A 276,731-nucleotide genomic window follows, 5' to 3' on the forward strand; every position below is an offset into this window, starting at 1 on the left:
TCTCTGTGTGCTGGACGGAGGCTCACATCCGTGCAGGGCCGCTTTCCCGCCGCCACCCGCCGCGGCTCTGGCCTCACACAGAGCCGGGGGAGCCTTTTCTGGAGACACGGGGACGCGGGGCGGCAGAGCACAGGGACAGAACTGGCCACCTCCGTGCTCTGGAGGAGGAGGACAAAGGGCCGTTCGCTATGCTCGCGCCATGTGCGCTTCGGAGCCAGGGGACCTGAACGGATTCGCTGTGTTGGGTGAGCAGCCGGCCCGAGCTGCCCTGAGCCCAAGAAGGCCTCCCTAACCCTGTGGAGGGATGGGGTGCCCCCCAGGGAGCCCACTCTGCCCAGCGGCCCACACTAAGCCCCACCCAGCTGCCAGGGCAGGCCTGGCTGGCCCACCCTCCCCCAGGGCTCTGGGGACCTGCCCGTAGGTGTCGTGGGCCTCTGGATGCCGGTTGGGCCCTCCCCTTGACTGAAACCACCTGGGAGCCCAGGGGCATCATGTAAAGGAATGAAATGCTTGGGCTAAAGCCAGAGCACCCAGGAGCACCCAGCCTCCGTTGAACCACAGGGTGTGGGGAGCGGCAAATAGTTCTCACTCCGTTCCCAGCCAAGGCCCCCTGCGGGGACGTCACCCATGGAGGGGGATGTTGGTGTCTGCCCTGGGATGCTGTCCCATCCCTGAGGGATACCGTTTTCAAGAGGTCACTTTCCGGGGCGCCTGGGTGGCTCCGTGGGTTAAGCCGCTGCCTTCGGCTCAGGTCATGATCTCAGGGTCCTGGGATCGAGTCCCGCATCGGGCTCCCTGCTCAGCGGGGAGCCTGCTTCCTCCTCTCTCTCTGCCTGCCTCTCTGCCTCCTTGTGATCTCTGTCTGTCAAATAAATAAATAAAATCCTTAAAAAAAAAAAAATAGAGGTCACTAATGCAATGCTGTCCTTGGGGAAGAGGACTCATGAGGGAGCAAAGTCCACAGTGAAATTGTGGCCCCTGAGGGGCGCTCTAGTGGGCCGTCCTCCCGGGAGCACCTCTGGGACACTCCCCACTAAAGGTCCTAGTCTCCGGGAGTGGCCTATAAGGGCCTGTGATCTCTAGTGCAGCACCAGGGCCCACACTGGTTCATCACTCCCTGGGAAGTGTCTATAAAATCGGAATAAATGGTTCTCAAATAAAAGTTTTCCATGCAAGGGTTAGAAGATAAGAATTCGTAGAATTTGTAAAATCTCCTAGAAGGCAAAACGGACTGTGAGTTGAGAAATTGAGGAAAAATAAAATACATTGAGGGCCTTCCCAGGATGCCTGTCATCTGCCTCAGAGAATTTTCAGGAAAAAAGATCTAACACGAGTGGGGGAGGGGTATTTAAAGGAAGTGACACGAAAAACACCCAGTGGTCAAGGAAAGACGTTTTCAGACGTGCGTTTATTCCCCGTCCTCGCTTCGGAGGCCGCTAGGGGAGAAACTCAGGTGAACCACGGTCGTAAACCAACAGCAAGACCCCGCACGAGGGGGCCGTGGAGGGGGACGCAGGGTGGGGTCCCCGCGGCAGGCCCGCGAGCCCGCCCCGAGCCCCGACGCGCCGGGAGCCGCGCTGCCCTCTCCACGGGAACTTCAGGATTAGCTCATCGGGTGTTTGTAAATCTTCCTCCGTGACCTTCAGCCGCAGAGTCCTAGGTTGACCTTGGGGAAGAACTGAGGCCTTTACAGCACCGGCTCTCCCGGAGCCGCCCGGCGATGCGTCCATTCGCGTGGGCGTCCTCTCCGCTTGTCGGGCAGAGCCCTGAGCTCCCTGTGAGGGCTCGCAGCCTCTCGAGCCCTGGGTCGTGTGTTCCATGCTCAGGGTGAGGTTGCGTGTGGGCCGGAGCAGCGGGGGCCGATGGACCCGGCGCGCCTGGAGCTGGGGCGAGCGCAGGCATCAGGGACGGCCCCGCCCGCACCCCCGGAGGGCGTGTGACCACGGCCTCCTGGCCCTTCGTGGCCAAGGGTGAAACCGGCTCCGGTCAATACGTCGTGTTGCTTCCCCGCTGGGGCGCATTTAAGTGCCCGTGGGGACGTGCACCCAGCAAACCGCCAGCGACCGCTGCCCTGCCCGCCCAGCTCGGGAGGAGAGCACTGCGGGGGGAGCGGTGTGGGGCTCGCCCTGTAGCCAGGAAGTGAGCCCTGAGATTGGGCTGCCCAGCTGTCCCCTTCCCGGTCCCACCAGTTTTCTGGGCTTTTCCTCACTTCCCGGGGGGGGGGCATGTTTGCACCGTCCACCTGTCCGTCCCTCACGGTGCTCGCTTGTGCCGCCACAGGGCTGACCACGGGGCTGGCCGTGGGCCGTGACCCTGCCCTTGCTCCCGCCCGTGCTGGGGTGCACCCAGGGCCCCACAGCTCCGGACACTCGCAGCATGGGGACTCTGGTACCCAGGTACTAGGTCTTCCATGATTTTCGCTTCCTTCGAAACTGTCAGACCAGACGCGGGTGTTGGGTGTGTGGCGTTTCAGTATCCGTCGTGCATCTTTGTCCCCGTGGGCGCGTTGGTGGCGCAGACTCCCCAGGAAGGCAAGGTCCCGGCTGGCCCTCTGCGGATTCTTCCGTCCACATGTTTGCGTCATTACCTGCTGCGGCCACAGTGACCTTCGGGGGCACTTGGCCACCGCGGTCACCGCCTTGATTCACATGCCCTCAACTGAGAAGTGATTTTAGCGCTTGTGCACTTGCCGCTTCTGGTAAACAGGGTCACTCCACGACTCCGAACCCCGGGGGGAACAGGGACTCCGTTCTCCCGCGTACACGGGGCTACTGACCCCGGGCCCGACTCTGCTAATCTTCCGGAGGGTTTTACGGGTTTGCCTGCAGAATTGGCAGGCAGCGCCTCTGGGCTGGCCTCCCCCAGACTGGCCTCCACACGCGGGGACGCCAGCCTCACGGGGGGCCCGTGGCCTCCCTCCTCCGCCGGGGGCCCAGGACGCCTGCAAGCCCGAGCACAGGGTGAGCGCAGGCCTGGCCACGGGCTCGGGGTTCCGCGGGCGGTCAGCCTTGTGGCCACATCACTCCCTCACTCTAGCGTTGATTCGGGCAATTTAGATGTTTCCGGAAAATCCGACCACGTGGACTCAGGAGGCACGCTGCAGGGCGCTGCCTGGGCTGTAGGGCACTGCAGGTGTGACACCGCAGGCACCCGGGACGCCCGCGGGCGGGTCTGCCGTCGGTCGGTCCCTCGGGGTGGTCCACGCCATTCCGTGTCTCTGGGGTTTCCGTTTCCCCCCGCCCGTCCCGGACCGAGCGTCCCTCCGGCTCTGGCTCCGGGCTGCCCCGCCCCCTCCCCCGTGGAGGAGTCCCCCAGGGCCCGGCGGGGATCCCGCAGGAGGTTCGCTGGAGCACTGCGTCCCTCTTGGACTGGGGACGCTCGTCGTCCCCAGCGACAACACCGTGTGCAGCCCGCCCGCCTCCCTCCGCCACGGCATGGTCGGAGCCGTAAAGCTCCGTCGGTCCACGGGGCTGCCTGAGCTGACGGCACCCTGGGAGGGGCCGCGCGCAGGGACAGCTGCGTCCGGACGGTTCTAACTGGGGCTGTCAACAGCTGGTCTCTCAGGGGCTTATTCTGAGGGGACAGAGCACGGGGACCAGGTTCCTGCCAGCAGCCAGGCCCCCGCCGCGCGTCCCGCGCTCTCGGACAGGAAGGCACGCCGAGCGCCAGCTCCCTGCGAAGCACACCTTCCCCAACGGGGCCCCCTGCTCTCCCCCGGACAACAGTCCATTCCCTCTTGGCCTCACATCCTGGAGAATCCTCTTAGGGTCAGGACCCACTCGGCCTCAGCGGGAGCTGATTAGCACGGGAACAGGAACATGCAGCTGTGACCTCCGATGGGAATGTCGTGTGCAGCAGGCGGTGGCTCTACCCTTCCCGCAGTGTGACAGTCACAGGGCACAGTGTGACAGAGACGGACGCCGGCTGGGTCCCGCGCTAGGGACCACGGCCCTTGGCCTCTCTGGGCCCAGGAAGCGCTCTGTGTTGTGAAGAACTTGATGGGGACGTGGCATCCGTTTGGGGAAGTGAAGAACATTTGGACGGTAGTGACAGCCGCACACAGTGTGTCATTTAATGCCCCAAGCCGCACCCACAAAGTGGCTCAGGGACGCTACGTTCTACTGTATCGCAGTGATTCGATCGCTTGCTGTGACCACAGAATATAGTACAGTTTAGCAGGAAAAAAGTCCAGGGAAAGGACAGCTCGCTTCCCCCCGGAAGGCGCGCACCCGCATGGCTGGGGTCCTGGGGGCCCCGGCACTTGGGGTTGCCTCAGCGCACACTGCTCATCCGCGGGGAGGGGAGGCCCTGCCTCCTGTGACAGCAGGCCTGGTGTGGGATGTGTTCCAGACACAGAAATGTGGACGGCATCGACCCAAGGCGCTTCCGAGCAGACACGCCCAAGGCCGGCTTTGGGCAGCCCCCCCATCCCCATTGAGACTGTGGTGCTGTCCCCGTGGGACCCCCCCATCAGCCGGGGCCTCAGTGACACGGTGCAGCAGAGCCACACTCAGCATGTGACCACGAGAGGGGCTCTCAGCCCGTCAGCGCAAGCGCCTGCCTCAGGCTGACGGCCGAGGCTCCTGCTCGCGGCCCCCCCCCCCCGTCCTCCTGGCACGCCCCTCACTCATGCTCACACTCACGCTCACACTCACACGCTCACGCTCACGCCCACGCTCACACCCACACTCACACTCACACTCACGTCTCATCCAGCACCACCTCCTCCCGGGACGTGGATCCTGGCGGGTCCCCTCCTCCGAGGGGTGCTCAGTCTGTAACCAGATACAGCAACCAGGCTGGTGGAGAGGTCAGCGTGGGGGGCGGGGCCGGGGGAGGCGGCCTCGAGCTGGCCCTCAAGGGGCGGATGAGAACCACACGCTGGGCTCCCCCGGGAGCAGCCCCTCTGCTTGCCCGTGGGCCCGGGTCCAGCGGCTCCTCAGGCCTGTCCCAGGGTTTCCAGAACCGCCGACGGCGGATGGTGGCTCAACCCACACGTTGAAGCCCCACCCCCAGGACCGCGGAAGCTGCTCCGTGTGGACGTGGGGTCTTCACGGAAGTGCTGTAGGGGAAACTGAGGTCGCTACGGTGGGTCTAACGCGGTCAGCCGGTGTCTTTCTGAGAAGGGGAAGCGCGTGGGGGCGACCCGCCAGGACCGCGGGAAGGCAGCATCTGCACACCAAGGGGAGAGGCCCCAGGTCGTGAGGAGGGGTTTAGGGCGCCCCCATCGAGGCTGGGCGGCCCCAGCGCGTCCTGCTATGCAGTGTTCCTGGTGACTGCTCTGTTAGGGCCCTCCAGAGAGACCGGACCACGTGCACCTGCTCACATGGCCTCCGTTCACACAGCCTCACCCGCATGCTCAACACAGGTCACCCACATGTGTGGCCTTCGCCCATGTGGCCTTGGGTCATGGGACCCCCAGCTCAGGGGGTGGCGTTGGTCCATGTGGTGCCCACGCACGTGGCCTCGGTCCATGTGGCACTGGCTCACGTGGCCTCCGTTGACACAGCCACCCTCATGTGTGCAGGACACATCAATTCTGAGTTCTGTGCGTGGGGGACGCATTTGTCCTTCTCTGGGTTCAGCCATGGGGACCACATCTTTGGCCCTGGACTGCCAGGCCTAGGGACCGAGTACCTCTCCCTGGCGTCCAGGTGTGGGGGCTGAGCTCCTCCTCCCCGGGGTCCAGGCACGGGGATGGGCCGGGCCTGGTGCCTCACCGTCCCCATCGCCATGTTCTGCCATCGTCCTGGGACCTGGGGCCTCACCGCTCTGACGAGGCTCGTCTGTCTGTCCGTGCTGATGGAACGGGCCGCTTCTCTTGTCAGCACCCCGAGTCCCTGCAGCTGGGGAGGGTGGTGGGGCCTGAGGACAGGGCCGGGCACCAGGGCCAGCATCGCTAACACAAGGGACCACTGTCCCAGGTTCTTGCCAACTCTGGGGGGCCTCCTGGGCTCTGTCGTAGGGATCGGGGGCCCAGAAGGTAATAGATCCACCTGTGGGAGCTTTGAAGTTCTCTTCTGGGTGTGCTTGTGCTGGGGGGAGTCCCTAAGGCCTGAGACTGAGGTTGAGGAAAGGCCCTGTCTCCATAGACTACAGTGCCCCCTGCAGCCCGAGATGGGCTCCCAGGGTGTGGACTGCACAAGGGCAGATGCAGGTCAGAGGAGCCCAGGATCTGGAGTAGGGCAGGGTTGGCCAACAAGGCTGGGCAACAGGAGGGCATTTCAGGGGTACTCAGCGTCCACCTTAACCCGCACATCAGGTCTGTCCTGCCCAAGGCAGCAGGACTGGGATCGCCCTGCCAGGTCAGGGCACACACCGGTGTGGGGAGCATTGAGCACGGAAGCCTGGCAGCCCCGGGGGCCCCCTGCGGGAATGCTGCATGCCCCGGGCAGGTGAAGGTTCCTCCTCAGAAAGACTGTGGGCGGGGGGCTCCCTCCTCCCTGGGCCCCGGGTAGGCGGGTGTGGCCCGCCCCAGACAGCCCCACGGGGAGGAAGCTGACCTGCAGAGGCAGGTGACCTGGGGCCCCACCAGGCCCGGCAGGAGGTGGGAACCCCAACAGGGAGTGCGCAGGGAGAGTCCGGGACCTTGAGCAGGGGAGCCTTGGCCGGGGAAGCTCCAGAACCATCAGGCCCCCAGGCTGCCGCCGAGCAAGTGCACGCGGCCACACTTGAAGGAATTTCAGGAAGGACACCTCATCCCCGGGGGTGCCCCTGTGCGGGAGCGGGAGCCCCAGGCCAGAGAGAACTGTCCGGAAGAGGCGAGTACAGATGGGGGGAGCACCCACAGACAGCCCAGGCCCTGAGGGGGCAGGGGGGCGGGAAAGCGGGGTCTGAGGGCCCAGCTGACCCCACACCGACCTCCCAGAGTCCCGGTTATTCCAGACCCCAGCGCCCGCCAGCATCCGGAGGGAGAAGGCACTGCCCGGCCCCAGCTTCCAGAGGCTGCCCCCGAATGTGGGGGCCTGAGTCCTCCACAGCCCCGGGGTTCACTCTGGGGAGCCCTGACGAGCGGAGCCCTGGCCGCTGAGCAGGCAGCGGATCACAGTGGACTCCGTGTCGCCTCGGAAACCTTCTGCGGGGGAGGAGCTCCGAGGAGGCGCTGCGGCTGCGTCTGGACCGGCCGAGGCCCACGCGCGGACACGCCCGCTTCCCCGCGCAGGTGGGCGCGTGCCTAGCGCGCATGCGTGACCGCGCAGGTGCGGGGAGCCCGGGACTCCGCAGAGGGCGAGCGCGCGGGGCTGGGGGAGGCGAGCGGCCGCGGGTCCGGGCCTCCGCCTGATTCCCGGCCCGGGCGACAGTCCTGCGCCTGCTTGTCCCCGGAGGTAAGGCTGGAGGAGCGGGGTCTGCCCTGGTCCCCGGGGCGGGGGCGGGGGTCGGGGCGGCCGGCGGGGTGTGTCCCAGCGGCGACACCTGGGAGCCTGGACGCCGGGTCGCCCCGGAGCCCTCCGGGCAGGCAGCCGGTTGCGGGCGCGCGGACTGCGCCGGCGCGAGCTGCCCCCCGACAAGGGCTGGGGGTGCCCGTTTTATCGCGGAGGCCGCTGGGGTGAGCCCGGCGACCCCGAATCCCCACGGGCTCCCGGGCCCTCGGCGGGCTGGCGCGGGGCTCCCTGGGCGAGCTCGGGCCGCCGGGGCCTGGAGCCCAGGATCTGGTGCGGGGGGGGGGCCGGGGGGGGGGGTGCGCCTCGCGGGAGTGGCCTGGGGGGTCGGTGGCATCGGCCTGTTCCCGCACACAAACGCGTGTGTCCCCTGCAGGCAGAGTGGACGGGTCTGGAGGCCTCGCGAGGACGGACTCCGGTGGCGACCTCGGGGGCGGCAGGAGAGGCCCCTGGAGCCTTGTTTGCGGCGGAAGCCCGGGCCTTGCGCACAGTGAGTGCACCTGGGCCGGACTGGCCCGTGGCCCGGGCTGCCTCCAGGGGAATTTCAGGGCTGGGCTCCCTCCACGGTGGACACAAGGCAGAGGGGCTGGAGACGGGCCAGGGATCCCAGGACGGTAACGGGGTGAGTGCTGGGCAGCCGTGAGCCCCCCAGGTCAGGGGAGCCCGGGGCCTGGAACAGGGGCGGTAGCAGACCCCTGTGCCCCCACCCCACCCCCCACGTCTGCCCAAGCCCAAACCCGCACAGACGCCTGCGTGTCCCCCTGAGGCCTCTGGGGTTTCGGGGCCACGAGTGCTCACAGATGGTCTGTGTCCTCCTGGCTCTCATGTTAATGATACACTGAGCAGGTATCTCCCACGAACAGTGGTTTTTAGTTTATCATTCAATAACACACCCAGTCTCGTGCTCGATTCCTGTCCGGGTGTGGGGAGCAGGAAGGAGAAAGCTCAGATATCGCAGAGGGGGATTTTACTGGAATCAGAGCGCGGCCTCCGCTAGCCGAGGTCTGACCTGCAGTGGCCAGAGTGAGATTTCGGTGACGTGGAGCTGGTGTCCCGGGAAGCTGGTGTCCAGGGGAGCCCAGGGCCTGGAACGGGGGCCGTCGGGCGAGGTCGGGACAAGGAGCAGACCCGTGTGCCCCCGCGTCTGCCCAAGTCCAAGCCCAAACCCGCACAGATGCACGCGTGTCCCCCCAAGGCCTGTGGGGTTTCGGGGCTGGGAATGCTCTGACTATGGTCTGTGTCCTCCTGGCTCTTGTGGCTGCCACCCAGTGCCTGATCCGCGTTTTTAGGATCGGATTCCAGCGTGGCCGCCCCGTAGCGTGGTGCGTTTCAGGCGTGCGGTGCCGGGACTCAGCCCTTCCACACACGGCCCGTGCTCCTGGGGGGAGGTGCTCGCCTGATCCCCTGGTTCCCTCCCCACCCCACCCCTGCTGAGCACCCCTTCGCTCTGGCCGAGTGGGTTCTTGGTTGTCTCTCTTCTTCCTTCACGTGTTTGTCCCGCAGCTCCGCAGGCACGGGAGGGCCTGTGGCGTTCGTCTTTCTCTGACTTCGCTCCACGCAACACCCTCTAGGTTCATCCACATGGTTGCCGATGCCAAGACACCCTCCTCTCTGGGGCTGGCGACGTCCCGTGGCTCGTGCACACCGCGCCTCCGTCCGCTCGTCCGTCTGCGGGCGCGGGCCGCGTCCCTGTCCTGGCTGCTGCCGACAACGCGGCTGTAGCAGGGCTGCGTGTGTCCCTTCGAGTTACCGATTCGTATCTTTGGGTCAATACCCAGCAGTGCAGTTGCCGGGTCGTAGGGCAGCTCTATTTTCAACTTTCTGAGGAACCTCCGTGCTGGTTTCCAGAGCGGCCGCAGCAGCGTGCGTTCCCACCAGCAGTGCAGGAGGCTCCCCTGTCTCCGCGTCTCGCCAGCGTCCGTCATTCCCTGTGTTGCTGGTTGTAGCCATGCGGACCGGCGTGCGGTGGGACCGGCGTGCGGTGGGACCGGCGTGCGGTGGGATCTCACTGCGGCTCTGATTTGTATTTCCTGATGGTGAGTGAAGTTGAGATCCTCTCGTGAGTCTGGTGGCCAGCTGGATGTCTTCTCAGCGAAAGTGTCTGTTCAGGTCTTCCGCCCATTTTTATACTAGATTATTTGTTTTGGGGTGTGTCCGCTCTTTATATGTTTTAGACACTGAGCCTTTGTCAGATCCGTCACTTGCAAATATCGTCTCTCATTCCGCAGGTTGCCTTTTAGCTTTGCTGACTGTTTCTTTTACCGTCGAGAAGTTTTTATTTTCGTGGAATCCCAGTAGTTCATTTGGTTTTGTTTCCCTGGCCTCGGCAGACTTACCTAGAAAGAAGCTGCTGCAGCCAGTGTGAAAGAAAATACTGCCTGTGTCTCCGCTGGGATTTGGATGGCTTCCTGCCTCACATTGTGGTCTTTTCATGCATCATGAGTCTGTTCTTGTGTGAGGTGTAAGACAGTGGTCCAGTTTCATTCTTCTGCACGTGGCTGTCCAATTTCCCCAGCAACATTTGTTGAAGAGACGGTCCCTTTTCCATTGGACGTTTTTTCCTGCTTCATCAGAGATCAGTTGACCTTAGAGCTGAGGCTCCATATCTGGGCTCTCTGTTCTGTTCCGTGGATCTGTGTGTCTGTTGTTGTGCCAGGACCATGCCGTCTTGATGATGACAGCTTTGTAATGGAGCTAGACATCTGGAATTGTGATGCTGCCAGATTTGGTTTTCTTTTTCAACATTCGTTTGCCTATTCAGGGTCTTTTGTGGCTCCATACAAATATTAGGATTGCGCATTCTAGCTCTGTGGAAAATGTTGCTGGTATTTTGATAGGGTTTGCATTAAATGTATAGACAGTCTTGGGTACTAGAGACATTTGAGCCATATTTGTTCTTCCAACTCAAGAGCATGGAAGGTCTTTCCACTTGGTTGTGTTCTCTTGAATTTCTTTCGTCAGCGTTTTATGGTTTTCACAGTACAGGTCTTTCAACTCTTTGGTTTAACTTACTCTTGGATGTTTTGTTGTTTTTTGTGTGATTATAAATGGTGTTGTTTCTTAATTTATTTTCTGCTCCTTCATTATTGGTCTGTAGGAAAGCAACAGGTTTCTCCATATTGATTTTGTATCCTGCAGCTTCTCTGAACTCCTGTGTCAGTTCTAGTCACTTTTTGGTGAGTCTAAGGTGTCCCCTTTCTGTCAAAGTCTGGACATAGCGTCTGTGATCAATGGTTAATGATCTAATCAGTGGCCATTAGTCGATAAGCTCCTTGGGAGCCTCCCAGATGTGACATGAACCTCCCAGATGTGATGTGAACCTCCCAGAGGTGATGTGAACCGGCCACTGCTCTGAGGACAGGGAGAGACCAAGGTAAGGGACAGACACTGCACATCTGTGGGTGGCGGTTTGAGAAGCAGCAGAACTCCCGTCCATGGCTTATCCTGGGCAGCAGCGAGAGGAGAAGACCTCCCCACCCGCCTGCCCCCTCTTAGAGGCTTGTACTGGGCTCACGAGACTGTCCAGACGGTCTCAACGCCACGTCACAGTCTCATGGCCACATCCTGGGAGCAGCCTCTGGGAGCGGGGACAGCAGGGGAAACCCACATTCCAAGGACAGGGCAGGGGTGTGGAGCCTCTGAGTCCAGGTCACGGCAAGTGGTGGTCACGGCCTCTCGACCTTTCCCGGCACCCACCTCTCGTGCCGGCTCTTATTGTCTCCCGTGAACCTCCGTTCTGCCGTCTCCCGAGCCCGGAGGTGGCCCTGTGGCAGCCGTCCCGCTGTGCTGGAGGCAGAGGCCACAGCAACGACACAGGTACAGACAAGACAAAGCCCAGAACAAGACAATTGTTCCCCAGATGAGCAGCAGCGTTCCCCACCAAGACGGCCATGATCCCAACCACTGATTTCTGAAGTCCCCGAGGCCGGGGTCGGACCGCTTAGGGCGCTCCCCGCGTCCACGTGAGACCCGAGAAACGTGACACAGCAGCAGGCATGTCGGGGACGAACACACCACGTTCTGCCTGGATCATGACACAGGTGCCTCCTTGCAAGGCGGCAGGTGTCCGAGGCCACCGTGGTCTGGGGGACAGGGGACAGCTGTTCTCAGTGAAGACACACGGGTGTTCAGTAGGACAGACTGTTGGGCCATCGCTCAAGGCTCACGGGGTGAGTCCAGTCAGGGCTGCGAGGTCTGCAAACCGATGGAGGGAACGGAGTCCGCAGCCAGACGACCGCGCTGTCACAGCCGAGCGTGTCCACCCGGCCTTCAGGAGAGGGACCTTGTCAGCTGCCGTTCCCACGGGACCGGTTCTCTCCCGGGGCCCAGGGGAGAGCCCCAGGGCACAGCGGCCCAACCACCCAGCTGGGAGCCACGACTAAAGGTTTGTGCCACAAAACCTGGATTCCCACGGGGGCCGCCCACTAAAGACCGGGGTGGTGAGACCAGTCCCTGCCAACCAGTGACTGTCCCTGCATGTGACAGGACGGCCAGAGTCCCCGTGGTGTCGGTCCCAGGTTGCTGGTATAACTGGGCTGGTTTTGTTCAGAGCGACCTTTCTGTTCCCAGCATAGGGGTGACTGGGTGTGCAAATGCCCTTAGCCCAGAGTAAGCCTCATAAACCCTTCCAATTCTGGGCATAGCCACCAGGACTCTGATGGAGTTCCTTCTAGAACCTTCCAGTGAGCGATTTGAGGGGCTACCTTTATGGCGTGTTTGGCAGAAACACAATACCCATGGCCGGTGTTAGGGACAGGCTGTTGGTCATATCAGATGAGCAGAGAGCTGTCCTGAATGCCTTCCCCTCCCCCTGGGGGGCGAGACCCTCCATCGCCAGCCTGAGCGGCTAGAGGGCAGCTGCCCACATACCCAGCAGTAGGACTGGTTTCCTCGCCGGGCACGGGATGGGGCCCCCGTGGGAAGGTATGACCTCCGGGTGCCCGTGCTGTGACTGGACACCACGGGACCGGCAGAGGCTCAGGCCAGGCGGACAGACAGGAGGAGGAGCTCTCATGGGGAGGTTGTCCCCTCCTACGGGAATGACCCTCGAGACGCGAACTCTAGACGGAGTGTGGCCGCATCTTTAGGAATCTGACCGCGCTGTGCACACCAACCATGTGGGCCCGGGAGGCAGCCCCGTCTGGCGTGAGGGGGACCGTGGTGGGAGATGCCGGGTCGGGACCCCCACCCGCTCCCTCTTTCCCCGGTGCGTGTTCCGTGCGGGTGTGGCGTGTTTCACGGGTCCGAGGGCCGCGGGACGGTGGGATCCCAGCGCAGAATGCGTAGTTTCCCGTCACCTGGGGCTGGGAAGTGACTCGTGTACCCCGGCGGGACTCCCCAGTGCCAATTCCGGTCCCTCGCTCCTGTCCCGGGTGTGCTGGGGCTCGCTGTCCTCAGCAGCAGAGCACGGTGACCCTCGGTGGGAGTCAGGGTGTCGACTGTGTCCTGCAACTTCCATGGGTTACAGACCCGGCAGCCTCAAAGGGGGTCCCGTCTGGCTTACTGCCCTGGGCTCCACAGCTGAGCGTTCAGACGCATCCGAGCCCGGACAGGACTGCGGTCACCCAGCCAGGGTGGTTGGACCTGTGCGTGACGGGGTCTGCTGCCTCGTGTCCGCTGTGCCTGTCTCCTGGCCCTGCTGCCGTGGGTCTAGGCGAGCAGATGCTGGTCGCACCCACGTCCCCGCCCACCCTCACCCGGGATGGTCTTTGGGGTGCGCACCCTGAGACAGTCTGAGAAGGGGGTCCCCATCCGTGGTCCTCAGCTGCCCTAGTGGTGGCTGCCTGGCTTGCACGGTGACAGGGAACGCTGTGTCAGGCCAGCCGCAGGGTCCACGCAAACCAAGGCACACTTAGAGCCCTGACCCCGAGGGAGGGGCCGGGAGCATCTGTGTGCCAATCCTGCCCTGGGTGGGAACCTCACGGAGGGGCCCGGATTCCGCTGGCCCCGGCTTGGGGCTTGTTGAGAACACACAGGATGTGGCGATACTGCCCCAGCCCGGTCACTGTGCTTGTCCCCAGGCCGCCTCCCGCTGTGGCTCTAGGCCACCCCATCCAGCCACCGAGGTGGCCTCTCTGTGCGTCCGATCTGCTGTCCCCCAGCCTTGTCTGCACTGGGGAGTCTGCGGCTCCCTCTGACGCTCCTCACTCACATGCTCGCTCTCTCTCTCATTCTGTGACTCAAATAAATACATAAAATCTTAAAAAAATAATTTACTTGAGAGAGTGAGAGAGAGCATGAGTGGAGGCAGGGGCGGAGGGAGAGGGACAAGCAGACTCCCCTCTGATCAGGGAGCCCGATGTGGGGCTCGATCCCAGCACCCCAGGATCAGGACCTGAGGCAACAGCAGATGCTTCCCTGACTGAGCCACGCTGTGCCCCTAATGTCACTACTTTAAAGCTGTTGTCTCAGACACTGTGAGTGGGCTCGTGCTTCCCGGGGGGATCAGCGCGGCTGGGGACTGGCCCGCGTTCTCCAGGCCTGGGTGTCCCAAGTGCTCCGGAGCCGCTGAAAGGCTGTGCGCTGTGTGTGTGCGGGCTGGGAAGCCGGGCACCTCCGACAGGGCGTGTGTCTAGAGTCCAGGTGTCACGGTGGGCTCTCGGGGGTCGATGGCATCCATGAAATGTGAGCCCTCAGCGACACTGCGTGCGTGTTCCTCCCGGAGGCACAGCTGGCGGGATCTGCGGTCGTGCGGGGGTTCTCTTCGTCGGGCGACACCTAGGAGCCTTGGCTACGGGTTCAGGGGAGGAAAATGTTTTCTCTGTCTTTCAAGGTTCTTCTGGCTGGTTGAAGAGTTAACTTGACAGGATTCACACGAGAAAAAAACGAGTTTTATGGCATGTGCACGGAGATCCAGTGATGAAATTGAGACACAAAGAATGACCAAGGCAGGCAGCTTTGGTACATTTAAAAATTTTGTTTTAAGATTTTATTTATTTGCCAGAGAGAGAGAGAGCACACACAGGGTTTGGGGTGTTGAGTTTTATAAGCTCCGTATGTATTTTGGATCCTGGCCCTCTACTGGCTCTGTCGTTTGCAAACATCTTCTCAGGTTGTCCTTCCATTTTGTCGACGGTTTCCTTCCTCGGCAGAAGCTTGTTACCTGGTGCGGTCCCGAGAGCTTAGCTTTCCGTGTTTCCCTTGTTTGACGATCCGTCTCTGAGAAATAGTGCCGGGTGGGTGTCCAAGAAATTACTGCCGTGTTTTCTCTGAGTTGGGCGGTGTCGGGCTCACCCTCGGACTCCAGTGGACTGAAGACCCATTTCGGCGGGCGGCGTGAGACAGCGTCGCACTTTCAGTCTTTCGCACGTGGCTGTGCCCGTCTCCCAGCGCCGTGTATCGAAGACACTGCCTTCGCCCCACTGCGTATGCTTGCCTCCCCTGTCGTAGATAAAGTGACATAAGGGCACGGGTGTACTTCTGGGGTTGTCTGTCCTGCTCCGCTGATCCGGGTCTGTTTCCGTGCCAGCCCCGTGCTGCGACGATCCCGACAGCTTTGTGGTGTGTGTCGAGATCTGAGACAGCGAAGCCTCCAGCTTCGTTCCTCCTTCTCAGGACCGCTTTGGCTCTGGGTGGGGGGTCTCCGTGGTTCCACACATGTTTTAGGATTATTACTTGTTCTAGTTCTGTGAAAAATACTATTGGTATTTTCATAGGGATTTTTTTTTAAAAGATTTTATTTGTTTATTTGACAGAGATCACAAGTGGACAGAGAGGCAGCCAGAGAGAGGGGGAAGCAGGCTGCCCGCTGAGCAAGAGCCTGAAGCAGGGCTCGATCCCAGGGTCCTGAGACCATGACCTGACCCCAAAGGCAGAGGCTTAACCCACTGAGCCACCCAGGCTCCCCAGGCTTTTTAAAAAGATTTTATTTATTTATTTGACAGAGGGAGAGAGAGCAGAAACAGGGAAGTGGCAGGCAGAGGCAGGGGGAGAAGCGCGTTCCCCGTTGAGCAGGGAGCCCGATGCGGGGCTGGAATCCAGGACCCTGGGCAGACGCTTCACTGCCTGAATGACGCAGGTGCCCCTGCAGACCCATTTTTGATACAGGTCTTAAGTTCGGCTCAGAGAAAGATGGTCACACTGACCACCCCCCGGGGACCTAGATCAGGGCTGAAATCCCGTGTGTTAAATTCTGAGGCACGGCCTGTGTTGTAGGTTCCAGTGTGTCTGTGGGGCTTTATTAACATAGGATCCCTTGTTCTTGGGGTAGAAATCTGGGGCGTGAGACTGAAGCCCGAGGCACCCCGACAGGGTGGAGATGGGTGCTGTGGGCTACGTTTCCATGTGTCCTCTCGGCACCTGACAAGGTGTCCCTGTCCTTTTTTTTTTTTTTTTTTAAAGATTTTATTTATTTGACAGAGAGATCACAGGCAGAGAGGCAGGCAGAGAGGGGGGAAAACAGGCTCCCCGCCAAGCAGAGAGCCCGATGCGGGGCTCGATCCCAGGACCCTGAGGTCATGACCTGAGCCGAAGGCAGAGGCTTTAACCACTGAGCCACCCAGGCGCCCCGTCCCTGTTCTTTTAAGTCGGACTTTGAGTCCATGGCTCTATTACGAGGGTTGTAATTGGTGACTGTGGTTTAAATATGGCAAGCTGGGGTGTAACACGTGATGATTTCCCCATGTCTGTGGAAAGGTCTGAGCGTCCGTTAGCGGAATCAGCAGCTGCTGTCCGCGGTGAAATGCTAGGGCGCGGCGCGGGCAGGGATGAAGCCAGGCTGCTCGCAAGCTCTGCCCTGTGCCCACAGCCGCACTGAGCTTGGCCAGATAAGCTTGGGGAGAGGCACGGGGTCGGTACCTGCTTGTCTCGGCGTGTGTGCTGGTCCGAATCCCGCGTGCCCGTTCGTGGCTCAGGCCAGTCTTCTCCCGCAGGTCCGGGTGGACGAGAGCACCGTTCCGGGGCTTTTCTGGTCCTGGTAGGGGTCACAGGGAGGTGTCCCTGATGCACCCCTACACGACCCGTTTCTCCAGCGATGGGCGGCACCACAGCAGGTGGTCCCTGGATGGATGCTCGAGTGTGGACAGGCCCCTGCGGGCGACTTCCTGCACCCCACTCTCGGCACAGCGGGGACTCCCCCCGTGGATGCAGAGGGCCGACCCCCTTCTCTGTGTCCTGCTCGGACACGTGCCATTTCCCGACGAGGACTTCTGGGGGGAGGTCGTTCCCCTCCGTCTGTCGGGTCTGCTCTGCTCGCTCCAGACGGGGCCCTGGAGTGCACGATCCGGGGCTGATTTTCCGCCCGTGGCCCCGCTGTCTGTCGGGCCTCAGAGCGCCCAGCCGAGCCTTCCGGGCAGCTGGGATCTGTTCTCAGACACGGGAACATCTCGGTCCAAAGCCCACTCAGGCGAAACGTGGGCCCCGCGGTGTGTTTAGTCCCCGGTGACCCTGTCGCAAACCCCTGTGCGTGAGGACGCTCTCGTGCGAGTTTGGAGCCCGCGGTCACCGGTGCCCACGGACCACAGGTTCTGATGCCGTTTTCCTGACAGGTCAGCAGTGCACCTTGACGCTCCGTCCTCGTGGGGTCCCCGCTCTTCCTCGTCATCCCACAGACGCGTGTTCCTGGGATCCCGCGTGGGGTGTGTGCGGTGTCGCGTCAGTCCCCCGGGTTTCCGACATTCTTCCTCTGTGGTCGGGGTCACTGCGCACGCTCTGGGGTCCTGGAGGCCGATGGTGTTCCCCGCCTTCAGAAGAGCACATCAGGCCTCAAAACGTGACCATCTGTGCGGTGCGTGGCCATTACGTGGGTCGGGGTCCGTCCCCGGAACGGCAGGAACACCAGGAGCTCTCTGTGGTCGTGAGTCTGTTCTCCAAGTGGCCGGCAGAGATACGGTGTCGCCAGCGTACGGAATGCTGCTGCGTGTGTCCGTGCCAGGCCCGACGTCTCGGGCTAGAAGGTCGTGCGCTCGCTCCGGGCCGCTAAGGAGTCTCTGTGGTTCCCTGTGAGTGGATCCCCTCTGCCTTCCCGCGCGAATGCGGTCGTGGCTGCTGTCCGCGTCCGTGGGGCGAGCAGGGAACCGCCAGGTCTCTGGCCGGCACGTGCCAAGGGTCGGAGCCGGATGGGTATCACGATGGTGCCGCCTCCAGGAAGACCACCTTGACTTTCAGGAGCGTCTGTTTAGGTTCCTGTAAGTCTAGGTGAGCTCCGTGGGGACGTCTGTTACCTCCTGTTCGTCTACGGACCGGCCTGGCCTCCAAACAGCCCAGACGCGGTTGTTACTAAAGGTTTTTCATTTTCTAAGTCACTAAGGATTAATCACTAATCAATTCTAAGTTACTTAGTTTTCTAGATCACACGCGTGTGTCGCCGTTACCTGGGACCGTGTACCTGAAAACACAGAGTTGCGCAGTATTTTTGTTTTCCAAAAGGGTTTTTACTGATATAACCTGCCTGACCCCGTGTGACGGTCTCCGACTTGGGCCGGAGATGGAGCCTGGGCGTCCCTGTGGGGGCCTCGTGGGCTTTCCTCCTGTGCGGGGACCGGCGGCGAGTCTGTTCGCGGGATCTTTTTTTTTAGATTTTTTATTTATTTGCCGGGGACACAGCGGGAGACGGAACGCAAGCAGGGGGAGAGGGAGAGGAGAAGCAGGCTTCCCGCCAAGCCCCGACGTGGGGCTTGATCCCAGGATCCCGGGATCACCACCTGAGCGAAGGCAGACGTTTAAGGACTGAGCACACAGGTACTCAGGGATCGTGTTCTATACAGAGAGCGGCGTTCGCGGCGAAGGGCTTGGTGGGGTCTGTGTAGGTCCCGGAGTCTGAAAGGCGGTGGCTCCGTTGCTCTGCCAGGCTGAGCGGTTTCCGCGGTGACCCTCCGGGTTCCGTGGTTAACCTTTGTGCCCGCGTCCGGGTCTGGACGGCTCGGGTGGCAGGAGGGCCGTGGCCAGTGGGGGGTCCGGCTCCGCTGGGACCTGGCCACTTCCAGCAGGTCCCGTCACCTGCGGATCAGGCGGAATGTCCGACTGTGCGTGGGGGTGCGGCTCTGCGGTGACCGTCTGACTGTCGGTGGCTTCTGCGAGGCCCCGCGAGGGTGTCTGTCCCCAGGATAGGGGACAGGGCGGTGCCCGCTGTTCGAGCGCCCCCTGCTGGTGTCCGTGGAGCTGCTTCTCGGGGCCCTCATGAGCCCTGGGCCTTCTGGGTGTCCAGGCTGCAGCCGGGCGGGCAGACAGACAGACAGACAGATGCTGGTCAGGCAGAAGGATGTTCTCCACGAGCTGGGAGGGTCTGGCCACGCTCAAGCGGCCACGGACCCGAGCCGCGCCGTGTCGGCTCCCGGAGGACCAGATGTGCTCTTCCTCTGGTCCGTCCGTCTGATGGCCACGGGGTTTCTGTGGTTTCTTCCTTTTACACTTTATTTCTTCCTAAACAGTCCATTACCACGCCCTGTGCAGCTCACGGGGTACCAGAGAGCGGGGCTGGGAACAGCAGTAGACGAGTGACCGAGGCCCACGGTTAATTTGGGACGAGGACGAGTTGGGGGAGGGGACAGACCCCTAATCCAGGGAGTATCTGTTCCCCTGGGAACACCCTCGTTACATCGGGTCCGAATGTGCAATTGGGGTTCCACATTCACGGAGAAAGGCCGCGGGGGTGGCCGGCACCGTCCTGACCACGTTCTGTGCGGCTGCACGGACAGCGAACGGCCCTCCCCGAAGCTCAGTGGGCTGGGGGTGGTGACAGGACGGGGAAAGGGGAGCGAGGGGGGGTCTAGCCCCTCCCCCCCGATGCACGAAGGGCTGTGCCCCTGGGTTTGTGAGTCCGAGCCCGTTTGTCGGAGTCCGGTCCCCGTGTCCCTGCCGTCACGGCGTCCGCCCCCCCTTCAGGGACCGGCTGTTCCCCTCCTGGTCGTCGCTCCCGCGGGCGCAGCTCGGAGCGAGGGCGGCTCCGGCTCCAGGCCCCTGCGCCGGCACAGACCCCGCAGCCGCGCGCCGACGGAGACCAGTGAACAGATCCGTTTCTGCTGTCATTGTCCCCCGCGTGTGCGGGCGTCCAGGAAACAGGGTCCACACCTGCACTTACAAAGACCCTGTACGAAACGCCAGCCGGCCCCCACCTTCTCACTGAGCCGTGACCCATCTCCCCCGATGCCGACGGCTGCTGGCCCCCGGGGGTTGCTGGTGGCAGGCTGGGGGCTGGGCCGGGTCCTCCAACTCAGGCAAGAGTAACGTGCGTTGCGTCCACAGACCGTCCCCTTCCCTCAGGATTTCTCTGCTGCCAGCGGGGTGGTCCGAAGGCCTTTTACTCACCGCAGACCTTCTTCCGTGCTGGGGTCCGTCCTCCAGACCCGCCGCCGCGTCTGTGCGATGGTTTGCGTCCCTTGTCACAGACTCGGGAGTGTTCTCGGCGCCTTCCCCTGTTCTCAGACCCTTCACACCCTGCCCGTCCACTGGAGCGGCTCCTGTCCCCTAAGTGCGATCCTGGGACGCAGCCAGCCGGTCCCACTCTCAGGCTCCGGCTCTCCTCCTGGGTCTCTCACTGCATCCGCGCGGTCTGCGGGGCCCCCTGCACGGGTCTGCGGGGCCCCCTGCACGGGTCTCCCCCGCCTCCCGGCGCGCAGGAGGCTTGGAATCTACGTGCTCCAGTTCTGCCCACGGTGATGTCCTGAGCCCTCCCCGAGAATCACGGACGTCCCCGTGGGTCTGGGAGGCTGAATCCTTTCCTGCTGACCAGGTCCCTCAGAGGAACCGATCTCTGCAGCTACAGCCCCACAAGACGGACTTCTTAGAAGCCGTGAGAGGCTAGAAGACTCCTCGCTCCGCGGGCGGCAGGATGGGCGCGTGACAGCGCCATGGAGACGGGTCGCGTCGCTCCTCCCCATCAGAGCTCTGGGACCAGCCCCGCTGTCAGGGAGAAACAGCATTTTAAGAGCAATCTTCGCCTCTGAACAGTAGGTCCGAGGGGGTCAGATACGCAGCCAGCCGGGCTGGAAGGAGCCGTGCCGTCACCCGGGCTCCGCCGTCCCGCCGCGGGAGCCCAGCAGAGTAGACGGGTCGTCCTCAAGGGCCGAGGGTTCTCGGACGGTCCAGAGCCGGGGCCACAGCCGGGAACCCGCAGCTGCCCTGGCCCCTGAGAGAGTCGCCCGACCCCGGGAGCTCTGGAGCCAGGCGCTGCCTTCCCCTCCACGGCCTCTCCCAACGGGGCTGCTGCGTCTACGCGGGAAGCCGGCGGGTCCGCGGAGCCGAGCCCGGCCAGCCCAGCTGGGTCTCCGGCATGTGCGGTGTCACCTGGCCCTTGGAGCTCGGGGACAGTGTCCTTCCCTTGCCCTCCTGAGCCCCCCTGCGGGCCCAGACCCGTCTTCCACAGCACCCCCCCCCCACAGCCTCACGCGTCCCGCAGAGTCAGGGCCTTGCTCTGGGGATGCTCGGGCTGAAGGGAACGTCTGGGCTGGTCCGGGTCCCTGCAGGCGGCTCCGACGGTCTCCGCACGCGGGCGAGGCTGCTTCATGGGTCCCCGTGTCCTCCCCGGAGCCGCTCTCGGATGCTTCCGGAGTGTCACCGAGCGCTCACGGCGGCTCTGCTCGCCCGTCTCGTTTCAACGCGCCTTCCTCGCTGACCTTCAGGCTTTGGATTCCCGGCGACAGGCGTGGGACCCTTTCGTGTTTGAGTCAGAGGCCGGGGTCGGGTGACGCCAGAGGCCCGGTTTCAGTGTCGTTCTGTCTCGGGGCCGAGGGAGGCCTGAGGAGAGGCAGGGACATGGGACGCTGGAGGACGCCCCGACACCCGCAGCCGGGACCGGCCGATCGAGCCCAGCATCAGGCTCTCTGCTTGGCCGGGAGGCTGCTTGCCCCTCTCTCTGCCTGTCTCTCTGCCTACTTGTGCTCGCTGTCAGATAAATTAAAAATCTTAAAAAAAAAAAAAAAAAACCAACCCAGGATATTTGGGGGACCCCAGGAATCCACAGGCATCGCAGATGAATGTTTGGCCTTGAGAGGCTGTGAGAAGTTCTGTCTCAGGGGAGGGTCAGAGCCGGTGAGGTGGGCAGACCCTGAGCTACCACCCCCTGGACACACGGGGTCCGCGCCCCGCTGTGCAGTGGCTCCTCCCGCAGGGGGACAGAGGGCTGCCCAGGTGCACTGCTCCGGGGACAGAGAGGAAACCCTGCCACGGGCCATGGGGACGGAGAGGGTGGAGGGACCAGGGCAGATCCACGCGAGCAGGGCACACAGACAAGCCACGGGGGAAAGGGGCAGCTAGAGTCGAAGGGGTTACTGACCCCAGAGCGCCTACCCGATGGCGGGGACCTGCTGGAAGGCCACTAGGGTCAGAGGGGCCGGCCCGCACCATGGTTTCTGTTCCTCTTCTCGCTGGTGCAGATGGAAGGGGTGGCTGGGCTCCCTCGCCAGCCCGCTGTCTTCACAAGCCCTGGGCCCCTAGCTGACCCCAGCAACCCCCCAAGGCCCCCCAACTGTGGCACACCGCAGACACTCCCCGACGGTACCCGGTACCTCTCCAGCTGTCTCTCCAGGGTGACACGGGCAGAGGCTCCCTGGGTCGGCCAGGCCTGCACCTGTGTCAGCTGCCTGTGACTTCCCCAGACACCGTGTAGTGAGTGCCCCAGGACGTCTGGGTCACAGCCCATGGCTCCTGCCATCCGTCCCATCGTGAGGCCCTGGGTGGCACCTTGGGTCCCCGTGTGGCCCGTGACTGCTTCAGCTCCAGGGGTCCCGCCCGGTGCCCCTGCACGGAAGGTCCGGGGACCTCCCGGGCCGTAGCAACCCTCTGTCCGCCTGTTCCAGCAGCGCACCCTGTGCACGGAGCCCCCGGGGTGCCCTGGCCCGCACCCCCGTCAGCTGCAGCCATCCCAGCAGGGGGCCCTGGCCCGGCACACACCGGGACCGCGGCCTCTCCCCACAGTCCCAGCCCACCTGCCTGCCGAAGCCACCGGCACATGTGGCCCGACGGGGGCCACTGCCAAATGAGGCAGTTCCCTCCGGATTCGGAGATACGGCGCTTCCCCGCTTCACGGACCACCGGGCGTCCGACAAAACGGAGATGCGAGGGGCGCCTGGGTGGCTCAGTGGGTTAAAGCCTCTGCCTTTGGCTCAGGTCATGATCCCAGGGGCCTGGGATGGAGCCCCGCATCAGGCTCTCTGCTCGGCAGGGAGCCTGCTTTCTCCTCTCTGCCTCCTCTCTGCCCGTGTCTCTGCCTACTTGTGATCTCTGTCTGTTAAATAAATAAATAAAATCTAAAAAAAAAAAAAAAAAACAAAGACGCGACACGCTCCGAGGGATGAACGGGACGGAGCTTCGGAGAACACGGCGGCTGCGTGGAGGGCGTCGCGGGTCAGGGGACGCAGGAGGATGAACCCGCCATCCGGACGACAGGGTCGGGGCAGCTGGGACATGCGAGGACATGAGCGGAGTGTGGGTCCGACGAGATCGGGGACCACATCACGTCCACCCACATTCTCGCCGCAGGGATCCAGGAGAGGAGTTAACATGTGTGGGACAGTTTCTTCAGGAAATACTGTCCCCAGACGTCCCTGACCCGGAGCAGGAGACCGAGATCCGGGATCAGGCCGCACAGAGAACCCGGAGAAGATGACCCCTGGGGGGCTCCCCCAGAAGGACAATAGTCCCGAAGCCGGGCGGGGAGGTGAGGGGACTCGCGTGGGCAGCAGGAGGGGCGCCCGCTGACGCGGCTACGCGGCTGCCTGGGGCCCAGTCGTGGTGCCGCGTCCAAGCGGCGCCGCAGGGGGTTCCCGTGCCGAGCGGAGCCGCCGCCACCTCCCTGTGGCCCCTCACTCGCTCTCCCTCCCAAATGAGTCAATGAAAATCTTTAAAAATGAAAAAGCAGGGGCACCTGGGTGGCTCAGTGGGTTGGGCCTCTGCCTTCGGCTCGGGTCATGATCCCAGGGTCCTGGGATCGAGTCCCGCATCGGGCTCTCTGCTCAGCGGGGAGCCTGCTTCTCCTCATCTCTCTCTCTGTCTCTCTGCCTATTTGTGATCTCTCTCTCTGTCAAATAAATAAATAAAATCTTTGAAAAAAAAAAATGAAAAAGCAGGAGAAAGTCAACTAGTTGCCCTCAGAGGAAGCCCCAGAGGCCACCAGTTTTCTCAGCAGAGGCCGTGCAGGTCAGAGGCAGCGACAAAATCCGAACAGAGTGCCGGGGGGTGGCCCGCGGCCCAGGGCTCTGTGTCGCTCCAATGGTGCGTCCTGGACCCGCAGCGACTGGCGGAGCCCATCGGCCTGAGCCGGACCTGCCGCCGCCCAGGAGAGGCCGTGACTGTGAGCAAATGGCAGGACACTCGTCGGAAACGCAAGCGTCCCCAACGGCAGTAAGTCTGTCCTTCTGAGGTCAGCGTGAGGCTGCGGGGCACGGCAGTGAAACCGGTCACAGGCGAGGGACTCCCCGCATCGGCGTCCTGACCGACCTCACGACTCGTGGCGCGAAGGGGGTCAGCACGAGGCCGTGGGGACACGCTGGGGCTCGGCCGCCCGCGGCGAGGGCTTGTGCGGGAACCGTCCAGCCGGCCCAGACCCGCGGGGCCGCGCAGGCGCAGGGAAGCCCCGAGTCCGGCACTCCCCGGCCGGCGGCTGTGGAGGCCTTGGGGGGCAGTTACCTGCGACAGCAGGCGCGGGCAGAGCACTCGGGCCTTCCGTGTGAGCGGCCTCAAGCCCCAGACCCGAGGCGATGGGGGACGAAAGCGCAAGACCCACCACCCGCAGCCCACGGAAGACTCGCTTCAGCCCTACAGACGCGCAGGCCGGCCGTGAGGGACAGACAGACATCTCTGCAAAGGAAGCAAAAAGTCCTCGTGGCTGTCCTCTGTCGGAAGCACAGACGTGCGGTCTGTAAGCAGGAGGGCATTAGCTAGTGAGGGAGGGACCAGTCCAACCGGAGAGCAGGACGGTTTGGGTCCCCTGCGGCCCCGGAGCAGAAACACCAAGTGCCAGTTTCTCAGCGCCACCAGCGGATGGAGAGCGAGCGGCCTGGGTGACACGGGGACAGGAGAGGCTGTGATGCACCACCAACCTCTGCGCACATCGAACAGACAGAACACCGACACATGGCCTTGACAACACGTGAGTCCAGAGGGACGTACAGACACACAGAGTCGCGTGTCCCCGACCGCAGGACACACATTCGTGCCAAGGCCGCAGGGTGTTCGCAGCGGTGGATCCAGGGCCGGGCCGCGAGACAAGTCTCAGCACATCGAAGAGCAGAATCTCATCGACCGTCTCACCAGACCTCACGAAACCGGAAATCCCTGACCAGGAAACAAGGGGAAAATCACTGACCGCGGAGGCTGAACGACGCGCCACCAAGCAACGCACGTGCTGTCCAGGAACCTGGACGTGAACCCCAGGAGAGTGCTGGGAGCACAAACACCGCGCTGTCTTCGGGAAGGAGCAGGCGTTCTCGGAGGGAGTCTGTCGTGACGCCAGAGTCCCTCGAGACAAGAAAATCCTCAACGTGACTCGCGCCTCAAAGAACTCGAAGAAGAACAAAGGTTGACGTCGGCAACCCTCGGACATAGCGGACACGAGGCAGCAGACCCCGTCACGCGCGGGTCCAACCACCTTGGCCGGGTGACCGCAGTCCTGTCCGGGCTCGGATGCGTCTGAACGCTCAGCTGTGGAGCCCAGGGCAGTAAGCCAGACGGGACCCCCTTTGAGGCTGCCGGGTCTGTAACCCATGGAAGTTGCAGGACACAGTCGACACCCTGACTCCCACCGAGGGTCACCGTGCTCTGCTGCTGAGGACAGCGAGCCCCAGCACACCCGGGACAGGAGCGAGGGACCGGAATTGGCACTGGGGAGTCCCGCCGGGGTACACGAGTCACTTCCCAGCCCCAGGTAACGGGAAACTACGCATTCTGCACTGGGATCCCACCGTCCCGCGGCCCTCGGACCCGTGAAACACGCCACACCCGCACGGAACACGCACCGGGGAAAGAGGGAGCGGGTGGGGGTCCCGACCCGGCATCTCCCACCACGGTCCCCCTCACGCCAGACGGGGCTGCCTCCCGGGCCCACATGGTTGGTGTGCACAGCGCGGTCAGATTCCTAAAGATGCGGCCACACTCCGTCTAGAGTTCGCGTCTCGAGGGTCATTCCCGTAGGAGGGGACAACCTCCCCATGAGAGCTCCTCCTCCTGTCTGTCCGCCTGGCCTGAGCCTCTGCCGGTCCCGTGGTGTCCAGTCACAGCACAGGCACCCGGAGGTCGTACCTTCCCACGGGGGCCCCATCCCGTGCCCGGCGAGGAAACCAGTCCTACTGCTGGGTATGTGGGCAGCTGCCCTCTAGCCGCTCAGGCTGGCGATGGAGGGTCTCGCCCCCCAGGGGGAGGGGAAGGCATTCAGGACAGCTCTCTGCTCATCTGATATGACCAACAGCCTGTCCCTAACACCGGCCATGGGTATTGTGTTTCTGCCAAACACGCCATAAAGGTAGCCCCTCAAATCGCTCACTGGAAGGTTCTAGAAGGAACTCCATCAGAGTCCTGGTGGCTATGCCCAGAATTGGAAGGGTTTATGAGGCTTACTCTGGGCTAAGGGCATTTGCACACCCAGTCACCCCTATGCTGGGAACAGAAAGGTCGCTCTGAACAAAACCAGCCCAGTTATACCAGCAACCTGGGACCGACACCACGGGGACTCTGGCCGTCCTGTCACATGCAGGGACAGTCACTGGTTGGCAGGGACTGGTCTCACCACCCCGGTCTTTAGTGGGCGGCCCCCGTGGGAATCCAGGTTTTGTGGCACAAACCTTTAGTCGTGGCTCCCAGCTGGGTGGTTGGGCCGCTGTGCCCTGGGGCTCCCCTGGGCCCCGGGAGAGAACCGGTCCCGTGGGAACGGCAGCTGACAAGGTCCCTCTCCTGAAGGCCGGGTGGACACGCTCGGCTGTGACAGCGCGGTCGTCTGGCTGCGGACTCCGTTCCCTCCATCGGTTTGCAGACCTCGCAGCCCTGACTGGACTCACCCCGTGAGCCTTGAGCGATGGCCCAACAGTCTGTCCTACTGAACACCCGTGTGTCTTCACTGAGAACAGCTGTCCCCTGTCCCCCAGACCACGGTGGCCTCGGACACCTGCCGCCTTGCAAGGAGGCACCTGTGTCATGATCCAGGCAGAACGTGGTGTGTTCGTCCCCGACATGCCTGCTGCTGTGTCACGTTTCTCGGGTCTCACGTGGACGCGGGGAGCGCCCTAAGCGGTCCGACCCCGGCCTCGGGGACTTCAGAAATCAGTGGTTGGGATCATGGCCGTCTTGGTGGGGAACGCTGCTGCTCATCTGGGGAACAATTGTCTTGTTCTGGGCTTTGTCTTGTCTGTACCTGTGTCGTTGCTGTGGCCTCTGCCTCCAGCACAGCGGGACAGCTGCCACAGGGCCACCTCCGGGCTCGGGAGACGGCAGAATGGATGTTCATGGGAGGCGGTAAGAGCCGGCACGAGGGGTGGGTGCCGGAACGGTCAAGGAGAGGCCGTGACCACCATGTGCCGTGACCTGGACTCAGAGGCTCCACACCCCTGCCCTGTTCTTGGAATGTGGGTTTCCCCTGCTGTTCCCAGAGGCTGCTCCCACGATGTGGCCATGAGACTGTGACGTGGCGTTGAGATCGTCTGGACAGTCTCGTGAGCCCAGTACAAACCTCTAAGAGGGGTCAGGCGGGTGGGGGGGGTCTTCTCCTCTCGCTGCTGCCCAGGACAAGCCACGGACGGGAGTTCCGCTGCTTCTCAAACTGCCGCCCACCGATGTGCAGTGTCTGTCCCTTACCTTGGTCTCTCCCTGTCCTCAGAGCAGTGGCCGGTTCACGTCACATCTGGGAGGTTCACATCACCTCTGGGAGGTTCACGTCACATCTGTTCGGCAGGGAGCCTGCTTCCCCCACCCCCTGCCTCTCTCTGCCTGCCTCTGTGCCTACTTGTGATCTTGGCCTGTCAAATAATAAATTTTAAAAATCTTAAAACAACAACAACCACTTTCAATCACACAAAAAACTATATAAAACATCCAAGAATAAGTTAAACCAAACAGATGCAAGACCTGTACCGTGAAAACCATAAACACCGACGAAAGGCACGAAGGCAACTCAGTCAAGGAGAGAGACCTCCCGTGCTCTTGAGCTAGAATATGAGGAATGGTTGAACTACCGCCCAAGGCTGTCTACACCTTCCTGCAATTCCTGTCCAAACACCAGCATGTCCCACAGAGCCAGAACCATCGATCCTAGTATTTTCAGGGAACTACAAAAGACCTTGAATAGGTAAAGCAATCTTGGGGAAAAAAAAACCAAACACAGCTGGTGGCATCAGAACTCCAGACTTCAAGCTCGGTTACAAAGCTGTCACCATCACGACAGCATGGTCCTGGCCCAGAAACACCGAGCCCGGTGGCACAGAGCACAGAGCCCGGAGATGGGCCCCCCGCTCTACCGCCGATCTCCGACGAGGCAGGGGTGACTCTCCACTGGGAGAAGTCTCCTCGACAAATGGTTCGGGGGGACCTGGACAGCCACATGCAAAAGAATGAAACTGACCCACCTCCTTCCAGCATGTACAGAATTAAATTCACGGTCGATGAAAAACCCGAAATGTGAGAAGGAAACCGTGACAACCCCAGGGGAGAACACAGGCAGTCGCCTCCTCTTACTGGCCGCAGCGACTTCTTTCTAGGCATGTCTCCTGAGGGGAGGGCACAAAGCCAAAAAGGAACTAGTGGGATTCCATGAAAATAAAAAGCTTCTAGACAGGAAAAGAAATCATCACCAAAACCAGAACATAGCCCTCTCCTCTCCCCGCGATGGCGTGAGCTCGCCCATTGATATCTGTGTGCCCCGAAAAGGGGGAATCATCTGGCAAAAGTGTTACTCTGCCTGCTGTGTTCAAGGCTCCCATTCGACCGGATATTGTGAACTCTGTTCACATCAGCTTGCACAAAAACAGCAGACAGCCTTGTGCTGTCAGTGAGTCAGCAGGTCCTCGCGCCAGTGCTGAGTCTTGGGGCACTGGCAGAGCTCTGGCCCGAATGCCCAGAATTCGAGGCGGTGGGACTGACCGTTCTGGCCAGGGTGCTTTTGGAAACAGGTGTCGTGGGGGCCGCATGTTGGCACTCACCAAAACCTGGCGCTGTTGGCATCGCAGAGTGCGCACGACACAGAGGCGATATGCCATCTGCTCTGCCCTGGCTGCCTCAGCCTTACCAGCGCTGGTCATGTCTAAAGGTCTTCGTATTGAGGAAGTTCCTGAACTTCCTTTGGTGGCCGAAGATAAAGTCGAAGGCTACAAGCAGACCAAGGAGGCTTAAAGCCTGGAATGAAATCAAGAAGGTCTACGCCTCCCGGCGAGTGAGAGCCGGCAAGGGCAAAATGAGAAAGCGCCGTCGTGTCGCGCCGGGGACCTGCGTCATCTACTGTGAGGACAGCGGGGTCATCGAGGCCTTCAGAAACATCCTGGAGGTACTTTCCTTACTGTAAGCAAACTGAACATTTTGAAACTTGCTCCTGGTGGGTACATGGGACATTTCTGCGTTTGGACCGAAAGTGCTTTCCGCAGGTTAGACGATCTGTATGGCGCTTGGCGGAAGGCTGCCTCCCTCGAGAGTCACTACAACCTTCCCGTGCATGAGATGCTTAATACAGACCTTAGCAGAATCTTGAAAAGTCCAGAGATCCAAAGAGCCCTCCGAGCACCACGCCAGAAGAGTCATCGCCAGGTCCTGAGGATCGGGTTGAAGCTAAACCCCTGCGCGGGGACCATACGCTGGGCCAAGAATCACAAACTCCGGTCGGGTAAGGCGGCGGCAGCCTTAGAAGCCAAAGCAGATGAGAACGTGGTTCCAGGCAAGAAGCCTGTGGTGGGGAGGAAGGCTGCAGCTACCAAGAAATCAGCCGCTGACACGAAGCCTGCAGAAGAGAAACCCTCTGCAGAGAAGCCACCTAAGAACTGAACGTTTGCTCATAGAAGTCAAATAATTTTGGATACCTAATTTTGAATAAAGACGTGATCAAAGCCAAACACACACACACACACACAACTAGAAGGCAACCTACAGAATGGGAAAAGACATCTGCACATGATGTATCCAATGAACCCAAGAGCTACTAATCAAAACAGATGAAGAATTTATAAAACTCAACACCCCAAAGGAGGAATAATCCTATTAAAAATGGGCAGAAGACACGAACAGACACTTCTCCACAGAAAACCTACAGGTGGCCAGCGGACGCACGAAAAGATGCTCAAAATCACTCATCATCCCGGAAGTGCCAGTGAAAACCAGCACGAGATACCAGCGCACACCGGTCAGGAGGGCTCAAATCGCCGAGTCAGGAAACAGCGAAGGTTGTGAGGATGTGGAGAAAGGGGAAATCTCACGCACTGTGCGTGGGAAGGCAAACTGGTGCAGCCCGTCGGGACAACGGCATGGAGGACCAGCAGCTAGGAATGGAGCTCCCCCACAACCCAGCAACCGCACTCCTGGGTGATTACCCCACAAACACAAAACCACTGATTCACAGGGACACGTGCGCCCTGTGTTCAGAACAGCAGTGTCCAGTGGCCCGATCGTGGAAAGAGCCCAGATGTCCATCGGCTGACGGATGGAGGATGGTGACGGGATATTACTCGGCCATAAAAAGGAAGACAGTCTTGCCAGTTGCGCTCAGAGACAGAAGAGGGCATTATGCCAAGTGACGTCAGTCAGTCAGAGAAACACAAACACCACATGATTTCACTTGTATGTGGAATTTACTAAACAAGACCTATGAGCAAAGAGAAAAAAGAGACAAACCAAGAGAGAGACTCTGAACTGTAGGGAGCACTGACGGTGACTGGTAACTGATGCTACCAGAGGGGAAGGGTTGGGGACAGGGAAACAGGCGAGGGAGGCTGATGACTGCACTTACACCGTGATGGAAAAAACTAAATGAACAGTTAACATCCGGTCCTAATGAGGCTGGGGGGGAGCAGATGTCCAGAGATTTGCTAGTAGGGGCAAACATTGTTTCTGCCTTTTGCATAGTAACTGGACAGTAGATCCTATTAAAATGAAAAAAAAAAATGCTTTAACTCATATTCCATTTTGGGGAATCTCTCCCCAAACCAGTACTTGTAGTGGCTAAAGCCAGAGAACCTCTTTCGAGACATGGCTTAGCCACACTGTGAAGTTGATGCAGTGGTTACAGTTTTGTTGACTTCAGGGAAGGCCACATGTGAACAAAAAAGAAACCCGAGCTGCACAGGGACAACCTCCGACACACAAGCTTCGCAACGACGCTATTTTTCCCCAGAGCGGTGGGAGCGGTAGGTGGTGGGGGAGGGGGCGTTATCACTTCATTACATCTCGATATTCTTCTACTTGTTGTAACTTACAGCCGCTGTGCGATAAACCCAAGTGAGAGAAAAATCTCAGCAAGATAAAGCAAGAGGCCCTTCTACTGCGAACACAGCACACGTAGGATCTTGGCGCGTAACACACGTGCTCCTTGGTGGTCCATGTCGACCTTCAGTCTCCCAGCACAGATTCCCACCCCAGCAATAAGGGATTCGCTCCTGATACATCCTCCCTCGATGGTACTAGGAGCGACGATCACAGCCTCTGATCGAAACTTAATAGGCAGGACTTTCTAGACAGATGTCCATCCCCCAAATGGGCTGAGTCCTCTCATTTATGCCCACCTCACGTCCTATGCCAGAAGCCGGTTCTCTGACAGGCAGGAGACCCTTACAGGTCCTTGTCGGACCGGTAGAAGGTTCCATTGGAGGAACAGGGCAGCCAATTCCAAACCCATCAAATCACGTGGAGTTTTCAATATGGAAAGACCAAGCAGTCTCGATCTCATACACACACCCCCGAGGCTTGGTCATCGTTGGCCACAATGGACAAAACTAGCACCGTGGCATAGAACAGAAGTGAATTTCCAACAGAAGCAAACAGGGCAATGGAAATTGAACACGAAGCCATTGGGAGAAATGACCAGAAATAACAACAGACTGGACAAAAACAACACGGATGCTCTTCCTCTGACTGTAGACTGACACCTGCTGCGGGAAGACGGGCCGGTTCGGGGACCGCTCCTAGAGCAGCTATGATCTCGGGGAGGTCCTGGTTCTGGGAGCCCAGACAGCCCGGCCGGAAGTGAAGGAGACGCCACACACCCTCGTGTCGTGATTCCTTGGGAAACTGAAATTAGACAATGGGCGCTTCCAGGAGGAAAGAGGTCACTGGTCGCCTCAGTTGTGCGGTTCCCTGATGTCCCCTGCTGTGCCACAGAGAGCCTCCTTTGGCATAAGGGAAACACGTTCCGAAGGAGAAGCCGCTGGAATGGACCAGAACCCCTCCAGCTGTGCTGCAGGAGAAGGACCCGTGAACACGGCCTCCATGTCACCTCAGCCACCTCCGCACACACAGAAACTGTACTACGTGCCGAGCCAAGGCTGACCCACTGACCCAATCTCATGGGCTGTGTGTGACATGACGTGTGTGACATGAGAAGGAAATGCTATTTCTTGAGGTCAGAGAGGACGAAGGAGCTGTTAAAACAGCCAGATTATGTCACACTGAGCTTGCAGAAATTCACCACATAAACGTCAGTCGTGCACTAGACACATAAAGACAGTGGGAAGCCCCGGTGGCAGGCCCTGACCGGGGAACAAACACGCGCCTTCTCTAACATCACGAGAGCCTGGAAGCTGGCGTCACGGCAGGGGAAGGCAGGCCCGATGGTGCTGTGCAGGCTAGGGCCCCCGGAGCCTCCTGTCCATGACCTTCCCTCGGAAACACGGCGTCAAGGAAGCCACGGGGCATTTAAGAGGCCGACCTGTGGCCCGTTCAGCGACCGGATATGGTAGCACGTTAAGGTTTCGTGCTGTGCTCGTGCTGATCGCAGCCGGGACCTAGTCCCCTGCGCTGTCATGGAAGTGTGGTTCGGAGAACGTGCCTCACAGGGAAACGGCTCACAAAGTAGGATTGTTGGTGGTCAAGACTCCGGGTGACGCAGACCTGCAGGGCAGACAGACACTTCTGAGAACTTGAATTTGTGCGGGGCCCTAGGTCCCAGTGTGCATTCGTGGGCGCGGGCTATGGAGCCACAGGCCGGATGGCTGTGAGCTGCCGGGCCAGGATCCCGCACGCACCCCTTCGCTGCGAGGAGAAGGCTGTTGTTTTGACACGAGAACACAGCCGGCGGCGCAGGACGGCTTCCTCTCCTCTGTCCCCCGCCCCCAGGAGCTCCACAGCTCAGCGGCTGCAGGTCCCACTGGGGGCTCATCAGTGCAGACATAGGAAGAGGGAATAGGACAAGGCGACTCCGGGGACCAGGACTGCCCCGAGCTGGAGGGCTGTGCGACTGTGTCGGTGAGGGCAAGACCACAGCTTGCTGACCCGGATTCCCCCGCTGGTGGGGCCCCTTACAGGCAGTGGAGAAAGCCCCGCAAAGACCCCACGGGGAAGGACAACCGGCCTCCCCGGGACACCAGCTTCCCGGGACACCAGCTCCACGTCACCGAAATCTCACTCTGGCCACTGCAGGTCAGACCTCGGCTAGCGGAGGCCGCGCTCTGATTCCAGTAAAATCCCCCTCTGCGATATCTGAGCTTTCTCCTTCCTGCTCCCCACACCCCGGACAGGAATCGAGCACGAGACTGGGTGTGTTATTGAATGATAAACTAAAAACCACTGTTCGTGGGAGATACCTGCTCAGTGTATCATTAACATGAGAGCCAGGAGGACACAGACCATCTGTGAGCACTCGCGGCCCCGAAACCCCACAGGCCTCAGGGGACACGCGTGCATCTGTGCGGGTTTGGGCTCGGACTTGGGCAGACGCGGGGGCACACGGGTCTGCTCCTTGTCCCGACCTCGCCCGTCAGCCCCTGTTCCAGGCCCCGGGCTCCCCTGACCTGGGGGGCTCACGCGGGCCTGGCACTCACCCTGTCACTGTCCTGGGAGCCCAGGCCATCACCTGCGTGGCCTGCACTGCGCCCTCTGCCCCTCCCAGCCCACCTGGCGGCCCCGTGAATCTCCGGGTCCGCCCCAGAGCACCTGACCGGCCTCAGAGTGGAAGGACCCCCAGCCTGGGAGGGTCCTTGAGGCGGTACATTGAACACCCCCAGCCCCGTGGACGGCCTGCCGCCGGGGTCCCGGGCCTCTCCAGCAAAGGAGCCCGGCCCTCCCCGTGGACCTCGCTGCCCAGCAGTGCGGATTGTCCAGCCCCAGCTTCAGGGGCCTCATGCGACTTGGATCTGTCGACACCAAGCGTCTCTGAGCACCGGCTGCCCCTCTAGGTCCCGGCCGGCCCTGCCTGCGGCACCCTGTGCACGCGCACTAGGCCCACGGTCTGTGGGTCTCCAACTACACCTGCGCCAAGATGGCTGCATGGCCACCCTGCCTGTGTTCCCCGGGGTCAGGGGTGTTGGCAGCAGACCTGCTCCCCCAGAAGCCTGCTCAGAGGCCTGGGCTCTACCTAAGGGCCCCTGTTTCAGGTCCAGGCTTTCCCCTTGGTCCTGAGCTCCCGGCTCGTTCTGAGCTGCAACAGAAATCCTGGGGCACCTGGGTGACTCAGTCGGTGAAGCATCTGCCTTTGGCTCAGGTCATGATCCTGGGTCCTGAGATTGAGCCCCACGTGGGGAATCCCTGCTCAGTGGGGAGTCTGCTTCCCCCTTCTCTGCTCATGCTCTCTCAAATGAAATCTTTTTTTTTTAAATGGTATTTCCTTTAATTAAAAAAAAATAAAAATAAAGACAGAAATCTCTTCCAAATCTTAAAAGGGAACTTGTCTTTTGGGTGAATGATACAATTTAGGAACTATGTTTAGCTGCTAGAAATACAGGTGTGGAAAAGTGACTTGGGTCCCGGATGTGGGTGTCCCCATGAATCTGGCATAAGCAGTGGGGGCAGGAGTGTCCCAGGCACTCCACCGTCTGCTCTGACAGCTGGTGAGTGACAGCCAACACGTCACACGCTTCTCTACCATCTCTTGGTCTCCTTGGTGAACTATGCGTGCAAGACTTTCGTCTACTTTCTGACTGGGTTGTTTAGTAACTGTTAAGTTCCAAGAGTTTTTATGTATTCTGGATACAAGTTCTTTGTTAGATGTGTTCATTCTCTTAACAGTGTCAACCCTAGGGGTGCCTGGCTGGCTTGGTGGGTAGGCACCTTGGGGTTGTGAGTTCGAGCCCCACCTTGGGTGCAGAGATTACATAACAAAAAATAAAATCTTTTTTTATGGGGCACCTGGGTGGCTCAGTGGGTTAAAGCCTCTGCCTTTGGCTCAGGTCATGGTCTCAGGGTCCTGGGATCAAGCCCTGCATCAGGCTCTCTGCTCAGTGGGGAGCCTGCTTCCTCCTCTCTCTCTCTCTGCCTGTCTCTCTGCCTACTTGTGATCTCTGTCAAATAAATAGATAAATAAAATCTTTTTAAAAAATATATTAAAAAAATAAATAAAATCTTTTTTTTTTAAGTGTCTGTCATAGAACAGAAATTCTTATGTTAGCGGTTTAACTACTTTTTCTCTTATGAGGGACATGTGGCCACATCAAAGAACTCTGCTGAATCCAAGGTCAAGAAAATAGCCTATTTTTTTAAGATTTATTTTTTTTTTGTTTTAGAGAGAGAGAGGAGGGGCAGAGGGAGAGAATCTCGAGCAGATTCCCTCGTGAGTGCAAAGCAACAGGAATCTTGGGGGCTCCTCCCACAATCACGAGATCATGACCTGACCACGCGCTCCACCCTATTTTTCTTCTAAATGCTTTAGATCTTGTGTTTTACATTCAGATCTGTTCCTTCCGTTTTTTGTTTGTTTGTTTTGTTTTGTTTTTTGTTTTTTAACTATGATTTGCGGCTTACCTGAGCTGTTCTTACTGGGATAGAAGCAAGGCTTTTCCTTTCTCTGCAGGGATCATCTTAGCTCAAGATAAGGGGAGAGAGAGGAGGAAGGAGAAAGGGAGAGGAAGAGGAGGAAGAGTGAGCGGAGGACGGAGAGGAGGAGGAAATCATTTTTCATGAAGCCCAGAAAAGAAGCCTAGTGTCAGCAGGTGTGGGTGATGGAGACCCCAGAAGATCGTCATCCGGGTGGCTACGGTGCTGAGCTCTGGGAACGGCGAGCAGCCGCTGGTGCGGATTGGCTCTCATTCGCCAGGGCACCTGTCCCGAGAGATGCTCCCGGACCGGGGGCCAGAGCAGGAAGGACGAGTGACCCAAGGAAGTGGGAGCCCCTCCAGGGCGACCTCAGCTCCCAGCTGCTCCTGGCGGCCCCTTTTCAGTTTGGACGGACTGACCGACTGTCTCTACTTGCAAGGACAAGAGGCGTTTGTGCATGGGGAGGGGCTCCGCCTCGGGTCTTAAACGCTGCAGCTCTGGCTCTTTCCCTTCCCAGTGAGACCCGATCTCTGACTAGTCGCGCATCCTCAGGAAGGCAGCCTTGGACGTGACCCAAGCGGGTGCCACTACGCCACGGCTCCACATTGTTTTTCCCTTTGTTGTCTGAAAACAAAAATGGATGCGACAAAACACGCCGGGTGAGTCAGCAGGTGTTTATTGGTGGGAAGGTTCTGGGAGCCGCAGTTTGTCCCCGGACACGCGCACCGTCTGCCTCAGGAGCTCCCCGCTGGGAGAAGGGACAGACACGTCTGCCGCCTCCAGGTCCTCACAGCCGGGAGAGAGCAGCGTGGACCCGAGAGCCAAGCTCCCCTGTCACTGAAGGACCAAGTGAGAGAAAGTGCCACATGCACGGGGGAGACAGGTGCCTCACAGCTCTCCGCCCCCCTCGGCCATCAGCTCGCCTGCGGCCAGGGCAGCCGTGGGAGCCCAGCAGGGAACACGTTTCCGGGAGCACCCGCTGTGCCCGGGGCTCCTCGAGGAGCCGATGGCACCGCACCTGGCGAGATGGGGTTATGTGCTCAAGAATTTGGGAGACAGAGACCCCTTTACGATCAGAAAAAAGTTACCGATCCCAGCCTCAAGCCAGGTGCCTGCACACCCACACAACACTGCACCCCCAGTTCTCTCTGCAGCCCCCCAGCCCGACTCCAGCTGCTGTGGCCCCCACCCTTCTCCAAGCTCCCGCACCCACCCCTCAGGCCTTCACTGTCTCTGACTCCCCCACCTCCGTCCCCCACCTCCGTCCCCATCTCCGTCCCCACGCCCACCACTCTGTCCGCCACCCCCACCCTGGTCTCCGTCTGCCCAGGTCCCATGCGCGCCCCCCCCACGACCCGTCTGCAGGGCAGGGGCGCAGGTCTTGTGCCCTAGGAGGCTGACCTCTGTCCTTGCGGTTTTAGGGTTACTGTTCCGCTCTCCCAAGGGTCCAAAAGGAGCGGAGGGAAGGAGAGCGCGGGCCGGAGTCGTCCTCCCGCGGGCCGCCCTTCCTCAGTCCCACGGTTGTGAATCCTGATGCTGCCCCCGCTCGGGGCTCACCCCGCAGCCCCGCAGCTAACGGGGCCCTTCACCAGGCGCGCGGCACCTGCTTCCCACGGGGACCCTGACCGCGGGGCCCGGTCCCCCCAGGGCCTCTTTCCTTTCCGGTTAAGGAAAACCGACCCGGAGGCCGCCGGCGTCAGCCCCTCCCGGAAGGGGGCGCCCCGCGGGTGTGGAGACCCGGGCCCCCTCGCGGGCCGCCGGCCTCGGGCGCCGCGGGAAGCCCCTCCCGGGGGCGGGCGCTCACCAAGGGCAGGCACTGCGCCAGGAGGCCGCTCCGGCGGACGCAGCGGGGACAGCTGACCTCGCTGAGCGCGATGCAGCACTGGCTCCGGCACTCCCGGTGGTGGCCGCAGCGGGCGCCGTCGGGCTGCGGGCGCAGAGCGGGCTCGGCTCCGGCCCCCGCCGCCCCCCCCGCCCCCCGCCCCCCGCCCCCCGCCACGCCCCCCCCGGCCGCGCCCCCCGCCCCCCGCCACGCCCCCCCCGGCCGCACCCCGCCGCGCCCCACCCTGCGCCAAGGCGTGCACTGCAGGAAGATGCCCCGCGGCCTGCAGAACGTCTGCGAGCTGGCGCTGTTGGTGACGCAGCAGCTGCTGCGGCACTCGGCGTGGTCAGAGCACGGGTCCCTGTTGGGCTGCGGGGACACCGAGCGCCGGCGCTCCCCACCGGCCCCTCCCCCGCCGCCCGCGGCCCTGCCCGCCCCGCCCCTCGCGCCGCCCCCCTGCCCGCTCGCACCTTCCGCCTGGGCACGCACTGGAGGAAGAGGGTCTTGGCGGCGCAGAAGGCCTGCGGGTTGGGGCTGTTGGGGACGCAGCATCGGCTCTGGCACTCGGAGTGGTCGCTGCACGCTTCTCCCGTCCTCTGCAAAGCCGGGCACCGTCTCGCGGCCGCCCGCCAGGGCTTCCCCGTCTCCGAACACCCACCCCTTCTTTCTGCGTCCCTTCGGGTTTCCTGGAATATTCCCGACCCGGCGGGTTCGGTGGCCGATGGGGTGAGAGGGAGCCAGAGGACAGGGAGAGGAAGGGAGCTGACGTCGGCCGTGCCTGTCGTGAGCCACGTGGGCAGCAGGGTAAACCGAGGCACAGGCTCAGAGAGGGCAGGTGCCTCCTCGGGGGTCACAGAGTCCGCCCGGAGCTGTGGCCGGGGTCCCATCCACCCCCTGAAGGCCACCTGCTCCCCAGGCCTTTGATCCAAGTTTTCAAACTTCAGGTCTCAAAATTCCTCTGCAAACTCAAAAACTTACTAAGGCGCCCAAAGCTGGTGTCAGTGTGGGTTCTTGCTAACGACTTTAGAAGTTTTACATGTTTATGCGGAAACCTATTTAAAAATAGGCTCCCTGTCCCGTGTTAACATAAAGAGCAACTTTTTATGAAAAATCGGTATATTTTCCAAACTAAAGGAAACAGGCTGACTCCTGCCTGCCTTCCCGAGACCGGGGGCTGTTGGGGGTGAGATCCCCCCTCCCCCCTCCCCCCCCCCCGTCTCCCGGGAGACCCCAGCCGCGCCCCCCGCCCCCGCCCCCTCCCCCGTCCCCGGGGAGGGAGGGGCAGGGCAGAGCCCCACCCAGGGCTAGTCAGAGCAGGCTGAGTGCGGGGCGCCCCCCAGCAGGGCCTGAGGAACGGAGCACAGGGCGGCTGATGCCTCCACACTAGAGACTCACTCGCTGGCGTTCACACACTGAGAACTTGTTTGGTTTGGTTTTGAAAATCTTAATAAAACGAAAGCTCGGAAGGCACCTGGGGACCAGGGCCTGGAGCCCAGCGAGGTGGCTTTTCAGGTGAGAAGCGGCCAGATGGGGAAGCTCACTCCTGGCCTGGGGCACTGAGGTCGCTCCTGGGCCATGACCCAGCGCCAGGCTGCACGACCCAAGCTCCCCTGCCTCACGTGGGGCCCCGAAGCCCCGGCCTCCCGCGGGCTGCCTGCCATGCAGTGGGTGCTGTGGACGTGGAGGGACTGGTGGCCTAGCGGGGTGAAGAGGCGGCGCAGGCACTCTCACGTTGCCCACACCCCTCCCGGCAGAGACGCTTTCTCGGCCCCCAACCCACCCCCACCGTGCTGCCATCTGGCCTGGATTTGGTGGTGGGGTCCTGGGCACCAGAATCAGCCATCCTGGGGGCCCCAGGGCTGGGGAGGAGGCTGTGCTCCCAGGCACCCTCCTTTCCAGTCCCCAGACCAGACTCGTGGGGGCAGACACTGCAAGGAAGGAGCCCGGATTCCCAGAGAGCCCGCATGAGGCCGCGTCCACGCGCGCAGTGCCACGGGGTGTCCGCTGACCTTATTGAACAGGAACAAGCTCTTGGGCTTCCAGGCCATGCTCATGGGCAGCAGCGACAGCAGCAGCAGCAGGTGCCTGACGCACGCCATTGGGCTTGTGGTTTGTGGACGCCCCAGACGGCCATCCCTGCCCCCACGGCACCCGCGTGGGCACCTGCTTCCTGCCGTCCGTCCCAATCTTGCCTTTGCAAAGTAGAATTTTTTTAATTAATAACTAATAATTATTTTCTAGAGCAGCTTTAGGCTTCCAGAAAAATCGTGCATCAAGTACAGAGAGTTCTTCTGCAGCCCCGCTTCCCCCGCCTGTCTCCTCTTATTAACCGCTGTGGGCCGGGTTGCCAGGGAGCGTCAGCTGACAGTGATACATTGTTACAACCACAGGTCAGCTGATGGTGATACATTGTTACAACCACAGGCACAGCTTCCCCAAGGGGAAGCTGCTTGTGCTGGAAATTCTGGGGTTGGACATATGGCACCAGATTAGCACAACAGTGTTTCCACTGCCCTAAAACCCCTGGGCTCCAGAGTTCCTCCTTGCCCAGGAAACTCTGGCAGACACAGATCTTTGAGGGGATCTTCTTAGGGCCTGTCCTTGTGCCTTTCCCCCCGTGTGCTGAGTTGGAACCCTACAAAGCAGCCCTTCCAGACCCGCTTCCTTCACTCCCTAAAACTCATTTAAGGTTCCTCCAAGTATCTTCTACAGCTTGATGGCAAATCTCTGTTTATCACTGAGTGGAAAATGAATTCTCAACACCCCTTTTTCTGGGGAACACTTGTGCCTCTCTGAGTTAAACAGGAGCCTCTCTGCTGCTAGAGAGCTCCCGTGGGTCCCTCACTGCTCAGACCCTGCCAGTCCAGCTCCTGTCTCCCTGGGTAGGGCAGGACACCCAGGCCCCAGCCGTCCCTGTCCCCACGCTGGGGTGGAGCGCCTGCAGCTGCAGGGCACAGGTGACTCTCCCAGCCTGGATCCAGGAGGGATGGCCAGGAGGTCCAGGTCAGCCTCAGATCTAGCCTGAGCTGCCACCACCCTAACGGGGTTATTTGGCTCGCTATTCATAAAGCTGACAGCTTGGTCTCCAATTTTGCCCCTTTGCTCTTGGGGTGCCTCGGTGGCTCAATTTGTTGGGCATCTGCCTTCGGCTCAGGTCATGATCTCAGTGTTCTGGGATTGAGTCCCGTGTCGGGTTCCGGCTGAGCAGGGAGCCTGCTTCTCCCTCTGGCTCTGCCTGCCACTGCCCTGCTTGTGTTCTCTTGCTCTCTCTCAAATAAATACATTCTTTTTTAAAAAATTAAATAATAAAGTAAACAATTCAGTGGTCTTTAGCACACTTTTAAAAAAGATTTATCTTAAAATTTTTATTTATTTGACAGAGATCAGAAGTAGGCAGAGAGGGGCACCTGGGTGGCTCAGTGGATTAAAGCCTCTGCCTTCAGCTCGGGTCATGATCCCAGGGTCCTGGGATGGAGCTCTCTGCTCGGCAGGGGGCCTGCTTCTCTTCCTCTCTCTCTGCCTACCTCTCTGCCTACTTGTGATCTCTGTCAAATAAATAAATAAAATCTTAAAAAAAAAAAAAAAAAAGAAGTAGGCAGAGAGACAGGCCCCTGAGATCATGCCCAGGACCCTGAGATCATGACCTGAGACAAAGGCAGAGACTTAACCCACTGAGCCACCCAGGCGCCCCCAAAATATTTATTTTAGAGCGAGCGGCCACGGGAGCCCACGTGGGGGAAGGAGCAGAGGAAGAGAAACTCCCCGGCAGACCGCCCGCTGAGCTGGGCTCCATCTCACGACCCTAAGACCATGACCGGAGCCAAAACTAAGAGTCGGGCGCTCAAATGACTGAGCCCCCCAGGCACCCCGATCTAGTACGTCCTTAATGCTGTGCGACCATGTCCTCTTTCTAGTTCCAGAACATTCCATCATCCTATAGCACCACCCGGAGTCCATCAGTTCTTTCTGGTGTCTTCCAGAGGTCAGAGCCTCTGGGGAGCATTCTGACACCGAGGCCTCAAATCCCAACACGTTGTGTCCCAAAGCCCCACGGGTGCAGGAGCCCCACGAGTGCAGGAGTAGGTGCCCCCCCAACCCCAAACCTCTGGCCTCAGGCCTGTTTCCTGCTCACTCTCCCCACCTCCCACCCCGTCCATGTTCTAGAACCTCTCCTCGAATTTGTCTTCCTGCACCCTTGACAGTGCTCCCCGCAGGATGGCCAGCCCCCAACCCAGGGCCCACGAGCCTCAAACTCAGACCTGCCTTGAGTTCCTGTCCCAGGTTCCCTCTGTTTGCTGCAGGGCCTTGGGGGGACGCTGAGCCTTTCTGGGACCTTGTTTCCCTGTGTGTGAGGTGAGGGGTGGGCTCCCACCATCCCACTGGTGTCCCCTGAGCCTCTGGTTTCCAGATGATTTAGGGAAGCCGTGCTCTTCTCTCCTTTTGTTCCTTCCTGGGGTCACTTGGGCTGCAAAGCTGTTTGCTAAGCTTCCCAGACCATTCGGGTCCCAAGGCCGGGAACATTCCAGACTGCGAAACAAGTCCTCCCTGGGGGGCTGGTCCGGCTGGGCACCAGGAATTCAGAAGCACAGAATCCCCCCAGGGAGAAAGGCAGACACACAGTGGCCTGTGTACCTGGAGGGGACACAGATGGAGGAGGAGGGCCCAGTAGCCGAGCAGGATGGGGGAAGCCAGCGGAGCGGCACGGGGCTGCCCGGGGACGCCTGGTTGGGGGCGGGCGGCCAGTCAGGAAGGTCATGAGGAGCCAGAGCCAGGCAGGGGTGCTGGGCAGGGAAGGGGCCTCAATGGCGCGTCCGTCCACTCAGCAGGGGCGCCGCTGCTCTGGCGTCGGACGCTGGCGTTTCCCCAGAGCACGGACAGCACGAGTCCTCTCAGCACCCAATCAGCTTCACAGAAACACCCAGAAACGAGCTGCTGCTCACGTGAAATGCAAGTCCCCCTGAGGGTGAACTCAGCAACAGGAGACCTCTCGGAAAGGCAAGGGGAGGCTCACCGCTCACCATTTGCATCACAAAACTGCCAGTGGCGGGGGACTTGGCCAGAGTCTGCGTTTTGGCTTTCTGTCCTCTTGTACTCACTTTCTCTGGGGCGGACCCGGAGCTCACACACAGCGGCATGGCTGGACCCTCTCACTCACCAGCTCTGCTGACTGGTTTCAGAAGAGACACATGCACGGGGAGCCTCTCTGATCTGCGGTCGCCGGACCCTGCCAGCCTGGGAGGCAGAGCGCCGGAAAGCCGCGCACGCCTCGCTCTTCCACTGCTTACCCCCCAAAAAGCACTTCACAGTCTGTTTCAGTGCGTGGTACTGGTGGTTACATATCTTCCCCTCAGAGACGCAGCGGCGATGTCTGCGTGGGGGTCCACCTGCTGGGGGCCGACGAGGTATGGGGGGAGGAGGGGGAGGGTCCCGCACGTTCCCAGCACAGCGCATGGCAGCCTTGAGCACGGCCTTCCAGGGCGCCCTCCGCGCGGCTGCTCTGAAGCTGCCCACCCGGAGGCTCCTGCCACCATTTCGCAGACCCCCAGGAGCCCGAGGTCAGACCATACAGAAATAGCCCTTAGAAGGTAGCCAAGTGTCTCCACGGTTCAAGGCCAGACCCATCTTTTTGGGCCAGACTGTCCATGAGAGAGGAACCCGGGTGCCCAGACTGCAATGGCCAACTACAGTCTGTCAGCTGGCCCTGGATGACCAGCCCTGGGCCGGCGATGGGGCTTCCCCAACGCAGGACCAGCCTGAGACGCCAACTGTGCCCCTCAACCACTCATGTGGGATGTCTACACCAGTCCCTAGGGCTTCGCAACACATCGACACGGTGGGCGGGTCGACCACGGATATTGGTCCCTTGCCATCCTGGAAGGCTGGATGTCCAGACCCAGTTGTGGGCAGGGCCATCCCCTCCAAGGCCCCTCTCGTGGGGCGCAGACGCATGGGCTCCCTGAGCTGAGCTGAATCCTACTCTGCTGACCACGGCCCCAGTGTTTTCCCGGGGCTCCAGGCACGGTGGGAGGGGTGCAGGAGCCCATTCCGCCCCCTGCCTGCCGGTCAAAGCTCTCAGGTGCCCTGAAGCACAAGTCCTGGAGAAATGACACCAATGATGGGCGGGAAAACATCTTTGAAGATAAACGTCGAATCCATAGTCATTATGTGAATTCTGAAAGTCCTGCTTCCATTCCTATCAACCCTAATGCTGGAAGTATCGCAAGTACATAATAGCTAAATTTGAATCACAACTTGAACATTTTATTTCATTATTTTTTTAAAGACTTCTATTTATTTATTTGCCAGAAAGAGACACAGCGAGAGAAGGAACACAAGCAGGACAGTGGGAGAGGGAGAGGCACACTCCCTGCCGAATAGAGAGTCCGATGTGGGGCTCGAACCCAGGACCCTGGATCGTGACCTGAGCTGAAGGCAGAGGCTTAACGACGGAGCCACCCAGCTGCCCCACCACTTGAACTTTTAGAACGTCAAACTTGCTGTGTTCTTTTTGCTGCTTAAACAGGGGTAAAAACCTTATGGTCTCAGACCTTCTTGTGGGCCCTTGAGAAGTTCAGAGCCTGGCTTAGAAAATTGGGCCTGATGTGTCCAATCCATCCAACAGTCCGCACCCCACGGACACACCGTCCACACGGAGCAGCTCCAGCCCTCCGCCGTCCACAGAAGCCAAGAGGGGAGCGGCCCCAGGGTGCAGGATGAAGGGTCCATCCATACAATGAAATAGGATCCACCTGCAGAAGGAAGGGACTTCCGGCACCGGCCGCCCATGGGAGGACGCAGAGGACACGGTGCCGAGGGAAAGAGGCCAGAACCAGAAGGACAAACGCGGAGGAGGGGCCCGGTTACCCGAGGCCCCAGAGCCGTTGGGCTCCTAGAGACGGAGCGGATGGTGGGTGCCAGGGGCTGGCTGGGGTCTGTGTTTAGTGGGGACAGAGCGTCGGTTTGGGAAGACGAGAGAGTCCCGGATCCGGATCGGGTGGCAGCTGACAACACTGTGGATGTGCTTAATACCCGCGAACTGCACCATCACAAAGACTACGATGGTGAAATGTTTACGTGAAGGGAAACTTACCACGGGAATCAAAGGCCACAGGTCCCCACGTCGCCAGCCCTGGAGGAAGCGAAGTTCCTGAACTTGAAGAACTGGCAGTCTTTTTTCTTTTTTTCCAAAGATTCTACTTATTTATGTGACAGACAGAGATCACAAGTAGGCAGAGAGGCAGGCAGAGGGGGAAGGGGAAGCAGGCTCCCTGCTGAGCAGAGAGCCCGATACGGGGCTCCATCCCAGGACCCCGAGATCATGACCCGAGTGGAAGGTAGAGGCTTAACCCTCTGAGCCACCCAGGCGCTCCTACAACCAGCATTCTTGACCCCCACTTCTGTTAAAATACTCCTTTATGGGGTGCCTGGATGGCTCAGTCAAGCGAACATCTGCCTTCAGCTCAGGTCATGATCTCAGGTTCCCGGATCAAGTCCCACATGGGGCTCCCTGCTGGGCAGGGCATCTGCTCCTCCCTCTCGCTCTGCCCTTCCCCCCACCGGTGCATGCTCTCTCTCCCTCAAATAAATAAATTCTTTTAAATATATATATATATATTCTTTTATTTTTTAAATAAACATTTATAGATTTTATTTATTTATTTGAGGGACAGAGAGAGCACAAGTAGACGGAGAGGTAGGCAGAGAGAGAGGGGGAAGCAGGCTCCCTGCCGAGCAGAGAGCCCAGTGAGGGACTCCATCCCAGGACCCGGGGATCGCGACCCGAGCCGAAGGCAGATGACTAACGACTGAGCCACCAGGCGCCCCTATATATTCTTTTATAGAAGGAGTCTCTTTTCTTGGATGTTTGTTTATGGCTCTCAGACCAGACATCTGTCCACAGGCTTTCCTTCCAACCCCAACATCAGGTGTGACTCCACAGTATCTCAGTCTGGCAAGTAAAACTTGATGCAAACCTCACCAAAGAGTAGGGATCCCATTATATTATTCCCAGAACCATGACTGCCATAAACCCCTTACGCGGGAGCCTTACCCTCCGTGTGACTTTTGCTGTCTCTGAGCAAAGGCGGCGTGCCCCGCACCAGGACCACTCTGCACTCCTCCACGCAGAGGAGCAGGCCACAGGGGGAAATGTGCCAGACGGCACAGTCCTTGCAGAAAATCTCTCCCCGGAAGTTGATAACTGCCCAAGTGTTCCATGGTCCTGCCTTTTTATCCTAGGCCCTGACGGCTCCTCCGTGGAGAAGTGGGACCAGCCAAGCCATGATTCCAGAAAAGACTCCAACTGGTGAGGGAGAATCAGGAGGACGGAGGCCAAGAGAGCCCAGGGCAAAGTCAGGGGATCTCCTCTCCTACTGCGCCTGTCCCCCCTTTCACCACTCTGCAGGAGGGACCGCATGTAGGCGGGCATGGCAGGACCACACGGGAGTGGGAGCCAGCCAGGGATCCTGGCCGAGCCACCGCAGCAACCCCAGCTTCCCCTGCTCTCCCCACTTCCAATTCAGGACCAGCCAAATCATGTCCCCCAACCAATCAGGTGGGACGCCCCCTCTCCCCTCGGGGCACCTCCACCACCTTCTCGACCTCCAGCATCTTCCCCTGTGGGTCTGCGGGTCCCACCTGGAGGCTGACTCCCAAGCCTGGATAAAGGGCCTGTGTGTCCTCACTGACTGGTGGGGGGAGGTCTTCATCTATTTCTGCAGACACCATTCATTCCATAACCGTTTGCGGACGTACTCACTGCCGACTAGCAGCCAGGCTCTGAGCCGCGAGGGCTGAATGCCCCCTCCCCACCCCCCACCCACCTGAGCACCTAGTCTAGTTGACCCAAAGGTCGTGTCAACCAACAGACGGTGCAGAACGAGGCAGAGCACTGCAGGGCGAGCTGGGGCTGCCGGAGCCAGGAAGGGGCGAGTGGGGCGAGCAGGAGAGCAGAGGACGTGCGGGTGGGAGGCTCAGGCCGGGAAAGTGGGCACCGCAGCGGCTCCGGAGGGGCACTCCGGGCAGGGGCAGCGCTGACGCACAGGGACTGGGGTGCTTACCGCCCTCTCTCAGGCCCTGTGGGTGGGCGGCACAGAGGGAGCGGTTTTCTCTCCATCCGAGTCCCCGCAGGGTCGGTCAGCCGGTCGTGCGCGGGCCGCGCGGCCCTGAAGACGCAGGAATGCACGGAGTCCGGGGGTCCAGGCGCAGCAGCAGCAGGGGGGGGGGGCTGTGATGCGCATGGGGCTTCTATTAGGGGCGGTCGGCTTTCTAAACTCCGACTGTGATGTTTGCACAACCCTGTGAAGATCCTAGAAACAGTGAGTGCCACACTCCAAATGGGTAAATCGTTTGGCATGTAAATTTGATCTCCATAAAGCTGTTTAGAAAAGGAAATCTATTCTTGCTTTTATACTGAACCTTTAACTTGGTTGTTTTTACATTGTTATGCTTTTATTCTATTCTTGCCTAGAGTAGTATTTCCTGCTAACCAAAGGTTTTAGAATTCAATTGAATAACAATTTTTTCACTTGTAAAATTTCACTTGTAAACTTTTTCACTTGAAAAACTATTAGGAAAGTCAGTCCTCCTGAGACTAATTTCTTTAACTTATTTAAAAATATTATGTGGGTGCCTGAGTGGCTCAGTCTTTAAGCGTCTGCCTTTGGCTCAGGTCACGATCCCAGGGTTCTGGGATCGGGCCGCGCACTGGGCTCCCTGCTCAGCAGAAAACCTGCTTCTTCCTGTCCCTCTGCTATCCCCACCTCGCATGCATGCTCTCTCTCTCAAATAAATAATTAATAATAAATGTAAAGTATTATGCAAATTATAAATGTTAATGGACACTGTGGCTGTCCTTACAAGGTCCGCGACTAGGGTCCCCCCGGGTTTTTTCCAGCCTGGGGAGTTTGCATTAAGTGTTTTCATTTCGTTGATTTTTTTCAGTAAACAGGTTTTTTTCTTTCTTTCTTTCTGTCGTTCCTTCTTCTTCTTTCCCAACGCGGGGCTTGAACTCACGATCAAGTCACATGTTCTACCAACCAAGCCTGCCAGCGGCTCCCATTTGATTTCTTCATTTTCTTCCCAGCAGATTTCCAGACACCCCGCATAAACGTCCCGGTAAGCCCTCGGAGTCTCCCAGACCCAGTCAAACAGACTCCACACGGAATGCGTTCTAGTAACCGGACTCTTCCCAGGGGCCTGGCCCCTCCTTTCGGTTTGCCCTGCAGCCCTAATGACACAGGGCAGGCGACTCATCTCTAGAACGGAAATCAATACATCCTGGGACCAATGCGAGATTGTGTAACACCTTTTTCTTCCGAGAAAAGACGAGGAAGACCCGCCGCATGCAGAAGACAAAATGCCCGAGCTTCTCCAGCGGCGAGGAGAGCCGCAGAGCCGAGATGCTCTTTCTGTCGGTCTGTCGGTCTGTCCTTGTCACTGGAATTCAGCGGTCTCCCCCAAACTGTTCAGACACCTCCCCCTAAAGTCATTGTGCCTGGGACCCCACAAGCCACACCCACCTGCAGACACAAGCCTTTGCTCAAATCAGATCATTTTCTTCAGTTACTCATCACTTTGTGTCTTTCTTTCTGGAGCCCCGTGCCCCAGGCTCCTGACGGTCCTCTTGCTCTGGAGCACCCCTCTGGGTGCTCCACTGGGAGTCGGTGGTGCTCCCTCCACTTGGCCTCCGGGACGAGCTGTTCTCTTTCGGCTCACCTGCCTGAACCACGATGGGATGGAGAAGAGTCTGTATTCCTCTCAGCACACTGCTTTGCTCTGGCTGAAGCTGCTGGTGGTGGGGCCAGATGTTGAGTGAGGACATGTGCCCCTCCTGCTGGGTGGGATCAGGCAGGTCACTGCACCAGACACATGCAGTGACCAGCCCCCCCGGCCAGCGGTAAAGCCATGTCCCCTATGCTCCTGTAACCCATAGTGGACAGAGTGAACAGCTCCTCCCCTCCAAGGCATGGAGACCCTCTCTGCCAACTCCAGCAGCTTGGCCCAGGGACAGGCCAACACCCCAGGGCAAGGTCTCTGTCATCCCCAGGCCACAGGCAACGGGGAGCAGTGGTCCATCGCACCCAGGACCCAGGCAGCACCACGACCCACCCCCTGCACCCAGCCCCCGGCCTCACCCATCTGCTTTCCTCTCTGTGGATGGTCCCGTTTGGGAGACTGTGTATAAATGGGCTCATCCAACAGCTGTCTTCACGGATGAGCTCCTTTCCCTTAGCGTAGTGTTTTCTAGGCTCACCTACGCTGTAAAGCTGTAACGTATGAAACACAGAAGGTACTTGTTTCCATTTCTTGTAGAATTCTACTCCATTGTATGGATAATACCACATTTTATTCATTCATTCATCAGTTGCTAGACGTTTGGGCTGCTTCCAATCTTAGCCATTATGTATCATGCTATGAACATCGTATACGTGTTTCTGTGTGGAAACATGTTTTCATTTCCTCCGGGTATTCCATCCAGAGGTGGAATTGTGCACCCTGTGGTAAGTCTAAGTTTAAACCCTTTGCTGCACAGCCCACATGGTTTTCCAAATTGGCTGCTACATTTTGACAGTCCCACAAACTGTAAGAAAGATGGGATTTTCCCACGTTCTTGCCAACATTTGTCCTGTCTTACCTGGTGGGGTGAAGTGATAGCTTCCCTCTGACTGATGATACTGAGTTTCTCCACCTACTTGCTGGCCGTTTGTGTCTCTTCTTTGGAAAAATCTCTATCTGGATACTTTGCTCATTTTTAAAATCGTTATTTGTCATCTTGTTATAAATTGTGATTTTTTTAAAGATACAAATCCTTATCACATGTGTGATTTGTAAATGTTTTCTCCCATTCTGTGGGTATCTTTTCACTTTCTCGATGGCGTCCTTTGGAGCACAGAAGTTTTTAATGTTGGTGAAGTCCAGTTATCTTTTTCCTTTTTTGCTTTTAACTTAGTTGTAATTTATATGAATCCATTGCCAAATCCAAGGCCACAAATATTTATTCCCATGTTTTCTTCTAAGAATTTTAAGATTTTGGGTTTGTTTGTTTTTTTAAGATTTCATTTATTTCTTTGCCAGGGAGAGAGAAAGCGGCATGCACAGGCAGGGGAAGTGGCAGGCAGAGCAGGCAGGGGAGAAGCCTCCCGGCTGAGCAAGGAGGATCCCAGGACCCCTGGATCATGACCTGAGCTGAAGACAGGCACTTCACAGACTGAGCCACCCAGACGTCCCAAGGTTTTGTTTTTTACATATAGGTCCTTGATGCATTTTGAGTTAGTTTCCATGTATGATGTGAGATACAGGGTCTAACTTCATTCTTTTGCATGTGGATGCCCAGTTTCCCAGGACCAGTTATTGAAAGACTACTCCTTCCCATTAAATTATTTTGGTACTTGTCAAAAATTAATTATTTGTTCTATTTTACATATTTATGTTTTACTTCCTGGTTCTTGGCCCAATTCCATAAATCTGCATTTCTAGCCTTAACTCAATAAGGGAGAATGGCATTGCTGGGTCCTACAGGGACTTGTCTTCATTACTATAGCTTTGTGGTAAGGTTTGACCGTGGAGAGTACGAGTCCTCCAATCTGCTCTTCTTTTTTATTTATGCTTGTTTTATTTTTATTTTATTTTAATTTTTTATTTTTTATTAACATATAATGTATTATTAGCCCCAGGGGTACAGGTCTGTGAACCGCCAGGCTTACACCCTTCACAGCACTCACTGTAGCACATTCTCTCCCCAGTGCCCATCACCCAACCTCCCTGCTCTTCTTCATCAAGATTATTTCAGCAGCTCTGGGTCCCTTGCACTGCCATAAGAATTTTAGGATCAACTCATCCTTTTCTGCACCTGGGACTCCAGTAGGGATTGTGGTGAAGCTGTAGATACATTTGGATTTAGTAACAAAAGAAAAAAAAATTTCATTGAAATTAAAGACTTCTGTGCATCAAAGAACATTACCAAGACAGTGAAAAGATCACCTGCAATGGGGGAAAAACTTGCAAATCGTGTATCTGACAAGGGCCTGGTGTTCACAATATATAGAGAATTATTACAAACCAGCAACAAAAAGGCAAACTAATTCTAAAGTCAGCACAAAATTAAATAGACGTTTACCTGAACAAGTTATACCATTTCCCCACTAGAATGACGAGTAAATGAGCTGAAACTAGCAAATGTCCCCGAGGATGTGCAGAGACTAGAACCCTCATACACGCTGACTCCCACAAAGGTGGTGCAGCTGCTCGGAAAACAGTACAGGGATTCCTCACAAAGTAAAACACAGGAGTACCGTGTGACCCGGAAACCCTATACACCCAAAGAATTTAAAATAGCTGTTCAAACTCGTACTTGGACACAAATGTTCATAACAGCACGAGTTACAAGGGCCAAACAGTGAAACACCCAAACGTCTCTGAAAGGAGGAGCAGATAAATTGTGGGACAATCCCTCGCTGGAATATTATTCTCCCATAAAGAGGAGTTAAGCACTGGTACGTGCGACCACCTGGATGGACCTTGGAGACGTGCCCTGGGAAAGAAAGTAGACACAATGTGGACAATATTGTATGATTCCACTATAGGAAATCTCCTAAAGAGACAAATCCACAGGGAGGAGGAAAACAGGGAGTTTAGTTGGGCATGGTAACAATGTTTCCACGGTAGGAACAGTGGTTGCACAGTTAATTGAAATGGTTAATTAGGGGGCGCCTAGGTGGCTCAGTGGGTTGAAGCCTTTGCCTTTAGCTCAGGTCATGATCCCAGAGTCCTGGGATCGAGCCCCACATCGGGCTCTGTGCTCAGCAGGGAGCCTGCTTCCTCCTCTCTCTCTCTGCCTGCCTCTCTGCCTACTTGTGACCTCTGTCTGTCAAATAAACAAGTAAAATCTTTTAAAAAAATGGTTAATTAGATGCTAAGTGAACTTCACTTAAATAAAGTGTAAAAAATTTATCATTTTGTGACTATGATATCTGGGATTTGCTCCCAAATTATGAAATGGGGTGAAGGTTAAAACGTTTCAAGAAAAAGACAACTTTGGTTTGCAAAGATAACAGAAATGAATTGGAAGTGGATAAAAGCAGGCCGGCAGCCAAAGCGCACAGGTGAGGACTGGGGTCTGGACCCGAGGAGGGGGCTGGAGCTGAACGGCTCCTAGCGCATCCTAGATCCTGCAAAGGGGCAAAGCAAGGGCCCAACCCTGCCGGCAGGGAAGGTGAACACTTGCTGAGCAGCGGGGACCCGGTGGTGGGGGGGATCCAGGAATGCCTTCGGAAATCACCTCCTCCTACACCTTGAACTCCCACCCTGCACACCGCGGTGTCAGTCACCTGCATCTCGACCAAGCTGGGAAACTGTATCAAACACGGACGGCCCTTCAGGTTGGGCGCGCGCCGGCGTGACACGCGGCCGGAGACTCGAGGAGACGCCGGGGCCGAGCCGCCTCCTCCGCCGCATCTCCACCGAGTCCCCCGAGGGCTCTGCGTCCTCCCCAGGGACGTGCGGGCCTCGGTGCGTCCTCGGGCCCTCGCCGAGCGCGGTGGGGTGCAGGCTGCCGGCTGGGCTCTGCCTACTCCGGGCCCACCTGCCGGCACCTGCCAGGTGCGCCCCAGCGCGCTCCGAGCCCGGGCTCGGTCGGGGTGGGGTGGGGCGGGGAGGGGCAGGGCGGGGCGCCACAGGCCACGCCCCGGGGCGGTGCCGCGGGGCTCCCCTGCCCGCGCCCCTAGCCCGCAGGGTGCGCGCCGCGCCGCGCCCCTGGCGGAGCTGCGGGACATGGAGGCCGCCCAGCCCAAGCCCCCCGCGGGGGCGGACGCGGCCCGGCGCCTGGCCCGCGGCTGCTGGTCCGCGTTCTGGGACTACGAGACGCCCAAGGTGATCGTGGTGAAGAACCGGCGCCTGGGCATCGTGTACCGCGCGGTGCAGCTGCTCATCCTGCTCTACTTCGTGTGGTGGGTGCGGCTGGGCCGGGGGCGCGGGGGCGCCGGGGCCCAAAGCCGCGGGGAGCGGCGGGGGAGGGTCCCGGGTCGCCTCCAGAGCAGCGGTGCCCGTCCTGCAGGTACGTGTTCATCGTGCAGAAGAGCTACCAGGACAGCGAGACGGGCCCCGAGAGCTCCGTCATCACCAAGGTCAAGGGCATCACCTTCTCCGAACACAAAGTGTGGGACGTGGAGGAGTACGTGAAGCCCCCCGAGGTGCGTCTGCCCGCCCCGCGCGCCCCCCCGGAAGGAGCGAGGGGTGCCTGCGTCGCACACCTCGGCCGACCATCCCCTCTTTCTGAGCCCAGGGAGGCAGCGTGTTCAGCATCATCACCAGGATTGAGGTCACACCCTCCCAGACCCTCGGAACCTGCCCAGAGGTGAGGCCGGGTGGAGGGCAGAGCTGGGGCTGACGGAGGGGAGCCGGCTGTGCCTGCCCCAGAAGCTGTGGGGATCCTCACCAAGCTGTCTCCTCCCTAGAGTATGAGGGTCAGCAACGCCACCTGTGACTCGGACGTGGACTGCGTGCCCGGGCAGCTGGACATGCTGGGAAACGGTCAGTGCACGCCGGACAGCGGTGGGATGGGTTGGCGCCCCTTGTACCCTGAGCACATATCTGCCCGCAGGCCTGCGGACTGGGCGCTGCGTACCCTACTACCAAGGCTCAGCCAAAACCTGCGAGGTGTCCGGCTGGTGCCCGGTGGAAGACGGGGCCTCTGTCAGGTGTGCACCTGGTGACCCCTCCTGCCCGAGCCCCAGCTGACAGCCCAGCACTACTCTGTTCCACTCCTTTCTCTCCTCACTGAGCAGAGCCGTGGTGTGCTGGGTGGGGGACTGGGGTGGGAGACTAAACACATCCAGTCTGTGCCTCCTCAGCCAGTTTCTCGGCAAGATGGCCCCAAATTTCACCATCCTCATCAAGAACAGCATCCACTACCCTAAATTCCAGTTCTCCAAGTAAGAGCCGCGAGGGTATTGTGACAATGGGCTGAGGACGGGCGCTGCCTCCCGGGAGCGCGGGGTTTGTGGGTGCAGGGCACCTCCCGTTGCTGGGCCCTGTCTGCAGGGGCAACATAGAGCACAGGAAGGACGGCTACCTGAAGCGCTGCACGTTCGATGAGGTCTCGGATCTCTACTGTCCCATCTTCAAGCTGGGCTTCATTGTGGAACGGGCAGGGGAGAACTTCACGGAGCTGGCTCACACGGTGAGGGGGCAGCCGAGGCACAGTGGGGGGCCAGCTCTCCTTCCAGATGCGGACCCCTATTGCCGATGAAGGGTCTGCCCACTCCCTTTGCCGTCTTGGCCAGCCCTGGCCCTGTTCAGACAGATGAAGGAGAAACGTGATCAGCCAACCCATCTGGGCATGCATGGCTCCTGCTAAATTATTGACTCCTGGTCACATAGCTGGCCACTGCTGTCCCCTCATGCTTCAGCAGTGGGGCCCACCCAAGCACCCCAGCTCTCAGCCCTGAGCTGCCCCAGGTGCCCCAAGATGAGCACCCCATATGCAGTCTCAGGGCAGGACCCCATGGCCCTCAAGGGTCCTCTCTGTACCCTCCCTGACACCCATCTCTGGGTCCACTTCTGGGCAGGGTGGCGTCATTGGGGTCATTATCAACTGGGACTGCGACCTGGACCTGTCAGCGTCAAAGTGCAACCCCAAGTACTCCTTCCGGAGGCTTGACCCCAAACATGTCCCAGCCTCTTCTGGCTACAACTTCAGGTACCTTGGTCTTGGGATGCCTGGTTCCTCATCTGCCCTGGCTGCTCCGAGATGACAGGGCAGGTGCTTGAAGGTTCAGGGCCTCCGGGGCTGGTGGAGTCTTGGAGCGTCCCGTGTTGGGCGATGGGTGAGCACCCACCACCGTGCTCCTCAGGGTCATGCTTTCCCAGGTTCGCCAAATACTACAAGGAAAACGGCAGCGCCACCCGCACACTCATCAAGGCCTATGGGATCCGTATTGATGTCATCGTGCATGGACAGGTGAACCAGCCCGCCCTGCCTACTAGGGACTCAGGCAGGCCCCAGGACTGAGCTGGCACAGCCCCATCTCCCCCACCCACCCTTGAGCCCCACTTGCCCCAGACCCCACAATCATCTAAGGCAGCCTCCCCTCCCAAGGCAGGGAAGTTCAGCCTGATTCCCACCATCATTAATCTGGCCACAGCACTGACCTCCATCGGGGTGGTAAGGAAATGCATGCTGGGTATGTGGGGGCGTGGGGGCGGGGTGGAGGGGGGTGTCTCTTGGGCCCTCACATGTGGGTCTCGGCCCAGGGCTCCTTCCTGTGTGACTGGATCTTGCTGACGTTTATGAACAAGAACAAGGTGTACAGCCATAAGAAATTCGACAAGGTGTGCACACCGAGACGCTTCCCTGATAGCTGGCCTGTGACTCTGGCGCTTGTGTTGGGCCAGGCCCCTCCCCCACCCCACCCCTGCTCTGCAGACCCCGGCCAGGCCGGCCAAGCTCTGGCTGCCCCGTCCCCATGGCTTTGCCCCACCTCCGCCCCATCCAAGCAGATGGCGGACCCTCCCCAGCAGACGGCGGGACCAGAGCTGTGCACCTCCGGACCTTCTCAGCAGGACTCCACACTCTCAGACCCCCGAGGTCTGGCCCAGCTCTGAGCCCACCACATACCTTCCATGATGCTGTGTCGAAGGCTCTGCCTGGCAGGGCCCTGAAGCCTGTGGTCCCAAGAGACCCAGGCCCTGCTCCCCCGGCAGCCCACGGAGACCTGCACGCTGTGCCTGGGGGCCCTGCCCTCACACCTCGACACTGTGACTGGGAACCACAAGACCCCTGTGCAGTGGGGCAGTGGGCCAACACCATGTGCCTGGCCCCCTGAATTCCCCAGGGCCGGGGTGGAATGGGTCAAATTGCCTCTTTGTCCCCAGCTGACCTCCCTCCCAGGCTTCTCAGCCCGCCCCGCCCAGACCCTTTGCTTGCTTCGTAGCCAAGAAACCACACATCCAGAATCCAATAAACCTGTGAGCAGACCCTTGGGCCTTGTTTTTCAGGAAAAGTATCTTGAGGCCCTGAAGAGAAACCCTTAGGAGAGGGTCCTTGCGTGTGGGAGACGTGGGCGCCCTTGGTCCTGACTTCCCTCTAACCAGCCTGGGTGCAGAGTGCATGGACGCGTCTGTCCCCACACCCAGCCAGGTCACGGTGACATCCGACCGTGGCGGGGTGCCGTGGGCAGAGGGAACCCAACTGCACCCAGCACCCACCCGGCAGTCAGCTTGCCTACCAGCTTTCTGAGGGTGGGTGTGTCACCCCAGACCCAGACCTCAAAATAGGGGACAGGATGGGGACTCTGGAGGTGGAGGGGAGTCCGGGAGTAGGTGATGAGAGTCCCACTAAGGAAAACACTGGTTCTTGCTCCAAATACCTGTGCAAGCGCCCCAGGCCCTGCTTACAACAGGGCCGCGGGAAGGGCAGGAATGAATGCTTCGAGGGGGACGGACAAGGCAGGGCCAGGTTGAGGGGACGCACAGGCCGGCAGCAGCGGATGTGGCTTGCAGATAATTGGTTAGCACACCCGGACATGCCACAGCGGTCATTACATTCAGCGACTCTGCCTGGTGCCTGTCTGGCCAGGCCCCCCCCTTGAGGGGCTGCCAGAACTTGGCTGGACAGCGGTTTCCCTAGCAACGAGGACGGCAAACAGGTCTGAGGCAGCATGGGCACACTTCCCACAGATCACCTCGGCTGGGATCCCATCGCTCCCAAGGTCCAGTGAGAGCTCAGACCCCGCCCAGGCCCCCAAGTCCCCAAGTCCAAGTGACACTGGCAGGTGGCCAGAGCCAGCCCTCCCACCTGGGCCAGCAGTCACACACACCTGAGAAGCCCCCACCTAGCCCCCTGTCTGGACCCTTCTAATCCTCAGGGTAGGAGCCCAGTCCCCAGTGCCAGCAGCATCCTGGCTTACTGACATCCAGCTCTAGTTTTGCAGAAACTGGCTTTTCGAGTTGGGGCTGGACTGCAGCTCAAGGACCACGGCCAGGGGTTCAGGTTGCTCATTCTCAAGCAGGAGAGTCACCCTGGGGCCCTCAGCCGCCCCAAATGCCCCAGGCCCCAAGCTGGCCTCTGCAGTAGCCGCCCTGCTGCAGGGACAAGCCGGGGGGCAGTGTGCAGGCCCTCCGCCCCGCCCCCACCCCGCGCTGGGGCCCCTCTGGCTCTGCTTCCAGGAAGCCTCGTTAGCCCCTCCCCCACCCACCCAGCCCTAATTTGATTTAGTCTCCATCTGGGGGCTGGTGCAGGCTCTGTCCACCTTCCAGCCAGTGTCGGGTTTCTCGTGGCCGCGGGGCCTAGACACACCCAAAGCGCAGTACCCAGGGGCCAACGCACTCGGCTGGACCGATGTCCGCTGCTCCTCCCGTCCCTGGTCCCTGTACAGATGGAGACACCTTGCACGTGTACCCATAAAAATTTCAAGAAATGTAAAACTCAAAGAATGAAATGAAGTTCACAGTGTAATACTGAGAAGTTTGACAAAAAGGATGAATTTAAGCCGGGCTCCAGCCCACAGTGGCCCAGAGCTCCCCCGAGGCTGCCCATTTGGGGTCTGCGCATACAATTCAGCGAGCCTGCCTGTCCCCTCCCTGACTCGGCCGTTCCTTTTCTGCTCCCAGTCTCATTTAGTCAGAAGCCAAGTGTGGGGACGGTCCTCCGGGCCACCGACGGAAGAGCGGGAGCAGCGGCCCAGCGGTCTTCCCGAGGTCACCGGAAGGTAGGCCCCACGGCCTGGGGCTCTCCCTCGCCCAGCCCCACCCGTACAGAGCGCCGCACGTCATGGCCCACATCTGCGGCCTCACTCCGCTCCGAACACGCTGGCGGCAAGCGTCCAGCATTGAGGAGGCCACAGCCCTGACCTAGCCGCTCTGCCGCAGGCAGGTCAGGGCAGCAGGCCCAGGGCTGGCATGCTCCGCTTGGCCTGGGGAGGTCAGGCAGGCACCAGGGTGACGGCAGAGCAGGACCACGCAACCCCAACAACACTGCTGCGGCTGCTTTCTCCAACTCTCCCAAGACGTGGACCCCTCAGAGCTGAAGGGAAAAACCTAAAATCTTACGCATGAAGAAATGATTTCCCCAAACCCGGGCCCTAAAGCGCGGAAGTCTGACAGATGGTGTGCACCGCCCCTCCCCTGGGCCCTCAGGCTCCCTGCCACTGTGGGACACTCCTCACAGCGCAGATTCCAGTCTCGTTGCTGCACACAAGGGGTCTGTTGTCACATGAGCCCTGGCCCCTGTAGACCCTACTGTGACCAGGAAGTCTCCAGGAACTCATTGTGTGAAAGACGCCCAGGTCCCCACAGGGTTCGGCACCGGGATTCCCGGGAAACGGCCCAAATCCTGCTGGCATTGAGCTATCGGGCATGTTCTCTGCAGTAACAAGCAATCAAAATCCGGGGCCGCAAACTCCCACCAGGCGACCCGCAGGGACTCTGCCCAGACAGGAGACCACCCTGGGCAGCAAGGGAGACCGGACAGCCGGGAGGCTGCTCAGTCAGCAAGACACAGTCCTAGGGCCCCGGCCTGCAAACACTGCTCAAGCCCAGAGTGGGATGCCCTGACCACAGCGGGGGCCCAAGGAACCCAGAGGTGGTGACGCTTCCTGCTCCGGTTGGTTCAGGCCTCCCTGGGCCCCGTGACCTGCTCCCCAAAGCTCCCTGCGGCTGGTGTTCCTTGGTGCTCCGTCCTGGACGTGGTCACAAGCTTGGGAGGTCAGGGCCAGAATGGGGACACGGCTCGAGTCGCTACTGGCCCAGCTGAGGGTTCTTCTGTAGCAACCACTCCAGGGTCTCCATGAGGTATGACATGCCATAGTGCTGGGCAATGTTCTGGAAGATTCCAATCTGCTCCATGAAGACCTGCAGAAACGAGCAGTCACAGTGAGACCTGGCCGCAGAGCAGGCCCGGGCGCGTCAGCGGAGAAGCGGGTGCGGGCAGATGGGAAAGGCAGCAGGGTCGGCTGGCCGTGGGAGCCCCACCTTGGTGCGGATGGTGAGAGCGAAGGCCCCCGCGCAGCTGCAGAACACAGGCATGTTGGCCTCCTTCACCCCCCGGCACTTCAAGCAGATCTGCAACAGGAGCAGCCCTGGTGAGGAGGTCCCCGGCCCAGGCCGGTCACCGCCAGCCGTGGCCACTCGTTCGGCACATTCACTGGACAGGACCTCCCCGCCCTCCACAGCCCTGGCCTTCAGCTCAACCATGCATAAAATGTGAGACTTTGAGAGAGAGTATTTATCCAGATGTGACAGCTGCTTCCTAACCCCCTCAGTGTGAGCACTGCACCCTTGACTCTGCATCCTGGGGGCTCCTCACCCCTGCTCCGTCCTCGGGTCTCCGCATTCCAGGACGCCCCCTCAGATCGCTGCTCAGACGTCCCCGGTCAGCGGGAATATCCCTCCATCCAACACTGAAAACTTCCCTGTTTGTTTCTCTTCCCCGTCCATTCTCCTTACACTCCCCGTGACTTACACACTCTCATCTTGCTTACTGTCTCTCCCCTCTTGCTACAATGAAAGGTCCGTGGGGCCAGCCCTGGCCCTGTAGGAACCCCAGAGACGTATAAGAAGTCAAAAGGTCGCTGCCTGAACCACAGGGTGGTCACCTCGGAGGACCAGGTTGTGATTTGAGAAGTGTGCACAGCAGTAGCTTCTCCTGGGTGCAAACAGCTTATCCAGAAGGCCTCTGCCTGGAGAAGGGCCATCCTAGGGCCAGGCCCACTGCTCACCAGGTCCTGCAGAGTGAAGGCCATCAGCTTCTTCTGCAGAGCTTCCACCAGAGCCATCTCGATGACGGAGGTGTCGTAGGCAACCTGACAGTTGGAGCAGAGCCACTGCGGCAGTACAGCCCCGTCCTAGGCAGAGGAGGAGAGGGCCAGGTCACTTCTCTGTGCAGCCTTCTGCTCAGCCTTCCCCAGGGCCGGGGAGGGATCACGTGGTACACGCAGGGGCGCTGTGGGCCCAGAGCACCGCCACCGCCAGGTGTGTTTACAAGGACACTGTTCTGGTCCGTGGCAGCGAGGGCCTTTTACATCAGAACTCACACGGGCGCTTGTGGGGGGGCCCAGAGCATCTCCCGTCCTGACCGACGGCAAGGGCGCGGCCGCTGCGCACCTGAGAGGAGGAGGACTCCTTGCACAGGTCCAGGTCCCGGCAGAAGTTACAGCTGCGGCAGATGACCTCGGGGAGCATGTAGGAGCGGCAGGGGTCTCGGAACTGGGCCTCCTCCGAGAACTCGCCCACGTCCACGAGACGAAGCAGGTCTCGGTTCAGCTTGTTCACCTGGTTTGTGATGTTCGTGTCCAGAGACAGCACCTTCAGAGAAGGAGCCCGAGTCAGGGATGGCCCCCGGGCCTCCCGGCTGTCAGGACTGGGAAAGCGTGCGGGGGACTCTTGGAGCTGCCATTTCTCGGCACCCCCCTGCCCCTCCTTTTTCCCGCGGGGAGCGTCAGAGGAGGGGAGTTGCGGCAGCCACACCACTGGATCCTCGGTGTGGGGCCCTGTGTGCAGAGGCCCTGCCCCAATCCCAAGGCTCACGGTTTCTGTCAGCTGCAGGGGACTCTGGGGCACACCGATGTGCCCTCCCGTCCTCCTCCTGACTCCTTCCTCCTCACGGACTGTCGTCCGAAACCGACGAGACTTCACGGTCTCACTCGCAGAGTGGGGGATTTCAAGCCCCGCTGCTGGGGGGGCTCCCACGCCCGCCTAGAGAAGCCTCTGCAGTCTCCCACTAGAACCCGTGCAGCTGACGCCGGGAAGCCTGCAGACCACGGAGGAAGCGTGTAAAGCCCTATCCCGATAGGAGAGGAAAGGGCAGGACCGACATCTCTGGAGACCTCTCCCACACCACAGAACCAAAAACCGCTTGGAAGACATTTTTGAGAGAACGAGTTACAGTCAAACTTGAAGCCCACCACCCTCTCCAGCGAGACAAGTAGACCACGGCAAGGAGGTAAATTTGCAAGTGCGCACAGTGAGGATCCATAACCTGTTAGGCTAAAAAAACCTACAGATTATAAAGTTCGGATGAAAAAATTGGATTGAATTAAAGAGAAAAAAAATGAAAAGAGATTTCACTAGTGAATTCCCAAACATCTAGGCAAGAATATTCTACTAGCATCTTCTGGGAAACATAAAAGGGAAAACACATTTAAACTCATTTTATGAGGGAGCACCCTGAAACCAAAGACAGTAAAGAAAACAGCAGACCAACAGCCTTCACGTGCACTCAAAATCTCCAATAGAACACCAATAAACCGAACGCACTTATCCACAGAGGAGAGCTCATCCTGACCAAGAGGGACTTACTGGTCAGGCGTGCTCTCTGTGGTAACTCCGGATCTCAGGAACGCAAGGCTGGATCAATATTTAAAAATCAGTGCCGTCGGGGCGCCTGGGTGGCTCAGTGAGTTAAAGCCTCTGACTTCGGCTCGGGTCATGATCTCAGGGTCCTGGGATCGAGCCCCGCATCGGGCTCTCAGCGGGGAGCCTGCTTCCCTTCCTCTCTCTCTGCCTGCCTCTCTGCCTACTTGTGATCTCTCTCTGTCAAATAACTAAATAAAATCTTTAAAAAAAATAGCTTCCTTTTCTTCAGTAAGCTATTTTTTTTTTAAAGATTTTATTTATTTATTTGACAGAGAGAGATTACAAGTAGGCAGAGAGAGAGAGGAGGAAGCAGGCTCCCTGCTGAGCAGAGAGCCGGATGCGGGACTCGATCCCAGGACCCCGAGATCACGACCCGAGCCGAAGGCAGCGGCTTAACCCACTGAGCCACCCAGGCGCCCCTTCAGTAAGCTATTTTTTATCAGCATTATTATCATTTGTTTATTATTGAACTATAGCTGATCTACATAGGCACTTTTTAATGACCCAGATTTTATAGGTCTTTGCTAGAAAGAGATCTTGCTGAGTCCTTCTGAACCATACGTTCAGTTTTCTGTTGCAGAGGCTGGAGCTGAGGTGCTGAGGACAAGCGCCACACACCCATGGGGGCCCCAACCCCATGCGGGGAGAGCTCCCCCCGCTCGCTCGCCGGGCTCCCCCGCTGCCGCCACCTGTGTCGCATGGGGAGTCTGCATTTATTTATCTGCAATGTTTTTTTTTAAATAAAGATTTTATTTATTTATTTGACAGAGAGAGAAATCACAAGCTGGCAGAGAAACAGACAGAAAGAGATGAGGAGAAGCAGGCTCCCCACTGAGCAGAGAGCCCAATGCAGGACTCGATCCCAGGGATCATGACCCGAGCAGAAGACAAAGCTTAACCCACTGAGCCACTCAGGCGCCCCTATCTGTAGTCTTGATGCCGGTGCCCTTGAGAGGAGGGGGGATGACTGAGCCTGGGAGTGACCATAAGCACACACCCAAAGCACGGACACCCTACAGCTGCTCATGCCATCACTCTTCAAAAACACTAGCGTCGGGACGCCTGGGTGGCTCAGTGGGTTGAGCTACACTGCCTTCGGCTCCGGTCGTGATCTCAGGGTCCTAGGATCAAGCCCCGCATGGGGCTCTCTGCTCGGCAGGGAGCCTGCTTCTTTCTCCCTCTCTCTCTGCCTGCCTCTGTGCCTGCTTGTGATCTCTGTCTGTCAAATAAATAAATAAAATCTTAAAAAAAAATAAAAATCAATGCCGTATCTAGACGGCCAACAGACACACAAGAAGACACGCAACATCACTCGTGATCAGGGAAACACGAAGCGAAACCACAATGAAGGGCCGTCTCCCGCCTGTCAGAACGGCTAAAATAAGAAACACAAGAAACAGCAGGTGTGGGGAGGAGGCAGAGAAAAGGGAGTCCTCGTGCACTGCTGGTGGGGTGCGTGCTGGTGCGGCCGCTGTGGAAACAGTGTGGAGGGTCCTCAGTGAGTTAGAAATAGAGCTGCCCTAAGATTCAGTACTTCCGCTACTGGGTATTTGCTTTAAAAAAAGAAAAGAAAACACTAAAAAAAGATAAAAGGAAACACTAATTGAAAAAGATCTGTGCACCCCTACATTTACTACGGCATCATCACATTTACTACCGCATTGTCACTACATTTACTGTGGCATTATTTAGAGTCGCCCATTACGGCAGCAGCCCAAGTGTCCCCTGATAAGTGAATGCATAAAAAAGATGTGATACAGGAGATAGGTCTGTATACAAATATTGTGTGTGTCTACACAGTAGCACTGAAGAAACGGAAGCTGAAGTTTAAAAGAGTCAGCACCATCACAATAGCACCAAACGACCTGAAAATCTTAGGTGCGAACGTGTGCGATATTTATATGCCAAAAACCCCACACACTGCTGGAGAAATGGAACATGACCCAGAGAAACGGGAAGATACAGGGGTTCACGAGCTAAGACTCTAAGCACTCAGATGTTAATCCTCCCTAAAATTATCTAGATTAAAAGGACTCCAACCAACATTCTAAAAGGACTTTTTTCCTCTGGGTAGGGAACCGATATACTGATTCAAACATTATATGGAAAGCAAAGGAACTAGATGGACTAGCCAGAGCGATTTGGAAAAAAAAAAAAAAAAGTTGAAGCAGTCACACTGTCCGGTTTCCAAGACTTACTGATAAAGTCACATAATTCAAGACGACGTGGGTTAGAAAACAGTGAGGTGGATGGGGATCCAGAAGACCCGTACGTGTACACGGCCACGTAAGCTTTGACACAGACACCAAGACTATCCGATGCAGAGAGGCCAGTCTTTTCAGATCAGTAGTACTGGGATCATTAGACACACTGACACAGGAATACCAACCTCGGTCTAAAACATGCACACCGCATACAAATTAACTCAAGGGCTCCCAGGTAGCTCAGTCCGTGAAGCCTCCGACCGTTGCTTTTGGCCCAAGTCATGATCTCATGGTTCGGGGGATCCGGCTGCTCCCTCCCACCCGCCCAAATCGGGCTCTGTGCTCTGCTTGAAGACCCTCCCTCTACCCCTCCTCCCACTCTTATACAGGACAGTAAGAGCTCACCCTATTAAAAAAAGTCTAGTGGTGGCTCAGTCAGTTAACCTTCCGACTCTTGATTTTGGCTCAGGTCATGATCTCAGGGTTGTGAAGTCCAGCCCCGTGTCCGGCTCCAGGCCCTGCTTAAGATTCTCTCTCTTCACCTCTCTCTGCCCCACCCCTCTAAGAAAAATAAATTTCTTTTCAAATATTTTATTTATCTACTTAGAGAGAGGGAGCAAGAGGGAGAGAGAGAAAGCGCACAAGCCAGGGGAGGGGCAGAGCAGCAGACTTCCCACTGGGCAGGAAGCTGATGCAGGACTAATCCCAGGGCTCTGGGATCATGACCTAAGCTGAAGGCAGAGGCTTAACCCACTGAGCTACCTAGGAGCCCGAGAAAAAAAAATTTTGATGAATTAAAGTTAAGATCCACTCACCGAAAAAATACTGTTAGGAGAATTCTGAAAAAGTAAACCAACGTTTGGAAAAAAATATATGAAGAACTCTTAAAACTAAAAAATAAGGGGGCACCTGTGTGGCTCAGTCAGTTAAACGTCTCCTTTGGCTCAGGTCATGGTCCCAAGGTCCTGGGATCAAGTCCTGCGTCAGGCTCCCTGCTCAGCGGGGAGTCTGCTTCTCCCTCTCCCCCTACCCCCTGCTCATATCCACCCCACCCCACTCTCAAATAATCTTTTGTTTACAAAAACCCTCAAAAATAAGAAACATGGGGCGCCTGGGTGGCTCAGTGGGTTAAGCCGCTGCCTTCGGCTCAGGTCATGATCTCAGAGTCCTGGGATCGAGTCCCACATCGGGCTCCCTGCTCAGCGGGGAGCCTGCTTCCCTCTCTCTCTCTCTGCCTGCCCTCTTCATCTACTTGTGATTTCTCTCTGTCAAGTAAATAAATAAAATCTTTAAAAAAAAAAAAATAAGAAACATGACCTCAAAAAAAAAAGACCTCCTTTTTAATAATGGGCAAAACATTTAGACATTTCACCAAAGATGTATGGACAAAAAAGCAGCATGTGAAAAAACACTCAGCATCATTAGTACTGGGGAAATACAAATTAAAAATGAGATACCACCACACACCTATCCGCAAAGCTCAACTTCTGAAAATGCCCGGGAGCTGGGAGGCACGTGGAGCAGCTGGCCTCTGCTCATAGGCCGCCGGCGGGAATGCAAACCGGACCCGCCGCTTTAGGAGTCCGCACTAGGACAAGACCCAGACAATCCCCCTCTCCTCCATCTTTGCCCCATAAAATTTAAGTTCTGATAAAATGAAACGTATGCTCACACAAAAACCTGTATGAGAATGAGAGAGCAGGGGCGCCTGGGTGAAGCGTCCGCCTCTGGCTCAGGCTGCGGTCCTGGGATCGAGTCCCACGCGGAGCTCCCCGCTCGCAAGGAAACTGCTCCTCCCTCTCCTCCCTGCTTGTGCTCTCTCTAGCTAGCTCTCTCTCAAATAAAACCTTTCAAGAACAAAGAAATGAATGTTTATAGCAACTCCAGTCTTAAAAAATCCAACAATAAAACAGATGTACTCAGCCACTGCAAGACCAACCCCGGCTCTTCCGCACGACAGGACGCCTCTCAGTCGCAGAGCAGGACAGAGAGCACCGGAACGGGCAGCAACGGGGAAGGAGCACGGACCCCTTCCGCCAAGTCAAAGAAGCCAGACGGAAAGGGACATGACCATGCAGGGCCAGACGGGCGGCTCCAGGAAGGGCAGGGCAGGCGTGGCTGACCCCCGCGGTGCCTGTTTTAACCGCCCCCCCCCCCAGTGGCTTCAGCACTCTGTGAGCTCCCACAGCCACACCCCACAGAGTGACCTGCGCGCGCCTGTCAGGAAGCACAGGGACACGGGACAGATGAACAGACAGTTCGGTGCATGCCAAGACGGGTGCCCTGTTCGCAGGATGGTAAAACGTTCTGCATCCTGACTGTGCTGGAGACGTGGCACTGTGGGTCTTTGCCAAAACTCACACACCACACGTGAACAACGGTGAGATCTCACTGTAGGGAAGTTATCCAGATATTGAAAATTGTGCAGTCCACGACAGTGGCCAGACGGCATACTGAGCTACTCCTTCGGCGGCAGCAGCAGTCACCTGAGCCCGGCCCCGAAAGGCAGTTTGCGGGAAGATAACCTGATCCCGCAGCAAAGCCTCTCTCCGGCAGAGGTGACACCTGCGAGGGAGCCATCTGGTAATACAATCCCATGGCAGGCTCGGCCTGCCTTTCCCAGAGAGGCATGGAGCTGCCAGCAAGCTCTCCCCCACCGCCACGCGCATCACAGCATGTTCCAGCTCCCACCAGCCACCAGATCACGCACAACCATTTCACCACTCCACACGTGCCTCTCACCAGCACCCCCAGATCCTACTACCCCAGGGCCTTTGCATGGACCTTCTCCCTGGGGTGCACCTGGCCAGGCCCTGCAAGTCAATGGGGTCTCACCCAGGTCCCCGGCCCTGCCCCGTTCCTCCGAGCCCACCTACCCCTCACTGACGCACAGGCTCCTTGAGGATAGGGGTCTCTCCTGTCTTATCTCCTTCTCACCCCCAATGCCTCCCACAGCAGCTGCCCCGATGGGGCAGCAAGTGATGATGGAGTCACCTGAGTATGTCCTTTGGGCAACTATGCCTCCCCTGCACACGAGCACACGCCCCCCCCCACCCACCCACGAAGTCACCCTCCCGCTCCCGCCCTGCGCACATGGACGACCCGTCCCCACACAGATGACCCCCCCCACCCCGCACATGAGGCCGTTCTCCCGCCCCAGCCACCTCCCCACCCAGCCCTGCACACCATGACGACCCCATGCTCTCAGAGCCACCTGTGCACGAGGTTGCCTCTCCACCCCCCCCCCATGCATGAGGCTGCCCTCCTGCCCCGCCCCATGGACCCCTTGGGCCCCAGCCCCACAGGTGTGGGTCGCAGCCTCACCTTGCACACATACTTGACGAACTCGAGCGCGGGGTTGTTGAGCAGCAGGTGGGAGCCCGGGAGCTGCGGGAACAAGCTGGACAGCTCAGCGGAGTTCCGCGAGCCCGTGACCTTCTTCTGAATCTTCTGAGTGATGCTGAAGAAGCTCTGCGTGAGCTCGTTGGCCACGTAGTCTTGAGAGAAGGTGATCATTCCTAGGAGGGCAGGGAGGCGGCTGTGTCCCCCGTGTTGTGATGGGGCGTGGAGGGCAGGAGTGGGGGGGCCCCAGGACCCCGGGACACGGCCGGGGCGTGCTCACCAGGCAGGGCGCCGGCCGCCGGGGCGTCCTGGGACAGCTGGCTGGGCCCCCGGCGTCTGAGGGGCGTGCTTCCCGGGGCGCTGCGCCGCAGCTCCTCCTTCATGCTGTGGTACACCGCCACGATGTACGCTGCGTGGAGAGCGCGGCCTTGAGGGTCAGGCTGCTGTCGCGGCGGACCCTCACTGCCCCGGTGAACTCCGGCTGCCCTGGCGGACCTGCACTCGGCTGGGGAGGCTGGAGAACCGCCTGCCACACACCCAGAGCCAGACCCCTGCATGCACGCACCTTCTGGACGGCGCCAGAAGGTGTGTCTGCTCCAGAGGGGAAGGGAAGACCTCGGGGCACGCACAGCGGCGAGGCCGAGGCCGCGGGGCAAACAGGGCCTCTCTCGGGAGCCCTGCGGCTGGGGCGCGGCTGACCATCCACGCCGCCAGGGCACAGGTCCCCACGCACACCAGGGCCGCGGCGGGCGGGCGGCTCACCTGACACGATCATGAGGAAGTAGCTCTGGCACGAGGCTGCCTGCGGCAGGAACTGCACGATGTTCCAGTTGTTTTCCAGCTTGTCCTCCACGTCAGGCTCCGGCGCACCGTCCCCCTCCTCCTCTTCCGCCTCGGCCTCCTCTTCCTCCTCCTCCTCCTCCTCCTCTCTGTCCTCTTCTGGGGACCCCTGCTGTGACACAGCCCCAGCCCCAGCTGTGTCCTGGCCCCAGCAGCAGGAAGCCAGGTCATTCCCCACCTGGCTCTCCCGACCCTTCTGTCCCGTGAGGCTCACCCAGTCCCCCGAGTCCCTGGGCCTGACAGGATTCCCGCAGGACGGCTCTGAGGAGGGGTCCCTTAGGGCAGAAGCACGCCACCCAGGGTGACGGGGACTCTCACTTTGTTCCTCCAGATAATTCACTTCAAGATTCTTCAACTCCCCCTTCCCAGGGCAGGAAGATCACAAGCGGTGACCTCGGGTGGCTAGTTCTCTTGTGTGAATCCCAGATCTCCTGGGCCGGAGACCCCAGTCCACACGGCGCTACTGCAGCTCTCTCCTACATGACCGGATGCCCCTCTAGAGGGGGCCCTTCTCCCCAGCGTGTGCGGGCTGACGGCCCCTACATCCCTAGAGCAGCAACCACTGCTGCCTTCTGTCAGTCCAGGTATGATGTCTCCGCACACCTCCTGCCACAGGCCGCGCTTCCCCAGCCACGCTCAGTCCTGAGGGCAGGCGGACCTCATGCCCACCACACACCCGGCCAAGCACGGCTCCCCTCACCCGCACTTGCTGTCCTCCCCATCCACCTGCCAACAGACACCTGGCTTCACACGCCTGGGTGCCGCCCAAGCCCATCCCACTGGCCTATTCCCTCCATCTTCCAAACACACCCGAGTCTGTCTCGCTGACTGCGTCCTGCCCTTCTACAGCACTGCCCACAACATGCGGCCCTCGTGGAAGTCAGGCCGACACGTCCCCGCTCAGAATCGTTCTGTCACTAAAAGTCAAATCTCCAACTCGGTGTTTGGTCCCAAGTGGCCTGGTCCTAGCTGCTCTGTGCTGCACCTGTGGGCGCCGCCCCAGGCCTGCCCTGGTGTCACGGCCGTCTGACACTAGCCCCGGCCTAGCTCTTCCAACCCGGCTTGCCTGTCCCCTCCTTACAGCCCCACAACCTTCCCATCTGAACCAGCCCCTGCCCCACGGCTGCTCTCAGCCCCTACCCTGCTTTGTGTTCATCTGAGTCTTTCCCGCGGCTGGGCTGTGTTCTCCACCTGCCCACCTGCTCCTCCCTTCTCCCCAGGCCCCGCAGAAGCAGCGTGCTCTGCTGTGTGCTGCTGCGAGATGCAGTCTGGGACCACACCAGGCCCTCCGCCCGCAATCACCAAATGTGTGCAAAGGGATAAATACGGACCCGAGTCATTTCGGATCCCCAGTGCTCCAAGATGGTCGGGTCTTACCTGTCCGCAGTGAATACGAGACGGAACGCTGCCTTTGATTCCACCGTAGTTGGAGGGATCCATCCAGAGAAGAAATTCCCAGGACCGGGAGAAAGAAATTGTCAGGGAATGGAAGAGCTCTTTGGAATGGATGCTAAAAAGAAGCAAAACAGAAAGTGCTTCAGTGCAATCTATAGTTTCTCTCTTTTTCTCCAGTTTCCTTTTTATTTTCATACGCGCTTATCCTCCACCTAACGACGAACTTAAGGTGGATTCAGACCGTATGACTCCTCACGGCTTCTAGGGAACAGCACAAACACGCCGCTGATGAGGCTTCTGCACCAACCAGGAGGGAGTGGCAGGAACTGGTGCTCGAGGGGAGCAGAGACACAAGAGCTGCGGAAGACGCCGGGGCCTCCCCGGGCGTGCCCCAAGCACGCGGAGCAGAGCGTGTAGCACGTGTGTGCAAGACAACACGAAGCTGGGGCGAGGGCGACCGAGTGCTGCACCACTGTCCGAGAGTCACAAGTCACGAGGCCCCAGGGCTGTGCTCGCAACAGTCCTGCCTCCACGAGGAGTAACGAGTGCTCGACTAAACACGGCTCTGACCCTGCCTCCAAATCTCCAGAAGTGCCCGGAAGGTTCGGTTTGTTTCCTAGTAACAAAGCTCTGGAGTATTCACAGAAGAACGAAACACAAGAGCACCCAACACACAGGGCGTCCGCACGGATTCGCAGCGGCTGGCGTCTAATCGCTGTCAGCAGCTCTGCCAAGGAGCAGAGAAACACGACATGGGATCGGGAGAAAAACCTACCCAGCAAACACAAATCAGTGCGGACACAAGTGTGACCGTGGGCAGAACAGACCACATAAAAGGTTATTAAACCTGACCTCAATGTAGTCACAGACTAGAATAAACACAGAATGTGCTGCACAGGCCCTAGGAATGCGTAGGACCCCACCGGGCCTTTCGCCACGAGAAGGCCGCGGGATGGGACCAGCGGCAGGCCAAACCCTGCGGGAGATGACGAGCGAGTTTAAGGACACGATGAAGGAAATTACCCAGAAAGAAATAGAGAAATTTTTAAAACTTTCAAAACAGATGCACCTGTAATTCTATACTAGCACAAATATCTTTCAAAAAAGAAAGTAAATTAAAGGCTTCTTAAGGCTGTGCAACCGTAGGAAACATTCATTACGAACAGATCCATGCTACGAGCCCCAACAGGAACGTCCCTCAGCGGAAGCTAAACGTCTCAGAGAAGGACGGGAGGGAGAACTCCGGCGCTGCCGACACCTGTTGGTGACGTACTCCACGTAGGCCAGGGCGTCTTCAACCCGCCGCTTCTTCGTGCAGAGGATGATGCGGTTGAAGTTGGCGTAGACGACGGAGGACCCCAAGCGCTTGAACTCAGCGATGAGCCTGCAGACGAAGGTTAGAACCACCGGTCACAGCTGCAGAGAAACCACAAGACCCCAGGAGCAACACGCTGATTCCCGAACTAAAAAGCTATCCTAAATACGCTTGAAATTCAGAAGCAAAAGTGAATGAAGATTTCTGCAGGGCAAAACCCACCACGAACAAAACCACACATAATCAAAGACAGGAGAAAACATAGAACTTAGATCACACAAAAATGGCTAACTTTTATGTAGAAAGAACTCCTAGAGATGAGGAAAAAGTCAACAGAACTATAGAGAAATTGGAAAAGGACCTGAAAAGAAAGTTCAGAACCATTTATAAGGAGGATTGCAGGCGACGAGTATATCCCGATAGCACCTTCCCGCGTCAGTGGGCTAGGGACACGCGTCCCGTCACTGCCAGAGGACGGTCAGCTGTACAACCGTCACCGGCCACCAGATCAGCATCTTCCTGGCTAGTCATATACTGTCTATCGACCTTGCATCAGTTCTGCTCGCTGAAGGTCATTCTGCAGATTCATTCGCATGACCTTGGGTACAAAACCGTTCTTCTTGGTGATCTCTAGCAGCCTGAGCCTGAGCACCCATTAGGATAACACACATACACGTGGGTCTCCAAGGTCCACTGGTAACGAGAGGTGCAGCACAGCACACACAAGGCATGACGACTTGTGCCAGAAGGAGACAGACAGACCATGACGCACAGCACAGCTTGGAAGGACGCCGCACAGAGGGTGACGGCACTAAGCGCCCCAGGACCTTTACCACCCCGGCCTATCAGCCCAGAAATGAGCTCCAGATGGCAGCTGTGCTGGCTGAGCGCCTCTCTGGTTCGAGGGATGAAGGGCTCGGCCTGGCCGGGAGCGGGCCCGGCAACACTCACTGAAGAAAGAGCTTCTTCATCATGCTGTGGAGCGTGCGGTGCAGAGCCGGGTCGTGGAGCAGTGAGGACGGGGCCCGCAGCCAGCGGTAGAAGTGCATCACCTGGTTGTCAGCGTAGACGTTGCGGTACTGCGTGATCTCCTTCACCCAGCCCACCACCATGCTCTTCAGGATCCTGGAAGAAGGCACAAATGTCCCCACGGTCGCCAGCACCAGCCTGCCCCATTCTGTCACCTTTGCCTCTTCCCTCCTCACTGTCCAAACTCACTGCCGGGCCCTCCTCTCACCCTCAGGCCTCCCTCTGCACTCAGCACCTACGGCAAGCTTCCCGGCCCAGGAGGGAGGCCAGAGCACAGTGCCCCGAGGGCAGCAAAGCCCAGCAAACGGAGGAGAGAGCCGGGATCCACGTGGGGTTCTGGCTCTGCCGCCCACGGCGGAAAAAAGCCCCAGTGACAGTGTGTTAGCTCTTAGGTTTCCAAAACAAGGGCAGAGGATACAAGAGCTTCTCATGTTTCTTCTGGATTCCAGACTCAGCTCTTCTGCTTAGGGAGAGGACGGGACAAAAACGGTCAAGGCGAGGCTCTCAGGGCCGCAGGCTCCCGGGTACCTGAAGGTGCTGGAGCAGAGCGCGGTCTCGTCGTAGCTGGCCAGGGCGCTGGCGGCCTGATTGCCGGTGATCATGTCCTCCAGGGAGGCCTGCTGCAGCACGTCGAAACTGATGCCCACGCTGTCGGCCCCTTCCATGTCGTTGATGTGGTGGGACTGCAGGATGGTGTTGACGGCCAGGTTCTGCAGGTCCAGCTCCACGCACACTGCACGCAGAGAAACCGCCCCCTGTGCACCCCAGCTCTGGAGCGGCAGCCCGGCCGCAGCAAGCGCAGGCTCCGACAACGCACTGCTCCCCGCGGCAGCCAGGGCCGGCCGGCAAGACGGCCACCGAGCAGATGGTGGAGCCCACCCTCACTCGTCCCACAGCCATGGAAGCTCCCGCAGACTCCGTTCCCACACCGGTACAGCCAAGCGTGAAGCACCCACCGCTCGGCGTTCCCGCCACCACGGAATGGCAAGAAATGGCAGAAGCACCAGCACGCGGGGACCCCGTGGGCCTCAAGCACCCACCCGTGGAGTAGCAGCCTGGGCAGTTGATCTCCACGCTGGCCTGGTCATCAAACTCCATGACGAGGCGATTGTCGTCGGCCTCCTTGCCACCCAGGTCAGGGCGTGACGTAGGGGACAGCCAGAGCAGGTGGCTGTGGCGCTGGAGGTGGCGGGCAAAGAAGAGGTCGGAGCCGAAGGTGGAGATGTCCTCGGGCAGATTACCAATGGGGATGTGGAAGTACCTGCACGGGGGGCATGGGGTCAGCCCCAGGAAGTGGACAAGCAAACGGGGAGCGGCCAGAGCACGGGAGCACAGAGGAAGCGCCTGCGCTCCGCTCACCTGCTCATCTCGAAGGCCTGCGACAGACAGGTGTCCAGGTTGAGGTAGTGGCGGATCATACGCCGGGCCCCAAGGCGCTGCCAGTCCAGGACGCCGTAGCTGATCCTATCGGCCACGTGCACAGGCACCAGCGGGAACTCCTCCAGGACGGGAACCTCACCAGCCAGCCTCTTCAGCTCCCAGTTGGACTGAACGGCGATGAGTGTGGGTCCACGGCGCTCCTCCTGGACATTGGGGAAGAAAGCGCCTGGGGGGAGGGTCCCAGGCTGGGGGAGGGGCGCGCACACACAGACCCGACCGCGCTCACCTTGTAGGCCAGCAGGAAGCGCTGGATGGCCCTGCAGATGGTCTTCATGTCGGTTTCAGCCCGAACTTCGAAAGTGTGTTTGGGGGGAGGCAGGAGCTCGGGACCCACTTTCTCCACCATGAGGCTGTGCTCGGCTGAGTACAGAGCGCCGAGGCTGGGCATCTGGTTGCTTCGCACCTAGACCGACCGAGGCCGCGTGAGGCCTCTCAGCAGGTGTGGGTGGCAGGGCCCCCTCCGCCACAGGCACGGGCGGCAAAGGCTTGACCTCCCCTTGCCAGGAACTTACGGTGTCCAACACGAACACAGACGCTCTGCGCTGGGAGGGCACGAACAAGCCGAAGAGGGCTTTGTGGCCCTGCGCGTGGTGGTACAGGTACAGGTGGCGGATGCTGCCTGCGGGGAGGACGCGGCCGTCAGCCCGAGGCGCGCTGGGGGCCGGGCCAGGCCGGGGCAGCCGGCACGCGTCATACCTGGCTCCAGGTAGCTGAACTGGGCCAGAGAACGCATCTCCAAGTGCTCAAGAGCAAAGGTTTCGGCCTCCCAGCCCGACAGGTGCCTCACCAGCTGTTTATTGACCACACACACACAGCCCAGCTGCACCAGGGCCCGGAACAGTAACGGGACCTAGAAGGGGCGGGGGGCGGGGGGGGACAGGCAGCGTGAGGGCCGCCGTGTGTCTTCAGCAGACGCGCTGCTGCAGTTCACGGTCTCGGAGGGGGCCCACGGTCGTGCTTGCTAGCCTGTGCATCCCACACGCGTCTGCCCCCCCCCCACCCCACTGGACCCTTCTTCAGCTGAGCCGGGAGGACAGCCACCTGAGTCTCATACACGCCCTCAATGTCTGGGGCCGACAGCTCGGTGTTGATCTCGTTGATGTGCTCCTGGTACATGTCCTCGGGCACCGAGTACTCATAGAGGTTGTAGACCACATTGGAGCGCGGGAGAGCACGGCTGACCTGGTGACAACAGGGCGATGAGCTCAGCAGGCAGCTAAGTGGTGATGTCCGTTCCAACACGACACGCATCACTGGAAAAGTGCCACTGCCACTGAGTGAACCCGCTAGAGCCCAACCTCCTTGCGAGGAAAACTGAAAGCTCGGCGGTGACTTCGAGCAGCAGCCCGGGGCTCCTGAGCCGCAGAGGAGCTCTCCGACGGCAAGGGCGGCAGATGCGCCTGGTTTACCGTCCTGCTGTCTTCTGAGTTTAATCTGAGAGGAACCACCTCCTCCTGGTCAGAGCACTGGTCTGGGGGAGCCACAGAGTGGGGAAACCCTGCAGAGGGGAGCAGGAGACGGCACCGAACAGGAAACGATCCCCGGAAGATGTCCTCCTTCGAAGCCACCACGCCCACCGCATCCAAGGAAGCGACAGGAATTCCGATCACCTGCTATCTGCTGCCCTAGCTGGGTCCACACCCTGCTGACTCCTCCTCAGAGCCGAGCCTCACCTCCTCCAGGAAGCCTCTGCAATCTAGTTCCCAGTCAAACACACACATCTCATCTCCTCAACTACACATCAGCTTGTGGGCACCCAATCGAGCGATGAGCACGGAGCCTCCGTAAAGGAGCTCTGGGTGGAACGAAGTCACGCGGCTGCCGTTTACAGGAAACATCCGCAACAAGCTGACGCAGGGGCAGAACGGCCACCAGCGGTTACCGAGGGCAGAGGGAGGGGAGACGCGGCTACAGGTCTGGGAGTCTTCCGAGGGTCATAAAAACGTTCAAGGCAGACTGTAGCAGAGGCTGCGTGACCGATACACACGAAAGCCACTGAAATGTACATTTTAAATGAGTGACTCATGCGGCACGTGAGGTCTATCCCAGCAAAGCTGTTTCTGTCAGAAGAGCCCCAGATCAGTGTCCACCTAGTCCCCCCCCTGCGCCATGGACGTGAGACACAAGAGGAGGGCGCACCAGGACAGTACGGCAGCTCTGCTCACGGAGCAGTCCACAGACACAGCTCCAATTCTTACAGCACCCCAAGAGGAGCTCGGGAGACAGAGGCCCCAGCACACCTCGCTGATGGTCACCTAGCTCATCTGGCTTTCTAGCTGCGAATTATGGGGCCCCTCCATCGGGGTGGAGACCACGTGAGAGGCCGAGCGGGCAGCAGACCACCAACTCCTGCGGCCCCGTACCTTGCGATAGGAAGGCCCCTCCTCGGCTTTCGCCACCCGCTGGTTGACGTAGAACACGCGGGGGATGTTCAGCCTGATGCAGTACAAATCGCTGCCGATGACCGCCCACAGCTTGAACAGGCCCGCCTGGCTGGTTTCACTGATCTGAAAGGCAGGGAGCGTAGAGCAGCGTGTGTCGCCTCGTCACAGGAAGCGCTCGCCAGCAAAGGCCCATCCTTTCCCTCCATGCCAGACCATCGGAGGAGCCCCGGGACCTTCCCACTGGCTGCGCTGCTGCCCTTGGAGGCACCCCACGCCCACTGATCGCCGTCCACACCTGCACGATCTGCCACGGAAGGTCCAAGATGCTGCGGGCGGTCCTGCGCAAGAAGCTCCCCAAGCCAGTGGCGGGCCTGTCCCGGATGGCCCCGGGCACAGGTTCGCCCTCCGCCACCTCCAGACGCCGCCTCTTCCTGCGAGCCAGGCGCTGCCGGGCCTGCAGCTGCCACTTCTTCTTGTGGAAGCGGAGCCAGACCAGCCACTCTTCCTAGGACAGACGGTGCGACAGGTCAGGAAAAGGACAGAAGAAACGCAACGGAGGAGCACGCGGTAAAACAGAAACCGCCCTCCTCGGTGACTATGTCACGTGGCTTCCAAGCCCGCGTATCTCTTCTAGGGACTGGACAACTCCTGACCCCCTCAGAGATCAAGACCCATCCTGGGGTAGCCAAGCTGCTTAGCAGACTCCACGGGACACAGCGAGCACAGCGAGCACAGCGAGCACAGCGTGGGCCCGCCTGCTGTCCTTGCCCCTCCTCCACCGGCTATTCCGGGCTCCGAAGCTTCCTACCTGGGTCGTTCCGAGGGCCGGGGGCTGCCCCAAGATTTCCTGCCAGGGCACTGTCAGCTCCAGGTCCTGTGACTCCTCCTGGCTCTCCCAGAGGACACGCTTCCTCTTAGTGGCAACAGGAACTGCCGAGTGTGGTGGCTTCACCAGACCAAAATCCTCCATGTCGGGAGCACCAAGGCTCTGCGTGCCTTGTGGAGCCTGTGCTATGCCCACCTGCAAAGACCCAAAGGAGACTTAAAATGCCACGATCTCTCAGATAATTCCACCTTGAGAATTATACCGTATGTCAACTGAACAGTGTCAACTGAATGGGATAAAACACTTGTACACCACAGTGTGCACCAACCAATCTACTTTCAATGTCAAAGAGTGAAGATGGGGCGCCTGGGTGGCTCAGTGGGTTAAGCCGCTGCCTTCGGCTCAGGTCATGATCCCAGGATCCTGGGATCGAGTCCCGCATCGGGCTCTCTGCTCAGCAGGGAGCCTGCTTCCTTCCTCTCTCTGTCTGCCTCTCTGTCTACTTGTGATCTCTGTCTGTCAAATAAATAAATAAAATCTTAAAAAAAAAAAAAAAGAGTGAAGACAGAACAAAACATCACTCAAACATGACTACGAAGCAAACACTTACATCTTTCCACATTTGCTCCAAGGCTCTCCCCTTTTTGTAAGAAATAAAATATTGTGAAGCACAGGTCCATCTCCCTCCAGCCCCCAGTTGCCAGCACAGTGCCGGTCACTCCCCTACACTGTGTGCTTCCGCAGCATGCCCTCAAATGCACACCCTCCCATAAGCTGCGGCGCTGGAGTCCCACGGCAACCTGCTCTTCCCACACATTAAAGTCTCAAAAATAAAGTAAATAAAAATAAAGTAAAATAAAATAAAGCCAGAAGATTCATCAATCTTGACAAAGATTTGTCTATTTCCTAAGTCTCTTCAAAGACTAAGGTTTGGGATTTACTGTTTACTTCCCTCCTTCCTGCTCTTGCCTTCATAACTTGTCTTTCTCCCTCCGCAGCTCAGTACGCTGCTAAGACTCTTCAGTTGAATGCTTATTCGATCTCCTACTTGTTTTTGTTTGCTAACATCTTTGCAAACAGACACCATGCATGTAAGTGTTCTTTCGCTGCATACCACAAATTTTGATAGGATCAGTACTTTCTTTTCTTTTCTTTTCTTTTCTTTTTTAAAGATTTTATTTATTTGACCAACAAAGATCACAAGTAGGCAGGGAGGCAGGCAGAGAGAGAGAAAGGGAAGCTGGCTCCCTGCTTGAGCAGAGAGCCTGACGTGGGGCTGGATCCCAGGACCCTGGGATCATGACCTGAGCCGAAGGCAGAGGCTTTAACCCACTGAGCCACCCAGGCGCCCCAAGGATCAGTACTCATTAAATATTTCTAATTCCCCGGATGCCTGGGTGGCTCAGTGGGTTAAGCCTCTGCCTTTGGCTCGGGTCATGATCCTAGGGTCCTAGGATCGAGCCCCGCATCGGGCTCCCACCATCCCCTACTTGTGCTCCCTCTCTTGCGGTCTCTCTGACAAATAAATAGATAAAATCTTTAAAAATATTTTCAGCATTGGAGAATTTTCTTTTGGCTCTTCTGATTTTAGCTAAGCCCTTCATTACACCTTTCAGTATTTTTATGGTCTCTACAGGTTTTTATTTTCTGGTTTAGAAAACCAAAGTCTCTGGCACAGTGATTCAGAGTCCCTGAGTCCAATTACCATCGTCACACAGAAGACAGTCCGTCTCCCTAATGGACGGCTCAGTGCATCCGATCCCAGAAGACCCCCCCAGCGGAAAATAGAGAGTCGAATGTCAGGCGCACCTTTTTACAAAGGAAAGAAACATCCGAGACCCGTGAATGGCGGCAGCAGGGCCCCCACCGTCCCGGGCGCACTACCTGTCTCCGGCCCTCCAGGACGAAGAGCTCACTGATCTTCTTCTGCCTGCAGACATCACTCTTCTCCAGAAGTTTCTTGTGCAGCCAGTCAGGGTGCTTGACGCGTGGTACTGGGTTCTTCACCTACACAGAGGGGCACGGATCACCCGTCCGACTGGCTAGCACAGGCCAGGCCCAGGGTTCCGGGGCCACGGAGCCCCTGGGGCCCTGTCTGTGCCGGCAGGCCTCACCTGCTGCAGAGCCGCAGGGATGGTGATGATCTTCTGGATGGCGCTCCCCAGACGCTCGATGTAGTAGTCCCAGTCCAGGATCTGGGCAGCGGGAAGGGGACGGCGACAGGGTGTGAGAGAGAGGAGCAGCAGCAGCGCTGTGCTCACTCTACACCGAGCACTGAGCTGAACGCTTCCTGCGACCGCTTTACCCACCTCGAAATTCTGGGACGAAACGTACCCATTTCACAGAGAGGGAAACCCATTCCACAGAGCACTTAAATGACTCCTAGGATCCCAGACTTAGCAGGGCTGAGCCAGCCCAAGAACGCGGCACCTGGGTCCAGGCCCTCCCCGGCACTGAGCTTTCCTGAAGTGGAACAAGCTCCTTACGTATCAGGGAGGACAAGACCAAAGACTGCAGACAAAATGCTGACCCGAGTCAGGGACGCTCTGCTGTCGACGCTTCCTTCTAAACCTCTCAGAGGAACAAAGTCAGTACTCACTGTCCGAATGTCGAAGTCTTGGAGGGAAGAGCTCTTGAGCCACTTCCGGAGGAAGTGCTTCCTCACCGTGGGCTCTGCCTGGAAGATGGCAAGCGGGATGGCCCTGGGTGAAGAGAGGCACAGAAGTCACCAACACCAGAATCTCCTCGACTCCCGTCACAGTGCTCACCAATGTACACGCATTCCACATGGAAATAAGGGTGTAGAACCTCGTCTGTAACCGTGCTGTTACTTCAGGATGTCCCTTCGTGTAAAGTACAGCTAATATGTAATGTTCGTCAGACGAGCTACATGATGCATCGCTGTATTAAAACGTCGTGGGCAAACGCACGCTCCCCCCACCAGGCACCATTTGGTCTGTGTTGTTTGGCCATGGTTTACAGATTGCGTAAATCACATATTCACGTGTGTACACGCACTGAGACGTTTCGAAGATGTCACTCGGGGAGCGAGACACAGGAAGACTCCGGCTCTCCCGGAAGAAGGAGCCGGCTTCACATCGCTACCCAGCAGCAGCGCAACCATCACCCTTTCACTGGAGGAGGTATTTGTGAACGGGAAGACACTCAGAAAGAACACTACCGACACCGGTGCACACACCACCTAGTCCTCTCCGCCTTCACGCCCTGCCATTTTCCGTGAGAGACCAGAAGGAGGAAGTCCCGTGCAGCTCCCCCGACCGTCCTCACGTAGATGCACGAGATCCCTGCTTGGGTGTTTACTGAGCCCACACAGGCGTCTCTACTCCTCCTGCCCAGACGTATCCGGGACGAGAAGAGCGGCGCCCGTGCTGGTCAGTGAGGTACAGGCGGGAGCGTCCCGCCGTGCAGGAGCAGCACCCCGCAGGCAGCACCCCGCAGGCAGCACCCCGCAGGCAGCACGCCGCTGCCGTCCTATCACTCCGACGCCTACACCGCCTTTCACCACATAGAACACACGTGCCCGTCTTCTGACTGAAGGACACGAGGGCCTTCCCGACATGCGCTCTTAAACCCAAGGTGAACGCGGGGGCAGGGAGGCAGGGCATGTCCCCAAACGTGCTCCCCCGTGAGGGGAATCAGCACCGCTCTGCTCGGGCCCTGCTGTGAGGGGACAGTCACCCACGTGCCTGTCTACAGGATGACAACTGCTATCCTCGCTCTTTCTTCCCAACCAGCGACGCCTCTAAAACCCGCACTTCCTGATTACGGTGAGTTTAAACGTCCTTCCGTGCACTGGCCATCATGCTCCTCACCTGCAAGCCGCCCGTTCTTACCTGTTGCCTGCTTTTCCTGTCCTCTTTCTCTTATTGCTATAAAAGAATTCTTTACTTTACTCTGTACGTAATTTGTTTCATTTTTTTAAAAGATTTTTTCATTTATTTATTTGACACAGAGAGAGCACAAGCAGGCGGAACAGGAGAGACAGAGGGAGAAGCAGACTCCCCACCAACGAGGGAGCCCAATGTGGGGCTCGCTCCTAGGACTCTGGGGTCATGACCTGAGCCGAAGGCAGACGCTTCACTGACTGAGCCCCCAGGCGCCCCGTCCTGCCCTTTCCAAGGAAGCTCAGCTTGCTACAAAGGGACAGACATTCCACAACAGACTCGAGCTTCCGAGCATCTGAGGCCTTAAGCTCGGGAACCCTCACCTCTCTGTGACGGGAGAGCCCTCGGGCTTCCGGGAGATGATGTAGCGGCAGCTCAGGCCCGCGTCCCTCACCATCTGGTCTCCCAGGAACTCAGCCAGGCGTTTGGCTGTGCTGATGGACGTGGACTTCTGCTCTCCATAATCTTCCAGCTTCCGAGACATGGAGCGGTTCTCCGAGATCAGCTCGAACAGCTCAGAGTCGGGCATGTTAGCCGCCTGAAGAGAGGCAACGGGCACACCGTGGCGCAGAAGGCAAGCAGCGCCCCCCCAGGCTCACCGGCAACAGCTCGCCCAGTCACTTGACTTTCCCCAGCCGTGCGACAGGGCTGCGTCACGTCAGCGAACAGGAACACTTACAAATCCAAATGCAAAACCCTAACTGCCGTGTCATTAAACTATGTGAGGACATTAAGAAATGTGTGAGCTATTAGTACCAAAGCTGGAGAAAAAGGGAAAAGACGGAACTGGCGATTTTTCTCCTGAAAGGGAGAGAAAATCAGGGAAAGGAGGAGTGAGGAGAGAGACAATGCAAGCTGGAGAGCCACAGACCGAGTGCGGAGCCGAGGCATTCCTCAGCAATGAGAAGTCAGGGAGCAAACAGCCCTAAGGGCTCCCACGCACATGCCCCTGACCTCGTGCCCCCGACATCCTGTAAGATTTGTTTGGCTCCTGTTTTGTGTGTTTTTCTCTCTTGGTGGTTACTCTCACGTGTGGGTCAACACTACAGAATAAGACAACATGCCAAGCTACCACAGCCCACAGAGCCAAGGAAGGCAGAATAATGTTCCAGAATATTCCAGTATCCCTTAGACTCAGAAAGTCTCCTCTTAGCAAATACCACAATAGAGGAGGGACGAGCACCCGTACAAAAGTGTTCGAGGAGACATTACAGCTGCGGAAACCATACACCTAACTGATGCCCGACAGCAGTAGACAGTCCTGGGAGCTACACAGCGCAAACACGACGAGACACAGGCCGAGCGGCAACAGCCAGAGAACGATGCTGTCCGTGAGAAGGCGCTGTTGAAGGGAAGCCGGCCCTGCTGTTTAAACCACGGAAACCCCACGCTCACTTGCAGGGACTACAAGCATTGCGAGAAGCAAGGTTGACATGACCACTAGTACACTGTCCTACAGCTGCTTTTACTGCGCTATTTGTTTTCTTCAAAGCCTTCCATCACTGGACACGGGGGTCCCACTGACAGGGACTCCGGGAGGCACCGGAGCCAGGGACATGGGGGCCGTCTGCAGCCCAGGGAAGAGGAGGGGGGCCCTACCTTACTGTACAGCACATCCAGCCAGTAATCGGCCACCTTGGCGACAGAGCTGTACACTTCCTCTAGTGTGCTGCCCTTGAGGAAGGCCTCGAATACCGAGGACTGGAAGATCTTAATCAGCTGCAGCTCCCCTCGGCGTTTGATCTCAAAGCCCTTTAGCTCAGCCAAGGAGCCGTCCTCATTGAAGACCGCATACCTGGAATCACGGGCAAGCACGGCAGTGAACGGGAGCCCGGGAGGCTGGCTGCGTGCCACTGGCCCTCCGTCCGACCCTCCCCTCTGGCCTCCGTCGGGCGGCACACATCTCTCCACCCCAAGGCTCCTGCTTCTGACAGAATGACCAAAGGGCCTGCAGCCTATGGAACCAGAATCTAGCAGGTGGGGAGCAGAGGGGGCAGTATTATGTTTCCAAACTGAATCAAGAAGGTTAAAAAACTACGATTCCCATCTGGCCTCCTGGTCCACTTCCAAGATGGGTTAAGTCTCGTCCGTTCATTCTCTTCCCAAACACGATTCCTACAGGATTCCTACCTCTTCTTCAGTTTCTTGCCTTCTTCCTTGGAGGCTGGAAGGATCATGGCAAGGTAGGGTCCGTCAACCTCGAAAAAGATGCTGTTCTCTGAGCGGGTGACATAGCTGAGTGAGGACGGCTCGGTCAGCTCCTGGTACTGGTCGTTGGTGAAGCCTTCCTGCGAAGTGAGGGCAAGAGAGGCTGCCTCACTCCCCACCATTCTGGAAATGACAGCTGCCCTCTGCGGACCGGCTGCACCAGCGAACGGGGGCTCTTCTGTATAACAGACACCGCTCGGCCAGAGAAAGAGGTTAAGTTCTGACACCCGTCAGGCGGGGATGAACCAGAACGCATTCTGCTAAGTCTAGAAGCTTATACAGCTTGTTTCCATTCACAGAACATTCTGGAAAAGGCAGAATTATCACTGCAGAGAGAACAGACTGGGTGGCCAGAGTCTGGGGCTGACGATAAAGCAGCAGCTCTTGGGAACTGTTCTGTCCTGCTCTGGGGCAGTGGAAACAGGACTCTGTGTGGGTCAAAACCCACAGAACTGCACTCCACGAAGAGTGAATCTCCAGCCAGGATGCTGGGCAATCCCGAGAGGGACCGCAGCCTGGAAGACACAAGCCCAGCTGCATTCTGTGCAGAATCCCGCTGACGGGCCGACTCGTCACTCTGGCAAACCCTGTCCTGACGGGGTAGTACAGACCGAAGACAGACACACTACACACACATGCTGTGCTGTAGCCGCAAGTTCACTGCACGTGATGGCACAATCCCGAAGGCACTGTGCACACACACACTAGGGCCCAACAAATAAACACACCAGAGTGAGGGACAGGCTTCTCACCACAGGAAGACGTTACCAACGAGGAAGGGGACTAGCCTGGGGCTGGACAGGTGAGTGTGGACTCACATTTTCGGTTTTAAAGCGCACACGTAGAGAAATCAATCCAGATGCATGTGTGGACAAGGAAGGTGTCAGGGAAACACTCCCTCCTGGCTCAGCCACCGCGAGAGCTAGAAGCACTAACACCCAGCAGCAAGGAGCATCTGTACCTGACCGTGGTTTCCAACACTCTCCCCAGTAAAAGGAACCTGGCTCCTTAGAAAAACGGGACTGGGACTGGGGAAACTCAACATAAGGCTACAGCACCTTACAGGACCAGGAAGTATGAAAGTGTTTGCTAAAGAAAAAAAAAAAGCCCCAAACCACAGAACAGAGGCATGCGTCAAGAATACGTGGACAAGGGGCGCCTGGGTGGCTCAGTGGGGTAAGCCTCTGCCTTCGGCTCAGGTCATGATCTCAGGGTCCTGGGATGGAGTCCCGCATTGGGCTCAGCGGGGAGCCTGCTTCCTCCTCTCTCTGCCTGCCTCTCTGCCTCCTTGTGATCTCTGTCTGTCAAATAAATAAATAAAATCTTAAAAAAAAAAGGATGAATACGTAGGCCAACGAGAAGGAGCCCCCAGCGGCCAGAGGAAGAAGTGCAGTCCAGAACCCAGCAGGACTCAACCAAGTGCGTCACTAAGCAGGGCTAAGTGGTCAAGGGTGATGGTGCTTCCCTACAGAAGGATTCCAAGTAATCCACGCGCCAGGAATGTGGGAGGGGAGAGCCACACAGAACCAGCAACAGACACTCAAACCAGGGAAGATCAGGGAGAGTCAGGACAGCTGCGTCCCCTCAGCGATCTCCCCAGCGTGCACGCGTGGCTCTGGTAGTTGAGCACGAGCCACACGGCGCGACACCACCGCGGGGGTGTGGGCTGCATGACCCCACGAGACGCTTCTGCAGCAGCAGGAAGGTGGTGGGGGAGTGGGCGGGACGGGGAAGGGGAGGCCAGCAGGGCAGATCCCGACACTGGGCAGCAACAGGAGGAAACACAGGCCATACCACCTCATTCTAACGACAAAAACAAGACACGAATCTGAAGGAGAGGCCGGCCAGGACTCCTTGAAGACAGGGAGCTGCCAGCCTGGAGGGACCTGAGCAGACAGGACCCGCACGTCGGCACAGGGCCCGGGCCCGGGAGATGCAGGAGACACAAAGACTCCAGCTTGGTCACGGTGTGGTGTGAGCGTGGACGCCTTAGCTGCGAGCCACAGCGTACACAAACCTCTTAAGTCCGACACTACTTCAAAATAAAAAGTTACAAGCATTAGAGGAAGACTCACTCCAGCGTGAGCACGGCACTCTGTACAGACCCTCGGGCTCTAGGGAAGCTTGAACGGCACAAGCAGGCCGGTCTCGTGTTCAGAAGGGAACACACAAGCCTGAGAACCAACACAGTCCCCCTCCCAATCCCCATCAGAGTTGGGGGTGGTGCCAGGAATCCAGGCCCAGGGAAGCAGGCCCTCCCTGGAGACCCAGGCTCACCTTGACCATGATATTTAACATGGCCCCAGGGTAGGAAATGGTCAGCTTGGGCTTTTTTACACTGGTCGTCTTGATGACAAAGTTTTCAGGGAAGCTGTTGGGCAGGACGCACCATATTCCATCGGTGTCCAGCTCCAAGGGCCTCCTTTGGAGAAACAGAGAAACAAGGCCACATGGAGACCGGACCATGGCCTTCACGTAGGGAGAACCCAGTGTGAAGGTCCTTCCTGGCCGTGGACCCAGGAAACACAGTGCCCACCTGCTGACTCCCCAAGCCGCCCGCCCGCCTTTCCCTCCAGGCTATCCGCTCCCGGCGGCTGACCCGAGTGCAGCACTCACCCGATCTGCTCGATCAGCTCCCGCGCCTGCGTGATGATGTTGGCTCCCGTGAAACAGACGATGCCTGCCATCTCCATGGAGTACCAGCGAGCCCTAAGAAAGACAGTCATAGCCTGGGGAACCGATGGGGCTCCCTGAAAGGGTCACTGGAGGAGGTCAGGAGAAGGAAACCAAGAAGGGGACATCGAAGCAGGGCCAGAGAATCACTGAGGAACTGAGCTCAGGACTGGGGACAGTCCTCTGCCCTCCTTCTGGGCACAGGGCTGGGAGAGGCAGCAGACTGCCAGGGCAGCAGCTCCCTCACCACCAGCCCAGGTGGCCGCACATGAGCCTCTTCCACAGTGCCCTGCGCCATCTTGTGCCCTTGCCATCTCCCAGACCCCACGCTCATCCTAACTCCTCAGGGAAAACACAAGCCCTCGGGCGGCCTCGGCTTCCTGCCAGGCATCTGCCTTATTGCCTCCAAACAGGTCTCAGTGGAAGGCGTCAGGCGACCCGAGGCCCGACGCTCCTGCTCCTAGGACTCCACTCTAGCCCGGCTTCCCACTCCTCCTTCTCTGCCATCAAAAAAACACACAACAGGGGCCCCTGAGTGGCTCAGTCAGTTAAATGTCCGATGCTTGGTTTGGGCTGTCATCTCAGGATTGTGGGACCAAGGCCCACGCTGGGCTCCACGCTTAGCGGGAAGCCGGCTTGGGAATCTCTCTCCCTCCCTCTGCCCCTTCCCCTCTCCCACTGCACACACACGGGAGCACATGTACTCGCTCTCCGGAATAAATAAATAAATCTTAAAAAAAAAAAAAAGTAACAATAAATAAAATGACTTTCACTCGAACCTAATCCCCAGTGCCCCATGTTTCTCCTTCTCCCAAGCTGCCATGCTGACCCTCCCACAGGGACCCCTCCCCACAGTGCCCGGGCCTATATGACCCCCTCCCCCCGAGGCTCTCACCCACCATTCGGATCCCACCTCATCCCATGTGCACCAGAAACAGTGGACCCTGGCTTTAAGGACCCCCCACCAACACTGGCCTTCCTGACCGCTCAGACAGCTTCACACCCTGTATCAGTCACGCGGTGTGGCCTGGTGGCTGCCCAGACCCTCTCCATGGCCTCCATCCCAGAAACCCACTGGAAACTGCCAAGTCACCGTGCGCAGCCCGGGACAGGGAGACGACGTGTCTGCGGCTGCCCCCTCCCCTCCCACCCCAACCCCTCCCTGGCCGCGCCGCGGGAGCGCACCCTCTGCGCATGACGTAGCCGTAGAAGGAGTTGAGGATGCACTTGTGCGCCAGCTGCAGGGAGTCGTACAGGACCTCCATGTTCCTGCAGCGCTTCACCTCGGCCGCGTCGCCCAGCTCCATGGCCGCGGAGAGCTTCTTTTTCCACACCTGGGGACCACACAGACACCGGTCACCTCCTCGGCTCTTCCAGCTCACGCTCCACGCAGTCAGTGGCCCAACGGTTTACGAGTTTGAAAATTTCAAATCTATAGAAAACTTCAAAATCCAATACAACGGAAGACCATAGCCGCGAGCAGAGAAACCACTGCTGACTCTTGGCCCCGTTTCCCTTTTCCCTTTTATTTATTTTTTTTAAGATTATTTATTTATTTATTTGACACACAGAGAGGGTGTGTAGGCAGAGAGGCAGGCAGAGAGAGAGTGGGGGGAAGCAGGCTCCCTGCTGAGCAGAGAGCCCGACGCAGGGCTCAGTCCCAGGACCCTGAGATCATGACCTGAGCTGAAGCCAGAGGTTTAACCCACTGAGCCACCCAGGCGCCCCTAGGCCATGTTTCCTTATCCGTTCTCTGTATGGGCACAGCCAGCAGAAAGGCACAGACATCAGGACCCGGCCCCCCGGAGAGTCCAGCACACAATTCCTAGGGATAAAGACATATTACACACCACAGCGCTATTACGGCCCCCGAGAAACCTAACAAGGGTATGGGACCCACACATCCCTCCCAGGTCTGCACAACCCGCAACCCAGCAGCCAGGCCAGAACCACACCCTGGGCTCCCACGTGTCCCGACAAGCTGGTAACCCAGCACTGCCTGGTACAAGGCAGATGTCCTGAAAAGAGTTCTGGACACAAAGGAGCTTTTATTTCTTGTGAAATCAACAAGAAGAAGACACGACGGCAACCCACTTGGACAACTCAGACCTGGGGCAACGTCAGCCTCCTGGGACGAAAGCCGGAACACAGCAGTGAGCGAAAAAACAAACGAACCCCACGTCCGAGACCAGCAACAGAGGAAGGGGCGTCACGACACCCAAGAAGCCCAGGGGCTCCCATTATCATCCTGTTATTCAGTGCGACCCTGACTTAACGCATGGACAAGCTGAGTTACAGGTCTTCTCCAACAGAACTCAGAAGCCGCTGACGCAGAGAGCAAAGTGCACCAATAAAGACAACATCTCAGCGTTACAAATGACTCATAAGCCTACTGACGGACCAACACCTGCTTATCGGATCCCCTAGCATGTTAGGAGAAGATAAACTCGATAAAGAGAACCAAAGACCTTACACTATTCTAAATGGTTGCAACGGAAATGTTGTCTTCGCCGTGATGGTCATTACACAGGATTTTGTCAAAATCCACAGAACCGCCACATAGAGGGTGACCAGCACGGATACTAGGGGCACCTGCCCTCGCCCCTGCCCAGGCTGCACGTCTGCCCCTGCTCGCTAACGTGGATGCTGTCACAGTGGCCAAACAGTTGACGCTTCCCTTTCTGCTTGAGAACGTCTCACCTTCACTCCCCTGGCTGATCAAACAGACAATAAACACCTGGAATGAATGAAAGGCTCTCCAGATTTTGAATGAGACGAGAAGCCATGGATCACGAATGCTGGGCGTGGGAGTGCCAGACCCCAGTCCCACCCAGGGCCAGCCCAGAGGGGCACATGGTGACACCTGGCCTTCACACCCACAGGCCGCACCTCCTGAGATGCTGAGCCCAAAAGACACCGCTGGAGGACATCTCCCCCAGGACGTGGGTGAGATGACACGGGCAGATTTGCTCTCCCTGCTTCACTGCGGTGGAGCAAGTCTTCACCAGCAGGAACTGCAGGGTGGGTTTCCGTGATGGGACTGGCTGTGCCGAGGCCGAGATGCCCCAGGATGAGGGGCCAGGCCTGTCTGTGTTAACCGGACTGAGGGTAACGGGAGCTACTCAAGAGGCCCCTAGTAAGAGCAACCGACAAAGAATCACGGGGGAGGCTGTAAATATTCCACTCAACTCCCCATCCCATGCAGAACAACTGAGCTATGCACTGAATGCCTACTATGCAGCAGCCTCCAAAGAACAAAGAATGAGACAGACGCACTCACCGCACTCTGAGTCCCTGTCCCAGGAGAGACACGTAACCACAAAACTTCAGTTACTTAACTGAAACAAAATGAGACGCTGCTGCAGCTCCTCTAAACGCTGAAAACAGAATGCCCCTAAGACCCAGCAATGCCACGGGGCACACACTCTGAAGACCTGAAAGCAGGGACCTAAGAAGGTATCTGTACCTCTACATTCACAGCAGCCAAAATGTGGACGCGGCCTAGCACCATGGGCAGGCGAAGAATGAACAGAATGTGGGGCGCACACACAGCGGGCCACCACTCAGCCTCAGAAGGAAGGGACTTCGGACCCTGGCCTCAGCATGGATGAAGCTTCAGGACTTGATGCTGAGGGCAATGAGCCGGTCATCGTCAGACGCTGCATGATCCCACCTCCCAGGGGGCTCTAGAGGTTAAACCCCGAGACAGAAAGCAGGACAGGGGGGTTACTGTTCCATGGGTGCAGTGTTAGTCCTGTCAGATGAAGAGTTCTGGAGAGCGACGGGGGAGGCCACACAACTGTGGGGATGTCCCCAGTGCCGCAGAACTGGGTTGGGTTCTAGGTTATGTCTGTCTTACCACACACACAAAAAAAACCACCAGGGGCACCTGGGTGGCTCAGTGGGTTAAGCCACTGCCTTCGGCTCAGGTCATGATCCCAGGGTCCTGGGATTGAGCCCCGCAGCGGGCTCTCTGCTCTGCGGGGAGCCTGCATTCCCCTCTCTCTCTGCCTGCCTCTCTGCCTACTTGTGATCTGTGTCAAATAAATAAATAAAATCGGGGCACCTGGGTGGCTCAGTGGGTTAAAGCCTCTGCCTTCAGCTCATGTCATGATCCCAGGGTCCTGGGATCAAGCCCCACATCGGGCTCTCTGCTCAGCAGGGAGCCTGCTTCCTCCTCTCTCTCTCTCTGCCTACTTGTGATCTCTGTCTGTCAAATAAAAAAAATTTAAAAAAATAAATAAATAAATAAATAAATAAAATCATTAAAAAAAAAAAAAAGAAACCACCAAAAAAGGTAGTAACAGTAAAATGTGATAACAAGAGTCTATCCGAGCGGGGGCCTTACTGAGTCTGGGGTGAAAAGACTTTCAGAAGAAAGACCCCCATTCGCTCAAGTGTGAAACTACTGTTTGTTATGACCACTGAGGTGTGGCCGTGGAGCCTCCCAGAGCCTCCCGGATTAAGCCATCTAGAAACCCTAGAAATCGCGCTCCCAGCCCTCCCGTCAGAGGCGGGAAACTAAATGCCACATCGTGCAGCCGGTTTCTGCCCCAGCTGCTCACCACCCCCCAGCAGGGGACGCAGCTCGGTCCCAGTAAAATTTTACTTATAAGAGGCCCGTCCAGCCATAGTGTGCTGACCTCTGCTCTAAATAAATCCTTCGAAAGCAATCATTGGGAAAATTTTCGAGGCCTCAGCCTTCAGTTCTTCAAAGCGAGAACAAATGTGCTCTCATTACTTTGCACACGCAGGAGCACCCCAAAGACGGGAGCCCCACGTCCTCGGTGGGGCGGTCACCACTGTCCAGACAGCAGCAGCAAGGATTCTCATCTCAGAATCTAGACTCTGCTCGGACCTCGCAAAGGGCAGACGCACCTTGTGGAGACCCTTGAACTCATAGCGCCTGTCTCGGAAGGCGCGCACCGTGTCCACGTAGAAGGAGTTCTCCCGCTGGCAGATGGTGGTGAGGCGCTCCTCCACCCGGGTCACGTGGATCTTCTTGTACGCCTTCCGGCAGTAATCTGAGCACCGGCGAGCGCAGGGGAGCGTGAGAGACTGCACAGTGGGTACCAGCCATCCTGGGCAGAGCCCAAGAAAGCCAGGAAGCAACAGACGCCAACAAGCGCAGCTTTCTAGCCTGGCACAAAGGAGCAGAGGCATCCAGAAGATGCGTGCTGGTTTATCCTATTATGGGACAGCCCCAGGGTGACCGGGCTGAACTCCCCAAGAGCATAGGAAGGAGAGATCACCTTCTGAAGGAGAAATAAAGAAAGGCTGCAGGAAGAAGCGGTTCACAGTGATCCCTCCTAGTGCAACATCCAGTCTAACGGACCCCAGGCTGGGACGTCCCCGCATGGCCCCACAGAGGCCCACGTGGGGGGAGGAGCCGCGTCCGGCAGCCGCTCACCTGCGAGCCTCCGCTTCTCGTATTTGGCCTGCTCCTCGCGGGACAGCTCGTGAAAGGCCCGCGCTGGGCCGTCTGCAGTCAGGGGAGGGAACTTCTCTGACTCCAGCTGGTGCTGGATCCGATGGTACTCGCTGCGGCTGGCTGGCACTGGGAGGGTGACAGAGGGGAGTCCGTGCCTGGGACCTGCGCGCCTGCTCGCCGCCCGGCCACCCTGCCGCTGCTCTGGGGCCACACTCACTGAACTCGCCCCTCCACTGCCAGGCCATCTTCCGCTGGCAGTCTGCTCCCGGCTTGTTGAAGTCACAGGCAGCGCAGGTGGCCTCGTCCACCACAGCAGAGGGCTGCGGCGGGACAAGAGGGGGTCAGTCAGGGCCTGTGCAGAAAGAGCTCGACTCTGATGGGGGAATCGGTCTCACCTGCAGGCGGTTTGTCAGGATTATGTTGGGGTACATGGCCCCCACGTCCAGGTGATAGATAAGGGGACACTCTATTCTGTTTGGAACATCTTTCAGGGAGATGAGCTTGCTCTTAATCTGATCACACACCTAGGAGAAAGGACAAAATAGTGAAGGCTAAGATGAAAACTCTAGAGTGTATGGACTGTCACAAAACGAGCACCATGGATCCCAGAAGGACGGCAGATGATGGTCACCAACACGTGGAGGTATGGGAGCCTCGTGAGACAGAGTCCTGAGGAGGACAGCATCTCGGGGTGCAGCAGCCGCTACCCCGGGGGACCTGTTGGGGCTGGGAGCACTGTGGAAGACCGTCTGCGACCTTGCACGACAGAGCCGTGTGCAGCGAGTGAGGAACTGGGCTGGTGTATCAACAGCCCTCTTCCTGGGGGCTGTCCGCAGCTGCATGGTGAGGGCATGGAGCACCCCAGCCTCAGCAACTCCTCACCCGACAGATGACAAGGCTCAAGAGATTAGTGGGGCTCTATCAGGGGTCCCCACAGCCCAAGTGCTATGCTCTGAGCCCCTATGCTAGACGGTCTCCAGCATTACTCCACGGGCTGGTCCCTCCAGTCTGCAGTCCAGGAGCCCTCCGGCCAAGGAACCACATGACAAGGGACCCCAGGCCAGAAACCGCATCAAAGTACTGACAGCACTGACAGGCCACCTGAGAGTCCCGGCTGAGCATAAGTTCACGTTCCAAATTGCTGAGCACGGAAGGAGCACCCCCAGGACCCCCATGACCGAGAGCAGACTCCGGAGGAGGAAGCCCCGAGAGACAGAGAACAAATCTCCTAGAGCAAACGCGGGAAAACGAGCATGAATAAAAACACTAAAGACCAAAACTCTAAAACAAAAGAGAACAGTTTAAAAAAAAAAAGCAGCACATCAGAAAAAAACCCCAACAGAGCCTTCAGAAATGGAAATATGGTCCTAAAAGAAGAAAGTCACTGCAGGGGCGCCTGGGCAGCTCAATGGGTTAAAGCCTCTGCCTTGGCTCAGGTCTCGATCCCAGGACCCTGGGATCGAGCCCCACCATTGGGCTCTCTGCTCAGCGGGGAGCCTGCTTCCTCCTCTCTCTCTCTGCCTGCCTCTCTGCCTACTTGTGATCTCTCTCTGTCAAATAAATAAATAAAATCTTAAAAAAAAAAAAAAAAAAGAAGTCACTGCAATGATGTAAGGCTAGCGCGAACAGGCTCCTGATGGGCACGAATTCTCATCCACTCCCCCAAAATGTAACACTGAGTTAAATCAGAGCACAGACAGGGACTTAACTGAAAAGTTCATTCTGCACAAAACATACACAACACCAAGGAACACAACCCCCAAATTTGAGAACGAGCATATCCACAAGTTAATCTAATAACTCAGCAAACCTCTGGGAAGGACCAGGTAACAAATACTTTAGGTTTTGTGGCGACACATTCTGTCACACGTTCTTCTGCGTGCGTGTGTGTGTGCGCGCGCGCATGTGTGTATGTATACACAGCATCTTAAAAACCATAAAAACCATTCTTGGGCTGCTGGCTGCATGGGTGTCGTGGGCCAGTTTGCCCACCGCTGCTTTAGTCCATCAGGAGTGAACGGAAACACAGCTAAACAGACCCAAGACTAGCCAGGAGAGTAGCCCCCTTTTTTATGAAATATGTTAAATTTGATAGTCATATGAGAAAAATCACTTGAATGCAAAATTGCCCTTAGTATTAAAAAGCTCTTTAAAGCCCTCCAAAGGGGCACCTGGGTGGCTCAGTTGGTTAAGCAACTGCATTATCTGCAGTTGGTGGACGAGGCCACCTGCTTGGGGCACGAACCTGGAGTCCCAGGATTGAGTCCTGCATCGGACTCCCTGCTTGGCAGAAAGTCTGCTTCTCCCTCTGACCTCTCCCCTCCCATGCTCGCTCTCTCTCAAATAAATAAATAAAATCTTTAAAAAAAATAATAACAAAAATACAAAAATAGAACTAAAACCCTCCAAAGAAGCCAAGACAAAAAACACACCAGAAACTGTAAGAAGCCATGACTCAAAGGAGCGTTACCTATTGTACAGAACAGGACATACTAGAAGCATTAATACCTTCTGTTCCTAACTGAATTCTAGGCAAATGAATCATGAGGAGAACAGTCCCTCCACCTTCCACTCTGAAATGCTAACAGTGAGGGAGAAGCGAAGAGGCAGCGTTCCCAGAGGACACGCCCCACACCACCATGACCCCAGCTGGAACCTCCCGTCCGCATCACGGGGACAAGATGGTCCCTTAGAAACAAAGCGATAGGCCTGTTACCCTTTTCCTAAGGACGCCGGGCTGCCCTTTAGAACATTCTGGAGACAGCGCGTGAGCCACACTCCACATCCTCCAGGAGCCCGGAGTCTGGAGGCCTCTGCTCAGCACACCCTGGTTTCATTCACGTTGCCCCTTCTCCAACTTCAAAGTGGTGTCCGTTCCTTCTGAGGCACTAACTCACATCGGGATTCGGGCCTGGATGCGCCTCACAGGTCGCGCTCTGAGAGCTCCCGAGGCATACGGCAGCCGGAGCGGACAACAGCTACACGGCACTTCCCAGCTGGCAGACGACGCAAACACATTCTCATTTGAATTCTGTCTAGTGAGTCTGGTACAAGATGTTTCTTGAGATCAACCCTAAAACTGGTAGAAACTCCAAACCACGAGTCGCTCAACAAGCCACAGTGCTGAGCAGGGCCAAACAGCCACGCCGGAGAAGGGCCCCGCCCGAAGACTTGGACCTGCAGGCCCGGGGCGCGCCGACGGTGGTGCCTTCTAGCCCTTGCGTGACGGGAGTTACATTTGCTGTGTTCTACTCTGTCCCTGCAGGAACGGCCTCAGCACTTTGAAAGTGTCCTCAACAACAAAACATAAAAACCAATGGCTCCCCGCTGCCTACAAAGTAAAGTCCAAACAATCTGGGCTCCCGACCCAGCCCTGCCCCCTGGCCCAAACCCACCCAGCACAATGTTCCAAGAATCAGGTCGCCAGCCCTCCGCCTCCTGGTGACACTCTCCTACCTCCCTGGGTTGGAGACCACCTGCGACCACCACAACTGTCCTGTCCCTCCCCCAAGCAGACCCACACCTGTGTCCTCCCTCTCAGGGATCAAGTACCAGCACCCAGCAGGGACACACCAAACACACTACAGAAAGAAGCCAGTCTCCCAGGCAGGGCACGTGATGACGGCTTCTCCCGGCCCCGTGGAGCGTTACCTCTTGGAAGTTGGTGACCTCCTCCATGGGCACCTTTTCTTCTTCCTCGATGGCATGACGCATGGTCTTCTCCACCCGCTGCAGCAGGAAGTCAAAGGCAGCAGGATTCTAGCACAACGACCGAGAGGACACGAGTGAGACGGGACATGCCGTCACGCCAACCAGTCTACCTCAGGCAGGACGGGACACCGCGGGGAACACCCCAGAGGAGCTGAGCGCCTGCCCCGCAGCGCCTCTGCCAAGGGCAGGCTAAACAGAGGAGGTCTGATGGGCCACGGAGGAGGAGAGCGGTCAGGGTTGGCTGCAGCCCTCGCCACTTCTGGGCCCCACCAAGCATTCGGCGGGAAGACCAGGGAAGGGCTCACCATCCTGAACCGGCAGGGGATGTCGCTGCGAAACACGCCTGACTCGAGGGCCTCCACGTGGCCACCCACGTAGGTCTCGGCGTCTAGCACATGACCGTCATCCGTCAGCTTGTTGAACTCCTGCTCCTGCTTGTTGGGGAAGATGATGTTGGCGTGGAAGGCTTGCACCATCAATAAGGCCTCACACAACGTCCCGGAGCCCTTCCGCAGCACCTACGGGGGGAACCAGGCTTCAGACCACAGCCGCATCCACACCAGCGGCTGGGCGCCAGCGCCCTCGGGCAGCGTGCGGAGAACGGCTCACGGGGCCACGAGAGGCACTGACCTCGTCGGGCTCCATGGGGATAATGGTGCAGAGGGCGAATATAAAGGGATGGACGTACTTCATGTACAGGTAGTACGTGGCCACCGCGTCTGACACGGAGTACGTGGCCAGAGTCTGAGGAGAGAACATCAGAGAGTAAGAGCCACGAGGAGCCCCGGAGGCCCCGCGGCAAGCGCAAGGGGGCACAGTGAGGAGACGCACGTGCCTGGGGCTGCTCGGTGGCCATCCGGCACATGTCCTCGGGGTCCAGCTCCACGGGGTCATAGCCCAGCTTGGCTTTGGCAGCCGCCTTGAGGTTGTGGCTGCCCACAGGAAGGTAACTGTCCCGCTTCACCCACCTGAGAACCAGATCGAGAGCCAAGTCAGAGAGGACTCGGAGACGAAGCCCAGGAACCGGGAGAGGGGCAAAGCTGCACGCACCCCAGACAGTCCTAACGGCGCCCCGAAGATCTCCTCCGAGACCACACAGGGAGCACACCCCACGAAGCCTTTCACCCGGATCCGGTCAACCTTGCAGAGGAGCCCACAAAGGTGAGGAAAGGCGAGCGCCGGTCCGCCAAGCCCCACGGCCCCCCCTCCTCCCTGCCCTCCCCCCTGAGGGAGAAGACAAAGGTGAGCGGGCGGGACCCCGCACCCCCGGCCTCCCTCCGGCCCTCCAGCTCGTCCTGGGGCTGCTTCTACTTTGCGCTGCGCTCCCCCTCCCTCAGACCCTATTTCCGAGCTCCTATTCTCTCCTTCCACGGTCCCTTCCACGTGGAAACTAGAAGCACCCTGTGCCCCTCGCCCCGGGCCTGTCTCCATGCCCGCCCGTCAACTCAGTCCCATGGCCAACAGTGTCCCTGGCAGCCACAGCCCCTCATGACTGCAACTAGCCTCAGCTCCCTCAGCCTCTGCACTCTTCACTCCTGCCATCCTCCGCCCCAGAAATGCCCCGTCACCTCGCAGTACTGCCACCTCCTCTGAGAGCGCCCACCTGTCCTTTTACCTCTGTCGCCCTGCCCCATGTGAAGGGGTTCCCAGGCCTGCTGAGAAGCTGAGCCCTGCTCCCCCAGAGGCCCACCCCAAACCCTGTGCCTCATGTGCCTCTGCCCCCCATTCATGGATCCCCCAATCCTGCCCTCATTACGACTCGGCCTACCCACTGCAACCCACGCACCATGACGCCAGGGCTGCAGAGAAAACAGACCAAGTGTGTCAATGGCTCCCCAGAACTCACCTCTCCACAGGGTACAGGAGGCTCACAAGACCGCCTTTCTCTCCTGCCTTCCCTCTCAGCACTCGGAGCCCCCTTGAATGCCTCTCTCGAGGCTGGACACCCCTGGTGCAGCACGCCCACCTTTGTGGAGGGCTCCCACTGCACCAAGGCCTCACCCACCTGGCCTTTCTGCTCTGGCTTCCCCACCAGGCCTGACGCTAACGTGGTTGTTGGTAGAAGGGATAGCGAGCCCACGTAAAAGACAGCACATCCCCAGACCCAGCCAGAGCCGCCCACCGTCCCGAAGGCAGTGGGAGCTACTTCTCAGAAGCCACCCTCCCCCGTCAAAGGGAGGGGGACAGGGCCAGTACGTGCAAGAAGGAGCTCCGGACCCCGTCCCAGAAAGCCCTCCTGCAGCAGCGCAGCGAGCTGCCAGGCCTACCTGAGACAGTCCATGTGGATGCACTGGGACGCCTTGTACTCCCCCTGGCTGTCCTTCTGGAACCCGATCTCCTGGTACATGTTCAGTCCGTGGACCGCTGCTCTGGCCTCCACAAACGGCCTAGGGATGAGGGCAGACAGACGGGCACGTGGCAGTCATCCTTTAGCTCCCTCAGAGATAGGAGACTGCCCCCAGCGGACCCCAAGCGGACCCAGGAACCCCCACACCCACTTCTCAAACAGTGCGAGGTGCTTCTCGGGCCGCCAAGCAGGCCCTCTTACCCTCCCTCCTCTCCCACTTTCTTCCCATCTCGACCGCTTGTAACTGAGCACATCTACACCCCCGTGCAACGCCCCCTCCCAAACACATTGGAGTGACCCGCAAGCAAGACGTCACACTTACCAGTCAAAAAAGTCCCCGTTGTAGGTGACCATGATGGTGGGTTTGGTCTCCTGGACATGTTCAAACCATCTCTGGAGTAGATGAACCTAAATCCAATAATGATTCTCGGCTGTCAGAGGATTGCTGCTTCTCTTCGAGCCGTTACCTAACACCCCTCCTACAGGTCAGGAAGCTGTCACCGTGTCATTCCCGCAGCCGCCCCTGCCTCCAGTGTGGACAGGGACCCCACTAAACACCCTGTGCGGGCCACCACGCAGGCTACGTGCGCGCCAAGTCTGCCTCCTCCTGTTTCACCCCAGATACCAGCAGTATCCCGAAAGACACCTCTTTTTCCCCTTTAAAGATGTTATTTTCCCACAAAATAAAACCGAGAACTAGAGAGAGAACACAAATGGGGGAGACAGAGGAGAAGCAGGCCCCCACCTCACTGGGAGCCCGACGCAGGGCTCGACCCCCAGACCCTGGGATCATGATCTGAGCCGAAGGCAGACGCGTAACGACTGAGCCCCCCCGGCAACCCACCAAGGGCACCTCTTTACCTCATCGGGTTCATTGAAGACACAAAAAGGTCCTTCATACTCTGGTTTGGGGGTGAACTCGAAATCTTCAACATCTTCAGAAACGATCTCCCTGTTGGTGATGAGGTAGCCCTGGGAAGTACGTGAGCCATCGGCACGAGTTAGGACACATAAAGCCAAAACACACCTCTTCTCTCTTGGCCCAGAAGCTCCTGCTGCAGCAATCTGCAGCAACGGGAAGTCACCCCGGCTCCCCCCAGAAGAGCCCTGAGTGTCTCAAGCTTCTATTGGAAGGACCATGGCTTGTTTGTTCACTTTCCAGGACTCGACTCACTAATTTTTCACCCAAAATACAGGAAACACAGGGGGATGCTGCCCTGATTTAGAGACTAGACAAGGTTCCTGCTCCCGTGAAACATACATCCCGAAAGGTACCACTTACCTGACCATCAATCATATACGAAATCATCATAATCTGGTCAGTCTCAGCATCGGGAAACTTGAGGGGCAGTTTGGTGGTCTCAATGTCAAATGCCAAAACCACAGGGTCCTGCAGGGACACAATGTCTCATTAAATTGGACAGAAAGCAAGCCAAGCTCTAGAGATCCCAAACGTCTTCCCAACACCTGCCACCTCCACCCCTGCCTCCAGCTGCTAAAGGAGTCCCGCTGCCCCAGGGAGAGGTTCCAGAAGAAGTGAGACCAGCATTCTGGGGTTGACTGAGCTGTATCAAGAATGCCACGATTCACTGCTGGTACAAAAACTTAAACACATACAAGTGGTTAGAGCATGAGAGGAAAATCCTAGGATTATAGAACACCTGAGTCTCGACGTGCGTGAAAATGCGTGACCTTGTTTTGACCTTTGTGACAACCCAGAGACGACTTCGTGGTACAGAGATGACATCTCTGTTTTGGATATGAGCAAAGAGCAATGCAGAATCGCCCAAGAACACAGAGCCATCCCTGAACCAAGGCCTTCCGGTCGTGAATCCATTTTCAACACACCACTTTGCTCTCAGCAGCCCAAAATGGAAGTCAGCACTTTCCCTCAAATGTTCAGATCCAGCCCAGCTCAAACACGGACATCACATGGGGATACATAAGCACAGGGTGAAAATTATGCTTGGTCAGAAATAGGTGTCTGTGGGGCTCAGTCGTTAAGCGTCTGCCTTTGGCTCAGGTCCTGATCCCAGGGTAACCGGGATGGAGCCCCGCATCGGGCTCCCTGTTCCACGGGAAGCCTGCTTCTTCCTCTCCCTCTCCCCCTGCTTGTGTTCCCTCTCTCACTGTGTCTCTCTCTGTCAAATAAATCAATAAAATCTTAAAAAAAAGAAAAAAAGAAAGACCAAAAAAATTTTTTTTCTACATTTTTAAGAAAGTACCTAAGGGAAAAGAAGAAAACAAATCTCTGAATCAAATTCATCCTTCAGCACTGAATGAAATCTCTCCAGAAACAAGTGGAAAGCCAGGACGGAGGAAATGCAAAAAGTACTCACAGGTCGTTCAACAAGGTCATCTCGTCGGGTGATTTCCACGGGAAAGGCACTTCCTCGGTATCTGACATTGTACCAGTGAGCCTGCGGGATGGGGAGCACGTTAAGAAAAAGCTCTGCGTCTGTCCCGGGAGGTGTATCTGTATGTACAGTAAACCTGTATGGATTTATCCTTCCAGGGTCACTGCCCGACTGTCCGGTTGCCCAAAAGGCACGGCCCACTTACCACGTGGATCTTCAGGTCAATGGAGAGGCGGATGTGGTAGGGCACGTCATACTCCCGCATGTCTACAATGTTGTCCCACTGGTCAGTGACCTTCTTGGAGGCTTCCTCTTCATCAATAACCACACTGCTCCCTTGCAGGACACTGCAAAACAGAGAAGGCCAGCTTACTCAACTACACTCTGCTTGGGGGTGGAACAGGAACGAAGACCACAGCCCACGTGGAGTAAACACAGAAGGTAAATCGAGGTGGCAGCGTGCCCAGACAGGCTCTTCTTAAGAGAATGACCTCGGATGACACCTTCCTCTAAGCAGCAGACCAGATAGGAAATTTCATGCACACTTAGGACATGTATTTTATAGGATATAAGATAAAAATTTTAAAAATTGGGGTGTCTGAGTGGCTCAGTGGGTTAAAGCCTCTGCCTTTGGCTCAGGTCATGATCCCCGTATCCTGGGATCGAGCCCCCCATCAGGCTCTCTGCTCAGTGGGGACTCCTCTCTCTCTGCCTACTTGTGATCTCTGTCAAATAAATAAATAAAATCTTTTTTTTTTTTTTAAGATTTTATTTATTTATTTGACAGAGAGATCACAAGTAGGCTGAGAGGCAGGCAGAGAGAGAGAGAGGAGGAAGCAGGCTCCCTGCTGAGCAGAGAGCCTGATGTGGGGCTCGATCCCAGGACCTTGGGATCATGACCGGAGCCAAAGGCAGAGGCATAACACACTGAGCCACCCCGGTGCCCCAGTAAATAAAATCTTTTTTAAAAAAAAAATTGGGGCGCCTGGGTAGCTCAGTCATTAAGCATCTGCCTTTGGCTCAGGTCACAATCGCAGGGTGCTGGGATTGAGTCCCGCATTGGGCTACCCCTCCCTGCTCAGTGGTAAGTCAGCTTTGGATTCTCTTTCCCTCTGCCCCTCCCACTGCTCAAACTCACTCTCTCTCTCAAATAAATCTTTAAAAAAAGGGGGAGGGAGTGGGTGTCATTGGGAATCCAAAATGTCTTTACTATTACAGCAACTCAACGTTGGAGCCACAACTCCACCCCTCTGTAAGAAAAGAGGCACAGCTAAAATACAACCCAGGAAACCACCCTTTATTGAACACAAATGCACCACGTAAGAAATTCTACCCAGGCTGGGACACCTGGGTGGCTTGGCTGAGGGTTCGCCTCTTGATTTTGGCTCAGGCGATGATCTCAAAATGGTGAGACTGATCCCCAGGTTGGGCCCTGTGTTGGGAGTAGAGTCTCCTTAGAATTCTCTCTCCTCTTCACCCTCTGTCCCTTCCCTCCCCTCACACTCTCTTGCTCTCTCTCCAAAGAATAAAATAGATAAATAAATATAAATAAACTAAAAATTTTTTAGAAGAAATTCTACCTAATTTCTTGCAAGTGTTTCTACAATGAACAGAGCTGATCCTCAAGGTAACTTTGTTGCTAGTTTTCCTGCTTCCCATCCATCTCCTCAACTTAGCAGGAATGGGCAACAGTCCTGAGGGCCACCTGGCTGCCCTGCTTGCGAGAAGTCCCACCTGGAGAGCATGGCTGTGTAGGCGTCACCGGCGTGGCCCTGCTCCCGGTTCTTCTTCACAGCAGGGGAGATGTCCTTCCTCACTCTGACAAGATCCTCCACGGTGTTGAAGGACAGCTTAACGTAATTCCGCTTCAAACCGACCAAGTGATTTGGCTACAAAGTGTAAGATTATGCTCATGAGTTCAAGAGGAAAAGGACTTTATTGGGGTAAGAAAACAAGGGGACAACAACTCAAAGGCTGAGCAGAAAAGTTGGCAAGTCCAAAGCATCTTGCCCAATTCTGCATGTGCACAACTAAACGACTAACATTCTCCAAGAGGACATACGGACAGTCACCAAACATCCGTATACCAGCCCACAGGTGCTAAACCTGACCTCTTCCCAGCTCTACCCCAGAGGCAGGACAGACCAGCCTCACTCACCCTGAAGCGTCCAGGTGATACTCACCAAGTCCAGGTCCTCCTTGGGAACAGTCTCTATTTTAGCAATTTTTCCCTGAAACTTCTTGGAGAGAAAAGACGAAACTTCTCGTTCACAACCCTACATCGAGATCAGAATGCAAGGACTTCCTATCAGTAAGATCTATTGTCTTCCTCGCCCGTTTCTCCAGAGCCCTCTCTACTTTCAGTCCTGAAATCCCCCCCATAAAATGAAGCACCGGCCGTGTGGCCTGATTCTACGCAGCGGGCTTACCTTCCTGGTCGCAATGTAGAAATACGGCTTGTAGGGCAAGGCCACCTGTGAGAGCCGCCAACCCATGTGGGGGCGATGAGAAAGAAGAAAGAAAAGTGAGACGGGCTGTTTGCCGCTGTACCCACAAGTCTCTTACAAGATGACACGGTCCAGAATCAGCAGCTGCACGGACGGCAAGGGCAGCGTCTGAGACACAAAAGTGCCCCTCTTTCAGTCCTTCCAAGCTGCTTCTCTTATGACATCTCAGACGGGGACCCATGTGGCTCCAAGGGGCCCATGTCTCCAGAGGCTTCGGGCAGCTGCACACCAGAAGCCTCTCAACCCCTCTCCTCCTAGAACACCTGCCATCCCAGCTACATCTCATCACTGAGTGGGTCTTAGGTTCTCGGGGTTCAAGCTCTTACCTTAAATCTGCTCCCGTCATCTTGAATAAAGTAGTAATCCACTGCACTGACTAAGCGCTTGTCTTCATCTAAAATCTCAGTCTACGAGAGAATCAGTCAACACAGGCACAAAGTCATCCTCGAGGCAGTACAAGAACCCTCTTGCTCCTGCTCTTCGGGAGCCTGAGCACAGAAACAAACTCCTTCTCCAACCCCACATAAACACTCCCCGTCCAGGAGAGCCGCAGCACAGCACCTGCCACGCGAGGATTTCTCGCAATCTCTCCCTCATTCTTGAAGACTTTTTAGGGTTAACGGGGAACGCCCTCAGCCTTGTTGGCTCAGTAGCCTCTTTACAGGCCGGTGATGCTGAAGAAGAAAGGAGGCGAGCTCCCCTCCATCCCACCGCCGCCTGCGCCGCCCGCTCTTCCGAGGCCTAAGCCACGAGGAGGGCGCCGCTGCCCAGGGGCTTACAGGGTGCATGTTGATAAGCCAGCCTGTCTTCTCGCCGGGCTCCTTGAGTCTCTCAAAGCCAAACCGCAAATCCATCTTATCCGTCCACTGGCTGCGCTCCAGGCGCTTAAGTGCCGAGACGGAGGAAGAGGGGCCATCGTCCCTGAATGAAAGGAGGGAAATCCTGTCTTCACGGATCATGACTCACTCCTGCAACCTCAGTGCGCCCGGCGTAAGCACTTTGGATGCAACAGTCGATGCACCCCTGAAAAACCTCCTATTTGACAAAAGCGGTTCATCAAAGTAACAAGAGTCACTGGAAACATGACTGGAGCAGGAACCTCAAAACCCGCTCAACTCTGTAACCAGAACACTAAGAAAACAAGCACCAAGGCTAGATGCTGCTGCCTCGGGGGATGTTAAAAACACAGAGGGGCGCCTGGGTGGCTCAGTCAGCTCAGTACCTGACTTGATCTTGGCTCAGGTCATGATCTCAGGGTCACAAAACTGAGTCTCTCTCCCCCCTCTGTCCCCTTCCTAGGCATTTATCCCGGAGGAAAGAAAACTCTTTCATACAAAAACTCATGTGTGGGGGGCGCCTGGGTGGCTCAGTGGGTTAAAGCCTCTGCGTTTGGCTCAGGTCATGGTCTCACGGTCCTGGGATCGAGTCCCACATCGGGCTCCCTGCTCCGCTGGAAGCCTGTTTCCTTTCCTCTCTCTGCCTGCATGTTATCTCTGTCAAATAAATAAATAAAATCTTAAAAAAAAAAAAAACAACCTCATGTGTGAACATTCATACCACTTCACTCATTATAGCCAAAACATGGAAGCAACCGAAACATTACCTACGGATAAATAATAATTAATTTGGGGTATATCCATCCCACGGAAGACTACCCGTCAACAAAACAGAAGAAATGTATTGATTCATGCAGTAACTCAGATGGACCTCAAGGGAATTATGCTGAGTGGAAAAAGCCAACCTGACTTTTGATCATTTGACTTCTAATCTGACTTACGTAGAGTTCTTGAAATAAAATCAGAGGTGGAGGCTAGATTAGCGGCTGCCCTGGATGAGGAAGAGGGGGAATGAAGGTGGCTGTGGCTCTGAAAGGGTAGCATGAGGGAGCCTGGGGACAGATCGGCCCTGTGTCTTGACGGGGTGGTCACAGACACACAACGGGCACGGAACTAAATACACCCGCATACGTAACCGCGTGTCCATGCATCGCTCCAACAGCCATTTCCTGCTTGTGACCTCGTATTCTAGTGCCCCAGACATCAGCACCGGGGGAAACTGGCTGACCCGTGGATGGGATCTCTCAGGAATTCCCTTTTTTTTTAAGATACTATTTATGTATTTGACGGAGCAGGAGCGGGGGAGCAGCAAGGGGAGAGGGAGAAGCGGACTCCCGCGGAGCAGCGAGCCTGGGCTCCGCCCCAAGACCCTGCGATCGCGACCTGAGCTCGAGGCAGACGCTCGAGGGGCTGCGAGCTTCCTGTGTTCATCGTTTTTAAAGGGACGGTTCTCGGTGCATCGTCGGTGTTTCCGGGTCCGGAAACTGACGCGTCCCACACAAGACGTTCCCGCATCCCGCAACCCCGAAACCGCAAAGCTGGCGGGGGGGGGGGGGGGGGGAGAGCTTCGCTGACGGGTCTGGACCCGACGCTAACTCTGCAGCAAAACTCGCAGTGAGGCGCCGCGCGCGGGAGGCGCACACGGGGTCGTCCGCAGGCGGTGCCGACGCCGCCGACCGCGCCCGCGGGACCGGTGACCGGTGACCGACCGACCGACCGGGAATGTCCGCTTCTGCCGCTACGAGGGGCGCGTCCGCAGCGCACACACGATCCGAAAGAGACGACTCGACCCACCGCTCGGACCTGTCTCGGTTCACCGAGCGCGAGCCCAGGACGCGCACCGACGCCGGTCCCCGCCCCGGCCGGGCGCCCCGCTCCAAGCCCACCCGCCCCGCGCCGGGGCCGGTCCCACGCACACACCCGGCCGGCACCGCGCAGCCCCCGGGGTCGGCCGCGCGGGTCGTCCCGCCGCAAGCCCGCCGCCCCGTTCCCCCCACCGCCCCGCACGGCCCCGCGCGCTGCCCCGGGCCCGACCCCGACCCCGCGCGAGCCCGGAGCGAGAGGAGGCGACGAGCGCGCGCCGCGGCAGCCGCGAGGCCGGTCTCCCCCGCGCCGCGGTCTGCAGGCACCGAGGGCCGGCTGGGTCAGCTCCGGCTTCCGCAGAGCCGTCTGCCCTCGGAGCGCGGCCCCGGGCGAGCGCAGGACGACGGCGGCCTGTGGAGGCCCGCGCCGCGGCCGCGCGCCAGGAGCTCGCACTCGGCAGCCCGCACCCCGCGCCCCCGCGCCCCTCACCGGCTGGCCTCGACCCCCCGCCGCCCCCGCGCCCCCCGCCGCCCCCGCCCCTCACCGGCTGGCCTCGCCGTCCGGGCCCGGCTCCGCGCGCTGCCGCCCGCTGTTCCTCAGAACCATCGCGCCGCGCCGCCCTCCCGGACGGATTTGGCGCGCTCCCACCAACTCTCGCGAGACAGCGCCGCGCCCGCCGCCCAATCCGGAGGCCCCGCCGCGCCGCGCCCCGCCCCGCCGAGCGCCAATCGCCGCGGGCGCCCGGGGGGAGGCGGCCGGACAGGGACTCGGGGAAAAGTGTGCGGACGCGCGCGCGGCGCACGGCGGGGTCTGCCCCGGGCCGCGATGCGGGCCGCGGCGGGACGGGAAATGGGAGGCCGTCCCCGCGCCCGAGCGGACCCGAGGCCGGGGCGGGGGCGGGGGCCGGGGCGGCCGCGGAGCCGGGGAGACGATGGCGCCGGCTGCGTCCAAGCTGCGGGCCCGGGAGGGGCTCGGGGCGCTGCCGCCGCGGGCGCTCGCCCAGTACCTGCGCCTCCTGCGCCTCTACCCGGTGCTCACCAAGGCGGCCACCAGGTCTGCGCCGAGCGGCCGCGGAGGGGGTCCTCGGGCGGGGGGCGGCCGGGAGCTCGGCCGGCCTCGGGGACGCAGCCCCGGAGACGCGCTGCCTGCGAAAGGCGAGACCCCGCGTGGCCCCCGAAGCCCCGCACTGGCCGGAGAGCTCCGCGTAGGCGGGTTTGCGCGTTTGGTTCTGACAGGTCATTGCCAGGGAGCCCGACCAAAGGAACGCACCGAACGAGGGGTCAGGCCCTGCCCTGGAGGTCCTCTCCTAAAGGTGCGTGGGAGCGGGCCGCAGGTCCACGTCCGGCGCGCCCGCGCCCTTGGCACCTGCGCTCGTTCCGAGGTCAGAGGCGTCAGGTCCGCGCCTCCAGCGGCACCGGCGGCCCGGGCGGGGTGGCAGGTGTTCGCATTCCTTGTCTTGCAGCTTTGCATTTGGGCGAAAGGTGACCAAAGCCGCCCCCCATCCGGGTCTGTTGGTTCGTTGCACCCTTTGATTTGGGATTTTAAATTTTATGGGAGACATCGCTCTCCTTCGTTAGCTTTAATTAGTTAATTTTATAAGTTCGTCCCCTCTTATTAAGTGCAGCCTTTCATCAACACGGACAGCATGCTTTCGGGGTGTCGAGTACCAGCAGCAAGTAAGTGGGTAGGCAAGGCCCCTACCCTCTGGGCTTTCTATTCTAGTGAGAAATAGACAGGAAGTGCAGAGGTCGAAGGAAGGGAATGGGCCGTGCAGGAAGGGAAAGGGAAAGCTCTCTGGCCGGAGGTAGCCGGTGCGAAGGTCCTGAGGAAAGAACAAGCTAACCATGGAGCAGTGGAAAGCCATTGTTGCTGCAAAAAATGAACAGTGAGGAAGGGACCAGATGAGGAGGAGGTAGCCAAGGATCATATGAAGGTCCTTAAAGACATACAAAGAATTTTGGATTTCTTAGCACACAGAGCTTATCAGAAGGTATTGGAGTAACTGGGCTCAACTCCACCTTTCTACTGAAATTTGTGTTGCCGTGGTTGTAGGTTTACATGCGCTTGTAAGGAATAATACAGGGAGATCCCTTGTACACTTTGCCCAGTCTCCCCCACTGGTAACATTTTGTAACACTGCTGTGCAGCATCACACCCAGGACACTAGCATGGGTGCAGAGTGTGTGTGTGCGTGTGTGTGTGAGAGTGAAGTTCTACGTCTCCACTCTTTTTTTTTTTTAAAGATTTTATTTATTTATTTGACAGAGATCACAAATAGGCAGAGAGACAGACAGAGAGAGAGATGAGGAGAAGCAGGCTCCCTGCTGAGCAGAGAGCCCTATGCGGGACTCGATCCCAGGCCCCTGGGATCATGACCTGATCCGAAGGTAGAGGCTTAACCCACTGAGCCACCCAGGCGCCCCGACGTCTCCACCCTTTGATGTAGGGCTTGTACAGTGGGGCTGCTTTAGAAGGGAGCCATCCCCCCCCACTCCCCACCCACGCTGCTGTCAGCTCAGCCGTGCTGATTACATGCAGGAACGGCCACCCTCCTGCTGCTTGCTCCTGTTCTCTGATTACATTTCTGTCCACAGTGGCATTTTGTCAGCCCTTGGGAACTTCCTGGCCCAGATGATTGAGAAGAAGCGGGAAAAAGAAAACTGCTCTCAAAAGCTAGATGTCAGTGGGCCTCTCAGATATGCCGTTTATGGGTGAGTTCCACCACGGGGCTGGTCTACCCAGTAGCAGACTAATTGGAACAAAGCAAGGGTACCAAGATCAAGTTTCTGAAATGATCTAATTTGGAGACATAATTTTTTTTAAAGATTTTATTCATTTATTTGACAGACAGAGATCACAAGTAGACAGGGAGGCAGGCAGAGAGAGAGGAGGAAGCAGGCTTCCTGCTGAGCAGAGAGCCCGATGTGGGGCTCGATCCCAGGACCCTGGGATCATGACCTGAGCTGAAGGCAGAGGCTTTAACCCACTGAGCCACCCAGATGCCCCATGGAGATATAATTTTTAAAATGCATTGAAATAGCATGGGAAAAAATCAGAACGCTGGATAACGTGAACTTGTGTTAGGGTGTTCGTTCTGAATTGCTCAGGGGTTGGGGGTGTGCGGCAGTTTTCATTGGGCTGAGAATCTGAGGGCAGATAACGCACCTGAAACTCAGTTAGCTTTCGACACAGAGACAGGAAAGAGGAAAACAGATGCAAGTATGGCCAGCTACTTCCATTATTTTCGTAGTTTTAAGCATGCAGGAAATAAATACTTAGGCATCCTGAAAAGTGTCCAGTTTCTGAACCACTTGGAATTGCAAAGAGCACAGAGATTCAGGAGTTTTACCAGTCAAGTCTTCCCCGAGTTCTCTGGCCAATGGTAGCGTTGGTATAGATGGATTATTTTGAAGTCTTTTGCACCAATAGTCATTTTGTCAATTTAAGCTTCACAAATATCACTTTGTGCTTATAAGCATATTGGTTGCGGTCATCACAACGTTTCCATAATGCAGTTAAAGCCAGTCGCCCTGGAGGGAAGGAATGCATCCAAACTCCCTGGGCGGCATACTCATTCACAGTTTCCATCTGCCAGACTTCAGTTCCCTCTTAAGGCCCCTGGCTAGCTCAGTCGGAGTCAGTACAGCATACAGCTCTTGGTCTCGGGGTCCTGAGTTCAAGCCCCACCCCAAGTGGAGAGAGCCCTGAACAAAGAATAAATTAAGAGTCTCTTCCCTCTCCTAAGGAGCCCTGCTCTGCACTACGTAACCTGTGGCAGGATGGGAAGCAACGAATGAGAACCACTTGTGTAAGGACTTCCAGTGTCAGAATTGGGCAGACCCGTAGGTCCCTGCCCATCTTTTTAGTGCTGATTCCTACAGAACTACAGGTCTGTTGCACCAGTAGCCGCAGTGCCTGGGTTCAGTTCTGTCCCAGGTACCCTCCCTTTGGGAATGCAGAGCAGCGGTACTAACCAGCCCGCGTACAGCACCGGGACTCCCTCTTACTGACAGCCCAGGCGGGTTGGAGGAGAAGCTCTGACACCAAGGATGCATCCGCTTACTATCCCTGAGCACCCTGTCTGAGCCAGGCCACGTGCAGTGATTAGACAGGCACGGTCCTGTCCTGTGACGTTTATCTCTGTCTGGCAGAGAGGGCACCATTTTTTTTTAAAGATTTTATTTATTTATTTGACAGATCACAAGCAGTCAGAGAGGCAGGCAGAGAGAGAGAAGGGAGGAAGCAGGCTCCCTGCTCAGCAGGGAGCCCGATGTGGGGCCCTATCCCAGGACCCTGGGATCATGACCTATGCCAAAGGCAGAGGCTTTAACCCACTGAGCCACCCAGGCGCCCCAAGAGGGCACCATTTGATGTAACAAGAGAGATCATGACACGTAGTGACACAGACTCTGAAGACAATGAAACAGGACCTGGGCTGGAGAGTGCTGGGACGGTGGTGGGTTCTTGTCCCCAACAGTCATGGACCAAGTCTCCCAGCTGACAGTGTTGGAAAGGAGGTAGCCACATGGAAACTGATGGGAGATCCAAGGCAGGTCTATCAAAGACAAAAAAAAAAAAAAAAAGGAATGCTTGAAACAGAGTCAAATCCCCTGTTTTTTAGAAGGACCGCACAGACCAGACCTGTGTGGCCAGTGATGGGCGACTACAGGGAGGCAGGGTTTAGGACCTGGGATTTGGGGGTGAAGCTGGACCCAAGAAGGGCACACCCAGAGAATGGCAGTCCTGCTCACCCCCACCATGGGGCCTCAGGTTCTTCTTCACAGGGCCCCTGAGTCACTTCTTCTACCTCTTCATGGAGCACTGGATCCCTTCCGAGGTCCCCTTGGCTGGGGTCAAGAGGCTCCTCCTGGACCGGCTCCTCTTTGCACCGGCCTTCCTGTTGTTGTTCTTCCTCATCATGAGCTTCCTGGAGGTTGGTCTCTGCCGTAGCTTTGTTTGGCACAGCGGTCCTTTGCCTGGCGTCCGGGGGTGGAAATCAGAGGGTCCGTGACCTTCTCAGGACACTCCAGTGACTCCAGTGAAATCCCACACTTCCCTTTATGAACGTCAGACACAAACTCCGGCTGCACTGGCAGCGTCTGCTGGTCCCCAGTAAGAAGTCACAAATATCTCAATATCACGCATCATTTGTTCCAGACGGAATAGCTTTTCTGTGTCGTCACTCCTTCGACCTGCCTTCAGGTCTTGTCCCTGAATGTATCGATACGGAAGCACATCTACTCATCTATCCTAAGGTTCTCTTCCTGAGTATTCTGAAAGGTGTATTTCCACGTAGTTGGTGCCTTGGTAATCCCATACATTCTGTTTCATACAGACGGGACTCTGAGAAGGGGGTCGATGGAATTCATGAAACAAGTTCCAGACCCCCGACGGTATTACGGAACCCTGTGCTAACTCAGCGCCTAAACATCGGAAGTGCTCTGAGGAGGTTAAATGTCAGCATAGATTTAAAACATCACAGCCCACCACGTGAGCGGTGTGCTCACACGGAGTCACCAGGCAGGTCTGTGGTTCTGCCCAGCCCAGTCCCTTCCTGGTTCACTAGCTCCCCCTGCCCCGCCCCCCTTACCTTCTCCTGCAGGTTTTATTGTAAAGCAGCATCTTGAGTTCTTGTTCCTGAGGCAAACACCCCTTGTGTTCTAAAGTGTTGCTGGGGGAAGCAGGGGAGATGCTTCCGCTTAACTGCTTAGTAGTAAGTCCCTGAGAGTAAAAAGAGGTGTTTATTCTTCCAAATATAAAAGGAATATATGTTCATTAAAAGACCAAAACCCTGAATGCATAGGTCATATGGGACCAAAGTATGTGAAGTACACAGCACATAAATGACATGTGGGACCACATCGTACCACACAGACTACAGATGCTTCTGCATCTCCATTTTTTTTTTAATTTGAATATAGTCGATGCACAATGGTATGTTAGTTTCAGCTCTAGGGTGCGGTGACTCAGCTTCTCTGCCCACTGTGTCACCACACGAGTCACCACACGACTCGAATGACAGTATCATGGGCTCTATTCCCTACGCTGTCCCAACGTCCAGCTTTTCTCTGATCATAGATCCCACATGTTGACTGCATGGCGTTCCCCCACATGCCTGTCCCTTTCGTGTAAGGATTCCTGTTTGGTTAAATCCTAGCATTGTCCAAAGAGGCTGTCCTTGCTTGTTCTCCTGCAAAGCTCCAGGAGAGTACAAACCGCTGATGTTCGCGGACTGCTCCTTCCAAGCTCTGCAGTGAGTACTTTGTGCCATTTGAGCTGCAAGTCGAGGCCATTTTGCAGAAGCTCAGGCCCACGGCTTAAGATCCCATAGTTTGCAAGCCCATGAGTCCAGGCAGACCCAGGCTTTGTGACCCCGAGTGCCCAACCCTCGCGGCTTTGTTTCCCCACATTCTTGATGACCGTGAATGTCTTTTTCTTTTAAATAGTTTGCAATTTGCTACATAAAAAATAACGTATACATATTTATTGATGAGGTTGAACATCTTTTTATATGTTTAGAGTATTTGTTCTATGAACTGCTTAATTTCTATCAGTGTTTGCTTTTTTTCTCACTGATTGTATATTTGTATATATTAAAGAAATTAATCCCTTGTCAAATACAGACTGCAGAAGTTTCTCCCATTTTTTAGGTTTTTGTCTTTTAACTGAAGACAAAGTTAAACATTTGAAGTCAGATAAAGATTATTTATATTTATATATAGATAAAGTATATTTACAAAGTGTTTCTCCATATAGGAGTTTAAAAAGTTTATGTATCCAAATCTGTCATTTTTTTTCCTTTGTGGGCTTCCTTCAAGGAAGATACTGGGAATGTGCTCCTTTACTTTCTTCTTTTATGATTTCGTTATGTACCTTCTGACAGACACAAACATAATAGAAATACTCTATACTTTTCTCCAGCATTCTTATTTTTTTGTTTATGTGTGGAAGATCTGCTTTTGTCTTGTTTCTTTTCACTTAAATAGCGAATTGTCTTGTCACCGTTTATGGAACAGTCCCCTGTGCTCGGACACCTCCCCTCCATCGCGCTCTCAGCCCCGAACGTGCAGGCCGTCATCTGCACTCTGGTCTTTTGCCAGATTCTATTAGTTTCCATTGTATGTCTTTCCCTTTTTAGCTTCTAATTACCATCATCTCATAGTATTTTTTTTTCCAAATCTTCAGTGTTTTAGGCCTCTCCTTGCTATTCTTCTCTGAGATGGCTATTCTTGGGCATTTATCCTCTCAGATGACATTTAGAATCAATTTATTGGGGTTCATTTTTTTAAAAAGCTTCAAGTTTTGCTTGAAAATGTATCCACTTTGGAGACTGTTTTGGGAAGAACTGACAGCCGAGGCATGAATGGCAGTTCTGGTGCCCTCGGGCAAGAGCACGAATCCCAGCGTTCAGTCACTGGTACAGGTGAGGAAGGCCCGCGAGGGCCGCGGACGCAGGGATCACAGGTGGGCTGCCTCACTGGTGCTGACTCCCCAGCCGGAGTGTTGGCTCCTTAGAGCTGCAGTGCTAAGCAGGCCCACAGGTGTGCTGTCTGCATAGCAATGGAACATAATCCAGTTTTAAAACCCATCGCGTTAGGGTTTGGGGTCCTCCGGACCTTGGCAGCCCAGCTTCAGTTCTGAGCACTGTGGCAGTTGCTCACCATCCACATTCCCCTCCTTTCCAGGGGAAAGACGCAGCTGCGGTCGCTGTCCAGATAAGGAGACGCTTCTGGCCAGCGCTGTGCATGAACTGGCAAGTCTGGACCCCCGCGCAGTTTGTCAACATCAACTACGTCCCTTTGCAGGTGAGGGCCAGCTGGCAGCATGCAGAACCAGAGGGGGCCTCACCTTCCACCAGCTTTGTTTTAGCTTGGAATGGCCAGGGGCTTTTTCTCTGCCCAGAAGCAGTAGCAGTTCTGGATTTGGGCAGATGAAGCAGGTGTCCACACCTCATCCATTGCACCCGGAAATGTTTCTGCAAAGCCCCCCAGTCCGGGAACACCGTGAGTTTTCCAAGTGTTCAGTATTGCCAGGGCCTGGCCTTGCAGGTCACAGTCGTAAGTGCACACAGGTGCCAAGCAGGATGTGCAGGGGAGGCAAGGGCAGCCTCGTGCGGTGACGGCAGATGTGCTCGAGCAGCAGGCAGAGAGTGGGACCTGCCGTGGGGCAGTCTTTGGGGTGCCACGCAGATGGGATTCAGCACTTCTGGGCACCTGGGGGGGGTGCATTCTGAGGTGGCCTGCTGAAACTGCCCCATGCCCCCCTGCCCACTTCCTGCACTAAGCAAGGTGGGAGCCTGGAGGGGCTCTAAGCTGCAGGAACAGCTCACCAGGGCAAGGCTGAAGGATCCTGCCCTTGTGCACTGCCTTTAAGGACACACCAAAGACAGCTCTTGTGCGTCCAGCCCCAGGACGAGACCCAGGGCTGGAGATATGCTAGAAGGACTCAGCACATCTCTACACTCCTGGCCTAGGTTTTTTACAGCCTCATAACAATATACAACTGGATCCTAGGAATCCATGCTGGCTTTGTGTGCTCCCGCCCTCCCATGAGGGTCACACACAGCAGGCTCTTGCCAAAAGAGCTTTGGTACCACCAAAATGCGGCAATGTGTACGCCACATTTCCCCTGGTAAGCCCTGAAAAGACACAGCACCTAGGGGTTTTGGGGAGGGCTGGTCATGTAGGCACCCTCTGCCTGGCACTTATCAGAATTCCAGACTCCCAAGGAGAGCAAGTGCTCGCCGTGAGCCATGTTGTTTTAGCAAGCAGTCCAGGCCTAGGAGGCATTGTTAGCAGTTGGGGAAAGGTGGGGAACCCTCAGGAACTCTAAGTACCCAGGCTCCAAGCAAGAGCAAGCCTCTCAAACAGGCCTTTCCAATGACTGCAACCTTAAGCTTTTTTTGCCCACCATTTAAGTAACCTACTCGTTTTCACCCCTACTCTAGAGGAGAGACCTGGGCAGAATTCTCTCGAGCAGCAGCTCCACTGGAAGGATGGGAAGAGGGAGGGAGGTGCAGGCTGGGTGGTCACACACACACACACACACACACACACACACACGAGGTAGGCTTAAAGCAAAATGAGAATCAGTTTCACTGGTTTTAACAGTGATCTTATCAGTGACCTTCCCAAAAGCAGTTCCAGTGGCTCCGTGAGGGCTAAAGCCAGACGGCTGTGATTCGAGAAGTGGATGAAGCAGAAACCCTAAGTCTGCAAAATTCTCTGAGACGTCGGTGAAGAGGTGGGGAGAAATGATGGGAGAGGACTTCGAAGCTAGGCCAGACGCTACCCTAAAGGGGGGTCGTGGAATTTGGGCAGAAGCAGAGAGGTGCTTTAGACGGAAGCCCATCCTTACGAAGACAGGAGAGAGGTGCCTATTCGCTGGGGACTCCCGTCTACACCTGCTTTCCTCTGCGAGGGGCAGAGGGCAGGGCGGGGTCAGACGGAGGGGAGAGGAGGTAGGAAGGGTTTGAGGGAAGTAAAGACCGGGTAGACTTGTAGAGAATGACAGAGGGAGCTGACCGGAGATCCTCATGTGCGCGGGCACAGGGCCGCAGCAAAGCGGGGAGGTGTGGGTTTTCCGGGGAGTACAACTAAGGAGCCACAGGGGAAGGCAACCAAGGCTATGGGCCATGGACCCTAAGGTCTACAGACAAGGAAGTAAAGGCATGGAAAGGCAGAATGGCTGAGGACATGAAGGGGTCTCTGGATGGGAGAGTGGGAGAGCCTGGAAAATGGGGCCCTTCTGGGCAGCCCTGGGACAGAAAGCTGGGAGGCTGTGATTAGTTTCCAGGTTAGGTGGTTGCAGGTGAGTGCTTAAGGGCCAGGGGAGTTTATTAAGCATTTACCGAGCACCTACTGTATGCCCCGCTGCTCTAAACTCTGGGGATACTGTGACTAACAAGGTAGAACATGGAGCTTTCATGGAGCTTGTACATCAGGGAGGCTCACTGACTAAAGTAATTCAGGCGGGAGTATGTCTGCCAGAACATGGAAGCAGGGCCACGGCCTGGACTGGCGGGGCGTCACCGACGGGCTGAGGGAAGCCACCACATGTCCAGCCCTGGGGTGAGCAGCTGAGCCAGGAGCTGGTGCTCAGCGGACAGGGGGCAGTCCCGTCTGCTTTCTCTGCCAGCCTGTAATGTCCCCAGGCACCAACTGTCCTGCTCACCCCTCTAGCACCGTACTTTGTGCGAAGTGAAGGCTCAGTGGATGCGGCAGTGGGTGGACGGACGGACCAACAAATGAGCTTTGTCCTGGGGTGGAGAGTAAATACAGGTAAATACAGTCAGGGCCTCACTGTGGCCTGTGTTCTCTTGGCAGTTCCGAGTGCTTTTTGCCAACCTGGTGTCTCTGTTCTGGTACATGTACCTGGCCTCTCTGGGGAAGTGAAGCTGACCCAAGCGAGCGCAGACACACTGCCCACGTGCGTCTAGGAACCCACCTGCCTAGGGCGAGGGAGCAGAAGAGACAACCAGTCCGGACTTGATCTGACTCCCGATCAGTGACAGAAGACGGAGAAGCAGAAATCCTTTCATCTAAGAATCTTGTGCTTTAAAAAGGCAGAAACTATCTTCAGGTGATGCTGCCTTAGTCATAAAATACAGTAGTGCTGACTTCCCTTGTCACCTTGAATCGAATTAGGATGACAATAAACTAAAATGCACCATTTTCTGTGGTGATTGTAATTTTTCAGAACAATTGTGTCACTTTGGTAGAAATGGGGGGCCAGAGGCCTGCCCTGACTTTTTTTTTCACTTTAAAAAAAATTGTGGTAAAACCTCCAATACTATTGCTTGCCTACATGGAGACATTGGAAAGGGGCCCTTCTAGAGCAGGACGTCACCCTGACGTTCGGAGGCTGTGAGGAGCATATACCACCCTTTCCCCTGACTTTGCTCTGCTCTTATTGCTCTTGCGTTAACCCTCCTCCTCACCTTTTCTCACACTCCGTATCCTGTCCTCCTCTCATGGACACAATAGCCTTGGATCTTAATATTCTATTTTAAAATTTCTTTTATGTCCCATATGCTGTTTCTGTTTCCTCGGGGTTCATGGTTGTTTTTTGTTCTGTTTTGTTTTTTTCCATTTGTTTTGCTTTCTTTTTCCCAATCAGGATTTCCCCAAAAGTCTGCTGATTATACATCGTCCTTTAAGAGTCGGAGTGACCAGGCAGTACTCTCACCGTGGACTGACCGAGCAGGGACCTGGTTTTGTCCGAGATCACCCATTTTCAGAACTGAGGCCTTTTTCTCTTAGAATTCCCCAGAGAGGAATTCTTTAATTTCTTGCCCAGGGGAAGGGTCGTGGTTAGAGTGGAGCGCTGTGTAAGTCTAGTGGCCAGCATTCTTGCAGCTAAACTGAAGGAAAGGGTTAGCGGTTCCGTTAGCACGCGAACTTCATCACGTCTGAGTAATCTCAGCTCTACTACTGCACCACAGTCTCAGCCGTCCGGTGTCCAAGTCCAGAGTCCTTCTGGTTTAAATCCTCTGGAATGAAAGTCATCTTCCATGACGGAGGTGAGGTACTCACCTGAAGACACAGGAGATGGAGGGGTGTAGAGGACAGCCTCTTACAGGTTTTTCAATGGGTCCTTCTTTGTTCAACCCCACACCCTTCCTCAGAGGTGGGGCTACTGCGTGTAACTCCCAGATTTTTCAAACTCACTGGACTAACTAAGCTTACTTCTTGGTTTCCTACAATGCTGGCAACTGATATTCCATGTTCTCAGATCTAAAATGACCTGATTTCCAGCTTTCTAAATTTGTCAACTGATCTTGTTGTTTCTCCTTATGGACTTACCTTTTTCTTTCTCTCTTTTAAAATCTTTTTATGGGGGGCGCCTGGGTGGCTCAGTGGGTTAAGTGTCTAACTCTTGAGTTCAGCTCAGGTCCTCATCTTAGGGTCGTGAGTTCAAGCCCCTGTGCTGGGCTCCATGCTAGGTGTGGAGCCTACTTGAAAAAAAAAATCTTCTTACTATCATTTTAGTAAGCAACCTTCTGGAAGAAGCCGGCAAAAATGTATGGGTTCCAGACACCATGTTTAAACAGAGATCAGAGTACTTCTGTGTAACAGATTCGTTCTCCAAAACCCAGAGATTTTTAAAAATATAAGTCACATCATGTCAACTCCTAACTGAAAAACCTACAAAGGTGACCCAGCAGTTCCATTTCTGGGTGTACACCCCCCAAAACAGAAAGGGACGTGAGGAGGTATTTGCACACTTAGGTTCATAGCATTATTCACAGTAGCCAAAGGTGGAAGCAACCCCAATGTCCACTGACGGATGGACGGATCAACAAAATGTGTTGTACCCATAAAATGGAGTATTACTCAGCCTTCAAAATGAAATTCTGACATAGACTACTCGGTGAACTTTGAGGACACTCGAAGTGAAGTAAGCCAGTCCCCAAAGGACAGACACTGTGTGATTCTACTGACACGAGGTCCTCCAACGCTCAGATTCATACCGGCAGAAAAGGGAATGGTGGGTGCCAGAGGCCATGCCGGAGGCTGGGGCAGGCTCTGAGGGGTCAGTGCTCAACAGGGACAGAGTCACCCCGGGAGGGTGAGAAGGTTCTAGAGATGGTGGTGGTGGCGGCTCCACAACAGTGTGAATGTACTACTGCCACCGAACCGTGTGCTTAAATCCGGTTGGGACGGGGCGCCCGGGGGGCTCATCCCGTTGTGTCTGCTTCCAGCTCAGGTCTGATCGCAGCGTTCTCAGACGGGCCGCGCCGGGCTCCCGCTCAGTGGGGCGCCTGCTCCTGCCTCTCCCGGTGACCGCTGCTCCTTCTGGGCTCTTTCCGTCTTAAAAACACACAAGGAAAAAATGGTCAAGGGAGTGGGGCAGCTCCTGGCTGGCTGCGCCGTCAACCGTGGGGCCCTTCGGCGCGGGGCTGGAAGCTCGAGCCCGGCCCGGGGTGTGGAGAGCATTTATTTATTTATTTTAAAAGATTGTATTTATTCGACAGACGAGACACAAGCAGGCAGAGAGGGGGAAGCAGGCTCCCCGCGGAGCAGAGGGCCCGATGCGGGACCCGATCCCAGGACCCGAGATCACGACCGGCGTCGCAGGCAGCGGCTGCACCCACGGAGCCGCCCAGGCGCCCCCACATTTTTTTATTTTTAAATACTCTCGGGGCGCCTGGGCGGCTCCGTGGGTGGAGCCGCTGCCTTCGGCTCCCGTCGTGATCTCGGGTCCTGGGATCGGGTCCCGCATCGGGCCCTCTGCTCCGCGGGGAGCCTGCTGCCTCCTCTCTCTCTGCCTGCCTCTCTGCCTGCTTGTGATCTCTGTCTGTCAAATAAATAGATAAATAAATAAATAAAATCGTTAAAAACAAACAATAAACAAGTTAATTAACTAAGTAATTCAAAACCAAAGCGAAGCAGTTGCGACAGGAAGTTTCGCTGGGCGGGTTTTACCTCAGGTGAAGGAGCCGCGCGGCGGCTGCTCAGTCTCGTCAACCAGACGCGTCCGTCCCGCCGCCGGCTCCCGCCCGCAGCCTCCGCCGGGAGCGGTCCCGCGGCGGCCCGGCTCTCTCCCGCACGCGCCCCGTGCCCGCGGCTCTCTCCCGCACGCGCCCCGTGACACGCACACGGCCCACACCCCGTCTCGCTCTCACACGCACACAGTCCCCGGCAGGTCTCTCACACAGACACGGAGGTCCCGTCTCTCACACACACGCGCACACACGCGCGCCCCGCGGCCCCTCCGCGGCCCCGCCCCTCCGCGGCCCCGCCCCCGCCCGCCCCTCCGCGGCCCCGCCCCCCGCCGGCTCCCAGGCTCCCGCTGTGCCCCGGCAGGTGGGTCCACGTGGGCAGCGCGGGGCCAACGGGTGGCGCCGCGGCAACGCTCGCTGCTCGAAGGCAGGCCTGACTTGCGCCGGGGCCCTCAGCACAGGACCCGGGAAAAGGCCTCGGAGCCGACGCCCGCAAAGCCTCTCCCACTTCGCTCCCGAAAACTCTCTGCGACCGGCCGGGGCGTCCCCCGTCCCCCGGGCTCCGGGCTCCGGGGGCGGGACTTCCGGCCCCGCGCCTTCCGCAGGCCGGAAGCGGTACCTGAGGAATCGTGTCCCTCGCGGCGCGCCGTCCACTCGTGAGCGCCTGCGCAGGGCCGGCGCGGAACAGGCGGGCATGGCGTTCCGACAGGCGCTGCAGCTGGCGGCCTGCGGCCTGGCCGGAGGCTCGGCCGCCGTGCTCTTCTCGGCGGTGGCGGTGGGGAAGCCCCGCGCGGGCGGGGACGCGGAGCCGCGCGTGGTCGAGGCGCCGGCGTGGGCGGGGTCCGCGCGCCCCGGGCCGGGCGTCTGGGACCCCAACTGGGACAGGTGCGGGGGCCGCGGGGGCGTCGGGCGCGCCGGTCGTCGGTGGCGGGGAGCCTCCCGCGCGCCTGCCGCCCCGTTCGGCCCGACGTGGTCGGTTCTGCGGAGGGGCGGGCGGGGCGGGCTCCGGGCGGATTTCTCTTCCGGGGGGGCCGCGAGGCTGGCGGTGACCCGGGCGCCCTCGACCCCCCTTCGGGTCCGCGGCCGCCTCGCCTGTCCCAGAGGGTCGTCTGGGGGAAGGGGGACGCCGGGGCCTGGGACCGTGGCTGGCGCGCGGGGCGGGGCGAGGTGGTCGCTGTCAGGCGGGGACAGGCTCGGACCTGCGTGTAGGCGGTCAGCCTGGTCTGGCTTTCGGGAGCGCTGGGGTCGGAGCAAGGCGCCCGGATCCCGGCCGGCGGGCCGGAGAGACGGCGTGTGCGGGGGTGTGCGGGCGTGTGCGGGCGTGTGCGGCCGGAGGTGAGGGCCCGGCCCTTACAGGGAGCGCTTTGCAGGAAGGTGTGCGGGGACACGGCTAGGCAGCGCGATAGGAGCCGAACCTCCGGGTCTCGCTCCGTGCGTGGCCGCCTGTGCTCGTGGAGCGCTTGGGAAGGGGCACCCGGGAAACTGCTTCGGTGTTGTTTGATGCCAATGGGATTAAATTTAAGAAAACTGCGGATTTTTTAATATGGTTTATGTGTTGCAGTGATAGTATTGTTGATGCGTTGGGTTAAATAAAGTGAGTTTTTGAAATTTCACCTGTGCCTTTCTAGTTTTTAAATATGCCTCTTAGAAATTTTGAAGTCCAGAGGTCGCTGGTGTGTTTCTGCTCTGGAGTCTGGCAGTGGCCCGTGCGCGCTGGTTGGCCGGGTCCCAGCTCCTCCTCCCTACTAGGGCGCGGCACTAGTATCCGGGCAGCCCAGTTGTATCGGGAGCTTATAGGTATTCTTTGTTTTTGTTGTTAAGATTTTGATTAGTGATTTGTCAGAGCAAGAGAGCACAAGCAGGGGAAGCAGCAGAGGGAGAGGGAGAACCAGATTCCCCGCGGAGCAGGGAGCCCCATGTGGGGCTCAATCCCAGGACCCTGGGATCGGGACCTGAACAGAAGGCACACGTGTGACCATCTGAGCCACCCAGAGACCCCTGGTATTCTTTGTTTAAAATCTTAAAAAAAAAAAAAACATCCTGGGGCGCCTCAGTGGCTCAGTGGATTAAAGCCTCTGCCTTCAGCTCAGGCATCGGGCTCTCTGCTCAGTGGGAGCCTGCTTCCTCCTCTCTCTCTGCCTGCCTCTCTGCTGCTTGTGATCTCTCTCTGTCAGATAAATAAATAAAATCTTCTAAAAAAATCTTATGATAGTTTTAGATTTACAGGAAAACTGGAAAGGTGAGAGTTCTTACCCCTTGCCCCGATTTACTCTACTAACGCCTCGTGATGCCGGTACAGTGTATTCTTCACAGTTCGGCGAACTGATCTCTGTATGTCATTATTGACTGATAGTCACACTTTTTTTGAGATTTCTTCCATTTTCAGCTATTTGTTGTCTCTCCAGGCTCCCGCGGGACAGTTAGTCATGTGTCCTCAGGCTTCTCTTGGGTGTGACAGTTTCTCAGACTTCCTTGTTTTGATGACCTTGACAGGTTGAGGAGTGGCACTCGGGAATTTTATAGTATGCCCCTCAGTTAGGATTTGTCTGTTTTTCTCAAGATTTGACCAGGGTCATACTCTCTTTTTCAAACATCAGTACAGTCTTCTAAATTTCCTCGGTTTTTGGTGTTTTTGGTTTTAAGATTTTATTTATTTATTTGAGAGAGGAGAGGCAGACTCCCTGTGGAGCTAGGAACCCGCTTCGGGACTCGATCCTGGTACTCTTGGATCATGACCTGAGCCGAAGGCAGCTTCCCAACCGAATGAGCCACCCAGGCACTCTGTTTTTTGTTTTTCTTTAAAGGAAACATTCATTCTGAGATTAAAGGACATAATTGAAGTAGCACTGGACTCCAGCGTTATTGGTTGAAGTCAACACACTGTATTTGCTCGCCAAGGCTAGGTTTACAAAGGGGGAGGCCGTCCGTGCTGGAAAGTTCCAGAGCCTTTTCGTGGAGAACCTCAGCCAGTCTGGGCTCCCTGTGTCTGTACCCGTAGTGCCCTGGGCTCCAGTGTGGCATCTCGGTCTGTTAGGACACCGCAGGCTTGCCAGCAGGACCCTGAGTTGCCACCGTTCCCTCGAGGACACGCTTTTCCTAGCTCCGCCCATCCCACAGACCGTTAGCCTTTATTAATTTCAGTTCTGGGAGCTACCAGACATGCCTGTCTTCGTAAGATTTGGCCGTTTCTCAGCGTCGTGGCTGCTGGTGCCCCTCACCCTCATCCCCCACCGTCCGTCCCCTCAGCTCTTCACCCTTCCAGGAGTGCCGCCCACTAGACTTTTCATGATAACTGGAATGTTCTCTTCCTGCTGTCCAGTGGTCACCACTATCCCATGTGCTACTGAACCATTTCACATGTGCTTCGTGTGACCAGGGAAATGGAGTCAGATTTTTAATTTTCATTATTTTGAATTTAAGTAGCCACATGGCCAGTGGCTGACATTGGACAGCACAGTTGCAGACTCTGCATCAGCGAGGCCGTACTGGCCTTGTGGGTCCTCCGTCAGCCACCCCTTCCTGTCACCGGGTTTCGTTTTCTGCACATCACTTACCTCCTAGCTGTTTTATTCAGTCTCCTCACTAGAACAGAAGCTGCACGAGGGCTTCGCTTCTCTGTCTCATTCAGCGTCTGCTCACCCAGAACAGGCCTGGCACTCAGCTGGGTGGTAAACGAGATGTGGTCTGAGAGGATGGACTCTCCGGGGCCAGCGGCAGGGGGCAGAGTGCAAAGGGCAGGTGTTGTCCCTGCGCTTTCCCAAGATGGAAATACTGTCTTGTCAGAAATACTCAAGGCTGACTTGTGAGCAGGGATCACAAGGACATGCCTCTCCTATTTCAACATTAGGCGAGAACCACTGTCCCTGGTCAACCTGCGGAAGAGGAACCTGGACTCTGGAGAAGAAGAACTGGCGTCCAGGCTGGACCACTGCAAAGCCAAGGCCACACGACACATCTTCCTAATCAGGCACTCCCAGTACCACGTGGATGCCTCCCTGGAAAAGGACCGCACTCTGACGCCCCTGGGTACGTGCTGGGGCTCAAGCCCCAACTGACACCCGTCCTGGTGGTGCTGGGCCCCTTTGGACCTGGGTCAGGGGCTTGGCCGAGATTCAAGAATTGTCATTAACAATAGGTCATCAGCCTAACTGACATGAGACAGGCACTGGAAACATCCTCAATTTTCAAAAATAGAAGGTGGCTCTCACAATCAGATCCGAAGCCCGGCAGAGGCATTCCTTGCTCACGCCCTGCTGGTGGCACGCCATGTGCACCCCGTTTTGCTTGACCTAACTTGTTGCCAAAGATCCTTCTGGTCAGCACTTGCAGATCTCCTTAAAGTCGGCTTCCTAATGGCAAAGAGACCCAGCAGCAGCGGCTCCGGCGTCTCCCGGGGGAAGTACTGCTCATCGCCAAGTCTTGCCGACCGCGTGGCGCTGCTGGGCGTGCCCGTCGGCCGCAGTCTCTGTGCCCACGTGCAGGCGTATCTTCCCCGGAGAGGGAGCGCAGGGTGGGCTGAGATAGAGTTTAAATTTGTAAAGATTTCTGTGTCGGACACGATCTGACCCATCTGTGTCCGTACTGAAGAAATCCAGACGGTCTGAAGCATTTGGCAGCCTGTTGCGCAGCTTGCCGGGCGCCCCCAGCTGCCCTGGTGCCGGTGCACATGTGAGCAACGCAGCCGCATCCACGGCGCTCCCGCATGCAGCCGGCACTGATTGGCCGAGCGCGTTGTCAACTAGATTCTACGATCTGTGGTTGAGAAAAAGGATTGGTGTTTGCAGGAGTCCATACTTAGTGACACGGAGGCCGTTGGCATCTCTGATAATGGCACAGCTGGTGGGTCAGTGGTGCGTTGCAACCCAGTCTTAGGACAAAATTGCATAAAAGGGGCACGAGGGACCCAGAAATAGTAACAGGACCCTCCCCAGACTTCAGTCGTCTTCAGCCTTGGTCATTGTTTTAACATTTCTTCTCTATGGGGCTGAACGTAACTGCGTCATTGATTTCACCTGTTGAATGCCTCCCCCTGCAGGAAGGCCCAAGCTCCAGGAGGGTCTGCCCCCCTGTACCCCAATCCTTTTTTTTTTTTTTAAACATTTTATTGCTTGATTGATTTGACAGAGATCACAAGCAGGCAGAGAGGCAGGCAGAGAGAGAGGAGGAAGCAGACTCCCTGCTGAGCAGAGAGCCCGATGTGGGGCTCGATCCCAGGACCCTGGGATCATGACCTGAACCGAAGGCAGCGGCTTAACCCACTGAGCCACCCAGGCGCCCCTTGTACCCTAATCCTAATGGTACTTGATAAGGACTGGAGTATTTGTGAAGTAAACAAAAGAGGGACTCCAGCAACATGTAATTCTTTGATGTTTTTCCCCTTCAAGGTCGTGAACAGGCCGAACTAACTGGGCTCCGACTTGCAAGCCTGGGGTTGAAGTTTAATAAAATTGTCCATTCGTCCATGACCCGTGCGATAGAAACCACTGACATCATCAGCAAACACCTGCCAGGTGAGTGCCGGGCACCCCCGGGTCCCTGGGCAGCAGGACTGAGAACGGCAGAGGGCCCTGGGCAGCTTCTCCTGAAGGGGCAGCGTGAGTCCCTGCTTCTCCCACAGGTGTCTGCAAGGTCAGCACAGACCTGCTGAGAGAGGGTGCCCCCATCGAGCCCGACCCTCCCGTGTCCCACTGGAAGCCGGAGGCTGTGGTAAAAACCCCCCTTCCCCGGGGCGCATCCCCCACCGCGCCCCTCGGCCCGCTTCCCCATCCCCTTCCAGCCGTGGCCTGCGCGCCGCCTCCGTACTTAAGGTTCCTTCCGCTGCCCCCAGCAGTATTACGAAGACGGAGCCCGCATCGAGGCCGCCTTCCGGAACTACATCCACCGGGCGGACGCTAAGCAGCAGGAAGACAGCTACGAGATCTTCATCTGCCACGCCAACGTCATCCGCTACATCGTGTGCCGGTGAGGGCGACCGAGGGCTCCGGGCCCCACCTTCCCTCCCGCCGGCCTGTGCGCCCGCTCATCTGCCCAGGAGGCCCCCGCCAGCCTTCTGGTGAAACGTCCGTTCGGAGTTTTTCACCACGATGCCTGTTTGGTGGAAGAGCACCCACGCAGCCCGCCGGTGCCAGCGCGGGCTGGGGTGCCCGAAGCCAGTGGCACAGTCCGGGTGACGCTCGCGTGGTCCCTTGGTCAAGGCCCTGGGCTCTGGACCTCGGCCACCGCACTGTGGTGTGTCCCCCTCGGGGATTGGCCAGCGTCTGGGGAGACGGTCCAGATCCTCTCTCCCTCCAGCTCGTAGCAGCTGGATCTAGCCCATCGGTGGGTCCTGCCGTGACGGAGGGTGCTTGGCTAGTGATGGCTTTGCGTTTGCCTCATCCTGTCCTCGGTCATTAATTGAGAGTCTTCTGTGCGCTCACTCTTACTCTCCGCCCATTCGCCTACAGGAGCACGGACTGGCCGATCTGTGTTCGGCGCTGTGGGCTGTGACCCATCACCATGCTGGTCACTTCGCTGCTCTGGCTCCTGGGCTCCGGAAGGAGGCTGCTGTGTCCTCTGGACCTGCCTCGCTTCCTGGCACTAATGCAGCTTCCAGAGCCCCCATGAGTGACCCCTGCCCCGAGTCGCAGACGTGGGCCTGCAGGCTGGGGCAGCCAGGCCCGCTGGGTGCTACATATCTGACCGAAGCTCAGTACAGAATTTGAAAGGACTGAGACCCCAGCCACCCTCTGGGTCCATTAGGAAGCATGTGTCGGGCATTTCAACAGCTGAGGGATGTCCCCTTCTTGTGTGACATGTCTGTCCGTGGCAGGACAGGACACAGCCTGCTGGCTGGCCTGTGGCACTGTCCAAGTCCAGACTCAGGGTCCCTGCTCACTGTGCTTGACCCTTGGGCCTGTCGTCAGGGCTGGGGGCAGGGGGGGCACACACTTCCCCTCCAGGGTCATGTGCACAGCCTCTGGTGAGAAGCCCAGGATGCCAGGAGCCAGGCTTCTCAGGTGCTCACAGGGCTCCAGGCCAGGTGGAGTGGCTGCTGGGAAAGAGGCGTGGGCCTGGGACCGGGCGCCACACCCTCCAAATAAGCACTCCCGGGAAGCTGACCTCAGAGCTCCTGCGCACACTGTCCCGGTTGGCTGCTCTGGGCATTTTGCGTGTGGAAACACCATGTTAGAACACACCCTGGGACAGGCTGACCTAAGCAGCCACTAGAAGGGACCCCAATGCCAAGAACACCGGAAGTGTTTGGGGACTTGGAGTAGAGGTGACCTGTGTGCCGTAAAGGGCTAGAAGGAGCCAGAGCATCCCTGTCACTATACGTGAGGACGTTCTGGAAATGGTGAGGGAGAGAAAAAGCGCGCACGGAGGTAGTTCCCGAGGCTGCAGTGTGAGCCGTGGGGATGCCCCTCGTCCGTGTGGACATTTAGGGCACAAAGACGTCTGATGACTCGGGGAAGCTGTAATGGTACTGGGCTTTTTGGCAAATACTGCACCTAGAATGTGCGTCGGAGAGCAAGGAAAGGCTCTGGGGCCCCGTTCCTAGGGGAGAGTGGGTCGGGAGCGGGTCTGCTCTGTCGCACGGCCCGGCTGCCCTGGCCCCCTTTTGGTGACACTGGAAGTTCAACCCCATGCCCGTGTAAGAAGCTGGGGATTTCTGACTCACACACTTGAGCTGGGTGGATCCCCTGACCCAAAGAGGGGCTGGGCCGTCACCGCGCCCCTCATTTGGATGCGATGGTGTCAGCCCAGCAGCTCCTTTCCAAGAAACCCCTTGCTTGAAAAGCTTACCTCCATGGGTCCCAGCCCCAAGACAGTCTGCTCCAAGGTCTTAACAGGGTTGGGGGCCGCTAGCGTTGTCCCAACCCCAGCCCATTTTGGTGGCGAAGCATGTTCTAGCATGTTCTTTGTCTTCCCAGGGCGCTGCAGTTCCCTCCAGAAGGCTGGCTCCGCCTGTCACTCAACAACGGCAGCATCACCCACCTGGTGGTCCGGCCAGATGGCCGAGTGGCGCTCAGGACCCTTGGGGACACGGGGTTCATGCCTCCGGACAAGATCTCCCGCTCCTGAGGGCTGCCTGGAGGCCCTGCTCTCCTCAGTCCCCCCCGTGGCTCCCGTGGGTGCTGCCGAGGACACGGCTCCTTCCCCGTCTTCCCCGCACAGGCTGCTCGGCGGTCTCCCTGCACTTCAGGAAGACGGTGAAAAAGTACCTAAAAATGTGGTGTTTTAGTCTGTCCTTCCAGCCCAGGATGGAAAGGGAATGGTTATGAGCTGATCGGCCTGATTTCTCTCGGGGTTTCCTGCCTTGTCTGCCAGGACGAGGCTTCACTCCTGCTGTCTGTGGGAACCACCGCTGGTCCGCACGGGCGTCTGCGCTCGTGACCCACGCGAGCCCCACGCGAGCCCCTCGAGGCTGCCAGGAGGAGGGGCTGCCAGCGCTTCCATTCAGAACTTGTCTACCTTCTTCTCCTTTCTTGAGACCCTTTCATCACTTTAAATATTTGTCAACTAAAGATTCTCCTCATCTGGGTTCTTGCTCTGATAACCCGTTTCTCAGTCCGCACTCCTGCGCCTCTGGCACGGGCGGGCCTCTCCCAGCGCCCCACGGTGAGGGAGGTGGCTGGGCGGCCTCGGACAGACGGACAGACGGCAGGGTGTCCTGTTCCAGTAAAACACTCGCCAGCTCCAACTTCCGCCTCTGGCCGTTCCTCCTTCATGCTTAGGGATTCAACCATTTAGATGTGATGCGTCCATCCCAAATACTCTGTTAACTTAGGAGAAACTACAGTTTCTATGAAGTGGTTGTGAACATTTTATGCAGTCAGTGAAACTAATTGGGACATTTGATCCATTCTTCTGTAACTTTGGAGATAACTGCAAATAAAAGTTTTATTTTACTGATTTTTCAAAGTCGTGATTGTAAATATTTTCAAGAAAACAGGGAGCCATGCTGCGCACCAGACAGCAGCCCCAGAGCTGCTGGGATGGTTGCGGCTGCCGCAGCAGAAGGCTCTTTGCCCCGGTATTTTGTGATCTCAGGGTTGACGGCTTCGCGGGACGTCTGCCCACCAGCGGCTGAGGCCCGGACCCAGGACAGTGAGCCAGAGAAATGGTTTTCCACAGGCTCCCGCTATGCACTTTCTAGAAACCGTTTTGACAGGCCGGGCGCTGTGCCAGCTTCTCAAAGCAGAGAAGTAACAGGCACTACACCTCTGACCTCAGGAGTGGAGGCGGCCCAGGAAAGCAAGGGCCGCATGTCCCACCGAGCCTGAGACCTGGACCCTTGGACCCAAATGCCTGAAGGTGGAGGTGGCAGGTCCCCAACTCCCTTCCCTCAAGGGCTTTGCACAGTTGTCTCACTCTACCACCTTCAGATCTGCCCTTTTCTTTTCGTTTGAGAGAAAACACGAAAGGGGTGAGGGGCAGAGGGAGAAGCAGACTCGCTGCTGAGCAGGGAGCCCGAGGCAGGACTCGATCCCAGGACCCTGGGATCATGACTCAGTGGAAGGCAGAGGCTTAACGACTGAGCCACTTCAGATCTGCCTTTACGGCAGCATTTCACTTCATCCTGACAAGAAGGGCAGCATTTTGGAAACTGAAAGCGAGTCCACACAGGGGGATGCAGCCAAGGAGCAAGAGTGGGTGCTGACCTGGGTCACAGGGGCCTGATTCCAAGACGGAAGCTCGTCTGAGGTGGGGCAGATGACTGAAGACTTGTGTCAGCAAACAGTATCCTAAGTTTGGCCAAAATGAAGCCTGCAAGTCCGGAACCTGTGTAACATGAGGGAACCGGAACGGACGACAGTGGGAACAGAGAGCAGCCAGTTCCTATTTGGTTGTGCTATTTATTCCAAAATACCTTATTCTGAGACAGGAAAGGAACTCAGTGCTGTCTGCAAAACAGAAAATCCTTACAGGTTTTGTGCACAAATGCAAAACGTCAGTGTCGGACAAGAGAAGTGCATGCCTTGAAGACCCAGCAAGGAGACCCAACTCGGCCATGGCGCAGTGAGCGATGACATCCGAAGTCACGGCCTGTCAAGGCGGTAATCCCAGACCACCGCTCCCTCTGAAAGCTGTGAAAGTTACTGGAAACATCCCAAATTAGTCAAGAGTATTTGTCTGTGGTCCCTGCGGTTCGGGAGGAAGGTCTTCAGAAAGACGTGACTGCCGACCGACTGGTGAGCTTGTCTTGGCCTCCCATCCCTGGACGCGCCCCCCCTCCCCTGTCCCATCCCAGAGGCTGCTGCCAGGACGTGGCCTTGAGACGGGGAGGTGGGGCTCAGCCAAGAAGGGCTTCCATGTAAACTCTCCGGATTAGGAGGAGGGTGGACGCAGGCATCTAGTCGTCTGGCCACCCAAGACGAGCCTCACGTGTAGTCTTCTGCTTACGAGACTGCCACCTACCAAGCTGGAGTGGCCTGACCCTTTCCTTAGTCCCTTTCTGCCCTCTGAACACAGGGACCAGGTTCAGCTCCAACCCGGGAGACTTCCAAAACGGCTGCAAACGGACACGTGCCCCATAAGGTGGGAACTCGTTCTGTAACACCCTGGGGGTGGTGATCCCCAGTCAGTGACCAGGGGACTTTCCTGCGTCCCTTGTGCCTGGAACCGCAGCACCACCCCACTGTGGCAGAGGGGTCCCCGGCACCTCTTTGGAACTAAAGTTACACGCCAGTTGTTAACATCACAGGAAAGGGTTTTCATTTCCGACGGCAATTATGAAATTTGTGCTAGCTTAATCAAAGTTCAAGTCTTTTAAGACCGTGTTACGTATAAAAGGGGCCGCAGAACAGCATTCACCACTATCGGATTAACGGATTGTTCCATTACAACACTACCTAAGATTTTACTAAAAACAGGACTTTGCCTAGCTGCCCACAAGAACAGTTTTTCTGAAAGCTTAGAATTATTACCACATGGTTTTAATAATAATTTATTTCATTAAGTAGTTTAAAAATGCATTAACTGGGGGGGGGCGCCTGGGTGGCTCAGTGGGTTAAAGCCTCTGCCTTTGGCTCAGGCCATGATCTTGGGATCCTGGGATCGAGCCCCGCATCGGGCTCTCTGCTCAGCGGGGAGCCTGCTTCCTCCTCTCTCTCTGCCTGCCTCTCTGCCTACTTGTGATCTCTGTCAAATAAATAAATAAAATCTTTAAAAAAAAAAAAAAAAAGTGCATTAACTGGGGCCAGGACCACCTTATATAAACAAATGGACAAACAGGCAAAGATAACCTAAACCTTCAGATAATAAGAACCACAGTCTGCAAAATTTGGACAGAAACACTTTTAATTTCCATCCTAATATTTACAACATATGCGTAACAGGATTTTACAGAAAACAGATCATTGCTGTGATGTACTATCTGTATTCTAATTTCTTTTGAGAACAAATATGCCGTTTGTAAATGCCACTGACTTTCAGAATAGAATGTATTTTTCTGTGTTACATCCAGATTGTTACACAAGTGAAAACACCCTGTGTAACCAGCTTTTAAGTTTTAAAATCCAAATCTTGATTCCAATATTCCTGACCTGTCTCTTGTTAGCAGATGAAAGAAATAAGCTTTTTCTTTTTTTTTAAACACAAGTTCCAATTCAGAATTCTTATAAACAGCAACAACAAAATCTCACGCCTACTTAGTATCCCTGTATATTCGCATAAAGCAAGTTTCAGGAGAATAAAAAGTGATTTACAAAAGGCACTGGATTTAGCAAAAATTGGTAGAGTCTTCCATTTTGGATCAAACACTGGAAATATTCACAGAGCACCCCCAGTGCGCGAGAGTCGTGTACACCGGAGAGAAGTAACTCAGGTGTGGAGATTTGGGTATCAATCACGGCAGTGGTTCTAAGATGACCCCCATGCTCCAGGCAGACCCCCAGAAGGTCATGGCCACGGGGAAGTTAAAATAAATGGAGCAAGATTACTGACCGGGACTCAAATCTCTACTTTCTATACTACAATGCAACACTCTTTCATAAAGGAAATCCAGTGGAAGTGATTCTGGAAATATGCAATAAATTTCAAACCCGGGGAACTTAAAGATCACTTTATTGGCACAACCCTGCAATGAAACCAGTGACCGGCAGCGCAGGTTCCTTAGAGCTGCTGCTTCGTCAAGTGCGGGGACCACTCCCAGGACTCCCACGGACCAGAGAATTTATTCCCAGAGAAAAGCTGGTTTTATCTTCTGGTCACTAATTTAAATGTTTGCGATGAGTCAAACTTGCAAGTCTAAGTCATCTCCACGTTTGTTTGCCCCCAGACACGCACCTTATCAATTGGTCTAAGCCACTGGGACCAAGCGGCAGAACAAAAGATTTCTATCAGGAACGAAAAAGTCAGAGACCCTTCCCAGAAAAGGAAGATGGCACGAAATTCATCTTTGCTGTAAGAACGGGGGACTGGCAGCCCCGGCTCTGGCACTCACCCGGGCTTCTGGCACACTCACGATGGGAACGGCGTCTTCCGCTTGACCACCGTGAGCTCAAGTCCACACTGTTACACGCTCACGATTCTCAGAAAGTTTGTAACTGGATTTGCTTCTATCAACTTCTCCCCAAACCCCAGAAAACTAAATTTTATACAAAACATTTGCATTTTCTAAAAACCTTTTACTCTCAAAATGAGGACTAATAAATTAATCAGAATATATTCTTTTTGGTAAGTTTTAGCAATAAACACTTTACCCTTTTTCCTTTAAAAACAAAGAAGAGAACGAGCCACCCAGCAGCTTGGAGCAGCCTTACAAGGCCGTGAGCTGTGCCAGGTGCGCCATTCTGCGGAGGTGGCTCCCATGCGCGGGGCTGTAGCGCCCAGGGCTGCCCAGGCCTGGGGAGTGGGATGCGGGCCCGGGCTTCCCAGGGCTTCTCCCGGGGCTGCAGCTGTGGGGACCACCGACATCCAGCTGCTGAGACTCCAGCTTCCCTTTCAGCGCAGGGCTTGGCCAACTGAGGAAACCAAGAAAGCGCTGTCAGCACCGACGGGTGGTATGGGCTCTGTCCCAAGCCCTGGGGGACCACCCGCTTCCAGAACGGGTGCTGCAAACCTCAGGACCATGAGCCCCGAAGATTCACAGAACCTATGACTTTCCACACGAGTCCCGTGTGGCCCCGAACACGGCTCCCGGCTGCTTCTAACCTGCTCCCCCACTGGGTCAGCAGCACCCTCCGCTTCCCACCTAACCGCACACCCGTCTGCGCGGGGTCCGCCAGCCGCGGCCTCGTCCGGTGCCATGTGTCAGCCTGGCCAAGCAGCGCTCCGAACGAAGCGCTACGTGAACACACTGAGTCACCAGCGGGCGGCCCGGAAGCCAGCTACCAGCGAGCCCGGTGTAACACAGGTCACCCTGCAGACCACGGACCTCTGTCTGTCAGCGGGGGAGTAACGCAGGACGGCACTCCTCCATCTGTGCACGGCCGGGTACCGCTGAGGGTCCACTTCTGTACACTCCAGAGCGGCCAAAACATCTCGATCCAGTTTTGACGGCTCCTCTCTACATGACAGAAAAAAAGGAAAGAAAAAGCAGAAACACTCGTGATTAAAAAGACTTCCAACGCCACTACTCAAGAGCCTAGGACAGGAGCAGAGGGCGAGCAGAGGCCAGGAGCTGCGGGTCCGTTCCTGCCACCAGCAGACCCAGCTGTCAGGGCCACGATGTGGGCTGTGCAGCGACAGAGGCCACACTGGCAGACAGAAGGCACTGTCCCACCGGGGGCGTGATGGCCCCAATACTGAGTATCTCCACCTCCAGGGTCACCGACCAGAAGCCCGACCCAGAAGGCCTGTCCCCTGGGAGGCTGAGATTACCCCAGGATGGGCTTTCTTCCACCAAGAACCACCGAGTTCTCGGTACAGTTCCAGTTGTTCTGGGGAGAACCAGTTCCCTGGGAGCAGAGCGAGGCGTGAGGCCGGGCTGGAAAGGAGAACGTGCGCCCCACCGACCTGGACGGCAACACTGCACCAGGAGCTACACACTCGGGCAAGAGCTGGGAGCCAGAAAAGCACGTCCGACCAGGTCGTGGGCAGAGAAAAGGTTTAAGAAAACTAGAACAGTGCCACGTGAGCTCACGTGGCACCCCACGGCCTGCCACAGCTGCAGGCGCGCTCCCACATTCACTCCCACAGCCTCACGCCCGTGCACACCCCCCACTCGTACCCAAAAAGGAAGAGCCTCTCCACAGGCTCCTTCGTCGTGGGGACCCCTGAGGGCTCTGAGGACATGGAACCACAGTTCTGCTGAACCTCGGGCACAGGAGTATCAGGACCCAGACGTATTTTAGCCATTTTGGCGGACATTTCGCTCTCTGTCCTGGTTTGGTTCTCCGTAAGCGCGTCAGCAGCAGGCGGCTCTAACAAGTCATTCGTGGCATCCGTTCTTGATGTGAAGCTCTTCCTGTCCCTAGTTTTTCCGTTTTTATTTGGTGTCTTGGGAAAATTACTTCCTAGGTCTTGCAATTGCAGTTTATCGAACTCAACCGATAAGCCGGAGACCGGCGAGATGAGCGCTTCTCCAGCGCCTGGGGCCTCCGGCCTCTTCCTGCCCGGGGTCCTGCTGCCGCTCAGGGGGCCACAGAACCCATTCTTGCTGCCGTGGGGACTGGTCAGGGTGGACGCTTCTATAAGGTTGGTCTCCTGCTCCAAGGGAAGGATGTCACACTTCGAGTCCCCAAAAGTGCTAACTGTGGGCTGGGTGTTGTTTCGAGCCGTGTTCTGTCGATTTTTAATCTCCTCCAAGCTCAGGTCGTCGTCATCATCCAGAAACGCCCTCACAGAGATGGAATTGCTGCACTTCCCAGCACGGCCTACAAGGGAAAGAGCAGCTCCTCTGAGGGGTGGGTGACACAGTCCGCGAGGGATCATGCGGTGCAGCCGCAAATCCCCAAGACCAGCAGCCAACGGCCTCCCCTTCAGATCCACCTGCTCAGACTCCCAGAGAGCGCCTGCGCTGCCCGTTGGGAAAAGCCAAGCAAGACCCCGCACAGGGACATGGCAGCGTCCAGCCCCCACCTGCAAAGGCAGGAAAATGAGACCAAGGTCAAGGGCAGGCCTGCGTGAGGCGGGACAGGCCTGCGTGGGGCGGGACAGGGGCTGGTCCCTCCCGCCTGACTCGCTAGGACACCAGGAGCCGAGAACACGAGCGGCTGACAGAAGTAGCAGGCGCCGGCTCTCCACACGGACGTGCTTGCTGGGGTGCGCCCACAGGGCAGGGCCTGGTCCTGAGAACCCACAGACCGCTGTGCGTCCTTACCAAAGGTAGAGGGGTTCTCCTGACGACAGGCCTCCTCTGCTCCCGAGTCTTGTGGGGCCTTTTTGCCTGCCTCCTGGTGACGGAGATATTCTTCTAGCTTTTGCAGACCCTCCTGGGAAGACAGATCAACAAAACAGCCCAGAAAGTCCCAGTATTCGACCCAGGGGTACCCCAGCTCACGAGCCAACTCCCTGCAAGAGTAAGACAATGCATCAGTCGGAAAACACGGAACGGACCACACAGAAAACAGCCACACTGTGTCAGAAGGGCCAAGCAGTGCCTGGAGTGTCGGCTGTGACTCTGACTGTATCGTAAATGTGGCGTAAAACAGTACTCGGCGTTTTCTCAAGCACGGCCAGACTAATAAGCAGGTTTCGGACACGGGCCGCCACACTGTGCGCACTGAAGCCATGGCGAGAGAAGGGGCCGCGGCCACCCCACGCGCACCACACGCTACAGAGGCAACAGGTCAGACGTGAATCCCTATCACCAGAATAGCCATCCTGTTTCCTTAAAACAACTGTATGAAGTTGGAGAGAATTCTGGTTTTGTTTAGGCACAAAAGCTCAAGCTGGGAATCTAAAATTAAGTCTATATTTTGAGACACAAGTTTTAAAACAATTCAGTGTAGCTTTAACACTGTTATCTAGATTTCTGACTATGGAGAAAACACTTTTCATGGACTTTTTACTAGCAGCTTCTGGCCACACCGCCTCCTGTGTTTTATTTCCTGCTCTTTTGCCAAGCGACACCCCCCCGTACGGCCATCATACAAAACGCTGCCATGAGTCTCTGCCTGGAGAGGGACCGCCAGAACCTCTGCCACTAGTGTGCGACGTCTGCAGGAGTCAGACCGCAGGGAAAAGGCTTTACACCCCTCCCCCAACCCCATGAGCACTTCCCAGGTATGACTGTTTTGCAGCTAGAACAGCTCTCTGTCCTCAGCCAACACAGAAGCATGCAACATACAAAACGACACTGCCACTCAGCTCCGGTCCCGCCGTGCTAAAGCCAGTACCTTCCCACCCTCTCCATGCCTCTTTCTGGATCCGTCTTCCTGACATTGTGAAAGAAGCCTGCTTTCTCTCGAGGTGGCGTTTTCCAGAGCTTGCGAAAATCTTCCGCCTGAGGAGAAAACGTCCTGAGCTGTGCTATGCCCCCAAGTCGCGGGCAGCACCAGCACCAGAGCCCACGGAGTGCCTCCCGGCACCCTTCCTTGGCCTCACACCCTGGGCAACGTGCCCTCCTGTGTGGCAGCTGGACAGACCGCAGGGCCACGTTAGGACAGCAGCACCGAGGGGCTCTGGCAAGGCTCCACAGCCTCCCTCTTAGGGGCCCAGCTGGGCTGTGAGGGTCAGAGCTGCCACACGGAGAGCCTCAAGTCACTTTCCCATCACACAAGAGGAAAATGAGTGTTTATGTTTTTAAGTCACTCAGAGTTTTGTTTTATGCAACCAGATCTAACCTACCTGATAACACCTGTTCCTGGAGACACTTCCGTAACTGCAAGTAACTAGTTATTTACAACTATCAACACTGCCGCGTGGCTGGCACAGCTGGTGAAGCATCTCACTCTTGGTTTCAGCTCAGGTCATGGTCTCAAGGTTTGGGACCCAGGCCTGTGTCAGGCCTCGCGTCAGTGGGGAGTCTGCTTGGGATTCTCCCTCTACCCCTGCTCTCTTGCTCTCAAATAAATACATTTTTAAAAATAAGATAATTATTCTTAAATATTAATACAGTAGGTCTCCTCTTATGTGTTTGTTTTTAAGATTTTATTTTTGAGTTATCTCCACACCCACCGTGGGGCTCAAGCTCACAACCCTGAGATCGAGTCACATGTTCCACCAACCACACCGCCCAGGCGCCCCTTTAAAATCTCTAACGAGAAAGAGGACACACAGCCTGGGAAATACCTCAGCCCTGAAGGTGAACTTCACAGTCGGCACACTGCGGCCATACACGCCCCCAAATCCGGGAGTGGACAGCCCAGCCCAACTGGCACGTGGCACGGGAAGGGCCGTGACACGGACAGAAGGGCCAGGCGATGATGGCGGCTGCCCAGGTAAACTAGGCTTCTCTGAAGCGTGGGCTCACCACCACGTTCATGCCGGCTCACCGGTGAGGGACAGCTCAAGGCACTCCTGTTCCTCCCGCAGATGTCCTTCAAGCCCCGTCACCAGACACTGGGGTTCCACGAGCCCCGGTCCGGAATACCCAACACTCCTGGTGGGGAGAGCCAGGAGCTGGCTCCCAGAAGCTTCTACAGTAGCTCACCTTGGACGGGCTCAAGGGCCCCGCAAAGGCTCGCAAGGTCAGAACAGGATCTCTGGGGCCGCCTCCCCCGTGGCCGATATGAGAGGTCTCGGTCGTCTGGTCTGAAGACCACAACTCCCCAATCACAGGAGATGATGTGTCCTCGGCTCTCAGGAGCGGCACGTAGTAGTGGCCTGGGAGGAGGAGACAGCCCAGGTAAGGCGTCTGCTTGGGCGTGGCCCCGCATCAGCGGCTGCATCACCGTCACCGAGGAACACCAGGGGCTTCGCAAATGATCAGTGATGAAGAGTGTGCAGAAGCTCCGAGCCAGAGCTTCTGGGCAAGAGGCCGGTTTCTGCCAGACCCACTGAACTAGCCCCATGTTCTTCCTCCCCTGGAGGACGGACAGGAAGGCAGGGCAGACACCCCTCTTTAGTCCCACATACTCTGTGTGCCAACAAGATTAGCAGAAGCGGGGGCCCAAGAACCACGAAAGGAGAGACAGGCCATGGCGCAGAAGGCGGCACCCAGAAGGGCTGACAGGGCGCTGCTGACGAGCCGAGCCAACGCCAGACCAAAGGGCTCCTTCCACCCTCTGCCCTGGCGATGTGCAGGCTGCGTTCAGGGGGCGGGAACCAGAGGGACCACCACGTGGGATCCCTGCAGACATCACGGGGTGATGCCATGAGCACCAGTCTGACGACAGACAACCTGCCGTCTCCCAGAGACGGTCAAGGCTTCCAAGGAGGGATTGTATGACAACAAGTGGCGTGCGAGCTGGGGGTCCAGGAGCAGGAGATCACCCTGGGAAGGGCTGCCACCCTGAGAGCGGAGCTTGCTCCTGCCGCGTAAGGCCAGGCTCGCGCAGTCCAGGGCCTTCCCACTGGCGGTCCTCACCGCCCCCGCGCCAGGCCCCACCTTACCCTGTAAGTACTCTCTAATGCGCTCCTTCAGCTCCACAGACTTATTTCTGCTTCTTTCACAAATCACCTGTTTTAAAAAGACACAGTATGTGAACAGTCTGTATCTTAATTTCTCACATTTTCCCCCAAAATAATTTTATAAAAGCAACTTTTAAAACTAACAAAGCAAGGACTGTGTCCTAATGCTGAAAACCTCGTGAAGCCCACAATCAGAAGACATGTGCTGAACAAAACGGTCTTTCTTCCAGAATGTCCTGTGAAAGCTGCAGTGGTCAGGACGAGAACAAACTCTATGGGTGAACTTTGTCTTTCTTCGTGCTCAACTACACACTCCAGTTTTATGCCCGGAGAGGCACCATTGGTCAGGGCGGAGACAGGCCGACAGGCCACTAATGTTTAGCAGCAAGAGCTCCCCGGCCTGGGCCTGTCCGTGGCTGTTGTCTGGCTTGATTATAGCAGGATTCCTACTTAGCGTGCCACACAGTGTTTTCTTCTTGCTACTACAGGAGTCAACTTTCCCCTTAGAGAACTGTAGCAACGAGAACATTTTCGCTAGAATAAAAAACCAGTACCCTTCAAAAACGGAAGGGGCCACAGAATTGCCATCTCCTGCCAGCCTGTGAGAGAAAACAACTCTATTGTGTCCTGTCAGCAGCGCAACTTATTTTTTTAAATGTGTAACCGATTGTGACAAATGGCAAATGCTTTAGGAATAGCCCTTAACAAGTGACAAATATATTGAAAAAACACACACACTCATGCACACAAAAAGTTGAGTCAGACACATGAAACAGTAATTTCTGAGTTGTTGAACGGTGAATTTTCTCTCTTTGCTTATGTGTACTCTGAAGGTTCTACAGAACATAAGCACTACTTAGGAAGCCACAGCAGCTACAAAGGCGGCGTTCACGACCAGCCTGGAGCCCTTACAGATCCCATCTCAAAGGGGTGCCTGGTCCAGGTCAGCAAGCCAATAGCTCCAGCGCACGGAACCAGATCGCCCACCTAGCTCTTGTCAGGTCCACCTCCCCAACCCCCACCTCCCAGGCACAGATGACCTCTCTCTGCCCTCTCTAGAGCTCATTTTGCTCAACTGCCAGTATCAATCCTCACAAGACTTGTGTGGGTCAGGTGAGAACACCGGGGAGGGCTTAGGACAGCACCTGGTACGGAATGAGCTAAGCACATGTCAGCCGCTTTCAGCACCACCAACCTCATCACGACCACCATCCTCACCAGCTTCCCACCACCTCCATCACCTTCACCATCACCACCTCCTCCTCCTCCATTCCCTGACTCCCTGGTCAACCGAGGTATGCACAGAGAGAACCTGATAAAAAACCCATGAGCTGGGGCACCCGGGTGGCTCAGTGGGTTAAGCCTCTGCCTTCGGCTCAGGTCATGATCTCAGGGTCCTGGGATCGAGTCCCACATTGGGCTCTCTGCTCAGCGGGGAGCCTGCTTCCCTCTCTCTCTCTGCCTGCCTCTCCGCCTACTTGTGATTTCTGTCAAATAAATAAATAATCTTAAAAAAAAAAAAAAAAAAGCAACTCATGAGGTGCTGAGAACGAATGACCACCAGTTTCAGGAAAATAAAATCAGCCAACATGGGCAGTTTACTCCCTCCTGATTCTACAGAACCGTCTTCTTCTTCACGGTGCATCTTACTCAGTAATCATGGCTCTAAGGTGCGCCCACGAGGCAAACACGTTCACACAGTCAGTACTGGGACTGTACAGTAGCTATGAACAAGACTACGAGTTCACATATTTTCATGCCTAACACTAGAGGAACAGCATTTTAATAGATACTTACGTCTTCAGGAGTTTTATCAAACTTATTCCTTGGATTTTTTACAATCAAAGGGTGTGAAGAAAGCACGTTGACCACATCTGCATTCCCAAACTTACAAGCAAAGTGCAACGGCGTGTCATAACCCTGAGAAAGGTGCAGAGAAAGAGTATTTCTTATTTAAAAATGTTTGTTTCCTAAGGTTGTTTACGATAAAAATAGGTATTTAGCAGAACAAACAAAAACCCTCAAAATCCGAAGACCATAAAAAGACGCTGGTACTCTCTCTGAGGCCTGACCGGCGCATCAGCACGTGCCCACTCTAAGCCAGGGCTGGAGGCCAGGCCGGCGCCCCAGTTACTGTTGCCAGTGTTGGGGGGGTGCCAGGCCCGGGGGAGTTTATAAATGAACAAGGGCAAGACACCTGCTCAGTAAACGGCGCTTTAAAGACTCAGGCCCAGTACAGAGTTATGTAATTGATGCTCAAAAGAGGAAATGAGCAGGGGCACCTGTGACTCATGATTTCCGTTCGGAGCACGATCTCAGAGCTGTCAGACTGAGCCCACGTGAGACTCGGCGCTCAGCACAGAGTCTGCTGGAGTGTCTCTCTCCCTCTCTCTCTGCCCTTCCCCCACTTGTGCTGTTTCTAAATAAATAAAAATAATCTTAAAAAAAAAAAGGTGAGATAAACAAGTAGAGGCAACACCCAGAATAAAACAAAGTCTATGAACGCAGTCTGTACCCAAAGAAACTCTCTCTAGCGGCTAATATCTAGTAAACGAAACTCTCCACTCCTGACCCCGGGATGCTTGTCAATGCTCTCACTTGCCCTTAGTGGCACCCCTCCCCAGATACCTTCAACTAAGGCCTTAAGATCCGTGCGCCTTAGTGTAACAGCATCCTGTGACCGACAACTATAGAGCAAATGACTTTTGGGTCCCCTCACTTGAATGACCACAGGCTCAAATGCAGCACAGCCAAAACAGAACCCATTCACGTCTATCAGAGCGGGGACACGGCCACGCAGTCCACCTGTGATTACCAAGCACGGCAGATCCCAGCTCTGAAGTCCCTGGGAGGTGTCTCTGCCCTCCACATGCTACGTACGCCTGCCATCCCCTTAGTTTCTCGTCCAGGCTGCCAAGACTCCTCATGGACCTTGCTTAAAAGCACTCAAACTGCCAGCTTGTCCACAAGTCCTCCTCTAGGTGACCCGACCGATCTTGTATGAGCAAGTAACCTCAAGGCAGCACCCATCCCCTGCTCCACAGCCTCTAGGACCATCTCATCATTCACATCCACTGCCGCCGTGAACCCGGAAACGTCTAGGTGCCTGCCTACAGCAGCCCTCTCTAACTGCATCCCGCCCCTAGGTGCCTGCCCACAGCAGCTCTAACTGCATCCCGCCCTCTTGTCCAGCTTGGCAAACCTTCTCAGCTGAGGGCCAGAAACCAAACATTTAGAATGAGCATAGCTGTGTTCCAATAAAGCTTTATTTACAAAAACAGGCTGTCCTTTGCTAGACCTGCCCTGGTGCCTTCTCCAAGTTACGACTTTGATTCACAGTGTACCTGAGACAACTCCAGGCCTGTGGCCCAAGCTCTAGAAGCCTGACCTCCCCTGCCAGGCCTGCGGCAGTGGGAGGACCATGGTCACTGCAGATCGGGGACAATGTTCTCACTCATTCAGAGCATCCAAAGGGACCTCAACACCACTGCTCCTTCCAGCCACGGCTCTTTTTCACGCCACAGAACGCCCATCTCTAACCTGCTTCCAAATGTGCACACCTGACCGCAACCTCTCTCCTCACCCCTGCTGGAAACTGCTGCTCCCGCACAGACAGCCGGGTCTGGGTTCTTCCAATGCTGCCGGCTGGCACAGCCCTGCTTCTCACCGCGCTGGTCTGTGGTGCCCGTGACTTCTGACACGTTTGTGGCCAACAACTGAACTTACTCCAACTCTTGGTGAGTTATGGTCAAAGACGGCTTGTAACGCCCCAGAAGGTATTAAGTGGTCCCCATGCACGTGCATCTGCGCATTTTCTGTGAATACTGCACAGACGTCAGGGAAAACTGTGTTTCTCTCTCATATGTTCCAATCGCACTTCCTGATTGTACTAATCCAGTCAGGAGCCCTTCCTGAGTCCGCTCACCCTTCGTTTGAACGGACATAACTCTGATTTCGCTCCTTTGTCTTTACACTTATGTTGCTTTCATATAATCATTGTTTTCTTTTACTTCCTTCTATAATTCTGCTATCTTGGCCAAATTTATCTTTATTCCCCCTTTTCTCTCTTGTTGATTTAAAAGTTATCTTGGGAGGGGGTGGCTCAGTGGGTTAAAACCTCTGCCTTCGGCTCAGGTCATGATCTCAGGGTCCTGGGATCGAACCCCACATTGGGCTCTCTGCTCAGCGGGAAGCCTGCTTCTCCCTCTCCCACTCCCCCTGCTTGTGTTCCCTCTCTCGCTGTGTCTCTGTCAGATAAATAAATACATAAGTTAGTCTTGATTTGCAATTCTGGAGTTCAACGTGTCACATTCAACACGTTGTCATGAAACAGTGGTGCCCCACTCCAACATGCTTCTGCTACTCCCTCTCCTGCCAACCAGTTTTTCAAACTCCTAGGCTTGCTCAGAGCTTATAATCCTTGGCTCTAAGCTATCACTGGATTCTGTCTCATAATACATAAAATGTCTTATAAATACGTAAAGTGCTTCTGTTGAGAAATTTTTACGTAAGCATGTGCACCATTAAAAACCCTTTCAAGGGACGCCTGGGTGGCTCAGCTGGTTAAGCGGCTGCCTTCGGCTCAGGTCATGATCCCAGCGTCCTGGGATCGAGTCCCGCATCGGGCTCCTTGCTCAGCCGGGAGCCTGCTTCTCCCTCTGCCTCTGAGTACTACTCTGTCTGCTTGTGCTCACTTTCACTCCTCTCTCTCTCTGACAAATAAATAAATAAAATCTTTAAAAAAAAAAACAAAAAACCCTTTCTATAGGAAATATTCCTATTATTAAGTGGAAAAAGAAAAAGGTAGTATGTAGATACCTAGAATAAAAAGTACTAAAACCCCTTCAATTCTCTTTCTTTAAATTCCGACACTGGCTCATCCTCCCATCAAAGCCCAGCTCAGGCCGCTCTGGAAGGCCAGGAGGGACCTGTGCTTGCACACAGCTGGGACTCCGGTTGCCCAGCGTCGGGGGTGGGCGGGAGGGAAGGACTCTCGCGTGTGACTGGCTGTCGCCCACCCCTTCCTAAGCTGGCCGAGCTCCGTCGCCGCGCACCTCCCGTCCACACGCCGCGGGACACAGTGGACGCTCACGGGGACAGCCGCGACGGGCGAGCACGTCGGTGGGGCCCGCTCACCGCTTTGTCCGGCGTGTTCAGGTACAGGTCCACGATGTAGCAGATGCGCTGCTGCAGCATGTGCGGCTCGTCGTCGGGGTACATGAGCCGCATAAACTCGGGGTTCTCCAGGGTCTCCAGAGTCAGCTGGCAGATAGAAGCCTGGTTCTCTTTGGCAGCGACATGCAGGACGTTGTACCTACACCCTTCCTGAAAGAAAAGTGCGCGTGCTGAGCCTCGTTTCCATCGGCCGCGGCTGGCCGAGGCAAGAGCCCTCGGAGCAGGCTTACCTGCACAATGGTCGGATTGTCGCCGGAGCCGATCAGGTACCGGGGGTTACTCCAGGTCAGATCCGAAAAGAGGTCGGCTTCTCCCATCTCCACAGCTTTTCGGAGTCTGGAAGTGAGATCTTGAGTACGGGGGGTTTTGTAACTGTTTGCTCGTTCTCTGTTGATAGTTTCTGACTCTGAGGAGTACACGGCATCTGTCATTAAGAGACAGAATTTAAGAACGTTGAATTTCACAAACATTTTCTCATCGCCCACTGTGTGCTACACTGAGGGCCACGAAAATCTCTCCCACAGAAGCTTAAAACCTAGTTGGGGGTAACATGAACGAACCAGTTCGCAAGAAGAGCCGAAGGGCACACGTCCCCGCCAGCAACATGGCACAAACGTCACTACAGCACGAGCCTAAGCACGGAAGGACCCGACTGGACTTCCGTAACAGCACAGCAGCCGCACCCACGCAAGAACTTCCGAGCACACAGAACGTGCCCACAGAGGCAGAGTGAGCCGAAGTGATTTTTGTTGTTGTTTGATTACAACCACCTGGGAGTGTCTGAAACAGTCTCTGGAGGGTTGTCTGCACAGACCACCAACTGTGCAAAATCACCCCGGTTCCCTCTAAGAGGCACCTGTGTCAGGCCAAGTTAGGATGAGGGGAAAGCAGCAGATGGGGCCTTTGATGGAAGGCCTATGTCCACAAGGAGAAGGTGCCTTCCCCGGGAGTCCCAGGCGGCCTGGGAAACAGGACACCTGTGAGCTCCTGGAGGGGACAAGACGGATGCTAGGCGAAAGTCAGAGGCTGCTGGGATTCTGCACGGTGCTGACGGAAAAGGCCTCTCACAGACCCTGGTTTGCAGCCGGAGTGGGTAAGGTCAGATCTCGGACTAGACAGGTCGTGCAGGTGAGCTCGACTTCTGCAGACTGGGTCAGAGCAGGTCTGGGTCAGAGCAGCCGGCCCAGCCCTGGAAGCAGGTGGAGCTTCAGCGGGGAAATGGCTGTCTCGGCATCTAGCAAAGCCCAAGTCCCACAGGCAGCAAGGAGAGACGGAACAAAAGGAGCCCAACAAAAGGACCCCCCGTGGTCCTTCTGATGCTTCCCCCTTGGCCTTGCCAGCTTTAGGCACTGGAGCAGACGCCTGGCCCGCTCAGTGCCCCGCTGCCTCTCTCCGCAGGGTCCTTCTCAGACCAGGCAACCGACCCATCCTCCACGGCCTGGGCCTTGGCTCTCTACTCCCGTGCAAATCAGACTTCTCTCAGAGGAGAAAACCAGTTACAGTCCATGGGGAAGACAGCACAGAACACCTGGGCCCCAAGGACAGTAACACCCAGAAATGAGCCGTCACATCACTTACCTTTCACTCCACCGCTGCTGAAGACCGATGTCATTTTCACAGGAGAAAGAGGTGAAGAGGCTTTGCTTGGAGAAGGGAAATAATCACAAATTCCTCTAGCAAACTTCTCGGCATCTTCTCTACTCGAAAAAGCTTTAAATCGAGATCCTTTGATCATTTTGACAGCTTGCAATGCTTCCTTTCTATCTTCATAAACATGAATCCTTTCTGCATGGGAAAAGTAACAGGAAAATTAGGAGTAACCAGAGACACCGTCACTTAGTTCACGCCTGAAGACCATGGGTTTTGTAATAAACAACTGTTATCCAGTTGTCTGATTTTTCTCTCATATTAATATTTCAGATTTTTTTCTTTTTTTTTTTTTTTTAAAGATTTATTTATTTATTTGACTGAGAGAGATCACAAGTAGGCGGAGAGGCAGGCAGAGAGAGAGAGAGAGAAGCAGGCTCCCCGCTGAGCAGAGAGCCCGATGCGGGACTCGATCCCAGGACCCTGAGACCATGACCCGAGCGGAAGGCAGCGGCTTAACCCACTGAGCCACCCAGGCGCCCCAATTTCAGATTTTTTTCTTAAAGATTTTTTTTTAGAGGCACCTGGGTGGCTCAGTGGCTAAACATCTGCCTTTCCATTTTTTTAATCTTTTATTTTCTCTTTTAAGATTTTATTGATTTGACAAAGAGAGAGCACAAGCAGAGGGAGAGGCAGGCAGAGGGAGAAGCAGACTCCCCACTGAGCAGAGAACCCACTGCAGGGCTCGATCCCAGAACCTTGGGATCATGACGTAAGCTGAAGGCAGAGGCTTTAACCCACTGAGCCACCCAGGCACCCAAAGATTTTATTTTTAAGTAAGCTCTACACCCAACATGGGTCTCAAACTCACAAACCCGAGATCAAAAGTTGTACATTCCACTGCCTTGAGATAACCAGGTGTCCCAATATTTCAGATTTTTAATCTTGAAGAAAAAGTGCCTTAGCTAGTGAAAAAACATGATTAATAAGCTTGGTCATATGTGTGGACATGTATATAAAAATAAGTTATTTTGTACACATTTAACTTTATATCTAAGGATACTATTTCATACTAAAAAATAAAATTCCTGAATTAATGCTCTAAATAAAAAAAATAATAAAAGCAAGTTAAAAATGATGACTATGGGGCACCTGGGTGGCTCAGTGGGTTAAGTCTTTGCCTTCGGCTCAGGTCATGATCTCAGGGTCCTGGGATCGAGCCCCACATCGGGCCCTCTGCTCAGCAGGGAGCCTGCTTCTCTGCCTACTTGTGATCTCTGTCAAATAAATAAACAAAATATTAAAAAAAAAAAAAGGCAACTTTTATAATAAAGATTAAAAATAAATAGAGGGGTGCCTGGTGGCTCAGTGGGTTAAAGCCTCTGCCTTCGGCTTAGGTCATGATCTTAGGGTCTTGGAACCAGGCCCCCATTGGGCTCTCTGCTTGGCAGGGAGCCTGCTTCTTTCTCCTCCTTCTCTGCCTGCCTCTCTGCCTACTTGTGATCTCTGTCTGTCAAATAAATACATAAATAAACAAACAAACAAATAAATAAATAGAAATTGCATCATGACCATTTCCAGTGTCACTAATCCTTTAAAAAATTCTTATGGTGAACAATATTCCATTCTACTCATGGTACATAATATGGCTAACAAATCTATTTTGGGGTATCACCACAAATGACATCACCATAATAACAGTCTGTAATTTTTTTAAAAACATTTACCTTATTTGACATTATTTGACAGAGAGATCACAAGCAGGCAGAGAGGCCGGCAGAGAGAGAGGAGGAAGCAGGCTCCCCGCTGAGCAGAGAGCCCGATGCGGGACTCGATCCCAAGACCCTGAGATCATGACCTGAGCAGAAGGCAGAGGCTTTAACCCACTGAGCCAGCCAGGCGCCCCCCAGTCTGTAATTTCTGACAGTCTAATCAACGTTAGGCTTTCATTAATGCTTTCCAGTGCTAAATCTACTTTCGTCTGATTGAAAACTGCAATTCTTTGGGGCATGGGGGGGATTCAGTCAGTTAAGTATGTGACTTTGACTCAAGTCGTGATGTCAGGGTCCTGAGATCCGGTCCTGCATCTAGCTCCCTGCCCAGCAGAGAGCCGGCTTCTCCCCTTTTCTCTGTCCCAACCCCGGCTCACACTTGCTTGCACAGGCTCACTCATTCACACTCTCAAATAAAAATTTGTTTTAAGGGGCGCCTGGGTGGCTCCGTGGGCTAAGCCGCTGCCTTGGGGTCAGGTCATGATCTCAGGGTCCTGGGATCGAGCCCCGCATCGGGCTCTCTGCTCAGCGGGGAGCCTGCTTCCTCCTCTCTCTCTGCCTGCCTCTCTGCCTGCTTGTGATTTCTGTCAAATAAATAAATAAAATCTTAAAAAAAAATTTTGTTTTAAAAACTACAATTCTTTGATGCTGAAAACTACTTATACCTGCACAAGCCATTTATATTAACATAAAATGTGTTCAGGTTCTGTTGAATAAAAAAAATAAAAGAGGGGGGGACACCTGGGGGGCTTAGTCATTAAGTGTCTGCCTTTGGCTCAGGTCCTGATCTCAGGGTCCTGGGATCAAGCCCCGCATCGGGCTCCCTGCAGGGAAGCGGGGAGCCTGCTTCTCGCTTTCCCACTCCCCCTGCTTGTGTTCCCTCTCTCATTCTCTCTGTCAAATGAGTAAATAAAATCTTTTAAAAAAAGGAGGGAACTAATCAAATGATAGCTAGCCAAAACCATTTGTAAGGTGAAGCATGTCTTACAGAAACCAATTTTCTTCATTTTTAAAAATTCAGATATACATTTATAAATAATTCAGCAGAGTTCTACCTAAAAACGCTAACAATGGTTCACTTGGGGTGGGTGAGATTATGGTGATTAAATTCTTTTCTTCTCTGGGGTTTGAGATTTTCACAAGCCCCGGCCCCTGCTGCCCACAAACCACCTGCAGAAGAGACACCAGGTGCCCGTTACGCTACCATTTCTCGCTGGCGTGTCCTCATACGCCGGGCACACCCCGTAGTACAGAGGCGGCTCCGCAGACGCCGTTGTCACAGCTTTGTGGCCGCTGACCCCAGTGGCAGCACTGAAGGGCACGGAACAGGTCTTAGATGTCACGACATCTTCCTCTGGAGGATTCAAGCCCACGCTGTAACCAAAATCTCTGTCTTCAGACAAGCCGACCTGCTCAGCCTGACTCTCTACAGCAGACTTCGACATCTTCTGTGCATCTTGGCTCAGAGCAGTGGCACTTGAGGTGTCGCAGCCAGGAGGATGTGAAGGCAGCGTTCTTCCACGCTCTAATAAAGCCTGAGCCAATTTTTTCTCAAAGATGAACCTTGTGGTCGAGGTAATGGGTCCACATTTCAATCCGGCTTTCACAATTTCTTCTCTAAGGTCATCAGGATTCAGGAGTTTCAGTCGCGCCAAGATGGCATCCATTGTCATTTCGCCTGGGCCCAAGACAACAAAAATCAAGGTGATGGCTATAAGTACATCTTTTCTTATTTAAAAAAAACAAAACAACACAGCAGTAGCAAAAAAGCTGGCTTCAGTTTCATTTCAATTCGGGGTTTCTCCAGATTTTTTTAGTCTATACGCCCTCTAAGAGAACTTTCTGAAGTTTTTGGTCTCCAAATTGATAATAATCTAAACAAAATTAGAATAAGCAATTTCTGGATAAGGACGTTGGAACTGGTACTATTCCATGATACAATCACACTAATATTCTAGGAAAGTAAGCATACTGGGGAAACAGGCAGGCTCACTTGTTGCTAAAGGATAATGTGGAACACAGTGAGCGAAAAACCCCATTAAAACGCCAACTCCAGAAATACAGTCTGCTGATATTCTGTACTTTATTCCATAAATAAAGGGGATCTATCCAGAGATTTAGCCAGGGGAGCCACAAAGAAACTCTTGGAGTCATTCTGCTAATACTAATAACAAGTAGCTAATGTTTTATGTTTTGGGTCTTTCCAAGAGCCTGGCTCTCGTATAAAGACACTACGATTTTTCCGTGTGGCAGGTTATAATTACTATGCACCCCCATTTTACAGATGAAGAACCTCGATCACAGAGACACTAAGTAACTTATTCAAGTTACACAGCTACCCAGCAAGTGGGTTTGAGCTACAGCAAACGCTTTAATCCATACCTTTGGAGAAAGAGTAGTTAAGCCTGGGGATTGCAGGTTTAAGCATGGTTTAAGCATGGTCAGCAACAACTGGGAAGAAGGTAAGAAATCAGGGAGCACAGACTAGTGCTACCGTAACAGGCTGGAAACAAGGGCTCAGATTAGAAAAACTGGAGGTTTTTAAGGGTGGATGTATCAGATGCCACAGGGAGGGTTTTGAGGAACTGCAGTCAGTCTAGAATAACACCCAGATCTCCAGTCCGGATGCCTAGGAGTGACTCCTGAGACAGAGAATCCTAGACATTGACAGATGGAGACTTAAGCATTATAGCGTCAGAAACACCTTACGGCCACCAACAGGGCATTTCAATTTTCAAGTCCAAGCTTTACAAGTTCAGAGTGGGTAAAAGACCTGCGAGCCATGAGCATGTGGACAGTGATTCTAATACCAATAATACACCAGGAATAACAAGGAATAAATACAAAGGATTAAACCACAGGAAAGAAAAAGAGAAACTCCTAAAAGGGATGAAGAAAGAATTACACAATGTATCAATAAAACCAAGGAGTATACAGTTCTAAGAGGTACTGTCAGATGAAATGATAGAACTTTCAAGATTAACTTTAAATTACTCTAGGGGTGGGATGCCTGGGTGGCTCAGCTGGTTAAGTGGCTGCCTTTGACTTTGATGGTCATGATCTCAAGGTTCGGGGATGGAGTCCCACATCAGCCTCCCTGCTCAGCGGGAAGCCTGCTTCCCCCGCCTGCTGCTCCCTCTGCCTGCCACTGCCCCTGCTTGTGCTCACTTTCTCTCCGATTTAAAAATAAAAATAATAAAGTATTTTTTTTAAATATTTTATTTATTTATTTGACAGAGAGAAATCACAAGTAGATGGAGAGGCAGGTAGAGAGAGAGAGAGGGAAGCAGTCTCTCTGCTGAGCAGAGAGCCCGATGCAGGACTCGATCCCAGGACTCTGAGATCATGACCTGAGCCGAAGGCAGCGGCTTAACCCACTGAGCCACCCAGGCGCCCCAATAATAAAGTATTTTTTAAATAAATAAATTACTCTAGGGATGCCTGGGAGGCTCAGTTGGTTAATGGTCTGACCTTTTTTTATAATATATATTTTTATTTATTTATTTGACAGACGGAGATCACAAGCAGGCAGAGAAGCAGGAAGAGAGAGAGGAAGCAGGCTCCCTGCTGAGCAGAGAGCCTGCTTCGGGACTTGATCCCAGGACCCTGGGATCATAACCTGAACTGATGGCAGAGGCTTTAACCCACTGAGCCACCCAGGTGCCCCGATGGTCTGACTGACTTATTTATTTATTTATTTATTATTTTTTAATGGTCTGGCTCTTGACCTCGGCTCAGGTTATGATCTTGGAGTTGTGAGATCGAGCCCCATGTGGGGGCTCTGTGGTCAGTGGGAGTCTGCCTGAGTTGCTCTCCCTCTAAAGTTAATAAATAAATCTTTTAAAAAATTAAAATAAATTACTCTAGCAGGAGAACAAAAGGGAGGGCAGATAAGTGACAGATAAAATAAGATTCATAAAATATTAATATCTATTGTAGCTAGACGATGACTACAAACCAGGAATTCATTATATTACCCTATTTCTATGGATTTATTATTTATCTCTTTATTATTTATTTTAAGGAGGCTCCACACCCAGCATGGAATTCAACACGGGGCCTGAACTCAAGACCCTGAGACCAAGAGCCAGAGCTCAACCGACCGGGCCTTCCAGGTGCCCCTGTACACCTTTTTTCACAAATTTTAATGCCACCTTCCCCCACCCAATTCCAAGGTCTCAAAAATGGCCGTTCCTTATTTGCAAAAGGGATATTAGCTTTTTATTTTATTTTTTAAAGATTTTATTTATTTATTTGACAGAGATCACAAGTAGGGAGAGAAGCAGGCGGGGGTGGGGGGAAGCAGGCTCCCCGCTGAGCAGAGAGCCCGATGCGGGGCTCAATCCCAGGACCCTGAGATCATGACCTGAGCCGAAGGCAGAGGCTTTAAACCCACCGAGCCACCCAGGCGCCCCGATATTAGCTTTTTAAACAATGAATGTGCTGCACAGCCCCAAAAAGCTGCCAAAGAACTTGAAGGGGGTGGCCTACTGGCCCAGGACTCTACCCAGGGAGCGCACCTAAGCAGATTCCCGCAGCACCTGGACACAGGAGCAACGGAGGTAGCTCAGGGACAGGAAACTGATATAAAAGGCACAGGGTAGGGAGAAGCCACACGCAAGGGGTCAGGAGAAGCGGTGCGGATGCCCCGAATAAACAGGGGCCGCATCTGTTCCTCCGAGAGCAGTTTTCATACCGTTCCCATGTCCATGCGCCGCATCTACCTTTCTAACCTGGGCTAGTCTGAAGGGGGTTCTGTCGTTGCAGCCAAGCCAGCACCAGGCCGAACGAGTAGGGCACGCCACAGCAGTAACCATGTGACCTTGGACACGCTGTGCAAACTCCAAGCCCGTTTCCTCCCCTATAAAACGGACACAATAACAGCTCTACTTCTTAGGCGGCAATGAAAATTAGGTAAAATAATACCCGTCAAACCTGTGCTGCTGTGTTTGACACTGACAAATTACGCTTAACAGTCAGTTCTGGTTACTAAGTCATCAACTAACACAGGCTTATTAATCTAGCACAACAGAATCCGCTCAAAGTCAATCTGAGTAAAAACAAAGACACAGTTTTAACACACTGTCATTAATATTAGGAATACAATATACAAAACTGTACAAAAGGAAGAATAAAGCAGAAACTAATGAGCTTGGGAAACTGTTGGGGGTGGAGGGTGGAAACTGACAAGAGGAACTGTCCTGAGGGCCAGCCCAGCAGAGGGCAACACTGTGACTTCATTTGTTCTGACTTTTAGGAACATGTTTGCTTCACATACTAAAAAATTGCTTTAAAAAAGATGGGGGATGGGGCGCCTGAGTGGCTCAGTGGGTTAAGCCGCTGCCTTCGGCCCAGGTCATGATCCCAGGGTCCTGGGATCGAGCCCCGCGTCGGGCTCTCTGCTCAGCAGGGAGCCTGCTTCCTCCCCTCTCTCTCTCTGCCTGCCTCTCTGCCTACTTGTGATCTCTGTCTGTCAAATAAATAAAATCTTTAAAAAAATAAAAAAAATAAAAAAGATGGGGGAAGGCCCCCCAGTGGAATACAAACCAGAACAAGTGAGCTCCACTGCACTGCAAGTTAGAAACAAACAGGTGGGAGAGAACTGACCTAGTCGATGAAAAGCACTATGTGGCCACGCATGCTACAGGCCGCACTCTGCAGCCCCCTCTGCCTACTCTAGGAACCAGCAGGCAGCCCGATGAACGGCTGAGGAAAAGCCAGGATTTGGATCTGGGATTCCCTCGCCAGCAGAAGGGAGCTACAAGCAAGGGGAGGCGGAGGCCAGAACGAGGGTCAGCAAACCTCCGTAAAGGGCCGCAGACTGGGGCTGAAGCTCTCTCCAACACTCACGACAGCCATGGATCCAGTAAGACTCTACAGAAACAGGAGAGGCTGGGTTTGGCTGCCAGGATGCGGTTTGCTGCCCCATGGTCTAGAATCCCAAGTATCTGCCCAACCCTGACTGACCGAGCACAAAGATGACAATGTGGAAACCCAGTCGGGTGCGCACAGTGAATACGGGCCGCTTCCAGGCCGTCCTGCTTACAGTGCTGATGTAAGATACTAACGTCCGGGTCTGAGGGAACACTTCCCTGGATCTAACTTTTTATCTGGAAAAACCAATAAACTCAAGTTGAAAACTAGTATGGATGGTTCCTGGCGGCCCCACAGGTGACAACTTACACGCAGCAGGGCATCAGGAAGCTGACAGGGGCCAAGCTTTGCCACGGCCTGTATCACCCTGCTGTCTTTGCACAGAATCCCATGACCGCCTAAATTCATAATTGGGGGCGCCTGGGTGGCTCAGTGGGTTAAGCCGCTGCCTTTGGCTCAGGTCATGATCTCAGGGTCCTGGGATCGAGTCCCGCATCGGGCTCTCTGCTAAGCGGGGAGCCTGCTTCCTGCTCTCTCTCTGCCTGCCTCTCTGCCTACTTGTGATCTGTCAAATAAATACATAAAATCTTAAAAAAAAATAATAATCTAAATGAATAAATAAATTGATAATGACTCGACGGTTCCACCATATCGAAGATCTCCACCACCCCTTACAGTCACACCAACCTCCGCCCCTGTCCCCAAACCTTGACAAGCACTCATTTCTTCTCTATCGCTGTAAATTTTCAAGAATGTTCATTATAAATGGAATCACACAATACACATCTCACACTGGCTGTTTTCACTAGCATAACGCCCTAGAAACCAGCACCGCCTTCCTCTTCACCGCTGAGTAGTGCTCCAAGGTATGAATGTGCCACAGTCCCTTTAGCCATCCAGCCCTCGGGAGACATTTGGGCTGCTTCCAGTGTTTAGAAACTATAATCACAAATACTCACATATGGGTTTTTGCGTAGAAATAAGTTTTCATTTCTCTAAGATAAAATTTCTCTAAGATAAAAGCAGTGCACAGTTAACATTTTTGAGCAACTGCCAGACTGATTTTGGGCTGGCTGAAGCTTTATTATTTCTACCAGCAGTAAATGAGACACCCAGTTTTCTCAGCATTTCCACCAGCATTTTTGGTATTTTTATTTTAGCCATTTTAACCGGTGTAATATCTCATTTCCGGTTTAATTTGTATTTCACTATTAGCTGGAAAAGTTGAGCTTCTTTTCACATGTGCATTTCTGTCATACTCTTTTTGCAATTTTTTAGAAATCTAAAATGACTTCAAAACAGAAAATTAAAAATTAAAAAGGAAAGTTTTACACACACACACACACACACACACACACAAAGACACTCCAGAGGCGCCTGGGTGGCTCAGTGGGTTAAATCTCTGCCTTCGGCTCAGGTCATGATCTCAGGCTCCTGGATCGAGCCCCGCATCGGGCGCCCTGCTCAGCGTGGAGTCCGCTTCTCCCCTGCCTGCCGCCCCCCTGCTTGTGCTCTCGGTCTGACAAGTAAATAAATAAGATCTTCAAAATAAAAAAATCCCGCTAAAGCTGTCTTAAGGGGATGAGAGAAGGCAAAGCCAGCAGCAGCCAACGGGAGGGGGTCCGCGGGACCCGGGGTCGCAGGCCCGCCTTCCCGGCTGTCTCTGCCCCCACCTGCGTTCTCGGCCAAGGCCGGGCCTTCCCGGGCGGGCCGGTCCCCTCAGCTGCAGACCGGGACGAGACAGAAGTCACCCCTGCGGGCCGCGTTCGCCCGGGCATCCCACGGTGGGCGCTTCGGCCTCGCCGTCTGCTCCGAGAACCTCCCCGTCCTCTCGGAGTCGGAAGGACCCAGACCTTGGCGCGGGGCAGCCAAGCCAGCGGGAAAGGCTCCCGGAGGCCCGCAGCGCGCGCAGCACCCGGAGCGCCCACGGCCGCGGCGCACGCAGGACAGCACCGGCCGCAGGACAGCACCGGCCGCAGGAGCTCGCAGAAGGGCCCGCCGGCCCGGCGCACCGACGCCGCCGCAGCTCCCAGCGTCCCCCCGTCCGAGCGCTCAGGACGCCCGACTTTCACTCAGGTCTTGTCCCGGAACCCCCGATCCGGGCCGGCGAGGGAGGGGGCCGAGGCCCGGGGAGGGCAGGGGAGAGCAGGGGAGGGCAGGGGGCCCCGGGAAGGGTGCGGCCCGGGGCGGAGACCGGAGGGGCCGAGGGCAGGGGAGGGCAGGGGAGGGCAGCGGAGGGCAGGGGCCCCGGGGAGGGCGGGGGCCCGGGGCGGAGACCGGAGGGCGCGGGCGCAGCGGCGCGCAGGCCTCACCCGGGTCTGAGGCCGAGTCCGTGGGCGCGCCGGGCGGCGGCGCTGGGGGTCCGCTCCGCCCCGGGCCCCGCGGCCGCTTCTCCAGCCGCCGCACCAGCCAGCGCACCGCGAGCAGCAGCACCGACGCGCCCAGCAGCTCCCAGACCAGCGGCGCCCACTCAGCCGCCGCCAGCCGCGGCCACAGCATCGCCACCGCCCGGCCGCCGCCGCCGCCGCCGTGGACGAGGACCCCGCGCGAGGACCCCGCGGCCCGAGCTGCCCGCGCCCCTGCCTGACGGCGCCGCGCCCCGCGGTGGCCGCTGCGGGGCCGAGACCGCACGCGCGGGCCGGGGCGCTCGTCCCCGTGCGCTCGTCCCCGTGCCCGGCGGCCCGGCCAGGGAGCGCGGCCGGGGGCGCATCCCTGACGATGCGGGGCGGCCGAGGGCGCCTTCAGGCAGGGGCGCGGGCAGCTCGGGCCGCGGGGTCTTGAGACGGGCGGTCCCGCGGCCGCGGCGCGCGGCGACCTGGGGCTCCCGGAACCCGCCGGCGGGAGGGGCGGCCGGAGGGCGGGGCTCGAAGGCCGGGCGGGGGTCTTGAGGGCTGGGGTCGGACGGTGGGGGCCGGGGGGAGGCCGGGCGGCAGGGTCCGGGAGTCCGGGGAGCGGACGGGGAGGCGGGGGCAGGGCTCGGAGGCGGGGTACGGGGGTCTCGCGGAGATCCGGGGGGCGGGGGCCGGAGGGCGCGGCCGGGGAGAGGTGGGCGGGGCTCGGGGCGGGGCTCGGGGGCGGGGTCCGGAGGGCGCGGCCGGGGGGGCGGGCGGCGTAGGGTCCGGGAGGCTGGGGGGCGGGGCTCGGGGCCGCCGGGGGCTCTGCGGGCTGCGGGACGGTGCGGCCCCGAGCGCCGCGGCTCTGCCCGACCCCGGTGGGAAGGGCGGCTCGCGGGGGCTGCAGGCGAGAGTCGGGGTTTCCTGGGTTCTCCTGGGGCCGCGCGCTTTTAGAACAAGGTTCCGCAGCCTGAGTAAGCAGGAGCTGCGGCCTGTGCTCGGAGCCGGTCACCGTGCAACTGGCCTCCCCGGCCGCAGTCCTCGGGCGCGGAGGGTTCAGGAAGGCGTGGGGGCGAGCAGCTGCGCCGGAGGGTCTGGGCGGGCTCCAGGCTGCGGGATCCCATGCCTCCCGCTCGGGCGCAGTGCTGCAGAGGAGCTGCAGGGGCCGAGGGAAGCGCTCTATATGCTTGCTCCTGGGCCTCAGATGGGTGAACCTCACTCATACATTTCTTTTAATGGAGGAAAAACCCTGAAGAAATGTGACATCCTTGGTACAAACATTTAATGGGGTAGGACTGACAGCGTGTTGGGCACAAAAGAAGTGGAAATTTGAAGGTGAGTGGAATGCAGATTAAAGCCACAAGGAAACACTGCTTCTCGCCCACCAGAATGGTTGATTTTGGTGAGAATGTGGAGTAATCGCGGCATTCTCACAGAGTGCCGGCAGGAGTCAGGGGAGTTAAGCACTTTGGAGAACAGCGAGGCAGTTTCTCCCAAAGTTGGACCTCCGCTGCTCCGTGGCTCAGCAGTGCAGTCCTAGGTAGGAAGGTGGACGTCCACACCGTGTTTGTGGCAGCCCCAAACAGGAACTGCCCAGGTGCTTGGATAAACGCCGAACTGTGGAACTCTCACTTGAAATTATGATGTTAGGGCGCTTGGGTGGCTCGGTTGGGCAAGTGCCTTCGGCTCAGGTCATGATCCTGGAGACCAGGATGGAGTTCTGCATCAGGCTCCCAGCTCCATGCGGAGTCTGCTTCTCTCTCTGACCTTCTCCCCTCTTGTGCTCTGTCTCTCTCCAATAAATAAAATCTTAAAAAAAAAAAAAAAATTCCTGTGGTGCCTACTATATTCAGCAGTAGCACGGATTAATCAGAGAACCATACTAAGCTCAAGGACCGCCCCCCCACAAAAGTGTGCCCTGTACAGTTCCATTTGTAAGAGTCTCAAAAACAGCCAAAGCTTGTGGGACAGAAATCAGAGCAAGATCCAAAAAGAAAAAAAATCAGAGCAAGGGCCCCCTCGGAGTGGGGTGGTTAGCATGAGAGAACCGGTACCATGAAGGAAAGCTCCATGTCTTGCTTCCGTACACACTGGTGGATAGTTACCAGAACTCACCAAACCAGACACTGAAAATCTTTTAGTATAAATTTCGTGTATACGTAAAAAGGAAAGTGTGTCTGGGTGGCTCTGTGGGTTAAAGCCTCTACTTTCGGCTCGAGTTATGATCTCAGGGTCCTGGGGTCGAGTCCCACATCGGGCTCCTTGCTCAGCAGGGAGCCTGCTTCTCTCTCTGCCTCTAGCCTGCCATTCTGTCTGCCTGTGCTTGCGCTCTAACAAATAAAATCTTAAAAAAAAAAAAAAGAAAAGTAAGAGTGGGATGATCATGGGGAAGTAATTCTGATGTCAGGAAGCCAGTCCTGTTACTGACCACTATTGAGCGCTGAGCTGTACGTGAGAGAACTTGAGATGTAAATCCTTGCAGGTAGAAGTGGATTTCCAGTGAATAAACCAGGAAGAACTGATTGTCTTTTCTGAGAGGAACAGGTTTGATCGAATTCCTACTGGTAGTCTAACGCCTATCCTAATCCCTAACTCCGTTTCCAATCCCAGATCACGAGAGGGCCAGGGATGGCACCCGTCAACGACTGAGTGAAAAAGTCTCGTTTTCATGTCGTGAGTACCCTCCAACAAGGGAAGGGACAGCCACATGTGATGTTACTTGTGGTGGGGGTCTAGCCAGGAAGCAGCCCATGCCAGGTGGTCTGCGAGTAACAGCGGGCAGCAGCTGGGACCCTTGGGAGAGGGCACAGCAGAGCCCAAAAGGAAGCCTTGCTGGCAAGGGAGCCGGGCAGTTCCACATGCAGATTAGCAAAAACGTCATTCTACACAAGGCTGTCGCAATCTTTCTGAATTTCCAGAGGTCTTTAATAAAGGGCATTTATCCCTAGTTCATAAATATACTCTGTTTGATGTGTCCTGCCACCATTTCTACACCAAATTAGCAAGGAAAAAAATCCAACTGGTATTTCTTTTTCTTTTCTTTCTTTTTTTTTTTAAAGATTTTATTTATTTTTTTGTCAGAGAGAATGAGCACAGGCAGAGGCAGAGGGAGAAGCAGGCTCCCCGCTGAGCAAGGAGCCTGAAGTGGGGCTTGATCCCAGGACACTGGGATTCTGACCTGAGCCAAAGGCAGCTGCTTAACCAACTGAGCCACCCAGGCATCCCCCAACTGGTATTTCTTTACATATGTCTCCAAAGTTGCTGACTTTAAGGCTCGTCTGTTCAATGAAACTCAGTTGCTGAGTGGGATCCACAGTATTGTCCTCCAGCTCCTGATACCCTCTAATCTCATAGGAGAAAAGGGACAACCCCGAAAAAACTGTTTGCCTTAAGCTTAGTTCCCTATATGCGAACGTACACAGGAAAGGAACGCTGTGGGTTGGGGATTAGGGAAGGTTTTATGAAGGAGATGAGCTAGGTCTGCTTTCTGCTTTTGGCCACATCCCTTGGGGACCATCAGCGAGGTGCCAGAGTCTCCTGGGAAAGCCCACATCCCTTCCGAGGTCCACGGACGTGGGAGCTTCAGCTCTGCCCAGGAAGGGCTTTTGCACGTAGGAATCATCAAATGCCCCCAATTAGGCTTCTTCCCCCTGGAGCGCCCTCTCTCTGGGATCAAGCCTGACTGCCCCATCCGTGAGTGAAGGCGAGGCAGGGGTGGCACTAGGAACAGGAAGGAGTCCAGATGCCCCAGCAGGGCACAGGGATCTCCTAAGCCTACTGGTCATGGTCTCCAGACGCTTGAGAGAACCAGGTTTATGTCTTGCTCCCGTTTGCCGCCACATGGCCATCCTCATGCTGTTGCCAGGGTGGGGCGTTGTGCAACCGAGGTCAGTGCTCTGGCCCAGAAGGGACACACCTGCAGGCCATCTCGCTGGCCCTAATGCGCCAAGCTTCCTGCCCCACGGCAGGCACCTTCCGTCCCCCCTAGAAGGCAGCGGAGGAGCAGCATTTGGTGGAGAGCACTAGTGCTTACCACAGAACTCCAAATGTTGACTGGACTAAGTGGGACGGGTTGGTTTGGGCCAGACTGCAGACAGTGCGACAGCCACACCGCGTGCTCGGAACTCAAGCCAACGTCCACCGCGGACGGGAGTGGAGGAGGCTAGCACAGGGCTGGCTCCGGAGCCAAGCCAGGCTCTCGGCAGACACGGAGAAAGGAGGGGCACGAAACACTCTCAGGAGCCGTGAGCACGGCTGCCCGGGTGAGGGACGAGGATGTTGAGGACGGCAAACCTGGCGGGTTCAGAGACCACCGGGACTGTGTCGCTACCACGAAGAAGCCGGTCAGGGGAAGGTGCGGTTTTCTAGATGAAGAGGAGGCAGTCAGCTTTCAACCCTCCGAGGTTTAGGTACTAGGAAAATCCCTTTCAAATACCCATCGAGTCTTCCCAAATGCACATTTCAAGCTCCCAGGCACCTGAGAGGCTCAGTCGGTTGAGTGTTCGACTCTTGATTTTGGCTCAGGCCGGGATATCAGAGTCCTGAGATCAAACCCCGCGCCGTCGCCAGGCTCTGCCCTCGGGGCGGTCTGCCTGGGATTCTCTCTCCCCCTCCCCTCCGCTTTCTCTCCCAAATAAATGGATCTCTGGGACACCTCAGTGGCTCAGTCAGTGAAGCATCTGCCAGTGGACTCAGGTCATTACCTCAGGCTCCTGGGATCCCCCGCAACAGGCTTCCTGCTGAGTGGAGCCGGCTTACCCCTTCCCCCTGCTTGTGTACAGCATGCACTATCTCTGTCAAAGAAATCTTTGAAAATAGTAATAAAATCTTAAGAAAAAAATAAAGCTCACAAACAAAATGAGGTGTCCTGTGAGATACCTTTAAGCTGGCGCCCATTCCCTGCTCCGTGGAGTTGTGACCCAGATTGTGTGAAAAGCTTGTGGACCATTTCCTCCAGCGGTTCCCAGGCCAGAGGGAGGGCCGAGTGGATGAAAACCTTCAGGGGCTTCCCAGAGCCACTGCCCTCCCGCCGCGAGGCTGCCGTGACCCACACACTTCCCACCCGGCCAGGAAGCTCGCAGTTGGAAAGGGACGTCACAGTGCTGTGCTGCTTCCCGAGCCCTTGACCTCCAGGAGTCAAGCTGGGATGCGAGAAGTGCCCGCCCCATACCAAACAGGCCCGCCCCCCAAAAAAGGAAGAGCAACACAGTTTAGTGCGGCCCATTGTTTTCAGGAAAAAACATCGCCAAAGTACGCTTGCTACCAGCATCTGCACCACTCGCGGGCAAGCGAGAGCGCGCACAAGGGGCAAACCGGGGCTGCTGCTGCTGGTTTCGGACGCCGCTGATGACTGCGAATTCCTTCCTGCTAGGAAAGGCTTGCAGGTTCTTCCAGCAGCTCGTGCCTATCCCCCGAACCGGACAGGAGCAGCATCAACAATCCTGTCTGAATTTCTCACACAGTCTGCACGAGGTAGGACATGTCTGGCTGACCTGGTGATTTCTAAACACCAGGCTCCCCCTCCATGGGAAGACGTGGGTCCTTCCCTCGGCACAACATTCCCGCTGCACCTACCACCTCCCGAGCCGGGACGCGGCTGCTGCCAACCTGTGCCCAGCCTCCCATGACCACCCACTGCATGCCCACAGAGGGCGCAGCAAGCCTCAAACGAAACCCATGCATGCGCTCATTCAGTGCTCGCAAAGGTTTAGCAACTTTACAGACGAAAGGGAAAGGTTCGGGGCCAGAACCATTCCTCTCCTGATCGCTGTAGAGAAAACCGAGACTGCAGCTGCCCCGTTTCAGGGAGTCGGGGCGAGAAGGACCAGAAGGCGGTCAGATCCTGCCCTTAGGCTGTGCAGCGCCTGTGTCCCTGGCCCCTGGTTACGGAGCGGCCCAGGAAAGAACTGCAGAAAGCCTACCACAAAGCCACATTCTGTGATCACTAGTTTACTTCTTGGCTGTACAGTTTTGTCATGCTGGTCATTAATAGGAACACTTAACGGAAGACCTTCCGTGTCCGGCTAACTCTTTTTTGATCAAAACGAGATTATGGGGGCACCTGGGTGGCTCAGTGGGTTAAGCCTCTGCCTTCGGCTCAGGTCATGATCTCAGGGTCCTGGGATCGAGCCCCGCATCGGGCTCTCTGCTCAGCGGGGAGCCGGTTCCCTTCTCTCTCTGGCTGCCTCTCTGCCTACTCGTGATCACTGTCTGTTGAATAAATAAATAAAATCTTAAAAAAAAAAAAAAAGAATGCGGATGGAAGAGGGGAACTGGGCCATGAGGTGGAGGCTCAGAGAAGTACTTACGGTCCAGCTGCTGTCAGCCCTTACAGTCGTGGAGAGCCAGCCGTGAAGGCAGCCCCCCATACAGGGACATGCCCGCAGGCCGGAGGGCACCTGCCCCTGGTCTCTTGGACTGCTCCGCAAAATTTCTCTCCTTCACACCCCCCTGCGTGTGACAGCAGGTGCAGAGTGGCTAGGGGGAAGGGCGCGGCGAACACACTCCCATTCTTCCACTGTGGTCAGATTTCACACCCATCTGAATCTTTTAGCAGAACAGTAAAGTGCTCTTTTAAGACAAGCAGTTAAACAGTTTACAGCAACATGAAATAAAAGTTACTCCCAAATATGGCAAAATATATATATTAAAATAAGGCCCCCCAATGAAATACGAAAATCTTTAACAAAAAATAGTTTATTGCACAAAATTTAAGGAATTCCCCAGCACACTTAAATTTGTAAAAAAAAAATCAACATGCTTTTTAAAGTTACAATTGTTGTGCATGGTGACACCTTTCCCCTAACGGCCCCGACCTGAGGACTCCCTTTCATGAGAAAATTTTTAACAGAAATGAGTAACTTAAAAGCCATCCAGTTTTCTAGATCCTCTACAACATTACCCTCAAGGATCCCATTATAGCCTGAGACCACCACACAATCAGATTTGCCTGGAACGTGTTTGAGTAAGGCTCAGGATGTCTCACACGTCACAGCGTTCTTGAGGAAGGCTCCAGGACATTTGCTTTCAGACACGCTGGTCCCTTTCACTACTAGAAATCTTTACACAGGACACTTCATTTCTATTTGAAAAGTTACTCACAGGAGTAGGAATAATGCCATGGCTTCTGCAGTAAGTATCCCTACACCAAGAAAAGTCTTCCAACGGAGAAAGAGTGTGATGAGAATCTCCCTAGCAGGTCTGTCCCATGACCGGGACCCAGGCCAGAGAAAGAGCCACTTTCACATCCTGTCAAAACGTTGCCTGTCATACCTTCCAAACAGTAGAACAAAACCATGTAAACCCATAAGATCCGCGGCATCTATCCAATGTGTTCCATGGAAAAGTCAGCGATAACCACGTTGCAACAAGCCTTTTCTTGGAACATAAGAGAAACAAGAAATGACATCACGAACCGTCCAAACCAGCGTCCTCTGCAGTGAGGGCACGACATACACAGTCGCCACACAGGACACGTCACACACACACACACGACGTAGCAGCAGCCTGTTCTTACAAACACTCCAGACTGGACTACTGTTCTGTTCTCCATGAGAAAATCCCTGCCCAGAGACAGACTATTTCAAATGATATTCACGCAGAACGTCGCCCGGGAGGCAGCAGCGCCCAGCAAGTCCCTCAGAGATTGAAAAGTAAGCCGCAACAAATCAGAAGCAGGGGATTTCAAAGTCCAGCTTCCTCTCTCAGGAGACCTGCTAAGGAACCCTAAAGCCAGTGTCAGGGGCCCTTGCACGAAAGGGCCCCAGGTCAGGTGCTGCAGGCCACAGAGGTGACAGGACAGTGCGTGGGGACAGCCGGGGAAGTCAGACCAAAGGCAGGCTGGGTGTTGACAGAACAGGAAGATGGGTGACGACAGCGGCGCAGGATGATGTCGGGAGAGCAGGGGGCACTGCTGCTGCGGGCCGCACACGCCACGCACAAGGCACACGCCCACGTGCGCACAGGCACCTGCACCCGCCCCCGCCCATGCCCACACACGCACAAGGGACACACATCTGTCTACGCCCACATGTGTGCAGACACACCCACCCACGCACAAGGCACATGCACCCGCACCGCACCCACGCATGCACAGGGGCGCACCCACACACAGCAAGTAAGACATGAGGGAAATGGGGTGAGGAACAGAAATCTGCTTTCACTTGAGGATTATTCAGAATCCGTTTGCCCTTTCCTAATGACAAATGCACAGTGACCGGCTCTCGCCGGAAGACCTCCAGTACGCAGCAGTGGGAAAGGAGCCGCAGCGTGAGGCTGAGTGTCATGTCTTCGTTTGAAAATTAAAACTGAGGGGACGCCTGGGTGGCTCAGTTGGTTAAGCAGCTGCCTTCGGCTCAGGTCATGATCCCAGCGTCCTGGGATCGAGTCCCACATCGGGCTCCTTGCTCAGCAGGGAGCCTGCTTCTCCCTCTGCCTCTGCCTGCCATTCTGTCTGCCTGTGCTCGCTCTCTCCCCCTCTCTCTCTCTGATAAATAAATAAAATCTTTAAAAAAAAAAAAAAAAAAAAAAAGAAAATTAAAACTGAGGATGAAACACCCCAAATAAATAAGAATGTAAATTACAATTTTTCTTTTCTAATGGTACAAAACCAATTTTGTCAAAAACAATTTCCAACTTAAGATGAAAAATAGGATATATTTCTAATGAAAAGTCTTCAAGTATTATTTCAAGATTAACCCTGTACAAGTGATATACATACTTCAGAAATTTCAATACTTGCTAGGGAATTTTTTTTAAACACTAAGCTTCTTTGTGGTTAACGCTACTTTATCAATTAACCTTCTGATAGCGTAAGCTAAGACAAACCGTTTTCTCCACAAGAGAGACATAAGCAGGTCAACAGAAGCGTATCTGGCCTGATCAGTACCACTTCCAACGTCATCCTAAGACCCGCAGATCTGCACCAGGGGCCTCTCTTCTCTAACTCACAATGGTAACTATCAGCTTGGATTTCCTGGCCAAGTTGGCCAGGGGACAGAGTTACAGCCCTCATGGGTCAGACAGCAAGTACATCTCCCACAGGCTCAGGGAGCCGCTTCCCAATCAGACTCTTACCTATAGGAGATCTCAGGAGGCCTCCACCGCCTTCCCACAGAGATCACCTGCCCCTGCTAGAAATCCCTCCAGATGAGAGGTTACAGGGCCTCTGAAGGCTGTCACCACGAGTTTGGCATGTCCCCTGATGACCACACAGGCCCCGATGGATGGATGGATTTTCACGTGGGCACAGTGGTGAGGGAGCTGGGGCAGGTCAGAGGAGGCCTGGAGAAGATTGCGCCCGGCCTGGAGCCCTGCAGGGAGCCCTGGGCCTCTCTCCCCACCTCTCCTATGGCCTCTCCCCAAACATCACCCATGTCAGGCTAGTGTGTGGTCACTGGTAACCTGTGGCCACCAGGCCCGCCCAAGGGACAGCCAAGGGGAGTGAGGCCGGGAAGCGTCGATGGTCAGGTGGGGGTGTGCACTCAGGACAAGGCTCTCAAAAATAAAGTGAAACTGAAACAAAAAACCTTTCGCTCCAAGAATATTTGGTTTTAGAAGGTACAGTAAATAAAATAATTACATTTCTTAAAATATAATTTTCTGACCGACATCCCTAAATCCTACACATACGTTACTTCCTGACAGCAGATTTTCAAAAGGCAGTCGATAAAAAGACAATTCAGGTCATTCTTAAATAATATGGACATATTCTTTTTGAAGATTAGCTTATGATTTTCGGTATTTATATACACATCCTATGGTGAGATAACTATTGAAAGTAAAATAAAACCAAAGGTGCAAATCAAGTTTCATTTCTGCAGGGAGGTAAAGCTCTCACTGAATCAGGAAAGAGAGAAACGGGACCCAGTCATGCAGTGTTTCCACCAGTGGCCACTGGCGGGCATCAGCCCTCAGAGAGCAGCATCGAAGGTCACTCGCCAGAGGCCTTCTTCTGGAAGGAACCCTTCGGACACATTCAGAAACTCACTGAGATCTAAACTAGGTTGTTAGCATTTGGTCATTTCGTGGGGAAGCTAGCTGAGATCTGCGAATGACTATTTCTCCAATCCTTGGCTCCTGTTCAGTTCTTTTACTCCTGAAAAGGCAGATGCAAAATTTCAACTTCATCTCTTAGAAAACACAGAGCAAACAGTCAAATAAATAATATTGATCAATGAAAATTCCTTTGGGTAGTTACAAGCACTCGGAGCGGGGGTGCTCGGCGGTTGCTGTTCCCAGCGCCTGTCCAGAGCCCCTGCACTGGCTGTGTCGCACCGTATCTCCTCTGGGGTTGGCATCATCTCCCGAGAGAGCAGCGCTGGCGGCGGGGTCCCCCTGCGTCCAGGAGGACAGGGACTCGTGCACGGTGACGGCGTGTGCCTCCATCTGGCGCTGCAGGCTGTCCATCTCCTGCCTGGGCAGACCGGGGGAGCAGAGGAAGGCAGGCCAGTCAAATGAGAGCCAGAAATGACGCTCTGACTTCCCCAAGGGGCAACGGGTCCTCTCCAACACAGATCCGAACGAGCATCTGCGGCACCCTCGGGGGGCGGACAGACCCGTCTATCTGGGAAGCAGCACCCATGCAGCCACATGACTCACGGGGCTCAATATTTCTCTCTGTGTGTGCGGAGGTCGGCACACCCGGGCCTGCGCTCAGGGAGGGGGTGGGTGAGACAGCACTGAGAGCCGCGTGCACAAGGCCTCCGCTCACAGGGCCAGAAAGATGTCCCCACGGGGCCACGCCCCATCAACACTGGCCTCAGGATGCTGGGAGCAAAACCTCCAGCTACATGTAGGGCTCCTACGGGCCACCCAGCTCCAGGCAGGCCTTCCGTACGGGAGGGACCGAGGGCCTGAGTGATCGCACATAGCCCAGACCTGCCCAGCCTCTCTGGGGCTCACAGGGCTGGCAACAGGATTCCCCCAAGTCGAACACGCCATCTACTTCCAGGGCCCAGGGAGGACACAGAGCGCGGCTCATACTTCAGCTGCTGAAGACAACTGTTGAGGTTCCTGAGCGGTTCCTTGCTCACGGCAGGCGGGGGCCTCAGCAGCTCCTCCAGCAGCGAGGCCGGGACAGGGCAGTCGGGGATCTTGACTGGCGTCACGGGGCCGGAAGAGCTGGCCTCGCCTTTCAGCTCCTTTCTCTGTTTTTAAAAGCTCGTGGTTAGCTTGGAGGCAGACACCAACCACAGCCTCCCCTACGCGGCGCCCGACCGTCACAAGCGCAGCCCCAGACCGTCACAAGCGCAGCCCCAGGCTTCAGGGAGAGCCGGTGGAGAGCTGAGCTCCTTCCTGACGCCCGAGAGCGCACCGGCTCACACGGCAACCCGCAGCGCCGGCTCCTCGGAGGACGGGCCGAGCTCGCTGAGAACACCCCTGTGGGGACTGGGGCGCTTTCCACAGATGACCCCGCATATCCCTAGGAAATTAAGCCAATTTTTCACTCCTACAACTCCCCTTTCTAGAACTTCAAACTCTTTCCACAGACAGGCCAACAGTGCTAAACAGACTCTGACTCTGAACGATCTCTTGGCACCAGGAGACCACCAACGTGGACCGAGCAGAGAAACCAATGCCAGGTGCACAGAGGGTCTGCGCGGGCTTCCCGGGGCCCCCCAGCCCACGCGGCAGCTGCTGGCCCCAGCCGGCGCACTGACTAGCCCAGGGGCTCTTGCGAACACCAGGAGATGAACCTTCGTATGGCTTATAAGGCGAATTACAACAAAATGATACCAGAATTCATAAAAAGCAGCAAAAGGCTCTGGGAAAAGGCACCAAAATAAAAGGGTTTGGCCTGTGGCCAAGCACAAGACCCTGGCATCATTTATTTCACACAGGAGCTGCTCCACATTGGCTAAACAGAACTTCAAGGCTGAGTGACCAGAGGGTTGCCAGCCGCCTGCCCAGCAGGGGTGCCACAGGCCCAGGGAACCCCACGAGGGCACCAAGCCTGAGTACCGTCTTGGCCGCGCCGCGCCGCAGGTCCAGCCTGAGCTGCTGGTTCTGCTGGAGCAGAGTCTTCATGTTGTTCTTCAGCTCCGACACTTTAGCTTGAAGCACGAATTTCTCTTTCTGGGTTAGGGACAGATCTTCCCGCACCACGTCCAACTCAGCTTTGATATTCTAAAGAAAGGGAAGTCACACGTTTTTAAAATCTGAAGGATCGGGGCGCCTGGGTGGCTCAGTGGGTTAAGCCGCTGCCTTCGGCTCAGGTCATGATCTCATCGTCCTGGGATCGAGTCCCGCATCGGGCTCTCTGCTCAGCAGGGAGCCTGCTTCCCTTCCTCTCTCTCTACCTGCCTCTCCGTCTACTTGTGATTTCTCTGACAAATAAATAAATAAAATCTTAAAAAAAAAAAAAAAAAAAAAAATCTGAAGGATCTTACATGCGCTGCTAAGATCTGTGTATGTCCCAAGGGTAAGGGGCTGGAAACATAACGCTCACTTTTCTGTGATGCTGCACTTGGCGCCGCCACACCAGCCTACTTCCGTCCCACGGTCTGGGCTGGGCAGCACCCACTACAGTCAGCCCTCAACGTTCTTACCCAAATTTCAAAGCCTCTGCTGAGGAACGAGCAATACTTTCGTGTCCACTGTCTACAGTGGACTCCAAGAGTCACCTGATCCAACTCCAAGGTCAGCTATTGGAGTAAGTGTCACCGTTAGGAAGAAAGACATACATCAATCCTGTCACGCCAGCCATGCACAAGTAGGAGTCCTGGCGAGAGTCTCTTCCTGATTCTTTACGCAAGCAGTCAAGCCCGCACATAGATCTCTTTGTGGAAAAGTGTATCACAGACTCGTGAACTTCCCACATGTGCTGTCCCATTGCCTGGGCTTTGTCAGGTCCCAGTCCCGGTACACTTCACACAGCTCAGCCCAGGGCACACGGAGCGCTGGGGCTGGGCCTCCGTTAGCTGTGTGACCTGGCCTTCTTTCTGAAACGGTAACGCCCGCAAAGCGGCTTGGTGGAAGTGCTTGGTTCAGGGGTAACTCACGTCATGCACTTAGACCTTGTGGGGAACAGCCCCGGGCTTTCTGCCCCCGGGCCTTTCCACAGCACGCACCTGCAGCGACTGCTGTATTCCATCCAGCTCCTTCTTACTCTGCTGTTCCGTCAGCTCCAGCTGCTGCTTCAAGGACTGGATTTCTCTTTCCTTCTGATTCACCTCCCACTTGAGATTTTCCATCTAGATGAGGAAGAAGGTAACATGACCAAAAGAATCTTGAAGTGGCTTTTTTACACTATAAATTGCTCTACCTACATCACTGTGCACTGTTTAATATCATACTTGGAAAGAATAAATATCCCTTTCCGAGCAGACAAGGAGTGAGGGAACTGAATGCGTCAACAGTGGAGACTAGCTCTGTCAGTCCTGCTAACCGGAGGTGCAGAGCCTCCCCAGCAGGTCACCTCTTGGTTTCCTATAGGCTGTTCATTCAGCTGCTCGTCCAGCTGCTTCTGCAGGAGCTGGAGCTGGGTCCGGGCCTCCGCCAGCTCTGCCTGGAACTGTGCTATTTCCTGGGAATGTTTCCCCTCTTGAATCCTAGCATAAAAAACAAGGAGGCATGAAGTCACAGCACCCCTACCCCCCCAACACAAAGTGGTTCCCCACTACGGGTGACAGAAACTCACACGCTGCTCACTCTGGGCAGGGACCATTCTAGGAGCGCTGGGTGCTCTGCTTTGCCCATTTCACGGATGACAATGGGAGAAAAGCCCCTGCGTGTGCTCAACGCAAGGCCACCCTAAATGGAGGCTGCAGTGAACCTCAGTGGTGGCGCCCAGCCCTCGGGGCACCTGCCCCTCACACAAGGCTCTCTGTTCTTGGTGAAGGACCCTCGGGTATGCAGTGGGGACACCCGCATCCGGCCAGAAACTTCAGAGTTGAGCTGCAGGTTTCCTAAGACAGAGATTAGATACATTCTCCTTCTTAGATCTGCCTCCAGAGTGCAGAGAACCTGGGTGACCTGCACGTGTGGGATGTCCTAACTGGAAGATGCGGCGGCCCTGCCTGCCCAACCCCAGCCGCGGCGCGGACCCAGCCCCCCGCCAGCGGCACTCACTGGAGAGCGTCGGCCTCGGCCTGCAGCTTCTGCACCAGCTGCTCCTTGGCCTGCAGCTCCTTCTTCACCTCACTCAGCTCCAAGGTGGCGGCCTTGAAGTGGCGGCGGTTATGTCCTGCTTCCACCTTGGCAGCAGCAACCTACAAGGACAGAAACCAGCGTCACCAAGGACAGGGGCCAGAACCACACGGAGCGGAGCGCACCAGCGTGCCGTCTGCGAGGAGAGCCACCGCCCGCACCACCCGCGCCCCGGCCGCCCCTCCCATCGTTTCTTCCAAAGCTTCTCAAACTCCCCGAGGACCGAAGCCCTAACACACGCCTGGCACACAGGCAGGTGACACAGCCACCAGCGTCTGCCGAACCAACAAATAGTTTTGGTCGCTCTCCTCAAGGACATCCGTCTCGTTCTTGTTAAATCCAGTCGCGGCGGATGTTTCTGGGGAAGAACACGCCGTCCCCGCACACCGAGGAGCCAGGCTGAAGCTACTCCTAACCGCGCCATGACACAGTCGCCTTCCCATGGCCGACTGCAGTTTCTCCCAAGGTTTCCGAGACCGGCAAATTCTCAGAGTATAACAAAATCTTCCAGTTTCCTTTCCGATAACTCAGTTCTCTGATCTAACAGCACAAGCAAGGACTTCATTTTTTCAAGTTTAATAAAGGGCGCCTTAGGGGGCTGACTCAGTGAAGCAACTGCCTTCAGCTCAGGTCATGATCCCAGGATCGTAGGATCGAGCCCCGCATCTGGCTCCCTGCCTAGCAGGGAGGCTGCTTCTCTCTCTGCCTGCCACTCCCCCTGCTTGTGCTCTCTCCGCCAAATAAATAAAATCTTTTTTAAAAAAATTAAAAATATAGGGGCACCTGGATGGCTCAGTTGGTTAAGCAGCTGCCTTCGGCTTGGGTCGTGATCCCAGTGTCCTGGGATCGAGTCCCACATTGGGCTCCTTGCTCAGCGGGGAGCCTGCTTCTCCCTCTGCCTCTGCCTGCCATTCTGTCTGCCTGTGCTCGCTCTCACCACCCCCTCTCTGATAAATAAATAAAATCTTTAAAAAAATAAATAAATAAAAATATAAAAGTTAAATAAAAACACTTACGATATCTGACAGTCAAATATAGAAAAAACTCTGACAAAAAGAAACAAAACTCCAACAAAAGATGTTAACAGTGGTTTATCACTAGATGCAAATTCAAGATGATCTTTAATCTTACTTTTTTTTCCTTTTTACTAGTATGTACTGTTTGTACAATCCAGACAATTACATGAAATCCACTTAGATAAATGAGGACTGTTCAGTTACTGCCCTTAAAAAAGGAAGCTCATGTCACATATCCATCCTTTTCCCCAACACTTTTATTTACAGATTTCCTAATTTCATCTCCATTAAAGGGAGAGTAAAATTAGTAAGTGAGCAAAAGACAGGAATTAGGGGAAAAGTAGAAAAGTAGGGAGGGTAGCTGACTCAGCTCAACTCCACGCAAGGAATAAAAACCAACCACAGGGCGAGGGATGGGGTGGCTGGTGAGGGACACTGGGAGGGCATGTGCTATGCTGAGCGCTGTGAATTGTGTAAGACTGATGAATCATAGACCTGTACCCCTGAAACAATAATACATTATCTGTTAATAAAATTAAAAAAAACCCAAACCCACGACTACAGGCAAGGCAAACGGGGTCTGCTCACAGCAGCAGACCCTTCAAGAGCGAGCGAGCATGCATGCATGTGGGGAGGGGCAGGGGAGAGAATCCCAAGCAGACTCCCCGCTGCGCACAGAGCCGATGTGGGACTCGGTCCCAGAACCTGAGCCAAACTAAGCCAACCAGGCATCCCCCATAGCAACATGTACTTAACAGATCTTAAAACTGTTCTCTCTTAAAAGAATATTCTACTGTTGCGCCCCAAAAAAAGGAAGAACGTTTCTATCGTAACCCCATGGAGACACTTTTAAAGGATGTGACAAACACCCTTGAGTGTGTACACGCAGCAAACACATTCTAGCACTGGGTGTGGTACATAAACAATGAATCTTGGAACACTGAAGAAATAAAATTAAAAAACAAAAAACAAAAAACCCCAAATTGTGAATATCTCTCTGGTGCCAGGTGCTGGGGACATGAGGGTAAGTGAGTCCTGGCCCTCAAGCCGTGATGCTGATGTTCTGCTGAGGAATCATGGCTATGCACTCGCTGAGGAACCCTAGGGGCTGAGGTCTGGCCCAGCCCACAGGGGCGGCGAGGCAGGCCTCTCTCTGGAAGACTGACCTGATGCACTGGCGGGCACCTGAGCACGGGAAGGAACCTGCCAGGAAACGGCGAAGGTGCATGCAACCTTCTTTCTCGACTGCTCTCTTAACACTAGCGGGGTCATCGCTCTGCAGTTTGCTTTTTTAACTCAAGACTATGTGTGCGACACTGTCCTCCAGCAAGTATGTCTACAGGGCTCTGTGCGTGCGTCTTGGGCCCATATGACTGCATCTGGGTTAATCCAAGTCCACTCTTCTAGGGACGGACATCAGAGCTCCCTCCAGCTGTCACTGTCACCAAGGCTGTGATGACACTGCTGTCGGAACACATCAGCAAAGATATTGGTACAATAAATTCCTAAAAAGGAAGCGAGGCATCAAGGGCACACACACGCAGTTTTCAGAAACACTGCATTGCCACAGGCTCTGAAGTTGCCATTTAGAACCAGGGGGAAGTTAGCCACTCACCTGTTCCTTGAGGCTGTGCACTTTGGCCTTTTCTCGCTCCAACGCGGCCTGTAAGGTGTGGATGAGCTCCTTTGTCTGGCGGTCCTCCTCCTCTTTCCGCTGCAAGACAGCCTGCACCTACGGCACATCACCGGAGCGGTAAGGGAGGAAGGCCTGTGGGGCCCCAGTGCCCCGCGGGGAACCTGGCAGGACAGTGGCACATGACATCATCCTGCGTTACCTACAAAGGCACAAGGCGGCCAAGGAGAGAGAACTCCATCTCTGGAGAACATAGAGTCTGAGATGGCCGTTTTCAAGCACAGAGCAAGGAACCCAAAGGCTGCCTGTAATCGGGGCTTAGAAACACACACGTCCCTGGTGAGGCTGGTAACGCAGATGCAGGAGGCCACCAGACATGGCAGGGGTGGGAACCAGTGCCAAATAAAAGTTCAAAAGCTCTCTGGTGGCTGGGTCATTTGAGACAGGGGCTGGATCTGGCTGCTGACTGCCCCGTGAAGATGGCCCTGAAGTGCCAGGCCTGCTTCCCCATCTTCAGAGAGGCCACAGAGCCTGAGGAGTGAGAACGGGGTCTGGAGAGAGCCCCCAGGTTCCATATCCCAGCACTGAGTTACACAGGAAGAGCCCGTCGTAAACAGTGGGATCAGCTTGAACAGGGAGGTCCCCACCCGCCAGGAAGCTCACGAACGGGGCCCAGCGCCTCCACACCTCGTTAAGGGGGGCATCGGGGGCTCCCAGCCCTGCCCCACCCCGCGAGACTCCAAACGTCACCAGATCCTCCCCGTTTCCTGTCTCTGCTTGTGGGTGGCAGGGACAACTGCATGAGGTGAAGTGCGCCAGACCCAGAGCCACCTGCCCTGCAGCAAGTCCCCCGCCTCCGGCAAAGGGTCCAAGTACCTGGAGGTTCAGCTGAACCAGGTCTGCCTCCCTCTTGGCCAAAGCTGTTTCTAAGATGCTGTTGTGCTCCCGGAGAGCGGCGTTGGACTGCCCCAGGCCTGTAAGCTTTCCTCGCTCGTGCTCTAACTCAAGGGCCAACTTCTTATTCAGCTCCTCAAGGCGCTTTATCTTCCTCCTAAAGCCTCTGGATTCTTGAAGCTGAAACAGATCGAAGCCACTGTGAACCGACACGAGTTACCTGTTCTGGCTAAGGGAGCTAAGCTCCCCACGCCAGGAACACAACACCTGTGCCAAAAAGCTCCAACAGACCACCCAGGACTGCAGCAGATACAGCACACCCCAGGTCTCAGCCCCCTAGCTTTCCCCCAGGGAGCCGGGGACCCTGGGGTGAGCCCTTGGTGACATCATCACCAACTGCCACATGTAGCATCACCTGAAGCCACAGCCTCTCTGGGCCCAAGAGTTACATGAAATTCTTTTAAAGAATAGGTTTTCTCAAAAAAAAGAAAAGAAAAAAGAATAGGTTTTCTCATTACTTGCAACCAGAGAGTTCTTACCGGGCACATCTTAACCCCAACACTCTGACAACCCACTACCAAGGGGTGCTCGAGAGAGCATGTGGGGAGCCTGGCAGTAAGGGACAGGGGTGAGAGGGACCCAGACAAGGGGTCAGACGGCACACGGAAGCATGGCGCGGAGGGTTCTGCCTCTCCAGAGCCGCACAGGAGCAGAGAGGCCCGTCCAGCTGTGCGGGGCTGGAGCGCGACCTACCTCGTCCTCCAGCTCCAGCACCTTCTCCCGGTACTCCTCCAGCTCCTGGCTGGTCAGTGCGATAATCTCCTGGAGCTCCTTCTCCAGCATCATCTTGCTGTGGCCGACAGCCTGCAGCTCTGCCTCCAGAGCCTGGATCCTCTCCTACCAGCCAGGACAGGAAGGGGGATTTCGTCGTGGGCTTCAGGACAGCATGTGACGGCACTCAGGTCCCTCCCTGCAGGGCTGCCTTGCCGCACCCACCGCGTCAGCCTGCTGACCGCCTCGCAGGCACCTCTCCCCGGACCTCCCTCCTCCGGCAGCACCCAGTGACCCCACCACAGTGGGCGCACGTTAACAACTCACAAAATAATTCCTCCAGTCAAACGTTTTGAAAATACAGAAAAACTCTGACTTACAAACAAGAATGACAAATTACTCGCTGCGGCAAGCAAAGAGCACCAGGTGCGGCAGAACTACTGGCCCACGTGCGTGCACACACTCACTGCTGCGGGCAGCCGTGTGTCTCCGCTCACAGCCATTCTTTCTTCATTTTTTTAAAAAAGATTTTATTTATTTATTTGAGGGAGAATGAGTGAGAGAGAGCATGAGAGAGGAGAAGGTCGGAGGGAGAAGCCGACTCCCCAAGGAGCTGGGAGCCGGATGCGGGACTCGATCCTGGAAGTCTGGGATCATGACCTGAGCCGAAGGCAGTCGCCCAACCAATGGAGCCACCCAGGCGCCCGTCTCACAGCCATTCTGATCAAGGAGGATCTACCGCTTCCTCCATTTGGGCCTCGTTTTACTGAGGATCGGGGGGTGAGTGACTTGCCGAAGGCCCCATTTAACAAGTGGTGAGGCACAGACCAAGCCAGGACTCCGGCTCTGAAGCTGCTGTGCGGCGGTGGCGACGGGGAGGCGGGGGGGACACAACAGCAGGCCCCCGGAGGCATTTACAGTCTGTCTCTGACACTGGGGAAGCCAGAGAATCAAAAAACAAGCCAAGAAATATTTTTAGGTTGAAGGGAAATTGCAACTTAATAAATTTCCCTCCTCCCATTATTTTATAATTAGGTAAAAGAAGTACCTAATTTGGTAAGAAAACAATGTGCTATATAGCTTCCCACTTTTAAATTCTTACGTAGAGAAAAAAAAAAAGACCAACTTCGTTTAGTAAGAAACACAATCACTAAACGTAAGTGATACGTTGGCTAGGAATAAACAAAAAGCAAATTAACAAAATCGGATAAAACTTGACGCTGGCCGGGGTGCCTGGGTGGCTCAGTGGGTTAAAGCCTCTGCCTTCAGCTTAGGTCCTGGTCCCAGGGTCCTGGGATCGAGCCCCACATCGGGCTCTCTGCTCAGCGGGGAGCCTGCTTCCCTCTCTCTGCCTGCCTCTCTGCCTGCTTGTGATCTCTCTCTGTCAAATAAATAAATAAAATCTTAAAAAAGAAAAAGATTATTTCCTTTTGAAGCTTTCCTGGACTCTGCAAATACACCCCCCCCACGGGCACTCAGGAAATCCCTCCCCAGACACCAGGGCGGTGTGGAGAAGGACAGGAGTGGGCAGGGAGGCTGAGGGAGGAGGTGACGGTGTGCCCGGTGCAGGCGTGCAGGGCCTAACTGAGAGAATGTGCGGGCGGCGCTCAAGCCCTTGGTCACACTGCTAGCGCCCGACACTTTACAGAGATGTGGCCGACACGCTAAGCTCTGCCCCGGGTCTCCAATCTTTCTCCAGGTCTTCAGAATGTGAACGTTTGTAACACGTCGAGTCCCCAGTACTGAGTCCGTACACCTGGCACCCCAGCCGGGAGCAGATGGTTACCCACGTGCAGAGGGAGGTCGCTGCTGCCGCTGGCCGCCTGGGCTCTCAGCTGGCTCAGTTCTGCCTCTGCCGACTCCTTGGCTGCGAGGGCCTCCTGCAGGCGGCGGCTGAGGATGCCCACCGCGTTCTCGTAGGCCTTGTGCTTGGTCTTCATCTCCTTCTGAGCGCTGCTCAGGTCTGAGCCCAGCCGCTTCATCCTCTGCTTCTGCTCCGTGATGGCCCTAGGGTGCGGCAGGCAGGACAGAGACGGAGTCCGAACTCACTCCCGACAGGAAGCCCTGGCGCGGGCACCAAGGAAAGGCAGGTCCTCACCCGCCCCCAGCCCCACCCTGGCTAGCTGCTGCTCCCCCCAGACCCAATCCCCCAGACGAGGCCAGCGGCAACTGCCCCCCCAGAGCCTTCCATCCTGCTCCCCTCTCAGAGCCGCTCCAGGGACCTCATGGAAAACAGAGAACGCTTCTGTCCTCGCAGACACACACTCCCAGTGCTCGGAGCAGCAGTAATAAACCCAACAGTGCAGCTCACAGGTAACCTCCCGTGATGAAAGTAAGGTCGTGCAGGACACAAGATGCCACAGGCATTAAAGGCCCCAAAAAGCTACTGGAGTGCACACACGCAGCAGGAGGGATACACACACGTCAGCCCCGTGGTGGGACCGGGAAGGGCAGGGGCTGCCACATGCACCTGCCGTGGAACACACACACACAGGCCTGTGCCTGTGAACCACTGGCAGTCACCGATGCAGGGCGGGGTCCGCCCTCCAGCCTTAGCTTTGCAATCTGACTTCCCCGGCTGCCTACAAGGGGATCCCGTGTTGCTTCTCCTCGGCAAGGGCTCCACTGACAGCGTGTTTGGGGTCCCCCGGCCCTCAGCTGCTGCGTGTCCCCGACAGGGCTCGAGTCCGCCCGCGCCCACCCTTTCCGCCCCCACGCGGCTCGGGCCCACGTACTTGGTGGCTTCTTGCTGCAGCTCTTCGATCTGCTTCTTGAGCACCGCATTGGCCTCTGTAAGAGCTACCATTTGCTCTTTATCAAACTGCAAAGACTTCCGAGAAAGGGGAGAAAAGACAAAGTGAGCAGAGCAAAGCCCTCCCCTGCAGCCTGCTTCCCAGGACCAGGCTCTCGTGGCTCAGTGTTGCTGGTCCATGGCCACCCTCAAGCACAAAGCCTCTGAAGGACCCTGACAGAGGTTCACTCTCTGTATAAGCGATCACTTTAGAGCTGTCCAGAGTGTTGTGGGGAATGCCCAGGTCAGCCTCTGTCTGCGGCTCCGCCCGTAGTCCCCGAGGGACCAGCCCTCCCCGAGCCCCCCAGGGCCCCTCCCAGCGCCTGCTGGAGTGAACTATCAATGGCTGACGGCCTCCAGCCCCGTGCGGTCTCCAGTGAGGAACCTGCCTGTCTGCCTGTCCTTCCAGGACGGGAACTCCAGGAAGGACTTGTTCCAGGCTGTCCTGCCCTCTACCCTGCACGACAGACCCCGAGGCACATCTGGCCGAACCCTGAAGTCAAATGCGTCCCACCTGCAAGCGCGTCTCCATCTCGTCGCGCTCCCTCTGTGCCGACTGGAGATGCCCTTCGAGGTCGGCCATCTGCTGGTGGATGTGGGACATCTCCTTCTGCAAGCGCACGTGTTCCACCTCCACGGACTTCTTCTCCCCTTGAAGCTTAATTAACTCCTGCCTCAGTTCCTTCAGCTCCGAGTCAAGCCTCTTCTTCGTGGCCTTTAGCTCACCGATGAGCTGGTCTTTGGAGGTGGCGTCCCGCCGATAGGCCTCCACCATCACCTGCCCGACAAGACAGAGCTGACGCGCAGCCTCCTTCAGCGGAAGGGCTCGCTGCTGGTGCACGGCATGCCGTGTCTTGCACTACGGACGACGCATTTCACCAGCTCCAGGACACCATTAGCTGAGGCACAGCATCAGCTCACGCATCTGAGCACGTCTGGGAGATGTGCACAGGGTCACCTGGCGGCCTCCCCTTCCCTGGGGCCCAGGCGAGTGCTCCCGCTCGGCCACACCGCCACGCTTCCACTGGGTCCTCCCCCTGCTGGCGTCCCAGCAACAAACTCCAGAACCACGTCTAACTGTCCCTCGGGTCGGCCTTCCTCAAGATGCTGGTGCGAGCCACACTTGGCATTCATTCCTCCAACGGCTGCATGGGCTCGGCTCCCTTGCGACATGAGCCCCCGCCCTCCACCCGGGCCAGGACCTGCCGCAGCTACGGCAGGGTGTCGTTTCTCAGAGACGCGCTAACAGGAAAGTCAGTCCGTGTCGTAGCCCAGCTCATGCCCTCTGAGAGGACGGAGGACCAAGACCAAGATCCACACCACAGATGCCAACCCTACTCTGAAGCCGTCCGGACTAGAGACCGTAAAACGGGGGGGGGGGGGGGGGGGGGGAGAGCAGCTAAAAACAAACCTGCGGGGGTCTAACACTGCTTCCCACTTGGCCAGTTTTGTTCTAGAGAAATGATTAAACCACACGGCATTTTTTGTCACACACTTGCTGTGCGTAAGGAAAACCAACGCGTTTTTACCTTTTGTTGAAGAAACTGCTCCTTTATCTTCTGTGTCTGCTTCTTCAGGGTGGCGGCCTCCTGCTGTAACTGCTCCACCTGCAAAGGACACGTGCGCGGCCGTCACTGAGGCCGCTCTGCTCCCGGGGAGGCCGGTGCCCGCTCCCGCCTGTCTCAGTCCACAGTGAACCCACCAGCGAGCACACAGCAACAAAGGCAAGACTCCAGTGTGACAGTGTCCCAAACCCCGCGTCTCCGCACTTTTCAGGGGTCAGAGCTGGGATCCCTCTTACTGAGCCAACCGAGCAAACTCAGCCTCGGCAGCAAAATGGCAGCAAAGCACATTACCTGGCTGGACTTCACGGCTAAGTCTTGCCTCAACTGCTCTAAAACCTGCGAGGTCTCCTCGGTGCCCTCCTCCAAGCGCTTGGCTCCTCTGTCCAGGTCCTCCCTGCCACTCCTGGCCGCCTGCAGAGCCACCTCTAAAACAATCTTCTCATTTTGCAGGAAGCGGATGGTGTCGTCCCTGGAGGCGGCCTCCCCCTGCAGCTCCTCCAGCCGGGCGTGCAGCTCGTCGTAGCGCATCTGCAGGTCGTCGAGGGACTGCTCCCGGGCCTGCAACGTCTCCTGTGTTGCGGTGAGCTGCCTCAGCAGGTCGAGGTGCTCCTGCTGTAACACCGAAAGCTGCTGGTCTCGCTGCTGCAAAGTCAGATTCACCTGGAAAATAGGGACTCGATTCACAAGGACTGCCGTGCAACAAAAACCCTGCCCCTGCTCGGGGAGTGTGTTCAGGACGCTTTGGGGTCAATGTTCTGTATGGAAAGTTCTGGGGTGGAAGACCAGGATGGAGTCAACACCCGGCCAGGTATGGCAGCAACAGCCGGACTGCTGAGGAGATGTGGTAACGGATTCAGCAGGCACCGGCCCCAATGCGGGCAGTGAGGCCAGGGACGGGCTGTGTGCAGCACCGGGGCAGCCACGCGAGGCACGGTGGGCGCTTGCCTGCTCCAACCGCTGCTCCAGGGATGCCGCGGAGGCCGCCACCTTCTGCAGCTGCTCCTTCTCGTCCTCGAACTCCTCCAGCCTCCGCTGCAGGTCCTCCTCCACCATCGTCTTTGCCTCCTGAATCTGCACGAAGGCAGCTTCCTGGTCCAACATGTCGGCCTGAGCACAGAAAACAGTGTTTTTTAAAAACAACAACAACAACACAACACTATCAGGATAACCTGACAACCACAGCAGACTGAGTGGGAAAACCTCATTCACCTCACTGTCCTGTCTTTGACCCACACAGTGAGGAGCCAAGGGGCACAGAGGCCCAAGGCTGGTGACCTCCTGCTGCCCAAGAGAGAGGCCACCTCACCCACTTCCTGGCCCATGATTCCCTCTGCTGACACCTGGGCCGGCCGGGTCAAAGTGAGCACAAGACCAGCTTGAGGAAATGGGATAAAAGGGGCACCTGGGTGGCTCAGTGGGTTAAACCCTCTGCCTTTGGCTCGGGTCATGATCCCGGGGTCCTGGGATCGAGCCCCATATCGGGCTCTCTGCTCAGTGGGGAGCCTGCTTCCCCCTCTCTCTCTGCCTGCCTCTCTGCCTACTTGGGATCTCTGTCTATTAAGTAAATAAATAAAATCTTTAAATAAAATACATCTCCTCACCAAAAAAAAAAAAAAAAGAAAGAAAGAAAGAAAAGAAATGGGATAAAGTGATGAGCGACCCTTCCCTGCCTCTAAGGCGAGGACAGACTGCAGAGCATCCCTGTGTTAGGGAAGGGATACTGGGAACATTTTTTTTTTTTTAAGATTTTGTTTATTTGACAGAGAAACAAGTGAGAGAGAAAACAAGGAGGGAAAGGGAAACGGAGAAGCAGGCTCCCGGCTAGCAGGCAGCCCGATGTGGGGCTAGGTCCCAGGACCCTGGGATCATGACCCGAGCCGCCCAGGCTCCCCTACTGGGAACACTCTCACTTAGCTGGTGAAACCACAGGAGGGCTGTGAAACAAACATCGCATTCCTTACGGTGTGATTATGTAGACAAGACCCAACACCTAGATGTATTTCTTAGGGAAAAACATCAGTTTATAATTTAAAGTTCTTTCAGTTCTTTGGTGCTGAGCCCCAGTAGCAGATGCCTGCTATGCCGCAATGATCCCTCGTCACCCTCGTCCCCCGTGAGGACATGGGGTGTGCAGAGAGGCGGGAGACAGAGGAGAGGCCACAGTCCCAGGACACCGTCTTTCCACATCCTTGGCACACAGCTGCCAGGCACACGCTGCCCAGATGTTGGGCACCTTCCCGACAAGCCTGTACGCGTTATCACCTTCATTTCATAGAACAAGGGAACAAGGCTCAGAGAAGGTAAGAAACCATATGGGGTCCCAGAGCTGAGGAGACCAGTCAAAGCTGCTGCGCCCACCACCCCAGGCACAATCTGTGGAGGCAGCCGGTCCTGTCCTAACTCAGGCGTGTGGCTGCGAGGGTTAAAGAGGACACAAGCAGAGAGCACAGAGACAAGAAAATACTTGTTCCTATGAGGCCTTCTGAGATCCAACATGCTGAACTGCTTCCCCCACCTGCCAGCCAGCCCCAGCCCCTGCCCAAGTGCAAGGCCCACGTGGGAGAGCTGAAGACAAGTCGGCACCAGCAGCTCAGATCAGAGAGACACAGGAGCTTCCCGTGAATGTGAGGGTCAGAGTCCCCAACCTGAAATCACTGCTACTTGTCCTACAGATTATCTTAAAAGACACTTGAATGTAAGCATACATAATGTCAGTGTTTATGTACGTGTGTTTGTCAACTTGAACCTTGACCAGCGTGAAAACGAAGCCCCAACCCCAGACGCCCCAGACGAACACCAACTGGCCGAGGTCCCGGGACACACAGCCCTCACCTCGATGCCCTGCAGCTGGACAGCAATGCGCTCCTTCTCCTTGATGGACCTCTGCTGCGTTTCCGTCAGCTGCTGTGACAGGGATACGTTCTCAAGCTTCAGGTGCTCCAGGAGGCCTGCCTGGGTCATCTGTCCAACCTTCAAAGAAAAAATCCACAAGGTAGAAAGTGGCCAGATTTCATGCTCAAGTGCAGACTGGGCTATCCCTGAGGCCAAGACGGGGAGGGTCCCTACCCAGCGATGGCCCCTGGGGGAAGCTGTTCCCCAGGACCCCCCACACAGGGCTCACGGCCCACCCTCCTGTCACTCACCCTGACCACCTGGGCTGCTGTGCCTAAGAGGGGCAGGCTGGCAGTCCTGAGGTCACGGGTCAATCCCCCCAAGGCTACGCACTTTGTTGCAAGACCTACACAAACGTTCTCAGTGAAGGTATATGTGTTAGCCCAGGGCTGAGGGGCCTCATCTGGTTACAGGGACAGCAGGGATTGGAATCTGCCCCCAAAATGACCTGACCAAGGGGCACCTGGTGGCTCAGTGGGTTAAAGCCTCTGCCTTCAGCTCAGGTCGTGATCCCAGGGTCCTGGGACCAAGCCCTGCATTGAGCTCTCTGCTCTGCGGGGAGCCTGCTTCCCTCTCTCTCTGCCTACTTGTGATCTTCTCTGTCAACTTAGTAAAATCTTAAAAAAAAAAAAAAAATGACCTAACCAACTAGGACCAGATACATCTCATGCCCTGCCCTCTCAGTGCCTGTTTGAGATACTGGCCATACAGGCTGACCCTGGCCATTCCCAGGAAGCAAGCTGGCCCAGGATGACCCCTAGCTGTCACACAGTCAGGCCTCCTCTGACCCGCCATCTCTCACACAGAAGGCATCGAGCACAGCATGCCAGTCCTGAGAGGGGCTCAGGAAAGAGAAGCCCTGAGGGAACACAGGTCTGTGACTGGATTTTCCTGCATATTACTTCCAGATCTAATGTGGACACTTCTTGACTTGAGAGATGCAGATGTGACCAGAAGTTGTGAATGTTGGGGTCTCAGTGGAAGCTACCCAGAGCAGAGGAGGAGGCACCATCTGCTGGGACTGTGTTCTAAGGCAATGAAAGAGAAAAGACCACCCTGCTCTGTCCTGCCTCTTGAATGTGCCTGGCAACATTTCTACGTCAGCAGGAGAGGAGGAAATGCCTTCACCTTCCTAATCAGGAATGCTGACCCCGGGTTCCCAAGGTATCTGAGAAAACGCAGTCTTGGCTCTTAGACTCCACTGCCTGGGGCCCTCTCTCCACTTCTGTCTCATGTCAAGATACATAAATGTAGCTGCTTTAAATACGCCTTTAAATATGCATTTATGCCTTGTATAAATGACTGTCACTTCAAGCTTGCATTAACTTGCACAGTGATTTCCATGTATGTTGTAAGTAGAATAAATGCTTATCCGTATGGTCCTTTGGCTTAAAATATATGAAACACAAATTTAAGAATATTTCTATTTCATGTATTCACAGACTTTAGATTTTCTGTGTGTGTGTGTTTTTTTTTTTAAGAGCATTTGGTGGAGTTAGTAATTTATACCTTCTACTTAATAAGTAAGTGTGGTTTTTTTTGTTTTTGTTTTTTGTTAAAGATCTGTGCCAGGGATTCTTTTTTCTTTTTTTTTAAGATTTTTATTTATTTATTTGACAGAGAGAGATCACAAGCAGGCAGAGAGGCAGGCAGAGAGAGAGGGGGATGCAGGCTCCCTGCTGAGGAGGGAGCCCGATGCCGGGCTCGATCCCAGGACCCTGAGATCACGACCTGAGCCAAAGGCAGAGGCTCAACCCACTAAGCCACCCAAGTGCCCCCTTAATAAATAAGTTTTAACTAACCTCTAATATTTTATCTGAAGAAAAGACAAAAGAAAGGGAGAGAGAACAAAACCTGCAGCGGAATTCAAAAAGAGGATAGAGGCTGACCAAGGCACCACTCGTCATTCTCACGATCTAATCAGTCTAAAGCACCAAGATGTGGAGCAAAGTGCCTCTCAGGCACTTGTCTGCCATCCCGAGCGCCTCTGGAGCACAGTGGGCCCAGAGGGAGAGGCCTCAAGGAAAAGTGCAGGACCCAGTGTTACTCCACGGGCCTGGATGGTCACCCACTCCCCCACTCTTCGTGCAGACTCAGAGGCTGACACACCTGTACCCCCAACAAAACAGAGAGAAACATTCAGAGTATTCATGTGGGACAGACCTGGTGCCCAAGCAGCTGGAGCCAGTGAAACTCCAACCAGGAGGTGACACATGCTGTGCTCTGTGCATGTCAGCAATGACCCAGGAGGGCAGTGACCAGGACATAGGAGCTGGTGTGCGAGTCCTGAGACCCAGGCAGACACCGGGCTGAGCTAGATTCCAACAATGGCAGCCCCCCTCCTCTGGGGGGGACTCATCAGAGCTTCGGGAACAGAAATTCCAGAGAGGGGACTTAAGAATTTAAAATGTGCAAGCAGAAGCTGAAAGACTCCTGGGATCAGAAGGTCATGGAGGGTGGCTGTCCCGCAGGATGGGGTGTAGGCTAGATGAGCGGGCAACAGAGTTCTCAAAAATGTATCCATAAGGACGCCTGGGTGGCTCAGTGGGTTAAGCCTCTGCCTTTGGCTCAGGTCATAATCTCAGGGTCCTGGGATCCAGCCCCACATCGGGCTCTCAGCTCAGCGGCGAGCCAGCTTTCCCCTCTCTCTCTGCCTACTTATGATCTCTTTCTCTCTTTCTCTGTGTCAAATAAAATCTTAAAAAAAAAAAAAAAAAAAACACAAACCCAGAAAGACCAACCTGTTACATTAAAAAAAAAATAAGAAAGAAAGAAAGAAAAATGTATCCATAAAATCTAAAAACAGAAAGACTTTCTAATTGAGGAAAAAGGGAACTGCTGTACAGGAGAGACACGTCAGGGGCCATACCTGGATGTGAGCCATCTCTCCCTGCAGTCTGACCCGGGCCTCCTGGGCCAGGGCGAGCTGCTGCTGGTACCACTCCCGGACGTGCTGCAGAGAGGCGATCTCGGCCTGGGACGCCTTCAACTTGCTGCTCAGAGCCGCGCGCTCCCCTTGCACCTGCTGGAGCTGGCTCTGCAGGGCTGCCATCTGCTGCCGCAAGTCATGCACTGGAAGCAAGCAGAGCAGCTCAGGGGCCTGCTGCACACAGGAGAGCCTGCAGCTCGGCACAGACACGCCGAGCAGAGCCAGGCGCTCGGCAAAGTGAGAAACACGGCTGACTCTCTCCACGCTGCCATCGTGGGTGCTGAATCGTGGCTCCCCGGTGGGAAACGGGTCAGCTGATCAATACACAACCTTGTTTCGTGTGTGTGTACGTGGTAAAGGCGCCTCGTTTACTCTGTACTGTTGACTCACCAGCACTGAACTCACAGCCACTGAACTCAGGCCTGAATGATGCTCACCTAACACACGTGTTTTCTCCACGAAACACATCACTCCTTGCACTAAGAGCACACAACAGTGTCTGGAGTTCATTTTAAATTGTAAAACCACCCTAAAAAGTACAAAGATGCAAAGGAGGTGATGCTAAACTGTACGAGGGCACCTGCTCAGCTGGGAGAGAGCATGCTGGGCAGCTCGCACCTTGCACAGAGCGCCCCTGCTTTCGAGTGACCGAGTGCAGTACTGCTCTGGGGGGCTACAACCACTCGGAATGAGCCAGGGGATTCACAATTAGGGATCCATGGATACTGAGGGTCAACTGTGTGTCCACAAAGCCACTGCGGGTGCTAGGTCTCTGGTCTTCAAAGGCCTGATGGCATCTGGGTCAATAAACAGAATGGCATCGTGCTGCTAATTCCACTAAAACCCAATGGTGTGCTGATATGGCCAACTCCTAACACTGACAAGAGCGGGAGGGGAGGAAAGCAGGAGACGGGAAGCACAATAACCCAAAGCACACTACAAACAAAACTGGTCAAACACTCGAAAATTAAAATTATACCCAACATTTAAGAAAACACTCACCATTAGAAAGACTACTCCCAGAACTTAAAAAACAAACAAAAATGAGAGTTTAAGAGGATCCACGATCCCTTATCAGACATCCCTGGGGCCAGATGCATTTCAGAGATCAGAGTGGACTCCCAGAACTTAAAAAACAAACAAAAATGAGAGTTTAAGAGGATCCACGATCCCTTATCAGACATCCCTGGGGCCAGATGCATTTCAGAGATCAGAGTGGGGGCGTTTTGGAAAGGCAGCCCCGGTCCAGCCGCAGCAGCCATGCCCTCGGCTCCGCGCGTGGGAGTGCCTGCCGGCCAGCTCTGTTGCCCAGCGGGCTCTGGTCAGGGCAGGCCTTGCAAGCCAGACTTAAAAGGTCCCCTTTGCTGCATGTGCAAAAATATGCCGAATTCCGTGCACTCAACCAAAAACAGTACTTACTTTAGAGAAGTGTACAGCCTGTACATAAATCAGCAGGACTACAACACCTCTCAGAGTATAGTGGAACAGGTCAGTCCCCAGAGCAGAGGAGCCGAACCCGCCCGCAGTCAGACCACAGCCTGTGGGAAGCCTCTGAGAGGGTTAAGGAGCGGAACCGCCGCGGGCCGGGCCAGGAGCGCGCTCACCTGTGCTGTCCTTACTGAGGATGTGTCTCTGCATCTCCTCCACTTTGGCCGTGAGTCTCTGGTACTGCTCCTCCGCCACCTGCAGGTCACTGTTGGACGACGCCAGGCTGGCATTCTTGGCTTCCAGCAAGTTCTGCAGGTCGGTCATTGCTCGCTCCAGGTCCCAGCAAGACTGCTTCAAGGTGTCCACCTCCGAGCTGAGCGAGTCCTGCCGCTGCTGGCTGCTGTGGCTGTGCTCCACCTGTGCCTGCAGCCTCGTGCTCAGCGCGGCGAGCTGCGCCTGCAGCTCTGCCTTCTCTTTAAGTGCCTGCAAAGACCCCCAGCCGGAAACGGACTCTCAAAAAACGAGCCAGTTCCACCCTGTGCAGTAAGAGGGCCGCCAGGATGAACGAGCGAGACACAGAGGGGAAAGGCTGTGATTCCTAAGCTTTCAGCTGCTCTCCCATGATGGCTCTCCCCCAAAGAACGCAGGTTCTCCAAACAGGCCGAAGGGGCGGGAGGGGCAACCACACAGTCTGCTCACTTTCTGCACAGGAGTGCCCCGATTACGCAGGCACCTGCTCATCCACAAGGATGTTGGAAAACACAATTGTTCAGAAAACAAGTGCACTGGCGTGCACACGCATACACACAAAGAAAGACGACCCGGAGTGCTGAGGGAACCCACGACACCAAGTGCAACACGCCTGCGGGTAAAGACCGCCTCCCGCTACACAAGAAGGGCTCCGAGGGGCTCTAGCTAGGGCTGCGGGGCACAAAGCACAGGAGGAACCACAGGGACACTGTGCGTAGGATAAAGCAAGAGTTAAGAGGGAAGGTGGGGCCTGGACAAGCCTTAGGCCCCAGCGCAGCAGAGAATGTCCAAGAGACAACAACGGAAGGGCAGAGGCCCCATCTGCCACTGGCATCTCCTGCCTGCCCGCAAATGAGTCTATCAGGGTGTGGACAGGAATTCCAAAATGCAAAGATGGGCACACAAATGCACATCAACACACACGAGAAGAAACCAACATCGGGAAGACAAATATCAAATTCAAGAAACAGAAGAATAAATACCCAAGAAAATCGAGTTATCTGAGCAAAACAGGGAGAGTTTGCAGGAAGAATTTGGATTTTTACAGAAAAGCCACAAGGGATCACACCCGTCACGATTCACACAACTGAAGAGCAAATCAGTGTCCCGGGAGGAAGCGAAGGCACAGCACAGTAAAAGCAAACAAAGGTGCCGACATCATTCGCGGGCTTGAACGTGCGGACGCAGCACAGTGCATCCGTGAGGGGATACTGCAAAGAGGGACGGACTGCCAGTCACGGGCCGCCAAAATTCACCTTCATCCCCAGCGAGCACCTCCCCCATCGACACAGGTCTCCGTACGGAGGGGTCAGTCTGTGTCCCAGGCCCACGTCACGCAAACACCACATCAGGCCTGAGAGGCGCATCTGGCAGAGCCGCACCTGCGCCCCATCCTCGAGCACACACGCGGCACGCCACCACTCTGAGCCCGCGTGTGCCCCTGCTCTCCAGCCCGAACCGAGAGGGCTGGACGCTACTGCGCAGACTCACTGTCCGCGGGACAGCTGAAAATTAAGGGATGGAAACAAAGAGAAAACAGCAAGATTCACAAAAAAGCAGCAAAAAAGCAGAAGCCATAGCAAAGAGAATTAAAGGGACGAAGACAACAATTTCACGATGCCAGGGAAGTGAAATCCGCCACAGGACTGTGAGGTCAGGGCTCGGACAGAGATCCGGGGAAACTGAGGCACACAGCCAGAGAGGAAACCAGGGCACTTCTCGCTGAGGCTGACAAAGCACGCAGACAAAGCGGGAGGACACAGAAGCCCTGGGTGCCGCTTCGAGACGTGTGCACAACCGCACACAACCGCCGGGCGTCACACACTCCTCCCAGAGCCGTGGCACACCGGCCCGCCGAGCGCGCCTGTTACCTGACTGGCCTCTGCAGACAGCGCCTCCAGCTGCCCTTCGAGCCTCATCTTGTCTTTAAGGGCCTGCAGCATGGCGTCGTGGGTCTCGGTGGCAGAGCTCTCCAGGGACACGCTGCGGGACGAGGGCACAGAGCATCAGGCGCCTGACATCGCAGGGCGCCTCACACCACTCCTCTTCCCCCCAGGTTTTTTTCAGTAAGTCACAAGATCTGAGGGAAGCACTGGTGCCCTTCCAGATGCTACCAACACACACCCCCACGGAGCCGGAACACCCCACTGAAATGGCAGCTGGGGAGGCACCGGGCAGTCTCGGAGACGCGTCTGCACAAACGCTGGAAGACCGTATCTTAACAACAGAAACGCTACTGACCTACTCCGTCTCTTACAAGGCAACAGAGCTGTGTGGACGTGAACTGGGGACGATGAGGCACGTAGCCAGGAGGGCAGAACCGCACTGTCCGGCAGCTCCGGCAGCAGAGGGGCGGTCTGCCGGCGACACCCACCTGCTGGAGATGCTGTCTGTCCGACTCCGCGTCTCCCCATTGACCTCCTGTCCCCGGTCTTGGTGCTCAGCGGCTGCGGCCTGGAGGACATCCGTGATGGAGGGGAACTGGCCCAGCGCACCAGCGGCCATCTCTTGGCCATTGACCACATAGGAGTCTTCTCGAGCGCCCACGGTGGTCACCAGAAGCCCGCACGTACCGCGGGTAGAGACGCTGCTGTGGGAGGAGGTGTCACTCTCATTCCCATCGGCCTCAGACGTGTTGTCACCCGTCAGGGACGCGTTCTCCAGGTGGTCCTCAGCCTCAGGACACAAACTAACCTCGGACACCACGGATGTCACACTGCTGCGGTTCTGCTTCAGAGAGCCCCTGGCACAGTCTGCAGCAGGCACGTCTCCGCCAGAACTCCCGGTACCTGCGTCTTCAGTTTTGTAATCAGCCAGAGACCGAATTTTGCTTGACTTGGAACTTTTCTTCCCCTTAGGATGTGTCAGGAGCCCTAAGCTGCCCACCTTTGGGCCTCGAGGGACACTGGTGCGCAGGAAGGAATACTCCTTCGTCAGGGCCACAGCACTGGCCCGGGGCAAGGCCTCTGGGTTCAGCATGAGTTCCGGGTCGAGTGTGCTAGACAGTCTCGTTCTAGCCGCAGGCTGACTGGACTGAGAAAGAAAAGTATAGAGACGATGTTGAAAAGCGACAAGCCATGTTCAAATTCTGCCGGCCAGAAAGGCTGCACCAAGCACGCTCCCTGTGCAAACCCTCAGCACACCAGCTCCGCACCCAGTCACAGGTCCCGGCACACACCTCTCCTAACTGTGACTTGGCATCGTCTTAAAATTTCTGCCAGACCAAGTCCCTCCCCATGACCCTGCTATTAGGAGACTGTCCTAAAGTCCTCCTGCACTCACTTTTCTCAACAGACCTGCAATGTTCAAGTTGTTATTACTATTTTTTAAAGATTTTGCTTATTCAGTTGTCAGAGAGACAGAGGAAGAGGGAGGGAGAGCAAGCAAGCGCACGAAAGCAGGGGAGCGGCAGGCCCAGGGAGAAGCAGGCTCCCCGCCAAGCAGGGAGCCCAATGTGGGACTCGATCCCAGGGCCTTGGGATCACGACCTGAGCGGAAAGGAGACAACTGACCTACTGAACCACCCAGGCATCCCTCAAGTTATTATTATTTTTTAATTAAGATTCATGCCCTGTGTGGAGCCCAAACAGGGCTCAAATTCATGACCCTGAGATCATGACTTGAGCTGAGATCAAGAGTCAGATGCTCAACCAACTGAGCCACCAGGCACCCCGAAAATGTTCAAGTTAGGAAAAGTCCTGCTGGGATGTATGGGGGGCTCAGTCATTAAGCATCTGCCTTCAGTGCAGGTCATCATCTCAGGGTCCTGGGATCGAGTCCTGCATCGGGCTCCCTGCTCAGTGGGGAGCCTGCTTCTCCCTCTGCCTCTGCCCCATTCCAGCTCATGCTCTCTCTTGCCAACTCTCAAATAACTAAATAAAATCTTTAAAAAAGCCAACCCTGCTGAGTGACAACCACCTTAGCTTTATAATTACTTAGGGATAACAAGCTGCTCCCATTTATTCATACCAGCTTGCACATTTCTCAACAAAGGAAGAGATGTAGGATTCATCTAAATTCTAAACTATTTTTTTTTTAGAGATTTTATGTATTTATTTGTCAGAGACAGAAGGAGCACCAGCAGCGGGGGGCAGCAGGCAGAGGCAGAGGGAGAAGCGGACTCCCCGCTGAGCAGGGAGCCCGATGTGGGGCTCAACCCCAGGACCCCGAGATCATGACCCGAGCCGAAGGCAGACACTTAACTGAATGAGCTACCCAGGCGCCCCAATTCTAAACCACTCCTATCGCCATTTTAACTTCTTAAATACTTTATTATTTTATTGTTAAAACTATTATCTTTTCCCACTAATTTTATAACTAGTCATGTTAGCATAACTATTAATTTTTCATATTTGTGTCTTAAACTGACAATTTTCTGAATCATTAATTTAATAATTTTAGAATAGTTTAATAAACTCTAATTTTTTCAGCTGATCCTCTAGTTTTCCAAGGCATTGCCTACAAATAGTAACATTTTTTCCTCTTTTTCAGTATTTGTATCTCCCACTTCTTTTTCTTTCTTTCTTTTTTTTTTTAAAGATTTTTTACAGGCTCCCCGCTGAGCAGAGAGCCGGTTGCGGGAATCGATCCCAGGACCCTGAGATCATGACCTGAGCCAAAGGCAGCGGCTTAACCCACTGAGCCACCCAGGTGCCCCTCCCACTTCTTTTCCTTATATTTATTATGTCAACTACAACTTCCCAGAGGGCCTTGAAAGGAGACGGAGGTTGATAGCAGACATTGTTCCTTGTTGCTATTTCGTAAAGATTTTATTTAAGAGAGACAGAGCATGCATGAGCAAGAGGAGGGGCAGAGAGTGTAGCGGGAGAGGAAGAGAGAGAGAATCTTCAGCTGACTCTGCACTGTGGAGCCTGATGTGGGGCTTGATCTCACCATCCGGAGATCCCAACCTGAGCTGAAACCAGGACTTGGACACTCAACTGAATGAGCCACCCCAGGCGCCACCTCCAGATGCCTTTTCAAAATGACTTTCTCTTACAGAGAAACAGCCAATCCGATGCTTATGCCACCAAGTCTGTGCAATCACGACAGGCAAGGGGACCAGGTGGGGAAAGGGAAACATCTCAAAATGATACTGGGATGTGACGGGAAGAATAAATGAACAAAGAGAGCTGGAAAAGGGTCAGGGTGCAGGGCAATGGATATGCTGGCCAGTCCCGATACTAACACAGACTGTAAAGCCACAGTAATCAGATCCACTGAGAACTGAAAAGTGCAAGACAGGCGGATGGCACCGAATGCAGCCCAGAAATCCATCCACGTACAGCGGGGTTTGCCAATGGTCGGGGAGCCGCACAACAAGGAGGCACTGGAACTGCTGAGGGAACGAGCAACGTGAGAGCCACGCCGCAGCCCGCGCAGGGGTGAGTCCCCGCCTCTCGACCGCATCCAACGCATGTTAAAGAAACACATTTAAAGGTACTTTTTAGGAGCACTTGGGTGGCTCAGATGGTTAAGTGCCTGCCTTCGGCTCGGGTCATGATCCCAGGGCTGTGGGATCGAGCCCCACATCGGGCTCCCTGCTTGGTGGGGAGCCTGCTTCTCCCTCTCCTTCTACTGCTCCCCCTGCTGGTCTCTCGCTCTCCCTGTCAAATAAATAAATAAAATATTAAATAAATAAATAATAAAAATATTTTTATACTACCTCATACTTTTCTAATAAGAAGAAAACACTGGTAAGCTAACTTATATTCCTCCAATGGGAAGATCCTTTTGAAATATGACATAAGCCCTGAAAGAAGTAACAGCAAAGATAGAAAATCTTGACTACAAATGTTTAAAATGGATGTGCAATGAAAAATATGCCAGGGAAATAGTTAGAAGATACTGTCAAACAGGGAAAAAATATTGCAATAAAGATGAGAAAGGGGCAATTTCCTGTCTATAGCACCTACGTTAACAAAAAGAGAACCAACAGAAAAATAAGCAAAGACTGACAGACACACAAACACAGGGCGTCTGGACGGGTCCGTCAGCTGAGCGTCCAGCTTGTGGTTTCGGCTCAGATTGTGATCTCAGGGTCGTGGGGTCCAGCGCCGCTTCAGGCTGCGGGCTTGGCGGGGACGCTGCCAGAGTCTCTCTCTCCCTCTCTCCTCCCCACTAAAATAGATGAATAAATCTTCAAAAAAAAAAAAAAAGACAAAAACCACGAACACATAAAAAGCACAAACTGCTAGGAGACACTTGTTGTCACCTGTCAGAAAACGAAATCCAATTTTTGTTCCTTCAGTGCTCACAAGCACACCACACTAGCAGTCCCACTGCTGCCGGCTGGAGTATCAACCAGTCCGGCCATCCAGACTGCAGAGCATCAAGCTAACAAACACATAAAACCTTTACCCAATAATCTGACATTCAAGGCTTTGTCCACAAAAGTACACCAAGGCACAAAACATTCACTGCAGCACTGTTTGCAATTTCAAAAATTTAGAAACAATCAGTGACGCCTGGGTAGCTCAGTGAATTAAGTGTCCACCTTCAGCATGGGTCATGACGGGGGGGAGGGGGGTGGTGGTCCCGGGATGAAGTCCTGCATCGGGCTCCCTGCTCCGCGGGGAGTCTGCTTCTCCCTCTCCCTGTGGCCTGCATTCCCACTCCTGCATGCACTCTCTGTCTCTCATAGATAAAATCTGTTTAAAAAATACAAACATGGGCGCCTGGGGGACTCAGTGGGTTAAAGCCTCTGCCTTTGGCTCAGGTCATGATCCCGGGGTCCTGGGATCGAGCCCTGCATCGGGCTCTCTGCTCAGCGGGGAGCCTGCTTCCCCCCACCCCTCTCTCTGCCTGCCTGTGATCTCTGTCAAATAAATAAATAAATAAAAGCCCTTTAAAAAAAATTAATAAATAAAATAAAATTAAAATAAAAATTACAGGGGCACCTGGGTGGCTCAGTGGGTTAGAGCCGCTGCCTTCGGCTCAGGTCATGGTCCCAGGGTCCTGGGATCGAGCCCCACATCGGGCTTCCTGCTCGGCGGGGAGCCTGCTTCCTCCTCTCTCTCTATCTGCCTGCCTCTCTGCCTACTTGTAATCTGTCAAACAAATAAATAAAAATTTAAAAAAAAAAATAAATAAAATAAAAATTACAAAAACTAAGAAACAACCAAAATGTTGATCAGGGGAGGTTCTAATCAAATGCTGGCACACACGCTGCTGTGAGGTGACTGTGCTCAGGACACGGTGAGGGGCGCAGGCGGCATGAAGACCCAACCCTGCCAAGGTGTAATGATGTTCCCAAAGGCTGTCAACAACACAGAACTCTTACCGTCTGTGGCATGTGAGTATGGGGTCTAAGCTACGTTCCCAGGTAAGGGAAATATTCCTAAAGAAATTCCCCCTTCTGGGGGCGCCTGGGTGGCTCAGAGGGTTAAAGCCTCTGCCTTCGGCTCAGGTCATGATCTCAGGGTCCTGGGATCGAGCCCCACGTCTCTGCTCTGCGGGGAGCCTGCTTCCTCCTCTCTCTGCCGGCCTCTCTGCCTGCTTGTGATTTCTCTCTCTCTGTCAAATAAATAAAATCTTAAAAAAAAAAAAAAAGAAATACCCTTCTGCTCCTAGTTTAGTAGTTTGTACTTGTTTTGCATATTTTGACTTTTATCGGACAACTACCTTTTCAGCGCCTGTTCGGATGGTCCTAAGCCCCTTCACATGGACGCACCACCACAATGAGTTCTGGCAGATTCTCCCATTCTGAACTCGCCTGTCCCTGGGAAAACCTCCCTCGGCCGTCCCGCACTCGTCTGCTGCCGGCAGGGGCGCTGACTGGTCGCGCGCCGCCCGAGAGCACAGCAGCGGGGAGCGCAGCGCGGCCGGCCTGCGGGCGGCGGGCTCAGACCCCGGCTCAGACGCCCCCGCCGCCCGCCGGTCTGCCCCGAGCGCCAGGGACGGCCCCTCCTCACAGGGCAGAGGAGAACTAAAGGAGGGAGACTGTGCTCTGCGCCCAGGACAGCGCCCCTGCACGCTGCACTCCGCCTCCGCTGGCCCTGCCCGGAGGCGCCCTGGGGCAGGCCAGGCGGTGGTCCTCACACCAGCATCTTGCCTCCTGCCTGCCTTCTTCAGGGCAGGAGATGCTGAGCACGCAGGGACTGACCGTCGGTCAGGACAGCATGTGACACACGCAACGCCTGTTTGCATCACTTGAGGAGACGTTATCTTACTGAGGAAACTATCTTCCACTGAAGATCTTATTTACTGAAGGAAATACCTTCCATTTCAACTATTAGTTACGGGTGTGTATTATATTATTTTTAAAGATGGAAAATGACGCTAAATTTCACATTTGGAAGCTTACATTGAACTCCTGAAACATTAATTGCCCAACGCTGGACGAGCCAGGCAGGCCTCTGGGAGGCACAGTGAGGACAGGCGCCTGGCGACAGCGCACACAGGCCTGGCCCCCAGACACCTGTCCTCACGCCAACTCTCCCTTCAGCACTGCGCGACCGCTGACGAGCTCCTCACCCGTCTGAGCCTCAGGCTCCTCTTCCACAGGGAACTGGACACAAGGCCAGGTACAAAATGATCACTCGCCACTATCCCTGGGACTTCTGCTGGGCCGGCCAGACCAACCCTGAAAGCCCCTGACCAGGCAGAAGAGCCCGGTGGCGGCTCCTTTAGCTCCCTCACATTGGCTTTGGAGCAATGACACCCATAAAGTCACAGCCCCCTCCTGGGAACACAAAGAGCCTGGCGGGGTCATGCGACCACTGAATCACTCATTGAAAGCATGTTTAAATATTTTAACTTTGAATCCCTTTAATTGGAAATTCTCAAGTACAGAAAAGCTAAACAAAGTATGAAACGAACACCCAAACCCATTTGCCTAGAGTCACTTGATATGATTTTAAAAGACTGCTTTTGGGGCACAGGGGTGGCTCAGTGGGTTGAGCCTGTGCCTTTGGCTCAGGTCATGATCTCAAGGTCCTGGGATCGAGCCCCCCATCAGGCTCTCTGCTCAGCGGGGAGCCTGCTTCCCCCTCTCTCTGCCTACTTGTCATCTGTCAAATAAACAAATAAAATCTTTAAAATATAAAATTAAAATTAGAAATTAAAAAATAAAAAATAAAATAAAATAACAAAAGACTGTTTTCATTAGCACACCAACAGAAGTTTCATTACCTGAACAGAACTGATTTTAGCACCTAGTCATCAAATCCACATGACACAACACAGACTCTGACACTGGCCAGACCACCAGTCAGCAGACACCACACATGAAATAAACAGCAGAAACCTAGCACTGACTGCTCCTTCCAAGCAGGGAGAAAAATCACACCCAAGTGCTTGCAATCTCTGCTTTTCAAATGGCAGACACAGGAATCAAATATGCGTGATCCAAGGGAAGGCAGGAGCCCCAAAGGCTGGGAAATGCAGAGAGGAAGGGTCTTGCCAGAGAAGCACAAGCAGCCATCCCAGCACAGAGAAACCACTGACAGGTCCTAGAAACCGTGGCGAATTTCCGTTTTCCGCACACACAGCTGCCCATCAGCTCGCTGGAGACAGGGGGACTCACTCTTTCCTGCTGGCGTTTCACCCTGTACTGTTTGAGCTGTTCTTCCAGCCGCTTCCGAGCCTGAAGTCGGACCTGCTCCTCCTTCTCCAGGGGCAGGGAAGCCTCTGTTGAACCTGCAGTGAGGAAATGACCATTTATTTTTATTTTTTTTAAAGGTTTTATTTATGTATTTGACAGACAGAGATCTTAAGTAGGCAGAGAGAGAGAAAGAGGGGGAAGCAGGCTCCCCGCTGAGCAGAGAGCCCGATGCGGGGCTCGAACCCAGGACCCTGGGACCAAGACCTGAGCCAAAGGCAAAGGCTTTAACCCACTGAGCCACCCAGGCGCCCCAGGAAATGACCATTTAAAAACTCATAAAGCACCAGGGCACAGAGCACAAAGCAGAACAGCAGCTTGGCTCTTCTGCGTTCAATTACCAATTAACTATGATTTTGCTTCAAACAATGCCTCGCCTTTTAGGTTGAAAGAGCTGTTGCCTGATGAAGAGACAACCGTGAGCCCCGGACCGCCGTGGCCAAACCCACTGGCAAAGCATGGGGTCCGTGCGCACGCCACCAGCCCGCCACTCCCCACAGGCACTCAGCCGGAAAACGGACCCGGCTCCCCCATGACTTGCAGCCAAAGAAGAACTAAATCTCAAGCCAGAGCCGGGGCCGAGCGTTCCAAGGCCCAGGGACCCTCAGCCTGCACACAGCTCCAACCATGCTCGGGACGTTGCCTAGGAGCACGTGGACAGTCGTGTCCACAGAACTGTACTGAGGGATAATCTGAGCCAGTGGTCAAGGGACCCCAAACATGCCTTCTCCACACAGTCACATCTGCAGACACAATCTGACCCACAAATCATTTAAATTCCTGTGGCGAGTCATGTTACAGTCAAGTTCTATAAAATCGGAGGTACTCACACAAGCAGTGCTCAGACGTTACTTCCTAAGGAAACAAACTGTTCAGTGTCCCACTCAGGACTCAACTCAAAGTGAAGGCCAAGCAGGCGTCCCTGCGAGGCCTGGGACTGGTTACCTCGGTTTCCTAATAGAGGCGATTCCAGTCCACGGGCCAGGCTCAAGCGCAGAAGGGGAAATTACAACTTTTTGGCCAAAAAAAGAATTTACAAGGGCACCTAGGTGGCTCAGTTGGTTAAGCAACTATCTTCAGCTCAGGTCATTATCCAGGAGTTCCAGGATCGAGTCCCGTATGAGGCTCCCTGCTCTGCACAGAGTCTGCTGCTCCCTCAGACCCTCACCTCTCTCATGCTCTCTCTCTCAAATAAGTAAGATCTTAAAGGAAAAAAAAGCAAAAAACAAAAACCCTAAAAACAGAATTAAGAATATCTCAGAACCCAAATCTTTCGTTTTGGGTAATAAAAGAGCTGAGGAGTGAGCAAAAGGTGCGAAAGCCATAGGCGTCTTTCACACTCAACATCCCTGCACCTAGCACTGCCATGGGCAGTGACAGAGATCCCAAGCAGGCAGAGAGAGAGAGAGAAGGACCAGGCTCTCTGCAGAGCAGAGAGCCCGACTCGGGGCTCGATCCCAGGACCCTGAGATCATGACCTGAGCTGAAGGCAAAGGCTTTAACCCACTGAGCCACCCGGGTGCCCGCAGCTGTTTTTTTGTTGTTTTTTTTTTTTAAAGATTTTATTTATTTATCAGAGAGAGAGAAGGGGGGAGATAGCGAGCACAGGCAGACAGAATGGCAGGCAGAGGCATAGGGAGAAGCAGGCTCCCCGCTGAGCAAGGAGCCCGATGTGGGACTCGATCCCAGGACGCCGGGATCATGACCTGAGCCGAAGGCAGCCGCCCAACCAATTGAGCCACCCAGGCGTCCCCCGCAGCTGTTGTTTTAAAAAAAAATCCCTAAAACCGAGGCGCCTGGGTGGCTCAGTGGGTTGGGCCTCTGTCCTCAGCTCAGGTCATGATCTCAGGGTCCTGGGACGGAGCCCCGCATCGGGCTCTCTGCTCAGCGGGAAGCCTGCTTCTCTCCCCCGCCCCCAGCATGCTGCTCTGCCTACTTGTGAACTCTGTCAAATAAATAAATAAAATCTTTTAAAAAAACCCTTAAAACCTCAGGGGCCCCTGGGTGGCTCAGTTAAGCATCTCGCTCTGGTTTCAACTCAGGTCCCAATCTCAGTGTGGTGAGGTCAAGCTCCAGGTCAGACTCCACGCTCAGCCAGGAGTCTGCTCTGGAGAGTCTCTCTCTCTCTCTCTACCCCCGTCCCTCCCCAAACTTGCAAGCACACCCCCCACCCAAAATAAATAAAAATCTTAAATAATAATAACCTCTAAAACCTGAGCAATTGCTAAGGACTTCACTAAGCGCTCACCAAGTCATTACTAATGTGCGTGTTTATCACTGAAAAGGTCTAGTAGTTCTCACAGAACAAAGGGGTCCACATGGCAAAAACCTAGGAGTCTATGGACTCACGCGGGGAGCCCAACTGAGCAGAGTCAGGGCTGGGTAAACACTCGCCAGGAGGGGCAGCTGGTGGCCGCGGGATGCCAGCATGTGGGCACCTGGGCTTAGGGTTCACAGATCCTTACAAATCAAGAATCCAGAGTTTTCTAATGACAGCTCTGAACTTCAACGTTGACAGTTAAAAAGCTATTTTATTTTTTTAAAGTAACCTGTACACCCAGCGTAGGGCTCGAAGTCACAAACCCAAGATCAAGAGTCGCACACTCTACCAACTGAGCCAGCCAGGCACCCCTAGGTTTACAGAAATTTTAAAAACACATTGTGGCCCTCGTAAAATAATGCCTGTGAAGAAAAGGGCAAACAATCCAAAAGAAAAATGGGCCAAACAAATCAATTCACAGAAAAGAATGACCAACGGCGAAGAGGCAGAAGACGCCCAAACGATCAGGGAAGTGTGAGCTCCAAACTGAGGGGCCACAGAAGCATCGTGGCACAGCCAACAGGCTGGCAAAACCAAAAACAGCACGTGCCAGGGGGAGCCCATGCCTCTCAGGGTCGTCAGTGGCGTGGCGACGGGACTGCGCACGACAGATAAAAAGATGCCACTGCTTCCAACCAACAGTTCTGCTTCTGGGACGCAGCCCACAGAAATCAAAGCACCAACACCGCTGGACACGGGCGCCAGGTGCTCTCCGCAGCATCGGTCATGACGGGTGACCGCACAGGCGCAGAGGCCACCCGGGCACGCCAGGGGCTCCCGACCAGCCTTCCCAGAATGAATCTGCAGTTGCACCCAACAGCGTGGGGGCAAACTCCACGTGGTAAGACTGACCAGGAAATACAGGCTATGACAACCTAATCCCTTCTCAAAACACAGTGACTGAAACCTGGCCGTCTGCAGGGGTATAAAGATCATGGGAGAATGTGACTTGCAGGCCGGGGAGGGGCGTGAGAGGTAAAAACACCATGTGTGGCATCATCCCATTATGTAAGATCGTGTGTGTCTGTGTATGATAAACGTGCAGGAAAAAGGCGGGGAGGCTTCCGGGGCTCATGGGCTGCAATTCGTGACTGTTCACCCCTGGGTCCCCGCGCTGATTAAATAATTCAGTAAAGAAAGCTGTCAAAGTTTATCTCCCTCCTAACTGCTTGCTTGCCACCAACGTAACAAAAGACGTGCCGCATAGTTGTTTAAACCCAGACCTGGAGCAGCATCCCCAGTGCCGACCACAAAGAAGTATACCTTCTCTCTAAGAGGGAGCCACTTGCTCAACGCACAACCCACCACAGTGAGAAAACAGTGATGACAGAGGACAAGCAGTAAGCTGGCCAGGGCACGTGCCTCTGAAGGGTGGTGAGTCACAAGGGATGCGGGAGGAGGGTTGGGGAGAGCAGGGAAGAGCCCGGTGGGAACAGATGCTTACACAGTTGCGTTTCTTGCATAGGAAGACTGAGTCTGAGAGACTGCAAAGCTTCTTTTCTAACACTGCCCTCAGCACTAGTCCCCTGAGACTTCCTTAGGTTGTCATGGAAACCAGCCACACCTGGAGAGGCATCGGGACCCCCTGGGCTTGTCGGGGGACCGAGAGATGACGAAGAGTCTGGGAACGGTGGCGTCGGCCCATTCTGACAGGTGTCGCCTTTGCCAGGGACATCCAGGCCTCCTCCTCCATCTGAAGCTCTGGTACCTGGAAAAGAGGGGGGGCTGGTCATCATGGCTTTAACCACCAGATCAAGGTGTTTTCCAGACGCACGGCTAACACAGGACAGAAGGGACTGCAGATGCAGGGGCATGAGTTGTGTCCACGTCCCATGAGACTGTCACTCTGGGACGAGAGCAGGCCTCGCTGTCCTCCTGTTAGTGGGCGGTATCGGACAAGTGGCTGGACTGCTCACTGTGGCATCGAGCCTGTAGGATTTAAGTAGTAGTGCTTCCTTTTCACTTAAACAAGACCAATGAGAAATCCCATGAAAGTCTTGTTTTAAAAATAGCAAAAGGAAGTAAATGCTAAAAACACAGCTGACAACGTTCCTAACGGGTGCTGGAGACAGCACGCTAACCAGAGCTGCAGCCGCACACGCACACCGCCAGTTCCAAAGCTGTTTTCAAAGCATAAGTGTATCCTCCAAAATGGAAGATCTAAGGCAAGGTTACACGAACCGATCCAAACAATTGTGGCAAGGAGTCGGAGTCTGTGCTTCCGTCTGATGAACGCGTGCTAGACGAAAACCCAGGTTTAACCAGTGATGACGACCGAGTTTCACCCACAAACATCACTACACACAGATCGGTCAGACACTACATGAAATCTCTTGCCTTGTCAAAAGATAAAAGAGACTTCTCACAATTAAATCATTCTACCTTCCCTGTCCCCTCACCCCAGTCAGGGAGCCAGCTGGCGGTCCAGAACCAAGATGGCACCTAGAGGGAGGACGGGAGGGTCCGGGGGCCTCTGGGTGTGGTTCCAGAGGTTCCCGAAGGCAGCAAGGTCTGAGCCTCTCACAGGGACCCACATCACTCGGATTCCTGGACGTACCCAGGATGCATCCAGGAAGCTGCCCTTTGCCCAAGCAAATTCAAAATGGGTTTCCGACATTCCTAAGTTTCAACCAATGCAGCGACTCACCGTCCTCCTTTCCTGGAAGGAAGAACAATACACACGGGACACCGCAGACTCAATGCAGAGGAGCCTGGACCACAGCTCCGACCCCCCCGTCTGCTCTTACACAAACACCCCTTCGCTGCATGCTGGGTGAGGGGAAGGGGAGCCTGCATTTCAGATACGAGGTCATCAGGTCAATACCACTTTCTGACGGGCTTACAGATCTGGGAGCGTCTCCACATCTTCCTGTTCATATGACAAAATAATGTTTTGAGCATTATATTGTACTTCTAAAAAAATCTAAAAGAAGGGCCAAAAACATTACATATATGCATTCTCAAACACGAGCACAACCGTGGAGAAGCAAGTAACAAAGATGACGAGGCAGAGAAACCACGGCCGCCGCCCCTTCCCACTGTGCCCGAGTCCTTGGGCTTTAGGCACCATTTCTTGCAGTCCTTACAACCTTCCTAAGGCGCACGCACCATTCATCCTCTGTTCACACAAGAGGGAAACGAGATCAAGTGAGAGCCCCGCTGGGTGTGCCGTCTCGGCGGCAGGTCTGAGAGCGGCTCCCTACACATCCTGCCGCCGAATCCCCGGTCTTGGGCCCTTGCTGTTACTGGCCCTGAAGGACCGGTAGTCAACAAAACCATTTCAGGGGCCTGAACATCATTTGCCAGAACAGAATGCAATCTCTGCTAGCAAACCAGAACACACAGACCATACCACTTCCAAGCACCTTGCCCCGACCCTCCTAAGGGGCATAAGAAGCAAGTGAGCCATGCACCCCGCAGTTCTGATGCGTGGATGACCCATCAGCTAACACACAATGTGGTCCAGTAACCCCTAGAGCGCTCCTGGACCATTTCTGGATCCCAGTTAGTAAAACTCGGGCAACCGCGCAACAAGAGAGGCAGGCCACTAGGCAGGGAACAGCGGGTCAGTGAAAGCCCACAGAAGGCCGCTGGAGCAGAGCGGGGCAGCCCCTACCCTGTGTGACATGCACGGTACTTGATTTAAAGTTGCCATCGACTCAGAAAAAAACACTCAACGGACTAGTAAAAACACACTCTAAACATCAAGTTCATTGTACTCTTAAACACCACAGTCTTGATCCAAAATGTAAGAGGCTCCATGTCCTCCTCTTTTAAGGCAAAATGTCACAGCAGAGTACCCGGCGACTTACACTGGGCTTCATCCTGCTGGTCAGCCGGCGCCAGAGAGCCTGGGAGCTTGGGGAGGGCCTCCGGGGCAGCTGCAGTGCCGGCGCCAGAGCCGGCCGGCATCCTGTCCATGGTCAGAACGGCACAGGCTGGGCGGAGTCTCAGGGGCTGCACGGGAGCTGCTGGCAGGTCTGGTTTCGGCCATCAGCAGCGGCCAAAAGCTTCTGGGAAGAACCACACTAAGCTTTCCATTCCGGGGAGATCTAAAGTCTCATAAGTGGCTTGAACTCAAACCAAGTAATCTCATGGTACCTGATAGGAAAGACAAAAGAAAGAATTAGGAAGCTTCATTCGTCAGATTTGAGTAATAATTCCAAGACTACCATTTGGCTCCCAACTCACACCTATAAAATAAACACAGACCTATTCATTCAGCAGACAACCCTTAAGTACCTACAATATACCAGGTTTTGAGGATACAGTGCTGAACATCTGGGCTGTTCCAGAAGGTGCTTAATGCCTGTGCTGGTGCCGGCTACGGGCCATCCTGCCCAGATGGGGCTGTAACCGAACCTATAGACACCGCAGGGAGCCTCCTCGCAGAGGCAGGACTTAGGAGGCTGAGGAACTCAGTTATTCATTAAAATATAAGTAATTTGGTTTAAATAGCCACCTGTGAGCAGTGTCACCTGTACTGGACACACAGGGCTCCAAGGGCAAGCTCCCCTCCCAGGAGCCCGACCTCATGGTGGAAGACGCACGTGCACGGAACATGGAAACTGTACACCGTGTCGGGGAAGCACAGGGAGGTGACGACACGTGGAAAGGTGTCCACCTGGGAATGGGGTCCAGAGACGGCATCTTACAGCCGTTGACCAGTCTCGTCTTTCACTTCTCTCAGGATCAGCTTTTGGCTCATCCTGCTAGGCTAAATTTAAGGGAAGAAACCTTCACCCCAAGTTTGGCAACTGGTCACCGTTTTGGAAGTGAACCGAGGATATTCATAACCTACTCCTGATCATCAGATAAGGTCCGACCCACAATTCGTGCTGCGGAGATGTTGGCTTTTACTCCCCTTAAAGTAAGCTTCACCCCATCCTATTCTGTGTTTCACGAGTTTCAGGACAAAAGTTTACATGCCTCTCTTCTCCAGCTTACCAATCCCATACAGACTTGTCAGGGACGAGCCTGAGCAGCTGCCACAGAGGGAGGGGGGCTGGCGCTGACGCCACCGCAGGAGAGGTAGATGTGCCTCCTTCTCCACAATCCCGTTGCCGTACCCCTCGACCAGGCAGCCCCTGGTGGTTGACATAACCCGGCCTACCCACGATCAAGTGACTAGTGATGGCAGTGTCCCCCGTGCAAACCCAGGAGTGTCTGGCTTGAGCTCTAATCACCTGCACGTTCCACTCTGCTGCCTGGCACCGTACAGGCCAAAGACGCTGTGGCTCAGAACCAGTGCTGGCACGAACATGAAAAGGTTACACGTACCACTAAGTGTAGAACCAGCACTAAGGGTTGTACTAGAAAGAACCAAGACAGACTGCGTGACAGCAGGGGTGACGACAATCCAAGCAGCTAACTGAAAAGCTGGGTACCCGTGTGGCTCGTCGCATATCCCTTACCCAAGTGTCTGAAGACCGAAAAAATACTGGATCACAGAAACGAAGGGAGTTACTGGGGCTGGCCAGGACGGATCCTATCTGCAAGGAGCTCTCTATCTTGTTTTTGTCTGCACAATAATCAGTAATCTCTTTCATCCGAAAAACCTTTCTGGGGTCGGGGAGAGGGGTGGACGGACAAACGGGCTCTTGGAGGCTCCACACCTGTCCCTGCACATCTCACAGGACCGTCCAAAAATCACTGCGGCACAGGGTCCCAGCTCCACGGAAAGCCACTTGGCTGCTGTAGAAGGCTGATCCCACAGAGATGCCCACAAAGCAAGCCAAGGCACACAAGCACAGGGACAGCCAGGCTAGCCCCGCATCACAGGCCACTTGCAGAACAGAAAGCAACCAGCACAGTGGAAGGTGGAATCAACGGTCAGGGCACACGGTTCGTGCTGCTCACCCCGACGCATCCCTTAACAAAAGAAAATGTTTGCGTTTTGCTTTCCAGCGTCCTGGTTTCTGTCCTGTGGAGGCAGGGGCGAAGGTGCGTCAGTCACCTTTCCCTATGATGCCTGAAAAGGTAACAATGGCAGACTGAGTGCTTTTCGTGCAGAAGCCAGTCCCTCTCGCATGGACGCCTCTCCCTGCCTGACCACCAGGTCAACTTCCCAAGGATCCCTCCGTGTCTGCCACTCGGCGTTGCTCTCAAGTCTCTCCTGGCCTCAGGTGAAGCACCCGGCCCACTCTGCTCTGCCGTGGCCATCTCCCCCCACCCCCGTGCACAGCGCACGGCAAATGCGTGCGTGCCCCCCTCCTCCACCCCGCTGCAGGAACCTCGGAGGCAGAAGCCCGCGCTCCAGGTCTGCCCCACTCCTCGAACAGCCCTCCTCCGAGCTGAGCTGGGTGCAGGCTCCTGACTGGTCTCTGGCCCTACCAAGTTCCAGCCCTTCCCAACGAAGCTAGCGGCTCCACAACAAAACAGTGTTTGCCTCCCGAACAGCAACACTGCCTTTTCAAACACGGGGGAACTCTAACTATTCTGACTAAGAACAACCTGGAAGCTAGGGTTCCACTGAGAGACAGAACGTCCCCGGGAGTTCCCAATGGGCAGAGCAGCACGTAATGGCCACATCCCCAATAAGCAACGTCGCCTGGGAAGAAGGAAGAGCAGGCGGCCAGACTTCACTCGCGCCAGAGACAGAACATGCCAACCGGGCAAGAGAAGGGCCAGGGCGGACGAGGGGCCGCGGAGGAGCACGCGCCCCCGCGGCCGGCAGCGACAACACTCGACCCCGGCACTGTCCGGGGAAGAGGAACTCTGGCTGAGTCGCTCCAGCAAACCTGGAGACGAAGGCGTCCGGCCGCTGGGCACAGCGCTGTCCCATGCTCCCTCTCTACTTCCCCTACGTGGATCTCCTGAGAAACAAGAAGCCTGCGGAACGCGCGAGCGCCTACCGCGCCCGAGCTGGGTGGCCCAGCCCTCCAGAGAGGAGACGCCGGCACCGGGACACGCCCGGTAACTCCCAAAGATGCCTCCTGCTCACGGGCCGCGCCTCCTCAGCCGGACAGCCGACCCCACGGCCTGCCCAGCGCGGCCTCTGGTGATAAGCTGGCCTGCTCTGTCCTGTCTCGGGGGGACCTGAGTCCGCGCGGCTCAGTCGTCGGGGTCTCGTTCCCTCACTGCCGACAAACCGGCAAGGAGCAGGTCGCACAGCCGGGGCACAGCACAAGGAAGCTGCTGTTCGTGGCAGGCGTTCCGGTCCCGGCTTAGAAAACAGTTAAAACAGAGAAAGGATCAGTCTTCTCACGGAAGCATTTTTTAGAAGATTTATTTATCTGTTTGACAGACAGAGATGACAGGTGGGGGCGGGTCGGGGGCAGCAGGCTCCAGGCCCGGCTCCCAGGCAGAGCGCCCGACCGGGCTGGATCCCAGGTCCCGCGATCACGACCTGAGCCAAAGGCAGAGGCTTTGACCGTCCGAGCCCCCAGGCGCCCCCACAGCAGCACACGTGTTTCCGCTGTTTCCCAGGGGAAGAGGCGGAACCCGACGACTTCTCCGGCGCCGGTAAGTCTGGATTCACGCATCGGACACCGCGGCGCAGGCCGGCGTGTGTGGCTCGCGGCTTCCCGCACACGCGGATCCCGCACACGCGGATCCCGCAGACCACGGGCATCCTCCGACCCTGCCTTCCGCGGCTGCCCCCGGCCCAGGCCGCAGCGCCAGCAGGGCTTCCTTAAGATGACCTCTGGGGCGCCGGGGGGCTCCGAGGGTCAAGCCTCTGCCTTCGGCCGGGGTCACGATCCCGGGGTGCAGGGATGAGCCCCGCGGCGGGCTCTCTGCTGGGCGGGGACCCGCCGCCGCCTGCGCGCGCCCTCTCCGGCCCGCAAGTAAAGTCTTGAAGCCACGAGCGCGCAGCCGAGGCCCCGCGGCCGCCGGACTCCCCCCGGCCACGTCCCCCGCGCGCCCGGCTCGGCGAACGCGGCTGTGGCCGAGACTTCATGCCCGCGGCGCCGCCGACGGCCCTGCGGCTCCTGGGCGGCCGGTGGGGGCGGCCCGGGGCGCCGGCCGGACACTGTCCCCGCCCGGCCCGGCCGCTCGGCGACGGCGACGGCGACACCAGGACCGGAAACGGCGCTTCGGAACCGAGTCCGTGGACGGCGCCGACGCGCCTGCGCGGCCGACCCGGGCCGGACACCGGACCCCCCGCTCCGCAGTCGCCGGACGGGAAACGACGCGCGTTCGCAGGCGGGTCCCTGCGGCCGCCCGCCCTCGGCCGCTGACCGCACGCCGCGCTGCCCCCGCTCCGGCCTCGGCCCTCGGGCAGGGACCCCGCGCGCCGCCGCCGGCCGCAGTGGAGCCGGGCCGGGCCCCGAGGCTGCCCACGGCGAGCGGCCGGCCCTCCGCGTCCGCCCCGGCCCCGGCGCCCCTCGCCCGCCGCCCGGCCTCCGCCCCGACCGCGCCCCCCCCCCCGCGGCCCCGCGCTCCCGCCGGCCGGAGCCCCGACCCGGGCCTGCCCGCGACCCTCACCCGGGCGCTGTGGAGGCTTCGGCGGCCGCCGCCGGCCGCGCTGCCCCAGCGGAGACGTGGCCGCGCGAGGGGCGGGGCGCGGCGCGGCGACGGGCTAGGCCCCTCCGGAAACAAGCCGGGCGCGCAGCCTCCGTTCCGGACGACAGACCGTCCTCTCCTGCGGGCCAGCAGCCGCCCTCGGGCCGGGCTGCCCCGGCCGCACGGTGGGACCCGAGAGCCCAGTCACAACTGGCGCGCGGGAGGCTTCAGAATGGGAGCCTGAGGGTCTCCCCTCTACGGAAACGCAACTTCTGGACGTGCAGAACCGACGCCGGCAGGAAGCTAGACCCGTGCACTTCCGGCGGAAGTGGCGTGGCCAGGGCTCGGGGCCCCGCCCCGCCCCGCCCCATCTGTCAGGCTGTGGGCGGGGTCCGCCTCGCTCCGCCCCGGCCCCGTCGCGGGGCGTGGCCAGGAGGCGCCGGCAGGGGTGGGGGCGGCGGGCGGAGTCGGGGCGGCTCCGGGCGGGGTGGCGGGAGGCTGGTCTCCGCGGCGCCGGCTGCGGCCGGGGGCCCTGGCCGTGTCCTACCTCTGCGAAAGCACAAACACTGGCCTCGCTGGCCCGGCCCCGAGCGCGTGACGGCGTCCTTTGTCTCGGGTACGAAAGCGCGTCGGCCCCGTTTCTGCGAAGACGGCCCCCCTGCATTCCGTGCCCCTGCACACTCGTCCAGGATCAGCGGCTCCGCCCCCGATGGCCTCGGCCCCTGACCCTCTGCCCACGGGGCGGCCTCCAGCCCCTGAGCCCTACAGCAAGCCCCGGGGCTGCGCAGGGCATTTCTCCCACGTGGCTCTTTCTCGGGATCGTCCAGGTATTGGCGGACCCAGGCCCTCCCGTAGGAATTTCAGAATAAACTTGTTCCTGTCTGTAAAAATCCTTCCTGGGACTTTGATGGAATCGCACTGACCGTTTTACAGTTTGGTTTCCACGCGCTCGTCGTTAGTAGATGGAAATGTGAGTGAATGCTGTGGGTTGGTCTTGCATCCTGAGAACTTGCTAAACTCACTTATTAGTTAGGAGGTTTGGAATCTCCTACACAGGCCATCGTGTCCTGTGCAAACAAAAAAATTCAACTCAAAATGAACATGGACTTAAGTGCAGAAATGTGTAGAACTATAAAACTCTTACAAGAAAACAGGAAAATTTTCAGGACTGAAGGCCTGGTTAAGTGTTCTTGGACACGCCACAAAAGAATAAACTTAATAAATTGAAGTTCGCCAAAATTAAAAACATTTGTTTTGAGGGGCACCTCCGGGGGCTCAGTCATTAACCCTCTGCTTTCCGCTCAGGTCATAGTCCCAGGGTCCTGGGATCAAGCCCCACATTGGGCTCTCTGCCCGGCAGGAAGCCTGCTTCTCCCTCCCCCTCCCCCTCTCCCTGTGCTTGTGTTCCCTTTCTTGCTCTCCCTGTCAAATAAATCTTTAAATTTTTTTTCTTTGATTTGAGAAAGATTCCACTAAGACAAGGAAAAGACAAGCTGCAGTTAGTTACAAAATATATTGCAAACCTGGTACCCAGAAAGACAGGCCAACATATGAAGCATTTCACCAAAAAGGATATGCAGATGGCAAACAAGCTTGTGAAAGATTTCAACACCACTGGCTACTATAAAAATAAAAATCAGCACTGCCTGAGCTCTTACTACACACACCTATTGGAGCAGCTAAAACAAACAGTAGCAACACCAAATGCTAGCGATGAGGTGGAGAAACTAGATTTCTCATACATTACTGGTGAGACTATAAAATGGCACGCCCACTCTGAAGTTTGGCGATTTCTCTAAATTAAACATATACCTGATTGTACGACCCAGGAATTGTCCTCCTGGATATTTATCTGAGAGGGAAATGAGACTTAGATCCACACAAAAACCTGGACACTCTTTTTTGCCACATTGTTATTTGTAATAGCTCAAAACTGGAAACAACTGGAATCTGACCAACCCCACAATAGAGGAACGGTTAAACCAACCGGGGAGCACCCACGTCACGGGTCTCTCTTCAGCAGTAAAAAAGGACTATTGATAGGCCGGACAACTTAGATGAATCTCCAAGGCATTATGCTGAGGCGGGAAAATCCCAGAAGGATACTGTGTCACGTGCTTTCACTTACATAACATTTGTGAAGTGATACGATTATAGAGTCAGAAAGCAGATTAGTGGTGGCCAAGGAATGGTTGGGGGCTGGCTAAAGTGGGGCAGGAACCCCAAAGGGAGCTGTACACACTTTGGACTAACGTGACTAACTAGAGCTATGCAGGTGCAACCAGTGTGGGACACTGGGGAACAAATTACGAGTAAAACGTGACAGATGACACTAAACATAAAAACAAATGAGCCTAGATATAAACGGCATATCCACGCAGGGAAAAAATGCTAATTAAGTAAAACTTTTAAGCTTATCAAGGTATTATTTACATTCAATTTGCCCTTTTAATGTGTACAATTCAATTTTTAAACTTGCACTTACATTTATATTTTAGCAAATAAAACTGGATTTACTTCAATGCAGTAATAAAACATTTCCATAACCCCCAAGTGCCCCTCTAGTCTGTATGCACGCAGTCCCCAAGACCCCTCCCCTGACAACCACTAACTCACCTTCTGTCTCTATGGATGGATCCATTCTGGACATTTCATATAAAAAGAATCACGTCATACGTGACATATTGTGACTGCCTTCTGTTTTATGTAGCACTAGTCTTCGAGATTGACTTGATCATTTTCAGCACGTATCAGAACTTTCTTCCTTTTACAGATGAGTAATACTGCCCTGCCTAGATACACCACATCTTGTAACCCATCCGTTGGCGGACACATTCCAGTGCCGTGCATGTGCCGGTCAATGTTCCAAGTGTAGGGCTTAGCTGGGGACCAGGAGACAGGATCGCTCCTCCAGTCCAGCTCTGTTTGTGTGGGGAAGACCAGCCCTCCAGGGCGTCATTCATGCAAAGGAAACTGTGTCACTGGGAGGGGCTACCAATTACGTCAGTCGTTCACTGGGTCTTCATTGCGGCCTACTGTACTCCAAGCACTCTTCTGGACACTACACAGCCCCTGCAGTCACAGGTGCTTACATCCTCTCGGACCACCGGACAGCACACGGAAACACAAGACAAGAGGTGATGAGCTGGGAAAAGAGCAGGGTAAGGGAACAGGGTGCAGAGGGGCGCTGCGATTAGGGAGGCCCTTGGATGAGTGGGCGAACACGTGAGTAAAGTAGGGAGCCGTGCAGGGCACTGAGGGAAGCGTCTCAGGCGAGGGAAGAGCAAGGAGAGTCCCGTTTTCAGAGTTCCTTGAAGTTATAGCTGAGCTAAGCTTGTCTGACAAAGAGGCGGGCAGAGAAGGGTCTGGGGAAGAGCTTTACTGGAAAGGAGTCAGCACACTCAGGGGGAGGGGGTCTGCGATGAAGGGCAAGCTGCACGGGGCCTGCCAGGGCGGTGGGAAGCCACTGATGAGTTCCAGGCTCATCATCTTCAAAGGAGACAAACATACACGAACAAAAAAATGAGGGCACCTGGGTGGCTCAGTCAGCTAAACTTCTGCCTTCGGCTCAGGTCATGATCCTGGGGTCCTGGGATTGAGTCCCCATGGAGCTCCCTGCTCAGCAGGCAGTCTGCTTCTCTCTCTGCCCCTCCCCTCTGCTTCTGCTCAGTTACTCTCAAAGAAATAAAATCTTAAAAAGAAAAAAAGAGGGGCGCCTGGGTGGCTCAGTGGGTTAAAGCCTCTGCCTTCTGCTCAGATCATGATCTCAGGGTCCTGGGATCGAGCCCCGCATCGGGCTCTCTGCTCAGCAGGGAGCCTGCTTCTCTCTCTCTCTCTCTCTCTCTCTCTCTGCCGGCCTCTCTGCCTACTTGTGATCTGTCACATAAATAAATAACATCTTAAAAAAAAAAAAGAAAAAGAAAGGAAAAAAAAGAAAAAGAGAGAGAGTTTGTGAGGCTTAACAGAGGCAGGAAGGAGCTGTCTGCCATGCTTGGGGAGGATCCTGCCAAGTGATCCCTAAGCGGAGCCTTTGCATTCATCCTCGCACTCAAGCAGCAGCCGACTAGTCTGCGGCGATCATGAGATGCGTGCCAGGGCCCGAGGTTTGGGCTGGGCACACAGCAAACAAGGCAGGAAGATCCTGCTCTGGGTCATGGAGGGGAGACAAGCAGTAAGCAAGTGTTCACTTTCCCATAATGACAGGCACAGGAAGAAAACCAAACAGGCGAACACTGCACGGCTGGCTGGAGGATGGTGTGAGGGGAGTGTCCCCTCTGAGGAGGAGATCTGAACTGAGCCCCGAGTGACGGGAAGACAGGACCATCTGGTGCTCTGCGGCCACCGTGCCCCTGAGAAGGCCGAGCGGAGGAGGGCCCTGAAGATGGGGTGGGCAGAAGGGGAGCTTCTGGGGGAGGGGCAAGGCCACCCAGTCCTAGGCCTTCGTGGGCCACGACAGTTACTCTTTGCCATGTGACAAGGCCCCCAAAACACGGTGGCTTCAAACTGTATTAGTTCCCATAGTTACATTGGTTGGGGGCAGTCGTGTGCTGGTGTTTAACAAACTTCTCTCCAGAATAAATAAGAATGGCCCTGATTTGTAGCATTTCTCAATTTCCATGGTGTGAATCCTCCCAGCAGGGCACAACTCAAGCACGAACTTGAGGTGCACAAAGGGGTGGGGGGCAGGAGTGCGCACCATCACAGAGCGCCTACATCACGCAGACACATCGATGCAGAGAGCCAGCAGGGCGCACGTGATGGGCAGGCGGAGTGAATTCGTTAGGAGAGAGGAGTCCTGAGTGCTTACCACCTTGGCTTCTGAAGTGACTTAGGAATTCCAAATTTTCATGACTTTTAAATGGCTGTCCTCGAATTACTGGGTCGCAACACTCCTGAGACCAGGACTGTGTCCCGGGAGCTGGCAAGGCAGCTCTTCTGCGGGTCACAGGGCTCACGGCAGGGCTGGTTCATCTTCAGAAGTGGGTCTCCCTCAGGCCCCTGCGATGAGCTGGGACAGCGGCTGAGAGCGGGAGGGAACGCACATATGCCTGTGTCCTGAGAGACAGGACGGAGTGACTGTGGCCTGACTGGGCTGCACTCCATGTGCATCAAGGTCCTTGGAATTAATTCTGCAGGGAGCTGTGACTCTCCCCCCAAGTGTGTCTGGGCTCCTCCCTGTCCCTGCCCCACACGGCAGCTGGCATCTCCAAGAGGAGTACCTGAGACCCGCCGGGCACTCCCTCCAGGCCGCTGCCAGCACAGTCCCCTCGCGGGTCAGGCCTCCGCAGGGTGAGGGTCTAGCAGGCTGATAGGCCTGCGGGGTTTAAGCCCCAGAGCTGCTGCCCAGCAGCCCGTCTGCATTCCTGATGACAACCCGTGACACTCCCCTTCCTCCTGCCTGAGGGGGCCCCCCTGCCCGTGGGAGCGCTGACGGCCCAGGTGGTGGCAGGAGCCTCTGGTCCACCAGTGATCAGGTCAGGGATGTTTCCATTCGAAGCAGTGGGCGAGTTCCCCGATTTCTGCCTGATGGAGGCTGAGGCCATCCACAAAGGGAGGCAAGGGTTCCAGCACGGCGTCCTGCGTCCAGCCACACCTGCAGACCTACGCGGGGCTTTCTAAGTCCCCTCCGTCCCCCATTCATTTCCTCCCTCAGGCCCGAGGCCGGCTTCCGGCTGCCCCGTCCACCACAGCCACCCTGATTCAGAGCTGGGCTTCTCTGGGCCTCCTCTCTGCAGGCGGCGTGACGACCCCTCCACCTCTGTCACCGTCTGGCCGCTTCCCTGCGGCAGAAGCTGCCCACACCACTCCGCTGCTCTCCCATCCGGGCCTGTGACTGACCCTGTCAGCGCTGCGGGATCAGACTAGTTGCTGGATTCTGGCTGCGGCCAGTGAGGGTCCTTCGCGGATGCGCGGCTCTCCTCACAGCTCAGACCCTCAGGCCGGGAGGGGGCACCTTGGATGTGGGCGTGAGCGGAGCAGGGCCCTCCTTTGAGGGGCGCATCGGAGCCCAAGAGTGACCCGGGCCTGGGGCTGGGCGGGGCGAGGCTGCGGGAGGAGGAGCCGGCAGGAAGCAGGCAGTGAGGCCCCGGCGGGGCCCGGGCCAGGGCTGGTCCCAAGTACCCGCAGACAAGCACACGGAGTCCTGAGCTGACCCTTCACACCCAGGCGGCCTGTGCCGCCACCACACACACACACACACACACACACACACACACAGGGCTCCAGCCCAACTGCGGCCCGGCTGCTAGGCGGGTGGGAGGGTGCTGACCAGCAGGAAGTCATGACAACATCCTGAGCGCACCGTGAAACAGCCCAGGGAGCAACCGCTCGGGCCCCAGGCTCCTCCCGTGTGCTCTAGAACGGGGAGCCCAAGTCCGGCAGGGTCAGCCACGCGCCGGGGAGCCTACCGTCTAATGTGACACGTGTCCGTCCTTCACGGAGGATCCAGGGCGGACCGAGGGAAGTCACACGTTCTAACGCAGGCTTAAAAAGCTGGGATATCTCGGGCGCCTGGGTGGCTCAGTGGGTTAAGCCGCTGCCTTCGGCTCAGGTCATGATCTCAGGTCCTGGGATCGAGTCCCGCATCGGGCTCTCTGCTCAGCAGGGAGCCTGCTTCCTCCTCTCTCTCTGCCTGCCTCTCCGCCTACTTGTGCTCTCTGTCAAATAAATAAATAAAATCTTAAAAAAAAAAAAAAAAAAAGCTGGGATATCTCGAGAGCTACATCTTCGTTCTTACTTTGTTGGGAGGGGAGGGAGTGATGAGGCCGGGCCCTAAGATGGGAGGGCAGGCTTCCCTCCCGCACAGGCTGAGCGCAGGGCTCGGACACAGCCCCAGCTTCAACCTGCAGCCAAGAGCCCGACACCTGGGGCTGGTGGAGCCGTGAGACCCTGCGCCCTTTCCCTTCCCCAGCCCCGGGTCGCACGGGGGCTGGTCTGAGAGCAGGGCTACGGGCTGGACCCTCGGGCGCTCAGCCACCCGCAGCCCACCAGGACAGGGAGGAGCACATGGCAGGCGACACGCGAACCAGCAACCAGCGCAGGAGAGAAACAGACACGGCTTGTTTATTAGAGCGCAGGGAGGAGCAGGCCTCTTCCACAAACAGCGCTGCTTCTGAGTCCGTATCAAGAGCAAGACAACAGTTGAAAATCCTATTCCTGAGAAGAAGCAAAAAGTTACAATTTTGCAAACAAAAATAATAGATGATTTCAACAAAAGATAAAAAACGTATTTTTTTTTTTAACAAAGAACAAAATTTCAAGTATTATTCCAGATGACATGGCAAACCCAACGCAGATCAGATCTAGTGGAAGCAAAGGCTTCTCGTACTTTCGGGGGAGGGGCTGCTCCAGGTGGACCGGGCACTGGCGGGGCCCACGCAGCCTGTGGGAAGAAATTGGGGCGGCTGGCGGGGGCTGCAGTGCCAACAGAGCGACAAGCGGGTGCCAGGGCCCGGCTCCACGGCAGGCTCATGGTGGCAGCACCCACGGTGGCAGCACCCACTTCTGCTCTCTTAGGACAGGGCCCCACGCTTGACGCTGGGTGTCTAGGGTTAGCAGTTCTGGACATCTGATTTTTTCTTTTTCTAATAAACAGAAACGTATGTTTATTCTTTCAAATACCCTACTATCCCAATTTTAGTCAATTTGTAAATTATAAATTATATTACTTGTGCTACCGTTTGTGATAAATCTCACTAGAAGATAAGCACCAAATCTAGTACAAAGAGGCCTCAGCAGCCATGGCCGAACCCGCAGCGGGGTGTCCCGCAGGCTGTAAACTTTTGCTCCCTTTCCTTTCAGCAACAAACTTTCCTTTTCCCCCCAGGAAAGCTTTCTGGAAGAGAGAGGTCTGCTGGAACCATAGTTCTGGGAAAGGTACAGAGAGCAAACCTGAACGTCATCGTCTCAGTGGGAGGGCATGGTGACAGCGGTGCTTCGGCCAGAAGTGCTCCGGGCACCGGGGCTCAGAGGAGGGGTGGGTCGTGCCCCAGGCCTCCCAGGCCACTGGAGCGGGTTGGGGGGTCTCGCTAAGAAGGTCTCACTCCACGTGAGTCGTCACACTACAGTGCCGGATGCGGAGACCCCCAGCATCCCCTGGGGACTGTAAAATGCCCTTAAAATGTCTGTAGCCAGTATTTTCTGAAACGCTGTCATTGACCTCCAGTACCCCCAAGCCACCTTGGTGCCTCCTAGATGCTCAGTTCTTGAACCTTGTCTGTTCACAGATGTGATTGAATTTCCTGCAGGGAGAAAAGAGTGAAATTACCACAAAGTATTCACAAAAGCGGATCCTGAGCTCATATGCTGGGAGAACCTGATGAGAAGCTGACCGCATATAGGGCGCTCGCGGTGACATATTTTTAGTACCATCAAAGAAATTAACCCCTACGCCTTCTTCTTTAAATTTTAGAAGTCAGACATTTTTAGGTCATTTTCTTAGAGAAGAACTCAAACTCTAAGCCTCCTCTGTGTCCCCACGGACATATGGTGGTCCACCAGGGACCACCCTGCAGGACCAACAGACTTGCTGGCTGGCCTAGAGCACCATTACCTCCCTTCGTGACGGGCAGGACAGTCCCAGGGGAAGACAGGGGTGCCTTTGCTTTCCTCACCAATGTTTTCACTAAGAAAGACAAGTTGCTTGTGAGACTCCCTTCCCCGTACCCAAACAGTCTGCTACACGCTAGGCTCAAATACAAAACAAGGGTTTCGTTCCACAGCATCAGTCTCCAAGGGAGCCTTTACTTGGGCCCTTGTCCCCGGCACTAAGGGCATACTCTCAGTGACTTTGACTTAAACCATGAATGACTGGGGATCCTCGTGGCCTCCTCCGACATTAGTCCGTGAGACTGACTGACAGCATCACCTCACCTACACCTCCAGACAACCCCATGTGGCAAGGCGGATGTCTCCGTGAGCGGGAAATGCCCGGTGAGTCACTGAGTTAGAGCCATCACAGACACCTCTCAAGGCACCAAAGACAGAGCAGAGCGCCGACCCCAGCCACCGACTGAGAAAGCGCTAACTGGTGAGTCAGCGGGGACGGACGGCTGTGTTCTGCGGAACACGGAAACTATAGCACTGTTTCGTACACCACGTGACTTTAGACAAATAAAATGGTAAAATTAGCCCATTTACAAGTAAATAATTGACTAGTTCATGAACATCCTTACAAGCTGAGCTGAGCTATCAACTCGGCCAAAACTTTTAAAAGAAAAAAAAATCAGCTTCCTGTTAGGAAAACAGGGGTGTGCCTTTCTGCAGGTGGACCACGTGGGCGCCCCTTCCCAGCCCCGAGGACCCGTGCCGGGCAGCGCGGTCTCACTCACATTGCGTGGTGGGCCTTCACCTGAGTGCGGCAGTTGCGGCCCCAGTAGCAATCAGGACGGGACGTCACAGCCGCTAGGAAGAGGAAACAGGACATTATCCGTGATGCACATCACACTCACAAGCTCAGCTGCATGAATTTATGACCCCAGGAGACAAACAGCAACAGAAAAGCCATGGCATCTGTCATGCTTTGTAACTAGTGTCCTTGGCCTGTTGCAAGATTTCAGGGGGTAAAAAAACAAAACAAAAAAACCATCCCAATTTAGAAAATAAGACTACTGGGCTGCCTGGTGGCTCAGTGGGTTGAGCTTCTGCCTTTGGCTCAGGTCATGATCTCGAGGTCCTGGGATCGAGCCCCACATCAGGGTCTCTGCTCAGCAGGGAGCCTGCTTCCCCCTCCCCCGCTGCCTGTCTCTCTGCCTACTTGTGTGTGCTCTCTCTCTCTCTATCAAATAAACAAATAAAATCTTAAAAAGGAAAAAAAGGAAAGAAAACTACTACAGTTGTTTTCAGGTTACTTTTGTGAATTTTGTTTTGGAAGCCCGCGTCCTGGCAGGCAGGCCCAGAGCCTGAGCTGACCCCCCGCCCCAGTGAGGACGGCCCGGAAAGAGGCATGGCCCCCATGCGGCCTATCGGCCCATTTTTGTCCCTGCTGAGGCAGACAGCCACTAAGAACATGGAGCCAAGGCCCAAACAGGGTACCCATCACATGAAGGAACGCAGAAGCCAATCTAGGCAGAACAGAGCTGGGGCTGAGGAGGCTTCCTTTGCTTACCGGGCAACTCGGAAGCAGGAATGTTCTGCCGATACTGGTAGGTTAGCTCTCGGAAGCTCCGCAGGCCACAGCAGTAACACAGCACGGTGTTCCCTGTGATTCTGTAATCTGCAAGGGACACAGCCTCAGGTGGGCAGGCCAGTCAGCACGCGGCGTCAGCGCGACAGCTGTGGCCTTGCGAAGGCCTGGGACACCCGGCCCTGATCCACACGGAGGGGGGAGCGGGCGGGGCGGCAGAGACAATGGGGCAGATGTTCAGAAAATGAGAACAAAAACAACTCATTTCCTCACAGCAAAGTAATTCCACTGGATAAAAAAAAAATCAAGTATCTTAAAAATTTTTTTGAAGTACTGAAAGGAATGAGTATTATTTTTCTCTTGACTTATTCCTAATTATGTCACAAAAACCAAACAGCACACAGGAAAGGACTTGTAAATCTGACTGCCTGCAACTTAAACAGAAAATGGAAACACATACCCTGAAAGGAAAAGATTCATCGATTAGTGGAAAACACATGCACGACACAAATGACAACCTGTTGCTCCTTTATATAATAAAGGTACCCTACCAACCCAGACCCCCAAATCCAGACAGCCTACTATGGGCCAAGGTCAAAGACAGGCTAGTGAACCATGAAACAGAAAGATCATCAATTCTGTTACTGCTCCAACGCGGGCAGACAAAATGACGATTCGCCCCGTTTGCCTGTCCTGTATTTCCAAGACCCGAAAGGCAGACGCAGGGCAGCCGGGCTTGAGAAGATGCTGGCCTTCACACCTGAGTCGTGTCCTGGCGCGGAGAGTCACTACGGCAGAGTCCCAACTGTGCACAAGCCTTCCTACCTATCCCAGCCGGACGGTTTCTCGAGCCTGCCAGAGCGCATGCTCCCCCCAGCAGCTGCAGTGCTGGCTCCGAGAGCGGAAAGGAGAAAATCCCTTAATACTTAATATCCTCTACTCGTGAATCAGTACGTGATGCAGGTCAAGGTATCGTGCTGAGCTAATAGGCCACAGGACAGCGCGGTGGCAGGCCTTCACTTACGAGGACGGTGTGCACGCGCAGGCAGGGGCCCGGCCGTCCACGCATCGTCACTGCGTGCTCAGCTGCTGGGACTCCCCGTGATGGTTACGTTACCCTTTCTGCCTCCCTCTGTCACTCACACATCTCTGAGAGCCATGTCACCCTTACAGCAGTCCTTAAGGAGCTAATGGAGTTCAGGCCCTGTTCAGATGATCGGTCTGGGCAGCCACGGGGCTGCTGCAGAGAACACCCAAGATGCTCGTGAGACTGTGTCCACAAGACAGGAACTGTGTAGAAGCATCCCCAACAACTTCTGAAGTCTTTCATGATAACGTGTGTCTCAGAAAAAAAGGCCATCTGGGGCACCCGGGTAGCTCAGTCGGTTGAGCGTCCAACTATTGGGTTCCACTCAGGTCTCAAGTCATGATCTCAGGGTTGTCGGATCGAGCCCCACGTGGGGCTCTGCACTCAGAGAGGAGTCTAGTCTGCTTGAGATCCCTTCCCTCCTCCTTCTCCCTCTGTCTTTACTCCTCCCTGAACCCCCCCCAAAATAAAGTAGTAAAATCTTAAAAAAAAAAAAGAAATAGGCATTTGCTGATTTGCTGCAGTCCCCTCCCTCAGTGACAAAAATCCCATTTCACAGTGTACTGGGTGTCCTGCGAAACGGGGCGAGCCCACGTCAAGTTCGCACCACACCGAGTGAGTGGCCAAGGAGGAGCCCGAGGATCTGGGAAGCACCAGCCCCAGGATCCCCAGGCTGACAAAAGGTACGGCCTGTGTCCGTAGCTGGGCCCGCCCTTCCCCACGGCAGAGAAACCCTAGAATACCTCCTGCGGGCTCAGACCTAACTTTACATGGCGGAAAACCTACGGTATCAGCGCCTTTCTGTCGGCCTCCGTCAGGCGGGGGAGGGCAAGGCTGTGCCTGTGGGAAGGCAGCTGCGTGGGAGCCCCGGGCTCGGCCTGGCCGGCGTTACTGCTTTTCAAGGAGGCCAAGCCAGCGCCTCTGGAGAGAGGACAGCAAGCGCGACGATGCTTACCGGACAGCAGGAACGCTCCCCTCTGCAGAGCCACCAGACTTTCCGTCAACATGTTCTTCCACGTCAAACCCCTGGTTGCCAGGTAATTCTGTGACGGGGAAGAGGAGAAACCTCAGCCACTAGCTTGGAAGAGGAAACACTAAAGTGACAAGGCAAACACCTCATAAAAGGCCCTTGAAGGTGGGTAAAGCCACAGCCCGGACAAGCTCGGCACGGCAGGGATTTGCGTCGGGCAGCTGGGGGGGAGCGCTGTGTGCAGCTGGTTGGGGGGGGTCTGCTTCCAAGGTCGCAGGACACCCGGGACAGCCTGCGGGCCGAGCCGCCCAAGCCTGACTCGGTGACACGCTCGCCACCTAGTTCCCAAGGGTTCTCGTCTGAGGTGCTCCGTCAGAGCCTCGAAAGGAGGGCTAGCTTCAGAAGCCTGGACGTGGGCGCGGCCACATTCCCTCTAAAATTCTGCCAAGACAGTCCTCGCACAGCAGTGGCAGGACAGCCCACTCTGGCCAAAGCAGCCCTAGGGCAGCAACAGGCCCGTGACCAGGTAAGGACGCGTGCAGGGCTTGGATCTACGCTCTGCCGTGCAGACACACGGCTGCTGGGCTCCGTCTGTGCGAGCGCACGGCTCACGGCCACGAATGGAGCGCAGCATGCGGAGGAGCCCGCCGCGCAGGGGAGAGGCCCCACGTCCTGTGTGCGCAGCACTGCACTAAATGGGATGAAGCCGGGACTCTTGTGCACATCAGACCCTGAACCTCTAAGAGCTGGGCCAGCTTCTAAAGCATGGCAAGGAAAACGTCGGAAAGGAGGAAACAGGAGACAGGCCCTGGTTCCCCCGGGGGCCAGCCCGCTCCCCACCCAGACTCCGAAGCTCTGTGCCTGGGGCAGGCACTGGAGCGAGTCCTGCGGATTTGTGGCATAATGGACATGAAGGAAATACCTCCTTTTTGGAAAATAGGAAAACACCCACACGGTGCACTCAGCAGCAGTACCAGGAAGAGCCATTAGCGGAGTTGCACACCTCAGGGGGCCTCGCTTGGCCTGAGCCCCCCCACGCCTGTCCGGGAGGTCCGTCCGTTACCTTGAGGACATCCGACTCATAGTGGTTGTTGCTCAGAACCCCATCCAGACACCTGTCGCCCAGGTCTAGCTCTGCCAAACAGAGGGAAGCAAAGTCACCCGTCTTACAGACGCTCTATGAAAGCACCATTCACTGACAGTAAGATAACCCAATTTCCTTTCTTACAGAGCCTAGAAGAGTAAAAAGTTCCATGATAAAATAGTTTTAAAAAGAGAACAGGCAAAATGACTTCCATTCCACTCCTTCCTGAAACGGATGGCCCTCTCCGCCTCCTGAGCACCTGGTCTGGCGCAGCGAAGACTCAAAGCCACGGCCAGACTGGGCGTCTTTAGTGGGGCTGTTCGCGCATAAGGACACCCTCCTGACTGAGCTCCTATCCCTGTACCTCTCTGTTACTGCTTGGTTCTGAGCTGGAACAGAGAGACACTTCCAAACGTCGGACATACACAGTATGTCAGGACAAAGCAGGGTCACTTGTGGCAGCCTCCTACAACGCGGGCCACACCACCCGGTCACCACCCTCAAAGGCACTGAGAGAACATGCAAAGGCACAGAACTCAGCCAAAGACCCGGCATTACCGCAGAACGGGGCCAGGCAGCCAAGGCAGCCGGCCCGGGCACAGCCCCAGTACAGGTGGCAGAAAGGCTGCAGGCACACGGCACCTGTGGACACAGCACAGCCGCTAGTCAGGCCATTTCAGTGAAGAATAAATCCAAATAACCGTTAAATAAGTGATACACTCAATTTTGACAGCAATAAAATAAAATAAAATAAAAGCAACTGCAAATAAAAGCATGGCTTTTCACCTATTTTACTTAAAAGTGACACATTATAGGGGTGCCTGGGTGACTCAGTTTGTTGGGAGTCTGACTCTTGATTTTGGCCCAGGTCATGATCTCAGGGTCACGAGATCAAGCGAGTCAGGGTCCCTGCTCAGCAGGCGGTCTGCCTGTGAGCCTCTCCCTCCCCCATCGCCTTCATGCACATGCACTCTCTTTATTTATTTATTTTTTAAAAAGATTTTACTTATTTATTTATTTGACAGAGAGAGAGAGAGAGATCACAAGTAGGCAGAGAGGCAGGCAGAGAGAGAGAGAGAGGGAAGCAGGCTCCCTGCTGAGCAGAAAGCCCGATGCGGGTCTCGATCCCAGGACCCTGAGATCATGATCCGAGCCGAAGGCAGCGGCTTAACCCACTGAGCCACCCAGGCACCCCACGCACTCCTTAAAATAAATAAATAAAAGGGGCGCCTGGGTGGCTCAGCGGGTTGAGCATCTGCCTTCAGCTCAGGTCATAATCTCAGGGTCCCAGGATCGAGTCCCCCATGGGGGGGGTCCTTGCTCAGCGGGAAGCCTGCTCCTCCGCCTGCCTGCCACTCCCCCTGCTTGTGAACACGTGTGTGCTCTTTCTGACAAATACGTAAAATCTTCTAAAAAATAAAATAAATAAAAATCTTCTTTAAAAAAGTGACATATTAGAGAAATGTCATGGTCCTGATGTGGGGACAAACATTGGATGCAGACTTCAGAAAGAGACTGCCCGTATGTGGAAACTTGGTTTATGACAGGGTAGGCTATCAAGTAATGGAAAAAGATGGCTATTTGATAGGATTGCACAGACAGCCGATTCTGCAGATGAGAACACACAGCCACATCTTTACACCATGCGCAGCAGTCAACACCATTCTGAAACCTGAGCCTAGAGGGATCCCAAGAGGGGCTCCATGGTGGGGAAGTTGCTCAGGCAGGCAGTGCACATGCACACCCTTACTCACACTGCTGGGGGGCGATGCGGGGGTCCTGCTCGCGCTCTGCCCTCCGGTCAGGCATGGGCTGGAAGCAGCAGGTGCATATGGCATGGCTTCCTTGCAGGGCACACACATAATCCTGGGCTGTGGAACAGACAGGATATCCGGGCGGCACATAGCGGGACACAGGCAGAAAGAACAGGTTAGACCCCCATCCAGGGGAGTGTCTGGAAAGCACACAAGGGAACTCAGCCACAAAAAAACCCAGGGAGAACTCTGACCTGTTTTCTTAAATAGCCAAATGAAAGCTTACCATCGGAAAGGAGCCTTTTAAAAAACAGAACAAAAAATAGCAGAGCAACCTCTCGGCTCAGTGGCTGCAGCAACACTTCCAAGCTCACTTGAAGGTTTCTAAAGTTTCCTCAGGCTATAAAGCCCACGTGATAAAACAATAAAGTGAGTTCTGTGTCTTCCAACAAGTGACAGGCCTGGTGGGCATGAGTGGCCGACCCCACCCTGGGAGCTGTGTCCATACAGCCCAGCCCCCGGACACTCCTGGCCACACGGGAGGCATCGCCTGTGCACACACATCTGCTACAGACACAGTCCCTCCGGGGACTTCCATCTGCAGTCTGAAAACGACAGAGCCCACCCGAGGGATGGCAGAGTCGGGAGGTGACCAGGCGCTGCACTGCCCGTGCTTGTCCACAGGGCCACGGCGTGATGGCACACATCTGTGAACACGGCTCTGGGTCACTGGCCTGGGTCACTGGCCTTGTGACAAGGCTCGAAGAAACTGGGCCCTGTGGGGCCATGAACTACAGAATGGCCAGGGCCACAAACATAGATTCCACCTGTCCACTGCCCCTTTCTTGTCAGCATCTGGCCCAAATGTCAGGTTCAGGACTAAACCCCCAGGACTGCCCAGGAGCAGAGGACCACGAGAAAAGTTAACTCGGTTTCTCAGCCCAAAACAGACCCGGAGAAGCAAGCGGTCACGAGAGGTGGCGGGGCCATGGAGGCAGTGACAGGAGTCAGGCAGAAAGGGGCGAGGAGCCCGCAGGAACGACAGCCGGATCCTGGGTGGTCGCAGCAGGACGACAGCACGGAAGGCGGCATCTCACCTGTCGTAACGCTGGTGGACGTGGAGGGCGCGTCCCCCGGAGCCGGTGCCGCCCCTGGCTCGCTGCCAGGCCCTGGGCAGGGGAGGGCCCGGCCCGCCTGCCGCCGGAACTCGGGGCACTGTCTGCATACGATGTACGGCTGGCTGCAAGGGGGGGCACACGAAGGCCACACGCACCTGAGTGCGGAGAAGCAGGAGGCTCCTGCTCTCAAGTGTGCGGGGGTGGCGGCCACGCCCCCAGCCCCATGACAAGACCAGAGCCAGAAGCCAAGCCTGGAGGTGTCCTCTCTGCCCCCCGTCCCACCGCTGCCGCCCAGTGTGTGATGGGGAAGGACAGCCTGTCCCCGCTGGGCACCCAGTCAGCGCTCACCCGGAAGAGCAGCGGGGGCTCTCTGTCCCTCACCACCCTCAGCCCCCTTGGCGGCTCCCGACACATGGAGACAGGCCCTGCCCGGGCCGTGGTTCGGCACCGCATCCCCCACAGCGCGGCCGCTCAGTCCCCACACAGGGCGCGCGCTCACAGGCCTGATGCTGGGCGAGCCCGGAGCCACGTCCGGAGGCGGCCCCAGCTTGCCCGGCGCGCTCAGCACGTCCACCCCAGCGCCTGAGAAAGTGCGTCAGTCAGAGTGCGTTGTGCCCAGCTGAATGCTGCTGTCCTCGAGGGCCTTCCCGCCCGGCCAGCAGCAGCCCTGCCCCGCCTCGCTTTATGCCCTTCCACTGAGCTTCCTAAAAACACAGATGGTAAAAAAGAATCCACAGGAAACAGGCACAGACTCTTCCCTCATCTCGGAGAGCGCCTTCCTGGGCCTGCCTCCGACAGCAGGAGCCAGAGAGGGAAGAAAGGGTGAGACCTTTCTAGAATACCCCCAGCGAAAATGCTCAACCTCATTTCGGAACGAGATGGCACTCATCTCGGGCGACGCCGAGTTCAGGCAGGTCTCCCGACACCCCTTGACAAACCTCCCAGAGGCTATCGCTAGGACCTTCCTGACGGGCACGAGATGACACAGGTGCCAGTCCAGCAGGGCACCCTGGGTCAGGCTCTCCAACCTGACCACTCCAGTGCCGTCACTGACCTCTGTCAACTAATGCACATGTGCACGAAACTGTAACCGCAGAGTGTGCACCGCAGCACGGCCCCTCCATGAGAATACTAGAAAGCCGACAAAACCACGTGTACGGCACAATCCCATCTTCGTACGAGCATTTCTAAGTACACCGCGTTTTACTTACTAACAGAAGGAGCTTGTGGCCACCTCTACGAGTGGCCACAAGGAAGCTCAGTGGAAGGGCATAAAGCGAGGCGGGGCAGGGCTGCTGCTGGCCGGGCGGGAAGGCCCTCGAGGACAGCAGCATTCAGCTGGGCACAACGCGCGGTCTGACTGACGCACCATAATATGTTCATGCTAAAGTGATTTTTGATTCCTTCTGTTGGCCTGACCATCATTTGCTAAATTTTACAAAAAGAAACAAAGAATAGTAAATTTGGGAGGTTTGACTTTTGTCTCAGTCTGACGGCCTCCACCCGAAACTCAAATGGCGGACTTCTGAGTCAGGAAATGGCAGCTAGCACCAGGTCTCGAAGGACCACATCCCCTCAGCCAGGCGGCCACGGCCTCTCCATGGTACCATCCCGACCAACGCGGACCATGCAGCTCCCAGTGCGGAACCGACACTCCCTGCACGAGCTGCTGAGTACACGCGCACACGGGACAAAGAACGTGTTACATCGTGACTTTGTTGTAGCCAGAACCCAAGCACCTGACCACAGGGTGTGGGCTCTGGTGCTCTTCATCTTAGAAGAGTCGGCAGTCAAGCCATTCGCTGGCCAGGATGCCCTGAACTCAAAAGGTACTGGGTGCCAATGACATCTCAGTAAAGCTAGAAGGAAATACGGATAAACAGCAGCAAAAAATAAATGTTGTGTGCGAACCTGAGAGGGAGGGGGCACTGGAGGAGGCAGGGTGGCAAGTACCCACCCCAGTCATCCAAGGGAGTGGCTGTCCTTGGCTGGTGTCCACCCATCCTTGCTATGCTCCAAGCAGCCAAGGTCACTGGCTGACGTCGCCCACGAGAAGCGAGGCCAGACTGTGCAGCAGCCAGGCTGCTGGAGGCGGAATCCGACCCGGACTCCCGCGCTGCCTGCCCAGCTCCCTGCCGCACTCGGAGCCAGGCGGAGGCTCACCTCACGTCGGAGGACTCGCTGTCCACGTCGGACAGCTCCAGCAGGTCCTCTGAGCTGCCCTCCTCATCGGAGAACGACCTCCTGACTTTGGGCTGCAGCATGTCTTGCGTGATCTTGTTCCTGGCAGCCATGCTCCGCATGTCTTCCTCGCTGCGACTCTTGTCTGGAGGGAAAGGACGTGGCTCTACCGGCTGAGGGGCCCCGGAGAGAACCCCGCAGCGGCCAGGAGCTGGGTGGGCTCCCCACTTGCCTGGGTGCTGGAGAAGATAGGCCTCCACCAGGTTGTTCAGGATGTGGTTTTTACAGATCCTCTCGACGGGACAGCGGCACGTGGGGCACAAGGTGGAGCGCTCCATCCAGCCCGAGTAGCAGGCGGCACAGAAGGTGTGCATGCAGGGCTGCAGGCTGAGGGCACAAGGACAGGTCTTCAGACTCCCCCGCATCACCCGCTGCTAGAGCATCTGTCTGCCAGGCCACAGCAGCCCCCCAGATGCCAGGGGACGTGGGGCATGGCCTGCCTGGAGCAGGAGAAGCAGGGACCCCAGTTCACGCGGCCCCTCCCCAGAGGAGGATGTGCCTTGCTCAGGCTGAGGGTTCGTTAACAAACAGAAAAATGCGATTACCCCCGACCCACGGAGCTCACTTGACTCAGCAGAGCCTAGAGCCCTTGCTTGTCGGGCTGCAACACACACCACATTTGGGGCCCCGCGCTGGCCGCAGCCGCAGCCCCAGCTGTCGGGCGGGGAAGGCCACCAGGGGATCCGGCTCCCCTGGCAGAACGGCGCTCGACCTCAACTACTTTCACCTGATCCTTGGGAATTCAGAGAAACCAGAAGTGACAATCTATGCTCCAGCAGGGACAGGAGAGCAGGCTGCGACTTGAGGCATACGAGGAACAGGGACACTGAGTGTGGAAAAGGCTTGCATTTCAGTGGAAATTCTAAGGGCTTTCACCCTTCAGTTCCGCAAAGAAGCAAGGAGGGGGCTCTCCCCAGTGGCTCCTGGGACCCACATTCCGGGGCACTGCCCTGGATTAACTACGACATTCCCTTAAGGCTCGGTACAGTTCTCCTGTTTTGTGTCTGTGGAGCACACACAGGCTACTGGGGTTATCTACTGGGAGCTGTGCCAGCCTGTGTCCACGGAGGCCACTGCCACTGCAGCCTCGTGAGCTCTTCCACAGCCTCGGGTACGGGCACCGGGCTCTGGGCAGGCTGGCCACACAGGTCAAATGACAGTGACGTCCACAGCATCGAACCTGCCCTGAGCCAGAGGCTGGCTACCCCGCGGCGGCCGCTCCTCCCGGCTGCGGCGGCCCCGCACACCTCCCCGCGGGGCGCGTACCTCACACAGTCGTGCAGCAGGTCCTGGCAGATGATGCACGTGAGCGTCTCCTCCATCTTGTCCGGTTTCATGGCCTCGGACCGGACACTGCCCAGGCCGGTGTGGGTGTCTCTACACTGGTCTGCGGCCAGCAACTGCAGGGTCACATCAGGGCCCCCATCTGCGAGAGAAAGGGGTGCGTTCTGACCACCGCAGCCAAGCGGGGAAGCAGCAGACGCTGGCTCTTCTGGGTTCACGAACACCTCAACCTACGGAGGGAAGACGCAGCTCCCGCCAGTGTTTGTGTTTCTTTTCTTTTTTGAAAGATTTTATTTACTTATTTGACAGAGAGAGATCACAAGTAGGCAGAGAGGCAGGCAGAGAGAGAGGAGGAAGCAGGCTCCCTGCTGAGCAGAGAGTCCGATGCAGGCCTCGATCCCAGGACCCTGAGATCATGACCTGAGCCGAAGGCAGAGGCTTAACCCACTGAGCCACCCAGGTGCCCCCGGTGTTTGTATTTCAAAGGATGTTCTGAAGGGGGCTGAAAAGCAGCTTCAAATTCCAATACACTTAAGTTTCGTAAGAAACTTAAATGTAATCACATAAAAAGGGGCACTTGGGATACATGCTTAAAGGCCATTTGTCACTCAGGATTTGTATGTAATGTCATTTTTGTTTAAACAAAAAACGTGACTTGCGTACACACTGGAAAGTACGCGCTCCGATGTGACCAGGAGCTGTGAATCTTCTTTTCTGTTCTGCTATTCCACAGTGCTCGTGCGTTGCTAACCACAGCTTAATTTTTATTTTTATTTTTATTATTTTTTTAAATATTTTATTTATTTATTTGACAGAGAGAAATCATAAGTAGATGGAGAGGCAGGCAGAGAGAGAGAGGGAAGCAGGCTCTCCGCTGAGCAGAGAGCCCGATGCGGGACTCGATCCCAGGACTCTGAGATCATGACCTGAGCTGAAGGCAGCGGCTTAACCCACTGAGCCATCCAGGCGCCCTTAATTTTTATTTTTAATTAAAGAAATACTTGCACACAATTTACAAAGTCAAACATTTACAAGAAACCAGAAGCAGGAGCCCTCTGCCATGGTCTAACCTCCACTGAGTTAACGACTTTCGTGTTTTTAGCTACTTTTGCTGGTACAGAACTTCGTATTTTTTAACTATATAATACCTTGCCTGGGTTCGATTTTTTTTTTTTTTAAGATTTATTTGGTGGGGGGGGGATTTATCTGGTGGGGGGAGATGGGGGTGTAGGGGCAGAGGGAAGAGAAGCAGACACCCCGCTGAACAAGGAGCCCGACTGGGACTAGATCCTAGGACCCTGGGATCATGGGATCAAGATCTGAGTCGAAGGCAGACACTTCACTAAGTCACTCAGGTACCCCCCAAAGTGGCCTCATTTTTATACTAGCTTATTATTTTACGCACTATTGCTGATTTTTTCCACACCCCCCCCAAGCCAGTCAGTTCAATTTTCCACACAATATGCAAAATATCCCAGTCTCCTCCCCCAAGGTCCTCCTCCCCCCCAGAGCCCCTGGTCTCACTGCTCCCATCCTCGGGCGGTCTCAAGCCTGCAGCGCAGCCATTGTCCCACTACACATTCCCAAAATTTTTTATAGTCTTTTTAACTTTGTCTTCTTAAGAGTAGATTTTTCTCTGAATCACCTTTACGAAAAGGTTAAAGCTATTGCTTAAAGGCAACAATTTTTTTTTTTAAAGTTCATTTACTTTTTAGTAAGCTCTAAACCCAACGTGGGGCTGGAATCCGTAACTCCAAGATCGAGAGTCACAGGCTCCCCCGAATGAGCCAGCCAGGCTCCTCCAAAGGCCACATATTCTTAAAAAAATGATTGTCAAATGTGGACAGAACGGCAACTCAGAACACATTGCTTCTGGACCACGAGCATAACCTGACAGTAAACACAGTGCAATCCAATGATGACAAAAGAAAGAAAGAAAAGGTTCAGATTTCCATTCCAAAAAGCTGAGGCACCACAGGTGTCTGCCTGAGACATATCCTCAAACTTCTGGAAAATGGGAGGCCCCACCGGAAGCCGCTCGAACAGGCCCGCTGGGACCCCGGCACTCCCACAAGGGCCAAGACACACAGAACCCCGCGACTCTGACCCGCTGGGACCCCGGCACGCCCACAAGGGCCAAGACACACAGAACCCCGCGACTCTGACCTCCTCTCATTCTCTTCCTGCTGGGCTCCAAATCCTCCTGATCCCGGGGCTCTGACAGAGAAGAGGAAGCCCCCTCTCCGTCTGGGAGGGCTGAAGGAAAGGTCGGGATTTCATCACCGGCCACAGACGGACCACGCTCTTTCGGGGACACGCCTGCGTCTCCGGAGCCTGTGAGGAGGACAAACAAGAGAGGTTCGGATTCACCTGCCCTGGAAGGAGAGAGCACAGCAGGTGAAGCATCACGGGTTCGAGTCAGGCCTAGGTAATCCAAGATGCCACATTCGCAGTGACACACACTCACTAGCAATACGGAGCTGCGTCTCTTTAACGCACCTGCGCCCGCTGCTGTGCTGGATGAACCTGGAGCGAGCAGCGTGCTCGCGTGGAAGCAAAGGCAGACGTGTTTGTGGTAGGGATCGGCCTGGAACGTTTCGTCTCACACGGGGCCAATCCGCACGCGAAGTAAGGCCGAACACTCACCGTGCCGTAACTCATGCTGGCGCAGCTACACCCCGTCCTCTCAGGAGAGCTGCACTTTGGACGGCAGGGACACCAAGGCCAGACAGAGCGGAGGGACGGTGCGGCGAGAAAGGAAGGAGCAGGAGCACCTCCCAGGGCAGCGCTGATCCGCGCAAGCCGGAAGCCGGAAGCACTGATTGAAACGAGCCGGCCGGAGGGTAAGGAGACTTTCTAATAACCTTCATCTGGATAAAGACCTGGTTTATAATACCATCCGCAACAGTACAGGCGTAGTTGGTAATATGCAAGTGTTTAGTGCCGTTATTTTGAAAAAGAATGAAACTGCCCTATAGCTGCCAAAGGAAAAAGGTTAAAACTGCTGAGGGAGCAAATGAGCTTTACACGGAGGGAAGAGAAGAGACGGGGTCAAGGGGCGGCTCCTGGCTCTGGTTCTCACTCCCACTACGGGGGACGGTGGGGGGGCGGCTCCTGAGCTCTCCCTCCAGAATGCACACCACGATGGCGGTGTCTCTCCAAGAGACCCACGGGGAGGGTGAACTCAAAACCTGTAAGAGCACCTGGCACCCAGAGCACACTCAGCAGGCTGCGAACCTTATCAGTATATACACACTCAGACACACAGGAAGATGCCCCCAGCTTCACACAACTGGCGCTAAGCTTTCCATCTGAACAATCTGCTTACAGAAAAATTTTTTATGATTTTTTTTTAATCGTACAATACATAAATGCACTGCCCTTTTGCCCTTTCATGGTAAAATTAACAGTTGTATGTGCACGCACGTGTGCACACACACACACACACACACGTCACATTTTCTTCGTTTCCAGGTCCTGGCCTCCGCGAGCGCCGCTGTGGGAACAAGGACACGCAGGTGCCTCCCGCACACAGGGATCGCACTTCTCCGCATATACACCCAGAAGCGAGGCGACTGCGTCAGACACGGTTCCCTTTTTCACCGTCTGAGGAGCCTCGGCCCTGGTTTCCAGAGGGGCCGCAGCAGCCCCTTCTCCCACGACACCACCACGGGAGGCTCCCCTTGCTCCGCGTCCTCAAGAACGCTTGTCATCCCTTGTCTTTTCGACGCTGGCCATTCTAAGAGGTGTGAGGTGATACCGCATTGCGGTTTCCTTGAATGAAATTAGAACATTATCAAAATAAACTATCAAATCCCACCCACTCACATTATACACTGCATTAAGTATATAGATGGAATAGAAAAGATTCCTACTGGTATCAGAGCTATCAGAGCTATTCTGTGCTTCAATTCTGAAAAGCTATTACAGTAACCACAAAACACACAGCTTGGGACCAGAGACAAAGCATGTTTTTACAGAGACAAACAGCTGGAGAGTAGCACTTAGTCCAGAATGCCCACAGCCTTCCATCGTATCTGCGCTCATACGCAACACTCCCCGGGGTACACTCAATGTCAGTGAATGTCACTTCTATTCCTCCTGGGGCGGCCCTCACAAGGGGAAGCCCTCGGGTGGGTGGAACCAGCAGCGGGGCAGCCCGTGACCTAACCGTGTCGTGTCTCTGTGGTTTAAGGAACCCAGGGGATACTCTAAAGGGCACGCGAGCCAACAGAACCGGGAGAACTTCAACCATCTGGGCAATTTTTCAGTATCTGGCATGTTTTTATCTAGGTAGTGTGATTGCCTTTTCTTTTACTCAGGAGTTTGAGGTATGATGCTGAAAGAGCGGTAAGTCAAAGGCGTCTGAGAAGCTGGGACTCGAGTTCAGCAGTACCAGGAGACAGGCTGGAGGGCCTCCTGTGGTCATGAGTCTGGTTTCTGCTGCTGGTTATCTCCTGGAGGTGGTGGGTGAGACTCAGATACAGGGCTCACCAGCCACTACCGTTGTGTAAGCAAGCATGCCTGTTAAGTACCTCGAAGTCCTTTATGGATGCACCGAAGTCCCCGTAACACGAGGGTGTTGGTGCTCAGCCGGGTGCCACTGACCCGGGGATAAAGTGTGGTGTGCTGTATGAGCCCGCTGCCGCTGGGGACTCGGCGGGGCGGCGGAGGCTCTGGGTAAGGACGGCGGAGAGAGCTAAAAAGCCTTAATGAGGGCAGCCAGTAGGAGAGTGGTGCTCCCTACGCTAAAAAGAGCAACTGTACTGGCAAGTGAAAACCAGGTTCGCAAATATGGAAACAAGTTCAAATAATGTGGGAGAAATAGGCTTCCGGTCTCAAGGCAGCATACAGAGTCTCTGCATTTACTGCCTCTCCTTCCCCAAATCCCACCAGAACAGATGCTAAAATAAGGACCACCTTGGAGAACAGCTAGGTTGGCCAAGGAGACGGAGGAGACGGAGGGGACGGAGGGGACCTCTGGGGACAAGTCCTTTGCTGCTGAGCCCGCAACCGAGTTCTTTTTAGAAAGACCTTGCTGGTTCCTGCCTCTGAATGTGTCTACGACAGCTAGAACTTGGGCTTCTTGCAAGCAGAAGATTAAAAGAAGACAAACAGCCGACGCGCCACGGACAGGAAGTGCCCGGTGACATCATGAGCTGGTGAGGCAGGGCGAGGCTGCGAGTCTCCAGACTCTGCTCTGGGAACCATGTCTTCTACTATTCACAGCCAAACACACCCTCCCCGAGATTTAAGGCGGTCCCTGTGCACTACAATGTTAAGAGTAAGAGAGGGAGGGGTCCCTGGGGGGCTTAGTCGGTTAATTGTCTGCTTTCAGCTCAAGTCATGATCTCGTGGTCCTGGGATCGAGCCGCCCCCCCCCCTACCGCAGCTCCCTGCTCAGTGGGGAGCCTGCCTCTCCCTCGCCCCTCCCCCTCCCCCATGGCTTGTACTCACTTGCTCTCTCTCAAATAAATTAAATCTTAAAAAACAAGAACAAAATGGGACGCCTGGGTGGCTCAGTTGGTTGGACAACTGCCTTCGGCTCAGGTCATGATCCCGGAGTCCCGGGATCAAGTCCCACATCAGGCTCCCAGCTCCATGAGGAGTCTGCTTTGCTCTCTGACCTTCTTCTCGCTCATGCTCTCTCTCATTGTCTCTCTCTCAAATAAATAAATAAAATCTTAAAAAAAAAAAAAAACCAAGAATAAAAAAAGCATTCTAGGGATAATTTTGAGTTCCCAAAACAAGGTGAAGAAGGCTTGCTTCACTGAAGAACATCAAAGAGCTTAATGACCAGGGTGAACCACCACTGTCCTGGGTACTGTAAAAATGTCAATTCTCCCCAATCAAAAAAATCTCAAAAAGACCTTTTTTTTTAAACTTAAGATAAACCTAAAGAGAATCTGGAAAAAAATATAGAAGAACAGCTAAGATGGGGCGCCTGGGTGGCTCAGTGGGTTAAGCAGCTGCCTTCGGCTCAGGTCATGATCCCAGCATCCTGGGATCGAGTCCCATATCAGGCTCCTTGCTTGGCAGGGAGCCTGCTTCTCCCTCTGCCTCTGCCTGCCACTCTGTCTGCCTGTGCTTGCTCTCGCTTCTCTCTCTGACAAATAAATAAATAAATAATCTTAAAAAAAAAAAAAAAAAAAAGAAGAACAGCTAAGAAAGTGAACTAAAACATTAACATATTTAAGGGCGCCTGGGGGGCTCAGCTGTTGAGCCTCTGCCTTTGGCTCAGGTCATGACCCCCCGGGGTCCTGCGATCAAGCCCCACACTGAGCTCCCTGCTCAGTGAGGAATCGGCTTCTCCCCCACCTGCCCCCCCCCCCCGCTTGTGCTGGCTCTCGCTCTCAAATAAATAAAATCTTTTAAAACAATGAACATATATAGTACAATCCAAGTCACAGAACATATATATGTATACACTCTACACCCTAACAGTTATCTACAAAGAAATGTTCAAGTCCCACGGCACCCAGGGAGTCTGAATCTTCTCTAGTGACCAGGGAGGAAGGTAAAGACCAGTATACGAAAAACTGGTTTTAAATTACATGTTATTCCAGGAGCACCTGGGTGGCTCAGTTGGTAAAGCGTCTGCCTTCAGCTCAGGTCACGATCCTGGAGGCCTGGGATCAAGTCCCGAGCTGGCCTCTCCGCTAGGCGGAGAGTCTGCTTCTCCCTCTGCCTCTCCCCCGGCTGGTGTGTGTTTGTGCACTCTCTCTCAAATAAATAAATAAAATCTTTAAAAAATAAATAAGTAAATTATATGTTCCTCTGGGTGACCTTTGGAAACATTATGCTCGGTGAAAGCAGCAGACACAAGAGGCCAGAGACTGCATGGCTCCACTTGTATGAAACGTCCAGAAGAGGCAAGTCCACACAGACAGAAAGCAGATTAGTTGGGGGAGGGGCAGTGACTGTTGGTGGGTGTGGGGTCTCCTTTTGGGGTGACAAAAATGTTCTGGAATGATACAGTGGTGTGAACGCACAACACTATGAATGTAGTAAAAACCACAGACGTGTACACTTGAGCGGGGTGACTGTTACGGCCTGTGAATTATATCCCCGCACAAGGACAAGACACACCATGCTACTGCACGGCCGGACTCTCCACATTTCTACCGCAGATGGAACACGACACCGTCGACTCCGGCAGCGATCTTGCTGCTGACAGCCTAATGCCTGATGCCACCTCTGGCTTCCCCAGTGGCTTCTATGTCTGTTTCCGTCCACAATAACACGGGTCATAATCAGTGACCAAAGAGGCACGCAGTGACCGCCCTGAGGTTCCCCTCTCACCAGAGCTGGAGGAAGGCGCTCGCCCTGCAGAGGCGGGCTCCATGGAAGAGGTAGAAGCCGTGGGGAAGAGGTCTGATGTCGACGTCGATGGCTGTGGTTCCTCAAAGCACGCCTGAGTGGTGGGCGATGACGGCAGGACCTGGGGGTCATCACCTTGCCCTGCACCTGAGGTATCTTTGGTCACGTGGAACACATTCTCTTTATTAGCTTCTGCAAACACGAAAGAACAGAAAGAGCATACGGTCAGGGTTCAGGGGGAGCACCACAGCTTCAGCCAAGACATTCCAGCACATGAAAAGGCTTTCCTAGTGAGAACCAACAGCCCTTACTACGCACCTGCGCTGTTACGGCCTCACTTACCAAAGGAGTCTTGCGTGACGCCTTGCTTCTCACTTAAAGATTCATAGAGGTATGCCACATCTAAAAGGAAATCAGCAATCAGAATGGAGTCCCCAGGACCATCAGGAACCCCATTCCCCTTTCTGTTCCTTTTTGTCACGTCGGTCCCTCGGTCCTTGCTGACGATGTTGACTTAGGAGCGGGTAACAACATTAACCAGTTCAAGAGATTTCAAAACAAGTGACCCAAGATAACGTAACCAACTTTAAAATAAATAAGGCTCGGAATAAAAGGTCTGCAGGCAGGATGCAGACTAGGGGAGGCAGAGCGATGAGCAGGGGGTGAACCTGTGCTTTGCTTGTCGCTTCAAACCACCAGCAGGAGCAGACACAGGACCTGCCACGTGGCCAGGGGCTGGTTTTGACGACGCGGAAGACAACCCGAGAATATCTGCCTCCCTCTTCCAGTTCGTGGTAACCTTTGAAAGACTCCCTCTCAACTCTCCTTGACCTGTATCATTCCTCCCCAAACAAATACTCAGATCTGGAAAAGCACGAATGGGATCCAGTCAGATGTCTGTTGTCTCCTATAAGGTCTTCAAAAGCAGATGACCTCTGGCCTCCAGCTCCTATTCTAGGTCTGACTCCCTACAACTGAGGTTTCCTCCGCTATGTCACCCGGCCCACCCCCGCTCACTTCCCCTGGCTCTGCTGAGATGCATGGCTGTGGCCAGGGTGGGATTTCGGAAAAATGGCTCGGGCTCAGACTGCAGGGTCAACACTCCCATTCTCAACAGACATGACTCATGCCAGAGTCTATATCAAGAGCAGAGAAAATGTAGCTAACGCTACATTCCTACAGGAAACAGCTGCTTCAGCACACTTCCTTTCAACAACGCTTCCCAGCGGCGGCAGGACCTCCCCGCCACGAACCACCCCTGTGTCCACCCTGTCCAATCCCTCTCTCTTACTGTGTTCTGGCTCATTCTTCCTGTACACCAAGTAGATAACATCCCCCGTCTGCAAAGGGCAGGTCTGCTTCTTAACAACCTTCAGCTTGTTAATCACTGTTCCATTGGTGCTGCAGAGACAACGAAATTGCAATTTAGCCTACTTAAAATAACTCCGGAGTGAAAATTTTCTTTCTCTACCACCACTAGGGAATCAAATTAGTATCACTGCTTTGAAAACGATAAAACACTCCTAAGCACAACATAAATATTTAAGAAGCCATATATGCCAGTGCCACACCGCAGTTCTCCCGAGGGAAAGCTTGCCTACTACCCCTCGTTGACAGCCAAACTCGTCACCAATCTCACCGACGTGTCTGCTTTTCCCCACGCCACATTCTCCCCCATTTGCCTCCTGGTGGAGCCCTGGAATTCTGCCAGCAGCTCTGATTTCCAGCTTCTCTCCCGCTTCTGCACTCCGCTCTGCCCACAGATTCAGCCCTCCCTCCAGGAGTTTCAACCAGGTCAGCTCATTCCAGTCAGCACTGACGCCTCTTAAGAGATGGGTTCCAGGGCACCTGGGTGGCTCAGTGGGTTAAAGCCTCTGCCTTCGGCTCAGGTCATGATCTCAGGATCCTGGGATCGAGACCCGCATCGGGCTCTCTGCTCAGCAGGGAGCCTGCCTCCTCCTCTCTCTCTCTGCCTGCCTCTCTGCCTACTTGTGATCTGTCTGTCAAATAAACAAATAAAATCTTTGAAAAAAAAAAAGAGAGAGACGGGTTCCAACGAGCACCTGGGTGGCTCAGACGGTTAAACGTCCTGCTCTTTGATCTCGGCTCAGGTCTTTTCTTTTCTTTTTAATATTTTATTTATTCATTTGAGAGAGAGAGACAGAGCAGAAGCAGAGGGGCAGGCAGAGGGAGAGGAAGAAACGGACTCCCCGCTGAGCTGGAAGCCCGACTGGGGCTCAATCCCAGAACCCTGGGATTATGACTGGAGCCGAAGGCAGACACTTAACCATCTGAGCCACCCAGGCGCGCCTCGGCTCGGGTCTTGATCGTGAGTTCAAGCCCCACACTGGGCCCCACACTGGGAGTGGGGCCTACTTAAAAAAAAGAGAGAGAAAGACAGGTTTCCGGCAGAAGCAAATCAGTGCCCACTACGGGCTGAAGGTGGCGTGGTCCCTCGGTTGGGAGGTCACTCCGGTCAATCAGGGAGCACAGATGGAAGAGGGACAGGCTGCCAAGGGGACAGACAGGAGTCTAAGTCAGCCGGGACAGGACGGCGCAGCACTTCCCTGAGGGAGTCCTGAGTAGAAACCTGATGGAAAGTCGTGACCGGACGAAGCACGCGCCGCAGCATGGGAATGTATAGGACAAGGACACAACGCGGCGAGCGGACCGAACCGACCACAGGCGCTCAGACCACCCGAGCTTGACTCTGCAGCTTCACTCCTAAGGCCTCCACGGGTGAAAAGCCTTATTTTCACATCTGAGCAGATGCCCACTAGTCTACTATTCCGTAAAGGGCCACAAAGTAAATATTCCCACAGTCTCTGTCCCGACCACTCCGCTCTGCCTGTCACAGGGAAGCGGCCAGTGCCCCAGCGCGGCTTCACTTCCAGCAGCTGGTGGTGCTCCCCAGTACAGCCCGGTCACTGCCGCTGGGAGTCTCCCCACAATCCATTCTCACGCCCTTTCTAACCAAAAAAGTCTGACTTTACTCTTCTGCTTAAACCCCAATCAGTTCTCCCTGCTCTCAGGCTAAAGTCCAGACTCCTTAGTGTGGACACCAGGGCTTTCCCACTCAGGTCCACTGCCCGGCTTTGCACTGGCCACTCACTCTGCGTGCACAGGACCTGCTTGTGCCCCGGGCCTCTGCACCTGCACCTCCTCCGGCCGGGAACACCCTCTCCCCTCCAGCCACCCCAGCCAGGGAACACGGCGGCGCCTGGAAAATGCAGGAAAAGGATTCTCTCCTAGAACCCCCAGAAGGAGCCAGCCCTGCCGACACCTTGATTTTAGTCCAGTGAGACCTGACTTCGACTCTGTATCTTCGACACTATGAGATCGCAGCTCTGTGAAAGCCAGTAAATTTGCAGCGAGTTGTTACAAAACTGTCCCATGGCCAGTCCCGGAGAGCCCCGCCCTGCCGTGGGACAGCTCCAGAACCAGCGCTATGCCGTTCTCCAACAGGCTAAGAAATAACTCAATCTGCTACCTAGTAGAAGAGGGGAAAGGAGCATCACTTCTGCCTAATAAACTAATTCCTAGTCTTCTACCCTACAACTGTAACCGCCAATCTCCTAACACTTGACCTTTACAACAATAAGAATTCGTCTGGTGGAAAAGGCACACTGTCAACACGCTGCTGAAGGCCACCTGCCACTTTGCCCCTCGCACCAGGCTGAAAGCACATTCTGACACCGCCTTCCTTCCTACACATGTGCCCCAAGCAAATAATCAGACATGAATGCAAGGAGTTCTGGAAGACAATAACTGCAGTGTCATTTACAATAAGAAAACGTAAAAAATAATAACTCTCCATCAGTAAAGGAGCTGACGGATAATTACATAATCACAGTGAAGGCGGCAAGATGGGTCCGGGTGCACTGACATAAGCGCCCCATAAATGAAAGTGAAAAAGGAGAAACAATGTATCTAGCAAAATACAAAATAAATACGTATTTCTAATAGGTAAGTGGGATTTGGGAAAGCTTTTCACTTTTATGTACTATTTATGTTGTATACAATTTTTTTAAATTTATTTATTTGACAGACAGAGATCACAAATAGGCAGAGAGGCAGGCAGAGAGAGAGCAAAGAGAAGCAGGTTTCCTGATGAGCAGAGAGCCCAATGCGGGGCTCAATCCCAGGACCCCGGGATCATGACCTGAGCCGAAGGCAGAGGCTTTAACCCACTGAGCCACCCAGGCATGCCAATTTTTTATTTTCTTGACTTGGAGGAAAGTCTAACTTGAATAGGTTATCGCTGCCTTTTAAATCTTTCTTTCAGAAATATTTTTGCTTTAATTTGAACACATTCAAGAAGGGTCACAGACACTGAAGTGTTATTGGAAACAGGAAAATACATTTTCTAAGAATTTGACGGCCTACCAAACTACTGTGTCATAGAAAACAAGCCCTTGTTTCTTCTCTGTAGTCAATGGACTCCAGAGGAAACAGAAGTCTAGAACAAAGGGCACCGGGCTGTTTCAGTCGGAAGAATGTGGGCCTCTTGATCTCAGGGCTGGGAGTTTGTGCCCCACGATGGGTGTGGAGATTACATAAAAACAAAAACAAGAAATCCTTTTAAGAAAAGTTCAGAAGGAGCTTACCTGGTATCTTCCAGTGACACCTGACCAGATTTTTCATCCACTATGATTTTACAGTGATCTCCGGAGACCAGTTTATTGCCGGGGAACGAAAGGTCACAACCTAAAACAGAGAAAGGATACACACTGGATAGGACCATGGGGACCATGCATAATACTACCCTTTGCCTATCAAAGCATGTGCTTGAAAATCAGGACCCATGTTGTATGCACCATAGGAGACAATACCTAATAAAGCAAGAAAGGAAGCAATTTTTTTGAGATTTATTTTTTTAAAAAATTTTTTTATTTTGAGAGAGTGGGGTAAGGGGCAGAGGGAGAGAGCATTTCAAGCAGACTCACCACTGAGCTCAGAGACTGATGCAGGGCTCGATCCCAGAACCGAGATCATGACCTGAGCCAAAATTAAGAGTTGGATGCTTAACTGACTGAGTCACCCAGATGCCCCGATAAGAAGCAATTTTTGAAAAAGCATTTATTTTTTTTTTAAGATTTTATTTATTTATTTGTAAGAGAGGGAGAGAGAACAAGCGAGCACAGGCAGACAAAGAGGCAGGCAGAGGGAGAAGCAGGCTCCCCGCCGAGCAAGGAGCCTGATGTGGGACTCGATCCCAGGACCCTGGGATCATGACCCGAGCCGAAGGCAGCTGCTTAACCAACTGAGCCACCCAGGCGTCCCAAAGCATTTAAGTATTAATCCAAAGCAAAGGGAGAGGGACTAAGTCTTGAACTTTTCTGACTCCCCATTACCTAAAGGATACCCAAACCATCAACAGTTCTGGCTACACACCAGAGCTTCTTGGTGACAATTTCACAATATGCACATCTATGCAGCCGGCGTGATAAAAAAGAAGTTTAAAACTAAGGGTCTTAGTTAAGTAACTCTTCAATATCTTCACTTACTCCTTAATTTCTCAGTGTTATCTAAGGCTTCATAAATCATCACAAACTGAAGCAATAATCAAGAGTCACAGAAAATGGGACTGAGGTACATGTCTGAGAAAATTTAACACAGAAGTGGGAATGCATCCATAGCTGGACATGATCATTATACCCTCATTAAATGCAAGGGAGATATCATCAAATATTTTGTTCTCTCCTTAAACCAAAGGAATAGAATCTTTCAAGAACTTTTTACTATTGAATCACTAATGTGCTTATAATGAGTTTATGCTATAGCTACTAAGGCTTATAGCTTTACTTTTAATAACCAAACATGGGGGGCGCCTGGGTGGCTCAATGGGTTAAGCCTCTGCCTTCGGTTCAGGTCATGATCTCAGGGCCCTGGAATCGAGCCCACATCGGGCTCTCTGCCTACTTGTGAACTCTCTATCAAATAAATAAATAACTCTTTAAAGAAAAAGAACCAAACATGGGAAGCAATACGTGTGTCCATCAGCCAGTGAATTAAAAAACAAACTGTGGTACACCCAAACACTGGAAGACTACACAGCACCAAAAAGATACACATTCCGGGGGCGCCTGGGTGGCTTGATCGGTTAAGTGAACAACTCATGGTACCAGTCAGGTCTTGATCTCAGGGTTGTGAGTTCAAGCCCTGTGTTGGGCTTCAATCTGGGTGTGGAGCCTAGACAAAGGGAAGGGAAGGAATTACTTAAACACACAACAGCCTGAAATGGGTTATGTCAAAGGACAGAAGCCATACACAGACGGTGGTGGAACACTTAGATCCAGATTCTGGAAAAGGCAGAATGACAGGGACAGAAATTAGATGGATAGTGGCCAGAGCTGGGCTTTGAGAGCAGGTGGCTGATCCAAAGGACCACTAGGGAACTTTCTAGGGTGATGGAAATGTTCTGCCTCTTAACAGCAGTGGTGATTCCGTTTCTCAAAACTCACCGGGCGCCTGGGAGGGGTGAATTTTACCGTGAACTGTATCTCCATGAACCCGAAGCATTAGACATCTTACTCCACATTATACATAGGGGAAGTGCTACATTTACCCAAGGCACATTTCAGCTGCGCTCACCATCTTCCCAGCACATGGAGTCTAACCAGCAGGACAGTGTGCCGGCGGCCCCCAGCCCAGCACTAGTCACCATGCCACTGGGATGGGTTTTTAACAAGCTTCTCTACGCCAGAACATAGCATTCTAACGTAGATCCAAGACACTCTGTGTTAAGTTCTATTCTTGGCGTTTGCCCTGCTCATCATTCAGTGGGTTAAATCCCTCGGGAGGCTGGCTGGCCACGCCCCAGCACGGAAGCTCTTGGAAGGTGAGGTCTTCCATCTCCCTTCCCACACACACCAACTCAGCTCTCGCTTTCTCCTCGAAATAATGCCTTACATAGACCACGCGTGTTGTTTTAAAAGAAATGTAATCAAGGGGCGCCTGGGTAGCTTAGTGGGTTGAGCCGCTGCCTTCGGCTCAGGTCATGATCCCAGAGTCCTGGGATGGAGCCCCGCATCGGGCTCTCTGCTCAGCAGGGAGCCTGCTTCCTCCTCTCTCTCTGCCTGCCTCTCTGCCTGCTTGTGATCTCTCTCTGTCAAATAAATAAATAAATAATCTTTAAAAAAAAAAAGAAAGAAATGTAATCAAGCCCTACAATTCTCACGTACTGTGTATTTCCCAAAATTCCTCTTAAAGGTCTGAACCCCCGAGTGACTGCAGCCAGGGATTGGGAGGAGGGAATAAAGATTAAATGAGACCACTGGGTGGGGCCCTAATCTGATAGGGCTGGTGCCCTTAGGAGAGGAGGAAGACACACCAAAACTTTGTCTCGAAGGAGAAGGCTAGCAAGGCAGCTGTCTGCAATCCAGAAGAGGCCTCTCACCAAGAAACCAATCGACTAGCACCTTAATCTTGGACTTCTCAGATTTAAGAACTGTGAAAAACAAATGTCTATTGCTTAAGCTTCCTGGTCTGCGGCATTTTGTTACAACAGCCTGACAGGCTAACACAGCAACTTCTGCTTCCCATGGAGAGATTAATACATTCACCAAAAGGAATTCTCCTGAGAAGATTTACCCAACAGCCTGTTTTTGCTCCTTGTATTAACATGCAAAATGATGTTACGATACTGTGTTACAATAACAATGGCTAACATTAAGAGCTAACTTTCAGCCAGGCTCCTTTTAAGGATTTCGCAGTAAGACCTGCATTACTCTTCAGTGAAGTAGGTAGAAAGGTATGGAAAGCTAAGTCCTTAGCCCAAAGCAAGTTATGAGGCAGCGCCAGGTTGGAAACGCCGGGCCTCTGCTCTTCACCAAATTCCTATTACATAAATTAAAGACAATTAATGCATTTTTCAGAAGTTTCTAGTGGCAGGTAAAAACATTCAATGTTGTAAAAAAAAAACTGAGATTTAAGACTACCAAACCGAACCAAACCAACCAACCAAACAAAAAACAAAAACAGGTGCCGGTAAATCATAAATGGTAAAATAACCCCCAAAATTGTGTTTTACTTTATTATCCTTATTTTTTATCATAGTACTTAGCCTTTTTTTTTTTTTTAGTTTTTTAAATTCCAGTATAGTTAACATATAAAAAATACTTGTTTTTAAATAATATTTTTCCACATTCTTTCTTTCTTAAAATATAAAGTCAGAAAACAATAGATTCTTACATGAAAAGAACGGCTGGTTGGCGGGGGCAGGGGAGGGTTGGGGGAAGAGTGAATTAGGTGAACAGAATTCCAGTATACTTCTCATTACGAGCCCTGAGTAGTGGACAGAACTGCGGAGTCACTGTATCACCCAGCCAAAACTAAAGAGTGTACCTTAATTGGGCTGGACTTAAAAAACTAAAAATATATATAGAGAGAGAAAGAGCCGGAGCGATGATGTATTAACTTTCAGACAAACCACACTTTTTTGCCGACCTGAGCAGCACACTTCTCTCCCTGCGGGGAAGATACCCAGCCGGTCAAATAGCCAGATGGGCCCTTGGGAGTTTGGAGGCAGCTGAGCCTGGAGGGTGACACACTTGGTCTCAGCGAGCTGCGGGACTCTGGTTGCGCCCTGTGCTTCCAACCTAGAGTGAGCAGCTCCCTTCTACGAGCGGGGGCGTGAGAGCTTTTCAATCGTAGCCCCCAGGGCGCCTGGGTGCCAGTCGCTCAGCATCTTCTTCGGCTCGGGTGCTGATCAGTGTCCTAGGACGGAGCCCCGCATCGCGCTCCCTGCTCTAGGGGAGCCTGCTTCCCCGCTCGTGCTCCCTCTCTCGGTGTCTCTCTCTGGCAGATAAATAAAATCTTAAGAAATAAATAAAAACAAACGGAGCCGCCTGCTGCTACACATGTCCTCGGCGCACGGCTCCGCGGCAGCCCCGAACCGGGGCCTGCCGTACCCGCGCGCTCAGCTCCGGGTAGCCTGTCGTCCGCCCTGGGGCTCCGGCGACCGGGTTCAGAGTGCGCCGCTCACTTTCCACCCCGGACTCTGCTCCTTCTGCGGCCGGCCTTCACGCGACCCCACCCGGGGAGACGCTCTCGGGTCCGGCCCGACGACCCTGCGCTCTCGGGGTCCGGCGCTGCTTCCCGAAGGGCTGGCGACGACTCGGTGATCCGCGGAAACACTCAGCGGGGACCGGGCCGACCGCGGGCGAAGGCGCCGCGGCTCGTCCACCGGAGCCTGTTCCACCGGGACAGCTGGACCGCGCGGCGGGCCCCGCCCAGGGCCCTTCGGCGGCCTCGGGAGCCTCCCGGCCCGGCCCCGACCCCGGCCCCGGCCCCGACCCCGGCCCCCGGGCCAGCCCGCAGCCCTCCTCGCCGGCGGCGGCCCCCCGGCCCTCCGTGCCCGGCCCGGCCCCCAGCGCCGGCCCCCGAGCCTGGTCCCCGGCCCCCGCCCTGCCCCGCGCGCCCCGGCGCCCGGCCCGCACCTCTCCTCCGCCCGATGGTGCACTCCCGCTTCCTCAGGAGGACGTGCGGCTCGCCGTCCGCGGCGCCCAGGCGGAGGAGCCGCCCCCACGGCTGCTGCTGCGGCGGCTGCTCGCCTTCCCCGGGCCGCTCCATCCGACTCACATCTGAGAGACCCGGAAACGCCGGCGCAGGCGCTCGGACCGCACGGCCGGGGCTGCGCCCGCCGCTCCGCCCCGCGGCCTCCCGGCCTCCGCGCCCACGCCGCGCCGCCGCCGCCGCCGCCGCCGGACGCTCGCCCCCTCCGCGCGCCGCCTCCCGCCCGCCGGTCCCCGCCCGCCGCCCCGCGCCGCCCCGCGCCGCCCCGCGCCGTCCGCTTACCCCCCGCCCCGCGCCGAACCCGGAACCGGCCGCGCCGCCGCCGCCGCCCCCTCCGCTGTCAACAGACATCGCGGATCCCTCAGCTGATTCGCTGGGCGGGGCCAGCAGCGGCCGTGCGCTGCCATTGGCTGGCGGCGGCGCCCACCGAGCGCGGCGGCTAGAGCGGAACTCCGAGAGGCCAGCGAGACTCGGAGTGTGGGGGCCGCCGGAGTGTGCGCAGTCGGCTGGCGGCGGTCCTGACGCCATTTTTGGTGATGGCCGGGACGACTTCGTCTGCGGGCGCTCGGCCGTCGGCGCCATGTTAAGTCGGGGCAAAAGAGATGGAGTGATCGGGGGTGGGGCGTCCGCAATAACTGCACTCGGAGCTGGAAGCGACGTTCCGCCGGGCGGACGGCGGGATCAGTGCGATCGGCCGGCACTTCCGGACGCCGATCGGCCGGCACTTCCGGACGCCGACTGCCCCCGGCCGGGGAGCGAAGGCCGGGCAGTCGGGTGACGCGCCGGGAGCGCGGGGCGAGCGGGAGCCCCCGCGCCGGCCGGTCTCCGCGGCTCCGCGTCGGCCGGGCTGGGCGCGGGGCTCTCCCGGGGCGGCGGCGGAGCAGGCCCGCGGCCGGCCGCGCGTCCTGGGGAGGGAGCGCCCTCGTGCCGTCGGCCGCGCACGGCTGTCCGCGTTCCGGTTCTCACGGGCGCCCCGGAGAGTCCCCGGAGGTCGCCTCCGCCGCCGTCCGTGCAGCGCCGAGGGCTCGCCGGGGCTCGCCGCGCCGCGTCTGCAGGCGGGCCCGCCCGAGCCCGAGCCCGAGGCCAGGCTTCCGCGGCGACGGGGGTCGGGGCCGCGGCGACGGACGAGGTCGGGCCCGCGGTTCCCGGCCACGTAGCCTTGGCACCGCGCCTGCCTCCGGCTGTCGCCGAGGCCGGACACCGGAGAGGCCGAATCAAAAATCCCTCCGAACGCCCGGGTGGCTGAGTCGGTCCAGCGTCTGCCGTGGCCGGAGGGCTGGGACCCAGCCCCGTGGGCGCGCGGTCCGCAGGGAACCCGCTTCTCCCGCTGCTGCTCCCGCTGCTGGTCAACAGAATCTTGGACAAACATTGGTTTGGATGGAAAACCAGCGAGACGCGGCCGTCCGTCGGACTCGGTGCTGCAAACTGTTCCCCTGGCTGAGCCGGCCTCGGTCCCAGAGCCCCGCCGACCGGCCGCCGCGGCGCGGCCTTCCTCCGAGAACGGCCGCTCCCCGAGCGGGGCTCCCCGCTCCGACCAAGTACGTTCTTGACGCTGATCCCAAGATTATGTCACCACGACTTACTGATTGCTTCTAATGACCTAGTGTGACCCTGCACAGAACGCAGTCAAGCCCATAATGATCGGCCATTACTTGTACCTCTGCTTTGAGAATGTAATCCAGGGAGAGGATTTTCATCTTCACGTTACTTACATCATCGAAGAAAGTCTTTCTTTTTAAAGATCTTATTTATTTATTTGACAGAAAGATCACGAGTCGGCAGAGAGTCAGGCGGGAGAGAGAGAGAGGGGGAAGCAGGCTGCTTGCTGAGCAGAGAGCCCGATGCGGGGTTGGATCAGGGACCCCTAGCGAAGAAAGTCTTATGAATATATTTCTTTGCTTCACTGAATATATACAAGCAAGTAAAGAAAAGTATTCACCATTCAAAAATAAAACTTAGTGGTATCGGAGCACCTGGGTGGCTCAGTCATTAAGCATCTGCCTTTGGCACAGTTCATGATCCCAGAGTCCTGGGATCACCACTCTGGGGAAAGCCTGCTTCTCCCTCTCCCACTCCCCCTGCTTGTGTTCCCTCTCTCACTGTGTCTTTCTGTCAAATAAATAAAATCTAAAAAAAAAATCGTGGCATCGGAATCTATCCACCAATGGATGGGACCTTTCTGCAGGAAAGACGGTGGGTGGACTGCTTCACAGAGCCAGGAGCAACACGGACATGTCAGCTAACACCTGGAGAGGGCATAATGTTCTTCCCAAATCCTGCTGATCCCCATAGTACTTGCCTCAGGACAGCACCTTATTTTAAATACTACATAAAGTAAAAGTTTCTTGTTACCTGGAACATACTTCAACTTTCAACTGCTAAAATGTTGAGACCAGACTAAAAAACTTGTCATAATAATACAATGTAATTGCAGTTTGGAAACACGTACAATGCACCCAGAAACGTCCAATCTGGAAAATCATGGATATTCCTCAACCTTGCAGACTTGGTCAGGAGACAGCAAGCATCCAACCCAAAAAGCAGGGCCACTGGGGTGGAGTGATAGGCTGGTGACTGAAAGTAAGCACAGCTTCCAAAAGCAAGTGTGCTGCTGCTGAAAAGCGCGCTCAAAAAATAAAGCCACAGAACTCATGCAGATCAGAGCAGGGGCTGATGTCTGAAATAAAAAGATGGGAGATGAGGGGCGCCTGGGTGGCTCAGTGGGTTAAAGCCTCTGCCTTTGGCTCTCACCCCACTCGGGCTCTCTGCTCAGCGGGAGCCTACTTCCTCCTCTCTCTCTACCTGCCTCTCTGCCTACTTATGATCTCTGTCAAGTATATTAATAAAATCTTTAAAAAAAAAATGAGAGGTGACAGAGAAAATACACTTTCCCTCCTGAGGGAAAATTTTCGGAAAGAATCTAGCAGAAGGAAAGAAATTGGAGGTAAAGGCAGAGAGGAAAGACGTTTATCACAGACAACTCCGCATTTATACTCAGGTGGTTTCACACCTCACAGATAAATTTACAAAATCACAATCCATCAACACCAGACATTATATATATGTGCCAACACTAGACATTTGATTTCACCTCTATGCGTCATCCCTGCTAAGGAATTAATTCATTTGATTTGAAAAAACAAATATGGCTCCCACAAAAGATACGCTACATAAGTGATTTTCAGGAACATGTGAACTAGCATCGCGGTTCCATAAGGAAATACTCTGGAGGGCAGGACAGTGGGCAAGGGTTAGGTCTTTCTACAAAGCCTGTGAGTGTCAAGAGGCAAAGCCATGGATACGTGTCTAGGGGGTACAAAGCAGCCACACAAAGGAAGCTCTACCGAACACACTCAGGCCGCTGAGATTCCTTCCGGGTGCTCCTGAAGGCTGCGCTGCCCCAGAAGGGGAAGGTGAGGCTTGGCCTGGGGCTGGGCTTGTGGATGCTTGATACAGCCTTGAGCAAGGTGGGAATTGCCAGACGGGTTAACTCACCCTAATAATCACAGATGAGGTAGGGAGAGCTGCCCCCTTCTGTTGATAATGTAGCCTACATCCTAGGAAACGTGGGTGACAGAGCACCAGCAGGGGGTGAGGCAAGGGGAGAAGTAGACTGCATTGAGGAGGGAGCCCGATGTGGGGCTCGATGCCCGGACTCTGGAATCATGACCCGAGTGGAAGGCAGACGCTTAACCAACTGAGCCACCCGGGTACCCCGAGTGTTCCTATTTAAAGCTTAACAAGAAATCTCATTCTGCAGAGACACCTCTTGTATCTGCACACTCATCTGCCCTAGAATGCCGCTGCTGTCGTAACTAAGAACATAGTATGCTCTCTCTAACCAGTTCACTGAAAATAAGCTTTCCAGCAGCCAATTTCCCAAATACACCAAGTTTCAACATTCACCAGCATTGCTGATTTACCAAAAATGTATTACTATCAATAACAGATTTTCATTGTTAAGTATATTCAATAAAAAAAAAAGAAGTAAATTTTTATAGGATTTACTTTTCATTTTAGAGAGAGTGAGAGCGTGCATGGGGGTGGGGCTTGCCGCAGAAGGAGAAAGAATGTGAAACCCACTCCCTCCTAAGCACAGGGGCAGCCTCCACCTCAGGACCCTGAGATTGTGACCTGAGCTGAAACTGATTCGGACACCTAACAGACTAAGCCACCCAGGCTAAAGAGTGGATTTTAAACTAATTCATACTTGGATAGGACTTTTTAAAACATTGACGATAGCCAGAAAATTTTAGTTAAACAGATCCTATTTTGTTTTAATGGAACAATTAAAAAGATTGTTTGTTGACTATTGGGGGTGGGGGTTGGTCTTGTAGTGGGAAAAAAAAATATATATATATATATATTTTTTAAAGATTTTATTTATTTATTTGACAGTCAGAGATCACAAGTAGCCAGAGAGGCAGGCAGAGAGAGGGAGGAAGCAGGCTCCCTGCCAAGCGGAGAACCCGATGCGGAACTCGATCCCAGGACCCTGAGACCATGACCTGAGCCGAAGGCAGAGGCTTAACCCACTGAGCCACCCAGGCACCCCTTAGTGAATATGTTTTTTTTTTTTTTAAGTTTTTTTTATTTATTTATTTGACAGAGAGAGAGATCACAAGTAGACAGAGAGGCAGGCAGAGAGAGAGAGAGGGAAGCAGGCTCCCTGCCGAGCAGAGAGCCCGATGCGGGACTCGATCCCAGGACCCCGAGATCACGACCCGAGCCGAAGGCAGCGGCCCAACCCACTGAGCCACCCAGGCGCCCAGTGAATATGTTTTTGAAAAATGTATACTTTGTCATTAGTAACCCAAATCTAATTATAAACTGGACAATGAGATAAAGTCAAACAAGTAACCAAATTCAGGAAAACAATCTGTTGAAAGAGCAGAATTGAGAAAACAACTGGGAAGCCACTTGCTATGACAGAGTGGATATTGCTGCAAATGTGCGATAGTTAAGAAAGTGTGGGACTCTGAGTAACCGGCGACACTGAGGGGTGTCAGGTTTATAGGCGAGGTAAAGGCAAGGCAAGATTTGTTAAAGGCACTCTCTGGCGAAGTTTTGGGGCTCAGGAGAAGGGGAGCCAGGAAAGTCACACCGGGAGGAGGTAGGCATTCTCAGGTGAGGTTCCCTGGCTCGGGAAGGGGGAGTTGGGGAAGTTAGAGCTGGGAGGGAGGCGGCGGGGTCTTTTATCAGGCCAAGACAGGGCATGGGTTTACATACATGGTAAGGTCTTTGGTGATTGGAGGGTGTGGGGGAGTCCTGATGCTCCTGTTTCCTGCATAGGTATCGGGTTACCTAAGGAGCCGTGACCCAGGCAAACATCCTTTTGGCCGGAGAGACAGGGGTTAGGGAATGGGGGAGGGACCTGGAAGACGGCAGCCCGCGGTCATTTCTGTTGTTCCTCCTGCACTCCCGGAGCCGCCGGCCCAACAAGGGGGACAGACTACAAGAAAGTACGGGACTCCGAGTGACAGGCGACACGGGGGACAGACTACAAGAAGGCAGGGGACTCTGGTGACACTGAGGGAGGCAAGACCGAGGCAACACAGCGTTCGCATGAGAGCTGGACGCCACGGCAACATAGACCCCTAGAGGGAAGCCAGGGAGAACCGGGTTTGGATATAGGGACTTGGAGTGCAGAGGTTCGTTTGTACTGATGTACACGCTTTACACTTAATTTAAACTCGTCTACTCTTTTATGAAAGCCACTTTGAAGACGTACACCTGCCCGGAACCCGCCCTGCTGAGGGCGAAGAGACCATTCATCCTTCAAGAAACACAAATGCTCTTCCTCTGAGTGAAGCCAATGGATGAAGTAACCCACTGTGCCAGGTCCCCCAATAACCGTCCGTGATCAAAGGAGCGAGACTGGTACAAAGCGAAGGTCAAGCAAAGCTTTATTACGGGCCAAGCATCAAGAATCAAACCAACCGGGGCGCCTGGGTGGCTCAGTGAGTTGAGCCGCTGCCTTCAGCTCGGGTCATGATCCCAGGGTCCTGGGATCGAGCCCCGCATCGGGATCTCCGCTCAGCGGGGAGCCTGCTTCCTCCCCTCTCTCTGCCTGCTTGTCATCTCTCTCTGTCGGATAAATAAATAAAAAATCTTTAAAAAAAAAAAAAAAAAAAAAAAAAAAAGAATCAAACCAACCTCTGGTCCCGCGACCCCTCCCAGCCTCACAGACTAACTTACAGAGGTGGTTGAGCCTGGCCACACAGAGGTGGCCCAGGAGATGGCAACACACAGAGAAAACTGCACAGTCATGCTAGGTCACACACGGGCGGCCAATGGATTTCGATTTACCCAAGTAGATATTTGAACTGGCCTATGACCTTGGTCAGAATTGGCATAAGGCGGGGCCCACTCTCCTTGGTAGCTTGGGAGACAGTATGTGCGCCCCATTGGTTGGACGTCTCCACCTGGCCTGACGCGCCCTTGTATCCGGGCTTTGCTACCTGGGACTGGTTTCCCGGACTAGCTTTTAAGTAAGTTCCTCTGGGGGCGCAGGGTCAATCCATGTTTACTGCAGAAACGGCAGAATGGCTCCCTCTGGCTAAGCAGGCCCTTACACACAAAGTCCATCCAACAACTGTACTTAAACAGTGTCCGAGTGTGCCACATGCCCTAGAAATAATCGGCTCCATTCGCTGCCCTGGAGACTGTACTTTTTAAATTGTAAGCGAGTAAAAATAAAATAAAAATATAGATTAGATCTTACACATTTTAAACTCGGAGATAGGTATTTAAGTTACAACCTGAGGGAGAAAAATAATGCCGCGGGAGACAAGGGCAGCCACACGAAGGACCGACCGCCCCAGCTGGAGCCCGCGCGGGTTCCACCGGCAACTCGCGACTGCGGGAAACCCGCGTGGGGCCCAACTGCCCGCGCAGGGCGGGAGGGGCGCGCGCCCCCGGCCAGGGACCTGCGTGGGACTCGGGGGCAGGGGACAGCCCGGAACGGCCCCGGCGGGAAGAGCGGGTCCCGGGCCGCCCTAGGCCCCGGCGGGCTCACGACTCCGGGTCCCGATGCGGGAGCCCCCCGCGAAGCTCGCCGGAGGCCGGGGTCCCCCCGCAGCTCCGCGCACCCGCAGCCCCGCCGCAGCCAGCACCCCCGGGGCGCGCTCCGCCCTCTGCGCCCCGACGCGGGACCGCGGGAAGGAGCCCGCACGCGACCGCCGCGACCCCTCCGCCCTGCGGCCGGGGCGACGGGGGCCGCCGTCTGGAGGGGCGGTGCGGTCCCCGGCCACGCGCAGGCCCGCACTCGGCCGGCGGGGCGGGGCGCGGCCGCAGGGAAACGCCGCGGGCTGGTCCCGAGCGAACCCGGGGTCTGAGTGACCGACCCGCTCGGGGCGCGCCGGGGGCGCTGGCTGAGCGGTTACGGGGGTAAAAAGCGTTTCGGTAAACCGGGTTTAAATCTGTTTGCTGGGGCGCCTGGGGGGCTCCGTGGGTTTAAGCCGCCGCCTTCGGCTCAGGTCATGATCTCAGGGTCCTGGGATCGAGCCCCGCATCAGGCTCTCTGCTCGGCGGGAGCCTGCTTCCTCCTCTCTCTCTCTGCCTGCCTCTCTGCCGACTTGTGATCTCTGTCTGTCAAATAAGTAAATAAAATCTTTAAAAAAAAAAACCATGAATGTAAATCACACATTTAGGGTGTGATGCAAACCTCTGAAGTTCATCAACATTCAAGAAAGGCTTTTGGCATTTTCAAGACACATTATTTACAAATATACTTAAGTTTGGCCTATTTAAAAGCAAGATAATACCTTGTGCACTGCAAGATTTCTTGTACATTAAATAGAGATTTCTTTTACAAACAATAAGGTACCTCGACTTCTTTTTTTTTTAAGAACTGTTTTTAAGGTTTTATTTATTTTATTTAACAGAGAGGGAGCGTACAAGCAAGGAGAGCAGCAGGCAGGGTGGGAGGGGGAAGCAGGCTCTCCTGGGAGTCGGGAGCCAGATGTGGGGCTCGATCCCAGAACCCTGGGATCACGACCTGAGCCAAAAGCAGCTGCTTAACAAACTGAGCCCCCCAGGCGTCCCAGGTACCTCGACTTCTAAAGTCTCATCTGTAGAAGATGTCTGAATCAAATTATCCCCAAAATCCTAATTCCCCTAGCAAGTCTCTGCATGTAAGCCTATAGAACTACACGGTTGTTGTTATTTTTTTTTAATAGAGTTTCTTCTAATTATTTGCAAGTTACTTTAGGAAAACATTAAAAGATTGACACAGAGAACAGGATTACATGATCTCTTAGCATATTAATCTAAAATACAGGTTCTTAGCTCTATTATATTTGACCTATGTACAACTAATCTGTATAGAAATCCCACTGAAAAATAACAGGAGGAGATGCTTTGTGGGTCTTTTACTTTTACAAACCTTATTTCCCACACATTCAGATGAAGAGCAGTGCTATTCAGAGCTTCTCTGTTGCTCACTCCGTCGCATGCTCACGTGTCTTCTTGCCTTTGCGCGTCTAACGTGAATAGCAGTTCTGTGTATAAACTGGGCACTCAGAGGAGGCAGGAGCTTTTACCGAAAAATTCTGGCTTCTATTATTGAAGACAGAGCACGGTAAGAGTTCTCAAACTCATTTACGTGTGCCGAAAAGTATCTGGCAATATAAGTTATACTACTTGTTAAATAAGAAATACATCATTTGGCCCAGCGTAGGTACCTTCTACCGTCATGGTACAAATGATACCCACTGTGCAGCACTGTTCACAGACGCCGTGCCATAAACACGACATACACCATGCTCACAGATTATTTTCACAAGTGCTACAAGAATATATAAATGTATAACATGTAGCCATACTCAGGAACGTAAGGCCTATATCCCTCTGAAGCAACAGGCTTTTTACTTGGCTGTCGTCATTGCCAACATACATATACACACAGATACGTATCTTTTTTTTTTTTAATTTTTTTTCAGTGTTCCAAAATTCAGCGTTTATGCACCACACCCAGTGCTCCATGCAACATGTGTCCTTCAAAATACCCACCACCAGGCTCACCCAACCCCCCCCAAACCCTCCGTTTGTTTCTCAGAGTCCACAGTCTCTCATGGTTTGTCTCCTGCTCCAATTTCTCCAAGTTCACTTCTCTTTTCCTTCTCCCCATGTCATCTGTGTTATTCCTTATGCTTCACAAGTGAGACCATATGATAACTGACTCTCTCTGCTTGACTTATTTCACTCAGCATAATCTCTTCCAGTCCCGTCCATGTTGCTACAAAAGTTGGGTATTCATCCTTTCTGATGGAGGCATAATACTCCATAGTGTATATGGACCACATCTGCTTTGTTCATTCATCCGTTGAAGGGCATCTTGGTTCTTTCCAGTTTGCTGACTGTGGCCACTGCTGCCGTGAACATTGGGGTACAGATGGCCCTTCTTTTCACTATAGCTACGATACGTGTCTTTAAAGTTTCATACCGAATGAGCCCCACCGGGCGCCCCACATCCACTCTGTTTCTAGGGTTTCTGTCCTGTGTGAATTCTCTGATGTACGAGGAGGTGTGACTTCTGGGAGAAGGCTTTCCCACACTCGCCACAACCATAGGGCTTCTCTCCTGTGTGAGTTCGCTGATGTATGAGCAGCTGTGACTTCCAAATAAATGCTTTCCCGCACTGGCTGCATCCGTAGGGCTTTTCTCCTGAATGAGTCTTCTGATGTCGAAGCAGCAGTGACTTCCCACTGAAGGCTCTCCCGCAGTCACTGCACCCGTAGGGCTTCTCTCCTGAATGGATTCTCTGATGCTTACGGAGACCTGACTTCTCCCTGAAGGCTTTCCCACACTCACTGCATTTGTTGGGCTTTTCGTCTGTATGGGTTCTCTTGTGAGAGGTGAGTTGTGATTTCCCACTAAAGGCTTTCCCACATTCACTACAGGCATAGGGTTTCTCTCCCGTGTGACTTCGCTGATGAATGATGAGCTGTGAGGTCTGAGAGAACACTTTGCTACACTCGCTGCATCTGTATGGTTTCTCTCCCGTGTGAGTTCTCTGGTGTGTGATGAGGTGTGACTTTCTAGCGAAGGCCTTTCCACACTCACATCCATAACGTTTTTCTCCTGTGTGAACTGTCTGGTGTGTAACGACGTGTGACTTCTGGGAAAAGGCTTTGCCACAGTCACTGCATTTGAATGGTTTCTCTCCTGTGTGTGTCCTCTGATGGACGATGAGCCGTGACTTCCTGCTGATGACTTTTCCACATTCTGTACATTCATAGTGTTTTACTCCAACAGGAGTTTTTTCACATGCAATATGGAGAAAGGATTTCTCATATCCCCTGACCTTCCCAGCTTTCTTTCTCCCACTGTTTCCAGTCTGAGTAAATAAATCTAGTGAATATTTCAAATGTTTTCCAGTTGAGACACGCTTATTGGATTTTTGCTTTAAAGGGGCAAGGTTCATGCTCGACTGAAATATTTTTCCACCTGCATTCATTTCATGAACTTGTTCCAATTTTTTAATCCTGTCTTGAATTTCTTGGTGCCATGCTTTGTAATCATCAACTTTCCAGTATTCTAGAAAAGACAAGAATTAAACCCCTTTAGTGAATTCTTCAATAACTGTGAACCAGATGAACCAGAACCGCAGAAATAATCATGTACACCGGTACATGTTTGGGAATTAAAATTAAATAAAGTGCTTTCATGGAAACTGAGGTAGAAAACCGATAATGGATAAGGAGAAGAAAAAAAATGGACTAAACAGGTTGTTAGGAGCCATGATAGAATAATCTGTTCCAGGCAAAGGGTTTCATCTGCACACACACTCAACCCTAAGAGAAGGCAATAAAAAGTTGCACTAGAAGCAAGGGAATGAGGACTCCGAAGTTATTTCTTTGGTTACAGGCCCAGGAGGAGTAAACCATCATGAGAGAAATGAAGGCGAGACTAGAGGAAAGACTGTGGGAGTGCAACAGTAATCGGAGGCATTCACAATGAAAGGGGAAAGGAAATATGTGGGAATTAGAACAGTGAGAGGGGAAAAAATCACAACTAATCCTGTGTCCTAGAGAAAAGAAAAGGGATCTCTCAGCAGGATAAGGTCTGGTGTGGAGAGGAAAATGAACGAGCAAAGTCCAACAGGAGAGAGGGGTTGAGCTCCTTAGGACGGACCAGAGAGGCAGAGCTCACTCGAAAATCAGAGCCAAGGAAGACAGATGACCTATCCTCACATGGTAAGCGCTAGAAACGATATCTGCCTATCTGAGAAGCTCATCTCAATGGCTCTGGGTCACTTCCAGAGGGTTAGTGACCTCGAGGATTCTCGACACAACATTGCACAGGTGCCCACCCCTCACCGTCTTCACTGTTCACTTCCAGCTGGAATTTAACTCCACCGCTGCCCAGGGGCCTCGCCTGCAAAGCTCGGACTCGGGATGTACCCGTGGCTGCTCCTGCTCCAGCCTGAAGGTCACATCTGGTCTGATGAGCTGAAACCTTGTGTATGGAAAAATCACATAGGACTTGGGCCCAATTTCCTGGGCTCGGGCTTCTGAAGAAAAGTAAATGCTTAGCTCCAGAGGCTGTGAAAGACGTCGTTCACTTGGGATGTGCGTGGACAGACACTCTGGAGACGAAAAAGGGCTAAGAATTTTTGAATTCTTAGACTAAAGCCCTATGTCATGACACACTTCAAAGGTCCCATTTTTCAGTCAACAAAAGGGAAAGCCAGCTGACGGGGCCGAGTCCACACCGGATGTGTCCTTACCCAGGGACACAAGGCTGCTCAAGTTCTCCAGCATCACACTTCGGTACAGAGCCTTCTGCGTGGAGTCCAGCAGCCGCCACTCCTCCCACGTGAAGTCCACAGCCACGTCCTCGAACGACGGCGGGCCCTGGAAGAGCACGCTCCTAGTAAAGCTGAACCAGTGGGTTTCCGACGGTGAAACCATGGTGCAAAGACCCCAGGGCAGGAGCCTCTAGCAGCCTTCGGGATAGCTGTTCTCCTGTCTGCAAACCTCAGCTGTACGAGGGGTGCCAACGCGCCCGCTCCCAGTCACAAATCGTAACCGTTCCCTTGGCCCTTCTGCCTCTCTTACATCTAGAGTCAGTCCCGTGATCCGTGCTGGCAACGGCTCCAGGAGGTGTGCGAGGCCACCTGGGGGAAGCTGCTGCTTTTCTGGTAAGACAGGGACACACTGATAATACCCTCTGCTCTCTACTATTCTTCCTGCTTTTATTTTTTACGATTTTTTAAAAAGAATTATTTATTTTAGGGCAAGAGGGAGCAGGAGGAGGGGCGGGGTGAGGTGGAGGGAGTCTTAAGCAGATTCTGCGCTGAGCACGAATCCTGATGTGGGGCCTGATCTGTGACGCTGGGATCAGGACCGGAGTGGAAACTAAGAGCTGGACACTTAACCAGCTGCGCCACCCAGGCCTCCCTCTTCCTGCTCTTGAGTAGACGTTGTACTGGAGCCGCAGAAGCCACCTTGAGCTGTGAGGCGGCATGTGGGACACAGAAAACCAACTGGCAGAGTACGACAGAGCAGAAGCCCAGAAAACCCCGTAGTCTTTCATGGCAGCCCTCACGGGCCGTGCCAGCCCAGGGCTGTCTGCTTCCATGTGTCCTAGCAGGAGAAACTTCAGAGGTCTTATTATTATTATTTTTTAAAGATCTTTATTTATTTGACAGAGGCAGAGACACAGAGAGGGATCACAAGCAGTGGGAGGCTTCCAGCTGAGCAGGGTGCCCGACCCGGGAGACGATCTCAGGACCCTGGGATTATGACCCACGCCGAAGGCCGACGCTTAACTGACAGCCACACAAGTGACCCTTCAGTGGCCTTATTATTAGAGCTACTATTTATAAATGAAGTCATCCCCAAATGATACATTTATTTGATCATTTTTTAAAAAGATTTTTATTTATTTGACAGAGATAGACAGACATATCACAAGTAGGCAGAGAGAGGGGGGAAGCAGGCCCCCCACTGAGCAGGGAGCCCGATGCGTGGCTCGATCCCAGGACCCTGGGATCATGACCTGAGCCAAAGGCAGAGCCTTAACCCAGTGAGCCACCCAGGTGCCCCTAAACAATTAAATCTTAAAAAAGAAAACAGTACTTAGAAAAAAGTCTATCAGTTCTTTAAAATGTTAAATATAGTTACCACAGGAACTAGCAGTTCATTCCTAGGTATGTACCTAAGAAAAGAGAACATACACACCAATGTTGGCAGTAGTAGTATCCACAGCAGCCAAAATAGCAAACAGCTATTTGGTCTAGCAAATGAGGAACTGATAAACAAAACTGCCCCAGTCACACAACAGAATATTCCACAACAAAACACAATAAAGTATTAATTCATGGCCCATCTTAAAAGCAGGCTACATGAAAGAAGCCAGTCACAAAAGACCCCATCACGTGTGATCCTGTGGATATGAGATGCGCAGAATGGGCAAACCCAGGAGCTGGGGCCTGGGGCTGGGGCGGGGGCCCTGGGGGTTACCTGCTGCGGAGATGGAGACAGGTTTCCTTTTAGGAGGATGAAAATGTCCTTTTCACATTTTTTTGAGATTTTTAGTTATTTCACAGAAAAAGAGAGAGAGAGAGAGAGAGAGAAGGCACAAGCAGGGCTAACAGCAGGCAGAAGGAAAGGGAGAAGCAGACTCCCCGCTGAGCAGGGAGCTGGAAGCGGGACTAGATCCCAAGGTTCTGGGATCATGACCTGAGCTGAAGGCAGAGCCACCAGGCGCCCCTAGAGGATGAAAATATGCTAAATTTAGATTGTGGCTCAACAATTAGATGGTTGCAGAAGCCTCTAAACTACTGAAAAACGACCACCACCAACAAACAGTCAATTGATCACTTAAAATGGGCGAATTGTACGGTACCACAATTGAGGAAATAAATGAGTTACTCACCTGGGACTTGGTCATTTTCTGCTGCTCTCGGGAAAACTGCAGGCTCTGTGTATCTTCTTGGATTCTTATCTTGATGCTCAAATTAAAGGTCTCGGGTCAGGATTCTCTTCACCCAGGACCCTTGCTCCAGAGACTTCTTTATCTCAAACAAGCCAATTAGTCCACGGAAACTAGAATCTGTAGAGTCGGGTAACAAACTGTCTTTAGTTCATGGAAATACCCCTCTCTCATTGGAAACTCATTTAACCTGCCTTTAAAGCTCAGAGTGGGTTTTCTATGGACTCTACAAAGACCTCACAAGGACTCAAAATAGGGGGTATGCAGAAGGAACCCCAGCCCCTTAGTAGCCGCATTCCCCCCAGCACTCGCTCTCTCTCGGAACGGGGAAGGGAAAGAGACCACGCGAGTAATATAGAGCCCACAGAAAATAAGAAGGTCGCGTTCACTTTTAAGTCAAGGCATAAGGAAGCGAGGAAACTGGATTCAGCAGCTGATGAAACAAGAGAGTAATTCAGCAGAGCTTCTCCTCAACATACAAGTCGCTCATTTGAAGCCCATGATGTTCTCGACAATTCTACACTAAATCCCTGCGAGCCAGGACTGGCACAGAAACACTGAGTAAAGGCTGGTGAGTGCTCCTATGATCACGTGACGGGGTTACAGGGAAACCAGAAAACTCTTACCAATAACAATCATGATCAGTAACGCCGCTACTTCAGAGGTGCGGCTGTCATAGGTGGTGGGAACCGCGCTGACACTACAAAGATGGGGTCTGAAGTCTTACAGGTGTCAACTGCCTTGTAGACCGCACAGTAAAGCCACTTTCAAACCCACACTTAGGAGCACAGACGTGGTTACCCCGCGCTGGCTGCCCCGTCAGCGCTCAACCAGCATCCCGGTCTTCAGTCACCGACCCCCGGGGCCGCGCAGTCGTGAGCCTCGAACCCCTCCCTAACCCTAACCCTAACCCTAACCCTAACCCCTCCCGGCAGCCCCACAGCCCTTCCAGCTCCCGCGAGCTCCGCGAGTCCCGTGGCTCAGACACCGCTGGGCCACCACCGACGCCCACAGCCGGCTCACCGACACCGTCAAGTCCCTCGCTGACCCGCACACTTAGTGACCCCCCGGGCCTCCTGATGACCAGGGAGTCTCCCCACAAATGTCTCCCCAGTCGCCCAAACCTACTCTGTCCCCAGTCAACCCCAGGGCCCCCCAGTTACAGCCAAAGGCCAACCAGTGTCTGACTTCCAGCCCCAAGCGGCCAAATCATTCACCCCGCAGTCCCGCGGTCACTCTCCTCTGGTGTCTACGGCCGGCTCGACGCGACCCGGGACTGGAACTCCGGACCCCAAGATGCAGTCCCGGCCCTCCCCACTGGGCCGGCCAGACCCCAAGGGCTCGTGCCCTGCGGACACCGGGCGTCCCCAACCACTCCATCATCCCCCGTTCCTCCGCACCAGGCACCCTAATCCTGATTCCCGGGGAGCCCTGGGGCTCCGCGCTCCGCAGTCCCCGAGGCCAACGGACACCCCACGGCCACGTCCTCCCGAGCCGGTGCCGGCGACACACACAGCACCTCGCAGACCGCCGGCCTCCGGGCGCTCCCCGCGGAGGCTCAGGACCAGGCGGCGGAGAAGCCCCTCCGGGACGTGCCCACTCGCGGCGCGTCGCGGCCCCGCAGCCCAGCCGGCCGCCGCGGACTCTCCGCCTCGCGGCACAGTCCGCTGCCGGCACCCAGAGTCCGCGCCCACGGCCGCCGGCTCACCGCAGCACCCCGAGTCGCCGCGGCGGCCGTCCACACCGCCGGCACCTGCCGAGCAGCCTGCGGCCCCGGCGCTGCCCGCGCAGACCCAACCGCCGCAGCCGCACGCCCCGAACACCCCTTCCGCTGGCCCCTCTCCCGCCAGCCTCAGCCGCAGGGGCCCGGCTCCTCCACGGCCCCGGCCCGGCCCCCGCAGGCCCCTCGGCACTCGCCGGCTCCGCGGCCGCTGTCCACGGGGCAGGACGCGCGGCGCGCTGCGTCCTCCGCCCCTCGGCATCTCCGGTCCCCACGGACCGCCCCACACTGCACCGGCCCCGAACGCTGTCCCCACGAGGCCGCGGGGACGCCGAGCCCCGCCCCGCCCCCTCCGCCCCGCCCCGCCCCGCCCCTCCCGCTGGGGCCCGCGCGCCGAGAGCCTCACCGCGGACCGCGGAAGGGCGCGCGCAGAACTCCATTTCCCAGGGTGCCTCTCGCCCCAGAACTCCATCTCCCAGAGGGCTCTGCGGCGGGCTCGCCGCCAGCCCCGTCGGTTTTCCGAGAGCCCGGGGTGCGCAGAACGAATGCTGCAGCTTCTCCCACCGGAAGCTCTCGCGGGCAGAAGCATCAGCCTTAACCCCGCACTCGGGTACTGAACACATCAGGGCTCTGGGGTGGGGGCGGAGGGCGTGAAGACAGGAAGGAACCTGGGGCACCTGCCCAGCTCAGCGGGTGAGCCCGGCCCCCTTGATCTCTGGGTTGTGAGTTTAGGCCCCATGTCCGGGGTGGACATCACTTAAGAAGACAGAAGGACAGGAAAGGGATCCAGGGACAACTGCGTCTCCTGTGGGCAGAGCACCGGCCAAGGGCGTTGGTCTGCGCCCCCAGCCGCAGGGCCGGACGCTGCCCGTCTGTCCAGTGGGGATTCCGAGTGGGGGACATCCGACCCGGAATGCGCACACCCCACCTCCACGCTCTCACAGGTTGTGCTGGGGTAGAGCTGACTGCCCGCGTTCTACTCAGGCTTCAAGGGATTAGGGGAGTCTCCGGTGTAGTCTGCAAGAACGCAGGCCGCTCTTCTGCACAGACCAGACCCCAGCCAGGCGGACCACTGGCCGCCGGGTGAACCGGGAGGTGCTTTTCTCCGCACGTTTCAGGTGTGTGTGGACGGTAAGCGTGTTGGAAGCTGGCCAGAGCTCAGACTCGGTTTGGATTCCCAGCGAAGAGAAGCTAGAGGTCACGGTCACCAATGATCACGCTCACGCGTACTGATTCGTTGAGCCGTTTACTCAGTAAACGTAGAGGTACAGAGACTTTCTTTTCCAATACAGCACAGAGAAGTGTGGGCAATAGGTGTGAGCTAGCACAGCTCCCTGGGGCGCCCCTGCTCTCTAGGGGTACCAGTCAGTGGAGACCCGCCAGCAGCCCCACCTTCTTCCTCAGCGGTCTGCCCCATCCTTGTATGGGAAGCACAGCTGGCCCAGAGCTCAGGTGCCCTGTCCCCACATTCTGCTCTGTGCAAACTCACACCAGAGAGAAGTATGTACACTCGCTCACCCACACAGGGCTGGCCTGTGACACCACGGTTTGGAGATACACCCACCCTGCCAGCTCATGGCTACAGGGGTAGCAAGTCCATGGTTTACATGCCCCCCTAACGTAGCAGTTAATCTGCTTCCCCATCTTCTCGTGAAGCTGAGCCTGATGTGTTAATACATTTTAATGACAGGAATGAGCAAGGCTTTAAGTGAGAACCTCAAACTACAAATGCCACTTTGTTTGCATTCTTCTTCCACCTTACCGGTGACTGCTTCTGCAGCTACACTCTCCTTGCTGGGCACTGCTGATGACGTAGGTGTTGTAAAATACCTGAGCATAGTGATTTCGGGATTCAATACAGTTGGTGGTCCCTGGTTTACTTCATCTTCATGTTCTCAAAGTAACAATCTCTACGACAAGACAAGACGTCAAGTCTGGCTACAAGGAGCAACAGGACGTCAAGTCTGGCTACAAGGAGCAACAGCTCATCTCAAGTGCCCAGACCCCATGAAGGAAATAAAACAATGACCGGACAGCATCACCAGATCCACACATGCGGGACCGTGTAACTTAGTTACCGGTCATGCCCGTGAGCTGGTCACGTGATGTTACACGGCCTGCTTCTCAGCTGCAGACACGCATCATGAGATAAAGTCTTCTACGCTGAGAGTGAGCGTGGCCTTTCCCTTCACTAAGTGACAAATACAGGGGACCCGGGGAGAGCTGTGCTGGTGGAAACCATTTTGCTGTCACACAGAGAGTACACAGTCCTGTTACAGAGAAGCCGTTACAGTTAACTGTCACAGTGCTGTGTTCCAAACATGTCCACACCTTGAAACATTGATTTCATTGGCTAGGTAATTCTTTAACGACAGGACCAGAGAAATACACAAGTTTATTGGCACAGGCTACATTGTGAATGGCGTCTTTCGGGGTTACACAAAACGGAAGACCTGCATGAAAAGTTCAAAATGCATACCGAAACGCAAACGCACCCGGAGAGAAAATGCAGCTGTGTAGCCTGAGGGCAATTATTTCTCTTCAAAAGCCGCCTGGGGAACCAAGAGAAGAGGGCCAGGTGAGAGAGGGTGCAGAAAGGCGAACTTCCTAAGAGCTATCTGTCAAGGGCGCCTGGGTGGCTCAGTGGGTTAAGCCGCTGCCTTCGGCTCAGGTCATGATCTCAGGGTCCTGGGATCGAGTCCCGCATCGGGCTCTCTGCTCGGCAGGGAGCCTGCTTCCCTCCCTCTCTCTCTCTGCCTGCCTCTCCATCTACTTGTGATTTCTCTCTGTCAAATAAATAAATAAAATCTTTAAAAAAAAAAAAAAAAAAAAAAAGAGCTATCTGTCAAGTGACAACGGACGGGGCTGCCGCGTCCAGGCTCGAAGGCCGCCCGCTTCAACCTGACTCTGACTTCTCCAGACCGTCGTCCTGGTGGTGGGCACTGGTGTGGAGACTTTAGAGACCTTCTGTGGCAATTCTTACTGGCATGGAAATCTTGTCCATGGGTTACAGATTACGTGAATTATACAGAGAAGCAGCAGAATACGGAATGAGGGTATGCCCAGCAGTGTTTCTAAAGGAGATCCTGGGGTCTGTGAGGCACCATTCCTTTCCGCCTCACTCAGGACCCAGCTATCCTTTTTTCTCGTCCATACATATTGAACATAAACGCCAATGTGTTTCTGTAAATTGCTTGGCTAATCCAGAGGTAGCATAAGACTTCGTAAGAGTTTTGGCTTCTATTGCTGAAGAAGGGTTAGTAATAAGTGCAAGAGCACTGCACACGCAGCAGACGACAATCTGTGCGGCCACGGACATTTGCAGCAAAACAAAACAAAAACACAAAACACTTTGTTACTCGTTATAATTTCTGTGGAATGGTTTAAAAAAAGAGAGAAAACACTGGCATTTCATGTGGGGAATCTTGACAGATGTCAGTCTGTGCCCTGTGAGGCACACGCACCAGTAACTGGCACTCAAAGTGCTGTTAAGTGCTCAACCTTACCACGGCACAGAAACCAAGTGGTGCGCTCCAAATTTTAACTCCAGCGCATTTAACTGAGCGACTATTCACAGATAGCGGGTTCGGAAGTAAGGACGCCAGCCAGGGATGGCCAGGGATGGTGAGGCACGTGAAGGGCAAGGAGCGGGAGGTAGGAGCTGAGAAGGGAGAGTCTCCAGCCCCAAAGGAGGGCCGCCCCGCAGGAGCCGGGCCCTACGGCAACAGACTCTGCCAGAACCAAGGTCCGGGAAAGGGAGGCGGTGGAGGGAAGGCAGGGTCCAGCCTCTCTCCTCCCACGGGGGATCTACCATCTCCCGCGTTCACACTTCAGTAGGAACCCTAGAGGGACAGCCCCTGGGGTGCAGAGCAGAGAGGAGGGCGGGGAGGCGCCGCACCCATGCCAGTCCATCACACGGGCCGCTCGTGCGCAGCTGCTACGGATCCGAGGCACCCTGAACCCTGGGGAAGCAGGCTTTGGACTCGGAGGACGTAATCAATCCGACTACTTTGGAAAGTTCATCCAAAGTGTTGTTTTTGTCATATACTTCTACATAGATCATAACCCACGACACACTGTCAGTATTTGGCTTTAAACAATGGATTACCTTTTTAAAACATTTTAAAATGAGAAAAAAAATCTATTATATTTACCACATATTCAGCACTCCCAGAACTCTTCGTTTCTTCCTGTAGATCCACACTTCCAGCCAGCATTCCTTTCCTGCGGCCCCCAGACTTACTTTAATTTTCCTGGAGCTACGCCTACAGCCTCTTCTTTTGCTTTCATTTCTGAGAGGTCTTCTTGATGGGTAACAAACACCAGGGTGCGGGGGCTTTATTCTTCCCTCAGTCATCCGACGTCGTCGAGCGGCACCTGCCCACGAGCCGACGTACTCTGCTCTGCGAGCGCGCCCTGTCTGTCCCGAGGTGCTTTATAACCATTCTTCTTCCATCTATGATGTCCGTTAGGGGTTTTTGTGTGTCTTGTTTGGGGTTCTCTGAACTCCTTGAATATGTGCAGTGACACTTTTCATCCCATGGGTAACAATTTCAGCTGGCACTTACTCAGCTCCCGTGTTCCTTCTCTTCCCCCTCCCCCCGCTCCTGCTAGGACCCCCCTCCCACTACAATGGACCCGTCCTCTCTTCTCCCAGGCTTTCTTCCTCTGTACATCAGTTGGACAGTTTTTTTTTGTTTTTTTTTTTTTTTTTTAAGATTTTATTTATTTGACAGAAATCACAAGTAGGCGGAGAGGCAGGCAGAGAGAGAGAGAGAGGGAAGCAGGCTCCCTGCTGAGCAGAGAGCCCGATGCGGGACTCGATCCCAGGGCCCTGAGATCATGACCTGAGATGAAGGCAGCGGTTTAACCCACTGAGCCACCCAGGCGCCCTGGACAGTTTTTTTTTAATTCTTACTTAAATTCATCGATTTTTCTTCTTCTGTGTCTCATCTGTTCTTAATTCCATCCAGAGTTGGGTTATTGGTTATTGGTGTGGGTTTTTTTGTTTGTTTGGTTTTTGTTTTTAATTTTCAGATTACCACTGTTTTCATCCTGAGGAGTTCCACTTGGGGTTTTGAAAATACACCTTCCACTTCAGGTCTTATCATGTTCATGTTTTCCTCTAACTCATAAAAGCTAGTCGAACACCCTTATCCAATGTCAACTGCTTCAGTCTCTTCTATGTCTCTTCTACAGGCTCATTTTTGTCCTGGCCACAAGTCGTATTCTCATAGTTTCTTTGCGTGTCAGGAAGTTTCTGGATGCCAGACATTGTGGGTCCAGAGCAGCTCTGAATCTAGGGTTAGTTCCTTCACAAGATCATAGTCTGCTGGGAATCCTACCTGATGCCGCACGTGTTCAGAGTGGTTTCCACTCCAGCTGGCGGGAACTTTACTCCCAGCCTGGCACTGATTTCTGGGAGCTGTTCAGCCTCCTGCTTTCCAGCGCGACTTTTCCTTTCACACACATGCCAATCAGCGCTAAGCCAAAAGACTCAAGGGGACTCCTTGTAGGTTTCTGCAGCCCTCTCTCTAGAAAGCTCTCTCCTCTCCTCTCCCTATAAATTCTAGCTACTCTGGCCTCTCCAAAGGCCAAGTCAGCAGCTCTCTTCGACAAGACCGCATGTGTTCCCTTCCCGGAACGGCAGCCTGGGAGCGCACCTCACTCTGTCCATGGTCTGCTGGGGATCACAGACACCTGCTTGCCATCGGTCTCTAAACCATTCTTCCACATACATTTTACCGTTTCTAGCTGCTGAAGGCAGGGGAGTCAATCTGGTTCTTGCCGGACCAACACAGCAGAAAGCAGAAGTTTTCATACTTAAAACACATCTACCATTTTATTTTTTTATTTATTTTTTTTTTTTTTTAAAGATTTTATTTATTTATTTGACAGAGAGAAATCACAAGTAGGCAGAGAGGCAGGCAGAGAGAGAGAGAGGAGGAAGCAGGCTCCCTGCTGAGCAGAGAGCCCGATGCGGGACTCGATCCCAGGATCCCGAGATCATGACCTGAGCCGAAGGCAGCGGCTTAACCCACTGAGCCACCCAGGTGCCCACATCTACCATTTTAAAATAACCATTTTCATAACAACTTATATACAACAAACACGTTATAGAATTCTTTCAATAGATCGTGCTTATAAAAATTCTTCCCATTAGGACCTCTCCTCCATACGGAAATCTCCAGTCCAGACGATTCAGCATTTCCTTTGTGTATATAACCTCTAGTGTACTGTGAGTTACCCTTTCTTGATGAAACCTCTCGCTTGGTTTTTACAGCAGTCCAGTTTCCCCTCGAGTGTAGGTCCTCTAACAATGAGCTGTCACTTCTGACTACAGGGTCTGCTACACGATACTGCTAAGACTTCCACGTTAAGTCATCAATGGGTGAGAAGCTGTGTGTTCCGGGAGAAGGCTCCCTTACACTGTCTACTTAAACAAATTCCCTCTCTGAATTGGGTGAGACCTGCCTTCCCAGTGCACTGACGGGGTTGCTCCCATGCGTGTGTCCTTGGACATGTCAAAAGGCGACATCGGACGCCAGATTTCCCATGTTCACGGCACCACGCCGTTTCTAGAGTGCGTGAGTCCTCTGGTGAAGCGTGAGCTGTGACTCCCTGCGGAAGGTGGTCCCACACTCACCGCACCCGGAGTATTTGTCTCCCGTGTGAATTCGCTGATGCCTCATAAGGTGAGACTTTCTAGTGAAAGCCTTCCCACATTCACCACATTGATAGGGTCTCTCCCCTGTGTGAATTCTCTGATGGATAACGAGCTGTGCCTTCTCAAAGAAGGCTTTCGCACACTCACTGCACCCGTAGGTTTTCTCTCCTGTGTGATTTCTCTGATGCTTAATGAGCTGCACTTTCTGAACAAAGGCTTTCCCACACTCACCGCATTCATAGGGTTTCTCCCCTGTATGAATTCTCTGATGCCTAAGAAGCTGTGGCTTCCAGGCAAAAGCTTTCCTACACTCACTACATTCGAAGGGTTTCTCTCCAGTGTGGGTTCTCTGGTGATGAATGAGGCTTGACTTTTCACTGAAGGTCTTCCCACACTGCGTGCACTCATAGGGCTTCTCCCCTGTGTGTGTCCTCTGGTGTGAAATCAGGCTGGACTTCTGGGTGAAGGCCTTCCCACACTCACCGCATTCATACGGTTTCTCACCAGTGTGAGTTCTCTGATGTGTTAGGAGCTGCGACTTCCCAAAGAAGGTTTTTCCACATTCAACACATCCGTAGGGTTTCTCCCCCAAGTGAGTCTTCTGATGGCGGAGTAGCTCTGACTTCTTAAAGAACGCCTCCTCACAGTCACCGCACTGATAGTTCTTCTCTCCTGTGTGCGTCAGTTGGTGCTTGATGAGCTGCGGTTTTCTGATGAAGGCTTCGCCACACTCACCACACTCGTAGGGCTTCTCCCCCGTGTGGATCCTCTGATGCCTGATGAGCAGTGAGTTCCTGCTGAAGGCTTTTGTGCACTCGGTACAGGCATACGGTTTCTTGCCTGTGTGAGTCCTCTGATGCGTAATCAGCTGTGACTTCCAGAAGAAGGCTTTCCCACAATCACTGCAGTTATAGGGCTTCTCCCCAGTGTGAGTTCTCTGGTGGGTAATGAGCTTGAACTTCTGGGAGAAGGCCTTCCCACAGTCGCTGCAGCCGTAGGGCTTCTCTACCGTGTGGGTTCTCTGATGTCTCTTGAGCTGCGACTTCCTGCTGAAGGCTTTCCCGCAGTCGCCGCAGCCGTAGGGCTTCTCTCCCGTGTGCGTCCTCTGGTGTAAAATGAGCAGGGACTTCCTACTGAAAGCTTTCTGGCATTCTCCACACCCGTAGGGTTTTTCTCCCGAATGCGTCCTCTGATGAATAGTGAGCAAGGACTTCTGGGAGAAGGCTTTCCCGCAGTCGCTGCAGCCGTAGGGCTTCTCTCCCGTGTGCGTCCGCTGGTGGACAATGAGCTGTGACTTCTTATTGAAAACGCTGCCGCAGTCCATGCACAAGTGGACTCCTGTGTGTGTTCTGTGGTTTGCACGGGGCCATGACCCCGTCCGGCTAGCCTTCCTACATTTACTGCAATCACAGTATGGCTCTCCACCATGGGTTCTATCAGCTTTGATATACAATAAGTATTTCTTATTGAGCTCATCAGGTTTCTTTCTTCCACGGTTATTTTTTGGAATAAGAAACTCAAAAGGATGTTTCAAACTTTTTTCACCTGAGCCACATTTATGGGGTCTCATTGCTAAATGAACAAAGTTAATGCTTGAATGAAATATTTTCCTAAAAACATCATATTCATGGCCTCTCTCCACACTTCTAAGCTTGTCTTGATTATCCTGGTGCCACATTTTGAGACTGTTATCTAGCCAGACTTCTTCTAAAAAGGAAACAAATGAATCATACTGTGTAAATCTCCCAATGATTATACTCGTTGAATAAAACTGAAATGAGCCTAGGATCCCAATTAAAACAAAACAAAACACAAAAACCCTCCCAAATATAATATCTACTTACTGGACTCTAGAAATTCTGACAGACACCGTATGTTAACTAACTGGAATTTAAATAAAAGCCTAAAAAAAAAGTTTAAACAGAAATGAAAACATTTAAAAGTTACAAGGGCTTAGAAACATGAATTTTTAAATGAGAAAAGATGAAATCCACTCAAGGAGCAGCGACCATGAGCGATTTATACTCAAACGCTGGAGAGACTATTAATCACTAATGTGATTATCTGCTGTCCGTCCAGAGGGAAGACAAGGAAGAGCACGGGCCAGCACGCCCACACCAGGGGCCCCCCGGGACGGCATCACTGAACAGCCCGCACACGGAAAAGGACTGGCACACTGCTGAGTGCTACGAAGGCAGAAATACTGAATACAGAGCAGACACAGGCTATTGAGTGTCATTCAAAAGACAAGAAACAGGTTCCTGTATGATCGTCACAGCTGAAGAACATTCTGGTTCAAGGCTGTCGCCCGAAACGCCGCCATCACTGACTTCCCCATAAAGGCTCCTTCTTGCTAGCCAGTGTTTTTGGTTGTTTTTTTTTTTTTTTGACATTTTAACTCAATCTGTAATCTATAATGAATCTATATGTAATCCACCTGTGCAAATCATTCCAAACCACAAGAAGCCTGTGCATAGCACATTAGGACAGACTCTTCAGGACCCAGTAAGTACAACTCTTTGTGGTTTCCACAACATGGTCATTTATCGGCTATTTTAAAGTGAAAGTCTGTTACCTTATGATAATCTTTACTAGTAATTGTGAGCCAATATTCTCAGGAGGTACTCTGCAAGTCAAAAGATTTTGCAAGAACTCAAATATAAGGCAAATACTTCTTTTCTGCATGAGTTTGTGTGTGCGTGTGCGCGTGGGGTAGAGACTTACCTAATTCTCAGACATATCAGAATTTCAGAAAAAGGACCAACTAGAGCTGCTGATATAGAGAATATAAGGACCCAGTGTTTGGAGCTTAAGTGAGTAGAGATATTGATACTATTCATTGAGATGAAAAAGACTGAGAAAAAGTTTGGAGATCAAAAGCAAGAGTCATACGTAGACATCTAAGTGTGAAGTCCCCCTGAAGTGTTTATAAAAAATAGTTTCATGAAATCTGAGTAAAGAAATGAAAATTTTAAATTAAAATCAAAACGAGAAATAAAATTTTATATATATACAAGTTAATAAATAACATAAAATAATACTTAAGGAGTTCAACTGTAACAAAACATATTTAAGAATTTAAAAATCTTGGGGCACCTGGCTGGCTCAGCATGTTAAGCCTCTGCCTTCGGCTCAGGTCATGATCTCAGGGTCCTGGGATCAAGCCCCGCATCAGGTTCTCTGCTCAGCGGGGAAACTGCTTCCTCCTCTCTCAATGCCTGCCTCTATGCCTACTTGTCATTTCTCTCTCTGTCAAATAAATGAATAAAATCTTAAAAAAAAAAAAAGAATTACAAAATCTTGGTGCACTGGGGGACTCAGTCAGTTGAACGTCCAACTCTTGGTTCCAGCTCAGAGCACAATCTCGGGGTCCTGGGATCTGACCCTCTGCCGGGCTCTGTGCTCAGCGGGGAGTCTGCCCGGGACCACGTTTCTCCCTCTCTCTTCCTCTCCTCTGCACCCCACCCCCACTCTCTCTCCTAAAAAAAAAAAAGAAAAGAAAAAAAGGAAAGGAGGGACGCCTGGGTGGCTCAGTTGGTTAAGCATCTGCCTTCGGCTCAGGTCATGATCCCAGCGTCCTGGTATCGAGTCCCACATTGGGCTCCTTGCTCGGCAAGGAGCCTGCTTCTCCCTCTGCCTCTGCCTGCCATTCCGTCTGCCTGTGCTTGCTCTTTCTCCCTCTCTCTCTCTGATGAATAAATAAAATCTTTAAAAAAAAAAAAAAAGGAAAGGAAAGGAAATAAAAATCTTGTCATTCTGGAAAGCGAGTGTGTAGGTTACAGGCATTACGCAGGGCCAGGCACGGGTGAACCCACTTCTTTCTGCCGCACTCTGGTCCACACTGCCTGCATTTCACTTCTGTTTTCAAACTAATATTCCTTCTTCCAGCCTTGCTCCCCCTCAATTCTAGTTTCCAGAGAGCCAGCGAGCAAATTAGAAAACGTGATTAAGCTTTTTACCCCCTTGCTTAAAAAAAAAAAAACACAACCCTTTAAAGGGTGCCTGGGTGGCTCAGTGGGTTAAAGCCGCTGCCTTCGGCTCAGGTCATTATCTCAGGGTTCTGGGATCAAGCCCCACATTGGGCTCTGCTCGGCGGGGAGCCTGCTTCCCCCTCTCTCTCTGCCTGTCTTTCTGCCAACTGTGATCTTTCTCTCTGTCAAATGAATAAAATCTTAAAAAAAAAAAAAAACCCCAAACCCTCTGGTAAATGCAAGCTTTTACCGTGGCTCAAATGCGCCAACACGCGCGTCTCTTCCAACCGCTCTGCCTTCCTCTCGCGTGCGCTCGCTCGCCGCTGCTCAGCCGCACTGAACTCCTCCGCACCCCTCTGATCCCAAAGGCCTCTTCTGCCTCCAGACCTGTGCAATGGCTGCTCCTTCTCTCTTTTTTTTTTTTTTTAAGATTTTATTTATTTGACAGAGACACAGCGAGAGAAGGAACACATACCAGCGGAGTGGGATAGGGAGAAGCAGGCTTCCCGCCGAGCAAGGAGCCCAATGCAGGGCTCAACCCCGGGACCCTGAGATCACGACCCCAGCCGAACGCTTAACGACATAGCCCCCCTGGCGCCCCATGGCTGCTCCTATTTTTGGCGCGCTCTTCCCAGCTTTCAATGTGGCTCATTCAAGTGTAAACATCATTTCAAGGGCGTCATAACAATCTCCTGCTTATTTCCTTTCTAGCACTTATCAAACAGGCAGTCACTACTTCTGTGTCCCCCACTAGAATGCAGACCTGAGGGCAGGGAGGGGTCTGTACTTCTCACCGACGTGCCCCAGCGCAGACGTGCCCCAGCGCAGGCAGGGAGCGAGGCCTCAGTACGCGGAGGACCCTGTGCACTCACGACTGCGCTTCTAACGCGCTTCCTTCCTGTATCAGGAATCTTCATAAAGAACCCTGCATTTTAACATAGACACTTTCTGTTCAAATACTGAGTGACGAATAAATAGTTCTGCATTTCCTTCTGCGTTAAAAACCCCTGCTCCTGCAAGGCTGCGTCATGACCCTTTCACTTGGTTCCTTTCGTCCCACAGGACAGCGGTGATTCTAAACTAAGGGTGAACACAAACATCTACCTTCGCACACAGTATTTTCTGAGGAACACATACCCGGACCGAATCACCCCTGGGAACGGTACCTCGACCTCAGTCACGTGACGTACTTCCTAGGGTGAGCCGAGACACTGGGAGGTGAAGACCGCTGCACCAACGGATAGAAAGAAGAAAGGCCCCGCCTTACCTGGCCCCACAACACTCCACTAGTGAGACACTGAATCATCATCGCACCGTAAGTTCTACGGGGAGGAGAGGAGAGTGAGTCACCTGCCATCTTAATACGTGGGGGGAAAATTGTTATGACCTCATGGTTAAAAACTGGTGAAAAACTCCAGGTAACCCCTGACCAGGGCCAGGGCTCCTCAAATACAACACTGAGTGGCCAGAGATCTCCGAGAGGCTGCGAGTCGCTCTCGCCGGGGGAGAGAGGGCTCCGACGGAGCAGCAACACCGGGTCTCCATGGCAAGGGTATGAGGCTCACGTGCGGAGAAAAATGTATGAAATGTGTGAAGACACTAGTTCTAAGGGAGGCAGCCCTGACTTCAGGGCCCAGGAATTGAAAACAAAGAAGAATGGATGAGACGTTGCCCTTCCGTGAGGTTCTTCCACAGAAATGTCATGAATACATTTAACCCAGCCCACGGGGTTAAACCCAGCAGACTCTTGGCGGGTCACTGAGGAGCCTGGGGAAGAGGGACATCGAGGCACCGCAAGGTGCCCGGGAGCCGCCCGCGCGGACGAGGGAGAGAGCGGGGCCTCCCCACCAGGCTCCCGGTGCTCGGGTTTTGCTCTATATGCACGGATTCCCCTTCCACTCCCTTTGGGTTCAAGACAGAAATGTGACAACGAGAGGCAGAAAAGAACACTAACAGAGGACCGGCGGGCGCCCTGCGACAGGACGGGAGGAGCCCTGAGGAGGAGGCAGGAGGCCCGCCCTGCGGAGTGGGGGTGCAGGAGAGGAGGAAGGAGCCGAGGAGGCTGAGAGAGGACCCTTGTCCCGGAAAGCAAGGTCCGCCATGCCGGCCACCGGCTCGTGCGGCGGGGGGGGCAGGGGGAACGTGTGGCCACCAGCTCCACGCAAGAGGACACAGCCCGCCGTGCAGACCGGGCCGGAGCGCTCGTTAAAACGCAGGAAGCACTCAGGTCCCCAGCCCGAGCCAACTCGAAAGACGCAGGAACTTCAAACAGTTTTTACAAATAACATTTCCAAATAACTCTTCAAAACATCATACCCCAGCTCTCGTCAGAAAGCCGTGATCCAGCGGGCACCGGACGCCCCGCACACGAGTGCCTCTCACCTGCCGCGGCCCGACGCGGGGCTGCTTCTGTGACCCACGGCTCTTCCGGCTCTGGCTTGAAAACCGCATCAGGTCTGATAATTTGATAACCTGTCAGTTGGAAACACGGACAACTTGGACCCGACTCCTCGGGCTGACAGACTCTTCCACACGGAGGAGATTTACTACGGAGGCTACAAGACAAAGCAAGTGGCCCAAAATCTGTCAGGTGGGCATAGAAATTAGAATCTTTGACATCGGAAACTTAACCCCCAAGTCAGTAAACCTGAGAGCCCCCCCAGGTAGTGGATCCACACGGTTTACACACGAACACGCTTACCCAAGAAAACCAGATTGCTGTAGTTCTCCAACATCACGTCTCTGTACAAGCTCTTTTGAGTAGGATTAAGGAGCTGCCACTCCTCCGAGGTGAAGTCCACAGCCACATCCTCAAACGAGATCTGGAAAAGTGTCACCACGGTTAGAGCCGCGGAGGGGCTCCTGTGGGACACACGCCTTCTTCTCCAGCAAGGGAGGCGGCCTCGCCCATCTCGAACTCCTCGTGTCCCCTTTGGGGTCCCGCTCCCCTCCAGAACGGGCATTGCCCTTACTGACCCACGCCCTCTGGGGAGCCCTGTCTTGCTCTCCCTGGGGCTGGGGGGCTCCAGCGGCCTGTGCCAAGGCACCGAGGTGACCAACTCCCATGTGACTGCACCTGGAAGGGGCTCACTGCCCTGCTGCACCCTGTAAGGGAACCAGATGTGAGCTCCGCTGGCAGACTTCTAACCCAGAGAAGCTGTGGGAGAAACTGTGCTATTAGCCACAGGTTTGGGGGACTTGTTACACAGCAATTGGTAACGCATAGGATACCCTAACCTTGCGTTATACTTTGAGAGAAACAATAATGTCATCGAGCCATTTTTCATTTTGAATTCACTCATCTACCCACCCACCTATCCGTTAAGAAACTGGATAGGGGACGCCTGGGTGGCTCAGTTGGTTAAGCATCTGCCTTCAGCTCAGGTCGTGATCCCGTGTCAAGGGCCCTGCTTCTCGCTCTGCCTGCCGCTCCCCGGGCCTGTGTTCTCACTCTGGGATGCCTGGGTGGCCCAGTGGTGGCTCAGTGAGTTGAGTGTCTACTTTGGGCTCAGGTCATGATCCCAGGGTTGTGGGATCAAGTGCCGCATGGGGCTCCTTGCTCCGCGGGGAGCCTGCTTCTCACTCTGCCTGCCCCTCCCCCTACAGTGCTTCCTCTCTCTGAAAAATAAATTAAAACCTTAAAAAAAAAAGAAAAGAAATTGGAATACGTTGTGTTTAAATAAGCACAGTGCTTCCCAAAGAAGGTGCCACTGGTATGTGGGGACAATTCTTAGCCGAGTCCCATGCAGCGTCAGACCTCTAGCACGCCTGGTGCCCACCCACTAAGTGACAGTCCTGTTTTATAGCTACTGCCAACACCAATGTTGACAACATCCCCATCTCCCACACGCTCCTCCCCCTGCGTCTGCACCCACGTGCTAAGAACTAGCGGTCCTCCCCGTATCTTCTGGAACACATACAGGGAGTGGCTGGAGCTCCCTGAACGGCAAATGGTGCCAAAATATGCAGACGAGTAGAATAAAAAGCACGCTTTTAAAACTTTCCGGTCTTTTCAGGCCAGGAAAGAAGGTGTTACAGAGGCCATAAAACAAGTATGGAGAGGGTTTTGGGACAAAAGGCAAAGGAGCTACAAGGTGAAACCAGTGTGGACGAAGAACGTTGTGGGACTCCCCCTACCTGACCTCACAGCCTCCTATAAAGCCACAACAGTCAGGACAACCTACTGTTAGGCAAGGGATAAGTACACAGACAAGCGAACAGAACAGACAGCTTACAATTACACCCCCCAGGTATGCTCAACTAATTGTGAAAAAGGGTTCCACAAAGAAAGGAGTGTTTTTGAAAAACGATGCTAGGGCGCCTGGGCGGCTCAGTGGGTTAAAGCCTCTGCCTTCAGCTCAGGTCATGATCTCAGGGTCCTGGGATCGAGTCCCGCATCAGGCTCTCTGCTCGGCAGGGAGCCTGCTTCCTCCTCTCTCTCTGCCTGCCTCTCCGCCTACTTGTGATCTCTCTCTGTCAAATAAATAAATAAAATCTTAAAAAAAAAAAGAAAGAAAGAAAAACGATACTAGCACAATGGCATACCCATAAGCAAAAGAATAAACCTCAACACAGACCTCACACCTTATATAAAAAATTCAAAATGGATCACAGGCCTAAAGGGAAAACATAAAAGTAAAAAGCTCTAGGAAAAAACCCGCATGATGCCAGATCTGAACACATGGTCAACTTTAAAAAAAAAAAAAAAAAATCAGGGGCACCTCTGAAGAAGAGAGAAGAGAGAAGAAGAGAGAAGAAAATCTCTCTGCCTGTCTCTCTGCCTACTTGTGATCTGTCAAATAAATAAAATCTTAAAAAAATTAAAAAATAAACCTAGCACCCAGGGAAGCATGGTGCTGGAGAAGGTCATGGATGGCCTTTGTTTTTTGGACTTGTTCCTGAAAGCTTTCTCCTACTGGAGAGGACAAAAACCAAAAGAAACAACTCTCAGGGCTGCCTTTTGGAGACTCTCGAGTAGACCAACGGCTGAACCACCAAAGACGTGACCGGGAGACGGCGAGGACGGACTGCGCTCCTGCGCTCCGCAGGCCAAACACGCCCAGATGCTGCCCACATCTAACGAAGTCTGGACTAATGACCTGCGGTCATGGACAAACTGACTTGGAAGGAAATGCCCCCAGCAGTCCCTCTACAACCACATTACCCAGACGGACTAAAAACCGCAGGGCAGAAGCGCCCCCACTGGGGGCCGTGTTAACCTAACTTGGACTAAAGCAGGCCCCGCCTGGGGTCCCCTCTATAACTTCTGTTTCCAGGAGACCATGTGTCCTCTGGGATCGCGCTGATGTGTGTGCCTCAACCATCGTGACACTCTGTTAAGTCAAAAAGTAAAAAGACCTAAAGGTACATACCTCCATGCTCAGCTTTTACCAAAAGATGCAAAAACACTTCTACCTAAAAAGTATCAAATTTACAACTGAGTGAATATTTATGGGGCCATTTGAAGGTTATTTGTAATGATCAGTTCTGCCAGGTGACTTAGGTTTCTCTCCTAATGCTAGAACATAGGTAAGACGGGTGGTCCAGGCCCACTGGTTCCGTCCTGTACCGAACTCTGAGTTCTGAATTTTACTTCAGATTCAAGCCCTTCGTTCACACTGAGGAACTCTGTAAGGAACAGTCTAGGAAGTAAGCTCATCGACCGCAGGGTTTATGCCTCCCAGGGCAACTGTTCAGGACTTTGTCCACTTATCACCCACATGAACAACGCGCCAGACGTCTTCGCTGGAAGCCATCATCTGCAAACGTCAGCTGCACTGAGTAGGTAGTCTGCCTTTTGTCCGAGGAAAGCACGTACCAGCGCTACCTGCACTTCCCTCCCCATCTGCACTCGGACTGAGGACAGCCTGCGGCTCACCTCTGGCAACAACGTACCTCGTTTCCCACAGATCCGTGCTTCCACTGAAGACTTCGTATGATTCCATAATCCACCTTGTTCTCGGACACCGCCATTCCCAAGCTCATGTTTCTGATCATGGTTTAACTGTATTTAAGAGCTTTCCTATAAGCCTTGTCACGCCTATGGAAGAAGACTGTTGGAGAACAAAGAACTCACCTGGGACTTGAACATTTTCTGCGGCTTGGAAAATCGGCTCCGTTCTGCGACTCCTCCCGTCCTGCTGCTCTGCAGAGGCCCCCGGTCAAATGTCTGTAAACTGAGAGGACACCCCTAGTCCCGAAGCCTCCTCCGTCGCATCTCACATGAGTTCTCTTGCTCCTCAGTCATGGCCTGGAGATGCAGTGGGAATTTTATCTTATATGATGTCATTAATCTGGGTTCTCTCTTACTGGGAAATCAAACAACTTGAATCAGGGCTGCAGGGTAAGAATCAGATGCGAGAGGACCTCCTGGCAAGCCTGCATCAGGCCAGGTCTGCACCAGCCTGCACTCTGCAGCCCCTGGCTCCTGCCCGCCAATGCCAGATTCCATCCACGCGCCCCACCGGTGCCGCCAGACGTGCGTAGAGAAGGATCACCACACCAAGACGCTCTCCGCAAACAGAACCCCGGCTCACTCACTGTGCAGCAGTATTTTCTGGAACAATGACATGAAGTTACTAGTACTGGTGCTACAGAGTAAGATGCAACTTTCTTTCCCTTTCTTTTTTTTTAAATAAAGCTGTTTTTCTTTTTTTTTTAAAGACTTTATTGGGGCGCCTGGGTGGCTCAGTGGGTTAAGCCTCTGCCTTTGGCTCAGGTCATGATCCCAGGGTCCTGGGATCGAGTCCTGCATTGGGCTCCCTGCTGGGTGGGGAGCCTGCTTCTCCCTCTCCCTCAGCCTTCTGCTCTGCCTGCTTGTGCTCTCTCTCAATCTCTGTCAAATAAATAAATAAAATCTTAAAAAAAAGAAAAAGAAAAAAGAAAGGGAGACTCCTGTGACTTCTACTCAAAAAAGTACTTTAGAAAACCCGTAATTGTACATTCGTTCTCTGCCCCTTGGAAAAGTATGTAAATCTTACCTAAAGCTAGTAAGCCTGGTCTGGTTTATCCCCCAGTATGTCTTTCCTAAGGGCCGGGAGCTATCCCTTTGATGTCATCCAGGAGGATCGGCCCCTATTTCCCAATCTCAGGAAGGGCAGGACCCTATCCAAGTGCCCGACTTTGGCACCTGCTCCCCCCACCCACCCGGGGTGTAAAACTACCTCTTATCACGAAGATATGAGAAGGCGATTTTTCCTTTGGACAAAGGCAAAAGGCTAACACAATGGCCACCTCAAGTACTGGAAAATGCAGTATGAGCTGCATGTAACAAATTATCCTTGACCTTGAGAACGTGTGTGTAACAGGTGTGCCGGCCTGGCTACAGAGAATAGTGAGATTCTCTCCGCCTCCGTGATCTCTTCAGTGCGCTGCCTGCAGAGCTCAGTGCAGTCTTGTTTCAGGTTTAATTTTTACGCAACAAGAAAACTGCTTTTCTTTTTCTTCCACTTTTGTGAAGAGACTTTTGGGTTGGCTGATTTGGATTTTCATTATTTCCCCAAGAGGCCAAAGAACCAAGTACTACTGCTATTCTAAGAACTTTTTAAGAGAATGCAAGCTACGTAAAGGTATCTTAGGCAGAATTATTGGAAAAAATAAAACCAAGATTTCAGCTAAGTATAATAAACAAAAAATACGGGACGCCTGGGTGGCTCAGTCGGTCAAGCAGCTGCCCTCGACTCAGGTCATGATCCTAGTGTCCTAGGATCGAGTCCCTTGCTCCGCGGGGAGCTTGCTTCTCCCTCTGCCTCCGCCTGCCAATCTGCCTCCCTGTGTTCTCTGTCTCTCTCACTCTACTAATAAATAAAATAAAATCTTTAAAAATAAATAAATACGACATCTTGACACATACACATACTTACACCGTGAATTCCTTCACTGCTCATGGACCACGTCACTTACATTCACAGAGAGGGGACAAGAGCCAGAGGTGTGAAATCACACCAAGATGTTATTTCCTTCCCAAGAACATACCTGAAAAGAAATGTCCAACATCATAGCACCCAACTTGGGGACAAGAGGGACAAATTCTACCTCTCCTAGCAATCCTGCTGGAGGTTTGTCCAGAACTGCTGGTCTGTACCTGGGGTCTAGGAACAGCCGTTGAGCACCGTGTCCACAGGCTGACGGGCTAGCGAGGAAGACTGAACGTGGTGGACAGGGCAGTGGGCACCTTTCCAGAAAATAAGCTGAACGGAGAGTTTATAGCACCTGTAGAAGATGGACAGCAAGAGCTCTTTGTCCAAAGGCTGTGTTTCGTTCACGCACGGGGAGGGGGTCTCCAATGTCCCAGTGGATATAGAGAAAAGTCAGCCACAAATGAAAATTATGCCCGGAGGTTAGCCAACTGCTGGGTTCTGCCCCAGGGCAGCTGACCAGAGCACAGCCGGAACACCGGCCCCTCCAACACCACATGCTCGAGAACCCTCCGCAGCTCAGTCAGCAAAGCGCCCACCCCGTGCAGACCGTGAGCAGGAAGCGGAAGGCTGTGGGAAGACCATGCCCATCACGGCGCACTACACGCAGAGGGCTGGAGCCAGACGCAGCTAAGATGCTTCAGGGATGGAGGAGGGCACGGGACTGAGCCAGCAAGGGGGAGGACCGTACGGCCCACGGGGTCACCGAGAACACTTAAACAAGGAACTATTCCAGTAAAAGAAGCAGTCACACATCAACAATGTGATGTGCGGGGTGAGAAGAAACAAAAAACAAAAAAGAATGTCTTTCAACAGAAGTCACTATGTGGAAGTGCTGCCTGAGCCAGTGTGCGACCAAAACTCACCCGGACCCCCCCAAACCCACAAATACAACTCACACAGGCCCTATCACCAAAGAGGGCCTCAATCACACACAAGCCCCCAGAATGACCGGACCCCCTCGCCCTCCAGCCCCCAGACAGAACTTCAGCCCCCAGAGGCTCCCACTTACCCACACTGATCACCTGAGAATTCTCCAGCCCCTCCTTCACGGACCACTAAGAGCCCTCCCAAGTCTCCAGACCTCACAGCCACCGAGTGCCACAAGCCCCACTGTCACTCACCCCACTCGCCCCTCACCCCACCAGGACCGACGGCTGACCTTGCAGGCGGTCCCTCAGGATCTTCACTTACACATCCACATCCACAGTGACTCCTCTAGCAAAACCCCCATCATCACCCCCAAGTGGCCCAGGAGTGCATCCATCAATGAAATCCGAGGTCGCTCCCCAGCCCCACTCCCACAGGACCCTCCATTCCTGACCATTGCAGGCTCTTCCTCACTCGGCCCCAAGCCCCAGCCAAGGTCAGCCCGTCATCGCCGATTCCCACCAGTTTCTCAACACTGACCCCACGAAAGCCATCACTGGACCCCCACATTGGACCCCCACATTCCTACCCAATAACCTTGGCAGTCTACTCCATCCGTCGACTAGAAGCGGAGTCCGTGAAATCCGCATCACAGAATCCCAAGTCCTCCTTCGTACAGTAGCCCGTCCACTCACCCTAAAGTGCCCCGTCACTGTTCTCCAAGCCCCTCAGCCTCGCCAGCCTCCATCACCACACTCAAGGGACTCCCAATGCTTAAGCATACACTGCCCCAACCATTCACTTCCACCATACCCTATTTTCTAATCTCCCCCAGCACTCCCGAACACCCCCACAGTCCTCCTAATCAACACCCGAAAGGGCCACCAGCTCTGTATAAACACCGATGGGCTGGTACCTCCAATTCCTACCCCACTGTCTGCTTACTCACAACCCCCAACAGGCCACCCAGCAGCGTGCACCCAGACCCGTTGTCAAGCCCACGGGTTCTGTCCTGACCCATCAGCCGGCACTCCAGTCCGCTGGCCGCTGATGAGGCACAGGACGAGAGTCTGGAGGACGGGTATCTGGCCTTGTCATAAGCCAACAAGGGGGCATGTGTTTCGGGGTCCTCTGCAGCGCGCTCCTCCCTGGAACACACGGGGGCGGGGGGAGACCTTTCAACCTTCCTGCGCCCCAGAAGCCCAGGGCTCAGGTGAAATCCAAGTGTCAGGAACCAACATGCCTTCCAGGCAACGAAGTCCTCGGTCCACCAACCCTGAGCCCTCTAAACACCCCAAAGCAGGCCCCCCCCAAAGGCCTTACCGCTTGTCAACGCAAAGGCACCTCAAGCACCCTGCTCTTCCCGCAAGGAGCCCTCCAGCCGCATCCCCGACGGCACACACCCTCTCCCCAGCCCGGAGCGCAGCCTCTGGAGGCTCCCGCGCCCCCGCCCCGGCCAACCCCTCCAGTCTAGGCCTCCGTCCACAGCCCCTCCCAACAGAGACACCCCAGAGGCCTCCCCCACCACTTAACGCCCCCCGCCGGCCCCGGCCCCGGCCCCCACGGACTCCTCGCACACACACCCGTGTTCGGGCCGTCCGGTGCCCCTGCTCCTGACTTCCCCCGGTGTCCTCATCGCGGCGCCCGCAGACGGCCCCCCACACCCCCGCCCCGTCCCTAGCACCCCCAGCCCCCCAAACGCGGTCCCCGGACCGCGCCGCCCCCACGCCCCGCCCCGCCCAGCAGGGACCCGCGCCTGCGCCGCGGGACCGTGCCCCGCCTACTCCCGGTCCTCCTCGCACCCGGCTCCGGAGCCAGCGGGCGCGTGCTCCGGGGTCAGCGCGGGGCCCGCACGGACACCGAGGCCGCACCAGCCGCGCAGCCTCGCCGCCCCGCCCCCGCCGCACACACCCTTCGGCTCCGGCCCACAGCGGCGGGACTCACGCGGCCGACGGCGGAAGGGCGAGCGCGGAACTCCATTTCCCAGAGTGCGGCTCGCCCCGAACTACATCTCCCAGAGGGCTCCGCGGCGGGCGTCTGCGGACGGCAGGTCGGCGGTTTCCGGTTGTCGGGCTCTCCGCGCGCCCTGGGGCTTCCTCCGTCGGGGCCCCCGGGCCCGTGGGCTGCGCCGCCCGGAGCATGCGCGGGGGCGCGTGTCGGCGGGTCCGGGGAAGCTGTGTCCGGCCGGTCGTCCGGGCCAGGTCGAAGCCCTGCGCGCGTGGTGTCGGCAGGTCCGGGGACGTGCCGCCCACAGCGCCGACAGACGGAGTGAGAACACGGCCGCGAGGGTTGGGGAACGTGTCACTGTGGGGAGGGAAGAGGAGTCGCGGGACCGGACAGCGGAAGCCTCGCGAGCAGCCCGTGTTGCTTTGTTTTTAAAGATTTTATCGATTTGACAGAGACACGGGCAGGCGGAGAGGGGGAAGCAGGCTCCGCGCGGCGCGGGGCTCGATCCCGGCGCCCGGGATCACGACCCGAGCCGAAGGCGGCGGCTCGTCCCACGGAGCGCCCCAGGCGTCCGGGCGCCCCGCGACGAGCCCGTTTAAACAAACGGAAACAGAATAAGCTCCCGCTAGCAGTTTCTGTCCGACGGGGAGGGCGCCCTCCGGAGGTCGCCCGACGCGCCCTGCCGTCCTGCGCCCCGGTCCCGCGCGAGGCCGCCCGGGCCGCGGGCCGTAATGCGGCTCGCGCCAGGCCGGCTCCGGTCCGGGGTCGACGGCTGGTCGACGCCGCTGCTTGGGAAACGCGCTGCTCCGCGGCCTGCTCGTCCCGAGTGTTCCTCGCGGCTCCGTTGGGGACGAGTCCGCCCCTGCACGCGGTCTGCTCGCGGTCGGACTTACAGGACAGGCTCCGGGCGCCCGGGGCCCCGTCGGTGAAGCCTCTCCTTTGGCCCAGGTCCTGACCCCCGAGTCCCCAGACGCAGCCCCACTTGGCGCCGCCCTC

The 276,731-nt window shown here is 55.2% G+C and overlaps 10 protein-coding genes and 1 pseudogene across 38 annotated transcripts; 4 read left to right on the forward strand and 7 right to left on the reverse strand.

The window, feature by feature from the left end:
* The first annotated feature begins 28,112 nt into the window (after nt 1–28,112).
* LOC101671846 lies at nt 28,113–33,099 on the forward strand (annotated as a pseudogene).
* A 2,738-nt stretch (nt 33,100–35,837) lies between these two features.
* LRCOL1 (leucine rich colipase like 1) lies at nt 35,838–39,338 on the reverse strand. 2 transcript variants are annotated; one of them, XM_045087729.1, is made up of 5 exons: nt 39,009–39,338; nt 37,470–37,595; nt 37,243–37,368; nt 36,982–37,104; nt 35,838–36,014 (listed from the first exon to the last, which is right to left on the reverse strand). In XM_045087729.1, exons 1-5 carry the CDS (start codon nt 39,096–39,098, stop codon nt 36,012–36,014), a joined length of 468 nt encoding a protein of 155 aa, XP_044943664.1. In that variant the 5' UTR covers nt 39,099–39,338; the 3' UTR covers nt 35,838–36,011. The 2 variants fall into 2 exon arrangements, with proteins under 2 accessions (XP_044943664.1, XP_044943665.1); XM_045087730.1 differs by lacking the exon at nt 37,243–37,368 and having other exon boundaries at nt 39,009–39,336.
* A 12,393-nt stretch (nt 39,339–51,731) lies between these two features.
* Nucleotides 51,732–54,973, forward strand: P2RX2 (purinergic receptor P2X 2). Of its 2 annotated transcripts, XM_004779593.3 has the most exons (11): nt 51,732–51,944; nt 52,052–52,187; nt 52,280–52,351; nt 52,452–52,527; nt 52,598–52,694; nt 52,848–52,928; nt 53,038–53,176; nt 53,565–53,695; nt 53,866–53,956; nt 54,095–54,160; nt 54,250–54,973. In XM_004779593.3, exons 1-11 carry the CDS (start codon nt 51,769–51,771, stop codon nt 54,598–54,600), a joined length of 1,416 nt encoding a protein of 471 aa, XP_004779650.2. In that variant the 5' UTR covers nt 51,732–51,768; the 3' UTR covers nt 54,601–54,973. The 2 variants fall into 2 exon arrangements, with proteins under 2 accessions (XP_004779650.2, XP_044943658.1); XM_045087723.1 differs by lacking the exons at nt 52,280–52,351; nt 52,452–52,527 and having other exon boundaries at nt 51,732–51,876.
* A 1,457-nt stretch (nt 54,974–56,430) lies between these two features.
* POLE (DNA polymerase epsilon, catalytic subunit) lies at nt 56,431–103,537 on the reverse strand. 4 transcript variants are annotated; one of them, XM_045087680.1, is made up of 49 exons: nt 103,446–103,537; nt 101,042–101,183; nt 100,589–100,669; nt 100,185–100,229; nt 99,939–100,031; nt 99,490–99,644; nt 97,961–98,102; nt 97,738–97,818; nt 96,681–96,788; nt 96,260–96,370; nt 95,721–95,806; nt 95,319–95,438; nt 93,887–94,019; nt 93,682–93,795; nt 93,357–93,569; nt 92,992–93,099; nt 89,736–89,864; nt 89,558–89,660; nt 89,320–89,466; nt 88,788–88,933; nt 85,095–85,243; nt 83,853–83,945; nt 83,514–83,658; nt 81,159–81,316; nt 80,628–80,823; nt 79,352–79,566; nt 77,723–77,825; nt 77,238–77,318; nt 77,008–77,130; nt 75,106–75,318; nt 74,593–74,802; nt 74,277–74,420; nt 72,955–73,095; nt 72,610–72,763; nt 72,426–72,532; nt 72,140–72,316; nt 71,833–72,056; nt 71,514–71,734; nt 71,002–71,206; nt 70,396–70,569; nt 69,403–69,513; nt 68,112–68,244; nt 66,657–66,876; nt 66,175–66,303; nt 65,877–66,070; nt 59,098–59,298; nt 58,713–58,838; nt 57,967–58,056; nt 56,431–57,846 (listed from the first exon to the last, which is right to left on the reverse strand). In XM_045087680.1, exons 1-49 carry the CDS (start codon nt 103,505–103,507, stop codon nt 57,733–57,735), a joined length of 6,870 nt encoding a protein of 2,289 aa, XP_044943615.1. In that variant the 5' UTR covers nt 103,508–103,537; the 3' UTR covers nt 56,431–57,732. The 4 variants fall into 4 exon arrangements, with proteins under 4 accessions (XP_044943615.1, XP_044943617.1, XP_044943616.1 ...); XM_045087682.1 differs by having other exon boundaries at nt 66,657–66,843; nt 69,388–69,513; XM_045087681.1 differs by having other exon boundaries at nt 66,657–66,846; nt 69,388–69,513.
* Nucleotides 103,538–103,666: 129 nt separating this feature from the next.
* On the forward strand, nt 103,667–113,574 carry PXMP2 (peroxisomal membrane protein 2). The gene is made up of 5 exons (XM_004779594.2): nt 103,667–103,954; nt 105,496–105,612; nt 107,672–107,834; nt 110,587–110,706; nt 113,227–113,574. Exons 1-5 carry the CDS (start codon nt 103,833–103,835, stop codon nt 113,293–113,295), a joined length of 591 nt encoding a protein of 196 aa, XP_004779651.2. The 5' UTR covers nt 103,667–103,832; the 3' UTR covers nt 113,296–113,574.
* A 3,410-nt stretch (nt 113,575–116,984) lies between these two features.
* Nucleotides 116,985–125,237, forward strand: PGAM5 (PGAM family member 5, mitochondrial serine/threonine protein phosphatase). Of its 2 annotated transcripts, none has more exons than XM_045087727.1 (6): nt 116,985–117,230; nt 120,193–120,371; nt 121,730–121,855; nt 121,963–122,051; nt 122,173–122,306; nt 124,256–125,237. In XM_045087727.1, the coding sequence occupies exons 1-6, from the start codon at nt 117,040–117,042 to the stop codon at nt 124,404–124,406; spliced, it is 870 nt and encodes a 289-aa protein (XP_044943662.1). In that variant the 5' UTR covers nt 116,985–117,039; the 3' UTR covers nt 124,407–125,237. The 2 variants fall into 2 exon arrangements, with proteins under 2 accessions (XP_044943662.1, XP_044943663.1); XM_045087728.1 differs by having other exon boundaries at nt 122,176–122,306.
* A 2,370-nt stretch (nt 125,238–127,607) lies between these two features.
* Nucleotides 127,608–151,729, reverse strand: ANKLE2 (ankyrin repeat and LEM domain containing 2). 4 transcript variants are annotated; one of them, XM_045087687.1, is made up of 14 exons: nt 151,504–151,729; nt 148,014–148,178; nt 144,522–144,995; nt 141,537–141,743; nt 140,189–140,382; nt 139,920–140,108; nt 136,581–136,703; nt 134,766–134,832; nt 133,864–134,036; nt 132,608–132,714; nt 131,590–131,780; nt 130,498–131,143; nt 129,703–129,834; nt 127,608–129,289 (listed from the first exon to the last, which is right to left on the reverse strand). In XM_045087687.1, exons 1-14 carry the CDS (start codon nt 151,688–151,690, stop codon nt 129,085–129,087), a joined length of 3,060 nt encoding a protein of 1,019 aa, XP_044943622.1. In that variant the 5' UTR covers nt 151,691–151,729; the 3' UTR covers nt 127,608–129,084. The 4 variants fall into 4 exon arrangements, with proteins under 4 accessions (XP_044943622.1, XP_044943623.1, XP_044943625.1 ...); XM_045087688.1 differs by lacking the exon at nt 148,014–148,178 and having other exon boundaries at nt 151,504–151,728; XM_045087690.1 differs by lacking the exon at nt 151,504–151,729 and having other exon boundaries at nt 148,051–148,133.
* An 8,430-nt stretch (nt 151,730–160,159) lies between these two features.
* GOLGA3 (golgin A3) lies at nt 160,160–202,521 on the reverse strand. Of its 3 annotated transcripts, none has more exons than XM_045087683.1 (25): nt 202,189–202,521; nt 197,574–197,862; nt 195,206–195,469; nt 191,367–191,479; nt 184,215–184,873; nt 183,712–183,823; nt 181,768–182,074; nt 180,104–180,306; nt 177,175–177,312; nt 175,288–175,449; nt 174,634–175,002; nt 174,307–174,384; nt 173,292–173,555; nt 172,722–172,816; nt 171,777–171,993; nt 169,969–170,112; nt 169,198–169,395; nt 168,304–168,420; nt 165,595–165,734; nt 164,942–165,074; nt 164,595–164,717; nt 163,486–163,650; nt 162,508–162,671; nt 161,723–161,938; nt 160,160–161,620 (listed from the first exon to the last, which is right to left on the reverse strand). In XM_045087683.1, exons 2-25 carry the CDS (start codon nt 197,680–197,682, stop codon nt 161,524–161,526), a joined length of 4,587 nt encoding a protein of 1,528 aa, XP_044943618.1. In that variant the 5' UTR covers nt 197,683–197,862; nt 202,189–202,521; the 3' UTR covers nt 160,160–161,523. The 3 variants fall into 3 exon arrangements, with proteins under 3 accessions (XP_044943618.1, XP_044943621.1, XP_044943619.1); XM_045087686.1 differs by having other exon boundaries at nt 195,326–195,469; nt 202,189–202,520; XM_045087684.1 differs by having other exon boundaries at nt 160,160–161,938; nt 202,189–202,520.
* A 6,729-nt stretch (nt 202,522–209,250) lies between these two features.
* CHFR (checkpoint with forkhead and ring finger domains) lies at nt 209,251–239,087 on the reverse strand. 2 transcript variants are annotated; one of them, XM_045087713.1, is made up of 18 exons: nt 238,986–239,086; nt 238,628–238,771; nt 233,795–233,894; nt 230,479–230,588; nt 229,530–229,589; nt 229,170–229,379; nt 224,034–224,201; nt 221,850–222,009; nt 220,756–220,910; nt 220,506–220,668; nt 218,322–218,464; nt 217,225–217,341; nt 216,029–216,112; nt 215,450–215,520; nt 214,372–214,459; nt 212,312–212,419; nt 211,536–211,608; nt 209,251–210,446 (listed from the first exon to the last, which is right to left on the reverse strand). In XM_045087713.1, the coding sequence occupies exons 2-18, from the start codon at nt 238,758–238,760 to the stop codon at nt 210,404–210,406; spliced, it is 1,986 nt and encodes a 661-aa protein (XP_044943648.1). In that variant the 5' UTR covers nt 238,761–238,771; nt 238,986–239,086; the 3' UTR covers nt 209,251–210,403. The 2 variants fall into 2 exon arrangements, with proteins under 2 accessions (XP_044943648.1, XP_044943649.1); XM_045087714.1 differs by lacking the exon at nt 224,034–224,201 and having other exon boundaries at nt 238,986–239,087.
* An 8,962-nt stretch (nt 239,088–248,049) lies between these two features.
* LOC123394094 (zinc finger protein 84-like) lies at nt 248,050–254,342 on the reverse strand. The gene is made up of 3 exons (XM_045087726.1): nt 252,588–254,342; nt 250,435–250,561; nt 248,050–249,242 (listed from the first exon to the last, which is right to left on the reverse strand). Exons 1-3 carry the CDS (start codon nt 252,600–252,602, stop codon nt 248,188–248,190), a joined length of 1,197 nt encoding a protein of 398 aa, XP_044943661.1. The 5' UTR covers nt 252,603–254,342; the 3' UTR covers nt 248,050–248,187.
* A 6,026-nt stretch (nt 254,343–260,368) lies between these two features.
* On the reverse strand, nt 260,369–275,780 carry ZNF605 (zinc finger protein 605). Of its 17 annotated transcripts, none has more exons than XM_045087699.1 (9): nt 275,372–275,693; nt 274,806–274,936; nt 273,086–273,213; nt 272,865–272,976; nt 271,079–271,558; nt 267,979–268,107; nt 267,704–267,824; nt 267,319–267,474; nt 260,369–262,738 (listed from the first exon to the last, which is right to left on the reverse strand). In XM_045087699.1, the coding sequence occupies exons 6-9, from the start codon at nt 268,066–268,068 to the stop codon at nt 260,943–260,945; spliced, it is 2,163 nt and encodes a 720-aa protein (XP_044943634.1). In that variant the 5' UTR covers nt 268,069–268,107; nt 271,079–271,558; nt 272,865–272,976; nt 273,086–273,213; nt 274,806–274,936; nt 275,372–275,693; the 3' UTR covers nt 260,369–260,942. The 17 variants fall into 17 exon arrangements, with proteins under 17 accessions (XP_044943634.1, XP_044943640.1, XP_044943638.1 ...); XM_045087705.1 differs by having other exon boundaries at nt 271,079–271,252; nt 271,467–271,558; nt 273,086–274,936; XM_045087703.1 differs by having other exon boundaries at nt 271,079–271,252; nt 271,369–271,558; nt 273,086–274,936.
* Nucleotides 275,781–276,731: the final 951 nt, after the last annotated feature.

The sequence above is a fragment of the Mustela putorius genome, unplaced genomic scaffold (assembly GCF_011764305.1).
Source record: "Mustela putorius furo isolate JIRA1106 unplaced genomic scaffold, ASM1176430v1.1 tig00001433_pilon_pilon_pilon, whole genome shotgun sequence".
In the NCBI taxonomy this organism is placed as follows: Eukaryota; Metazoa; Chordata; class Mammalia; order Carnivora; family Mustelidae; genus Mustela; species Mustela putorius.

What these genes read in the sequence shown, in the direction of transcription:
- LRCOL1 (XM_045087729.1), bottom strand. Translation starts at nt 39,098, where the DNA reads ATGGCGTGCGTCAGGCACCTGCTGCTGCTGCTGTCGCTGCTGCCCATG. An exon ending in GCTTGTTCCTGTTCAATAAG is followed by an intron (nt 37,596 to 39,008) that starts GTCAGCGGACAC and finishes CCGGCTTTGCAG; the next exon opens with AGGACGGGAGAAGCGTGCAG. An exon ending in AGTGCACGCCTTGGCGCAGG is followed by an intron (nt 37,105 to 37,242) that starts GTGGGGCGCGGC and finishes CTGCGCCCGCAG; the next exon opens with CCCGACGGCGCCCGCTGCGG.
- P2RX2 (XM_004779593.3), top strand. Translation starts at nt 51,769, where the DNA reads ATGGAGGCCGCCCAGCCCAAGCCCCCCGCGGGGGCGGACGCGGCCCGG. An exon ending in TCACGGAGCTGGCTCACACG is followed by an intron (nt 53,177 to 53,564) that starts GTGAGGGGGCAG and finishes ACTTCTGGGCAG; the next exon opens with GGTGGCGTCATTGGGGTCAT. An exon ending in CACTGACCTCCATCGGGGTG is followed by an intron (nt 54,161 to 54,249) that starts GTAAGGAAATGC and finishes GTCTCGGCCCAG; the next exon opens with GGCTCCTTCCTGTGTGACTG.
- POLE (XM_045087679.1), bottom strand. Translation starts at nt 103,507, where the DNA reads ATGGTTCTGAGGAACAGCGGGCGGCAGCGCGCGGAGCCGGGCCCGGAC. An exon ending in GCAGTGGAGGGGCGAGTTCA is followed by an intron (nt 89,467 to 89,557) that starts GTGAGTGTGGCC and finishes TCACCCTCCCAG; the next exon opens with TGCCAGCCAGCCGCAGCGAG. An exon ending in TCCTGGAGGGCCGGAGACAG is followed by an intron (nt 75,319 to 77,007) that starts GTAGTGCGCCCG and finishes GGGTCTTTGCAG; the next exon opens with GTGGGCATAGCACAGGCTCC.
- PXMP2 (XM_004779594.2), top strand. Translation starts at nt 103,833, where the DNA reads ATGGCGCCGGCTGCGTCCAAGCTGCGGGCCCGGGAGGGGCTCGGGGCG. An exon ending in CTCAGATATGCCGTTTATGG is followed by an intron (nt 105,613 to 107,671) that starts GTGAGTTCCACC and finishes ATGGGGCCTCAG; the next exon opens with GTTCTTCTTCACAGGGCCCC. An exon ending in TCATCATGAGCTTCCTGGAG is followed by an intron (nt 107,835 to 110,586) that starts GTTGGTCTCTGC and finishes CCTCCTTTCCAG; the next exon opens with GGGAAAGACGCAGCTGCGGT.
- PGAM5 (XM_045087727.1), top strand. Translation starts at nt 117,040, where the DNA reads ATGGCGTTCCGACAGGCGCTGCAGCTGGCGGCCTGCGGCCTGGCCGGA. An exon ending in ACTGGAAGCCGGAGGCTGTG is followed by an intron (nt 122,052 to 122,172) that starts GTAAAAACCCCC and finishes CGCTGCCCCCAG; the next exon opens with CAGTATTACGAAGACGGAGC. An exon ending in ATCCGCTACATCGTGTGCCG is followed by an intron (nt 122,307 to 124,255) that starts GTGAGGGCGACC and finishes TTGTCTTCCCAG; the next exon opens with GGCGCTGCAGTTCCCTCCAG.
- ANKLE2 (XM_045087687.1), bottom strand. Translation starts at nt 151,690, where the DNA reads ATGCTGTGGCCGCGGCTGGCGGCGGCTGAGTGGGCGCCGCTGGTCTGG. An exon ending in GGCGCATGGACATGGGAACG is followed by an intron (nt 144,996 to 148,013) that starts GTATGAAAACTG and finishes TCTTGGGCCCAG; the next exon opens with GCGAAATGACAATGGATGCC. An exon ending in TGAACACGCCGGACAAAGCG is followed by an intron (nt 136,704 to 139,919) that starts GTGAGCGGGCCC and finishes CACCTTTCTCAG; the next exon opens with GGTTATGACACGCCGTTGCA.
- GOLGA3 (XM_045087683.1), bottom strand. Translation starts at nt 197,682, where the DNA reads ATGGACAGGATGCCGGCCGGCTCTGGCGCCGGCACTGCAGCTGCCCCG. An exon ending in TCCAGCTGCAGGGCATCGAG is followed by an intron (nt 175,450 to 177,174) that starts GTGAGGGCTGTG and finishes TTCTGTGCTCAG; the next exon opens with GCCGACATGTTGGACCAGGA. An exon ending in CTGCAGCAAGAAGCCACCAA is followed by an intron (nt 171,994 to 172,721) that starts GTACGTGGGCCC and finishes GCCGCACCCTAG; the next exon opens with GGCCATCACGGAGCAGAAGC.
- CHFR (XM_045087713.1), bottom strand. Translation starts at nt 238,760, where the DNA reads ATGGAGCGGCCCGGGGAAGGCGAGCAGCCGCCGCAGCAGCAGCCGTGG. An exon ending in AGCGCCTTCCTCCAGCTCTG is followed by an intron (nt 224,202 to 229,169) that starts GTGAGAGGGGAA and finishes TCCTCCTCACAG; the next exon opens with GCTCCGGAGACGCAGGCGTG. An exon ending in GTCCACCAGCGTTACGACAG is followed by an intron (nt 217,342 to 218,321) that starts GTGAGATGCCGC and finishes TCTGTTCCACAG; the next exon opens with CCCAGGATTATGTGTGTGCC.
- LOC123394094 (XM_045087726.1), bottom strand. An exon ending in GAGCAGCCTTGTGTCCCTGG is followed by an intron (nt 249,243 to 250,434) that starts GTAAGGACACAT and finishes TGTCTTTTCTAG; the next exon opens with AATACTGGAAAGTTGATGAT.
- ZNF605 (XM_045087696.1), bottom strand. Translation starts at nt 270,999, where the DNA reads ATGATCAGAAACATGAGCTTGGGAATGGCGGTGTCCGAGAACAAGGTG. An exon ending in CAGCAATCTGGTTTTCTTGG is followed by an intron (nt 267,475 to 267,703) that starts GTAAGCGTGTTC and finishes TCCAACTGACAG; the next exon opens with GTTATCAAATTATCAGACCT. An exon ending in GCTTTCTGACGAGAGCTGGG is followed by an intron (nt 262,739 to 267,318) that starts GTATGATGTTTT and finishes TTTCCTTTTTAG; the next exon opens with AAGAAGTCTGGCTAGATAAC.